This window comes from Homo sapiens, chromosome 21 (assembly GCF_000001405.40).
Source record: "Homo sapiens chromosome 21, GRCh38.p14 Primary Assembly".
NCBI lineage: Eukaryota > Metazoa > Chordata > Mammalia > Primates > Hominidae > Homo > Homo sapiens.
In genome coordinates, this window is record NC_000021.9 from 26,372,990 (window position 1) to 26,661,347 (window position 288,358).

Genomic DNA, 288,358 nt, shown 5'->3' on the forward strand with positions numbered 1-288,358 from the left:
TTTAAGAAATTGACTAGATTCAGTTGGCTTTTAACATAGAATGTTATTTGACTAACAGAATCAATTATTTTTCTTCCCAAAGTGACTTGGGATATTTGGGTATAATTTTTGTGACTGCCATAAAAGCTAGACTTGGAATTAGGGGACTCTATATTAAACTAGAAGAGAAAGTTTTGACCCCAAGAATAGTGATAATATTTGAATCATGCATGCTTCTTTTTAATTTTTAATTATTTATGCATTAATTGAGTATGCAATTCACCGCATATGCCAGTATTTTTTTTTAATTATACTTTAAGTTCTGGGGTACATGTGCAGAACGTGCAGTTTTGTTACATAGGTATACACGTGCCATGGTGGTTTGCTGCACCCATCAACCCGTTATCTACGTTAGGTATTTCTCCTAATGCTATCCCTCCCCTAGCTCCCCAGCCCCCACAGGCCCTGGTGTGTGATGTTCCCCTTCCTGTGTCCATGTGTTCTCATTGTTCAACTCCCACTTATAAGTGAGAACATGTGGGGTTTGGTTTTCTGATCTTGTGACAGTTTGCTGAGAATGATGGTTTCCAGCTTCATCCATGTCTCTGCAAAGGATGTGAACTCATCCTTTTTCATGGCTGCATAGTATTCCATGGTGTATATGTGCCACATTTTCTTAATCCAGACTATCATTGATGAACATTCGGGTTGGTTCCAAGTCTTTGCTATTGTGAATAGTGCTGCAATAAACATATGTGTGCATGTGTCTTTATTGTAGAATAATATATAATCCTTTGGGTATATACCCAGTAATGGAATTGCTGGGGCAAATGGTATTTCTAGTTCTAGATCCTTGAAGAATTGCCACACTGTCTTCCACAATGGTTGAACTAATTTATATTCCCACCAACAGTGTAAAAGTGTTCCCATTTTTCCACAGCCTCTCCAGCATCTGTTGTTTCCTGACTTTTTAATGATCACCAATCTAACTGGCGTGAGATGGTATCTCATTATGGTTTTGATTTGCATTTCTCTAACGACCAGTGGTGATGAGCATTTTTTCATGTGTCTGTTGGCTGCATAAATGTCTTCTTTTGAGAAGCGTCTGTTCGTATCCTTTGCCCATTTTTTGATGGGGTTTTTGCTTTTTTCTTGTAAATTTGTTTAAGTTCTTTGTAGATTCTGGATATATTAGCCCTTTGTCAGATGGATAGATTGCAAAAATTTTCTCCCATTCTGTAGGTTTTCTCTTCACTCTGATGATAGTTTCTTTTGCTGTGCGGAAGCTCTTTGGTTTAATTAGATCCCATTTGTCAATTTTGGCTTTTGTTGCCATTGCTTTTGGGGTTTTAGTCATGAAGTCTTTGCCCATGCCTGTGTCCTGAATGATATTGCCCAGGTTTTCTTCTAGGATTTTTATGGTCCTAGGTCTTAGGTTTAAGTCTTTGATCCATCTTGAGTTGATTTTTGTATAAGGTGTAAGGAAGGGGTCCAGTTTCAGTTTTCTGCCTATGGCTAGCCAGTTTTCCCAACACCATTTATTAAATAGGGAATCTTTTCCCCATTGCCTGTGTGTGTCAGGCTTGTCAAAGATCAGATGGTGGTAGATCACACATGCTTCTTTTGTCAACTTCAGATCTCTTGTTATATTCTTGGTGATGATGATGTCAGTTTTACTAATTACGTCAAATCTGAGGTTCCAAAGCAGCTTTAAGAGAGACTGATATCTATGTGTGACTGCTTCTCTACTTCTGCAATGGAACATTTCAAGTTGTTGTTTTAAGAAATTCCTAAAATAGAATTTTACCCTACTGATTTATTTACCTCATTGAAGGTAGAACTCAATGGCTAGTTTTTTTTTCCCGGCATAAACATGCACACACAGTTAGATAACTTTATGACACTTTTTTTTTCACTCAACAAAAAGTTACTGAACTTATGCTAGGCCCTTGGCCCTTGGCAAGATTCTGGGAATATAAATACAAATAAGACCTGGTGCTTGCCCTTAAAGAACTCATTGTTTAGCAGAGGAAACAGACACTTAAATGGTTGACCATAATATGCAATAATAAGTGTTGTAAAGTATGAACAAAGTGCTAGTCATTAAGAGTAACAGCCGTAAAGCCATATGTAGTTTTAGCTATATATAGATATAGCTCTGAGACATGAATACACATTAAATTCTTTCAAAAAAAAATCCCAGGAGGCTGAACAATGTTATACAATGATGCTTAACATTTTTTTTGGAACACATGCCCTCCACAAGGCACATATTAATTGTCTACACTCAACAGAATTCAAAATAAAATAGTTATAAAAATAGAACAATGAGAAAAAGAACAGAGAAGTCTCTGTAATTTTGCAATAGGTGGAGGTAAGATGAGGGTAACTAAAGAGACAGTGTTTTAGGTAGCCATATGGGTAGAAACCTAGACAAAGGCAAGTGAAAGATAGAGACTATTGATCTTGGCAGGGAAGGTACAGTCATCGTGATGTCTGATGGTCTTGCCAAAAGCTACAATTTCATGGCTCAGTAGGATTAGTTGGGCAGGAGAGTTTGAAGATACATATATAAAGCTTTAGAAGAGAGGGAGTTATATATTTTTGAAGATAGTAGATAAGTAACATTAGGACATCTGAGCAGATTGTAACATTTTCTGTGGACTATTGAATTTTTCACTGTCTACATTTAGTGGATTTTTAGAGGACGGGGCAAAATATGTTATCACGTCTAATCCATAAATAAGATATGGACAATCCTTTGCAGAATATCAACCGTTGCTTCACATTGTCGTTGAAGACAACTGCATGAATACTAGTCTTTGTTGCTAGCTGTGATGAATAATAGCTAAGAAAAATACAGAACCCCCAAAACACAGTCTCTGTGTTTCTTGACATCCATGATGAGCAGCATGAGAAAAGGTGGCATGAATGGCTGCTATAAGGGCTTCCTAGTTCTCATGCTATGTCCCACAAACTATGATTTTAAATTAAAGATTAATTTCTTTGGTTTTTGCATACCAGGAAAGTCACATTTTCCTCAGTATACAAATAGCCCTGTCCTAATCCTGTAAGTTTGGGAAAGAAAAGTTAAAGGGGGAGGTGGGAATGTGATAAGACAATTCATCCATTCATTCATTTATTCAACAAACATTCATTTTGGAAGGTTCAATGGCATGTAGGTCTCAATGGAGTCAAACATTTCTGGATGTAAATAACTAGAGAAGGGGGTTGGTAATGATGGGAGATGGTGATTGGAAGAAAAGTGATTGTTGAAGTGAGATTGTGAGTGGAGTGTTGTTATTGGCAATCACAAGACCTAGGGCAGTGCCTTCTAGTATTTTTTTTTCTATTGTGGTGCATATAGAAAGTGAAAATATTTATATAGCATATCTGGCTGGGGGCTTTAGGTGCTCCCATCCTGCTCAGCATCTGTGAGGGGCCAAAGAGCTCAACACCTCATGGACATGAGTTGGAGAGTTTGCTTGGTGCTATGACCATGGGAGTGGATGGCTGGGCCAGAATGATGAACCAGGAACTGAGAGGCCAAGGTGTTGGAAAGCTTACACACATAGAAATCAATCACCAAGGATTAATGACAGAGGTCATGTAGGAGACAGCAACAGGACTCAATCAAAAAATAAGATCTTCAAAGAGGGCTGCAGACAACAGCAACAAGGAAGGATTGCTGTCTGATTGTATTAGTCTGCTGGGGCTGCCTTAACAAATACCACAGGCTAGGTGGCTTAAACAACAGACATTTATTTTCTCACAGTTCTGGAGTCTAGAAGTCCAAGATCTAGGTGTTGGCAGGGTTGGTTCCTTCTGGGACCTTTCTCCTTGACTTGTAGATGGCTGTCTTCTCCCCTTTTCTTCCCAGGATCTTTCCTCTGTGTATGTTTGTGTCCTAATCTCCTCTTCTTATAAGGACATGAGTAATATTGGAGTAAGGCCCACTCTAATCATCTCATTTAACCTTAACCACCTCTTTAAATATCCCATATCCAAATCACATTCTATGGTACTGGGAGTTAGGACTTCAGCATATGAATTTGAGGGTGGGGGACATGATTCAGTTTATAACAGCAATGATATGAGCCTTAAGGTTGGGGAGGGTATAGGGAAGAGGGAGGGAGAATTCTCTGAAAGGGGCAATAAAGAGCAACAAGGCCACCTACTCCACCTCCAGACCTAGGAGGGAAAATAGCCATCGCTAAAGAGGGAAGCAAAGAAAACCATATCCTCGGGGGAACAAAAAGGTGAAGGGAAGATTAGGAGAAGAGGGTGACATTCTAGGGGATTTTATGCCTGGGAATATGGTGACACATCTCACACTTTTCTGACTCATCCATGTTGCATGTAGACACAAAATACACCTAGGAAATGGAATGTCTTATATGTGCTTGTGAAAAGTCTTCTTCTGCTCCTCCACCCAGGCTCATTCAGGGAGTCTCTTCCTTCCCAGGGCCCCTGAGAGTTACACTTTGCACCATCTCAATGGTGCAGTTCTCTATAAATATGCTGATATCTGCACTTTCTGAAGCTTTCAAGGTGTAAAAATAGTGTTGTTTCCTCCTTTTGTGCACAATGAGCCTGAATCACACTGGGCTTCTTAAAGAAATGGGGGTAGACCCCTCCTCTGCTTGGAAATGTGCTTTGTCCCCTGGACCTTAGTCTCAGGGGCCCCTTGTGAAAACAGTGCCTTCCTCCATCTTTGGCCTGTTGCAGCTCCATTCATTTCTTGCAGGAGTGGTCTCTGCACCCAGGCTGGATAACAGACACGGTATAGTCCTCCTCAGTGGTTCTCTTTTTCTCCAGGTCATTATCTCTGTCTCTTAGGTGAACATGAAGCCTTTAGGGCAAATTAAATCATAAAGACTGAGATATCTTGGGCCTACAACCAGTTCATCAAGCATATATAGTGCTTGATCCCTAACAGCAGATCCAGCTTGCTCCTCTGCTTGGTCTCTGTTCCCCTGCTACCCTCTTTCCACCACTCAGGTCTCAGTCAAACACTACCCCTTCTCCAAAAGACCTTTCCTGACCACTTTGCTGAAAGAAGTACCCCACTTCCCCTCCACAGTCATTCTCTATCACAGGAACCCACTTTATTATCTCCCTGTGACAGTCGTTCTCTGGAATTATTTTGCATTTTTCTTGCTCACGTTCCATGACCCTCGCCCCATTAGGATAGCTCTTGTGTCTGGTTCATCAGTGCCTAGAACAGTGCTTATCACATGTTATTTGTTCAACAAATATTTATCAGATGAATAAATTGATGGTTCATTCATCGGAAAGCAGTGAGCAGCACTGGCATGGCCTTTGGTTTTATCATCCAATTTTTTAGTGAAAAAATGGTTTTTAATCTGATCTATTTTGAGCCCATTTTAGTTTCATTGAAAGCCAATTTGCATTTGAACACTTGATCTTGCTAGAGTGAAGCATACTCTAAGATTGACCTGATTTACTCATAATACACAAAAATCAGTAAGTCCTGAGACTTTGTATTATTTCTGTTTCATCCGTGGCATTCATTCTGCTTTCTAACTAACTTATCATAAGTATCTTTTGGTTGTCTGCCAGTCAGTAGGCCAGGGGATCTGGAAATATTCTTCGGGTTGCCATTCTTGATGTTCCAGCACCCAGAGGCAAATGGACACTGATGTGCTTGACAAGAGCCTCCTTTTGTAACCCTATCAGTAATTGCCCTTCCTATGTGACCCAACGGGGGTTTAGGTAGGATGTGGGCTGCAGCGCTAACTCTGATATCTCCTTGGTGGGTTGGGGAGCCTACCATTGCCACTTCATTCTAATTCATGCCCCTGGTTTTTCCATACAAGCCTAACTCAGAGATACTGCAAATTCATTTCCAGCCCACCACAATAAAGCGGGTGTTGCAATGAAGCAAGTCGTGGAAATTTTTTGGTCTCCCAATGCAAATAAAAGTTGTGTTTACACTATGCTATTGTCTATTAAGTGTGCAATAGCATTATGTCTAAAAAATATGCATACTCAGCTGGGCATGGTGGCTCATGCCTGTAATCCCAGCACTTTGGGAGGCCAAGGTGGGTGGATCACCTAAGGTCAGGAGTTTGAGACTAGCCTCGCCAACATGGCGAAACCCCATCTCTACTAAAAATGCAAAAAAAAATTAGCTGAGCATGGTGGTGTGCACCTGTAATTTACCCCAGGTACTTGGAAGGCTGAAGCAGGAGAATCACTTGAACCTGGGAGTAAAGGTTGCAGTAAGCCAAGATTGTACTACTGCACTCCAGCCTGGGTGACAGAGTGAGACTCTGTCTCAAAAAAAAAAAAAAAAAAAAAGCATACCTCAATTAAAAAATACTTTATTGGTAAACAGTGCTAACAATTATCTGGGCCTTCAGTGAGTTGGAATTTTTTTTTGCTCAAAGAGGGTCGAATCTTGCTGCTGAGAGCTTTCAACTGGATTAGGCTTTGATTTATGGGACTGTTGTGGTGGTTTGAGCTTCTATCCATACCACTCAGACTTTCTACATATCAATAATATGCTACTTCACTTTTTTTTAATCATTCATGTGTTCACCAGAGTAGCACTTTTAATTTCCTTCAAGAGCTTTTCCTTTGCATTCACAACTTGGCTGTTTGATGCAAGAGGCCAAGCTTTTAGCCTATCTCTGTTTTCCACATGACTTTCTCACTAAGCTTAATCATGTCTAACTTTTGATTTTAAGTGAGAGACATGTGACTCTTTCTTTCACTTGAACATATAGAGGCCATTGTAGGGTTATTAACTGGCCTAATTTCAGTATTGCTATGTGTCAGAGAAGAGGGAGGCCTGAGGAGAGGATGAGAGATTGAGGAATGACTGGTTGGTGAAGGAGTCAGAACACACACAACATTTACCAGTTAAGTTCACTGTTTTACTGGGTGTCATTTGTGGTGCCCCCCAAACAATTACAATAATAACTCAAAGATCACTGAGCATAGATCACCATAAAGGAGAGAATAATAATGAAAGAGTTTGAAATATTGTGAGAATTCCAAAATGTGACACAGAGACACACAGTGAGAAAAATGGTGCTGATAGACTTGCTCAATGCAGGGTTGCCACAAACCTTCAATTTGTAAAAAATGCAGAGGCTATGACATGCAATAAAGCAAAATGCAACAAAACAAGGTATACCTGTATTTGCTTTTGGCCTTCTTTGCCTTGCCTCCAATTGAAAATTTGGATAATGACCTTGTCTTTCATGACTAGTTGACAGCAGGTATTGTGGACAACTCCCAGTGACTCAGTCCATCCTGATTAATTTAGACTTTGTTAACAATGGAACTGTGTAGGACTGGACTTGAGTTTATTCTCCATACTTTGGATTTGATGTTTTTTTTCATCCTCAGGGAGCCAGTTATCCTTCTGTGAGTATCTCTCAACTTCACTTACTTTGGTGCGATCTAGGCCCTTCATCCAGGCTTCATCTCTTCAAAAGAGTTCCCAGCATGTTTTCCTGCTTATGAGTTATTCCAGTCACAAATTCATCCAGCCGTCTCCTATAGAAACAGGTGTTCATAAAAATCAAATGCAGAGAGATGTCAAAGATAGAATACATTAAAAGAATATAAACTTACAGCTTATTTTCAGAAGATTTACCTTAATGGGATGTTAAGCTTTGTTTAGGTATTTAAATAACTGGAGTAAAATTCAATGTTATGCAGACATTTATCATAAGAATATCAATAATCAAATTAAGTCCCTGAATAATAAGAGCTACATGCTCTTATTAAGTTAAATTATGGTCACTCATTCAATCTGTTTCCCCTCACCAACATGAAAATGGGCTTTTCCTGTTTCATAGAAAACTGAACAATTTATTTCAGTCATTGATGGAGTAGGTCAGTGTTTATCTTCATGAGTTGATATTAAATATTCTCTAACTATAAAAATTATTAGTGCTACTGTAGCAAAGAAGCATTCCAAGATAAAGAGAGGGAAAATCCCATAGCCAAATTGGAGTTAAAGTAGTAGGATACAGATAGTATCATGTGCCCAAAGTCAAGATATTCATTCATTCTGTGGATGCATCATATGAAAAAAGTCCAGGAAGGTAGTCCTGAAAGTTAGGGTCTTAGCCAAGGGGCAACCATGTTTCTTTTGTTTCTGACATTATATACATATAAGAGCACCTTTGGGTGAATATTTCACTATAATAAGTGTAATAATTATTAATTCTCAAGACTGATTACAATGCAAGTATCATATTGAATCATTGTATGAATATAAAATATTTAAACCAAATAAAATATATTAGTCATACATTTAAAAATGTTAATCAAATGTATTTGCCTAGATTCTTTCAAATTGGAAAATTTTTATAATTAATAAACCACTTTAAGAATTGTAAAATACTGAAGCAGATGCTCATCACTCACTGTGGGTCCTGTCTGTGGAATGAAATGCAGTTCTTTCTGCTTTATTCCTGTTGGTGGTTTGTTTAGCTTTCTTCAAGAGGGAGACATAAAAAATAAGTGAACCACTGACATATTGGAGTTACGACAGTTGCCTGTTTTGACCTTGACTTCCACTATAATATTAGGTAATTAGACTAAGAGGAGTCTTTTAAAATAACATACATCAAGCAACATGTGACTTGATATTGACAGGAAATGTTATCTCTTGTACCTATGAATAGGAAGTTATTTATAAGGAATAGGGTAAAAGGAGTCTTCATGTCCCCAAACATCCTTCTGCAGTAGCCAACCATGGGATCTGAGATGCCGCTGTTGTAGATGCTTTCCCTGGGTGCTGATTTCACAGGTCTTGGTAACACCATGAAATGAAATAGCACCAAGGTTTAACTTGGAGGCACAGGTATTTCCAAATACCGGGAACTCAGAAATCTCATCTTATACTTTCTGTTATTCCTTATAACACCTAACAACATGGTAGACTTGCAGTATATGCAATATTGAAAAAAATGTAACAATGAAACTCTTTACAGTCTTTGCAATTATCAAGACACTAAGAAGTTGACTATGTTATAAAAGAGAAAACCTTTTGACAAATTGTAAGAAAAAATAAAAGGGGTGTCTGCATTAGGTAAAATTCATTCACTTATCCATTTATCAGGCATTCGTTGAGCACATAACCGGTCCTCAAATAGCAAATATACAGTTGCACTACAAGGAGGATAGGTACTACCTTAGCAGTAGGCTTGTGCAAGGCTGACATTCAGGTGGTACTCACAGGAAAGCCTGTACTAAATGTTAAAATTAAAGTACCTCTTTACTGGTTGATAGTCACTGTTCCACATCCTCTAAATGACTCTTTGTTGCCCTGGCTTCTCTGAACCCTTCCTGATATGGTTTGACTGTGTCCCCACCCAATCTCATCTTGAATTGTAGTTCCCATAATCCCCACGTGTCATGGGAGGGACCAGGCGGAGATAATTAAATCATAGGGGCAGTTTTCCCCGTCTTATTCTTGTGATAGTAAGTGAGTTCTCACAAAATCTGACGGGTTTATAAGTGACTTTTCTTCCTTTTGCTTGGCACTTCTCCTTGCTGCTGTCATGTGAAGAAGAATGTGTTTGCTTCCCCTTCTGCCAGATTGTAAGTATCCTGAGGTCTCCCCAGTCCTGTGAAACTGTGAGTCAATTAAACCTCTTTCCTTTATAAATTACCCAGTCTCCAGTATGTATTTATTAGCATGAGAATGGACTAATACAGTAGATTGGTACTGCAGAGAGTGGAGTGCTGCTGTAAAGATACCCAAAAATGTGGAAGTGAGTTTGAAACTGGGTATCAAGCAGGGGTTGGAACCATTTGGAGGGCTTGGAAGAAGACAGGAAAATGTGGGAAAGTTTGGAACTTTCTAGAGATTTAGAGGGCTCAGAAGACAGGAAGATTTGGGAAAGTTTAGAACTTCCTAGAGACTTGTTGAATAGCTTCGACCAAAATGCTGATAGTGATATGAACAATAAAGTCCAGGCTGAAGTTGTCTCAGATGGAGATGAGGAAATAGTTTGAAACTAGAGCAAAGGCGACTCTTATTATGCTTTAGCAAAGGGACTGGTGGCATTTTGCCCCTGACCTAGAGATCTGTGGAACTTTGAACTTGAGAGAGATAATTTAAGGTATCTGGTGGAAGATATTTATAAGCAGTAAAGCATTCAAGAGGTGATAGAACATAAAAGTTTGGAAAATTTGCAGCCTAATGATGCAGTAGAAAAGAAAAACCCATTTTCTGGGGATAAATTCAAGCTGACTGCAGAAATTTGCATAAGTTACAAGAAGCCAAATGCTAACCACCAAGGCAATAAGGAAAATGTCTCCAGGGCATGTCAGAGACCTTTGGGGAAGCCCCTGCATCACAGGCTGGAGGCCTAGGAGGGAAAAATGGTTTCCTGGGCTGGGCCCATGACCCCCAAGTTCTGTGCAGCCTTGGGACATGGTGCCTGGCATCACAGCTGCTTCAGTTCCAGCCCTGGCTAAAAGGTGCCAATGTACAGCTCAGGCCATGGTTTCAGAGGATGCAAGCCCCAAGGCTTGATGACTTACATGTGGTATTGAGCCTGTGGGTGCACAGAAGTCAAGAACTGAGGTTTGGGAACCTCTGCCTAGATTTCAGAGGATGTACAGAAATGCCCAGATGTCCAGGCAGAAGTCTGCTACAGGGGCAAATCCCTCATGGAGAATCTGCCAGGGCACTGCAGAAGGGAAATGTGGGGTAGGAACCTCCACACAGAGTCCCCACTGGGCCACTTCCTAGTGGAGATATGAGAAGACGTCATTGTCCTCCAGACCTCAGAATGGCAGATCCACAGACCGCTTGCACCATGCATGTGGAAAAGCTGCAGACACTCAAAGCCAGCCCATGAAAGCAGCCAGGATGGGGGTTGTACCTTGCAAAGCCACAGGAGTGGCACTGCCCAAGGCCATGGGAGCCCACCTCTTGCATCTGCATGACTTGGATGTGAGACATGGATTCAAACAAGATCATTTTGAAACTTTAAGATTTATTGACTGCCCTATTGGATTTTGGACTTGCAAGGGGCCTGTAGCCCCTTTGTTTTGGCCATTTTCTCCATTTTGAACAGGTATATTTACCCAATGCCTGTACCTAGGAAGTAATTAACTTGTTTTTGATTTTACAGGCTCTTAGGAGGAAGGGACTTGCCTTGTCTCAGATGAGACTTTTGACTTGGACTTTTGGGTTAATGCTTCAATGAGTTAAGACTTTAGGGGACTGTTGAGAAGGCATGGTTGTGTTTTGAAATGTGAGGACATGAGATTTATGAGGGGCCAGGGGTGGAATGATATGATTTGGGTATGTCCCCACACAAATCTCATTTTGAATTGTAGTTTCCATAATCCCCACATGTTGTAGGAGGGACCAGGTAGAAATAATTAAATTATGGGGGTGGCTTCCTTCATCCTGTTCTCATGACAGTGAGTTCTCACGAGATCTGATGGTGTTATAAGGAGCTTTACCTCCTTTCCTTGGCACTTCTCCTTGCTGTCACCATGTGAAGAAGGATGTGTTTGCTTCCCCTTCTGCCATGATTGTAAGTTTTCTGAGGCCTCCCCAGCTCTCTGGAACTGTGAGTCAAGTAAACCTCTTTCCTTTGTAAATTACGTAGTCTCAGGTATGTCTTTATTAGCAGCATGAGAATGGACTAATACACTTCCTTAGGATTCCCTGTGCTTCATTTTGGTCCAGTAATTAAGATTTGACATCTAGTACACTACTCCAACCCCAGCACAATTCTGATTGGTTGGTACCAACCTGTTCTTAATTATTTTAAATATTATTACCCCTTTGTACCTGCTGGAAGAGCAGTGGTTCTCAAGCTTCTGTTACTCTTTAGGATCAAAACAGCTGACTGAGTTCACCCAAGAACTCTCAAATTATAACCCTCCAGGTGGGGTCTGCAGGCTGGTTAAGAATAGTTGTGTTAGAGGAACATAGCTGAAGGGTATGGCCTGTTACTTGGAAAGGGACTCACCAGTTACATAATGAGACCTTTGTCTGGGGAAGGAGCAACTCTAAGCCAGTGGGTCTCAATCTTGGCTGCCCATTGGAATGAATAATAAGGAAAAAAACCCCAATACCAGGATGTTATTCCAGAGATTCCAGTTTAATTGGACTGGAGTGTGGCCTGGGCACTGAGTTGTTCTTTTTTTTTTTTTTTTTTTTTTAAACACTTCCCATCCATTTTTATGTGCAGCCAAAGTCGAGACCCACTGCTTTAAGCAGAGAATAAAGCAAGTTAGAACATCTAGCCTTGAAAGTATGTATAAATGGACACAGGAAGGGGAACATCACACTCTGGGGACTGTTGTGGGGTTGGGGGAGGGATAGCATTGGGAGATATACCTAATGCTAGATGACGAGTTAGTGGGTGCAGCGCACCAGCATGGCACATGTATACATATGTAATTAACCTGCACATTGTGCACATGTACCCTAAAACTTAAAGTATAATAATAAAAAATAAAATAAAATAAAATATAAACTTTAAAAAAAAAGAAAGTATGTATAAGTGGCTTGGAAATAGAAGAAAAAGGATATATTGATAACATGTGTGTGTGTGAGACAGAGAGCAAGAGACAGGGAAAGAGCATGTAAATTAAATTAACTAAATAAAGGGATATAGTATAAAAGGACTCAAAGACAGATTTTCTTAAGGTTTTCCTAGATCCTAGTAATTGCATTATTATCATTTGGTTTTCTTTAGTGTGTCTCCCAGTGATTGACAGATTGGGCAATTCTGATCATAAGGATTCTGGTCTCTAAGTGTCCAGAATGTATAGAGCATTATAAAAACAGCTTAGCTTACTAATTGCAGCTTCCTTCCCTCTTTGCAGCTTCTTTTCCTAACTCTGCACTGCAGGCCCAGTATATTTTGTAACCCCCCCAAATCTCATTTGCGGCCAGAATTGTGACATCAACTCTTTTTTTTCTGGTGTGGTTTGGAATTAAATCATGGTGAGAACTAATTTCAGAACCCTCGGGCGAGTCATGGCTGTTTGAGCAACTCTTAACTTTGCAGCTTTCATAAGTGCTCATTGTCTAAATGTATGCCCATTTCTTGGAACTGAGCTTCTATTTTGAATCTAACTTTGTATTGTCAATACCCTCTAGGCAAATACCACCAGGAACACACCTATAATCAAACAAATTGAGTTTATGATTTGTTGCAGAAGGAGAACATATACTGTAGGAAACTATGGGGTGTCTAAGAGAGCGGGTGTTAGAAAGACCTTCTTACAGGATTTGGGCTTTGGTTGAGTGATGTCAGAGAGGGTCCACAAAGCAGGTGTTCACTCTCGATTGAACGCTGTCAGAAAGTGGGGGCAATTCTATAATTGGGTATCTTAATATATCTTATTTATAGAGATGGTAGATTAATTATAAAGTAGCAGTCACACATTTTGGCTAAGAGACAAAATATCTGGCATTTTGTGGGTAGCATAGTGACCTTGGTTTTATCTTTCCTTGGATAAAATTATGAAGTGGACTTGTTTTACCTCACTTTATCATGGTCTCAGAGTAAACTCGTTTGACGTTGGCATTCTGTGAGATTGTTTAACAGGAGAATAACTTGACATAACTGTGTGTGCTACACCAGCTTCTGGGGGCCAGGGCTGCCTTTCCCCTACTACTTCTCAGTAGTGTGCATGTTTTTGTTTTTTTTGACAAGGTTTCACTGTCATCCAGGCTGGAGTGCAGTGGTGCGATCACAGTTCACTGCAGCCTTGACTTCTTGGGTTCAGGTGATTCTGCCACCTCAGCTTCCTGAGTAGCTGGGATTACAGGCATGCACCACCATACCCAGCTAATTTTTTTGTAGTTTTCGTAGAGATGGGGTTTTGCCATGTTGCCCAGGGCTAGTTTCAAACCCCTGGGCTCAAGTGATCTGCCCACTTTGGCTTCCCAAAATGTTGGGATTACATGCCTGAACCACTGTCCCCAGCCCTGCATGGTTATACTGCCCAAAATCCCAGTTTCTTTCTAAAACTAGTGTTACAGCTCTTTTACTCCCATGGTTAGACAAGTTCTGAGTTCTTGTCCCACAACTGAGAAGAATGAGGTACACAGACATCAGAAAGTGAGTAAGGCAGAATAGAATTTATTGAGCAACAGAAACACTCTTGACAGTGAGAGGGGACCCAAAGGTGTGTTGCTAGCCATGAGGCTAAGTCTAGGGATTTTTATGGGCTTGAAATGGGGAAGTGCATGCTGGTTGGTCTATGAGTATGTTTGAAAAAGCACCATTCAGAAATAGGCACAATAGTGTAGATGACCTTTTGGGGAAGGGTATGTCTACATAAAATAGGTGAAGGAAAAGGACCAATTTGGAGAGAGCATGCCAAATGGAAATGGGAGCTCTCGATCTGGTTCGTGGATTTACACTTTGGTTTTCAGGCTTTAGATTGTCCTTGGCTTGAAGGTTGAGTTTCACTGGGGACCCATCCCTTTTTGCCTAGGAATTTACCTGCCATGGTGATGGTGGTTCTGTAGCCACTGCAGAGGATGGGATAAAGTTCTGAAGGCCTAAAAGCTGACCTCACACTGCAGCCTGCCACTTTGGTTCTATCTTGTCAAGCTTCCTTCCCAATAACTGAATGGGTCCCACTGTTACCAACTCTTGCTTCCGTTGAACTTGTTCTGACAACCTTACTGAACAAGCCAATGATTCTGCTGGCCCAGCTTGTTCAACTCTGGTAGTTGCATGAAGCTAGTTATGGTGACCAGAATTTCTCTTCTTTTCAGCACATCACCACCTTCTGCTAGCTATGCAATGCTCTCCATCCTACAGGACTCACATCCAGGTGAGTTTGTGTGAGAAGAAACACTTATTTTATTTTATTTTTTGGGACAGAGTTTCACTCTTGTCACCCAGGCTATAGTGCAATGGTGCAATTTCAGCTCACTGCAACCTCTGCCTCCCAGGTTCAAGTGATTCTCCTGCCTCAGCCTCCTGAGTAGCTGGGATTACAGGTGTGCACCACCATACCTGGCTAGTTTTTGTATTTTAGTAGAGACGAGGTTTGACCATGTTGGCCAGGTTGGTCTCGAACTCCTGACTTCAGATGATGTGCCCAACTTGGCCTCCCGAAGTGCTGGGATTACAGGCATGAGCCACTGTGCCTGGCCTGAAACACTTACACTGAGTCAAATTTGTCTCTTTAAACCTCTCTTCTAACTTTGTTCTGTTTCTGCATGACAGCCCTTTAGAATTTTTATTGATTACATGTTTGCTGAATGAATACATCGTCTCCAAAATACCAGCATTTAGTAATATGTAGCCTTTTCTTTTGTTTAGGAAGCTTGGAATATTAAAAACAAATGTGAAATATATGAAAAAGGAATAAGGAGGAGGCATGGAGTAGATGTGAAAGAAAGAAGGCAATTTTAGAAAATGGAGTTCATGGTAGACAAACTTTCTTTCTTTTTTTTTTATTTGAGACGGAGTCTCGCTCTGTCACTCAGACTGGAGTGCAGTGGCACCATCTCGGCTCACTGCAACCTCCGCCTCCCAGGTTCATGCCATTTTCCTGCCTCAGCCTCCCAAGTAGCTGGGACTACAGGCACCCGCCACCATGCCTGGCTAATTTTTTATATTTTCAGTAGAGACAGGGTTTCACTGTGTTAGCCAGGATGGTCTCCATCTCCTGACCTCGTGATCCACCTGCCTTGGCCTCCCAAAGTGCTGGGATTAAAGGTGTGAGCCACTGTGCCCGGCCCATGGTAGACACACTTTCAATGAAAAATGAGAAACAAAGGGAGTCATAGGCATTTACAGTTGCCTAATCTTTCTAACTCAACTTCCTGCTTGAAAAAAAATTTCCTGTGACTCTCTGACATAATTACACAGTCACCCAGGAATGCTGGATGGTCACATCATAGGGAATATTAAACAGAAAAACAATAATAAAAAGAATGTGTATAACAGGAAGAAAGAAGGCAATATTAGAAGCATCCCTGCAAAGAACAGATGCAAAGATTTTTCCATTGTTGTGGAAAGGAACTTGAAATGCAAAGACAAGGCCAAATGACTCGCTCAAGGTCACCTGGGACCTCAGGGCAGAATGAAAGAGTAGATTATTGTCATGCTGTATCCACCAGACCATGATGTCTCAGTAGCAATGTACCTGCAGGCTAAAGTCACATGTCACATAGTTAGCACACTGCTCCCTGCCAGACTTGAAGATAGCAGAATCACTGTTTTAGGAGAAAGATTTAAAGCTGTCATTAATGAATCCAAGTAGCTGTTTTTGTAAGTACATAAATATCTCTAGTATGGAGAGGCAGAATTAAGTCTTGATAGCCACCTCACAAATGTTGACTATAAATGTTTGGTTAGTGACAAGTCTAGCTAAAAAGGAAATAGAATATTTATGAACTGTCATGAAAAGGAATCTCTGCAAGGCTCACATTTAGACAACAGTGCAATGAAGGCAATCTTATGAGTTATTCAAGAGAATCGTCTTGGGAACTGGCTCTATGGTAATTCTGAGAATTACCTATATAAATAAAGTCAAATTGGGAAGGTGGGCCGTTCTGTTTTTACATAGAAAAAATCATTTGAGTTTCTAGGACACTGTCTAAGATGTACTAAAATGGAGATTATCACTTGCTTATTTTCTTGAAAAACCATTAACATAGTACAATACAACAGAAGAGTAGTGGCCAATAGATTCCAAACCAGAAGGAATGTTTATGGAAGCACACACACACACAAAAAGACTCCACAACTTACTTACATTACTTTTATAATATTCCTAATTATTATAGTGGTTTGAAAGAGGTCAAATGTTACATCTAAATATAAAAGATTAGACTTATAAATGACAAGATTGTACTGACCCCAATATTCTATAGGGTTGAAAACAAAATACAATTGACCTTCATGATACACCTGATATAATGCAGGTCTTTGTTGTACATCAGATTACATTCTGCCTGTCTTGAAATAATAATGGCATTCTTTATGAAGCCATTTGATTAACTAGAATCATGAGCTTTGCAGGAGGAAATGAATAGTGGCAAGAATGACTTGCTTTCTGAGTAAACATAGCCTAGGGAAATGTTTTCCTGGGAGAGCACTCTCCATTCTCCACCTCCCCTGGTGTGTCCTCTGACTAAGTAGTTCTTCCCGTACTGCATCGCTGCCCAGAATATTCTGAAGACAGCCTCCCACCCCACCCCACCTCATCATGCTCTTCCAGGACAGCTACAGGAAGAAAAGGAGATAACAGAATCTAATGATGTCCCATAAGATCTCCAGTCAAGGTGTGAACATGAAGCTCCAGTGAGTAATGTGGTGTCTCACATCTATAAATGCCTTATGTGTGACTGATGCATTCTTGAGACATGTCCAGGACAAGTAGAATTAAGTCTTGATGGCTGCCTCTGATGATCACACCCTCATCAGCAGTCTGATCTATGCTTTGTTTGCAAACCCGGACCTTGTTGTGGCCTGCAACTCCCCACAGGCTCTCTCCCCAGCTGTCAAGCCTCTTCTAAAACACACTTCCCCTTTAGAGAGGGCCGTCTTCACTCATGTTAGAACCTGACACTCCGAGAGACTTTCCTCTCACCAGCTGGTTTTGACTGTGGCAGAAATGTTGTTGACATAGCAGATGGTCTTGATATTTCTGAAAACCGGCAACATCTTTGCCATGGCCACCCCCACACTCTTGGCTACTGTTTCTCCTTCAAGTAGTTTGGGTCATTTTTAGCAAACCTGTATGTTCCAATATTTTTTCTTAAATATCAGAACAGGGAACAGTGTAAGACAAAAGTCTCCTAAAATATAGACCAAGGCAGAATATGAGGGCTGTTTTGCAGAAAACCCAAAAGCTGAAATAAATTCTATTTTTAATCAGATTCTTTGATGAATTAGAATGAGCAAAAAGTGAGCAGATTTTAAATATTTGTGGTCTGAAATATCAGGCAGTAAGGTATGGCTAATGGATTGTGCTATAAGAAGTAGAGTCTGATATTCATGATGTTTGAAAGCCTCTTAAAACAATATACCAGTGAGTAATGTTTATCCTTATTGAACACAAGGTGACTTGAGAGAAGGGTAAGTGCAACTGGATTAGAGATTATTACTTAGTAGTAACTCTAGAGCCAAAGCAAATCTAAGACACCGTAACAATGTGATGACCTGGGACCCAATCCAGTCATCCTGAAAAATTAAAAGCAGACTGATTTATTATTTCCTTGCTTGCTCCTTGCAGGCAGGCACTCTGAACACTCTCTTAAACTCACTAGATAATGGTATAAACAGCTCTGCTTCATTTCGGAGATATCTGTACAATTTTAGAAAATGCTTATTCTCCTGGAAAGGACTTTCACACAGATGGGAAGTAGGCATGAGCACTGCAGGCCCTGCCAGGTTCAGTCAGCTTCTTGAGTCAACATCACTATCCAGGCCTGTAGCACTCATGATTGAGAGTGTCATTTGGATTGGCTAACAAAGGACAGTTGAGAACTCTGCCTCCAAAATGTCACAGTTAAAACACAGCTTACTAGATACAAATCCTGCCTTCTCATGGTAATATCAATGATCCGTACAGCAGTGAAATGTGGAGCTAATTGATTCCTTTGAATGCCAAAAGCAGGGTCCTAAGGATAAGAACGCAGTGGAGTCATATGGATGGATGGGGTATATAAAAAGGATGGGAGGAATTTGTGGAAGTGTAAACGTGGCATGTCCCATGTAAGGCAAGCTGAATGAGGAAAACCAATTTGGGTGTCAGGTGTATGGTGGGGTGGGATGGCAAGAAGACTCACGCATGGCACAAGACAGCAGAGAGGGTAATGGGTAATGCAGGGATTGTCATGAGAAGCTAGGGGTGGAGAAGCACTGGGTATATGATGTGTTATAATTTCTAGTTCCTTCCTGTTTTGTTGATTACATTAGTAGTGTCTCCAAAGGAACACAATGCTTGAAATAAAAGATTCTTTTCATAATGGAAAATGACTTACTTATAAAAAATATTCTGTAAACCCTACCATCAATCTGGCTTATCTCCAAGCACAGAAAAGCAAGATAATTAAGAGAACTGAGACAATGTGAAAAACAGTTAACGACTAGATGAAACGGACACCAAACCAATCAGAAGAGACGTAGAGCTAGATTCTTTGCTAGATCATTGGGAGGTCAGGAGGACCCAGCAGTGGTATGGGAGGGGATTTGGGATAATTCTAAGGGTACCAAAGCATTTCAGTATTTTAATACACAGTCACACCAGCTAAATACAAGCCCTGAAGGTAACCAACATTTCTTATAAGTCATGTCTTATAATAGAAATATTTAATAAAGTTTTTAGAGCCAAGGAAAGAGCCATATCTGAGACCCTTCTCACTTGTTAAAGGCTCCTTACTCATTATCAACCTACATCTGTCAACCAAATGAAACAAAGTATAAAATAAGAATCCTCCTACATCTTTTCTCGTTAATGGAAGACAGTAGCTTCAAGGAAAAAGTAAAGATTCAGCAAAGGGTTTAAATACAGGCCACATTTAACATAGGTCCAGTTGATTTGATCCTTTCAGATCAGCCTCTGAATTCTTGTTGTTCACCAGTAAATACATATTTTGTGTTAGTCCATTTTCATACTACTATAAAGAAATACCTGAGACTGGGTAATTTATAAAGGAAAGAGGTTTGATTGACTCACAGTTCCACATGGCTGGGGAGGTCTCAGGAAACTTACAATCATGGCAGAAGGAAAACGAGAAACAGACATCTTCTGCACAGGGCAGCAAAGTGGAGGTAGTACAAGCAAGGGAAATACCAGACACTTATAAAACCATCAGATCTCGTGAAACTCACTCATTATCTCAAGAACAGCATGGGGGAAACTGCCCTCATGATCCAATTACCTCCACCTGGTCCCGCCCTTGGCACATGGGGATTATGGGATTTACAATTCAAGGTGAGATTTAGGTGGGGACACAGAGCCAAACCATATTATATTCAGAACAGATGTTGAGCCCAGCTGTGGGAGCAGTAATGGCCTGTGAGCCAGATTGTTACTTGGAACTTTAGGACCCTTGACGGGTTTGAGAATAGTGCCAATTCTTCTAGGATGTGTTTGGGTTTCAAAGCATTTTGAAAATATTTGGTAGACATGTGCAAACATACCAAATGTGTAATTGTCCCTGAAAGCAGGCATCTAATTGACTATTTAGTGACAACATAACATGGGCCTCATTTCTTAAGAAACAGTAGGTGGTCAAAATTTTAGGAGAATATACTCCACAGAAACTCATGTAGCGTAGCTCAGTGATATGCCTATGAATCTTGAATATTAATTTTTCTTTCCTCATGAAAAATGCATCTATCCATATACGTATAAATATTTTTTCTTTTTTAAGCAAAATACTTAGTCAACTTGTAAAAGAATAAAGAATTCTATATAAAAGTTTTAAAAATTGCTTTAGAACAACGTCAGTTGGAAAAAAATTCATAATTTTTCATAAATACATTTTCTTTGTATTTAAAGCAAAATATTTAACAAAGTATGCCACATATGAAAAATGTGTATGAAGAGGTCGGGTTAGTCTCAAAGTAATCTGATGGTAAATCATGCCTATCAGAGGTAGATTCCAATATCAGAAAAAACTGTTTTCTAGGCTTTTTATGCTTCTATTTCACAGACATCCCACCTGAGTTCTAAATTTATTTCTCAAAGAAGCCAAGCTCCTGAGAGAGAAATGATACTGTAAGGTAAGAGTTCAGAAGGAAACACACACAGATACACCCTGACAAATCACACTGGCTGTCATCCCACCACCATGTAGTCTACTAGGATTTCAGGTGGGATGAGTAAAAATGTAGAATTAAAGTGATTCTTTCAAGATCATAATAATTAATAATTCCTAAAATAGAATTTTAAAATTCATCTTTTATGGGCCTGTATTTTTGCCTACTGTGGTATTACAGATATCCGCTTATACCCCTCTTGCATTTCACCAAAAACACTTTGGTTTTGTACTGTGGCAGACAATCTAAGGAAATACATTTTATCTCTTCTACCTGTTTTTTCCTTGCTCTATTTCAAGGCAGAATTCACGATTTGAAATTCCTTGCCACATGGATGTTAGTCTGGCAGAAAACATAAGCAATCTTAAATCCAAAGCTTTTTTTGGCTTTATATAAAAATCTCAGCCCTTTAGAAGAAATGGAGTTCCAAAGTTGGTGAGAAGGGGAGTGGTTCTGAATGCAGGGAAAGAGTTGAGTCAGAATGGGAAAGGGAGGAAGGACCTCAAGCCCCGCAGTCTGGCAGTTCCAGGGAGAGTGATCAGGCCTTAGAAAGGAATAGTTCGTGGTTCCCAGCCTTACCCAAATCCCCAACCCTAAGTGAGACACAGAGGCTGTGTCGCTAGACATAAAGAGACCATAATAGATGTATTCAGTAGTAGAGCAAAAAATTCAAGGATCTTAGATGGATCCTTCTGCTGTTTTATTGTTTTCTTTGCCTTCTCAGTGCCTGATCTGAGAGCGCGTGTCTATATGTGTGGGTGTATGCACCTTATGTGTGTGCGTGCATGGTGGTGGGATTTAGAGGATGGGGCCAAGCATGAGTAGGAATTCCAACGGAGTGAGTCACAAAGTTGAACTAAGTTGATTTAAAGAAATAAAGACATAATAGTCTTTCCATATCAAAGTATATGGACTAAATTGATCTCGGCCATAGTTGACCATTAACGATTATACATAAAGAACCAAATTTCCTGGTTTGAATATAAGTGGAAGCCATTGATTTTTCTAGGAAGTTGAATACATTATGCTTATCATGTATACCTTCCAAAAAGTTACCTCATGTCAAATTGTGCACAAATTAGATCTGTTTCCTAACTTGCCGAATGAAGTTGTTTATGGTTTTGAAACCTTTCCCCTTGGAAAGGTGCAGTGGACGTTACTCTGCCAAATCTCAAAATGCACTGATTCACTCCACAGATGTTTACAGCCAGTGTTTACATGTGTTTACCAGTGTTTACGTGTCTTCCATCAACCAAGCACTGACCTTGGCTTTGGAATATGATGCTAAATGGCATACAGTCCAGCTCCCAAGGTACTCAGAAGCCTGGGACAGGGAATCTACTTCACCCTCAAATTTCTTACCCTATGGAGGAATCCTTGTATTTAACAGAGACCAGCCAACAAACAGTGCCCCATACTGGAATGTCAGAATGGGAAGGAGAGAGAAGATCACAAGCGTCTTGTGTTGTGAACCTCAAACCCTGAAATCTGGCAGCACCAGGGAAGAGTCCTCAGAAAGAATGGCTCTGTGGTTCCCAAACTCTCCCAAATCCCTATTCCCTAAGTGTAACCAAGTGAGCCAAGCAAATGGTCATCCCTCTCACTTCACCTGGAGGTAAATTTGTGCCTGAGGCCGATTACCGCTTCCTGTTCCCCATCATGATGTCAAAATGCAAATGGCAGGTATGATGAAGATGAGCATATGATAGAAATAAGACTGTATTTCACAAAAATATAATCAAATCTTTATATTTCAAAATAAGCTTACAGATCTCCACCTAATATGACTTCAAGTAAATTTACATTATGTGGACCTACCATTTCCTAAGTATTTGCTATACTGCTCCATGGCTCTGTCAAATGTCTCTTCAGACTCTTAGATGGGATTATTGCCATCTACAAATAACTTCTGCTTTTTTAAAAAAGTCATTCAACAAACTTTATGAAACCACCAGGAACTGGATCAGGTGGTGGGGATTAAGGATGAAGGCCACGCTCTCTGCTTATCTTAAACTCAATAGCTTTCCTTGATTATATCAACATTTTTTCAACTCCTTTCATTTAAAGAATACATTTTTTTTGAAAAAGCATTTAGTTATGATTCAGAAATATAGCAATATAGTGAGATAAAGCTTATATATGTGTATATATATGTGTATATATATGTATATATATATACATATGTGTATATATATATATACGTGTGTGTGTGTATATATATATATATATATATATATATATATATTTTTTTTTTTTTTTTTTTTTTTTTTTTTTTTTTGAGACAGAGTCTCACTCTGTCTCCCGGGCTGGACTGCAACGGCACGATCTGGGCTCACTGCAAACTCCACCTCCTGGGTTCAAGCGATTCCCCTGCCTCAGCCTCCTGAATAGTTGGGATTAGAAGTGCGTGCCATCACAGCCAGCTAATTTTTGTATTTTTCCTGGAGATGGGGTTTCACCATATTGGCCAGGATGGTCTCAGTCTCTTGACCTCGTGATCCACCTGCCTTGGTCTCCCAAACTGCTGGGATTACAGGCGTGAGCCACTGCACCTGGCCACTTATAGATATTTTTTAGGAGGTACCCTAAGCCAGACTTTTGCCCTGAAGACTTTTCTACTCTGCAGTGTTTATTTTTCTGTTTCAAGATGTCTGCAGCAGAAAGAATAATGCAAAATTTCAACATCAGTGTTATTCTAAAAACAATCATATGAAAAATTCAGGTTCCTTCAATAACGACTACCTTGAAAAATAAAAAATTCAGTCACGCAGTTGGTTTTTTTAGTCTTGAGAATATCAAACTGTGTGTGACTGACTTTCACTAAATTGACTAGTCACTGTTGAATGACATGCCCCTTAGCTAGGACAGCCTGGAAAATTGTTTTCAAAGCTTTTGGGACTCTTTCACTCCAATTTTTAGCACAGATTCAAGAATATCTACTTAGCTACCAGGCATCTTCTAGGGTATAGACATTTCTGTACAAAGGACTGATCACCCTCTTCACTGAGCCCTCTCCAGAGTGGGACTTCAGTTGCTTAGTGTAAGAAAACTAGTCTTTTAAGTCACTTTTCATTTCCTTATAATTCATGGGTTTTCTCACTTCAGTCCCTGTCAGAGGTCAGAATGTTTTCCCTCCATTCTTCAGCATCTTCATTTGCCTACAATTATTGTTCAAAGGTAAGTTGGAAGCTGTCCATAGGAAGAAATGTATGATGTAGTACATGACACAATAGTCATGTACCTTATGTGGTTACTGTAGCTTGCAGAGCATCAGTCTTAGTAGGTGATCAGTAACTGGTTGTGGAATAAATAAAGCAATGATTGAATGACAATATAACTGAAGAATCAATGGGCAATGCATATAGGAGTTACTAAGTGTATTCGTCCATTCTCACATTGCTATACAGATACTACCTGACACTGGGTAATTTTTAAACAAAAGAAGTTTAATTGACTCCCAGTTCCACATGGCTGAGGAGGCTTCAGGAAACTTGCAATTACGGAGGAAGGTGAAGGGAAGCAAGGCACATCTTCACAAGGTGGCAGGAGAGAGAAAGAAGGGAAAGTGCCACACTTTAAAACCATCAGATCTCCTGCGAACTCCTTCACTATTATGAGAACAGCATGGAGAAACTGTCCCCATGATCCAATCACCTCCCACTAAGTCCTTCCCACAATACGTGGGGATTACAGTTCGAGATGAGATTTGGGTGGGGATACAGAGCCAAACCATATCACTAAGTAATCCGATACCATAAGAATTACTTAAATATTTTTTACCACATTACGTTTTTTTCAAGTAAGAAATGTTTTCAATTCTGATGTTAGCCAACTTAGGGTGTCTTATTGTTTTCCCCAGTGACCAAGCAGAAAACAAAATGCTCAAAAAGGATCAGAGAAGAGAGTTCAACAAAGGGATTGTTTACAATCATGTGGGTGGGGTTAAGTGCAGTATTACATCAAAGAATAGTGCAGTACTTTGGAGTCAGCAAAAGCTGGAGTGCTGAGGGGCAGGGGGAGGAAGCAGTTAGTGACTGGAACATAGAGTGGCTGCATTAAGAGGGCCATCCAATAAGAAGAGTGTCCTTGGGTGGAAGGCCAGAGCCAGCTTGTGATGACTTGCCAGGAAGGTTGCTGTTGGAATAAAAGTGCTTACATCATTCTGCACTAAACTTTCAATTTCCTGGCAAGTATCTTCCATTGGCCAAACTGAAAGCTGGAGGGCAAGGAAGCTTGTTGGTGCAGTCCCTAGAAGTTGAAGTCTTGGATTTCAAAGGAGGATAGCGAAGGTTGGAAAGCGAATCTGGCGTGGGGGGTGGGGCAAACCCCAAATATCCAGGTGCCTTCTCTATTTATTAGCTGAGGTGGTTAATTGGTGGTCTTCCAAGTATTGACAGTTTCCTTCCAATCTTTATTTGTGCAGGATAATATCTCTTTCAGAGGTAGGGAAAACATGATGGAAAGCATAAATTTCAACCATGAAATTCCATGCCCCCTCCCTCACAGAAGGTATTGTGACAGAAAAGAAATGTAGAACTTCAATTCACTTTATAAGTACCGCGTGCTAACCAATTGTGCCACTGGAGCCACAGCACTCAATTTATTTTAGATTCCTAGTTAGCATAATTTGTAGAAAATCAAAGCTAGACAGTAGTGATGTCTCTCAAATTTGTTTGACAAGAGGTCTAAAAATTGTCCATATGTGTATTAGGCTGCTCTTGCATTGCTAGAACAGCACGTATGAATATCCCACACATGGATATCCCAAGTTTTAACTTCAGAGGCTGAATATGTCTGATCGCATTGCAGAACACAATAAATCATCTTGTCTCAGAGAAAATCCTATAATTAGGTAATTGGCATTGATACGGTTGACCTAAAAGGGAATTGTGGAGTAGAGGTTTGCTTGCAATTTCTTTAAAATACCTGAGTCTGGGTAATTTATAAAGAAAGGAGATTTAATTGTCGTAGTGTTCTGCAGGTTGTACAGGAGGCATGATGCCGGCATCTGCTTGGCTTCTGGGGAGGCCTCAGGGAGCTTTTAGTCATGGTGGAAGGCAAAATGGGAGCTTGCACAGCACATAGCAAAAGCAGGAGCAAGAAAGAGTGTGGTGGAGGGAGGTGCCACAGACTTTTAAATGACCAGATCTCATGAGAACTTATTCACTATGGCAAGGACAGCAACAAGGGGATGGTACTAAGCCATTCATGAGAAATCTGCCTCCATGATCCCATCACCTCCCACTAGGCCCCACCTCCAACAATGGGGATTACAAATCGGCATGAGATTTAGAGGGGACATATATCCAAACTATATTAATACAATCTTTTGCCATGTATATTTAGAAAGAAAAATGTCTTCAATTTCTGTTTTGAAAAAATGCATTAGTTTCCCTAAAAGTGCAGCCTGATACATAGATTTTTAAGTACATCTCTAAGGACATGAGGCAAGCAGGATGACACAGGGGAAGAAACTAAGGAAAGGTGTGGTTACAGCTGACCTGTGGCCTCAGCCTGATGCCATAGGGAACTCTGGAGTGTGAGCGGTGCAAAAAATTATCCTGCAAGGAGGCTGGCCACATAATCAGTCCTTAGCTGCAGCTATTCCAATGATGGTGGAAGCTTGGGCCTCAGCTATGTCCAGGAAAAGGGGCTTTCCTTGGCCAAGGCCAATTATGCAGAAGACAGTGTATCCATGAGCCACTGAAAACCCACACTTACGACAGCTTGGAGATGGGTGCACAGATGCACTAAAGGAGATCTGGGCAGGGCACAACATCTACTAGATATATATAAGTTTGTAGGCAGAATCCTCCTCACCCATGAATATCACCAGGTTTTAACTTCAGAGGCTGAATATGTCTGATCATATTGCAGAACACAGTAAATCACCTTGTCTCAGAGAAAATCCTATACAGCAATTAGGTAATTGGCATTGATAAGGTTGACCTGAAAGGAAATTGTGAAGTAGAAGTCTTGTAATACGACAGTCTTTTGAAGCCTCCCATTAAAAGCCCCCTACCACCTATCATATTTTTCCCCCTCCTCATGGCTTACTCTACCTCCTTTTTATGCCTTTCCACTCATCCAGAGGTTGTTTTGAGACCCAGTCCTACCTGGCTTTACTATCACAAGAGTACTGATTGATATGGTTTGGATTTGTGTCCCTGCCCAAATCTCATGCTGAATTGTAATCCCCAGTGTTGGAGGAGGGGCCTGGTGAGAGGTGATTGGATCATGGGGGTGGGCTTCTCCCTTGCTGCTCTCATGATAGTGAGTGAGTTATCATGAGATCTGGTTGTTTAAAAGTGTGTAGCACCTCCCCCCGCCCCTGCTTCCTCCTGCTCCAGCCGTGTAAGATGTGACTCCTTCCTCTTCACCTTCCACCATGATTGAAAGTTTCTTAAGGACTTCCCAGCTATATTTTCTATATAACCTGCAGAACTGTGAGCCAGTTAAACCTCTTTTGTTCATAAATTACCCGGTCTGGGGTAGTTCTTTACAGCAATGCAAGAAGGAACCAATACACTGATACTAAGATGTTAGCTGAGATGGTAACTGATAAGATTTAATCAGGAGGATGTTAAAATGTTTACGACATATATACTAACCAATCAGTAGTAGCCAATCAGACCATTCTATGGTTAGAGCTTCCTTACTGAGCCACGTATTAACCATTCGTTCATTGCCAAGTCATTAAGAGATAGAGTCACTGGAGGAGGTACTGAGACAGCCCAGGTAGAGTGGAAGGGCACTGGGTTTGGGGAGGCTCAGGGCATAAGCTGATTAACCTGCTGGAAAGTATTTCATTATGGCTATACCAGTACCTACTGACTAAATATCAGCCCAGAAGAGTTGCTTCCGATATAATACGTTTTTATTGTTATTGTTGTTGTTGCTTTAAGTAAATCCTAAATAACTGTGACTTTGAATCTTGGCAGTTCCTGGAATCACAGAAGTCAGAAACTCATAAGACCGGTCCCAGATACAATTATAATCATAGCTGTAACTTAACACTAAATCAAGATTATCACGAAGCTTTTGCATCTAGTTTAAAACAGTAAGTTAAATAGGAACATAGAAACATACTTATTGTTGGAGGTCATTATTTTTTAAAATTGTGTTTTTTCTTCAACCTTTAAGTTCCAGGGTACATGTGCAGGATGTGCAGGTTTGTTACATAGACGAATGTGTGCCATGGTGATTTGCTGTACAGATCAACCCATCACCTAGGTATTAAGCCCAGCATCAATTAGCTATTCTTGCTGATGCTCTCCCTTCCCCTGTTCCCCCTCACAGGTTGCAGTGTGTTTTGTTTCCCTCTATGTGTTCATGTGTTCTCATTGTTCAGCTCTCACTTATAAGTGAGAATATGCAGTGTTTGGTTTTCTTTTCCTGTGTTAGTTAGCTGAGGGTAATGGCTTCCAACTCCATCCATGTCTCTGCAAAGGACATGATCTCATTCTTTTTTATGGCTGCATAGTATTCCATGGTGTATGGGTACCATATTTTCTTTATCCAGTCTATTATTGAAGGGCATTTGGGTTGATTCCATGTCTTTGCTATTGTGAATAGTGCTGCAGTGAACATATGAGTGCATGTATCTTTATAATAGAATGACTTATATTCCTTTGGGTATATACCTGGGAAAGGGATTGCTGGGTCAAATGGTATTTTTGCCTCTAGGCCTTTGAGGAATTGCTATACTGTCTTCCACAATGGTTGAACTCATTTATATTGCCATCAACAATGTAAAGGCATTTCTTTTTCTCCACAACAACAGCAGCATCAGTTGTTTTTTTTGACATTTTAATAATTGCCATTCTGACTGGCATGAGATGGTATCTCATTGTGGTTTTGATTTACACTTCTCTAATGATCAGTAATGTTGAGCTTTTTAAAATATGTTTGTTGGCTGTATGAATGTCTTCTTTTGAGAAGTGTTGTGTTCATGTCCTTTGCCCACTTTTTAATGCGGTTGTTTTTTTTTTTTTTTGTAAATTTGTTTAAGTTCCTTGTAGACTCTGGATATTAGGCCTTTGTCAGATGGATAGATTGCAAAAGTTTTCTCCCATTCTGTAGGTTGTCTGTTGACTCTGATGATAGTTCCATTGGCTGTGCAGAAGCTCTTTAGTTTATATACTTGCATTTTGATAGAAAGGTAGATATAAGCTTTCTAACAAGCTGTAACCTTGAAGAAAATGGACAGTAGGCAATCTTAGCTGGTATGTAAGTAATCAATGCTTTTTCTGATCATAACTTTAATGCACAGTAATTTAATGGACAGTACTGCTAATTTATTTTTTTCCAGCATCATTTGTACAAAGTCTCCTAAAATCCATCACAGTTGAGAACAGTCTAGACAGTTATTATGACACAATCAAAAGGAAAGCTGGCAAATAAAAAAAGAAAAGTGAATAGAAGAGCTGATTAAAATAACAGTATAGTTTATAGGAGGCTTCTCTTAAATTTGTGTTTTGCAAATTTCAATTTTTGGAAGGCTCAAATCACATTAAAATATTTTACTACTACAAGTCAGCTTTCTTTTATAGGTCTAAAGAGGAAAGAGGGAGGGGTTGCATTTACTTCTCCATAGAAAGATTTCAGCAATCTAATTAAATAAATATTATAGCAGTGCATTTGAATAGTTTTCCCATCAGTGAGGAAAGAAAATGCTCTATTTCCCTGAAGTCAGACATTTATGTCACAGTTGAAGAAGGGCAAGTCAACCATCACAGAATGAATAGTTTTGTCAAGTCGATATCTGATTTGATGGAGTCGAGTTTTCTTAATGGGAACTAAAACTGTGAAATGCACATTAATCCACTCTCTGCACACCATCTTTCCCTTTAAGGTTCCAGAAGAATTCCTATTTCCGTTTTAAAGCCATCTGCTATTGCTTTTTGCCAGTGAGTATGTGGATAGATAATTTCTCAGGGTGCAATTAGAGGAACGTGAAGAAACTACTTCATGCCATAAAGGGAGCTGAAAAAGCTAAAGCATAAATGGCAACATCTGCATGAGGTATGGAGCCAGGGAGGAGACAGAAGCATGCAAATCAGTCGCGCACTCTCAACAGAATTCCAAGGTCCAAAAAACAATCTGGGAAGATGTTTACAGAACACAAACTCATCCACATCAAAGGAGTAGAAAAGATGAATAATTGGTCAGGTGCATTCCTGTGGCAAGGAAAGGCAAAAGCAACTCAATCAATTCTGAAAAACAAAACAAAACCAACCCAGGATAAATGAAAAGACTAGTTGAAACGTTCTCATCTTGGATTTGAAATGACTCAATTGGTTAACATGTAATTTCATTAAGTCCCAAATCAAGGAGATTGTCTTTTCGTCACTAGGATCATGGTTTTGTTCCTTTTAGTCTCCATGTCACGTACCCCTCTTGTAAGACCTTGGCAAGTGAGTGTTGCAGCAATTTTTTTCCGGAAGGTGGGCTCCACTCCTTCATATGGGAAAGTCACAAGTTTGGCTAGCGGTGATGAGATTTAATTTCACTAAAAGCTTATAGCTGAGGTTGTGTTCTCATATTCAATACAAAGGCTGTCTTCTAGACAATTAATGTAACTCTTACATCCTCTTTAATTTGGCTCTAAAATATCTCTTTCAATTACTATAATTCTCTGATAACTTCTAACTTCCGGATGGACTGCTTGAAGCATTTTTCCCTACTTCAGAATAATGTTGGGAAAGTTCCTCATTAAGTCTTCGTTTTAGTTGAAAATCCAGAATAATGCACCCTTGGTCTTATCTCACATATTTTTGTCATTCTGACCTCAGTGCACTGCAATCTTTGGACTTCAAGTCCCAAGCTAAGAATTAAGCCAGAGGCAGGAGCATCTGCTCATGTTATTTTTGAATCAATGGCAGCCTCTCCTCCTCCTCCTCCTCACACCTACCTACTTTTCCACCTCTTGAAAGGCCCAATTCAACACCCATTTCCCCCTTAAAGCCTTTCCTAATCACACTAGTATTTATTAGCTGCACTGAGCTGCTCACAGCTGCACTTGTGAGCCTTCTCACCTACTTCATGGCTGGAGTTCTCACTCTAGCCTGATCAGCAACACTGGGAAGGCTTGTAAACCACAGATGGCTGGGCATCATCCCCAGGGTTTCTGACTTAGTAGGTGAGGGACGAAGACCAAGAATCTGCATTTCTAAGAAGTCCACAGGTGATGCAGATGATGCTTGTCTGGGGCCATACTTTGACGATCTCTGCTGTAGTGAATGCTTGCTACATTCTTACTCGTCCATTAAGACTCCCCTCTGTATCATCTTTCCCTGTCAGAATTAGGCCTCTCTCAACCTATACCTCTTAACTCACAAATTATCCTACCTCGATGAAGGCAGGCTAGCAAGCTCAGACAGCTAATGCAGCCAGGAAGTTTGCAGATGTATGCATCTGGTGAGACATCAGACATCGAAAATGATCCATGATCTTCCCAATGGATCATAAACATGCTCACAGAGTAGACACCCTGTTGAGACAGGGCTACATGGTGACCAGGCTTGGGACAAGACAGAGATAAGGCCACACTGCTAACAGAAAAAAGGCTAAAGATCCCTCCTTCCGTTTGCTCCTTTGCCCGCGACAACTCAAACCTCAATTTCACCTTCCTGCCTCCCTCCTAGATAAAAATTAGTAAGCTAATCAGTCACAAAAAGAAACCCCACCTTTTGACGGCCTCCAATCCAGGCCTGTTTCCAGCTTTCTTAAACCCTCCTACACAGATGCATATCCTTGTAGGAAGCGCCTCCCGACTTCCTTGAGAGGACCTGTATTTCCTCTGCTGTGTGTTTCTCCTGGGCTGCAGCAGGTTCAAGAACATAAACTCTTTCGCCCCAAGCTCTGTTCCTGCTGCTCTCTGCTCACTGGGCTGTGCAGACAGACAGTAGGGATGATGTGCCCCTCCTGAAGGAATTCAAAGTAAACACAAATTTAACATTGTGCAGGACAGGCCACAGGGACTATGAGCATGTTGGGTAGGCAGAACATTACCAGCTTGCAGGCCTTGCTGAAAGGCTCAAGACCTCAAGGCCTTGCCGAAAGAACCCTATTCTAAAATCTCTGACTTCTCCAACTCTCATCAGTTTTTCTCTCTCTTCTCCGACACCCTGAGAGTTGGGTATGAAGAAAGCAGCAAACATGTGCATTGTTCCTTAAGATGTACAATGCATGTTTACAACCCTTGCCTCGTTTAATTTTCATATCTGTAAGCTAGGTATAGTAGATCCAGTTTAAAGATGAGGAAACTGATCCTCAGAGACATAGGTGTTAGAACAACCTCACATCAATAAAGTGACCAACTTCATACAGTAATTAAGTAAAGAAATCAGGGTCTGAACTGAGTTTCCTGTGCTCTTTTTGCTAGACCACGATACCTAAACCTCCTGGGAGCAGGCAACTGAGCAAAAAGATGCTCTCCTATGCTCTCGGGTGTTTTATTTTCCTTCCCATCTAGACAATACCATCCTCAGTTAGAGACCACGTTATGTATTTCTCTGGCATCCTGCCTAGCTGGATCTAGTGGAATGCTGAGCACATAGCAGGCCCTCAGCAAGGAGTCACTGACTGATTGAAACTCATAAACCTTTCTCACAAGGAGACAGAGGGGAGAGGCTGTTTTAAAACAGAGGAACTTTTCTATCTTTGTTCCAGCATTGCAATACTAGAGGCTGTTGTTACTTTAATTCTTCAGGGTGCTCGGTATTAAAGCATTTTTCACACTTAGAAATGTTTATTTTCCTGTTATGGTTTCTGCATTGAAAAAGGTTGGGAAGTTCAAACTTCAGTTCCACGTACGTTTTTCTGAAGTTTCATGAATATTTAGAAAATGCATGTAGAACATGTGGCAGACACTGTGCTGTGTGGTCCATATCCCCCCTTTAAGGAAAGACTTGTTGTCCCAGCTGTTGTGAGTGTTGTTGGCACCAGCCTTCAGCCATCAGCTTCTCAGGCACTGCCTGAGCTACAGTGAGCTGCCTTGCCCAAGGGTGCACCCATTTCTGGAGTGGTCCAGATCCAGGGACTGCTCAGTGAAGATATAAAATCCTGGCCATCCTGGCCCAACTCAGGACAACACTGAAGGGGCAGGACTTCAGAGCTAGTCCTGGAGTTGGTTGAAGCTGTCGTTGAGTCAGCATCATGACTCAGCATTTTTCTGCTACATCCTGCTCCCTTTTTCTCCCTCCCTTAGGTGTCGAACCCAAGGGCTCTTCTCAGCAGAGTGTCTGCATGCCACACTCTGCTTTAGAGTCTGTTCCCTGGGGAACACAACCAGAGACTGAAATAATTGGTGGGCAGTGGGGAGCACAAAGGGCTGTTTTTGTTTCATGTGAAGACGATGAGCATGCTATGAACCCCGAAGAGCTGTTGTATAAGCAAGTAGAATGTGTTTGGCTGTGGTGTGGTAAAGCTGACTGTGTTACACAGAGAGTGGGTGGGTGTGTCTGTGGCTTTGCTCGGCGTTATTCATGCCTCTGCGCCCTTAGGGTGATAAATGGGTGGCTGCACAGGCTGGAGAAGGGCTCCTGAAGGACCCTCAGACATTCTCAGCATTTGCCCAGCGGCTGAATGTCTTTCCACGCCTTCTCCCCTTACAACTAAGTAGACAGCTTCCTTGCTTTTGTAATATTTGTGTAATCTTGATCATTTGCAATACGACGAATAGGGCAGATGTGCAACCTTACAGCTCTCATATTTTCTCCTAACATTGCTGGAAATTTCTGAACTTCTGATTGTGTTCATGACAAGACATTTTTCTTTCATTTTCACCTAAGTTCAAGCCTGGTTTATAAGGATTTTAGGTGGTCATTGGTTAACCCTGGGGATCCTTTATTCTTCCCTGGAACTAAGGTAGAGACCTTCCTCTAATGAGCATAGTTTTGGCTGTGATGTCCACAGGGGCAAGCAAGCACTCCATTTGCTGCTTTGAGTGTCCTGTCACTTAGATAAATTTCAGGGCAATCCTTGGCCCCAGGCCTTCCCCTGGAGTTTTCTTAGCAAGACTAATTTGATATATTACCTCCACAAATCCTATCAGCCCTACCCGGTTTAGGGCTGAGGGTGAAGATAGTTTATAGGGGCAATAACAACAGAAATGTCCTCTCTGAGACAGGCAAATAATTTCCTCTCTGCTCCAGTCCAGTACTATTTCCCTTAATCTTTTTAATGCCTGGGAAGCTCTTGCTTCCTTCCTCTGTCCTCAGAGCCAGTTTTCTCTCCTCAAGGTTAATACCCTGAAAAGCGAGCAAGCCTATTGTTTCTGCTTCTCTGGGCAGGCAGCACATTTTCTATAGTTTCATCTGTCTCTATATTAAAATGGCTTAGGGTTGAAACAAATGACTCATATTCACTGGTGGTCCAGGTTAAGTGAAGGCCCTAGGTTATCTCATCAAAGGGTTCTTTTTTTTTAAATTTTATTATTATTATACTTTAAGTTTTAGGGTACATGTGCACAATGTGCAGGTTTGTTACATACGTATACATGCACACGTATGTTTATTGCGGCACTATTCACAATAGCAAAGACTTGGAACCAACCCAAATGTCCAACAATGATAGACTGGATTAAGAAAATGTGGCACATATACACCATGAAATACTATGCAGCCATAAAAAAGGATGAGTTCATGTCCTTTGTAGGGACATGGATGAAGCTGGAAATCATCATTCTCAGCAAACTATCCCAAGGACGAAATACCAAACAAATTGTTCTTTAAGACAGAATCAAGCTGCTTATCCAAGCCTTACTGGCTTCTCTTCTCCCTGGGCAGGGATGCTAATTACCACCAGCCTACTTATCTGATTTGTGTCCTGGAATGGCCCAGTCCTCAGTATTTGTTGGCACCTGACTCAGCTGGGTTTCTGCTGGATTCTCCCTTCTCCCACAGGCCTGCAGGCTTCATATCTTACCCTTCTTCCTACACTGAGTAGCTTGTCTTTCCACCTTCCCTTCCCTGCCATGAAAGAGACTTCACCTGAATTTCTGGACCTCACAGCAATCAGTAGATGTCTTCTCTCCCCTAGTACTGCATCATTTACAGGAAGGAGGTGCTAGATCTGGATAAGGCAAGCCCCTTCTTGAAACTTGGGAGACTTAAATGAAACCTATTTTGGCCAGGCATGGTTGCTCATGCTGGTAACCCCAGCACTTTGGGAGGCCGAGGCAGGCAGATCACTTGAGGTCAGGAGTTTGAGACCAGCCTGGCCAACAGGGCAAAAATCCGTCTCTACTAAAAGTACAAAAATTAGCCAGGCATGGTGGTGGAGACCTGTAATCCTAGCTACTCAGGAGGCTGAGGCAGGAGAATCACTCGAACACGGGAGGCAGGGGTTGCTGTGAGCTGAGATCGCGCCACTGCATTCCAGCCTGGGGGACAAGAACAAGACTCCTTCTCAAAAACAAAAACAAAAATTAGCTGGGTGTGGTTGTGGGTGCCTGTAGTCCCAGCTATTCAGGAGGCTGAGGCAGGAGAATCACTGGAACGCAGGAGGCGGAAGTTGCAGTGAGCCAAGATGGTGCCACTGCACTCTAGCCTAGGTGACAGAGTGAGATCTTGTTTCAGAAAAAAAGAAAAAAAAATTCTATTTCATTTCACTATGTAATCAGTGCTTCCATTCTCATACTGTAAGAAACCTCCTTTTCGGCTTAGAACAGTTTTTGAATTTAATATAGAACATTCACCATTCTGCCCTACCTGTCCAACCAACCTTATGGGTTTTTTGTTTGTTTTTGGATGAAGACATGTTTGTGTTCTGCTGCCAGTACTTACACTGAAAAAGGACCAGGACACCCTCAATTGCTTACCCTCTGCCTGTAACCAATCCCTCCAGGATTCTACTATTTTTTTTTTCCAGAGTTATTTTTGGTGAATGTATAATGAATGGAATGTTTTGATAACTTTATGGTAATCATCCATGTGGTACATAGATAACTAGAACATAAAACTTTAATTATAGAGTATTCTTTTACTATTTACAATTTTCCCTCCCCTTCCAACATTCATTGAATTGCTAATAGTTTCTGTGAGAAAAAATGGTATGTGTGGTTGAGATTCTTGACTTAATTCACTGCCTTTTTAGTAGTCCCCTTTATTTTAGCTATTCATGTCTAGATTCAAATGCTGTCAGGAATTTATGTAAGTTTTTAAAAAGTCCAAGAAGGTATATTTTAAAAGGAAGTTGGGGCTGGGAGTGGAACACCTTTGATCTCTTTCTAGCTGTGTGATCTGTTCAGTGTGGCCTTGGTCCAGTCTCTAGTCTATCTGGGTGTTAGTTTATTTGTGAACAAAATGAACATTTTGTACCAGATGATGCCCAGATTCCTTCCAGGTTTAGTATTCTTTTTGTATCTGTGATAAGGGTCAACATTTTAAAGTGTTCAAGTCACATTTGAACCTGCCATTTTTAAAAGCATTGCAATCTCTTTCATTCAGAAATAGTCTTTCCATACACACACGCTGATTAGAGAACTGCTTGAGGGACAACTCTCAAATGAGACTCAGATGGGAAAGTACAAATGGGAGGGGAGATTTGAGTTTCAAAAAATTGAATGAACATTTCATAGGTTGTTAGCAGATATCACAGATAGTAAGCAGATAGAACTCTGAATGCTGGGAAAGGAAAAATGACTAAAACAAAGCATTGGGTAGATTTCCTGTTTCTAAAAGTGGTATGATTGTAAAGGTTGTACATTGATTCTTCCCACTGCAATGAACTCTGCTAAGAATTTCTTTGCACCAAATGGCAGCCTTGTCACCTTGACCTTAAATCCTTCCCATAATCCTTTCTTAATAATATGCTTGGTAGAACATATTATATATGTAATGTATGTACTTTAGTTACCAAATCAGATATATATACATACACACACACACACACACACACACACACACATATTATATGCATTAGATACCTCTGTGTTTTGGTAGCTAAATTACAAGTATAACATCCTGTTATTTATACCGGCTAGAAACAGAAAGCTTTCCGTGGAATAGAGAATTGGCTTTCACAGACATTTATTTTTCATGTCACATTCTTCTTCTACTCTTGCTTCTAATCTGAATCCAGGCAGATCCTCTTTTTTGAACTTGTGATAACTAAGGACATTTGTTCCTTTCTGTGTAATCGCTTCAAACCTTATAATCCAGTTGAGAATGCCTGTCTGACATATTGAGCAATAATTAATTCCCTTAATAGCCATTTCCATGAGCAAGGCTTTCTCTTTTCCAGACGGTTTCTATTAGTCTGGTCATGTTTTTTTCAACAGCTGCCTACAGCTTTCATGCCTTTTCTTTTCATACCTGATTTACTTCTGCCTGCTATTGTCTTCTTTGCGGCTTTCACTTTACTCCTAGCCCTCTGTCCTCTGTCCCTAATCTTATTTCCAATGTCTTAGTCTCCAGTTCGATAATTCACATTTCCTTGTCTCACTGATTTCTTCTCATTCAATTATAATTTTGACATTTCTAAATATTGTATTTGTATTTTTTTTTGGTAGAGATGTGGTCTTGCTACACTGCCCACGCTCATCTTGAACTCCTGGTCCCAAGTGATCCTCCTGCTTTGGCCCTCCCAAAGCACTGGGATTACAGGCATAAACCACCATGCCCAGCCTATTTATAATTAATATTGCTCCAGTATAACAGTGGAGCAAAGACATATACAATAATATTTTGAACCTACTTGTATAGAAGAGACATTGCTTCCATGGACTCTAGAAGAACAAGCTTTTTCTCTAGTCCAAAGGGTTGATTATCTAAACTAGATAATATTTTGAAGGTACCTAGCTTAGGGTTAGACATCTGGAGAGTACTCTGTAAATGGTGATTCCATTTCATCCTCATTGTGGAATTTCATAAACTACAGCTGGCAGACCAGGGAAGATATGTGCTCAAGAAAGTGCTCTTCCCTGAATCCCTCACGTCATATTGTTAGTGCCTCTTCTGCTTATTCACAAGACCAGTCATCATAGAGGTTGGATTTGAATCTTGTATCTGTATATAATAGAAGCCACATTCAAACTATGTGAAGCAAATGTGGACATGGGAAGATATTAAGGAGTCTCTTGCAATCCAAGGTCTAGGATTCAGGGATGCCTGCAATTAGGGCTAGCGACACCCTGAAGACTTTCTCACTCTGTTATTTCTGCACATCTATTTTATTCCTCTTTCCCTAAAGTCTTGCTTCTCATTCTCCCACAGCTTGAAACAAAGACTGACATTTCTACAAACCAGGCCTTCCAAGAGAGATTGGCTTTCATTTCCAGGTTCAACATCGCCCTGGAAGAAATTGGTTCTTATTCATCTTGTGTGAAGTTCTCACCCTTAGACTTATCTGGAAGGTTGAGGTTTTGGGGGAGATAATTACACACATGAACTCTGAGACACCACATTCTCTTGGTTCTCTTTGTGTCCTCCCCCCACCACCATCCTTCTTAGCTCCTTTGCTGAATCTTCCCCATGTTACTGTCTCTAAACACTGGGAACTTAACACATGAATCTCTCCTCCGCCTATATTCACTCTCTACACCATTTTATCTAGTCGTATGGCTTTAAATATCATTTAAATGCCGATGTTCCCCGTGGTGATATCTTTGGCTTTTTCTGCATACTTGAAGTCTGTACTCACTCATCTGCATACTTACGTATAGAACAGGGGGGTAGGAAAGAGCACAGACCCTGCAATCATGATGCCTGGGTTCAAGTCCTGTCTTCATCAGCCAACTTATGTGACCACTACAGATTACTTGCCTTCGATGTGCTTCGTATTTCTCATCTGTAAAATGGAGTTAACAGGGCCAGGCGCGGTGGCTCACGCCTATAATCCTAGCACTTTAGGAGGCCGAGGCAGGCAGATCATGAGGTCAGGAGATTGAGACCATCGCGGCTAACACGGTGAAACCCTGTCTCCACTAAAAATACAAAAAATTAGCCGGGCGTGGTGGCGAGCACCTATAGTCCCAGCTACTCAGGAGGCTGAGGCAGGAGAATGGCATGAACCTGGGAGGTGGAGCTTGCAGTGAGCCGAGATCGTGCCACTGCACTGCAGCCTGGGCGACAGAGTGAGACTCCATCTCAAACAAACAAACAACAACAAAAAAAATGGAGTTAACAATAGACCCTACCTCAAAACATTTTTGTGTGGATTAAATAAAATAATGTATACGAGTCACTTAGAATGGGTCCTGGCACATGGGAATTACTATATAAATGTTTGCTGTCATTATTTCCAGGAATCTTGAACATATAAAATCTAAAATCAAACAATTATCTCTCATCTTTCTCTCACCTTCAGACCACAAAGAAAATAACTAATGAAATGCTCTTCCAGACATTTAATTTTCTTCCCTCAACCTCTAGCGTTTCCTCTCCATTCTTTACTCTCAGATTTTGATCTTGCTTCTTATTTCACTGAAAAAAAAGCCCACTTTTCCTACTGACTTTCTCAACTCAAACAAAAACAATGAACTCTCTTTCTCTAGGTATACACAGCAAAATCACTGGTGTCAGAATTGGCCCATTTTTGTGGGGCATGGCGGCTAGTTGCCTGTAATTCCAGCTACTCAGGAAGCTGAGGTGGGAGGATAACCGGAGGCCAGGAGTTCCAGACACCTGTGTAACAAAGTGATACTTCATCCCTTAAACAAATATAGAAAAAGTAAAAAAAAAGTCAGCATTGTTCTTTTTAATATCTCATGTCTAATCTGTTAGCAGATCCGGTTCTCTACAGAACTCAATAATTTTCACCACCATTACTGCCCCACTCCAAGAAATGTCCAGTCTCCTCTTGATTGAACAGTTTCAAGCAGATAATTAATCTCCCAGTGGCCATACTTGCTCCTTTCCATTCTTTTATACTTAGAGCAACCCAGCTTTCTTTACTAAAGTCTCACCTCCTCGAGAGCAGGAACTTTTTCTCTTTTGGCTCCTGTTATCTTCCCAGCACCTAGAAAAGTGCCTGGCATGCAGTAGGTACACACACACACACACACACACACACACACACACACACACAAAAGTTCAATGAAAGAACCCACTAATCTGTAAGTTTATTGCCAACCCAGCTTCTTGGTTTATCAATTATTGTATTTCTTGACCATAATGCTCTGTCAAGCAAGGAGCAGGTGCTCAAAATGTATTTGTTCAATCAATCCCTGAGTTACTACGGAGGAATAATACAAGCACAAATTCCTCCTTCTACTTCCTTTCACATGTTGTCTTTTTGTTCTCCTCATTGTAAGGGCAACATAAAAACTCAAAGGAATAAATCTTTCTCGAACTAATAAAGGCTTATTTGTAAGGGTGACGAGCTGCAGATCAAGGTGGATTAAACAGAGCTGGAGGCAGGGGTTCCATTGAATAGAAACACAGAAGCAGAGCTGCCTGGGAGACTGCATGCAGGGAAATGATGGCAGGAGCTCTCTCCATGGGAGGTTATAGCAGCTCTTGATGGAGGAAAATGGGAATCTGTGAGTTCTTAGAAGCTGAAGAAAAAAGATCCTGGAACTTTACCATAGTAAGTAATAGCTTTGTTTTTTCTTCTTTCATTTATTCTTACCTTCCCACTTACTTCATTCCTTCTTTTTTTCCTTTCCTTTGTCATACTTGTACTGAAATTAAGAATTTCAGGGTTTTGAACTAGAGGTCTATGAATTCTGACCACATACTGGCCATTTTTTTTTATGGGAAAGTTCTTTAAAGTTCAGTTTCCTTAACTCTAGAATGAACCTAAAAATACCTTTCTCAGAGCTTTATTCGAACAAGAAAATGAGATGATATATAAACAACTCTTAAAACATTGCCTGTTTTAAAATAAGTTTAAATATTTATTTAAAAAGTAAATCCTCAGTCAATAAAGGAAATTTGCCTCTATTAATGTTCCTTTACTACAACACATATCTGATTAGTTATTGATATGGGTTGGCTGTGTTCCCACCCAAATCTCATCTTGAACTGTAGTTCCCATAATCCCCACATGTGGTGGGAGGGACCCGGTGGGAGGTAATTAACTCATGGGGGTGATTACTTCCATGCTGTTCTCGTGATAGTGAGTTCTCATGAGATCTGATGGTTGTATAATGAACTTTTCCCCTTTTGCTTGGCACTTCTCCTTGCTGCTGCCATGTGACGAAAAGGTATTTGCTTCCCCTTCCACCATGATTGTAAGTTTCCTGAGGCCTCCTCAGCCCTGTGGAACTGTGAGTTAATTAAAACTCTTTTCTTTATAAATTATCCAGTCTCAGGCAGTTCTTTATAGCAGCGTGAGAATGGACTAGTACAGTTATTTTACTTTGTTGATTATAATCCTAAAATAACTTTTCAGAGCACCCAAAATAAGTTTAGACTCCTCACTGCAGCTTCCATGAACTTCATAATCTGGCTACCTCTGGTTTCATCTACTTAACCACCCTCATGTGCCATCTCTTCACCAGACACGTGGGAAAACTGTGGTTTCCTAAATGCCCTGTTGTATCCTCAGAGTACCCGCATTGTTGTCACCTCTATCTAGAATGTCTTTCTCCTTTTTAGAAGATTCCTATTCATTCTTTAAAACTCAGCTCAAACCTCAAAAGCTCCTAGATAATGATCACTTTCGCCGCAGTCTCATTCAGAGGCTCTTCCACGTGAATGGGAATAATACCTTTGGTGTACCCCCATCCACATAGTGCTACATTGAAGCTTTCTCGGATTGTTCTATTAGTGTTTTTTGGCTTCACTGTATCCCCTTGCCCTACAATCTAGTGCCATAAACTCCATAGGTACAAGAACTTCATCTGTGTCTTCACCTCTTCAGATGCCTGACATGCATGCAATGTGGATAAGCTGAGGATACAACAGGTTGTTCAGCAAACCACAATTGTCTCATGTGTCTGGTGAAGAGAAGGCATGTGAGGGTGGTTAAGTAGATGAAACCAAAGGTAGGCAGAAGCCAGTTTATGAAGTTCATGGAAGCTACAATGAGGAATCTGAACATATTTTGGGTGCTCTAAAAAGTAATTTTAGGATTATAATCAACAAAGTAAAATAATTAATAGAAGGGTTTCTTTATTTATTGAAGATTTATTTATTTTAAAAACAAATGGCAATGTTTTAGGAGTTACTTATATAGCATCTCATTTAATTCTTCTAACAAACCTTTAAGAAAAATATTATTAGGTTCATTCTAGAGTTAAGGAAATTGAAGTTTAGAGAACTTTCCCATAAAAACTATGGCCAGCGTGTGCTCATAATTCACAGACCCCTAGTTTAAAATCTCAAAATTCTTAATCACTATTCTACTTGTGGCTAGAATAGAGACTGAAATGGGAGAGCAGCACAGTAGATGCGGAGAAATGAATTAGTATGCTATTTCACTAAACTTGGAGGAAAATGATGAGTACAAATAATGGCAGTGAAGAATTAAGGAAAAAATGACTTTGATACAAATAAAGGAGATAGAATTTATAGAATGGTGACTACTGGATGAGGAAGGGCAAGTGAGAGGAGAGTGTTTAGAGTGGCTGTGAGGTGTATGGCCATGGCCACTGAGTGGCAAGCAGGGCCATTCACAGAGATATAGGCGGATCAGGCTTGGGAGGGGCTCAGATGCATTGAGTGTGAGGGTCCTGTAGGACATCAGCAGTTGTATATACCGGGTTGAAGCCCAGTAAGGGATCATGAGTTATAGGACAACCATCTGCACATACACAGATAAGCTGGCTTAGGGATGGTTAGTGGACTGAGTAGAGCCAAGGGCTTAAGATGGAGCCTTGGAAACCTAAACATTGACAGGAAGAAAACCTATAAAAGGAGTCTGAAAGGGAACAGAAGGAGAAGTGGGAATAAAGGTAGAAGAGACTGATATCCTAGAAGCTAAGGAGGAAGGATTCTGAATCAAGGACATGTCCAACAATGGTAAATACCACGATGAGGGCAAACAAGATAAAAACAGAAATATGTTTTCTTTATTTCATGATATCAGGGTCATTGTTCAACTTATCAAAAGAAATGTACTCAGGGTTAAGGAAGCTGGATCTATCTGGCAGATGAAGGAGTAGATAGAAAGTAAGGGATTGGCACAGCCAAGGTGTATGAAGGTATGGCAAGGTCACCGGAGCAGGACAGGGGTCAGGGGACGATTATTGGGAGGGGACTGTGGAGGTGATGTGAGAGAGGATGGACTCTAAGGAAATAATGGAAAGATTATTCTTGGATAACAATTATGTTGAGAGACCTCAGAGATAGATTACTGACTTGTTTCAAATTGGTGTGTGAGGTGAGGGAGAAGAGATGCTATCTATATCTTTTTCAGCTTATTTAGGCTTGCAACCTGGACAAATACTGCTACATCTTTACATGTAAAATAGGTTTTCTTTCCTTTTCATTTATTCCCTGTTTATATCCCTTTCTTTCTACCTACTAAAGCACAGGAGCTTGGAGAATAGAAGCTCTGATCTTAACTCCCCACCAACAAATTTGTTTTTCTTCACTGAAGTCGATTTCTTCTTTCAGCACATTAGTATTAACAGTCCCCATGACAATGCTACCAGGAGAAGATTTTGAGCAGGGTTAGGATGCTCATTTGATACTGCACTGTATCCAGAGTTATCAACATGTCAAGTTGACTTTCTGTTTCTGTAGCCTTGATCCTTCCTTTAGAAACAGGATAGATCCTTTATACTGACTTTAGTTACACTTGATTGAAAGACTAAGCAATATAATATTTTGAGTATTTCAGTATAGGAATCACAAAACAGAGTCTCCCTTTCTTAACTAGAACAGGGACACAGGTATTTATAATCACATAGAGGGACCATGGTGAATATTCCCTTTGTGTTCAAAAGTGAGGCTTTAAATAAGTGGCAGCTTATTCATTTCAGATGCATTTTATTGCAGTGGAGGAAGGAGGAGAAGCAAGTGAAGACAATGAAGGTAAGATGGTTAGGAAGCTTCAGATAGCGTTGTTTCTTTATACTTCAGGGGCAGAGGATGATGGAAGACGTAGGATCTGACGTTGGTTCTGCCCTTTGGAATTTGTACGTAGGCTTTAGCTTTTCCCAACAATAAGCACGGCAATCTGCAATTTCTTCACATCTGAGTGGCAGTGACTTCACTCATAGGTAGTATCAAATGGCCTGCAACCAGTGGCATTTGCTTATTCTGCCAAGGTATTATGCCAACACTGCCTGGAATCTATGCTCATTATGGTAAGCATAACTTAGACCAGTTGGTCACCAGTGAATGTGTAAGAACTCTAGAATCTCTGACACTGTCTGCTGTGAATACTCAATGATAGTTAAAAAGTTGCTACTGACAGGGTGGAAGCCTGCAGCCAGTCAATCAATGAGTAGTATTTTGGAGCCTTACTTAGCTAAACTTAACAAATATGTGAATAGCTGTGGTGAGTTTTTTGTTACACGTTAGGATTGAGGTTTGACTGCTCTCCTGTTTTCCCCAGAAGCCCAGGACAATGAAGTCACTGGTTATTTGCACATTTGCACCATTTCACTACTTATTAAAAGTAACAACTGAAATTTGTATTATTCCTTCTGTTCATAAGTTATTTTCCCATGTTATCTTATTTGAAACTCAAAACAATGTTAAGGAGAATAGAATTATTCTTGCAAATTTAGAGATGAGAGAAAACAAGCCTCAGGATGCTCCAGTGCTGTAACTAAAATCACAGAACCAGTAAGAGGCCAAGGGGAAACTTGGTGCCTGTCTTGTTGTTCTTAACCTGGAGTCAGGAATCTTTCAGAGTTTTGTGAGCCAGTGAAATCAGTAGGTTTCTGGGGTTAGGAGTTCCAGAACAAAGAGATCTTGGAGCTTGATGGAGAATGGGCTTCTTAGTATTGGTCATTGTTGAGATCAAATGCAGTAACAGTAGCAACAAATAGCTTTGCCATTCTGGGGAATCTTGTGCCTCAAGGAATTGCAAAACCCTTCAGCCCTAACCAGGCTTGGATAAAGTGTGTTCTTAGGTCTCATCTAGCAAATTCTATTTTATGCGGGGCACGGAAGCTTAAAATATTTATTTTTGCATATTTTACATAAGCAGGTAAAAGAAGATGAAAACAAGCACAATTGAAAGAATAATCAGTTTGTTACAAATTTTTTCCTATAATTCAAGCATAGAATTTCTTTTGTAAGTCAATCTTCTAAAAGAAATAGAAGTTTTAAAATAAAATAATATTTTAATATATGACAATTTAGGAGGAGGCAGAGCAAGATAGCCAGATAGAACCCTCCAGCGATCATCCCCCTGGAGGACATCAAATTGAACTATTCACCTAAGAAAGCACCTTCATAAGAATCTACATCATGGCCATTAAAAAAGCATTGGTTAAATAAATATCGATACTTCCACATTATGAATCAATACAGAGGTTTTTTGTCTGTTTGTTTTGTTTTATTTTGGCCTGCCTCTGCTGCTTAGGCTGGAGTGCAGTGGCACGATCTCGGATCACTGCAACCTCCACCTCCTAGGCTCAAGCCATCAAGTAGCTTAGACCACAGGCATGCACCACCGTGCCTGGCTGGGATCACAGGCATGTACCACCACACCTGGCTAATTTCTGAATTTTTTTTTTCTAGAGGCAGGATTTTGCCACATTGCCAAGGCTGGTCTTGAAATCTGCTCAGCTAAACCTCCTAAACTGCTGGGGCTACAGGTGTGAGGCACCATGCCTGGCCTCACTGCAGAGTTTTAAAACTTGATAGTGTTGAAAATATCTAATGAAACAGAAACACATATACAATTAATTTTTATGTTAAAAAGCAGCATATACAGCACTGTGTGTGTGTGTGTGTGTGAATGACACAGATAAATACAAAATCTTAGTAGTAGCTACCTCTGGTTCAGAGATATGCTGGTTGGATTTTCTGAGAGGTAGACAGTGTGATAAATTGAAGAGTGCGATAGGATTATTGGGGACTCAACAAATGGTGTTGGGCAAACTGAGTATCCACATGTAAAATAATGAAGTTAAATGTTTATCTTACATTATATACAAAAATTAACTCAAAATGGATCAAAGACCTAAATGAAAGACCTAAAACTATAAAACTCTTATAAGAAGAAACATAAGGGAAAAACTTGATGACACTGGTTTTGACGCCAATTTCTTGGTTAGAAAGCACAGGCAACAAAATAAATATAAATAAATTGGACTACATCAAAATTAAAAACTTTTGTGCATGAAAGTGTATAATCCACAGAGTAAAAAGGCAGCATATGGAATGGGAAAAATATTTGCAAATCATATGTATTAGTCTGTTCTCACACTGCTAATAAAGACATACCCAAGATTGGGTAATTTATAAAGGAAAGAGGTTTAATTGACTCACAGTTCTTCAGGGCTGGGGAGGCCACAGAAAACCTTACAATCATGGTGGAAGGAGAAGTAAACATGTTCTTCGAATGGCGGCAGCAAGGAGAAGTGCCAAGCAAAAGGAGAAAACCCCTTATAAAACCATCAGATCTTGTGAGAACTTACTCACTATCATGAGAACAGCATGGAGGTAACCACCCCCATGATTCAATTACCTCCCACTGGGTCCCTCCCACAACATATGGGGATTATGAGAACTACAATTCAAGATGATATTTGAGTGGGGACATAGCCAAATCATATCATTCCACCCTGGCCTCTCCCAAATCTCGTATCTTCACATTTCAAAACACAATCATGCTTTTTCAACAGTCCCCCAAAGTCTTAGCTCATTCCAGCATTAACTCAGAAGTCCAAGTCCAAAGTTTCATCTGAGACAAGGCAAGTCCCTTCTGCCTGTGGGCCTGTAAAATTAAAAGCAAGTTAGTTACTTCCTAGATACAATGAGGGTACATGCTTATGTTCCAAATGGGAGGAAGTGGCCAAAACGAAGGAGCTACAGGCCTCGTGCAAGTCCAAAATCCAATGGGTAGTCATTAAACCTTAAAGTTGAAAAATGATCTCCTTTGACTCCATGTCTCACATCCAGGGCATCCTGATACAAGAGGTGGGTTTCCAGGGCCTTGAGCTCCATTCCTGTGGCTTTGCAGGGTACAGCCCCCTCCCAGCTGCTTTCATGGGCTAGCTTTGAGTGTCTGTGGCTTTTCCAGGTGCACAGTGCAAGCTGTTGTTGGATCTACCATTCTGGGGTCCAGAGAATGATGGCCCTTTTCTCACAGCTCCACTAGGGAGTGCCCCAGTGGGGACTCTGTGTGAGGGCTCCAACCCCACATTTACCTTCCACATTGCCCTAGCTGAGGGTCTCCATAAGGGCTCTGCCTCTGCAGCAAACTTCTGCATGGACATCTGGGCCTTTTCATACATCCTCTGAAATCTAGGTATGGGTCCAAAACCTCAATTCTTGACTTCTGTGCACCTACAGGCTCAACACCACAAAGCTGCCAAGTCTTGAGGCTTGCACCCTTTGAAGCTATAGCCTGAGCTGTACCTTGGCCCCTTTTAGCCACAGCTGGAGCAGCTGGGATGCAGGGCACCAAGTCTGGAGGGTGCACACAGCAGGGGGGCCCTGGACCTGGCCCAGGAGACCATTTTTCCCTCCTAGACCTCTGGTCTGTGATAAGAGGGGCTGCTGCAAAGCTCTCTGACATGCCCTGTAGACATTTTCCCTGTTGTCTTGGTGGTTAGCATTTGGCTCCTCATTACTTATGCAAATTTCTGCAGCCAGTTTGAATTTTTCCTTAGAAAATGGGTTTTTCTTTTCTACTGCATCATCAGCCTGCAAAATTTTCAAACTTTTATGCTGTGCTTTCTCTTGAATACTGTGACACTTAGAAGCTTCCTCTTCCAGATATACTAAATCATCTCTCTCAAGTTCAAAGTTCCACAGATCTCTAGGGCAGGGGGAAAAATGCCTCCAGTCTCTTTGCATAGCAAGAGTGACCTTTACTGCAGTTCCCAACAAATTTCTCATCTTGATCTGAGACTACCTCAGCCTGGACATTGTTGTCCATATTACTATCAGCATTTTGGTCAAAGTCATTCAGCAAGCCTCTCAGAAGTTCCAAACTTTCCCACATTTTCCTATCCTCTCCTGAGCCCTCCAAACTGTTTTAGCCTCTGCCTGTTACCCAGTTCCCAAGTCACTTCCACATTTTCGGGTATCTTTACAGCAGCAGCCAATTCTACCAGTACCAGTCTACTGTATTAGTCTCTTCTCACACTGCTAATAAAGACATAATCGAGACTGGGTAATTTATAAAGGAAAGAGGTTCAACTGACTCACAGTTCCACAGGGCTGAGGAGGCCTCAGAAAACTTACAATCACGGTGGAAGGGGAAGCAAAAACATCCTTCTTCACAAGCAGCAGCAAGTAGTAGTGCCAAGAAAAAGGGAAAAAGCCCCTTATAAAACCATCAGATCACATGAGAACTCACTCACAATCATGAGAACAGCATGGAGGTAACCACCTCCATGATTCAGTGACTTCCTACTAGGTCCCTCCCATGACACGGGGGGATTATGGGAACCAAAACTCAAGATGAGATTTGAGTGGGAACACAGCCAAACCATATCATCATATATCTGGTAAGAGATAATATTGAGAATATTAAAATATTCTGAACTCCTACAAATTAACAACAACAACAATAAAACCCTTGAATAATAAATAGGCAAATAAATGGAATAGACATTTTTCCAAAGATGTTATACAAATGGCCAAAAAGCATATGAAAAGATACTCTACATCACTAATCATTAGAGAAATAAAAATCAAAACTATAAAGAAATACCACCTTACCCCCCACTAAGATGATTACTATGAAACAAAAAGAAAATAACAAGTGTTGACAAGGATGTAGAGAAATCAAAACCCTCATGCACTGTCGGTGGGAATGTAAAATGGTGCAGCTACTAGCTACTATCATAAACAGTATGGCAATTTCTCAAACAATCAAAAATTACTATATGATCCAACAATTCAATTTCTGAGTATGTTCAAAACAATTAAAATCAGGGTCTTGAAGAGATTTGCACACCCATTTTTACAGCAGCATTCTTTATAATAACCAAAAGGGGAAAGCAACAAAAGTGCCCATGGACAGATGAATAGATTTAAAAAATATGGTGTAGACACACGGTGGAACATTATTCAGCCTTAAAAAGAAAGGAAATTCTAACACATGCTACAACATGAATGGACCTTGAGGAGGTTATGCTAAGTGAAACAAGTTAGTCACAAAAAGACAAATGCTGTTTGATTCCACTTACATGATGTACATAGAGTAGTCAAATTCATAGAGACAGAAAGTAGAATAGTGGTTAACAGAGGCTGGCAGGATGGGAAATGGAGACTTGTTTAATGAATATAGAGTTTCAGTTTTGTGAAATGAAAAAGTTCTGGAGATTTGTGGCACAACAGTGAATAGACTTAACACTACCAAACTGTACACTTAAAAATGATTAAGATGGTAAGTTTTATATTAGGTGTATTTTTACCTCAATTTAAAAAAGAAAGATTATTGGGGAGTTATATCCATGAAAGGAAAGGGGAAGAAAGAGGAATTATCAGACTGTGATGCAGGCTTGACAGTCTCTACTAGGCCAGTGGGAACTCAGGAGCAAAGGTTATCTGCCAGAGGGGGCCGCAGCGGACGGACATGGCTAGGCCTTTGCATCACTTCCTTGACTTTGGCCTTGCATGCTTATTGGCTGGGGCTGTTCTGAAATGAGCAGGACCTCAGCTTGAACACTGAGGCAGTTGCTGAAGGAGAGAACAGGTGGAGGCCATCTGACAGTGACATTCCTCAAAGCTGGGCAGCACATTCTTCCTTGAAGGGGTCTGTCTGACACACCTCCGTATCTGCCACATGGGAATAGGGTGAGTTTTATTTTCCTTTAGTTTGTATTTCTGTGTATTCCACATTTCCAATAATGAATGAGTGGCTTTTTAACCACAAATGAAATAAAAGTTATTATTATAATATATAGCAACCAACAATCTTAACTATTGAACAGTTGGTTAGTTACTTATTAACTGTCTGTTTCAGAAAGTTATGTGCAGACCCCTTCCAAGTAAACACATTCCATCCCAATAAATCAAGGCGTTATTAATCCTCCCGTGCAATTGAAAGAAAATGATTCTTCTGCAGCATCAGTTGATATTTGTCATTTTGAAATATACATAGGCAGTGGACATCAATTTCAGCTATTGCCAATGTTAATTTTATCCTGTATCTCTACCAGAGTGTAAAAGACTGGATCCTTCCAACAATATTAGTCACAGTGTATAAACCTTGGAAAGCATTATTTTATCATCTTTTGGAAGAATGGAGTTCTCACAGCAGGCTTAAAGCAGTAGAGACTTCCAAAGGGGGTCATGGTGGAAAAAAGGAAGAGAGTCGACTATCATCCTCCAATAATGCCGGTAAAAAAACTTGTCAGATCCTCACACGAAAGGGACCTTCTAAGAACAAGATGCAAGTAGAATCATCAGAGTGACGGCTTTTCAAACTTTAAATTATTTATGGGTTATGTACTCGGATCCTGGGCAGGCTGGTGTCAAGAGAGCTTCATCCAGAAAAGAATAAAAATTTCCTGATTTTACTGATGGAAAGATGAACTGAGGGAGCAAGAAAATTATACAGAGAATTTTACAGACCCAAAGGCTGAGAGAAATGTAGGGCTGCTGGGTTTCCTACATCAATCTGGAATAACTGCACTGAGATGTTGGGAATTCATCCATGCAAAATTACTTGAGTAGAAAAATTATTTTCTACTACAAACCCACAAAATAGAGGATCAATAAACTGCCAGGAGATAGAAAACACTGAGTAATCACGTGTATCAAACTGAAGAGCTGTTGCTGCTGTATACTTCGGAGACTCTGCTGTATGTCTAATTAAGCAACTGAAATGATTTTTGGACTATAACATGTACTTTAAAAGTGGAATTTGAAGGGCAACTCTGTCTTTTCTAGGTTTAACCTGTGCAAGTATGAATCTTGAGTCACCAGTGGTGAGACTCAGCAAAATCTCTAGGTAATGATTCAACTGGGTTAGGACAAGGCTGAACCGATCACGGATTCGTTTAGCAAAACATGCAGAATCGTCAAGCTCTCTTAACCTTGTTGGGGATTTAGGAGGTATTTTTGTTTTTGTTTGTTTGTTCTCATCTTGTTTTTGTTTTGCATGCTACCACCTGCAGCTGTTAGAGCAGTGAATAGAACCAAAATTGGGGAGTTTAGCTTCTAGCGCAGGGTGTGCTGGTGGTAGATAAGCAATAAATAAAATGAATAAGTAAATTTGAATCAGTTGATATTTAGAGTGCAATTAGGTACCATGGATAAAAATCATGCTATGAAAGATGTATAGGGAAAAGGGAGGGAGGAGAAGGGAAATTTGAAGTCAGTAGAAGAGGGAAGGCCTTGATGTGAAGGGGACATTTGAACAAAGACTTGAAAAAGGCAGGAGCATGCGGTGTGAGTATCTTGGAAATGATTGCTGCAGGCAGAGGAAACAGCAAATGCAAAGGCCCTGCATCACTCAGAGCAGGAGATCGATGACACAATCAAATTGGATATTGTGAAGAGAGTTTTTAAAAGTGTTAATTATAAACCTGTGAGCAGGTTATAGGGAAATGACAAGGGGCAGTATAGTATTTAGGAGACGAAGACAGTGGGGTGCTATCATCATCACTAAGCCTGCCTGAGTGGCAGGAAAGTAGCTATTAGAATTTAGAGTAAGAGACAGCTGTGTTGAGAGTCTGCCCACCAGGAGCTGTGACCCTTAGGCCGAGGATGTGGCATCTGCATAAACACTGCAGGAAAGAAGCACTGGAGTAAAGACCCACTGACCCCACTCTTGTCCCTTCCTTACATCTTCATCTGAGCTCCCCATTGGACGAAACCGACCTGGAAGCAGAGGTCCGGGGAGAGAATTGAGATGGGTCATAGAGTTTATCCTTCCAGGGCATAAAACAGGCTTGAGAAGGGTGGAGAGTGTCTGTGCCTGGAAGGGCAAACAAAAGGCATCTGGCACAGCTCTAAGCTGAGATCATGGCTGATGTGAAGAGGAGTAGCAAGGCTGTCACTGTGATTATAGAGGAAGGATTGAGGAGGGGAATATCAGGAGATGAGTTCAGACAAATTGCAGAGTAGAGTTTCATGGGCATTGTCAGGCATTGAGAAGTCCTTAGCTATCACTGTGAGTCAAATAGAGAGCTGTGGAAGAGTTCTGTGTGAGGCGATGATGTGAGCAGACATCACTTAAAAGTATCTCCCTGGCTGCTGAGTTAAGAACAGACTGACGTGGGGCAAGGGTGGAATCATGAGACCAAGGAGGATGCTTTTGCCTAATTTGGGCGAGAGAGAGTGGTTTGAACAGATGGATGCAGTGGAGGTTGTAAGAATGGAGAGGTTTCTGAATACATTTTAAAAGTAGAGCCAATCAGATTTGCTGATAGATTGAATTGGAGGGAGGTGTGTGAGGGAAAGAGAGGAGTCAAGGAATCGAGGATGACTCTGAATTGGAAGCATGGAGTTGCCATGGATTGATTTGAGAACACTGCGGAAGGAGTGCAGTTATTGAGGAAAACTCAAACATTGGTTTTGGATATGTTGAGCTTGAGATGTCTCTTGGGATGTGAGGAATAGGCAGTTGGCTTTATGAGTCTTGACTTTAAAAGAGAGATTATAGTGAATTCTTATAATTTTATGATGCCTCGGCATCAATTTTGAGTGTAAGTTGGACCTTCATATGCCAACAACAGGGCTTTGTCACCTGTGACACAGTTTACAGTTCTCTGCCTTCTCCTAGTCTCTCACTGTCATCAATACAGCCACCTCCTGGTAACCACCTCCCTATGGGAGAGCTAGATACAACCTCCTTGACTCACCACACTATTTTCCTATTTATGAAACAGGGTGGATCTCTTTTTCCTCTGTCTTCTCAAACATACACTCTTTCAAAACCCTCTGTGGCCTAACCTTTCTCTGGCGATACAAGTCATGCTTGGTTTAACCCCCAAGCCCAGCATAGACAGTGTGGCTATGCCACAGTGATCACCTCTCAGTCACAGTGTACCTCCATGGAACTCATGCCTGCTTGCTCAAACCTATCAATTAGAAATCCCCTTGGTAAACCTGCTTGGGGAATGCCCTGGACTTCGGTAAAGGCATTGGCTCACAGGTCCTTTTCTCTCTCTCTCTTGCCGCCCACTCACTGGTTGAGTGTGTATGTCCTGGATGACTACCCCCTTCCCATTGGCCCTGAGAGGCATGCTGCCCTCTTCATTCTGGGATCTGTAATTAATAAACTGTTTCTGCATTTCATGAGTTTTGTTGTGTTGCATCCTCTGTGTCTCACCTAACTAACACACTTGAATCTAACTTCTTTCCTAGTCAGGGGTCTCTTAGAGAGCAGTGATCTTAGTAGGAATAAACTGATATAGGTCAGACAAAAGCCACAAGGGCATCTTGCAGTATAAACAGGTTTCCTGTGAAAGAGACACCTGGTAGCAAGTCAGACACTCAGGCATTAGGTCATCCACTGGGATAAAGAAGTATCACGGGTGTGGTGGCTCATGCCTGCAATCCCAGCACTTTTGGAGGCCAAAACGAGTGGATCACCTGATGTCAGGAGTTCGACACCAGCCTGGCCAACATGGCAAAGCCCCATCTCTACCAAAAATACAAAAATTAGCTGGGTGTGGTGGCGGGTGCCTGTAGTCCCAGCTACTCAGGAGGCTGAGGCAGGAGAATGGCTTGAACTTGGGAGGTTGAGGTTGCAGTGAGCTGACATCACAGCACTGCACTGCAGCCCAGGCAACTAAGACCCCGTCCCAAAAAACAAAACAAAACAAATGAAACAACAACAACAACAACAACAACAAAGGAAGTATCAAGTGAAAGGCACATTGTAAACATCCACGACCCCCTTCCCTGGAGCCCTGTGAGGGCAGGGCTAGAATTTATAGACACACTCCAGAGAGAGAGAGAGAGAGAGAGAGAGAGAGAGAGAGAGAGAGAGACCTCAAGAGCAAATCAGAGGAAATCACAACAACGTCTTCCTGGGAGATACAAATTTTGTACATGTCAGTGTATAGATGATATTTATCATTTATAATCTTTGGATGAGATGAGACCCCTGAGCGAAACAACGTCTTCCTGGGAGATACAAATTTTGTACATGTCAGTGTATAGATGATATTTATCATTTATAATCTTTGGATGAGATGAGACCCCTGAGCGAAAGAGTTTGGAAAGGAAATAGAAGAGGATCAAGGACTAAAGCCTGGAGACTCCAACTCTAAGGAGGAATCAAGAAAGAACCACTAAGAAGGAGCTGCCCGTATAGGAGGGAGGAAACATTAAAGAGAAGAGAAGGTGGCTTCCTGGAAACGACATGGCAAAAGTATTTCTAGGAGAAGAGAGTGATCAACAGTGACAACTGCTGCTGATCGGCCAAGTACAATAAGGACTGAGGCTTATCCATTGGATTTGGCAGCATGAGGTCATCAGTGTCCTTGACACATCCAAACTTCATAGATTAATGGGGGCAAACCTGATTAAAGCAGGTTTAATGAGAATGGTAATGGAAAGATATGCATTGGAAATAATTAGTGTAGATTTCTTTTAAGAGCATTTTGCTAGAAAAGTGAGCAGAGAAATAGGGCAGTAACTGGAGAGAGAAGTGGAGTCAAGGGATTTTCTATTTTCTTTTTTAACAGGAGCTAGAACATGTTTTAGGAAACTGGAAATGATCTAGTAGAGAAAAAAGACTGAGAATTCAAGAGAGAGAAAAAAGAATTGCTGCAGTAATGTCTTTGAGGAGGCCAAAGGGAGATGGATCCTAGTGTTCAAATCAAGGGGCTGGCCTTAGATAGAAGTAGGTCCATTCATTCATAGCAGTGGACTTTAAACTTTCACATTGAAATCATCTAGAGAGGTTTAAAATTTCTTTAGCATGCATCAGACTCACTCAGAGGACTTATTAAAATGCAAAGTGGGTGTGGTGTCTCACACCTGTAATCCTATCACTTTGGGAGGCCAAGGCTGGTGGATCACTTCAGCTCAGGAGTTCTAGACCAGCCTGGGCAACATGGTGGAATCTTGTCTCTACAAAAAGTGCAAAAATTAGCCAGGTGTGGTGGTGCATGCCTGTAGTCACAGCTACTCGAGATGTCAAGGTAGGAGAATCACTTGAACTCAGGAGGCGGAGGTTGCAGTGAGCTGAGATCACACCACCACACTCCAACCTAGATGGCAGAGTGAGACCCTGTCTCAAAAACTAATAAAACACAAAGTGCTGGGACTCACCTCCAGAGTTTTTGATTCAATAGGTCTGGGTGGATCTGAGAATTTGCATTTCCAACATCCCAAGTGATGCTGTTGCTGATGGCCTGGAGACCACACTTTATGGATCATGGAAATACGGTAATAGAAGGAAAATAATAGTGTATGGGGCCATGCTGGCAAGTGAGACAATGTAGTGGTGGTGGGAACTTGAGAAAGTTTCCTTCTGATTGTTTAAATATTCTCAGTAAAGTTTTTTTTTTTTTTTAAAGGTAGTTAATGGGGAGAGAGAGAGGGTGGGAGGGTTGAAGATTTGAGAAGAGAAGAGAGGTATCTTATAATCATGTAGTAAATGAGAATGTGAGTGGACTAGGAAAATGTAACATAATTTTTGGGCCCATTGGAAGTTGGAAGTCATGAATTGACGGTAAGAGCAACCAGCACTTTTGTGCATTTTCCTCTAGCAGTATTTAGTTGCAGAGATGGAAGTGTAGTGACGGTGGAGAGATGAATTTGACCAGGGTTCAAATGCTATGAAGTGAGACAAGCAAGGGATTGAGAGTGTTTACCAGGGAGGATTTATAATGACTGAAATGGAATTTAGGTTTTGATGAAGACCAAAAGGAAGAGTTTAGAACAGTGAGGGACAGTAAATGGGGTTAAGTTAATAGAATGAAGTTTTTTTAGAGCCAAAAGATTGCTGTATGTTAGATAATTGAATCCTTGAAACTGAAATTTAGGAGAAGTTGCTTTTATTTATCATGTCAAGGTCCAGTTTGTGACCGTGGGAGTTTGTGGTTGAGGAAGGGTTGAGATCAAGATTATGGACAAGAGGAGTTTAATGAGCCGAGAGTCCAGGGACTTTGAAAAAATCATTTATATGGGTATTGACGTTACTAAGATTCAAGATTAGAAGCAGTTTGTGGAGAGTGGCAGTAAGCTGGATGCTAAGGTTTTTGAGAAACAAAGGCTTCAAAGCTGGAGCTTTCAGGAAATATGGAAGAAGAATGGTCTGGAAGTGGCAATGAGAAGCACGGAGGGAACTTCCGAATCTCCCATCCAGGGTCTGGGGATTGTGGGAGAAAACAACCACTGCTTGAGAGGGTTTCAGGGGCATCACACCCCTAGGGAGACCCAGGTTTCACTTAGAGGAAGAAGGCCAATAAAGCCCCTAAGGACACGTTTAGGTGGTTGGGTGTGCTAGAGATGTCTGACCTGAATTCCAGAGGGCACAATATAAATTTCGGGAGTGGAGGATGACCCAGGGACTGGGGCAGACACAGGGATACAGAGTTGTGGGGACTAGAGTAGATAACTGGTCACCTGGGAGTTGGAATTTCTTAGAACAACTGATTTAAGTAGTGGGAAGAACCATAATTTGATGAATCCTGGTGGCCTCACAAAAGAGTGATGTTGAGTCTGAATGTTGAGAGGTAATGAGAAGGGGGGCTTGGGACACCCCCTCAGTACGTCTGAGTGAGATGTAGAGGCTAGGAAAGGGTGATCTTACGCTGAAGATATGAGATTCTCTCAAGTCTCCTGAAGATAGAATCTTGGATATATGGAGAAGGGATGTTTAATCTGGGGTGCATAGCATAAATTATTTTAATTAGAGGAAATAATCTTGTAAGTGTTGCCAGTATCAGAGAAGAGAAACTCAATTACATGGAGAATGGATACGGTATCTTGGAGAAGGCTTGCTCTTTATTCTGGTATATAAAACATAAAGAAGATGAAATACAAATGTAGAGGAATTATCATTGTCTACCTATCTCTTAATTAGTTAATTCAGTTTCATTCTTCTGGCTTTTACAGAATGTCTTTTAAAGGTGTTTCTTGTCCAAATTGCACTACACTTTGTGAACATGACCATTGAGATTTCTTGGCAGAACCTTGATCTGTAGATAACCTCAGATATTTTATTTAAATGTTATTTTATTTATTTCTATAAGCCTTAATTTCTCTGGATTTGGTAGCATAAAATTGAATCCAACTAATATTTATTGTTTCTGGTGTGGGCAGTAATTAGTTATGTCCTCTGGGAGAGGAAGAAGAACTCTAAGATGCTTAGTAGCTTAACTGAAACTAAATTTTGCTTTGCATTTCTTAATATTTTTTCTTGATGAACATTTCCAGGGAGTATCAAAAGTACATCCTGAGGTCAAATTTTTTATGGCCATTATTAAAATTAAAATTTATAATTTAAGAAAAAGCCTGTACATTTGGAAAGCCCCACCTATGCACATTACATTGGTTATAGGGCAGAACTAATTTTGTAGCTGTAACTAGAAAATATAGAATATATAAACATCTTTATTTTCCATCTACCGCCACATAACTCTCCTGGAAAAATGGTTTTATACTTACTACCTACATTACCATGATCTGCTACTTTCTGTTGCACCTACTCTATGTGGGTACTGTCCCAAGCTATACTCTACATGGAGATCACTAGTGCCCTAGGTTGTCCATTTTTAGTTTCTATCTCAATCTCCACATGAACACTGTTTAGTCCTCATCTTGTCCTGTCACTATGTTTGAGTCTGTTGATAACTTTTACCATGTTGAAATATTTTCTCCTGTTGCATTCTTGCACCCCACATTCCCCAGGTTTTCCTGCTTCTCCACTGCCATTTGTTATTGGACCATTTTGCTGCTACTTCTCCTCTTTCAGATCCATAAAAATGTTGTTAAAGACCCAGGCCTCAGTCTTTGGTCCTCCTGTCTTCTAATCCACACTCATAGTTTGAGTGCTCTCATCCAGTCCTGTGGCTCTACAAATTATTACGGTGGTGTTTCCCAAATTTTTATTTCTAGTCTCAAGCTCTCCCTGAACTCTAGACTCACATATTTAACTATTTGACATCTCCATTGAGATGCCTAGTGGGCATCTCAAACTTACTATGTTTCTAAACTAAATGCTGGTTTCTTCTTCTCTTCAATTTTCCATATTTTAATAAATGAAACCACCACTTATCAGAGTGCTCAGGCTCAACCTTGATGGTATTTTTCTTTTATACCCAAGACACATTCATAAATCCTTTGGCTCTGCTTCTGAAATACACCCAAACTCCAACCACTTTCAAGCAGTGCCTCAACATTATCACCCTTGCCAAAACCATCGCCTTGACTGCCACCAAAAGCCTTATGATTTATCTTCTACTCTTGTTCCCCTAGATCTAATTTACATACAGAAAACAAAGTGACCTTTTAGATATGTCAATCAGATTATGTCTCTTTTTATCTTAGAACACTACAGAAGACTTTCCATCCCATTAACTATAAAATACAAAGACAAGAACTTACATTTCCATCTTGTTTTCTATAATGTTACCACTTTTCCATGCACCCCAGACACACTGGTCTCCTCTCTGTTCCTTGAACATACTGAGTATGTTTTTACCTGGGTCTTTGCCCTTGCTATGCCCTTTGGCTGTAATGCTTTCTCCCAACATATACACAGGCTTCCTTCATAATTCCATTCAGGTGTCTGTGCACATGTCGTCTACTTAGGACTTCCTGGACCATCTTATTTAGATAGCAAATCCCCATCCTTCATTACTTGCTACCTTTCTACCGTGCTTTCTCATTCTTCTTCCCTGGCTTGCATTATACTTTCTATTTATCTGTTTTTTTTTGTTTCTCCCAATGGAATGTAAGCTTCCTGGTATCAGGGTCTTTATTTTATTTCTCTGCTGTGTCTGGGACACCTAGACCACCTAGAACCCACGACAAATTAAGTTATTGTCAGTGAGGTGAGTCAAAGTTGCATCTACTTCCAGAAAGAGTTTTGATAGTGGTAGTGGTAAGTATTTGGCAGTTGGCCTGAAGTTGTTATTTTGTTCTAAGAATTGTTGCAGACTAAATGAATATTTCTGATAAGGAAATGGAAAGGAAAATTTGAATACTCTTATATTTTCATGTTTTCAATCTTATGGTGGTGAGTCAGGCTTGTAACAAATGCTCAACACATTTTATTTAATAAATGAATTAAAAGAATGAATACAAGTATGCATATATATATATGATATACGCTGAGATCACATCACAAATTATTATATCTCCAGACAATTTCTTTTTTTGCAGGGACTATGCCATAGTGTCAGAAGTCCTGTTTTATGAGGCAAATAAAATACATTTCACTTTGCATTATTTGACTGTTACAGAGACATAACATTCTATCTCTATGGCTTCACTCTGTTTAAAAGCAAGAAACTTTTTATAACTGAAAGAAAAAAAACAAGTGCACTTTAATTAACCAAAGACATAACCTCTTACAAATATACTAAAATGTAATTTGAGAACCATTTAAGTCAAAAATCATCTGCATTTTTCAAACTTTCACACACCACCACATGACAGGAATTTTTTGAAAAACTACTTATCCATAATAAAGATTGCTCCAAATATAAGCAATACAATTTATTCAATTTTACAGTATTGCATTTTTTCATTCTCATATTTTCATCCTACTAAGAAATTAGGGTTTGACATTTTTGGACGTGAAACTCTATCCTCCTTTTCTGTGGTGATTATGTTAAGTTCTTCTCCCTCTCTGCATTTCACAGAGCATACAGGAGTGTGGTCAGAGAAGGGGCTTGGAAAGAGCATATGTCAAGTTGTCAGAAAATGTGGTTTTCAGTTTCCATTTTGGCATCTTAGCCATGTGACCTCGAGACAGGCACCTAACCTCTGTATGTCTCTAACAAGAGGGTATCAACAGTTGGTCTTTGAGATGCCTTTTGCCGTGCAAGTCCCTGGATTTATGGAGGTCTCCTCCGTTCATTCGAGGGTGGGAGTTCCTCTTCAACATTGCACTGATCAAATCAAAGTAAAGTGATTTAAAATCATGTAGAATCCTAGACTTGACTTCTCTTTTCATTACCTCATTATATTACTTAACTGTATTCCTATCCTTGCATTAAAAAAATTAGTTCTTATCAGGAAATCACTCAATTTATGTAAGATATAAGTAGCATTCAACAAGAGTTGGTTAATTTAATAAATGAAGATGAATGGAAGAAATGATGTCGTTTGTCTGAATTTAATATGCTGGACTTAATATAGTTAAGAAGAGTGTAGGACAAAACAGGTTTTATTCTTATAGCATGCTATTGTAGAGAGAGAGCATTTTAAGCTCTATTTGATAATAATATGCATTTACATGATAAAATTTTTATTCAAAATCAATTTTATTGAAGTATAATTTATGTAAAATATAATGCACACATTTGAAGTGTACAGTTCTATGAGTTGTGACAAATGCGTAACCATATGTTATGCGTTGAATTGTGTCCCCTCCAAAAAAATGATGTATTGAATTCCTAACCCCCAGTACCTCAGAATGTAACCTTACTTGAAGATAAGTTCTTTACCGAGATAATCAAGTTAAAATGAGGCCATTAGGGTGGGCCCTGATCCCATATGACTGATGTCTTTCTGAAAAGGGGAAATTTGGAGATGGAAACTTGCACTCAGGGATAACACCATGTAAAGACTGGACTTATGCTTCCATAAGCCAAGCAACTACTGGAAGCTAGGAGAAAGGCCTGGATTGGATTCTTTTTTAGCACCGTCAGAGGGAGCATGGCTCTGCCAACACCTCAGTCTCAGGCTTTTGGCCTCTAGAACTATGACACAATACATTCCTACTGTTTAAGCCACTTGGTTTGTGGTACTTTGCTATGGCAGCACTAGGAAATGGACATACCATGTAACTACCACTCTCTAAATAAGATATAAAATATTTCCATCACCCAGAAAGCCCATCTCCACCCCCTACTCCAGGCAATTACTGATCTGATTTCTATCACTATAGATTAGTTCTGACTGTCGTAAAATTTTATATGGATAGGATCTTGCAGTGTGTTCTCTTTTGTGCCTGGTTTCCTTCATTCAGCATACTAGGTTTTGAAATTTATCCATGTTGTTGAGTGTGTCGATAGTTCATTCATTTTTATTGTCAAAATAGTATTCTCTACTTTCCCCAAGTTGTTGCAGCTCAATTGATTCTAAGTGGGTGGGTCTATTTCTGGATTGTCTATGCTGTTCCCCAACTATTTTGAAACACTATTTTATTCTGTTATTCTAAAAATAACATGAGAATAAATAAATAGTATGCTATCCAAATAAATTATAACTGAAACTGAACTCCAATCCTAAAAGAGATGGTTTGACCCAGCAAGTCAGTAAATCACAACAAATTAATGTCAGCACATCAAGGAGGCCATTTGAAGGTATCGTTTTGCCTATTTAATGAGATCTAAATATTTGAAAATGTTGACATATGCTCCAGTTCTGTGAAGCTCCTTCGTTTTGTTTTATCTTCTCTCATTCCTGTGCTTTACCAAAATCCCTCATGCCCAGGTGCTGAAAGTGACACATTAGGTATTTATTATACAATGTGGAGCTTATCCTTAGCTTTCCTCCCACTTCCATGCAGATAATGACTCTTTTTTTTTTTTGAGACGGAGTCTTGCACTGTTGCCCAGGCTGGAGTGCAGGGGCGCGATCTTGGCTCATTGCAAGCTCCGCCTCCCGGGTTCACGCCATTCTCCTGCCTCAGCCTCCCCAGTAGCTGGGACTACAGGCGCCCGCCATCATGGCCGGCTAATTTTTTGTACTTTTTTAGTAGAGACGGGGTTTCACTGTGTTAGCCAGGATGGTCTCGATCTCCTGACCTCGTGATCCACCCACCTCAGCCTCCCAAAGTGCTGGGATTACAGGCGTGAGCCACCGCGCCCGGCCAATAATGACTCTTATACCCAAAAGTTGCTGTAAAAATTTTTTTAACAGGTGGCACAAGACCTTGGCATTACTTAAATCATTAATTTTATGTTCTCTAACATACTGTGCTCATTATAATCATGTAATTCTAAAACTTATTCCCTGTATATATGTACACGTGTGACTTTTTCTGTGCTCTTTCAAATCATTTGGGATGTTTTTGCCCTGTTGTCTAGAGGGCCTTACATGGATTTACATTTCTTCTATAAAGAATTCATAACAGTCCCAGTTGACAGTGACTATTCACTTGGTCTACTGCACCAAGCACTGTAAAGAACACATAATGGGCCCACTCTGAATGTTTGTTGAAAGAGTAAAAGAAATCAGCAACCACAGCAGTGTGCTATAATTTAGATTTGGTAATGTTTTTCTTCCTAACTCTAAGTTCTGCAAGAACAATGGTTTTATTATCTACAGCAGAAAGACCTTTTACATGAAAAGCTAATCTTTAGGATGCAAAAGATAGGATCATTCTAATTTTTTTTTTTTTTTTTGAGATGGAGTCTTGCTCTGTCACCCAGGCTGGAGTGCAGTGGCGTAATCTTGGCTCACCTCTGCCTCCCAGGTTCAAGTAATTCTACTGCCTCAGCCTCCCGAGTAGCTGGGATTACAGCCATGCGCCATCACTCCCAGCTAATTTTTGTATTTTTAGTAGAGACAGAGTTCCACCAAGTCAGCCAGGCTGGTCTCGAACTCCTGACCTCAAGTGATCCGCCTGCCTCAGTCTCCTGAAGTGTTGGGATTACAGGCATGAGCCACGGCGCCCGGCCAATGTTTTTTTAATGGGCTTCCATTTAAGAAAATCTCACCTGGCGAAAGTTACAAATAGTCCACTCTGATTCAAGAGGAGGATGCATGGTGAAAAGTGTTAAGATGTTGTCTCCTGTCTCCTGGAGGTGTGATCTAGGGTCAGTGTCTGTAGATGTGGTGTTAGTCTGTAAACAACAGAGGACAGTTAGAGGGCTTTAAACAGAGACAGCTGATTGGAGTTGGAAGCTGGACTGGATGAATGCAGGACTGAAAGAAGGAACCAGTTAAAAGAATATTGTAAGAGTTTTGCGTATTTTTATCTAGAAGAGGGAATTGAGAATAAAAGAGAGAGAGGCCAGAATGAAAATATATCTAAAGATAAGTTTAGTGAGCAGTTGGTTGTAGGGGATGGGGGAGAGAGGATTCCAAGACAATTTAGAATTTCAAATCATATTCTTGCTAGTATTCCCAGTTCTTCTCCATCTCACTTTCCTCTGTCCCCTTTCCTTTTCGTAAGTGTAAAGAAAGCCATAAGGCCAGAACAGTGACTTCAGGATTTGTCTCCATTAGAAGGAGACTTCGACAAATAATAGACACTGTAACTGTATTATGCAGACATTTAAAATAAGGTATATTTATAATGTTTCAGTGTAGAATCAAGTGAGTTTAAATTCTATACACAAGGTCAAGTAGACTTACTGGTGGAAAATCAGGTAAATATCACAATTTTGGAGGAAGGATAAAGTAAAATGTACAGTGTGAGAGGGATATGAAGAGGAACAAAGGGAAAAGGCTGTTGTAATGTCTTAGTGGATTGAGCCAGTTATGCTAATCTTCTGCTGATGATTAGTATGCAGACAATATTTAACAATTGCTCTTAATAAGCAGCATTTCTTTCTTTTTAAATTTTTATTATTTATTTATTTATTTTTTGTGAGATGGAGTCTCGCTCTGCTGCCCAGGCTGGAGTGCTACGGAGTGATCTCAGCTCACTGCAACCTCTGCCTTCCGGGTTCAAGCAATTCTCCTGCCTCAGCCTCCTGAGTAGCTGGGATTACAGGCATGCTCAACCACGTCCGGCTAATTTTTGTATTTTTAGTAGAGATGGGGTTTCACCATGTTGGCCAGGTTTGTCTCGATCTCCTGACCTAGTTAGTGGTCCACTCACCTTGGCCTCCCAAATGCTGGGATTACAGGCGTGAGCCACCACACCCAGCCAATAAGCAGCATTTCTGATGAGCTTGATGGTCCAAATATTTTTTGGCTTCTCTGTACTTTGTCATATTTTACTAGGATTGAAAAAGATGTTCAATCTGGAAGTAGCATATTTCTGTAGGTTTAGGTAGAGAAATAAGGAAAAAATGAAATTAAATAAAAAAGCTTTCTCCTATTATCCTTATGTAGTCATAATGGTAGTGTACATTTCTAGCACTTTATACTCCTCACATTTTACTTTTTTATTTTATATTTGTGATAAGACTGAAAGGCAACATTATTACCCTCATTTGCAGATAAAAAAATTAAGCCTGAACATTTACATAATGTCTAAGATTTTATAATTTATGAGTGGCTTATCTGTATCTTGACTTTTGGTTTTTTAACTCTTTGTTCAATCTTATTCCAGTGTGTGTGTGTGTGTGTGTATGTGTTTGTGTTTCGGGGAGGGCGAGGTGGTGGGGATCATTGGAGGATTTATAGAAATAGCATCCTTTGCTAAGCCAGTTGCCTCTCCTGTACTCCATCTTACACATCTGGAATTTAATGGCAGCAGTGAGCATTATTATTGAAAGTGAGTTTAGCCAAATTTGATAACCCTCAGACCCTGCAGAAATTTTTAGTAGGTTCCTCCATTGTTCCTTATTGGACAAGTCTTGGATGTGTATGAGTTTACTACTTAAATGTCTGGTTGGTCTCTGGGGTAATTTCACATACCTCATTCTTCTGGCACTTGGCAGTGAAATGCTGGAACAAGAACTTAGCAATGTGTGCCTTTTGTCAGAATTTTTAAGAATGAGGTCATAATGGAAAAGCAAACCCACTAGTTCCCCTTTCCATGGTTTCCTGCCTCAGCACTGGTGCATCAACTTCATGACACCTGTTTAGGTCCCAGTGTGACTGTGTCTTGTCCAGACAGAGCTCAGCTTTTGCCCTCACTCAGCAGACTGCCACCCTGACATGGATGGTTCCCTTTGTCTCTCCCTTCTGCTCTGCTGTCCTGTTCCACAGGAGGTGCCAATCCTGTCTCTTCAGCAGTTTCTAGCTCCAGCAGCTCTTAGCTGTTTGCCCCATGACTGCTCTCCTCTTTGTTGCTGCTACTTAATTTGCCTCTCTTCCTGTCCTCTGTTCTACTCCAAACTTCCCAATCTGCATGACATTCGCTATCCAGCATGTGGTGAGCATGGGTCTTTATGCTCTTTTTAATTTAAGAATTGCCCAATTTTGGAAACACTTGAATCCTATCCTCTGATACTGCCCTTGGGGAAACAGCCACTGGACAATACTTGCTATCAGACTTTTCCTCTCCTCCCCACATTTGACTATCCCTTTTGTGAGGTCCATGTCCATGTCTTGGCTTAGAATGAGGATCTTACTTTCCTAAAGGCTGCAGCATGGCTACTTTTAACCTTCTGCCAGGAAAGGAGGATCTTAGCTCCTCATAGAGCTTGTGTTTATTATTCCCGGTGCTTGGCACTAAGGATTGCAGAGCTCCAATAGAAAGTGTGAATTCAATTCAAACAATATTCTTGGTTTATCTATTGACTGACAGCTGTCAGGAGATCCAATCCTTACCCCATAGCCTCTGAAGACATCATGTGAGGCTGAAGATCCTGGTTTATTCTGTGAGTGCTTTTTTCGTGTTAAAATTATATAGTCCATGTATGTTAAAAAAGATTGCGTGAAATTCTACTTTGGTCATTAAGTATTTGAAGATAGTCAGAAGTGTTAGCAATCTCATTCTCTTTCTGACTTAATCCTTTCTCTAGCCACACTGTGGCACAGCTGATACCAATGTGAGGAGAGAAACCGAGCTACTGCATTAGCACCACTTGTTCCACAACAGGTTTCAATAATAAATCAAAGCTAAGGGAATCGAAGATGAGAAATGCCATGTTTAGGATGATAGGGTCATATCCCAATGTTAGTGAGCATGGCCATAGTTTGGGCTGGAACTTCATACCTCGTGCTGGAACCTCCAATAACAAGCTAGTGGGAGAATTGGGAAGCCAAGATTGAGAGGAACCAGGGATGGTGGCGAGGGTGGCTGTTAGCACAAATTATGGTGCTCAGAGGTATTTGGCCATCTCAGCATGATCTAGGCTGGCCTAGATTCCCCGTCAGGAGTGGGTGGAGGGTTTGCAACAGGGAGAGAGAGCCCAGCCTGAGGGATGTTTCATAGAAGTTGAGAGAGTAGTAGAACTCACTATCAGGTGGGAAGCTCAACTGGTTCAAAGGGAATTTTGACCCTCATCAAGGAATACAAACATAGGTTACAACCCCCATCTGAGAATAGGGGAAATGTTTGTCAAGTTGTCAAGGCCATTGTTAAGAGGTCAGAGGGTTATAGCAGGATTTCAGGCCCAGTATAGGAATAAATTCTCAGTGAGGAAGCAGCTGGCCAAGGCTCTCCAGGCCCATTAGAAGGCAGCTGTTACAGTTCCTTATAGAAAGTCTATCTTGGTTGAAATTGAATCAGTAACTGGGTGGAACTGAATTTTTTCATTGAAGGAACTAATAACTGCAGGAGAAGGAGATATGAAAGGAGTGACTGGTATAATATTGTGGTGGGAAGGGTGATCAGCTCCCTTGGTTTGAGTGGACTGAGGGGGTTCCTGGGACAAAGGACTTAGAATTTTAAAACTGGGACAGTCCTGGGCAAACCACAATATGATGGTCAGCCTGTGAGGAAAGGTATTTGATAGTCTTGGTCAAATGGCTGGGCAAGTGTTGCTTAAGGTTAAAGAAGAAAAACAAACAAAAACTGTTCATGTTGGTAAAAATGTGAAATGTAGAGTTGGTAGTAATCTGAGTGGGAAATGAATATTCACTTCCTACTGTACAGATACATATTCAATTATAGAATCTTAAAATTTCTGAATTGAGAAGAAAGTTGGATATTATTTAATCTCTCATTGTGTGAATGATAAGGTTGAGAGTCAGGGAGATTCAATAAATACTGAAGTTGGATTAGCTAATTACAGGCATACATTTTCTGACTCCAAATTCTTTGCTTGCCCTCATGGATTTTTTTGTGTAACACCTGAAGATTCTTCCTCATTCCTCTTACCACGCATAGGCTAGTTTTTTTTTTTTTTTTTTTTTTTTTTTTTATACTTTAAGTTCTAAGGTACATGTGCACAACGTGCAGGTTTGTTACATATGTATACATGTGCCATGTTGGTATGCTGCACCCATTAACTGGTCATTTACATTAGGTATTTCTCTTAATGCTATCCCTCCCCCCACCTCATGACAGGCCCTGGTGTGTGATATTCCCTGCCCTGTGTCCAAGTGTTCTCATTGTTCAATTCCCACCTATGAGTGGGAATATCTGGTGTTTGGTTTTCTGACCTTGCGATAGTTTGCTCAGAATGATGGTTTCCAGCTTCATCCATGTCCTACAAAGGATATTAACTCATCCTTTTTTATGGCTGCATAGTATACATGGTGTATATGTGCCACATTTTCTTAATCCGATCTATCATTGATGGACATTTGGGTTGGTTCCAAGTCTTTGCTATTGTGAATAGTGCCTCAATAAACATACAAGTGGATGTGTCTTTATAGTAGCATAATTTATAATCTTTGGATATATACCCAGTAATGGGATCGCTGGGTCAAATGGTATTTCTAGTTCTAGATCCTTGAGGAATCACCACAGTGTCTTCCACAATGGTTGAACTAGTTTACACTCACACCAACAGTGTAAAAGTGTTCCTATTTATATATTATTAGTTCTTTTCTCAGAGTCAGTAAGCCTTCTTCAAAGATTATAGTAAAATCTACAATAGAACTATAAGGATAGCAAATGGTAATGCTTCTACAACTATTACTGTTACTATTACCAGTAATAACATTGTCAAAATCTTGCCAATGTACCATAATGTAGCAGTCTCTCGTTGTGAGGTATCACTTGGAGTTCTTTGTCTCAAAACCAAGAGAATTAAGGAGCGTGGACACAAAGGGTGAGGCTGAGGTGAATGTTTTTTATTTTTATTTTTTGAGACAGAGTCGCACTCTGTCACCCGGGCTGGAGTGCAGTGGTGTGATCTCAGCTCACTGCAACCTCTGCCTTCCGGGTTCAAGTGATTCTCCTGCCTCAGCCTCCCAAGTAGCTGGGACTATGGGACTAAAGGCATGTGTCACCATGCCGGGCTAATTTTTTTTTTTTTTTTGTATTTTTAGTAGAGACTGGTTTTCACCATGTTAGCCAGGATGGTCTTGATCTCCTGACCTTGTGATCTGCCTGCCTCGGCCTCCAAAAGTGCTGGGATTCCAGGCATGAGCACTGTGCCCAGCCAAAAGTTTAATAATTGTAAAAAGAAAGCTCTCTGCTATGGAGAGGGGAGCTGGAAGACGGTTGCCATTTTTACAGTTGAATACAAAGGCTTTTATAAGAAACCGATGAGGGCTGAGCAACTTATTTGCATAAGGCACAAATTTCTGGTAGCTCCACCCCATCCTCCTAGTGCATGTGTGTGTCCTTAGCTTGGGTTACTCCATATTGCTTTGTATCCCTCACAGCACATGTGTTAAGAGACAGAATTTTCCATTGCAGGCATGTCTGGGCAAGCCACCTGGGTAGCTTTTCTTATCTGTGCAGCTGTGGGCATGTCTTAGGCAAGGCCCCCTGTGCAAATTCCCTTATCTGTGCCAGAAGTCTGTTATTTTGTTTTAAAGAGTTCAACCGAGGACCCACCCTAACTGCCTGCCTGATCATTTTTCTCCTTTCTCCTCTCTCAGCATCACTGCCATTACCACCATTACTGTAGTATGAGGGGAATATCAGAAAATGTTTGTTTCATCCCCATTTCTGAGGCGGGTTGAAATAAAGAACACCATGAATTCAAGGAGTCTAGCAGTACTTCTTGGCTATTGGATCTCTCTTCATCATTTCTACTGTAAATCTTTGAGATGGATACTTAGCTCTGGAGTCAGTGAATTTACTCTTTCCTACATGTTGTCATTTTGATTACTGGCTGGGCTATAAATCATACTCAGACCATGCATCCCTGAAGTAGGAAAAGAAGTAAAATACTGCATAGTGACCAAACTTCAACCCCAAAAACTGTTACAAGAGAATTCCATATCTACAGAGTGAGTAAAAATGACAAATAAGTAAGTCTTTAAGCTTCAAAGTTTAAAGGAACAGATCAATTTCAAGTGGAGGGCTAGCTTGTCATTTCTCATTCTGTGTATTGTCAGGTCCATGATGTCTAGCATACCCAGAGTAGCTCCTTGGGGATTGTCTGCTGCTGAGAGTCACAAATAGAAGAAGGATGTTTCGAACAAGTCCATGAATAAGATGTATTCATGCTTTGAAGGTGCTTCTGGAGAGTACTAGAAAAAAAAAACCAATCCAGATTCTTCACTCTTTCAAATTAATGCTAGAAGACCATCCCTGAAATAGCTCCTTGGTATGTCATCTGGCCCCTTCAAGATTGGTTTGAGAATAATCTTGATCCGGACTACAAATTGAAAATATAAATTCATATTTTGGCTCTTGAACTTATACAATTACCAAGTGGCAGCTTACATAATTAAATGTTATCAGCAATGATTTTGGGAACGGGCTGATTTTTTTGCCCAACACAAGGCCTTGACTATTTTGGAATTGAATAAATATAATTTTTTGGAAAAAACTCCTATTGTTCCCAGGAGAGCAATGGATTTTTGGAATGGTGAAGAAGGGTGAGAGTTGTTACCAGGGGCCAGAAACTACATATCTGAGACTAAAAGTATATTCTCACCTGCTAGAATCAGGTCATAGGAAGGTAAATTAACATTTCAAAATTCAATGGTTTATTTCTAGGATTCCAGGGAATATTTTTGTCAACCACCCCTGAAGCTTACTTTAGTATGGCAGATCTTCAGGTAGTGCTAAAATGTCCCTCTACGAGCAGTAGATAATCCCTATGAGGAATTTTCTCTTTTTTAATTTGGATAATGTCACCTGGATCATGCTCTTATATAAGCACCAAATCAATGTTATATAAGTGGTAACAACCAAGAGTTTCAAGCTTCAATAAATATAAGGTTTATTAAATGCAAACTAAGTGAAGTTCATTGCTTTTGCTACTTAATAATTGCTTAGCCTAAAATAGTCACCATTTTTTTTTTCTGGTATAAAAGACCTTTCACATACTTGCTGAACACAATTAAAAATTAGCTTCATGAAAAACTCAAATTGAGATGGTTAATAAATCCATTATTGGGTACTGGGAGATTGCTTTTTCAGATGGAGTTAAGAGTTTTTCTCTATGATATATTGTTTTCAATAAAGAATCAGCTCCTACACTAACTATTCCAATATCCATTATGAATGAAAACATAATAAAACATATCTTGTCAGATTAAGAAGCTCCTGAATCAACCTTCGGAAGACAAAGTAGGGCTTCTGCATAAACTGGTTATATTACATAGGGTAATGCCAGCAGGCAATCTTAATTATGCTTTCTTCTAGCACGTGATGATATATCCTGCAAAATATTGTGGGCAAACACTTGTGAGAGGAACCAACAGTGCAATTTTTAGGGTAGGTGCATTGCATAGTGGTTCTTTGCTTTTCTGTTAGGCTTAAAAACACCTAGTTTTGTCATTTTCTTCAATTTAATCCAACTCATATTAGATTTTGTAATTTTATCAAGACTAAATTCCTATCTAATCAGTAAAACATAGAAAGTAAAAAAAAAAAAAAAACGTATCCTGTAGTTTGGTCTTGTGCAAATAAACCACCTTCTTTTTGTGGGCACAATGGAAGTTGAAAATCTTTATGTATTTTCTTGTACTGTCACACCATGTGAGTCAGGCAGATCAAATCCACCTTCTAGTCTCAGTTTTCCCATGTGTAAAATGGAAAAAATGCAGTTAATACTACTTTTAGAAGGATGCTGCAAAAAAAAGCAATAAAATTCTGTAATGTAATATAAAATATTACAGCCATGTTTTAAGTACAAAAAGATTCTTGAAAGTTTTCATTGTAAGTCTAGATTATGTGAGTAGAAAATTAAATTCACTAAGTGAACTGGTTATTTGAAATTTCATTGATTAGTCTTCCTATAAAAAAGACTTTCATATCTCATGCTTGCTTAAAACATAGCAGAGACCATCAGAAAATGAAGCCATTGTATTTAGAATAGAATTAATGTGAGGATACAGTTTCCACATTTTTCCCTTCAAGTTGTTCTGCATCTTGAATGAACACAGTTCTCCAATTAAACATGAGGCTGGAGATTGAGAAGAGACTTTCCCCTTAAGTTAGTAAGTTTCCAGTTCTTAGTCAAGTCCAAGCTCTGCACTTGGAGTTAATCATTTTGATTGGTGACCTAGTCTTGGCAGAGGTGTGTTTTGTCTTTTACCACAGATAGCTCAACTATCCTGACTCACAGAGAGCTTACTAGAATACATCATGTTATACCCTGTAGAATTCTAGAATACTGTAGTATTCATAATCCTGGTGCGCTTTTATCACCATGTTTTCAGGAAAAATTTTAGACTGTGATTAAATGAACATGCTAACCCAAAACAAAAGCAAAACAAAACCCCCACTGTGGCATATACATGTGAGTGAGGGGAATGGGAATCGACCCTTGTTTATTATTGACTGTTGTACCTAAAACTATACGCTAATTCCTATGAGTGAACAGAATATGGCATTGGTATCTCATGTAGTTACAAAGAGTTGATTTGATTCAAACTTGTTGATAGGCAGAATTATTGTTGTGGATTTGGTAATTAGACATAAATGGGAAGTCCTAAAGACCATGTTTACTTAAATCACAATGTGTATGCTCACTCTATGGTGAATGCAGAAGAGGACATTAGCAGGTGTGGGGGGCCGAATTTAAAATGGTCCTGATGACCTTTGCTGCTGGCCTCACTCCCATGATTGTGGTACTTTGTGTGGAAAAATGGAGATTATCAGGGTTGGCCTAATCTAATCATGGGTCATTGAAAACCAGAGATTTCTCTGGCCAGTTGCAAAAGGAAATATAAGAGGGATGTGAAGTGTAAGAAGGATTCAATATACTGTCTTTGAAGATGGAGGGGGCCAGGTGCAGAGACCAGAGAGCAACCTCTAAGAGCTGAGAGTGATCTCTGACAGCCAGCAAGGAAATGAGACCTCCACCCTGTGGCTGCCATAGAACTGGATTCCTTCAACCACCGGAACAGGTGGATACTCCTTCAGAGCCTCCAAATAAGAGTCAAGCATGGTCAACATCTTGATTTCAGCCTTGTGATATCTGAAGCAGAGAACCTAACTGAGCCCACCTGGACTTCTGATCTATTGTTCTGTGAGCTAATAAGTGGATTATAGTGGTAAGCTGTTAAATTTGTGATAATTTGTTACACAACATAAAAACTAATACAATGGGAGTAGATCCAATTCTTTAAATGGGCAATACTGTGTTGAACAAACGACTTGACAGAAAACTAGGACTTTAAGAAAATTTTAGAAAGTCATCATATTTCAGCTTTATGTCTCCTAGAAAAAAAATCAATTATTGGAATTTCCAGTCTGGACTGAATAGAGGCTTCTGAAAGTTTTGTGTCATTGCTTCAATAACAGCTCAGCAGGACTGACTTTGATTCCTGTTCATGGAATATACACGTGGAAGAATGAAAAATCTAGCAAGTTTTGGTGGCCCAGTTCTTCAAATTTTCCTATTCAGTCATCTTTAGAGACTGACATATGCTCTTCAGCTACCTCTTTGCTTGTAGGGGATTGTAACAACTGCTCTTATAAATTTCCTGTCTGTAAGTTGCTGAAATTCCACAAAAGGGAAAAAGAGATAAGCTCAAAATAAAAAATAATTCCAGGCAATACAAATCTTGCCAATAGCTGACTAATTGTGAGTTTTGTAGCCAAAATTCAGTATGGCACTAGAAGCAGATGGGGCTATTTTAAAAAGAGGCCTACCAAAATCAAGGAATTCTTCCTCTGAAGTGACCACAGAAATCTTCCTGGAATGTTCTTCTAGACCAAGCCTTCTGTGTAACATTTCACAGAAGAGCAAAATGCCTTTGTCTGTTAGTTTCGTAGTCTGATGTATGGCACACACTTTTCCACCACTTTTGAGCTATAATCAGTTTGAGGGCACCAGAAATAGCTTCTAACCAACAGTCTTATATTCCAACATTTTTGTCATATACTGTCTAAAATGTAACCAGATAACATGATGATTGCTTTCTGAAATACTAATACTATTTCCTATATAAAAGGCATCTTTTATGGGCAGATAATCTATGACAAGCTTACATTTTTTAGGTAATTTCTCAAAATGACAACCCTGCTATATCTGTTTTCTAAAAATCAAATTGTATGACTGGAATCAGCTTCAATATTTAGTTCTTATCATTAAGATGTTATAACATCAATGAAAGATAATTGCATTTCTTTTTAATTTTTACTTTAATTTTCAAATAGGCAATATATTCACATGGTTTAAAATTTAAAAGTCATAAAAGAGTATTCATGGAAAATTCTCTCTTCAACCTTATCTTCCAGCCACCGAGGCTCATTTTCTGGAAAGCACAGTGCCACTTATTCCTTAGGTGTCCTTCCAGCCTTAGTCTATGCTACTTATACAGAAATCTACATGTCCATATAGATAGATGTACTCTGGCTGATGGCAGAAGGAAATGTAAGAGGGATGTGAAGTGTAAGAAAGATTCAATGTGCTGTCTTTGAAGACGGAGGGGGCCACATGCAGGGACCAGAGAGCAACTCCTAATTGCTGAGAGTGATCACTGGCTGACAGCCAGCAAGGAAATGAGACTTCCACATTGTGGCCGCCATAGAACTGGATTCCTTCAACCACTGGAGCAAACAGATTCTCCTTCAAAGCCTCCAAATAAGAGTCAAGCACGGTCAGCATCTTGATTTCAACCTTGTGTGATCTGAAGGGGCCCCACTGATAAGCTTTGTGGAATGTGTCTTAGAGTTGCCTGTTTTGCCATGTGGTGTTAACTCCCTCATGCCTCCAGTGCTGCACACGTATCAGAATGGCTGGGCAGTTTCCACAGGTCTACCAGGCAGTAGCAGCGGGGAAGCCCTAGAGCAGGATTGATAGCTGAGTGGTGCATCTGAGGAAAGGTGCTGTGAGGCTACACCTGTGATAATAAGGTAGTTGTTGAGTGACAGTTGCATTAAAAGACTTTTAGCCAAAAGAACACGAGAAAAGGCACAAGAGACATTCAACACATGGACCATTTTGGTATGAGTATGCATAGCACCATGAGCGTTAAAGAGGGGGTAGGAAACTGTTACTGATGCTGAAATTCTAGCACAGATTCAAATTTTCATACATTTCTGATTCTAGAAAGCGACTCATTTTGAAAATATTTACTCCATGGACTGACATTTCTTAGTAGTTGCTAGTAGGATTTTTTTTTATTGTCGTAAAATATGCATAACAAAAAATGTACCATTTTAATCGTTTTTAAGTATGTGAATTCAGTAGTATTAAGTCTATTCACATTGTTGTGCAAATTAACGGGCTTTGGTTGGAGAAAATTGTGGTAGAAATTTTCAAATTTTGGTCATGTTGAAAGTTGCTGGTTTATACTTTTTTTTTTACTTATGTCCTGATATATCAAAAAATGTATGACTGATTTCTTTTTGTAAACTTGCCTTCTGCTGATGCCTTGTCATGAAAACTAGTGATGATTATTACATCTGGAATTCTACACCTGTGGAAATGGCTAAAAAATTCTAGGAGCAAACATAATTTAAAATGGCCATTTTTTTAACTCATTATTTTGAGACGTGCCAATTTGTGAAGTATCTGGACATGCATTGTTGGTATTGTGAATAACTTGGACAAAACCAAATTGTGCAAAAGTCTTTCTCCTAAGCACGAAGAATGTTGGGTTGATCCACAACGGAGTTAGCCTTGGATAAGCTCGTCACAAAGTACTGTCCAACTTCAGATTGTACCACTGACAAATTGATGACAATTAATAAGAATAGGATGGGTCTTTTGACATAATCCTTAGAAAAAAATATATCTTTGGACCTTTTACTCAGGTGTCTGCTCATGCAGACACCGTTTTTCTTTTTAAAATTCACTATTCCTTAAAATACACCCTGAAAAAATACCTAGTTTCCAATAGCTATTTCTAATGAATACTAAATACTAGAATACTGAATTCTAGGACATTAAAACATTTCCTCTCAAGAAGCATTTGAGCCTTCCTCTTTTTAGTATAGATGGAAGCTTCTCTCTAATGGTGCCACATTGCACATTTGCAAACCTATGTTTCAGCAATGTCACATCTGTGATTGTTGGTACACACACCACACACACACACACATTCAAATCGCTGAAGTGGATTCAAAGAACCAATGGCCTTTAGGTCAAGGTTTCTAAAGCATCTTGTCCCAGGAATTTTAAGCATCTTGTCTCAGGAATTTTACATGTGAAAAAATTTACTCATCTCACACGTTCATGTTAGCAGTCTAATCTTCTAAGACCTCTGCAGGAAATAACTTACTACTATGTTTTGTGAACGTGAAGACTTTCTGAAAGAATCCATGCATGGCATTTTTGACTTTGCAAATAGAACATAATTCTTCAATGGCATGTCTGAACTAATCTGAGGATGTTAGCCTGAGGTTTCCTGTGTTTTATCAAGAGCAAAAAGAATATAGTTCACATTATGACAAGCATAGATATTAGCAGTGTCCAAGTTATTTTTGTGTTGTGTCCTCTTGGATTAGAATATTTATTCTGGTCATTGAAATATCAATAAATTCAGTCAAGAAAAATAATTAGAAGAATTTATTGTAACTGTATATATAATGCTTAAGGCAGTGTTTGTCAGCTTGACCCTATTGACATTTTGGGCCAGATTATTTTTTATTGTGGGAGCTGTCGGATCTTTAGCAGGATTCTCATGTCTACCGGCTAGACGCTGATATTTTCTCCCCAAGTTGAGACAACCAGAAATGCCCCCTGGACATCGCCAAACATCCTTTGGAAAGCAAAACACACACATTTTAGAATCACTAGCTTAAAGGAATATACACTGAGAAACATTGACTTAAGGCATGCTTTCTAGTCTCAGTATCAGCTGCAAAAATCGATGACGTACCCTGGGAATGAGGGGCTGTACCCCTGTTGAAATATGAGAATAATTTCTTACCATTTACCAGTTAGGTGCTATACTCAGTCCTCCAGATTCTTCTCCTACTCTACCCTGGCTCCTCCCCAGGGACCATTTTCCACCTCCCAACTATGCAGAAACTCCAGGACTAAGTCTGACGTGGCAAGGGGCCTCCAGAGTCTGTTAAACTTTCTATTACATTTTATCGTCTTACTCTGTATTAATTTTATTATTTATATTAACTCATTTTACTATCACCTTTTCAGACAAGCTAGAAGAACCTGTATTTATTGTGCCTCTCTATTCACAGTGGAGTCCTTGAGCAGAAAGTCAGATTACTCCCTTTTAGTTTGTTGTCTTTAATAGACAAATGAGAGTTGTTTCCCTGTTCCACACATCATCCCTCTTCTAAAATGACTGAGCATTCCTTACCACTGAACACATGTTGAAACATATCTGGCTTGCGTTTCCTTTTTAGAAGGGCTTGTTGTGAGAATCAATGGAAAAGTACCCAGAGAGAAATTGCTACACAAACTTACAATGTAAAAATAGCTCCAGCGGAGAGGATAACAAAAGCTTTGTCAAATTGCACATAATAGAGTCAATGATAGGCAGACGGTGCTTGGAACTGGTCCTCCTGATACTTCAGTCGTTCATTGGCAGGCTGCTCATGCTCCTTCACAGATTTAGAGATACTGAGGAATTTACTGCACAGTACCGTAGATCACAGCCTAAATCCTTATTTGTGGGGTTATGAGCATTTAAATATTTTCTTGTGGGTTCCGTGGATTTCACAGAATTCTGTTTTGTTTCAATCTGAAAAAAATCCTCCTCTGCTTATGCCTGTCATTAAGAATTACCAATTTTCTGAAACTCCCCCAATCAAGATTTCCCCTTAAAATACGTGAAAATAAATATTTTATATTAATTTACCTAGAGTAAATTAATGTCTTTTAAATAACTATTGATTTCTGATTATAAAATTTAATGGACTGTTTATTCAGAAAGCAATAAAAATTTCAAAACACACATAATAGTACCCTTTCATCCAACAACCCAGAGATAAAAGTATTCTGGATTTTATATATAGATGGAATTGCTGTTAAACGCAAAATGGGAGCACGCTATAAATCCTCTTTTTTTCTACTTAATATAAGTGGACATAAAGTAGTTTTGCGTGATTCACTTGTGGCAGCCGTATCGTATTTCACTGAATGCATGATCATTATGAGTTGATCCTTATGGATGCATGATTATGTTGATTTTGTCTTATGTCATATTTGACATAGCCGTTATGATTCTCATGCACACATCTTTGCATATTTGTACCATTATTTCTTGTAGACAATTTTCTCAAAGTGGGAGCATGGAATTAAAAGATTATGCACATCTTGCAATTTGGTGTATGTTACCAAGCTGCTCTCCAGGAAGAGCCGCCCAATTTACATTCTACTATGGCCTGAGTGCACCTGATCCTCATGTCTTCACTAGACACCTATATTTTAAAATAGATTTTCAATATATTAAGAAGGCTGTCAAAAGTTTTGAGGTCTTGAATTGATTTAGTTTGATTGTAGAAATTTGTGATTGTGTTTTCTGAAGCAATGATCATAAAATTAAATGTTTTTCCAGTAGAAATTGGTTTAACCCATTATAGAAAGTTGTCAGAGAGTCTGGATAAAGATGAGAGAGTGAATTATTTGTCTAGTTATTGACAAATAAGACGGTATCAATATGTCTTATGAGAATAGCATCAGCACTTTAACTGAACTGACTTTGGTATAAGTTTCTCCCATAGAAATTTGAATAAAGAGTGGGGATGGCGTTTAATGTATTGCATTATTTTTTATCACATTCAGCAACAAAGAAGAACCTTAGCCTGGCTTTGCCATGTTTCTTCTGATGGAGTTATTTTTGAATCCTTTTTCTCCATGTACTTTTTAGATGCCAGAGCCCAAGTGAAGCACAGTTTGGTCCTGAGTTTGATGTGAGATGGCATCCAAAAACTAGGCTGATAGCTTTCATTTAAGATATAGTGACTCCAGCCGGCATCTGGCCTTCTCCTCTGGTGGAGTGAGATCCAGCCTAGGCTAAATGACACACTAGACTTTTAACGTTTTTCTGTCCAAGGAAGCTTTTTCTGAGTAAATTGTAGCAAAAGACATATCAACACCTATAACTATTTCCTTTGGAAGCATCTACCCCTTGTGATTCTCTCTCCTTCTACTCCCTTCCATGACTCTCCTGAGTTCAAAGAATAAGGCCAATTTGCTTTTAGAGCTAGCCTTATGAGTGAACTGCCTGTAACATTTTGGGAGGAGGTGGTAAAGGAGTAAGAAACCAACATGTCCTGCATACTTACTATCTAGCACTACACAGAACTTTTCCTTTCATCATCATAACAAGAGTATGAGTGTATTAGTCAGAGTTCTTCAGAAAATATATCCAATAGGGTATATATGTGTGTGTGTGTGTGTGTGTGTGTGTGTGTGTATGTGTGTGTTTGTGTGTATAGAGAGAGAGACTCATTTTTAAAGAATTAGCTTATGTGAACTTGTGGGTTGGCAAGTCCCTATTCTGTAAGGCAGGCCAGTAGTCTGAAAACTCAGGCAGAGTTTCTATGTTGGAGTCTTGAAGCAGAATTGCTTCTTCCTCAGGAATCCTCATTCTTTCTTCTTTAGACCTTCAACTGATTGGATGAGGCCCACCAACACTATGGAACATAATCTTTATTTAAAGTCAACTGATTGTAAATGTTAATCACATCCACAAGTACCTTCACAGCAACATCAAGGCTAGTGTTTGACCAAACAGCTGGGCACCATAGTCTTGCCGAGTTGACACGTGGAGTCAGCCATCACAGATAGCTCTTGAAAGCACAATCAAAGCACCAGATCATACTAAGTGGCTTACAATTTGCAAGTGAGGAAATTGGGCTCAAAGAAATTATGTAACTTCAACAAGGTCTTGTAAGTGGTTGAGCTGAGATTCAAATCCAATTCTGACTAACTTCAAAGTCCACATGTGGCCACTGCACGCACACACACACACACACACACACACACACACACTAACATCTCATATCCTTTCTAGACAAATCCCTGGAAAAATTTATGTCGTAGAAGAGGAAAACTAACCAAGACCATCTTTCATTATCATTGGTATTGAAAGCGGTTATGCACCACAGGGTTGGGGGAAATTAAGTCAGAAAAAAGGCAGCTGTCACAGATAAACCAAAACCTCAAAATTTTGTTTGAGCTATATCTTTTAAAAAAAATTCCACTGTTTTTAGACAAATAAAAATTGTTTAGGGATCGGTAGTTGAGACTGAATCACATGGAGAGAGCTTAAGAGAAAAATTATTAACCATATCAGTTTGTTTAGCTACTCCAAATGTATACTTGGAAGCAGTAGTCCACATCCTTCTCAAGCATGTTAGAGCTTTATAAGCTCCATTTTCCTTCCCTTCTCCTTTTTTAGGGAAATTAGAATGTTTTGTTTTTCATTGGCTGTATCTTAGGAAATAGGATGGTTTAGTAATTTCAATATTGGGTTCAATTAATTTTCATTCTGTATGTATTGAAGATCTTGTGTATTTTTTTATGTCACTCCGCAATATAAAATGGGAAATTTTAGGCAGGATCAAAATAGCATTACTTCCTTAGAATATAATCCTTGAACCCCTAACTCATTCTATTTTGGCTCAGAGTTAGAAAGCAACATTGTTATTTCAGAAAAAGAAGCTTGATTATAAAGATAGCAGTTTTCTGAAAAATGTCCATGTTTATCTTGTTTTACTTTGACTCGTCTTACAGGAGTAGCTTTTAGAGAAAGCTAAAAAATGTCATGAACTATTGACTCAAGGAAAACACTAATCTTATAATGAAAGTATTGCTATTTTTAGATTTGAGGCTCTCATTGATTGTTATATGAGGGTAAGAGATTAAAATCTAGTAACTGACATGGACATTTGATTGATTTGTAAGTTTAATTTTGTAATTGACTAATTTGGGAATGAGCAATGATTTTACATTCTTAAATATAAAATGGATTCTCTATATTTTGATACCATATCCACATCCATCTCCTATTATGAATGCTTAAATAAGTATCAGACACAGAGCTAATTACTGGTCATGGGAAATGTAGAGATAATTGAATATTCATGGTGATAGACTAAACATTTCTAACTTTAGACGCATACAGACTCCTTAAATTCATTTCAAAGGGGAAGAACCACATGCAGGACAGTTGTCCAGGTGGCCTTGGACTGACCCAGTTCTCCCCACCTTCTCACTGGTAGTTCCTTTTTTTCTATTAAAATTTTTTTTTGACACTCAAACAGACTTGCATTAAAGTTGTTCTTAATAATAACTGTAAAATGTGCTGGGACTGTAAAATCCTGAGATAGGGAGGGACTGGCTGAAATGGCCTTGGTTCTATTCCAGTCCTCCACTAGAAGCAGCATGTCTTCCAAAGCTTAAGCCCAGTAATTCACCTGACCCTCGGGTATAAACTCAGGGCAGCCTGCTGTTCAGGGTCCCTCAGCTGCCGTGCAAGTGGAGAGTCACACGACACGGTCAAGACTCAATTTGTCCCAAGCAGCTTTCCTGAGACTCGGGGAACTGGCTTATAATGAATCCTAGGCTTTTGCTCTCCTTTGCTGCCTGTCTGTAAGTAATAAATCTGCTTCATGTGACTTGTTCTGTATGAGTGTGTTCCATCTCACTGGACTCAGAGAAAATGGTAAGCTGTGTACAGTGAGCCTGCTTCACAAAGAAAAATAATATTTACCATTTTTCCTTTAGCTTTGCTCAAAGTTACTTTCAAAAGATATTAAATATCCCAGAAATTGCAATAGCGTTAGGAGGTGGAAGGCCTCATGTGCTATGGGACAGTTCTGGAAGAAAACTAACAAAATATTCCATAAGAACAGTCGTAAAAACCACGGCCTTCTCAGCCCTCACTTTTATGTTATCTGACGCAACCCTTCTTGTCCCTATCCACTCTCTATAAAATGAATGAAATCAGCAGTGAATCTTTGTGTAGTATCATATGGGAGCATCCAGAAGCGTAGACAGTACCATACAAATAACCCAATTCTCCAGTCCAGGAAATGGCAAACAGGCTAGTAGAAAATTCCAAAGGGAAGACCCAAGGACTTTTTAAAATGAAAATAAATTTTTGAGACTTAATCTTGTGCTGGGAAGTTTTATTTCTGGGTGTAATTTTGGTGAATAGGCTAAGAAGGGCTGGTTAGAGTTTTGCCAGCATTCTCCAAGCACAAGGAGACATTTTGAGGTAAAAAAATATCTCCAGGGAACCATAATACCCTATTTTGAATTACTCCCAATTTTATTCCAGTACCACCTCTCTGGCAGCCATCCTCAGCTGCTACTCAACAACCCAGCTACACCTCTAACTCCTTCAAGATCCATGGCAGTGACCCGATTTCCAAGATTTTCTTTTGTGTTTATCATCTACACATATCTATTAGAGATGTGCTAGAGGAAGCACTCTGCTGGGATGTTAATGTATATTGTGATGGGACGGATAACCATGACCTAATGTGAAATGGTATCAGGCTGTGTATTTGCAAATTTGCCTTAATCCTATATCTTTGTTTCACACCTCTCTCTCTCATGTGCCACCATCAAGCATCCGTAACAGGAGCATAAAAATGCAGTTATAGAAATCAGAGCATTTTGGAATCTTAAGAGCAATATATTAATACAAGTATTATATATTGCAGCAAAGGAATTTATCTTACACAATTTTGTCATTTGAAACAAACACACATTATAGTAACTCTCTGCATATATATATGTACACACACATATATAATATAATATATATATAATATGTTTAAGGTTGGCTAGGCTAAGCTATGAGATTTGGTAGGTTAGGTGTATTAAATGCATTTTCTTGTTTTTAACTTTTATTTTACTTTAAGTTCTGGGATGCACATGCAGGTTTGTTACACAGGTATACGTGTGCCATGGTGGTCTGCTGCACCCATCAACCTGTCATCTAGGTTTTAAGCTCTGCATTTCAACTTAACAATATTTTCAACTTACAGTGGGTTTATCTGGATGTAGATAGTATCATAAGTTGATGAGCATCTATAAGTATGTACTATATATGTATACGTATATATCACTCTTTGCCTCAGTATCTTCCACTGACTTCCCAATTCATTCAGAATAAAATCCAAAATCCTTACCGTGGCTTACACGGCTTTACATGACCTGTGTTCTGATACTTACGTGACCTTATCTTCATCTTCTCTCCCTTTCACTCATGATGCTTCAGCCACATTGGCCTCCTTGCTCTTCCTCAAATAGGCTGAGTATTCCCCTACCTCAGAGGATTAGCTTTTGCTGTTTCCTCTTCCTGGTATACCTTTGCCCTAGATACTGGCAAGTCTCATTCCCTTACTTCTTTCAGTTCTCTGCTTAAATAGTACTATATCAAGAGTTCCTTGATCATCTTACCAAAAACCCAGCCTTTTTGTTTCCCAATCCTGTTACTCTCTTTCCTTTGAGCTTGCTTTTTTCTCCCAGAGCTTTTTCACAATTGATGCACTATTTATTTGTTTATGTTTTCTTCTTCTCCATTAGAACGAAACTCCAGGGAGTTTTCTTGTTCCCTGAAGAATCTCCAGCTTCTAGGACCACGGCTGACACATAGTAACGTGCTCAGTCAGTATTTGTTGAATGAATGAAGGAATATTAACAAAGTTAGGCCTAGATAGCACAACTCATCTCCTTGTTTACTGAATTGATGATCTATGTCTTTATAAAGGGCTTTTATGACTGTGAAATAGTTGAGCCTTGCTACATCCAACCAACTAACCAATAGACAAGTGAGTAAAGGATAGATGTATAACTAATAGTTTTAATAAACAAAACGAAATGAAAACAATCATTATTGGTCACATTAAAACAGGAAATGAAAGCCTCTCAGATTCTCAGACTTTGAAGATACATGTTCTTAAGGAAAAATCTTTAGATGACATTATCTATGAGCCTGACTTTAGCCAAAGCAAATGTGCAAATGAATTTTGCCTTTTAATGGTTTCGTCAGCTTGATGTCTATGGCAGATCCTATCTACTTCATCTATGTTGACTAGTGTGACCCATGGGCCTGCTGTATTCTCTGTGTACATTCAGCTAAGACTTTTCACTTCCCACAGTTTCAGTATTCTCACCTTTGAGATCACAGGGTCTTGCTTAATGGCCTCTAAGGTTGCATCTTGTACTAATGTGTCTTCACAGCACTTCCTACAGTTGAATTTGATGAATTAATTTTGTAGTGACTTTTTCATGTACAGTACATAGAGATTACTGCATTCTCTATGAGTTAAAGGATCAGGCCAATTTTCTTCATTGCTATACCCCCAGCATTTAGTGTCTGACACAATAAGTTCCCAATAAAAATGTGTTGATTTGAATAAATGCTGCATGAATGAAATAAATGAATGAAAGTGATTCTAAAAAGGGTGTTCACAAATATACCAAGCTTACTTTTTGATAACTTGCTGGAAGAAGTTATCATCTTCTTCCTATGAAATCTACTACCAATCTTATTTTATTTTTAAACTTGGGCTTTGAGATGTCATGATATCAATTGACTCATTTTAGTAATTTTCTGTTTCATTCTTCTTAAGTAGAAATCTTGCCTTTAATATTTTAATGTTAATGCTATCTTACAGGTACAGGGGTCTAACTCACTTAAATCCATGCTCAGCGCACGTAAAAAGCCAATGTCTTAATTTCCAAAGACATATTTCAAACGCAGTGACATGAACACAGGGCTGCCTGATTGGATTTTCCCCCTAATGAATGGAGACCATAAAAAGGACTTATGTCTAGTATCAATTATTCATACTCCAACAACTTGTGCATCCACAAGTTATAGCTCAACCTCTTTACCAACAATAAAATGCATCTTTTCTCTGAACAGAATGCAGGTTGCTGTCAGGTAAAAATATATCGTGACTTGAACAATGGATATTTGCATCCATCCCTGGGAGGCACGGACACAAGGCCATTACTTGGGTGAAACAGAACTGTCAAAACAGAACTGCGGCAAAAGAGGCCAAAGTATGACTTGAGATATTCTTGCTATTGAAACACCAGTCTCTAAAGTTTGGAGAAGAGAATGGAAGTAGAACATTTCTTAAACCCAACTGCTCTTCAGATCAGCACAGTCAACTAAGCGATTCATTGCTAATGGCATGTTAGCGTCATTAAATATTCAAAATATTTTAGAAGTAATGATACTTCTGTACTTATAGGTTATTTTTTCTTTGGGGTTGAGAGTGAGGTAACTGAGGAAGTGAAATCTTGAGAAAAATTTAGGGCAGGACAATTCTTTTTTAATGCAATTGTCTATTGTGGTGCACTAAATACCAGTAGCATCTCCCTTGACATTGCATCACCTGGGGTCCTACTACACTGTTTCAAAAACCCCTTGGCCTGGGGTGACAGCGATGGTACCATTAGTCATTGTGAATCGTACCCATTTAAAAAGCCAGCACAGAAAAGGGATAGAAGGGGAGGAGGAGAGCTGCTTCTTATAATCGCTTTGAATTTAAGAACTTTGGACTATATCCAACTTTGCCCTTATTAGAGTATTTGTGCAACTACATTCTACACTGTAGATTATAGCTCTATAAAACACATTTGATAATCGATTCAACATATACTTCTTATTCAGTGCCTACTCTGGGTGCCAGTATAGAGTCATGCATTGAGCAGACTTACCCCTGTTCTCAGGGAGTTTACAGTCTAGTAGAGGAAGGGCACAGAGCAGAAAGAAGTAAACACACATTTATTTAACTATATCTTGGGGTAAGTGCTATGAAGGCAGCGTATAGGGAGTGTTGATGCAGAAAAATGAATAAGGTGTTGTTAGAGACCTGCTCAGATCAGGTTGTCAGAGAAAGCTAATTTTATGGTTTGGTATTTAACATGTGACCTGGCCTACATAGTGGCTCTTGTCTGTAATCCTAGCACTATGGAAGGCCTGGGCAGGAGTATCGCTTGGGGCCTGGAGTTGGAGACCAGCCTGGGAACCACTGTGAGCTCCCATCTCTACAAAAAATAAATAAAAAATTAGCCAGCCATGGTGGTGAGCACATATTGTCCTAGCTACTCCAGAGGCTGAGGCAAAAGGATTGCTTGAGCCGAAGAGTTGGAAGCTGCAGTAAGTCATTATTGCATCACTGCACTCCAGCTTAGGCAACAGAGTGAGACTATGTCTCTAAAAAGAAAAATAAAAAAAAAGTAAGACCGGAGGAATGAAAAAGAGTCAGCTATGTTCCAGACAGGAATCAGAATGTGCAAAGGCCCTGAGTTTGGAAAGAGCATGTCAACAATAACCCGAACCAACAATTGTGTAGAGAACTGGCACAGCACAGTGGATAACAGCAAGGATGCTGTGGTCTCCCTGCTCAACTTCACGTGCCATGGTTAGATGTGTGACCTTGCAGAAGGTACTTAACCTCTCTAAAAATCAGTTTTTTCATCTGTTAAATGCAGATAACATTATAATTGTATGAGGTAACATTTGTGAAGAGCTTAAAATAGTGCTTGATACACATTAAGTGCTATGTGTTTGTTAAATTAAAAAATAATAAGTAGGAGAGTGGAAAGAAGTGTCAAGCAACTGGAGTCTGTATCCAAGGATTGCTACCAAAAAGCTGTCCCATCAGCAGTAACTTTGAACAAATCTCTCATCTCTTCTGTGTCTGTTTTCTTACTTGTAAGTGTTACACAAAAATATTCCTATGCTGTCTCTAAGAGTCTATGTGATTCTTTTTTTATTGGTTTGTTCATTCTTGACTGCTGCCATGTGCATTTTATTCTTTTTTTAATTGTAATTTTTTATTATACTTTAAGTTCTGGGATACATGTGCAGAACATGCAGGTTTATTACATAGGTATATATGTGCCATGGTGGTTTGCTGCACCCATCAACCCATCATCTACATTAGGTGTTTCTCCTAATGCTATCCCTTCCCTAACCCCCCACCCCCCGACAGGCCCCAGTATGTGATGTTCCCATCCCTGTGTCCATGTGTTCTCATTGTGCAACTCCCACTTATGAGTGAGAACATGCAGTGTTTGGTTTTCTGTTCCTGTGTTAGTTTGCTGAGAATGACGGTTTCCAGCTTCATCTATGTCCCTGCAAAGGACATGAACTCATCCTTTTTTATGGCTGCATAGTATTCCATGGTGTGCCACATTTTCTCTATCCAGTCTATCATTGATGGGCACTTGGGTTGGTTCCAAGTCTTTGCTATTGTGAATAGTGCTGCAATAAACATATGCGTGCATGTGTCTTTATAGTAGAATGATTTATAATCCTTTGGGCTTATACCCAGTAATGGGCTTGCTGGGTCAAATGGTATTTCTGGTTGTACATCCTTGAGGAATCGCCACACTGTCTTCCACAATAGTTGAACTAATTTATACTCCCACCAGTAGGAGCATCTGTTGTTTCCTGACTTTTTAATGATCGCCATTCTAACTGGCGTGAGATGGTATCTCATTGTGGTTTTTATTTGCATTTCTTCAATGACCAGTGATGATGAGCTTTTTTTCGTATGTTTGTTGGCCACATAAATGTCGCTTTTTTTATTTTTTTAAAAAAGACAGAGTCTTTCTCTGTCACTCAGGCTGGGTGCAATCATAACTCACTACAGCCTCCAACTCCTGAGCTTAAATAATCCTCCTGCCTCAGTCTCCAGAGTAGCTAGGGCTACAGGTTCACACCACCATGCCTGACTAATTAAAAACTTCTTGTGTGTGTGGAGATGGGATCCCACTGTGTTGCCCAGACTAGTCTTGAACTCATGGCCTCAAGCAACCCTCTTGCCTCAGCTTCCCAAAGTGTTGGGATTACAGGTGTGAGCTACTGCACCTAGCCATTTTGTTCTTAAGAAGACAGTGGCCTTGCAGAAGTCTTCATCATCTGAAAGCTGGTTAGTGGTAGAGTTGAGACTAGAACCCAGGTCTCCTGCTTGTTTTCTCAAATAAATACATAATGCAAACACAGAACAGTTGAGAAGAGATGCTGGTCTATTTTAATATATTAGTTGACTCGGATATTTTTAAAAGAATGAAAGTGTCTCAGTCAGGGCCTTGGTAAGAAGTCGATGGCTACCCATATGGAGTAATTTGAAGAGAGTTCATGAAATGCGTGGATAGAGTGAAGGGAAACTACAGGCGGTAGTGCAGTACTCCATGACTAGCAGCAATAGGGAAGCTTTGGCAGTCCTAGGTCTAAAAGGGGAAGGAGAGAAGCTAGAAATATAGCTGTTTGGAGAAGGCATCCCATGGGAATTGGACTTTTGTTTGAGAGGCACCATCCAGATAAATACTTCAAGTAAGTATTCCATCTTCACTCTCCTTTTTCTTTCTGCTTTCCTGAATGGCCTCTCCATTGGCCAAATTCAACCAGAAGCACAACTGTCAAGGGAAGTCCTTGGTGCAGTCCAAGCAGTGTAGACTCCTGGGCAGAAATAGAGGGGAGGGTGTGGAGAGTGGATTTGTAAAGGGAAGGGGAATGTGTACACAGTACAAAAAAGGTTTAATGTCAATGGTCATCTTACCTTTTATTTCTATTAGACATTTTGTTCATCCAACACTTTTAGATATCTTATGTCATGCCAGATATTTGCTCAAAAAATCATTATATAATGAAGTGACGTGTGGTCCTCATTTTTAATTCTGCTGACATTGTAAAGAACTTGTGCCAATATCATGGTCAATTCACATAAAAATTAAATAATGAATTTATCTAAATTGTTCAATATAATTATTGTATTAATTCATTTCAATTTGGCAAAACAATAGTTTCAGGTAAGTACTATTTTAAGGCTACTTATGCTGTACTAGGAGAAAAGGATTAGTCATTGAAATCATTGTATTCTGCATGTAATACAGAAGGCAGGAGCCCAGGTTGAGCTTAACTGCTCACTCTCAGCATTTAAAGGACTGAGCTCGGGGAGCGGCTCTACCAAGATTTTCTTTGCATGAGAGACTAAGAAGTCTCCTAGGCAAGGTTCATCCTAGGGGAAGAAAGAGTTAGAATTATGTTCCCATAAAAATGTCCCGGGTTTCTGAGGAGAATATAATTGTTTTAATATAATAAAAGCACAATACCTATCACTAGAATTTGCCTAAAGATTATGAATTGAAACATTTACAGTATCCAAAACTGTAAAATGGGGATAATAATAATACCTATGCCATGGGTTTGAGAGGATTAAATGTAAGTTAAATGTAAATTGCTTAGAACAGTGCTTGGTGCACACATACACACACACACTTACTGTTATTATTAATTAAGGTAACACATTTCTAGGGATGATTCCATTGAGAATCAATGTTTTTACAGTGGTATTACTGCTTCTCAGAACGTGGATAAATGCATTATTTCTCTCCATACGTATTAAATAATAATAGCACAAAAGCTGGTTGCAATTTTATAACCCATTTTCAGCCAATTTTAGTGTTTTTGTTTCTTTTCAGAATATTCAGTAGTTTTTCAACATACCCTGGAGAAATGGTAACGTGAAAACTATGGCATCTTATTTTAGTAAAATACCTTAGTGTATCCTTTGGACATTGCTTCTGAAGTCTAAATTACATTAGAATCTATTCTATGGATATACAATTCATGAAGCAATTATTTTCTGATATTCAGTTGGTATTCTTTTTATGTAAGAAACGAGAAGCTTAATTTTAAGAATTATAAAAGTGCCTCTCCCAAACTGACATGTTATCCTGTTCCCACTAAGTGAGTCATTCAAGATGAGCACATTCCTCTTATGAAGGGGCACGTGTTAATACTGCACTTAAAGGCACGATTTAACTCTATCTGGATTGACATGTACATCAATTAAAAACTATGAAGCTACAGCCTTTGTTCAGTTGTCTGACTCATACTTTAGATTATGGACTACACTTAGAATATGCTACTCACTACAAACTCACTTCCTCTAATTCTTAAAGTTCTTTTAATATTCCTTCATGTCAAATATTAGTTGCTTACTTAATATATTCAATCATTTTTACCATGTCCCAAATATCATGTAGGTACTCCCTGAGGACTACAAATATCCAAGGGACAGTCTTGGCTCTCAAAGAGCTTAGAATCTAATGGAGGAGACAGACATTTACACAAATCTATTACAAGGCTACAAGAGGGGTATTGGATTAGGTACCAAAATGGCTGGAGGTGGGAAATGATTAATTCTGATTGGAAAATTTGCCAGGGTCCTCTTCTCCGGGTATCAGCTCTTTACCTAGATCTGGAAAGATGAGGAGGGTTTCTGCAGCTTAAGTGAGGGTTTATCTATCCTCAGGCAAGGAGGTAAGGGAATTAGCACCGTGTGTTCAGGTGGTGGCAAGGGATGAGGAGGGTGGTCTCCAAATGCATTTTCACAGGTAAAGCAGGAGTTGAACTCTGAATGCTTTATCCCTTTGGATGGCTTTCAAGTTCCTTTCTAGTCAATAGGGAAGATGATATGCAAAATGTGTGATAATCAAGACATTAACTGATAAGGTACAAAAATGGGGAATCTGATCGCTTGGATCTCTTCGGATTTTAGTCAGAGAAAATTATTCATCTTGCAGACCATGGAAACAATGCAAGATATCTTATTCATTTATTAGCCATGACGAAACGAGATTCAGAAAATGATTCTCTTGCTTCTTCCTCACATTTAGAAATGGCAGGTATGGTTCAGGCATGGTGGCTTACACCTGTAATTTCAGCACTTTGGGAGGCCAAGGCAAGAGGATTGCTTGAGGCCAGGAGTTCGAGATCAGCCTGAGCAACATAGCAAGACCCCATCTTTACAAAAAAATAAACAAATTAGCCAGGTTTCATGGCACGCACCTGTATTCCCAGCTACTGGGGAGACTGAGGTGGGAGGATCATTTGAGCCCAGGAGTTGAGGCTGCAGTGAGTCATGATCATTTCCCTGCACTCTAGCCTAGGTGGCAGAATGAAACCCTGTCTCTGAAGAAAGAACAAACAACAATTAAAAAAGAAATGACAGGTGATACACACTCAAAAGCTATTCATGACTGGGTTAGAAAAAGGAGAACAGAGACTGGGCACGGTGACTCACGTCTGTAATCCCAGCCTCTGGGAGGCCGAAGCAGTTACATCACCTGAGGGTCAGGAGTTTGAGACCAGTCTGGCCAAGATGGTGAAACCCCATCTCTACTAAAAATACAAAAATTAGCCGGGTGTGGTGGCTCGCGCCTGTAATCTCAGCTACTCGGGAGCCTGGGGCAGGAGAATTGCTTGAACCCCAGAGGTGGAGGTTGCAGTGAGCTGAGATTGTGGCATTGCACTCCAGCCTGGCCAACAAGAGCAAAACTCCATAAAAAAAAAAAAAAAAAGTGAGAGCAGAGCAGAAATAGAAATCAAAGTCTAAATTTTTTTAAAAAACAATTTCTCCTTCATGCTTCCAGAGAAGGCAAATATTCCTAACACATGTTCCCCCAGTTCCAACCATTTCCTTGGATTGGATGTTTATTTTTAGGGAAGGCATTCAGGATTAGCTTAGGTAGCAACTTGATCCACTGAACACTCATCTGGGAACTTGTCTTGGAATTATTTTCTTGATGAAGATTAAATATCTAGGAACAGAGTTGAAACAAAGGTTAGAACTGGGACTATTTTAAGACTCGTCCATAAAGGTATGTGGTGTATGTGCTGTACTTCATTCCCTGCCTAATACGATGGGCTTTAGTGCAGCTCATAAATGAAGTTCATGAGAAACACAAGCCTTGTGTGTATCTTTTCAGTATTTCTTAGGAATGTAGCACTTATCTAGTTAATGTGGTCCTTGAATGTTGCCAGCTCCATTCTGCTCCTGTTGGTTCAATAAAAGCAATTTGATCACAGCCAAGCATGGCTTGGGATTCTTTCAGCTGTTGAGTTGGTACATTCTTATTAGAGGGAAGGTATTATCTTCTACATTGCCTAAACTCTAAATAATCAACTTAAGGAGAGTAAGATAAAATATCTTTGCTATGGTACACCAACTACTAAGATGGCCCCCAAAGCTCTCTGCCTCTTGGTTTCTGTGTCCTTGTGTAATTCCCTCCTCTTTTATGTGAGATGAACTTAGTGTCCTGATTCTAAAGAACAGGTTATGGCAAATGTGATGGGATATCACTTCCAATATTGGATTTCGTAAGTCTGTGACTTCTGTCTTCCTAGCACTCTCTTCCACTCCATGGCTCTTCTTGCTTGCTCTGGGGGAGCAAGCTGACACATTTAAAGTTGTCCTACAGAGAGGCCCATATGCCAAGGAATTGAGGGTGGTTTCTGGCCAATAGCTAGTGAGAAAATGAAGCTGGCACAAAAGCCTCGGAGGGACTGAATCTCGTCAATGACCATGCATGGGAGTGAGCTTGGAATCAGATACTTTCTCAGTTGTACATTGAGATGACAGCAGCCTGTGACAGTCCCTGAGCCAGAAGACCCAGCTAAGCCACCCTCAGATTCCTGATCCATAGAAACTGAGATAATACATGTTTCAAGCCACTAAGTTTTGAGTTAAATTTGTTACACAGCAATGGATAACAAATGCACCTGTTTATAGAAGTGGTGAGGCTTCGGAGTGGGGCATAAAGGAAAGAGAATATGTATATTCAGTTGCAACTATCAGAGTCACCAACCCAGGTAGGATCTTTGTAACAGATGTTCTACATATATTGTTTATAATCATTGCAACCACGTGGCAAGGATGGTGTTATTCATATATTTTGAATGAAACTGAGGTTATGGAAATGTTGTTATTTGGCTCCGTACATGTAGTTAGAAGATGACAGAGATGAGAGGGGAAACAAAGTCTCCCTTACTCTGAAGCCTTGGTTCTGTCCCCTGCATTAGAGGGATGTTAGAGGCCTGAGTGGGGTTAAGTAGGCTGGAAATCAGAATCACCTGTGGGTTGCTTTATAGTTAATCATGTCACTTTCCTTTTCTGGAGGTCCTGACAATGTTTATACTGAACCACACTACACAGTACAGTTGCACCAAAGAGTTTTGCTCTTGCACAAGTTCAGCCATATCCCATGCAGCTTGGCCCCAAATCAGAGAATAAAAACTATGCATTTCAGATAGGTTTTGATTGAGAATATGGTAGTTCTTGGATGCCTCTGTGGTGATTAACAAGGTGACCATGTGACTTTGGCATTCTGGTGTTAGGTTGTTTTAATTAAGTGAAAAATTAAAACAATAGTACCCAGAGCTCCACTATTTGATGAGCTTAATATACAATCTTATGTGTCCCAGTCCCTACTTTACCTACAACCAAAAGTTGGCAAAATGAGTTTGGTTAAACAAGGACAAGTTGGAAGTAGAGTGGATGTATGATGAGTGCTGCCGTCATTTGGTGGTGGGAACAAGATTATGAAAAAACAGAAGGGTAGCCTACAGCCCTGCACCTTAGGAAGATTAGGTAGCCCCACATGCTCCTGTAGTGGCTTCTGAAGCTGGGTAGGCAGCTGCAGAATTGATTAGACTCTGAGAACAGGCTGTGGCTCTGTTTCACCAGCTCTAACATCAGGTCTAAGGTCTCTCTCCTATCATCAGCCCTTCAGCTCTTGCAACAGCTTTCCTGCCCATGGCTCTGGAGAGGGCCAGATTAGCCTCTCGCTGCTCATGGTTCTCATGCAAGTTATTGTCTTGCTTCCATGGGAATGGACTCTCCACACAAATAAGTGAAAGACATCACAATTAGCTGACAAAGTCCATAGTTTCTCCTGGAGGAGATTGGAGTGGTCTCTTTTTCAATGACTTCCTGCTATCTCACTGCGTTTTTGCATAGATTTCTCTAGAGTGGCACTACCCAATAACGTAGGTAGCCCCTAGCCACATGAGGCTATGCAGCATTTGCAATGGGGTTAATGAGACAGATGAAGTAAATTTTTCATCTAATTTCATTTCAATTAATTTAAACTTAAATGACCATATGTAGCTGATGATTGCTGTGTTGGATAATATAGTTCTAGAGGTTGTTCTCATTATATTGTTGTTTTGTTAATTTATTTTGGGCTAATATTTATTGGACGTTTTCTATGTGCCAGGCACTATACTTAGAGTTTTGTATATATTCATCCAGTTTTTGCAGAATGCGATGAGACTGATAATATTATTTACATTTTCCAGAGCAGAAAGTTGAATCTCAGAGATGAAGTAGCCTGCTTCAAATCACACAGGCAGGAGACAGGATTCAAAATAAAGTCTGTCTGGCTCCAGCCCTGTGTTTCCTGTACAGAAGAATGAGGCAAAGTCAGCAGAAATAGAGGGTGAAAAAAATGGACACAAGACAATGAAAATATAATCTGTGTTATAATAGGTTCTTTCACTTTATTGCTTATTGTAAACACTTTGGCCATAGCAAATGTTAGTTTTTAAATAACCGTAATTCAAAACTTTCACATCCTATACTATTTTTCCCCAAGAAGCATCATCTATGAAAACAATCAGTGAACTCCAACAGTCTATACTGGTAATGTGCACATTGATGCTATTATGACACTTAATACAAATAGTAAAAATACTCATCTATTGTAGGCTTATGGGTTTGTAAAATGCCTTAAGGGAGGCCATAAACAACTCAAAGAAGAGATGGTGTGGACTGAACTGGCTTCTATTTGGGGAAAATTTGCAGAATATAGGAGGTACGCAATAAATGTTTATTGATGGTGAAGATGAGAAAACCCTATTTCTGCTGATCTTTCCTTTCCGTTTTCCTTAAAGAATATAAGGTATATTTGTATTCAGCATTCTCAGAATCATCACAGAAACCCTGGCACTTTGAGAGTCTTAGCCACAGTGTAATTGGGTCTGACCACACGCAGAAGAAAAATAAATTAAAGCATATGTACTATTAAAATTGCACTGAAAACTTTATGTAAGTCAGGGAGCCCCTCACCAGAACAGGCTGAAACTCTTGAATGCTTTGCATCCTCATATATAAGAAAATCATCAGTGCTTAAAGATCAAGGAACTCATTCAAAACAAATTCAGCCTTTGGACCTTACTGGCAGGTAGGTTATATTTCAGTCAGATCAATATCTTTCTAATATAGGTATTTGAAAGTAATATATGCTACTTATAATAATGATATAGTAAGCTTCTTATCTGCAAGTACAGGTACTATAACTTACACCTTAAAATGCTTTGTTTGATTGTTTCATTCAGCAAAATTCTTGGCACTGTTTTGGGATTTCACTGAATTTTGATGATGATATTGGATTAAGCATTTTAGATTTAATTGTAAAATGACACAAAAATCTAATCATCTATTTCCAATGTTCAATATACAATTTTTATAAATACATGAAACAATTCATATAAAAATATAAATGTTAAGGTCACTCACAGCAAAATATGGCACATTAGAATTATTTATTAAATGCTTTATACATATAAAGGTAGGCACTTCATAAAATTTGCATTTTGGTAAAAGGCAACAATTTGATGTCAGTATCTTAATTGTGTCATTAACTTTTTTAAGAGAACAGATTATCAAAATTTTACGAAGAAGAAAAAAATAATAGTTTTAAGGAAATCTACAGAAGGGAATCTGAACTTCATTTCCCACTTTATTTTTGCGAGTCTGTTGTGTATCTTCATGGTCAAGTTCTGAGATTTTTGCTCCCTGACCTAAAATCCTGTGGGAATAATTGATTTCTCATCTTTTACTTGGAAGTGAAGTGTCTGCTACCTGTGGAACTTGATACAATTTTTTTTTTCTCCCCACAGTTAGAATAACCTTTATTCTGATCCACTATAAAGCCAGATGATTTTTAGGTGGCAGTAGCTGGCATTGAAGAGTTCTTGGCTTCAAGCGGCTGTTGAGTCTTTTTGGTCTTGTTTTAACTCCCTAATTAAATAAATAAGATCCAACTCTTTCTGTTGTATTCACTCCTGGACATATAGAAATTCACTTCACACCCACCTAAAATACGAGCAGAACTTCTGAGGCCCAATGAACCCATCTACTATTTGATTTTGTTATCCCTTCTGGAGCGTGTCTCTACCAAGAGCTTCACAAAGCAATCTAGTCATTGCTCTTTCTTGTACTAAAACCAGAGTACCCGTCCTGTAACTTCCATCAGGACCTCAAACAGTGCTAGGCACATAGTAAACTCTTAGGCACTCAAAATACATTTATTGATGAATGAAAGAATGAACAATTCTAGTTCTGACTTTTAAAGCTATATAGAATAAAGTTGCTTCCTTGTGTGGGCCAAATCATTCTCCCATCCTACTTAGATCTTCTTTTTTTCCAGGATCAATACTGAAACTTTCTTCACCTAGCCCTTAAACAACATGATTATCAGATATTTTGTCAATTACATTACTCTTCCCTGAATGTGCTTAGGTGGATCAGCAGATCTCTTAAAATGTGGTTCCATAGAACCAAACATTAATACTCCAGATGGGGTCAGCTTTGAGCAGAGTAGAAATCCTATATCTCCTAGCAGGGATATTCCACCTGACACATTATCTGACCCCAAAAAGTATTCCTTGGAGCAATTCTTTCCTGCCTGTTTCTGAGTAGAGGCATTTTATTCCAGGCAAGATCGCCCATTGGCACATGTTCTGTTCTGGGAGATAGATTATTTCCTTGCGTTTCCAGGATAAGGAGGGGGTGGAGAACGCTGTGCTGGACCCTGTGGGGTGGGGGAGTATGGAGGAGGCAAGTCTGCACAGTATTCCATCTCGTGGTCGTGACCGTAGGGTGGTGGTCCTGCTGAAAAAGAAGGGGAAGAGAACATCAAGGAGTTAGCAAATATTTGCATTTCTACTGTGTTGAAGCCACTGGGCTAGATACTTTGGGAGGGGACATAAATTGTGGCTGCAAAAATCTTAGTTTTATTAGGTCAGGACCACATATGTATGAAAGGGTAAGTGCTCTAAAATGTGGTATCATGGGTCAAAGTGTTAAGAACTGGTTGTTTAGAGAAAGTTTCTTGAAAATATGATGCTGAAGTGGCAGAAAGAGAAGGTGAGGGACAATTCAGGTTGATCAAAAGCACTGAAGCGGGAGAGCCCTTCATCTCAAGCAAAAGTACATGAAAGGGAGAATGGGAAAAGACAATGAGGAGTGCGGTTATATCACCATGGTGGGCTCTGAATGCAATGTAGAATGTATAACATGTAGCTATCAGAGATTCTTTGAACATGGTAGTGAATATGCTTTGAGAAAACCACTCTCAGCAGTCAACAGAGGCAGAGGTAGATAAAAGAAAAGCTGCAACAATGTAATGGCATATGTGAGGGATGATAAGGGACTCATGACAGTGAGGGAAAAACATTCTAACAGTCCTTGAGCAACCAAGTCTTTAGGTGATGACTGGGTGTGTGGAGAAAGAGAGGAGAAAGTGAAAGAAGGGGTTGAGGTATTAGGTACCAAGTACAGGACTCCTATAATTGGAGGGGGGTGGAACCATTACAGAAATATGAAGAAGACAAAAAAGGAGGACAAGTAGGTTAGGAAATGAAGATGAAACATTTAATTTTCTGAATCTTATATGAAAAATTTTCTTTATTTTGTTACTGTACCATATGTCAGTGTTTTAAGAAAGTTTTTAAATTTTAAATAATTTTATTTTTTTGAATTGACAAATAATAATTGTACATATTCATGGGGTACAGAGTGATGTTTTGATATGCATAATGTATAATAATCAAATCAGGGCAACTGGCATACCCATCATCTCAAACATTTGTCATTTCTTTATGCTGGGAACATTTAGTATCCTCCTTCTACCCATTTGAAACTATATATTATTGTTGACTATAGTCATCCAGTGGTATAGAACACTGGAACTTATTCCTCCTATCTAGCTGTAATTTTATATCCTTTAATAAATTTCTCCCTATCCATCCTTTTTCCTACCCTTCTCAGCCTCTAGTATCCTCTGTTCTACCTTTTAATATACTTTATGATGACTATACATAAAAGTCTATTTTGTAGTGGTTTCAGTTCCTTTCTCTAGTGTTGAAAAAGAAGTACTCCTTGAGCTGAAATTTATCCACGTTTCCAAGAACTGAATCATTTTGCAACATCTGAGCAACTCCCTCAGCAACCAGTCTGATGAACTGCCAGTAGCTGAATCATCATCAGGATCCTGATGCTGCTTGGAAACTGACATGCCTTAATTGCCTACTGTGAATGTAACCCAAATCACAAGACCAGTGTCATAATAATGCAAATAAGTGGGCATGCTCTTAATACTAGAATGGCAGAAAGGAACACACAACATTTCAACAAACTTTTCTAAATGTCTTCTATTAGGTTGATGCAAAAGTAATTGCAGTTTTTGCCATTAAAGTAATTGCAAAAACTGCAATTGCTTTTGCAAACGAACCTTAATTTGTACTCTTTCTAATAAGAATTTGACAGTGTTCTGATAAACAGACATAGACATACATAGGGCTTCCACTGATATGCAGAAAAAAACTATGTTTTTGATATGGTTTGGCTCTGTGTCCCCACCCAAATGTCATGCCATTTTGTAATTCCCAATGTTGGGGGAGGGACTTGGTGGGAGGTGATTGGATCATGGGGGTGGATTTCCCCCTTGCTGTTCTCATGAAGTTTTTACAAGATCTGGTTGTTTCAAAGTGTGTAGCACTTCCCTCTTCTTTCTGTCTTGTGCTGGCCACGTGAAGATGTGCTTGCTTCCCCTTCCCCTTCCGCCATGATTGTAAATTTCCTGAGGACTCGCCAGCCATGCTTCCTGTACATCCAGTGGTACTGTGAGTCAGTTAAACCTCTTTTCTCCATAAATTACCCAGACTCGGGTATGTCTTTATAGCAGTGTGAGAATGGACTAATACAATTTTCTTCTGGATCTTTTTAGTTTGCCTATCTTTACCAAGAGCTTGATGATTTGAACCACTGACTGATTGCCCTGTACTTGGAGGATGTGAGGAAGCAGAATTGAGCCAATAAAGAGAAGAGGAAGAAGGAGCCACAGAACTGAGTGGGATGTCCCCTGAGCACTCCTTGGTGGAGCAAAAGTCTTGCAAGTCTCTAGTGCGCTGGGCAGGCTGAGGGCGTTCAGCCGAGAACACAGCTCTGTAAATACATCAGCGAGGATGCATATATACAGTTTCCCCAGTGCTCCCTCAGACCCTTGGAGGCTGGGCTACTCCAAGCTCTGTTTCCTGCAAAAAAATGGAGTAAGTCCTGTGGAGTCTAAATACACATTCCCTCTGCATTATACCCACGCCTCGACTTCATTATATCTAGGAGCACTGAGACAAAGAGATTTATAACAAACTTCATCCAAGCCAAGAATGAAACACGGCAGCCTCCATGCAGCAGGAAACCCATTGATCTGTTTCTTATAAGCATGTGGTTCTATGCTGTTTTTCTGCCAAAGCTTTTCCCTGCCTCCCACTTGAGGAGCATACACCAGCTGATTCTGCAGATTGACTCTACATCATTCTCTGTCATGAAGCCATGGCATGTGTTTATGCGTCTGTAACAAAGCGTTTATATTCTGCCATCTGCATAAAAACTGCTGAAGGACATTTCAGCAAGAATCCCTATGGTTTATGCAGCTGCATGTTGAACATGAAAATCTAAGATATGACAGTGGTCTTTCATTCATACAACCTTTGAATTTTGGTAAAGTTCTGATGTAATGTTAAAGAGTGGTATTTTGAGGACTACGCATCAAGATATAAACATGGCACATCTTTTATAATATCAGCCACTGGAAGACATTTGAAATAATATTTGTATAATTGTGGGCTGTATTATCTTTCTTTCTTGCACATAATAAAGTTTCACTGGAAGTAAACTTTTCAAGTATCAATTTTAGAATTCCTGATTCATCCTAAGCGGTTTTGTTCTTTTTTTACAGGTGAAATCATACTTAAAAGTTGTATGTATGCAGCTGGAGATACGTGCCTTTGAAATCCTTTCATAACCAATATTCTAATCTCCTATTTAAGTAGGGTAAATAGGCCATTTATCCTCAACATCTGATACAGCTGTCTACAATATTAAAACATTTAGCAATACCATGAAATTCGGAGAAGAAATGTAATGTTTTCTACCCACTCAGGCCAATATTTCTAAAGCTAATGTGGTGGGAAGATGCGTGGTGTTACCCAAACTATTCACAATTATTTCAGAAAATTTGGAAACAGAAGAAAATCATCCATAATTTTGTCACCCCAATTTAACAAATCATATCTTTAAATACTGTCTCTTAGTCATTTGTGCGTAGTTGCATCCTTGCAGTCACAGAGTATGGCCTATACTTTTTCACTTTGTATTACAATGCAAGTCTTTTCATTCTGCTGCATATTCTTCATAAGCTTTATTAATGGCTGCCTTAGCAGTTATTCCATCCACTATTCACTATTTTGAGGTTAATTTTTTATTATAATTAATGTAATGATGAATATCTTCTTACACATAGACTTTTTAATTATTTTTTTTTTAGAATAAAATTCCAGGAATTAATTAGCTGGCTTAAGTAACACATACATTTTATTGCTTAGAATACATTATAAAACTACTTTCAAAAATAATTATTTCATCTTGTAAGGGTATACAAGTACATTATCATTTAATATTTTAGTAAATTAAGTAAAAATTTAGGTCTTTGTTTTACTTGATCATTTCTTTTGATAACAGCTAGGTTTGACACTGTTTTACATCTTGTCCACTGTTTGTTATTCATATTGAGTGAATTTTTTGTTGTTGCTCTGGACTGGTGATAGTTTCTAAATGAGGATCTTAATTTCAATGAAGATATAAGTAAGATATAAAAAAGTGCACAAAATTATATATCTTTTAATAAAAACTCTTTGTCAAAATGGTTTATTATATAATTTTTACCTTACTGACATTCTGAAGTTTAAAACCATAACAAAATATATAGTTATTCATTTAAAAAATCCCTTCTGTGTTATTTCCAAGTTTAAAAATTAGTCTTCTTTTTCAGATAGTTGATACATAACTATCCTGTTTCTGAGTTTACCCATTTAAATTTATGTATTTAATGCTTCGCTACATGTGTTATTTTATTTGGTATATTTTTGCATCAAAGTTTATTTTTTCTAAGTTTTAAATATTGGTTAGGCCGAATTATCTAAATGTGGCTTATTAAATAATCCTCAATTTTTATATTCTTTTGCTATGTCTCCTTTACAGTATATAAAATTCTAATATACCTGTTCTATTCCAATGACCAAGGTGTATCTTTTTGTACCAGACATACCTCAATTTAATTATTACTGATTTTAAATAGTTTTGATACCTGGTAGAACTGATGAATCTCATGCCTTATATTTAAAGACAATTGCTCATTGCAAACCTTCTCATCTACTCTCCCCCAAACCCCACTACTCACAATTTTCCTTAACCCCACCCAGAACAGAGAGTTTAAATAAAGGCCCACACAGCTCCTGGCAAGACCTCCATTACCCGCATCCCCAGCCACATAAACTCAATACTGCCCATTTATCCTCTACAATGGCCTAACATGCAAAGATATAGTATAACCTATTGTTCCCCTTCCACTCAGATAGCATCAAGACAAATTCCATCAAGCCTCACATCCCTCTGTCACCATGAGAAAGACAGGTTTCCTTATTGTAGACCTTTAATTCTGGAAGGCTTTGCACATCGATTTGTTAATTTTCCAAAAGTTCCCCACCCCCTTCACTGTGCTCAGTGGAACACAGTCTGTCACCGCACCCTCTTTCCCTGCCTCCACCATGCAACTCCTGCTTTCAGAATGAAAGTTCTCCTCTGACCCTGTCTGTTTTCTCAAGAAATGAGATCTGTTGAGAAATCACCTGCTGAGAGTGAGAAGGCTGAGGGGATTTTTGAGTTTTGAGATGAAAGAATAATGCATGAGATGGTTAACTCAGGAAGTGGAAAGGGACATTCACATCACCTTTTTACTCTAATTAAAATCTGATTTTCCAGGAGAGCATGGCTTCCTCAGCAGCACTACCAAAGCACAGCTATTCTTTTTCTTCCACATCCTACCACCTATAGGGCCAGGAGGTGCTCAGGCTGTTCATAATCTTCATAGCCACTTTTCAAGCTATTATCTATTCTTACTCTTTAAAACCTTTTGTAGCATATATGCCATGTTGGTTTTTTTTGTTGTTGTGTGTTTTTTGTTTTCGTTTTTTTTTTTTTTTTGAGATGGAGTCTTGCTCTGTTGCCCAGGCTGGAGTGCAATGGCGCGATCTTGCCTCACTGTAAACTCCACCTCCCAGGTGCAAGTGATTCTCCTGCCTCAGCATCCTGAGTAGCTGGGACTACAGGCCCACAGGCGCCTGCCACCATACCTGGCTAATTTTTGTATTTTTAGTAGAGACGGGGTTTCACCATGTTGGTCAGGCTGGTCTCGAACTTCTGACCTCATGATCCTCCCACCTCGGCCTCCCAAAGTGCTGGGATTACAGGTGTGAGCCACCATGCCCAGCCTACCATGTGTTCTTTTCTAGCACATATGCCATGAAAAAAGAAGAATACACCGTGCCTTTTTTTTTTTTTTTTTTTTAACAGAGTAGGTGCCTTGCTATTTTGCCCAAGCCAGGATCAAACTTGAGATCTTCCTGCCTTAGCCTCAGTAGTAGCTGGGGTGATCTTATACTACTTTCTACTCCTTCTTGTTATCAATATCTGTGGTGTGTCCTACCCCAAACTTTCCTTCACTGAAGACTTAACATCTGGCCCATGGTCTCTCTTTCCTCCACAACTTCTCTTATCGTTCTTGTGATTTCAACATCCACCTAACCCTGCCTCTCAAGTCCCTTGACTATTTTTCCTTCAAAAGTCTCTTCACCCTTGTTGTTGGCAATAATAGTGCTATTTTGTAAATCTTAATTATAAATCTGACCACCACCCTTTAGTATCTTTCTAGAATACTCATTCCACTGCATCTTGGACCTCACCTGGATTTCCAATTTACTAATGGCCATTTTAAAGGAATTCAAACTGATGTCACCTCTTTCCTGTCATGGTGTCCTTTGTTATTCAGCACTGATTTATGGGCCATCACTAAAATTACTCTTTTGCACCTATTGTCAATATTCTTATCTCCTTCTCCATTGCCTGGCAGAACCCCAACCCTTATTAAACCCAACACTTTGGTTATCCTGGATCAATATCTAGGAGCTTAATGTGACTAAAGAAAAATGCACAATGATGCTGAATGATTTCACTTTGAGTAAATGACCATTTTCATAAGTGTTGTGGTCTTTGGCCTTGCTCAGAAGCCATACATTTCTTTAGACATTTCACACTCTTCATTTTCTGAGATTCCTGTTTCATGCTTTTTTTTCTTCTTAACCTCAAATACCTCCTCAGTTTTTTTCACTCTCAGCAGAAGACTTGCTTCTTATTTCACTGAGAAAATTGGCACGAGCAAAAAAGAACATCCTTTGACCACCAAGTCTACAACTCATTGAAACTGTGTTTATGTACTTATTGCCTTACATATGCTGTACATAAATAAATTGTCTCTGATCGTGCTGTACATAATGAATTGTCTCTGATCCCATCAAAGGCTAGCCCCTATACTTGTGTACCAAATTCCTTTCTTCCTCAGACTTAAGGACACTGATTTCCAACAATCCCTTCTATCTTCTGTATTCATCAGTTTCCCCCTTTATGTTTACCATCAGTGTACTAGCAAAATACAAGGCACTACTATCTGGATTTCTCAATAAGAAAAACAACAACAACAACAAAACCTCTTGACTTCATGTCCACCTCAGTTTTCTCTACCCATTTTATAGCAAAATTTTGTACTTGCTAGCTCTACTTCATCATACCCATAAATTTTGTCTGTAGCATTAATTCTGCAACCACAGTTAATATGACATCAAAGAAGGTTTTCTCAGTTCATGTTTGAATTCTCTGATTTGTACTAAAAACGTCTGCCTGGGCGAAGACTTGACTACATTAATGTATCCATTTTGTTTCCTTCCAGTGTCTTCAAGGTGAAGGCATCTTCATAGTCACAATATTATTATAGAGAATCTTTCCAGTATGAATTTTTGATGTGTAAAGAAGTTACACATCTGATGAAGATTGTTTTTAATATTCAGTACAAACACAGAAGTTTTCTTTAGTATGAACATGAGCTTGTGATCTCTAAAAAGGTTTGATGAGTACTCAGAAGTCTTCTCATGTCAGTGCACATACTAATAAGGTTTCTGTCATGTGTGAATTCAGTGATGCAAATGGGGTATTTATTTCTTAATGAAGTATTTCCAAGAGACTTGAAAGACTACAGGCCAGTTGTTTTATTGAATGTTCCCCAACTTGGGTTTGTCAGATATTTTCTCATGCTAAGATTTAGGCTGTGATCTTCCAGGTGGGACCTACATACATGAAACTGTGTTGTCCTCAGAGTAACACACTCAAAGGTCCATGATCTTTATCTGTCCTTTAGTAACCGTAAAGTTACTATTTTTCACCTGATAACTGACAAGAAATCTGGTGGACACTTTTAAGACCTGCGAATATCCTTCTCAGCACATTCTCCTCTAGATTTAGCATCGGTTGATGATTTTTGGCTAACTCTTTCTGTATGATGGTCTTAAAACAATTCTTTTCAATTCTATAACTCCCTTCTACATTTATTCTTTGACATTCTTCTGTTAGGAAGAGCCCCATTCCCCTCTCCAATTGTTTGTCTACCCTATCTATCATCTATCTATCTATCTATCTATCTATCTATCTATCTATCTATCTAATCTTCTATTATCTATCTATCTATCTAAAAATCATTTCACAGGACTCAATAATATACGTCAAATCTCATTTTTCTTGATGGCACTGAAATCTCTTGCTTTCCTTTTGTTAGTATTTGACTTTTATATCTTTGGCAAGCCTTTTGTTACAGTTTTACTATATTATTTTCTTTCAGATGTGTATATCCCAAACCTGCTTTTAAAAAAAAGGGTTAATATGATCACTTTCCTTTGTTAGCACTGAAGTTCTGAAAAGTAGTGGAAATGTAAAACTTGAAAATTCTTGCCTTCATGTGGACAATTTAAAAAATAATTGCAATTAAAGAGGACGTCTGTTCATTCTACCCAATATGGCAAGAATGAAAGACTTTTGGAAGGTCACTGTCCAACATAGGGTCAGGTATGACAGCTGAATGACACTGTTTTCACCTCGTGTAGAGTAATAATGTTCACTCTAGGGCTCCCCACTGTACACTTTCACCTTTGCTAAATTATGCTCTCTGCATTTATCTGATCTGTGGGCTGTAGGACTATACAATAAGTTGGGTTGTTATCTCAATTATCATAGGGTTAATTAATTAGTGAGGGTAAAAGCATTTTGTGTTTCCATAGATGAAAGATTTTGAAAAGTATTCAATAGTATTATGTGTTGCTTCCTAAACCTTCAAGTAAAATCTTAATTAGCGCCTTTGAGAAGGAAATGAGAAGTAATCATGCACATTATGTTTTCGAAGACCTAGTCTTTTTTGCAGTAAAAATGTTTTCAGCATGAGGTTCATTATGTTTCTTCCATTATTCAGTTCTGAGAACAATGCATTTAATAAAAATGCAATACATTCCTGTGACCTGAAAGTATAAATGATGCTAATATAAAGTTTTAAAAACATATTTCCGTCGGCTAATTGAAATTTCAAACCCAAGAAAACATGTGACCTTACATTACTATCGTGACATTTAGTATTTTCTAACTTTATTCAAAGTTTGAACTTACAGAAGGATAAAATAAAATATTGAACATTTTATAAAAATATTTAAACATTATTTTCAATTAAACTTTTTTGATCAAGCTAATGAGTATCTAGAACGTTATCTGCAAAGCAATTCTTCATACCTTCTCTACAATTAATGTCTTTGCTTGACTTTCTTCTGTTTTTCTCTTGGGTTATGGTTTGACCAAGGGAAAAAATTCAGAGGTATAAATAATAATAAAAATAATTCCATCTATTTTTTTCCTTATATTCCAACATCTTTACAGTAACCCTACCAATATTCTTGCAAGTTGGGAATATTTGAAATTGCATGTTACTTTTGTAGTGAGTACATTCCAGGGTGAAACTTAAAGTCAATTCCCTAGGGTATTGATATATGATTAATTCAGGTCTTTTCATGAGTTGTGTTCATCATTCATTCAGCTGAGTGCCCATTATGTACCAGGCCTGGTCTTACATGCTTGGAATAGAGTGTTGAACAAAATAGACCAAGATCTCTGCCTCATGGAGTTCATATTCTAGGAAGAGGAAATGAACAATAAACAATCAACATAATGATTAGCTAAACTATACGATATCTTGGAAGATTAAAAGCACTCTGGATAAAAAGCAGAGCAGCACAAAGAGAATTGGGATGCTGTCAGAAGGGACACATTACAATCTTAAATAGGGTGTATTAAATCAGGGCAGACTCCATTCAGGAGGTGACCTTTGATTAAAGACTTAAATGAAGTGAGGGAGTCAGTATTCTAGGCAAAGCCCTATGGTGGAAGTGTGGCCTTGTGAGTTCATGGAACAGCAAGGGAAAAAAATGTGACTGGAGACAGAGTGGCCAGGGAGAGAGTAGAAAAAAAGGAGGCCTGGGAAATAAAAAGAACAGCCAACTCATGCAGTACCTTGAAGGCCTCAGTAAAGAATCTGCCTTTTACTTTGGATAAAATGAAGAACCACACGCTTTAATGCCTCCTCTGCGGGAAATGGGGAACCGCTGGAAGATTCTGAGCACAGGAGTAATACGATCTGACATCTACTTTGAAAGGTTCACTCTGGCTACTGGGTTGAGAATAGACCCCAGGGGGCAAAGGGTGGATGCTGGGAGACCAGCCAGGATGTTATTAGAGTAAAGGAAGTGAGAGCTGATGAAGTTCTCCTACTAGGGGAGTAACAATATCTACTTCTCACTGTGAGAAGTAGTCAAAATACTGTATATATTTTGAAGGTAGAGCCAAGAAGTTTTCCTGGTAGAGTGCATGGTTTCTGGCCTGAGCAACTAGGATAGAGATGCCATCAAGAGAAATGGTAAAGGCTGTGAGTGGACAGGGGTTTTGGGGGAAATCCAACACTTGGATCAGAAATCCAAGTTTAGACATGTCAAATTTGGGATATTTATGAGACACTCAAGTGGAGATGTTCAATAGGCACTGGGATAAAATGAATTGGTTTGGACTGGAGATACATGGGAGGCATTAGCATATAAATGGCACTTACCACCCTGAGGTTGTAATACTCTTAATACAGGCAAAGAAGTAAGTGTAGATACAATATGGAAGAAAAGACAAGACTGAGCCTTCAGGTACTCCAGTATGAAAATATTATAGAAGAAGAACTGGCCAAAGAGGAACAAGAGGAATTATCATACCCTTATTGATCTGAAATTTGCTCCCTCAAGTTGAAGATGATAGAGGAAAAAAAAAAAAAAGATTGACAGAGGAAGGACAGAACAGGGAATTAATACAAATACAAAGCACAGTTGCATGTAGAAGGTACCCTGTTCTTTTCCTGTAGAGACAGAGAAAGAAAAGACATGAGTATGGATGGGAAATTAACTTCCTAAGAGTGTGTTAAATTTAGAACTTGCCTGCTTTTTATATGTCAAATTGTACATGCACAGATTGACTTAGAAAGCATTATTGAAATCCTCTAATGCAAAATGCAGTATTTTGTTTATGAAGTCACATGTACTCAATATATTTTAATACATGGAACTTCTAGCATATTCTCAATAAATATTTGTCAAATTATTAATATATTGCCCTTGCTCTTTGTTGAAATTTTTTTTTTCTTTTGTATTTTTAGTAGAGACTGAGTTTCTCCAAGTTGGCCAGGCTAGTCATGAACCCTTGCCCTCAAGTGATCCACCCACCTCGGCCTACCAAAATGTTGGGATTACAGGCGTGAGCCACTGTGCCTGGCCTGTTGAGAATTTTAATATTGTGTTTAAAGCTGTTCTCTCGACCTAATGAAGATATATGAAAATTTTCTTGAATGCTTTTTCTCAAGACATATATATCTATTGGATCAGATGCCAGTTTATTGAGACATACATTATACTTTATAAATTACTTGTCAGTACTCACTAGCAGGTAGACACAGTGGGTGTGAATTGCTTATTTGTCTTAATTCTGGCTGACTGGCAATTGTAGTCAATGAAACAGACATTAAAAATATGAATACCTTCAAAAAAAAAGAATTGGGTTGTATTACTTGGATCTAAGCAATCTTGATTCAGCTAGAACTTCAATCTACATGTACCTAGAAATACTCTATGAAATTGAAGGTGGTTTCATTGACCATCTAGAATGTTTCCTTCTCTCTGTGAGGAGCAGAGGATAACTAGCAAATCTGAGCCTTCGAGAGTCAACAGTTTTGCTCACCAGGATAGGAGGAGACGGTGTTGATGTGAGTCGTCCTGAGGATGCCCACGCGGGTCGCCCTGTGGTTCTTCATGCACATGCAGATGCATATGGCAATCCCAGCAATGACCCCCATGATAAATACTATTCCAAAAACAATGCCCGCAATTGCAGTGCCCCTAAAAGGAAAAACAAGTAAGTTTACTCAAAAGACTTGTAAGCATTCTTTAGACTTTCTAGTAGAGCTCCATGATTATAGGACAAGTGTTTTCTTACAAATGTTCTTAAGGATAATGTGTGTGTGTTTTTCTTTTCTTTTTTTTTTTAAAACCCATAAGTTCCCTGAATTGATAAAGCAAATAGTCTGTATTTCAATAGATATGAAAAAGTTATAAAAATCCTCTTCTAGCACCGTTGACCAATTCATCATTCAGATTCCAGTTCTTAAAATTCATGTTTTGATACAAAGCACAATTCTCTAGATATGCTCTCCAAAGTAATAATTTTAAAAACCATTCTGCTGTGTATCTAAACAGCAAAGAATTTATCTGTTGGGCATAGCATGTATGTGTTTAATGAAAACAACTTGGTAGATGTCAGAATATTAAGTGAAATTTAACACTCATTCCTGATTAACACTCTTCATAGAACAAGAATATTTGTTTCTTAATAAAAGAAAACCAAACCAAACTTCATATTTTTAAGCTACCCAGAGAACAGTTATGACAAATAAGTATCCCATTAATTCAGGAAGAACATAAATAAAACTTCGATTTCTACTAATGTTAATGGTTTCTTTCCCGCAGAAAGTTTTAGCTCATGCAACAAAACCATAAATAGAAAAAAAAGCCGAATAGCAGAAAAGAGTCAACATTATGATTGTTTGTGTGGAATATAATTTGTAGGTAACTACATTTTTCTGTTATTTTGAAAAGCAATGGGGAAATCTTTATCAAAATATAAATTTTGACCAAGAAGCATCATTTTTAGCAATGCTCCCTAAGGAAATGTAGCACATAAGCATAAATACTATAACAAGGATGTTCATCACAGTGTTGTGGCTAATAGCAAAATAGGAGAAACATCCTAATGTCCATAAAAAGAGGACTGACAGAAAAAAATTCGTCAGAAAAGGAATCTTACATATTGATTAAAAAGGGTCAAGAGATCCACATGGATTGAAGTGAAATGTTTATGATACATGGTTAACTTAATAGTAATACTATTACTATTGATAGTAATTTGTATTCATTCAATTAATTAGTGTTAGCTTCCAGCACCATCCATGTGCCTGCAAAAGACATGATCTTGTTCTTTTTTATGGCTGCATAATATTCCACGGTGTGTATGTACTACATTTTCTTTATCCAGTCTGTCACTGATGGGCATTTAGGTTGATTCCATGTCTTTTCTATTGTGAACAGTGCTGCAATGAACATTTGCATGCATGTGTCTTTATGGTAGAATGCTTCATTTTCCTCTGGGAATGAATTAGTATTAATTGAATACTAATTCAATTAATTAGTATTTTCAATACTTACTAGTATTGAATACTAGTAATTAGTATTGATAGTAATTAGTATTGAATGGAAAAGCAAGTATTAACAGGATACTACCAGTAATAACAGAATAATTGCCATGAGGTAAAACTGCATTTCTATGTATCAAGTTTTTTATTATCTACAGTGATGATCTTGTAAATGTGAAAAATAAAAATATTCACTTTCTCATTTGCATATTCCACAAAAGCAACCACTTCAACCCTTTCAGTTATTTTTTCTAATACCCTCTCTCCTATTTCTCAATATTATTATTACATTATTTTATATTTTTTGTTTTTACACATTATTTATTGCCTCCTCTTATACTATTTGGGAATGCAGATCTCTCAGACAAGATTTATCCTTGGTTAAATCAGTCTTCAGTATTTACATTGCCATAACTTTGCTATCTGCTGAGCCAAGCAATGTACCATAGTTAACTTTTACAAATTATTATCGCATTTATTTTACAACTTACTATTTTTAAACAATTTCCATGAATTTTTATTTTTCCATATACATATTGATATCTGCTCCTTGCAAAAATTCCTAGAAATCTTTCCCACATTATCAGTAGCTTTTTCATACTCAAACATAGTAAAATAGCTTATCAGTTCTGTTCTGCTCCCCTGATGATTTCCTTCTTACAGCAACTAAGACTACTGGTTGTTCCGAACCTGGAACTGTTCCCCTTGAGCCCTGTTTGCTGGTCCTCACATTTAGTTTCTGGACCCAATTCTTGCTAATTCTTGGTGAACTGCATTGTTTGTTGAAGCACGTTCCTGAATGGCTTCTTAAAAATCGACTCAAAGGAAAGTAGATTTTTCAAGTCTTTGAATGCCTGAAAATGACTTAATGCTTCACTCTTACGTGATTGATAATTCATCTATGCATGAAATTCTAAACTGCAAGACATTATTTCTTAGAAATATGAGGGCATTGCTTATTGTCTTCTAGAATTTGGAGCTGCTGTAAAGAATTCCCATGGCATTATAATTACTTTCCTTTGTGTGATACCGTTTTTTCTTTTCTTTCTTTCTGGAAGTTCTTAGCATTTTCTTTTTACTCTTGGTATTCTAAAATTTCATAATGTGCCTGGGTTTAAAATATATATATTTTCCAGGTCCTTTTGATTCTTTATGTTCGGAGACTCACGTCCTTCAGTTGTTGAAACTTCTCCATACAATGTTAATTTTTTCTTCACTATTTTCTGTATTCTTCCTTCTGGAAACTCATTCTGAAATAAGCTTTTGAACTTTCTGGATCGATTCTCTAACTCTTTTTTAAAATCCTTTTTAAAAAACTACTGTCTGGAGAATTTCATTGACTTTATCTTCCAAAGTTGTACTAAACTTTAAATTACAGTTATCTTATTTTTAATTTTCTGGTGCTTTATCTCATCCTCTATTGCACTCCCCTCCCTGTTTCCAGTGTCTGTGTTTCTTCCATTGATGCAGTCTCTTAATCTTTGAAAGCACCAATGATATATTCTTTGATACTTTCTCTACTGTTTGTATTTCCTCGTCCTGTCTGGGTTCTTTTTTATTGATTGTTCATTTTGATCTCATTCATATTTGATGTTTTCTTCAAATGTCTGGTGATCCTTGAATTCTCTCCTATCAAAAAAAAAAAAAAAAGCTTGAAGTAGCTACTTGGAAGTTTAGTTTGCAAGCCAGAATTTGACAGGTGAACTCCAAAGAACAGGACAAACTGAGATCAGACCATAGATCTTTTCCTTGGGGCTATTCATTTTTCTCCATGAAAGCATTCTCCAATTTCATACTTGGGGAGCATCAGCCTCACTGCCAATATCCCGGAGCTTGGAATTGTACTCATAAGGATATGAACTTTCATGAAATCCTTACGCTTTCATCTCAGACACCCAGTCTCTGGCTTCGCTTTGTCGGCTGTCTTTTGGGTTTCACTCTGGAGGCTTACGGGTTTAAGTCTTCACAAACCATTCTTTGTTGTGTAAAAGCATGATCTCTGAAGGCAGATCACCTGGGTACCAACTATAGCTGTGGAACCTTGGGCATGTTGCTCAATCTCTCTGTGCCTCAGTTTCCTCATTTATAAAGGGAAGGTCAGTTTGGTGCTCATTTGACTCTCCTCCCAAATTTCTTGTCATGAGTCTTGTGCTCCTGGACTTATCTGTTGGGTAAATAGGTCCTTATTCTCAGTGGTACCTGAACACCTATCCTATACTTTTCTGAGACTGGCCATAATTTCTTACCCCAAACCACTGGGGCCAGATCTGTCTCATAGTCAGAAATTTTCAGATTTTGTAAAGAAAATACATACACTACGCATTGTGAAATATTCCCAGGGGCAGCTAGGGCAGCATGTTGAGAACATTTATATTCCTACAGCGAAGGTGGGAATATTAACGCTGTTAGATTATATGGGGACTACACAAAAGCCCAAGGTTGGTTCAGGTCAAGTCTGGCCACCAACTGACCTTTATCTGCAATTCTGAAATCCACAGAAAACTCTGAAAACTGAAAGTGCACATAAGGGATTGTGAAGCTGTATTTATACTTTCCAGAGGATATTTTCTCTCTAACACTTTTCCCCACCTACATACAAAAATAGAATGCCATTAAGAATATCAATAATCTCCTTTAAAATACTTCTATAGGCATTTTTACTTAGTTATTAAGAAGGCAGAATGTGAGACATATTTGGATGTGTTGCTATTAGTAATTAAATAATAGCAGAGTCCAGTAGTTTAATAAATAAATCTTTTCAAGAAAAAAAGATCTATGAAAGGAGATAATTCGAAGTGAGAAAATTAAAAGTAATCTGGAAACTTCCTTTATTGTAAGTTTCAGGTCCAAATAAGATTAAACTGGAGGACTTAATTTATGTTCCAGAAATAATCAATGGCCCAGTTATTCAGGCATAGAGTTTCCAAACTATGTGTTATGGAAGCTGTTAAGATATCGAATTGGGACATATTTATATTCATTAATTCTTTTCTTAAATAGAGGAAAGTAGAAAATTAGTCACATTTTGTTTCCTTGTTGGCAGCTCCAGCAAAAGTGCCTGCTCTTGAGGTCAATAATGAGGTTGCAACTAATGTATTAAATTAGTTTTTTTGATTAAATCATGAAGTTGGTGCCCTTGATCCTTTGATACCCATTAGCAATCGTAAATTAGTTATTTAAGACATGGCAAGTATAAAATTTACAGCATTATTTACTTTGTAATTAATAAAAAGAAACAATAAACAAATAGTAACTTTCCTGCATATAAATAATTGGCTCAGTCAACTGTTGGAAAGTGAGAAGCTATTAATTTGAAAAATCTGGCATCATTAAAACCTTGAAAAAATTTCAGGGAATGTATTTTTTTTAAAACAACGCCTTGCAAGGTTTGCACATTTTCCTCTCTCCTTTTAAACTTTTATTTTAAAATAATTATAAATTCACGGGAAGTGTAAAAAGAGTACAGAGAGAGCTCACGTACCCTTCACCCAGTTTCCCCAGATGGTTACATCTTAAGTAACAATGGCACAACATGAAAAGCAGGAAATTGACATTACTATAAGGTGTATTTATAGTTCCATGTCATCTGAACACATGCACAGAGTCATATAACCACTACAGCAAGCAAGATACAAAACTATTCCATCATCACAAAATATTTCCCTTTCGCTATTACTTTGCTTTATGGTCATATCCAACATGCCTTCTCTCTGCCATCAATAACCCCGGGTATCAGCAATCTGTTCTCCGTTTCTGTAATTTAGTCATTTCAAGAAGATTATACAAATGGAATCATACAGCATGTGAGTTTTGGAGATAGTCTTTTTTCCCTCAGCGTAATGCCTTTGGAATCCATTCCAGTTTCTGCATGTATCAGTAGTTCATTCCTAGATGAGCAAGCAGTCCATGATATGGCTATAACACACTTTGTTTAACCATTATTTATTGTAGGGCATTTTGGTTTGACAAATAAAGTTGCTATAAACAATCATGTACAGATTTTTGTGTGGACATAAGTATTCATTTCTCTGCAATAAATGCCCAGAAGTGCAATTACTGGGATGTACGATAAATGTATGTTTGAGTTTTAAAGAAACTTCCAAGTTATTTACATTCCTACCAGCAAGGTATGAGAGATCCTCTCTGCGTCCTTGCCAGTATCTAGTTTTATAATCTGTTTTTTAGCTGTTTTAACGGATAAAGCATTAAGTGTAGTGGTATTTCATCATGGCCTTAATTTGCATTCCCGTAATGGCTAGCAAGGTTGAACATGTTTTCGAAAGCTTATTTGCCATTCATCTTCTTCAGTGAAATGTCCACCTGAGTCTTTTGCCCATATTCTAATTGGATTGCTTGGTTATTTTACTGTTGAGTTTTTGAGAATTATTTGAGTCCTTTACAAAATATGTAGTTTGCGAATATTTTTACTGGTCTGTAGCACATCTTTTCATTCTCCCAACAGGGTCGTTCACAGAACAAAAGTTTTTAAATAAAGTCCAATCTATCATTTTTTTTCTTTTATGGATTGTGCTTTGGGGTCATACGTGGGAACTTTTCATGAAGCCCTAGGTCCTGAAGACTTTCTCCTATGCTTCTTTCTAAAAGACTGATTATTTTACATTTGATATTTAAACCTATGATCTATTTTTGTTTAATTTCTGTACGAGGTATTAGATTTAGGTTGAGGTTCATTATTACCAGATTATTTTGCCTGTGGATAGCCAGCTACTTCAGTACCATTTATTAAAAGCATTCCTCATCCCCCCATCGCATTGCTTTTGCACCTTTGTCAAAAATCAGTTGGCCTGTGCAGGACTGTTTCTAGGTTCTAATTTAGCTAATTTTTTTTTCTTTTTTTGCAAAATGAGATTTTATAATCAAGATATTAAATGTATCTATGGTGGCTGAAATAATATGAAACTGTCTTTTATAACAAAGCTCAGAGATAATATATTTTATTCCATAAATCGCTTTTCATGAGTAAAAAAAGATTCTGATAATGTTGCCATGTTGCAGTAACACTTTTAGGCTTAGCACTGCTATACAGCAGCTTACTAGTTATCTTGATGTGGTTTTACTATTAATATTAAATAATATTTAAGGAAAATAGCAGATATGAAAAGTACGCCAGAGTAATATTTATCTTCTTCTCGGATACGACCCAATTTACAAATGCATTTTATAAAACTATAAATCAAAGGGCTTATGAATATTCTATGTAATAATTTAGTAACAGCAGTCCCAATAAAGTAGAAAAATTAAAAAGGCCATGCGGATATTTGATATCTATATTTGATACCACACGGATATTTTACACCTATACAAAAAGTGGGGAAAATTCTAGAATATTTTTGTTAGGATAAACTTCCATATGGAAATAAGAGTTTGAAATAAAATACCTTTACCTTTGAAATAAGTCAAAGGTAAAAGTATCAGAAGAGAGAGTTCTCTGGAAAAAGTAACCATAGCTTCAAAAGAATAAACTTAAAGTAGGTTTATTTCTTATTAAAATAAAAAAATTATAAGTGAAGCTAAAGCATTTTTATCTTTTGTTAAAGAAGGTAATATTTAGTCGACTTATTTATTTGTGATGATACACATGAGATGAATTAAGCAATGATAAAAATCCTATTCCTACTACAGCGCTGAAAGTCGACTACATACATGAGAATAAATCTTGGCAAAATTCTATATCAGATCATCCTACTTCCTCAATAATTCATTCTTTTGGCCAATTCATTAAAATACTGTAATACCCTTGAATACAATGTTTTATTATAAATCATTGGCAATTTTAGTAACACTTTGACTTGCTTAACTTAAAAATAATGCATTTTCTTCTCTGTTGCTTAAATAAATACAGAAAATAATAGAAAAACAAACTCAATGGAGTATCATTTTCAATATTAACAGTATTTACTTATATTAATCGTAGGATCTCAGAACTATCTCTATTTCTATTTTTATCTCTATGAGTCTGGTTACATGTACATCTATGTATACGTGTATCAGATAAGAAAACCATAATATCGAATAGTTAAATTGTTATTAAATATTGTTACTACTCCAAGTGTAAAATGCTTAGGAGGGTAGGAAGACCAATCCATGTAATTTTTCCAGTAAGTCTACATTACTTGCAAAAAAAAAAAAAAATCTGTAAAATCCAAATATGCTAATAATGTTTTTTTATTTTGCTTTTTTTTTTTCTTTCATTCTGGTGACTCCCCTTAATAACTTCACTCAATATATCCTCTTTCTTGGGGCTTTATAGATAACTTCTTTCTGTTAGCCTCATGATAATAAAACTGGAAACTAATATCTCTTTGAATGAATAAATTTACGTGATTTATTGACTCAAGCCCCATGACAGAGACAATTGTGTAACCCAATATTCATTTTCTACATTTTCCTTGATAAAAGAAGTCTGAGGGTTGACTAAAATAAAGACTACATCTTCCCCTACTTCCTTCCTTCCTTCCTTCCTTCCTTCCTTCCTTCCTTCCTTCCAGACAAGGTCTAACTGCGTCACCCAGGCTGGAGTGCAGTGGCTCACTGAAGTCTCAACCTCTGGGCTCAAGTGATTCTCCCACCTCAGCCTCCCTAGTAGCTGGCACTATGGGCACACGTCACCATTACCAGCTAATTTTGTAATTTTTGTAGAGACAGGATTTCGCTATGTTGCCAGGCTGGTCTCCAACTCCTGAGGTAAAGCAATCTGCCTGCCTCAGCCTCCCAAAGTGCTGGGATTACAGGCATGAGCCACCATGCCTGGCGAGTACTACATCTTCCAGGTAGCCTTAAAGCTAGTGTTTTGTTTTGTTTTGTTTTTTACATGTTGAGTTTTGGAAAATAAGTTGTAATAAAATATTTTGTGTCAATTCTCAGGAAACCTCCTTAAAAGATGGCTGGAATGGGATTTTTCTCCCATTTTCTGTCTTACCTTCCTTTCAGCTTTCTGAAATAGGAGTGTAATGGCTGAGCTCTAGTCTCCAAGGTGGACCATGAAGACAAGAGCCATATCCTAGGGATGGAAGAGGTATGAGTTTGATGGAGTTTGTATCCTTAATAACAACATGGAGATGCTGTATCAACTCCCATTTCCTTTGCACGAGAAACAAACTAGTTTAAAAAAAATTATTAAAGTCTCTGTTATTCTAGTTTGAGTGTGAATGTATGTGTGTGTGATATGCTACCCAACCTAATCTTACCTAATACAATTCCTTTGCCAAAATTGCTATACAGTTTAAACAAAAGCAAATATTTAATGTGGAAATGGCAGTTTTAAGGAACATACAGGTACTCTGGGATCCTGTAGAAAAGTTCTAAAAAAGCATATCAGAACCAGGAAAGCAAGAGACTGCATTCAATTTCATTAATTGGGATTGTTCCTCATATCTTACGTAGAATTAAACTTTATGGCTCAGTGAGAGATCTTTAAGAAATCTATACATTACTTCGATGTCAAAGTAGTATACAAAATGAGAATAAAAAGTGCTCTTGAATATGTTGTAGATTGTAGGGTGATCTACAGAATAACACTTTATCACTAGAGTTCAATGGTAAATGCTTTGATTGATGAACAAAAAGTACCCTTTAAGAACTGCCTGGTTAGCATTTATTTGCACTGACTGAATTATCTGAACAAGTGCCAAATTCTTACATGATTTTGTGCCAATATAGATTTAATGAGAGTCGAATACATATGATTCAAAAATGGTCATATTAAAAAAATCAAACACGATTTTTCAGTTTTCTGTAAGGTTTTATATACATGCACATACATATTGTTTTATGTATGTATAATATATATAATATAAGATATATATTTAACTGTGTGGATACCAAATGTCATCATTTGGTTAGTTGTCAGTACAGCTTTGAGACTGCACAACACAACATACTATATGTCAAAATCTAAATGCAGTAAATCATAGTTACAGAAGTTTCTAGAACATTTTAATGCTATGTACATGAAAGTGATTCATTTAACTGTTTAACACCAATATTTGGAAAAGCAGTATTGACTCAGTAGTACTGAAACAGGTATAATTGTATCCCCAGTAACAACATGGAGATGCTATATCAACTCCTGTTCCCTTTACATGAGGGAGAAACAAACTCGTTTTTGAAAAACAAAACACCTTAGATGTTTGATTTATCCCTCAGTCATTTTGCCTACAATTCTAACTGACTACCACTAGATAGCGACATTCACGACTTCACTCATTAAGTATATATTGAGCGGCTGGGGGCAGTGGCTCACACCTGTAATCCCAGCACTTTAGGAGGCTGAGGAGTGCTGATCCCTTGAGCCAGGAGTTCAACACAAGCCTGGCCACATGGTGAAACCCTGCCTGTACGAAAAATACAAAAATTAGCCGGTGTGTGACACACACCTGTAGTCTCATCTACTTGGTAGGATGAGGCATGAGAATCGCTTAAACCTGGGAGGCAGAGGTTGCAGTGAGCCAAGATAGCCTCACTGCACTCCAACCTGGGTGACAGAGTGAGACCCTGTCTCAAAAAATTTAAAAAAAATATATATATATTGAGCATCACTACGTGCTAGCACTATTCTGGGTACTACGATACAAAGTTGGATGATACATAATACTTGACTTTAAAGATTTTAGAGCCATGTACTAGATAGCAAACAAAGAGATTTTGAAGGTCAACTATCTCCAGGCATAGAAGACTATGACAAGACAACAATGAAATAATTTGGTCATACTCAGCAAAAGAGAATTGTTTTTCTTTTTAAAGTATAAATATAATACACTAGAGAGAATAGTAGTAATTTCTTAATGCTATTTCTTGGTTACATGTAACAGATTTTTGAATCAGAGAGTACTTTTGGGACATTGACCACAACTCACGTGTTTTGAAGGTAAGAAAACCAAATATGTGAGGACCTAAAATAAAATAGTTGCCAAAGTTCTTCCAGCTAGTTTTGTGGTAGAGTTCAAACTGGAGCTTGGCAGTCCTAATTTCCACCACGGAGCTGAGTAGATTGCAATGGCCTGCCTTGCTCTCATTTTCTCATCCACTCAACAAATGCTATGGTGTATCTTCTTTGTGCCAGACACTCTACTAAGCACTAGGCATGTAAAGATGAAAAAATTCTACTTGGGAAGTAGAGAAAGAGAGGAGAAAAGAATTCCTGGAATGTCTGTGAAATTTAAGCTCTAAGACCTGATGACTGATCCAACGGGGGAGTGAGTGAAAGGCAAGAGTGTAGAATGCTTTCCCTATGGGTGATTGCATTCTGCCACACAATACAGTCTATCAAAATGTGTTGAAAAGAAAAATATGAAACATGGAATTATAAACTAGAGCCAAATAGATACAGCTACTGCACACAGGCTTTCCTGCTTTTCTCATTCCAAGCCTAAAAAATCTTCAATTACTTCCAGATACAATACTCTCATTTATAATGCATTGGCATGGTTCACCCTTTTGAAGTAACCTTTGCTGAAACTTCCCACTGAGCTAATTATCTTAACTTGCTTATGGTGATTACTTTAGACAGGACTTTCTTCTTTTTCTTTCTGTACCTTTTTGTCATGCTTTGAGTGGAAATAAAAACTCACAAACTGGTTTTTTAATAGTGACTACAAGGATTTCTATTGAAAGTCCATTTGTTGAGATTTAAGTCCTGAGAGCATATAAGACTTAAAAGATTGAATGCGATATGAAAATTCAGAGCTAATACTCTTTCCTTTCCATTGACTCGAAGATGGAGAGTTTCAAATAAATATGGAGGCTCACACAGTCAATGACCTGGCAGAACAGCATCTGCTTTTTGGGGGCAGCTGGATATTTAAAGATTTAATAAGGATTAAATATTTAAAGATTCTAATAAAACTCATGTTGATATTGGAGATTGTAAACCTTTCCAAAGTAACTGCTGAAGGAGGTAATAAACTCTGATGGCAAGTAGACTCCAGACAATGAGTCCACGTGCCTAACCCAGTGTCTTCTCCTGTGGCTCTACTGATTGCTTTTGTCTACACATTACAAGCTGGCCTGCCCACCCAGGCCACTGTGATCCTTTGCCTGGGCCCTCGCAAGTTCCCATTCTCTGTTGAGACAAGCCTGTGACTGATCGCTGTCTGCTGGGGAGATCTCCTGTTCTAGGGCTGTCAGTGATTTGCCTGGTTCTGACATTTATTATCTGCACACAACTCTCACAAGCCTGAGGCTGCCCAGACTCAACAGCTCCTGCCCAGTCACACCTCCTCAAATGTCTTGCTCACAACCTTACCTGTGTCAGCCTGATGTGATTGATTGGAGCTGTCATACTTTGGCTTCCTCTTAGGGTCTAGCTTCGTGCGCATTAAAATTCACAAGCAACCTATTTTCATCATAGCATCAATATCATTGTCTTTCACTATAGATGCTGCTAATACACAGCTCCAAAGAGTTTCTGAGTTTTATGTCTATCCATTAGATCTCAATCTCATCTTATTCCAGTATATACAATCCCAGAGAAGGAACGTGATTGGCGTTGGGAACCTACCTTTGTATCAATTCACATGGCCAAGGCCAGAGATACTGTAATTGGCCTAGCTTTAATTAGATACCTGTCCTTAGACCTGCCATTTGTAACCACTGAGAAAGACATGAGGGAAATAGAGGTGCTCAGTTTAGTAGCAGAGGCAGGGGAATTGGCAAACAATGACACAGACATTCACACACACTGCAACTTTGTATGGTTGGCATTATTTGAATTCTAGGTTCAAGTTTGCACCTACAGATGTGAGCTAGAATTATAAAGAATGAATGACAGAGACAGATGCCCCCAAATCTCAGTTCCATTTATCTTTCATCTAAACATATAAGTGGTACCACAAAGTCAGAAACGTACCTTTGGGCACGTTTGCAGGAGTGAGGCTACGAAGAGTTCTAGTGGCCATCTGTTCTGGCAGATCATATTTCAAAAAAAAAAATCTCAAGGTCGAAGAGAATAATAAATTATGCAGCATGAAACAATTTTAAATATCTCTAGCCTACCTATGATGTTGGAAATTTAAGGGAGACTAAGACTGGGAAAGACACACGCATATGCATAGGATTAAACGCAAATGGGGAAGTGCAAACTAGGTTCTATGAGATCAGAGAGGACGGCATCTATCATATATGTTAGCATGTGTGAGAGTGTGTGTGAGTAGAGATTGGTTGTGTGAGAGAGAGGTTGTGTGTATATGTGTGTGTGTGAAAGGGTAACTTAGGGAGTTAACCCTTTCTGAATCCTAAAGGGTTGACGGGATTAGAGCAGAAGCACATTTCAGATCAAAAGAACACAGAAATGCCATAGGAATGCAATATATCATGATGTGCTTCAGGGACCATGAAAAGTTGACAGTTGCTGGAATAAAAAACAGAGAGGTAAGGCTGGAGAATAAGCAGAGGTTTGGGTGGGGTCTTCTGGATAAGGAACGTCTTTAATAATACTGTAAAGAACTTGAACTTTTTATTGGAGTTCATGGGAAACAAATGAAATGGTCTAAACATGGATACGTTTAAGGGTAACATGGAGAGTGGATTTGATGGGTACCAGACTGCATCCAGGCATTCTAATTAAAAGACTGTTGTAAATATCTGGACAAAAGATGGTAAAAGACTTAACTTGGCAATGGCAGTGGGACAGGAAAGAAGGTGGGGAGAAAAGAATTCAGGAAAAACATTGAAGGTAAAGTTAGTTGTGTCTTAAAGTTACCAAGTTCAAACTCCTAAAGGACTATTACAACTCTATCCTATTCCAAGTCACCCAAAGCTACTGGACACTCCTAATATTTAAAAGTAACTAAGTCTGGAGGAAGTTTATTCCACTGTGGAATAGCACCCTGAATGTGTGTGAAATTTTAAGGTAAATTTGGTCTACTAGATCTCTTACTGTTCCCAGAGGAGTGACCTCTAGAAAGGGAAGTTTCTGACACCTTGTAGGAAAGAAGGGATGGATCAGGCCCAGAAAGGTATCACAAAGAGTGCAGGAGATAAACTTTGCTTACTGTTGTTGCTTACTGGTCTGACTTTAACCACCTTTGTTTTCCAAAGATGAACATGTTTATAAAATGCATATCTACTCTTTAATACTGCATTACATAAACTTTCAGCATAATGAGCATGCATAGATAGGAAGTTTGCTTTACTTGTATTATCAATGGACTCTTAACTGTCCTTCTCTGAAACTAATGTTCTTAAACTTCTGTTAAACATAAATTAAAAATAATAATCTTTTAGTTATTCTTAGATTGCTTCCTGCAGTCTGATCTTTCCATCCAGGTCTTTGTGCAGTTGGAATCTAATTGGATCAGACAATGCCCGAGGTTCCCTCCAGCTCCCTAGTACCACAACTAATTAGCAGAAATTCTACTTTAATAATACAGTTGCTGCAGGTCAAGAAAGAAAAGCAAAGCAGAAATGGAAATCTCAGCTTAATGAACATTGAAAAAAGATTAGAAGTGAGTTAAATTTCGGTGTGATAATTAATTACAGTCCAACAAGAACAAAATTCTATGAATATTGACTAGCTGTAATTAACCTATATTTATTCACACAATTATCTCCCCCAACATCACCTCCATTTCTGAGGGGGGAGAAAGAGAATATCTTCTTTCAAGAATTCTTATGTATTGTCAAGATAAGCAACAATCTCAAGTCTGTGGAGATGTAATAATTATCAAGGTAATATTAAATATATAAGTAATTATAACTGCATGTACTCATTCATATTATCTAGCTAAATTTTAATTACTTGTTTCTAATTTGGAAAGATATACTTTTGTCTCAAAGACCTTGGCAAAAGATGGCTACACCAAGACGCAGTAGTTGGTGTGGAAGATATCTTCTGTGATTTTTTTTTTCCCCTTAAAAGAGTAACAGTTTCAGAATATTCTATGCTTGTATACACAAACTGGGACATCACATTGTGCCCCATAAATATATGTAATTACTATTTGTCAATTTTAAAAGGAGAAGAAAAGATTTAAAAATCAGATGTATTTTTAGAAGCAGTTACTATAATGTGTTTGAATGTTTAAACTGTATTCTTTGAAATTCCCATAGACCAGGGTGCTACTTACTCTTGTAAGAGTAACGTGTTACAGGGAACTTACCAGAGAGAAGATTTATGCCAGGGTTGAGCCATCGGAGTGATGGTTCTTACACCACAACTTTGTTTCTTTTCTATGTCCCAGAAGTCAGAGAAACTGAATTCTGTTTCATGTACCAGGACAGGCAAAAGGAAAGAGGAACAACCTGAGAAATGACTGTTTTTCTACCAGAGGAGCAGAAAGTTAGTCAGTATAAGCTGTGTAGACTGGGAGAATTAGGCAACCTGCAGTTATTCACATAACTTATGTTGCCTATGTGGACAGGCGGAATAAGGAGAATTACAGTCTGGGTTATCACTTCAGATAGAGATTCTTCTGATCACGTTAATGCAGATTGGGCAGAGAGCGGTAGATCTAACAGCAACAGGAATTAAAGGGGTAGTAATCTTTGGGTCCACAGATCCATCTAAATCAAGTGAGTGCTAGCAGCAAGCTTGCAACAGTTAGGGCTTGCCAAATATCTGCGCTAGGCTCTACATTTCCCAGCTTCCCACGCGTCTCAGAAGGGCCATGTGACTAACTTTTCCCAACAGACTTAAAGAAAGTGATGTTTACTTCCTGTCACTTCAGTAAAGTCACGTTTACTTCCTGTCACCTCCAACTGCATTGGAGGGTTGTCTAATTGGGCATTATGTGATCCAATTAGACTCCAACTGCACAAAGACCTGTTTCCACTTCACCCCTTGTGCTCCTGGAGCAGATCTGCGTGACTGGGAGCAAAGGATCCTGGGAGGGCCAGCCCACAATATGGAAGGAGGCGGAGTCACACAGCCGTGACTTGAGAGAGAGCCACACGGGTGAACTGTTGACGTGATCAAGAAATGAAAGTGTATTTGGCTAAGCCACAGAGATTTCAGGGTTTATTTGTTTCAGCAGCATAATCAACTTCACGATTAAAAGAAGAGGATATGGATTCCAGAATCTTATTAAAATGGGATATCAAAGGGGTTTAAACTCAGGAAACAAAATGGAAGCACTACTGTGGTGAATCCCTGGAAATACCACGTTAGTAGGCAGATGAAACTTCCAAGGACTTGGGCGTGGCTGTTAGGCTTCCCCAGTTATTTAGCTGAATGTGCAGAGCAGGGCACCGGATTTGGTAAAGAATTTGAGGGCCAAACCCATTTTGTCTTGGAGTGAAGGCTGTGGTCCTCAACTCTGGCTTCAAGTTAGGTTTCAATTAAATCACAAAAATGCTGATGTTTGGGCCTTAAGTCAAATCGGTTAAATCAGAATCTCTGGAGATGAGATCAAGATATTGTTATATTTTTAAAGTTACCCTAGTAGTGCTAATACGTAGCTAGATTGGGAATCCCTGAGTTGATGTAACTAGAGGCAAATATTTTCACAAAGGGGTCTGAAGCTGCTTAAGAGCTTTGTCTCAATAGAAATTGGGTTAGGAAGCCTAGGACAGAGTCCAAAGGAAAGAAATATCAGCTAGATTCAGATATGTGGAACTGGAAAAGAAGAATATTTTAGCATCAATCTCTCAAGAAAAAAAGAGGTAATGACTTAAAGTACTTCCATCAACAGAGATTATATGAAAGAAATGCTGTTAATGAATATTGCTATTATTTTTTTCTCAGTCTACAAAATGCATTTAAAATATAGGAAGAAATCATGGATGTACAAAATGAATATTTAACATAGAATCATTTTTTTCTGGTAAATATACAAAACTAGTAAACCTTAACAAGATGTTACAGAAATAGAGACACTGAACAATTGCTGGCAATCTTTTTTGTTTATATATAGCCATTGAAGGATATGTTTGATTATATGAAAATAGACAGGTCAGTGCATCCCAAATGGGGAGAATACTCTAGCAAGCTAGAAATTTCCAAATTTGTGTAGACCCGGATAAATAGAATATTTATTGATATTTATCCAATACTTATAGAATATTTATGCAATACCCTATTGCTGATCTAACCCACGTTCAGCAAGGAAGATCAGTTTCCCACCAGATGTGAGTGAATCTTAATGGAAAGGTATACATTAATTTCATTTAGTCATTTATAACTTTTATTCAAAAATTTTCTTTGTTTTTGGACCATTAACATCTAGTAGGATGACCAACTTGAAAATATCTTCTGGTAATGAAAGATATTTATTGAACAGTAACTTATTATTTAGTTTTAACAATTTAAAAAGGTTACCAAACAACACACAACTTTGCTATACCAAGTTGCACTTGTGCCAAAGTTTTAAAATTTTCTTTACTTGGAATCAGAGTCAACTTTCTTAGTAACTTTGGTCCTTAAAACATCCTCATATTTGGTCAGATTTAATTCGATAAGGGGCCCTTTCCTACTAATGTACGCTCAGCAGGAAATCCAGATCCTAAAAATTCCAGGGAACAACATCAATAACTTATTTTATAGAAATAGTTTTGGATTATGCCAATCAATTCACCAGTCCATGATTTCAAAGATCGTTTCATCAATCTTGTATCATTCATGTAATAGAACATAAAATAAGCCCTTTAACAAGAATTTGGATTTCATTCTATAAGAAAGACAAGGTCATTTTTAAAAAGCAAATCAGCTAGCAAGAGTGCTATGAGAAGAATGCCTACAAAGAAAAATGGTTATACAGCCTTCAGCCCTATTCCATAAATCTTGACTTATATTTTTCCCTTCTGCTTCTAGGAGATAGTTTGCTTCTTATATGATTCCCTAAGGGAAGTTCCAGTAGCACATGGGGCTAAGAAATATAATTTGCTCTTTTACTATTTGAAATTCAAGTTATTAAACTACCATGGACTAGTGAAGTATGACCCATATCCATATGACCCACCTTAGAAGGAGTCATACACACTGCCTCGTACAATGATATCCTAATAATGTAAAACTAATAATTAATTTTTGGGGGACCAATCAATTTAGAATCAAAGCCCCTCTGTTATGTTGCAAAATACCTACAGAATGCACATTCTTTTCTACATTGAAAGACAGGTGACCACTTCCCTTCAGCAGACTCTTATTGTAAGATCAATATGTGTAAATATTGATCTTATGCCCTCTATTGAATTAAAGTTTGAACTGTATGTCTTATTCAGGTGACATATGTCATTTGTATCATATGTTTTTATTTGGTTTGAAATTTCAAGAAGCTAAATTTGATGTCAGCTTTCCAAGATTTCTACCTTTTACATTTGCTAAGTTCTTGAAAAAGAGTGAGGAACACATCTCTTCATATATTCACTTACTACAGATGAAGTACCTAGTCAGTATTTTTCTAGGAGCTGTGGATACAACAATGATCTAGAAGGTGTCATATTTGGCCTCTCTCAGGGAGAAAGACAGACAACAAAAATAACATCTTATTTGAAGGCCCTATAGCCATTTTTCTTTGTTGGCATTCTTCTCATAGCATTCTTGCTAGCTGATTTGCTTTTTAAAAATGACCTTGTCTTTCTTATAGGATCACGTCCAAATTGTAAAGATGTTAAGGAAGAAGTAATTAAAATGAGATTTGAAAGATCAGTTAGTCAAGGAAGAAGAGAAAAGAGTATTCAAGGAGAGGAAACAACCAGTAGGAAGGCAAAAGAGCACAGGCCTGTTTTAAGAGAGAAAAGTTCAATACAGCAAGTCTGTATTCAGTTTTGATGGTAGGAGGGTGTTTGACTAATGGTTGTGAATGTGCTTGGAGAATTAAGTCTAGCTTGTGAAGGGCCTTATGAGCCATGCTAACATGAAAACTGGAACATAACAATAACAGTGGCAAGAGTAGAGCTGTTGTATTAGTCTATTCTCATGTTACTATATGGACATATCCAAGACTGGGTAATTTATAAAGCAAAGGGGTTTAATTGACTCACACTTCCGCATGACTGGGGAGGCCTCAGGAAACTTACAATCATGGGGAAGGGGAAGCAAACACGTTCTTCTTCACATGGCGGCAGGAGACAGAAGTGCTGAGCAAAGGGGGAAAAGCCCCTTATAGAACCCTCAGATCTCATGAGAATTCACTCATTACCACGAGAACGGCATGCGAGTAACTGCCCCCAAAATTTAATTACCTCCCACTGGGTCCCTCCCACAACACATGGGGATTATGGGAACTACAATTCAAGATGAGATTTGGTTGAGGACACAGCCAAACCATATCAGCTGTGTTTCAAAATGATATTCGTAGAATGAAAAATAGATAATAAAAGTCGAGAATGGAAACAGGGACACTAATTGGGAGGCTGCTATGGTAACTGATGTGAGGAAAGGAATGGTCTCCAAAAAGATATGTCCATGTTCTAATTCCCTGAACCATATTTGGAAAGGGTCTTTGCAGGTGTAATTACATTGAGGGTCTTGAGGTGTAGGGTTCATACTGGATTACCTGGGTCAGCCCTAAATACAACGATGAGTATTTTTATAAGGGACACACAGGGGCGATGTGACAGACAGAAAAAGAGAAGGCCATGTGACTGTAGAGGCAGAGATTTCAGCATGAGCTGAGGAATGTTGACAGCACCAGAAACTGGGAGAGGTAAGGAAGGTTTTTCCTCTAGGGATTCCAGAGGGAGTATGGCTCTGCTGACACACTGTTTTCAGACTTCTGGTCCCCAGAACGTCAAGAGAATAAATTTCTGTTGTTTTTAGTTAAAATTTTTTGGTAATTTGTTATGGCAGCCACAGGTAACTAACATAGCAAGGCAAAAGCAAAACACAGGCAGATGAAAAGGAGAAAACCTGGTGCATTTGGGTCACTGTACAAGTCCAGTAGTGCAGGACCTAACAATATCTGTGAGTGAGAAGCTGGAAATGAGGTTGGACAGATAAGCAGGAGGTTATGTTTGTGAAAGGCTGCTGGGTCTGATTGCACATGAAATGCCAGAAGATCAGTGAGTGGATCAGACTGGCTGGAAGAGGATTACATTTTTGAGCAGTGGAAAGGAAAACTGGAAAGGGAAAGGGAGGAGCAATGAACAGAACACATTTTTGTTTTTTTTTTTTTTTTCAGAGAAGGGGTCTATGGTAGTGCAGGGAGAGAACTGGAAAGGGCTTGATTGGGGAAATTTATACCCTACCCAAAATAGGGCAATGTCTTAGTTGCCTTGGGCTGCTATGACAAATACCACAGGCTAGGTGATTCAAACAATAGAAATTTATTTCTCATAGTTCTGGAGGCTGGGAAGTCCAAGATCAAGGTGCTGGCAAATTTGGTTCTTGGTGAGGACCTACTTTCTGGCCACCATCTTGCTGTGTCTTCACATTGCAGAGAGAAGAACCTTTGGTGGTTCTTCCTCTTTTTATAAGGATCCTAATCCCATCATGGTGGGGGATCCACCCTCCTAACCTCATCTAAACCTAATTCTCTGTTAAAGGCCCCACCATCCTAATGCCATCATGTTGGGGATATGGGCTGCAATATATAAATTTTATGGTGGCACAAACATTCAGTCCATAACAGGCAAGAAATTAAACTATCCATGCATCAGATGTGGGCCACATAGGAAAGAGGGTCAGCCTGGAGCTCTTCTAGGTCCTGAGAGTACCACCTGGAAGGGCAATGGGCCACAATAGGAGAGTCTGAGTCTTTGTGGAGCGGATGATGGAAGGCCAGGAAGTGGTGCAAGGAGGAAGGGAAAGCAGACACTTGTAGCAGATGCCAGCAAGGCTTCCAGGCCAGCAGGGGAGAGGCTGTGTCTAAGTACTGGAGGCTGCTATTAGAGAGGCCCAGTGGCTTAGGACAGTACTTATCAGGAGCTGAACAAGAACTTTCCTCTTTTTCTCTCTCCCCAACAACAGCTCTCACACTGGTGGGCCTGCACTGGGGGTGGGGAGGACTTCTGGGTGGGAAATGAGTGGGAAGACAGAGCAATTGGCCACACCCCTCTCCCCAAGGGCAGGTGACCCACTGACTGCTGGCCTCAGCTGGAAGATGGGGATAAGCCTTGCATGAAGTCTAAGATGTTTACTGACATCTTAGATTAGACATTTAAAATTTCTGAATTAGAGTGTTTTGAGACATAGAAGACTTGAGGACTCAGCCATCAGAGTAGAAAGTTTCCTATAAAACAGTAGTGGGACAGAGTTGTGTTTTGCTTATCTATTAAGCATCATACTTGTACCATGTACCATTTAGATTTTCAAAGAAAAGGATGGACATTTCATCCAGGAAATCCTAGTGAGTGACTTATTTCCTTAGAATAAAATCAGTAAGGCCGGGCGCAGTGACTTACGCCTGTAATCCCAGCACTTTGGGAGGCCAAGGCAGGCAGATCATGAAGTCAGGAGATCGAGACCATCCTGGCCAACATGGTGAAACCCCATCTCTACTAAAAATACAAAAATTAGCTGGGCGTGGTGGCACATGCCTGCAATCCTAGCTACTCGGGAGGCTGAAGCAGGAGAATCGCTTGAACCGGGAGTTGGAGGTTGCAGTGAGCCGAGATTGCACCACTGCACTCCAGCCTGGTGACAGAGTGAGACTTCGTCTAAATAAATAAACAAATAAAATCAGCAAGATGGAAAAGGCCTGTTCTGAATAGATGCTTCCCTATTTCTCTAGTGCTAAATTTAAGATAGACAAATCATGTTGTGCAATGTATTTGGTTAATGTTATCACTTCTAATTCTTACAGGTTTTATACAGAAATTTCTAAAGCATCACATTCACATTCCATTTGTTTTCCCTAGCCAAGAGAGGTCTGTAACATGGTAAACACAAAAGACTCAGAACTGAAAACTGGAATTGAAAAGACTTTTCTATTCTGTTCACAAGGACCTTCTTTTCCCCCTTGGTTCACCACTTAATCTTTTGGTCTCTTTTTCTTCATCTGTACAGTGGAGATAATGGGTCCCAATTTCATTTTATGTTATCTCGATGGAAGGATTCCCACAGTTAGACTGAATGAAAACCTGACAAGTAATACCCACTTATCTACCTCTCTGAAGTGCTGTAAGAATTAATGACAGCCTGCAAAGTGCACTGACGATGAAGAACACGCCATGAGAGAAAGAGAGGTGATGAGTATTATTAAAAGTGTCAAAGGATAAGTATATCTTAATGAATGTGGATAAACACATACACCAAAGGATCTTGGCTTGCTTGCCCTAGTGCCTCAATGCCTTAGGGTAAAAAGAAATATGAATAATATCTGAGTAGAAAAATAAAAGCAGTAAAAAAAATCTCTCCATCCAGGACATTAGTAGTGAAATCATTTTTACATCCTAAAATATTTCATTCTAAATTTTAAAAATAAAGCACTGATTTATGCACCCCAAATCTAATGAAATCAAGCAGTATGTCTTGGAAATTTAGAACAGTCTATGTAGGAAGGCAAAGTACTAAAGACAAAGATGTTCAGAAATTGAGTCAAGCCAAACAGATCAAAGATACTCTGCTCCCCAATGCAAAAGGCATCACGGGCAGAATTTATTTGCTATGTATAGAATTGAGAACTGCTTTTTTTTTTTTTTTTTGATCTTGCAAAGGAGATGAAATGGATATGTGAATGTTGCTTGATTAGGAGGACACTCTGGGAGCGGGCAAAAATGCACAGCAAATTTGACAGGAAGAGTAACTAATAATTACTTTGGTTAGTTACATTTACAAAACAATAAGAGAAGAATAAGTCACTTATGAAGTTAAATAAATTTAAAGAAAATTAGGGTAGTTGTTTCCTTCCTGTACACAAATTATTTCAGGCTATGAACTCTCCAGCAAGTAAATAAAAAATTATTTTGGCTTTTACAATTTATCTTGGTCTTGATGCACACAAGGGCAAGATATGACAGTGTCTATTTCTTCTAGAGGACTCCGATTTGTTGTATATATAAGCAGGTGTCCTCATAAGTCTCATTATATACTATGTTTACCTCCACATATATTTTCTGTTTCCTATTGTTTGTTTCTATGTTGTAATATGCCAGTGAGCTATAGGTAATGTTGGAGAAGAGATTTTTTAAAAAATCTCTTATCTTTCATACCATATGTGAAACAGGTGGTAGTCTGCTCTCATAGATGAATATTTCTGTGATGAATTTTTTCTTTTTATTTCTTATTTACATAAGCTAATTTATTTTTGCCAAAGTGTTTACATTCTGCCCTATAGATGTGGTCTGAGTGTATTTGCTGTAGTCAAAAGTCTCTGTTTTATACTTGATTTTGGAGTTAGGTGGGACAAGGAAAATGCAAGTAGATGGAACTCATGGTGGCCTTAATGTTATCATTTCTTTTTTAAACAGGGCTCAATTTTAGAGCTGTGCTGTAGTCCACAAAACAATCAGTCTCTATGACAATAATTCTAATTTTGGTAGAATAATTTTAACACCACTAAAAGCACTTGGAGAGACTTCATTTATGTAGGACATTAGTGAGATAATTTGGAACCTGTTCCTGAGTGCGGGACATACTTGCAAATATTTAAATGCTGACTTCTTTAGTCACTTGTTTCACTTTTTAAAAAAAGAAAATAGTAATTTGAGGTATATGATCAAAATTAAATAAAAACTCTACTTAAACAGTATATTACTGAGTATTATATTTTCTTGGTAAAAAATTAAAGTATTGTGAAACAAATATTGAATAAATAACTAAAAATCCCATATTTAATAAATTAATTATAGAGCGAAAATTTTCCTTTGAAATCCTCTCTTCAACACACTATAATATTCGTATGTGTGTGAAATTCTTCCCTATTCCAAATTTACCATCTCATTTCTGTTCACTTTTGTGTCCACAGAGTATCTGCCTGGAAACCCTGTTGCCTGGAGACCACTCTTGAAGAACATCCACTGCTGTGGCCTCTTAAAGATTTAAGACATCTAATGAACAGCTGACAGAAATCATCAATTTGCTCCTCAGTAAGTAATATTTTTAAGTCACAATAAAACACTTATCTGGATATTATTTATTCAGATAATCATAACAGCTCAAGTATAGGATGCAAAGGGGAAAAATACCTTTGAAAAATTTGAATTGTACAAATCCATACAAAAGAGAGATGGGACAAAAAATAAAATCTGCATTTTCTTCATGGAAGACGCTGTCGAGTCCTCCTATTAATTATTTATTCAGATTTTAAAAACTATTCAAAAAGGCTTTACGTATATTTTGAACTCTATTATGTATTATCGTTCTCTGTGGCCCAAAGGAATTTTGAAGCAGAAATTCAATAAATGGCATAAGGATACTGGAATAGTGGATGAGAGGAGACATGATGCAGCCAAAAGAATTCCATCTCAACTTGAGGCATTCTGGAGAGGGTTCAAGAATCCAGCATATCTTAACAGTGTCCAAGTATCTCACGATATGATGGCAGAATTTGTCACCAGTAACAGACACCAAGTACAAATTATTATTATTTTATTTTACTCTTTGTGATGTATTTATTTATTTATTTATTTATTTTTGAATCAGAGTCTTGCCTTGTCACATTTATTTATTTTTGAGACAGAGTCTTGCCCTGTCACCCAGGCTGGAGCGCAGTGGTGCCATCTTGGCTCACTGCAACCTCTGCCTCCCGGGTTCAAGCGATTCTCCTGCCTCAGCCTCCTGAGTAGCTGGGATTACAGGCGCGTACCACCACGCCTGGCTAATTTTTTGTATCTTTAGTAGAGATGGGGTTTAACCATATTGGCTAGGCTGTAATTTTTATTATTTTAAAAAATTATTTAAAAATTTTTTGTGAGTACATAGTAGGTGTATATATTTATGGAGTACATGAGGTGTTTTGATACACGCATGCAATGTGAAATAAGTACATCATGAAGAATGAAGTATCCATCCCCTCAAGCATTTATCCTTTCAGTTACAAATAATCCAATTACATTCTTTAAGTTATTTTAAAATGTACAATTAAGTTATTATTGACTATAGTCACCGTATTGTGCTATCAAATAGTAGGTCTTATTCATTCTTTCTATTGTTTTGTACCCTTTAACCATCCTCACCTCCATCCGATTCCCTGACTACCCTTCCCAGCCTCTGGTAACCACCCTTCTACTCCCTATGTCCGTGAGTTGAATTGATTTGATTTTTAGATCCCACAAAAAGTGAGAACATGCAATGTTTGTCTTTCTGTGCCTGGCTTATTTCACTGAACATAATGATCTCCAGTTCCATCCATGTCCCCGAATACAAATTAATACATGGTAGAATCTGTGCTCTGTTTAAGAAGTTAGGAACATATTCAGGCTATATTTTGCATTTTTGAAAGATGGTTAAAATATTTTAAAAATGTTTATGCTGAAAGGAAAAAGTTCTGTGAACTAGAAAATTTACATGAATTAAAACATAGCTCAGAGATGAAATCTGAAAGAAAACATGGCCCCTCTTTGCTAAACTTCATAGTTTTGATGCTGTTAATTACACTTTGTTTTCCATATGATGCCTCATGGTGACCAAAGTAAGGTAAATTATTTTGAATTAATATTCCCTCCAAAAATTGTTATCCCCAAGCATGTAAAAAGTAAAAAGCAATAAAAGCCCAAGTTGCAAAGAAAGATGTGCTTCTATAAGAGCATTTGGAGGCTGCCGGAAGATGGTGCATTCCAGAGAGCTTAAGACTGAGCTTTGATAACAGACAGACCCAAATTTCTGCCACATTTCACAGTGTGACTGTGCATTGGCTGCTCAACCTTGCTAAGCTTTAATATTTTTGTGTAAGAAAAATATATGTATTTATTGTACCTAAAGGTTGTTAAGAGAATTAAATGAGTGTGTGTACATAACCAGAGTGCCTGGAACATTAAATGCTTAATGCACATTAGCTATTACCCTTATCATTATTATCAAGTTAAATTAAGCCAATATAATCATAAAGTTGGAAGCTGAGTTTATGAGGGCAGTGGCAAAGCCACCTAGCTAATCATGAGCTGCTGTTTAACAAAATGAAAGGAAGTTATTGTTTACATAACACCATACAAAGAGGACATTTTGGAGAAACTAGGTTAATACATATTTTAAAAAAAAAGGTTTTTAATGCTTTTCGTAAGCGCGAGAGAAGAAATTGAGATAACGTTGCATTAAGGAACTATTTAGTCTTGGGAGATACATAAAATCAAAGTACTGCCCCACTTTGACCCTTTCTCTGCTTTGTTAATCCTTTATTGAGATATAATTCACAGCAGTACAATATATACATATTAAATATGCTGCATGATGAATTTTATGCTTTTATGTATATGCCCATGGAACCATGACCACACCAACATATAGCATGCATCCGTCATCTCAATAGGCCCATTGTGCCCATTACAGTCAATCGACCACCCATTTCCCAAAGGTTCAGATGATAGGAAGGTTCAGATTTCCCTCTCCATCTAGAAAAGGGGCCCTTGGGAAATTTGAAGTCCTCTTTCTTTTCCCTAGCTAGACTTTAATTCTCACCCATTAATTTTACTTTAATTCTAGGTCACCACGCCTCTAGCCTACAGTCATGCTCCCATCGAAATGCCCCTGCTTAATTTATCTGCATTGTGACGTTCTTCTGACATTGAGGGGGCTTTCTCTTAGCTATAATGTCAATGAGGTTTCACTGCACTTTTGGATTCACGAATCCCATAAATACTGTTATTTTTGACTGTCATTGTATTGTGTTTTACAAGGCATCCTGGGCCAAGGCTGAGTAAGGAGACAGAGGAGCTTTAAGGAGACATGGAGGTGAACTCTAGGGGCAGCTACACTCTCAAACTCAACTTTCCTGAAGAAGGTTTTCTGGTTCTAGTTTCAGTGTCAAATCATGATGCAACAGCAGAGTGAACTCAGTGTTTTTGGTATGAAGATCTCCATGTGTTTCCATCATCAGCATCTCCTGTGCTCTTAATCTTACCCTGGACACCTGACCCAGGTGCCCATTCTGTGAATTCTTTCATTGTAGGAAAGAGAAACAGGTACAAAAGATGCATGGTCCTCCCATGGCTAAGGTTCCTAGCCAATCTAGGTGGGTGCCCACTTGCTAAAATGACCCTGACCCCTCATTTGGTCACTTGACCACTGGTAACTCTACAAGCAAAGAAGCCCTTAGTGACCAGAAACACAGGATCCTGGGTTTAAAAAGCTGATCACAGAGAAAGTAGAAAAATCCATAATATCATCCTTTTCACAGCAGTACTTATAAGCTTTGAGTTTGTATTTTTCCACTCACTGCATGAAAATACCAATAGTGTAATAATGCAACTTCAAAAAAATCAAAGAGTAGCTGTGAAAGCCCTCAGCCCACAGGTTGCTGTGATTTGCACTTGAGTATGCTCAAGGGTTCATTTTATTTTCGACTTTAAAATTCACACTCAATTTTGACACATGAGACATATGTCTCAGCTCCTTACAGTACCAATCCTGTAAAAACAGATGACTCAGCCACCAGTTACAACAGCATATTATTGCAGTATTCAACAAAACATGCCTTATGCTGACTAGAGAGAGGTTTCAAGTTGATGAGGCAAAAACAGCAATGTCCCATCTCAGAACATATGCTATACTATAGTAAGGAAAAAAGAGCCAAATATAAACACTAAACAATGTTGCATTGCTGAAATGTAATCCCTTTAAAACATTAGATGTCTTTACATTTCTCATTATTCTATTATTAATTTTAGAATATGTTCTCTTTAATGCAATCTATCTTTACACAAATTTAAAAATTCAGATTTCTAGAAGAACCAACAAACCAGGGGCTGATTTTTCTCAATGGATTTCTCCTTTATACTCATAGCATCTGATGAGGTCAGCATTAAGAAGCAAGGCAATTATTTAATAGCAATGGCTGTGAGCCAAAGAAGAATTACAAAGATAAATCAATCTGGGGTGATAAAATGCCAAAAAACAGGCAGCCACCTCAAGTAAGAACAAGTTCGATATTAAAATACTGTTTTATTTTCAAGTTACCCAACAAACTGCTGAAAGAAATTACATTTTCCCTCATGAAGGAAATGACAATAAATGCCATTTTCTACCCATTGGGCATCACAGGATGGGTGTTGAGATACAGATATGACATCCTCCCAATTATGGTAATACTGGGCATTGGAGCCAGAATGGTATTTAGAGGTATTAATTCATTCAACACATATGAACACCTATTATGTATGTGCCTTTGTTTTGGGGATGTGACATACAGAGAGTTTTCTTGTGGAGATGACAGATGTAAGCTCATAGTCACCTTTGAAATAAAGTTACCTATGAGGGATCCTGAAGGTGAGATCAAGGAAGACTATAAATGAGACAATGTATAAACAGAGGCTGAAAGCAAGAGAAAGTTGCCAGTTAGAGAAGGCAAGAAAATATCCCATGAGAGGGCATGGCATTTGCAGTCACAGATGTGTGAAATAGCTTAGGATGCTTGGAAAACAACAAGCGGCTTTGTGTGGCTGCAGCAAATGTTGCAATCCATAAGCAGCAAGAGTTGCTCCTAAAAATGCAGGCAGGAACTGGATCATGAGGGGTCTTTAGGCCCAAAGAGTTTAGCACATTCTTGCAGAAAGGAGAGTGACACAACCAGAAGGCCAGAGAGACCCGTGGGGTTTGTTCTAGCAATTCACATGAAAGGGAATAAGGACTAGATTTGAGGTTGGGTTGGATTGTGGGAAAGCTGAATTTGAGGGGGTAGGTAAAAGAAAAAACTTTTAGAAATGGTTACCAATCTTTGCGGTTTCTGACTTAAGCTATTGTGGTAATGGGGGCTTTCTGAATGGAGTAAAGGAATACAGTGGGCACAAATTCTGGAATAGGTAGTTAGGAATGAAGAATGATTTTACTTTTTGGAGATGCTGTCGTTTGGGTACTGAGGTGGAAATGACAAAGTAAATAGTTTGTAAGATCAATGCATTCATTCTATCATCACTTAGGACACTCCAAGTGATGGTTTCATATGCTATGGAATTATATCCAACTATTTTTGATGATTTACTATGGAGATTCTGGAGAATAAAGATCCTTGCAAGGATCTATTTGATAACTTTATGGCAAGTGTTTCAAATCAGAGGATTGCAGCTTAAGGTATTAGGAAACTTAGATAGAAGCTTGATTATCATCAGTATAATGTGCATTGTGAACTAAGACCACGAGCATTGGTTTAGTGAGGATTAGCCCATGCCTCAAAATAACACATGATCGAATACACATTATATTGCAACACTCTCCATTGTAAATAACTGTTCAATGCCATAAATCTGCTTTTAGAAAACAGTCCTCTAAAAATAGAAATCAAACCATATTGCTACACTGCATCACACTCAAAGGCTTCTCATTTCACTCAGAGTAAAAGGCAAAGTCCTTACAATAGCCTACAAACCCCTCCATGATATGCCTTGTTCTCCTTGTCTCTCTAACCTCATTGCTCTTTACACTCCTCCCTCTCAGTCACTGTATTCAGCTATACTGACCTCTTTGCTGCTCCTAAAACATCAAATGCTCGACAATTCCCTTTTTCCTAGAATGTATTTCTTGCAGATATCTGTATGCTGTTAAGTCATTGGTCAAATGTTACATTTTACGTGAGTTCTTTCTTGACCACTGAGTTAAAATTGTGGCACCTAAGCCTTAATAACTTCCTATCCCTTTTTACTATTTTATTTTCTCCATAGAACCAAAGACCAGTTTTTGTACTTCCTTTAACATCTTAACTGGAGATGATATATTAGGAGATAATAATGGTATAATGCTGATAGCAGCTGTAGAAAGGATGTGGATTAGTTTTGTTAGAATAAGCTGAGCTTATGCTGCAGTGACAACTGGCCCTCAGATCTCAGTGGCTTTACTGAAAAAGTTTATTTCTTCCTCAGTCAAAGCCTGCTTAAGTCAGATGACTCTCCAGGGTAGCTCTCCTCTATGCAGTGACTCAGTGATCCAGGATTTTTCATCCTATAGCTCCACCATCTCAATCTATGGCTTCCATGTTTGCTACCGAGGATCTCACGAAGGCTTTTATCCAACTCGTTCCAGAAGTGACACACCTCATTCCTGCTCATAGCCTATTGGTCAGAGCTAGTACCATGATCTCACCCAACTGGGGGTTAAGGCTGACTGGGAAGTATGATGTTCTAAGTGCTCTGGAAGGAGAGGAGACTTGGCTATTGGTGAGCACTCCTCAGGTTTACACAGCAACCAACTCTGGAATGATCTTCTTAAGATGCAGTGTGATGCAATGTAGGGAGCACAGAACAGGATTCAGCAGGGCTGGATGTAAGATCTCATTGAACTAATCACTATTCACATGGCTTCAATTTAGGTATCCGCTCTGGAACTCTATTTTCAAACTCATGAGATCGGGGAAAATACTTATCCTGCTTATATCAGAAAGGTTTGTAAGTCCCAAATATAAAAGTTTGTAAACAGAATTTCCAAATGTAGGCAACCGTTCAAATGCCAGTACATGAATAATGCAGTATGGAGCATAGGAAACCTGCCCAGATAAGATAAAATGAATTACATTCCTATTTTACATCAATATTTATAAAGTTATCTCATTGTTAGAGCCATAGAGAATGCTATCATTTCCAGACCTGCTGGCTTAACAGCTGTGATACCTAGCCAGTGAGGTAGGGAGCTGTTTATGTATCAGCACTGGTTTATTTTGTATGTATGGAGCATGAAGAAAATGCCAAGGAAATTCAGATGTATAACAAACACTTAAGATTACCGAAAGCAAAATTCATTCAACAGTGAATGAATCCAATACTGGCAGCTTGTGTGGTATCTTCTGTTCTGTTGCTGGAGGACATTGGCTATTGTGCAATGTAGTCTATTGTTGCAAGGATTCATGTGTATTTAGCACAAGGTATGATACTGACAAAATATCAGCTATTTGAAAAGTCTCATTAGAATGTATTTAAGGATATATTAAAATCTTTTGATAATATTAGATTTTATAGATTTGAGTACTAAGTACATTTGTTGTCAGACTTCAAAAAGATATTGAATTTATATATAATAATTTTGTTAGTCACTTCAAGTTTGTTGAGGATGGTAAAATATTAGCATTAATAATGATATCCTATTTGTCAGTGTTATCTATTCAAAGAAGTATTATAAATAACAAATCTAAACTTTTAAATACATTTAATACAAAATAGTCAAATATGTGGATTTCTCTATTATTTTACTAGTGATTTGGGTCTTCTGGAATTCCTCAGCAGACTTTTACAACATTAGGGTAGAAGGAATCCAAATTATCTGTTTCAATTCCTTGCCAAATGAACACATTATCCCTATGGGGAACTTCTTGCTAACTGACGTTATTGTAGCATGCCATTTATTATCTGTGAGAAAGTTTACCCTTTGTGTGTATCCATATGTGATAGAGAAGTATTTCACATAGTAAACAGATATTTGCCTCAGTAGACACTTCACCCATTATTTTAGATTGGAGATGTTTCTTGCCACTGGTATCTGTGTTATACACACATACTAAATATTAGTAACATCTTTACAGTTCATTTAAAAATAGTAGATTCAGAGACTAAACTATTAAAGATGATAAACCAGTTAGTACTTGGGTAACCAACACATAAAAACCTAGATGATAATTTTCTAATCGAATCTTGTCATGGAATTTTCCTGCCTAGTCATTGGCTCACATAGTTCTACTGTGATGAACAAAAGAAGATGGATCCAATAAGATCAGACACAAATAGATGCCCATAGTCATATGCTGGAATGCAGACAGCATATCAACAATGAGATAAAGCTTTGTACAACAGAAGTTCACTGAATCGATATTCTGAAACATTCCCAAGTGCTGGCTTTTAAAATGGAGGGTAACAGAAAGCACAATGAATTTTATAAGATGTTTTATATGATGTTGTGATAAAAGAGGAGCAAGTGATTGCAAAGTGAAGGCTTCTTTGTTTTATTTCTTGAAAATTTATACTACTGCCTCCACTCAAGGGTTTGAGTTTCTTCCCCTTTAACCCCAAAGATTATAACCTTGAGAATGATTGCTTTCCTCCTTTTATTCTTTTAAGACACTTCTGCCATTCACTTTTATAAAAGACATCCAGAGAGCTGGTCATGGTGCCAAGTTGATGATACATTGTGTAGACAATTTAGAGGAAAAAGTATAGAAAAATAGGTGTATTCAAATAGAAGGCCTAGTTCAAATGTCACTTTCTACATGGCAGTTCAGAAATATGTCAACAATATCACACATACACACACACACACACACACACACACTCTGCTTGAAGTACGGCAGTACCATCAGAATGGGATTCCCTTTTCACATCTCTTTTTCCTCTCGTCTATTTCTTATACAGACAAAACTGCATCATGCTGGTCTTTAATAAACAGCATCAATGGATTTCCACCATGGTCCATGTGTCTTACAACTTAGGAGTATCGTTCACATTCAGTCCCTCTTTTTTTATTTATTTTTTTTTGAGACAGAGTCTCACTCTGTCACTCAGGCTGGAGTGCAATGGTGCGATCTTGGCTCACTGCAACCTCCGTCTCCAGGGTCCAAGCGATTCTCCTGCCTCGGCCTCCCAAGTAGCTGGGATTACAGGCGCATGCCACCATGCCTGGCTAATTTTTTTTTGTATTTTTAGTAGAAACGGGGTTCCACTATGTTGGCCTGGCTGATCTTGAACCCCTCATCTCAAGTGATCCACCTGCCTTGGCCCCCAAAGTGCTGGGATCACAGCGTGAGCCACCGCGCCCGGCCCACAGAGTCTTTATCAGGTGTCAGCACGCTACATCCTAGGGGCCAGATCTGGTCTGCTGCCTGTTTCTGTATGACCTGTTAGCTAAGAACATTCTGTTTTTACATTCTTAAGTGGCTTAAAAAGTGAGAAGAGTAACATTTTGTGAAATTCAAATTTCAGTGTCTATAAATAAAATTTTATTGGGACACATCCAAATTCATGTGTTTACGCATTGTCTATAACTTTTTCTGAGCTCCAAAGGCAGAGTTGAGTAGTTACAACATAGACCACGTGGCCTGCAAAGCCTAAAATATTTACTATCAGGCTAGATAAAACAGAAAAGGTTGACCAACCCCTAATGCATATGAATGGGACCCCTGGAGTTGGCTGTGCATAACCTGTGTGGCTGTATACTATAGCCCTGGTCTCAAATAGTCATCAAAGTAAGTGCTTTTCTCCTAGCCAAGCGTTTAACATTTTTCACAATCTGGATGCAGACCAGATTCTCTCCAGCTCGCCCACCTACTACATATTCTTCCCTTGTTATCATTTACCTACCTCTGTGTCTTTGTTCACGTTGCTTCCCTGTCCTAGCCATGTCTTTTCATTTATCTGTCTGTTGATATCTATCACTGAAAGCCTAGCTCAAATGTTGCTTTCACCATGGCAGTTCAACAATGTGATTGAAATCTTGCTTCTGTGAATTCACAGGGTGCTTTGTACTTCCCTAACACACTTACCATATTCTGCCTTGTACGATCCTTAGTCTTGCACTCATTTCATATTGCCTACTATCTTATATGATCTTTAAGTCTAAGAACTGGGCTTGCTCATCTTTGTACCTCTAAGAATGCTGCAGACATGGGCAGGCCTGGCACAGATCCCTGGAGGCTGAGACTAGGACTAGGAGCCATGCCAACCCTCAATACACACACAGTCACTTCCTTAGTTGCAGGGTCCAGGGGAAATTCCAGTGGTGTGGCAAAAGATCCAAGTTAGTGCTCCCATAAAGCTGCTGTGGGGAGAGGTGGCTTAGTTCCATAAAAAGCAAGGTTTTTGAAAGACACAAACCCAGGACCCAATCCAGAAGTAGGCAATACTGTGGAGACTAGTCAAACCCTATCAGTGAAGTTCATTAGTAGCAAAAACCTATTGACCAGACCAAGTTCCAGGGCAGCACAGCCAGTAAGAAAAGGGGATAAAGTGGGAGTTGTGGAGTTTAGCAAGGAGAGGACAGAGGCTTGGTCTTAGAAAGATCAGGGCTCTAAAAGGGCGACTGGGGCAAAAGTCCAAAGAGGAAAAAACCATGCATGCTCAGCAAACTATTGCAAGGACAAAAAACCAAACACCGCATGTTCTCACTCATAGGTGGGAATTGAACAATGAGAACACATGGACACAGGAAGGGGACTATCACACACCGGGGACTGTTGTGGGGTGGGGGGAGGGGGGAGGGATACCATTAGGAGATATACCTAATGTAAATGACGAGTTAATGGGTGCAGCACACCAACATGGCACATGTATACATATGTAACAAACCTGCACGTTGTGCACATGTACCCTAAAACTTGAAGTATAATAATAAAAAAAAAAACCATGCCCAAGGTAAGAAAGAAACTACTATAGAGAGGATGACCTGAGCTGAGTCCCAGACGTTGGGTGGGGGCTCCAGAAATTACTCTTGCTTATGTTTAGATGTAATCCTAGGGTCTTCAGAATAGAGAAAGTTATTGCTCTAATTTGGTTTGACCCCCCTCCAAATCTCATGTTGAAATTTGATCCCCAGTGTTGGAAGTGGAGCCTAATGGGAGGTGTTTTGGTTGTGGGGGAAGATGGTTCATGAATGCCTTGGTACTCGTGGTAATGAGTTTTTACTCTGTTAGTTCTCCCAAGACCTGGTTGTCAAAAAGAGCCTCACACCTCCCCTGCTCTTGCTTCCTCTATCACCATGTGATCTCTGTAGATACCAGCTCCCTTCTGCCTTCCACTGTAAATGGAGGCAGTCAGAGGCCCTCATCAGAAGCAGATGCTGCTGTCATGCTTCTTTTATTGCCTGCAGAACCATGAGCCAAATAAACCTATTTTCTTTATAAATTACTCGGCCTCAGCTATTCCTTTAGAGCAACACAAAAGTGGCCCTAGTTTCCTAGTGCAGGGAGACAGTAGACTACAGGAAGAGAAAGAGTGTATAAAAAGGGCCAGAGTCAGAGGGAACTAACTTATTTTGAGCACTAACCATATGTCAGGCCATGTAATAAGGCTTTTATTCACAGTATCTCACTTAATGTGCACAGTAACTCTGCAAGGAAGCAGCATTATGCCCATTTAACAGATGAGAAAATTGAGGCTTAGACTAAGCAATTGACGGACATGAGATCTGAAGGCAGGCCTAAGTGAACCCAAACCAATTCCTTCACATGTTTCCCACCGCTATATCATACTTCTTCAATAAATATTTATTAAGTGAATAATGAAGATAGAAAAATTATAACTGGACATGCTTTTCACGATTCAATGTGGTATGCATGATAGTACTATCTTTTCTCCCCATGTTTTCTCTTGTAAGTTAAAGAGCTTTTGTCTCTTTTATCACTGGTTCAGTGAATTAATAACTCATGCATACTCTGTGTCCTATGTGCCAACAGGCACGTTAAGTAATCTAAGAACATACTAGTTGCCCTAGGGAATTGCTTTGGATCTCTGGCCTTCAATGCCTTCCACAAACTAGTCCAAACTTCCTTTCCAGGCTTATTTTATTTTGTTCAGCCCTCTTAGGCCACTTACTGTTTTCCAGTCAACTCCTGTACACCTTGTCTCCTCCATATTACATGTTACTCTTTCAGTAAAATCCACCCTGATCTCTTTTTCTTTTTCTTTTCTTTTCTTTTTTTTTGGGAGAGAGTCTCACTTTGTCGCCCAAGGCTGGAGTGCAGTTGCACAATCTTGGCTCACTGCAGCCTCAACCACTGGCGTTCAAGTGATCCTCCTGCCTCAGCTCCCCAGGTAGCTGGAAACTATAGTCACATACCATCATGCCCGGCTAATTTTTTGTACTTTTTGTAGAGATGGGGTTTTGTCATGTTGCCCAGGCTGGTCCTGAACTCCTGAGTTCAAGTGATCCACCCATGTCAGCCTCCCTGATGTCTTTATTCAGAACTGCTCTCTTTCTCCCCAACTCATGGAGCATTGATATGGTTCTATGCTTGATCTGAAATAATACTAAAAACTCCAATAACTATACTATAAATCTCCAAAAGAGTTTGCACTTATCCTTTTTCTCCCACAATGCTTATACTGTCATTCACACAAAAGACATGCTTAAAATATGTTTTAAGTACTAAAAAAAGGCATAAGTGAAATTTCACTTTCTTAGGCTCTTTCATATGGGCAATTTTTCCCTCAGAAGTTTGTTTCCACACTAGCCCTCCCCACCTTTTTTGACTTGATTCTTTCCAGTCAATGCAATTCTTTCTGGTCCCTGAAATTCTATAGAATGAAGCAGTTGTATGAAATGTAAGAAGTTGGCGTATTTAAGGTAGACTATGGCTCTTTGCTTTATACCACTTGCAAAGCCAATGTTGAGTACCTGAGTCTAAAAATACTTTTCACTGCCAATCACATGTACAGACTAGGTTATTTGGTGTATAATCTGATTACCAGTATTTAATGAAAAATACTGATTGCATCCTAGGATCACACATCCTTCCAAGAAGTTCTATTTAAATCACTCTGTAATTTCTCTTACTATGTAATTTGCATTGTGACAGTTTGATAGTTTATAAGGGCCCTTTGAAAGCCAACTTGAACTGTAGGGCAAAATGTATTTAGCACATTTTTAAAGCACATTAAAAAAGACTTGTCATTTGATAAATATTAATGCATTTATTAATAGATGACCAATGGCTGCTAAATGATGACAAAAGTTTGAGATTTCAGTGACTACAAGCAAATCCATTGCTATTGAAGTTAAAAATCTGAAATGCATTCTTCTGAAAGTTGCACTCTAAAAATATTGATTGCAGAATATCAAGCTGAACGATTCTGTTACATGACAAGTTCTCTAGTTTTGATGAGTTTATAGAGATCTCCCAAAATATAATCAATTTTTAATTGTCTGTTTAAATAGGCAATAGTATCTGTACATATTATGTATGATAATGGTCAAACTCAGATTCACTTGTATTGGCCTCTGGAATGTTTGATATATTTTAAGGAATGTGTGATAATTGATTTGCTTCAAAATCCTTTGCTTAACTGAATATTAACATTCAGCTATAAGCTAGCAAGTAATGAAAGGATTCTAGGGAATAATAAAAGCAATGTTTAGCCAGGATTTAAGAATTCACTGGGGGCCGGGCGCGGTGGCTCACGCCTGTAATCCCAGCACTTTGGGAGGCCGAGGCGGGCGGATCACGAGGTCAGGAGATCGAGACCATCCTGGCTAACACGGTGAAACCCCGTCTCTACTAAAAATACAAAAAATTAGCCGGGCGTGGTAGCGGGCGCCTGTAGTCCCAGCTACTCGGGAGGCTGAGGCAGGAGAATGGCGTGAACCCGGGAGGCGGAGCTTGCAGTGAGCCGAGATCGCGCCACTGCACTCCAGCCTGGGCGACAGAGCGAGACTCCGTCTCAAAAAAAAAAAAAAAAAAAAAAAAAAAAAAGAATTCACTGGGATAATCTATCAAATTATAATTTTGACTATAATCAAGGTTAAAAATAAGGTACCTATCAATAAAATGAGTTATTGTGAAAGAAATAGGGCAGCTCTATAGTAGGATTAGTCAAGCCTGTCCTTCTGCAATCCATTGTTTACTTCATATTATTAGACAGTTTTAATATGGTATTACTTCTAATCTTTCAAGTATCTTGTCAGATAAATCTAATTATTTCTGAGAAGTGGCTTGCAACTGAAAGAAAAATGTAGCAGAAAAACTTATTTGTCTATCTAGCTATATTTAGTTTGAAAAAAATAATTCCTCCTTTTTCTTCTATCTAAAAGAAGACTCAGATGGGGAATGGGGTATATTAAAACTTCCTGGAATGGGGAGGAGAATTCCAAAATTCAAGAGAGCCCAGACAGTTCTTTTTTGGAGACAGAGTCTTGCTTTGTTGTCCAGGCTGGAGTGCAGTGGCATGGTCTTGGCTCACTGCAACCTCCATCTCCCGGATTCAAGTGATTTTCCTGCCTCAGCCTCCCGAGTAGCTGGGATTACAGGCACACACCACTATGCCTGGCTAATTTTTGTATTTTTAGTAGAGACAGGGTTTCACCATGCTGCCCAGCCTGGTCTCGAACTCATGAGTTCAGGCTATCCTCCCACCTCGGCTTCCCAAAGTGCTAGGATTACAGACGTGAGTCACCGTGCCCAGCCCCAGACAATTCTTTATTAAACCTGTAAGAGATGCCAGAAGATTTCCACACAAGAACATACAGGTATTTCTTGGGGGACCTCAGCACTTGTCTGTGACTTGAAGGCTTATCAGTATTCCTCTCACCTGACCCTGAGGTCTTGGCCCACAATAACAACGAACCTTTGTTTCTCAGCACTCACACTGATTGACTGAACACAGCCATGTTGAACAGGTTGGATTGTTAAGAAAGGAGTGATTTCAAACTTGGGTGTGATCACTCCCTGAGGATTTGGGAAGGCAATGCAGAGACAGTGTCTTGGTTATGAAAGTAGAAATCAGCCGCTATGTGAATGTGACCACCAGAAATTCCAAACTTAGACCACTGACATTGGTTGTCTGAGACACTAACATCTTTTTTGCCCTGTGTTCTGGTTTGAACGTCTGTTCCACAACTCATGTTGAAATTTAATTGGCAATGTAATGGTATTGGGAGGTTGGGGCTTTAAGAGATGAGGAGGTCATGAATGTCCTGCCCTGATAAATGAATTAAAGTTATTATCCCAGGTGTGGATTAGTTATTGCAGTGGTGAGCTCTTGATAAAAGGATGAGTTTGACCCGATTTCTCTCTCTGTCTCCTGTGCTCACTTCTGCCTCCTGCCTTCTGCCTTGGGATGACCCTTGCCAGATGTTGACACCATGCTCTTGGACTTCCCAGCTTCCAGAATCATGAGCCAAATAAACCTCTTTTCTTTATAAATTACCCAGTCTGTTGTATTCTGTCATAGCTGCAGCAGACAGACTAAGACACTGCTGCTTTAATCTCCTCATTTGTGAAATGCAGAAATCATGCTACTTTTATTGATGGCAGCTCCATCATTTATGATGCTGCCTGACCAATATCATCCTAAAACTCAGCCTTCTGACACTTAACAAATGCTTCAATAAATTTTGATCCCAGTTCTTTAACAATTGACTACCTCAAGAAAAGGATGGGGCTCAGGATCAGGGTATCACAATGAGTTCTGAAATTAGGCAGTAATTTACATTTTTGGAGTATCACTGGAATCCGTACAACTTTTTTCCTGAAGTAGAATAGCTTTGGGTAAACCATCCTTGCTCCTTCACTCAGGCCTGTTTGTGATCCACTGCAAACAATTTAATATAGTTCCTAAGGTTAGAGGTGGTTTTTGGAAGATAGTTCCAAGTCTTATACATTTTTGTATCCCTAGAATGAATTAATAAGAAAATCTTAGGCTGTATAGCCAATCTATTCATTCATTTGATTCAACAAATATTTATTGAGAGCTTACTATGTGCCAAATACTATTTCAGATGTTTGGAATATATCATTAAGTAAGATAACTGTCCTACAAGAGATTACATCCTGGAGGGGCGGGGGAACAGGCAATGCACATAATAAATAAGTATAAATATTGTCAGAAGCTATAAAATTGTACAAAGTATAAAAGAATGAGTCAGCCAGGATCAGGGGAAGGGATGTAGAAGAACTGGGAAACAAAGACTTGAAAGTGGTGAAGGAGTTGGCCAAAGAGACATCTGGGTAACAGCATACCAGACAGATGGCACAGCTAGGAGAGGGACCTGAAGGGAATCTGACATACTCAAGCAGTGAAGTCAATGTGGCTGAAGGAAAGTGCATATGGGAAAAATGGCAGGACATGAGGTCAGAGGTTAAGGGGCCAGGTCGTGGAGTAACTTGTAGGCCATTTAAGACTTTGGCTCTTACTCTGTGTGAAAAAGGGAAAGTACTGAAGCGTTTTGAGCAGAGCAGTGGCATAATCCTATCTCAGGTTTTTGAAAGAAATAACCCTGGTTGCTGGGCTGAGAACAGACTATCTAAATTGAGAATAAAGTAGAGATATTAAAAAGAAACAACAGATGCTGGTGAGGCTGTAGAGAAATAAGAATGCTTTTACACTGTTGGTGGGGATGTAAATTAGTTCAACCATTGTGGAAGATAGCATGGTGATTCCTCAAGGATCTAGAACCAAGGATCATTTCACCCAGCAATCCCATTACTAGGTATATACCCAAAGTAATATAAATCATTCTGTTATAAAGATACATGCTCTTGTATGTTCATTGCAGCACTATTCACAATAGCAAAGACATGGAATCAACCCAAATGTCCATCAATGACGGATTGGAAAAAGAAAATGTGGTATATATACACCATGGAATACTATGAAGCCATAAAAAGGAATGAAATCATGCCTTCTTTTTCTTTATTTCTTCTTCTAAAAAAAAACCCAGGAGATATATATATATATATATATATATATATGCAGAAAGTGCAGGTTTATTACACAGGTATCCGTGTGCCATGGTGGTTTGCTGCACCTATTGACCCATCCTCTAAGTTCCCTCCCCTCAACCCCTACCCCCCAACAGGCCCTGGTATGTGTTGTTCCCCTCTCTGTGTCCATGAGTTTTCAATGTTCAACTCCTACTTATAAATGAGAACATGTGTTGTTTGGTTTTCTGTTCCTGTGTTAGTTTCCTGATGATGATGGCTTCCAGCTTCATCCATGTCCCTGCAAAGGACATGATCTCATTCCTTTTTATGGCTGCATAGTATTCCATGGTGTATATGTACCACATTTTCTTTATCCAGCCTATCGTTGATGGGCATTTGGGTTGGTTCCATGTCTTTGCTATTGTAAATAGTGCTTCAGTAAACATATGTGTGCATGTGTCTTTATAGTAGAATGATTTATGTTCCTTTGGGTATATACCCAGTAATGGGATTGCTGGGTGAAATGGTATTTCTGGTTCTAGATCCTTGAGGAATCACCATACTATCTTCCACAATGGTTGAACGAATTTACATTCCCACCAACAGTGTAAAAGCTTTCCTATTTCTCCACAGCCTTGCCAGCATCTATTGTTTCCTGATTTTTTAATAATCGCCATTCTGACTGGCATGAGATGGTATCTCCTTGTGGTTTTGATTTCTGTTTCTCTGATGATCAGTGATGTTGAGCTTTATGCAACCAACAAACATATGAGATCATGTCTTTTGCAGGGACATGGATCGACCTGGAAGCCATTATCCTCAGCAAACTGATGCAGGAACAGAAAACCAAACACTGCGCGTTCTCACTTGTAAGTGGGACCTGAACAATGAGAACACATGAACACAAGGAGGGGAACAACACATACTGGGTCCCGTCAGGGGGTGCGGAGGGAGGGAGAGCATCACGATAAATAGCTAATGCATGCGGGGCTTACTACCTAGGTGATGGGTTGATAGGTTCAGCAAACCACCATGGTACATGTTTACCTGTTTATCTATGTAACAAACCTGCACATCCTGCACATGTATCTTGGAACTTAAAATAAAATAAAATTAAAAACTTTTAAAAGAGAATAAAGTAGGGAGATGAATTAAGAGGCACTAATCCAGGTGAAACAGTTTTAAGAGATTAAATCAGCATCCTTGGTTTCCCCATCAAATAACCCATCATGCTAACCAGCCCAGACTGATATTGCTTTACATGTATACGAAAGACATCTGGTTAAATCAAATAGCACTGCCAATCAATTTTCACCTAGAGATATGCTCAGGTATTTTCTTAGTTCTTACATTTTGTAAATAGGTGGTATGCTGAATGGACATCAAATTCAATAACAAATTCCCATAAGAAACATCAGGACTAATTTATCCAAAAGGAACATTCAAATTAACATCAATCAGCAATAGCAAATAATGACCTACTTTATCTTGTACTGATCTTGACTAAGGAAAGAATTCATGATGCACTGCTACCTCTATTGAACTCTTGAGTATATCTCATTCCAAAGAGAATGGTGAGCAAAACATTGTTTCATTTGGGTCATGGATACATGCTGTATATTCCAGTCCACCCACCCATAGGTTACTCATGACAGGGCCTCTAGATAGAGGCAGGACAATTATATATCAAAGAAGAAAATATGAAAAGACAGATAAAATATTTGCTGATGTTTTATAAAGAAAATTCAGTGCACTTCTTTATCAGTCAAAGGTAGTATTTTCAATGTTTTTCTCTTTGTTTTGGAGCCGTACTGTCTCCTTTGTAGCTGTTCTGTCCTTCAAGAAAGGACCTGTGGTGGTATGGATTGAAAAGTTGACTCTGTCATCACCTTACAAATGAATTCTATCTGAAGTGAAAAGTCACCAACAGTTTTACATTGATGTTGTGTTGTTCCATGTGGTATTCTGTCAAAACTACGTGCCTTCTTGAACAAAGATTTCACCTTTATTTTTAAGCACATTTCAACCAACCACAGTATCAGACACTTCCACTAGGAGGTTAATGAAAATTGGCAATATGGACAATATTCCCACTGTAGAGAAGATTTACCATATATTTTTTAGAAGTTTACAGAAGGTACCTTGACCTAGTCTTGATCTACTCCATAAATGGGTTTAAGTGGACTTGAAAGTCCCTAAAATTATTCGCAAAGTTGTGAATCTGTTATATGATCCAGTAGCTTTTATCAGAACTTCAAAGGCATCTGTAATGGCACTTCCCCTCAAAAATTTTTTAAAAAAACTTTAAAACAACACTGACATAGAAATATGCAAAGATGGTATTTTTAAGGGTTATTTATATTTAGGGAGAATGCTCTCCCAAATTATAGACAGTTTGCTTGCAAAATTTAGTTCTGTTTTGATTAAAATGGACTTTTTGCTTTCACATCTTACATTTCCAGAGAAAATATTTTATTTTACCAATTATAATGTTCCATAGTAGGATAAACCTTAATTTATTTCAACCACATTTATGAGCACTCACTCTACACTGGAGGATATGATGATGCCACAAAGATAAAACACCACGTTCCTGCCCTTGAAAATCTACAGTCTATCAGGAGAGATGGAGACACAGCTGATGATCATATACAGTGAAAAAACCCAACGAAGGAAATGAATTCAAGGGCAGTTTTGTTCTCGGGATAATTGAATTCTGCCAGAAGTTATTAAGACTGGAAAGGTGAATACGTTTTTCCAGACACAGGAAGAAATCAAGAGTGTTCTGAGCACAACAAACAATAGGCATGAAAGCGTGAATGTTCAGCTTGGTGGGAGCCCAGGCTCTGAGGAAGGCTTGGCTGAAGGGAAGTCTGGACTTCGTCAGGAGGCAAAGGATCTTGTGCATGTTAGGTGATGAGGAAATATTGAAAATGGTAAGATAGAGGAAAGATATAATCTGAATTATTTTCGAAGTTTAACTGTGGTGAACGAGATGAGGACAGATTGAAAGTATAATAGGAAGCTGCCAAAAAAAGGCAATTTTTTGAATTAATAACATAATATAGTTCTGGCCTCTTTTCTAGAAGTTATCCTACTTTTCTTTGTCTAACTTTGTCCTTCTAATCTGTCAGCAATTACTATTGATGCTACCTCTAAAACATATTCTGAATCTACTCATTTGTCTTTATGCCTGTGCTGTTATCTGAGGAAATGCCCCCTTTCTCTCTCTCTTGCTCCCCTGAGATAATTCCAAAGTTGTGTCTCTGCTTCTTTTCTTACCCCTCACAATCTGTTCACCACATGGCAGCAAGTGGCCTTTTAAAATAAAATACCAATCAGATCATTCCATTCCCTTATTTAAAACTCCCATGGCTTTCTGCTATGCTTAGGAGTCACATCCAACCTCTGCATTGCGGTCTGCCGGACTCTGTGTCATCTGACCTATGTCAACTTCTTTCTGCCTACTATCTCATTTTCTACCACTCATTCACTCAGTTATGATGCTCCAGCCACTCCAGTGTTCTTCCTGTTATTGGACCACCTCAAATTCTTTCCTGTCCTAAATCTTTGGCTAGAAATACTCTTCTCCTTCATTTCTGGGACCTTTTCAGGCTCTAGATCAAATGTCACCTTCTCAGAGAAGCCTTTGTGACCACTCAACCTAATGTAGGCTGCCCAAACTCATCACACCATCTTGCCTTCAGTACATTTTCTGAGCCACAGACAATAGGCGTTACTCCCCTCTGGAGTAATGATCAAAAGTAGGGAAGATTAGAGTAGATGGGCATGTGGCCCAATTCCACCAACTGGAACTGGGACTATTTCCCCATAAGAACAAAGTAAAAATTCAGAGTTTTGATAAATTTGTGGCTCAATGAATGAGCTTTTGTGAGACAGTTAGCATCCTGGCCACCAGAGATTACATAATTTCCATCAGAAAAATATGTTCTAAGGTCCAGGTTTACCATTAAGACAAATATATTCATATGTGTATATATTTCATTTGTAGGTTAAGGGTGGCCTATACTTGCTACATTTAAACATTTCATATGCCGGGGGTTGTTTTGCATGTTGGTATTAGAGCTCGAACCATGTAGGTATATGTATTTAGATATTTGTACTTCTTATTCCTTAACTATTTTATTTCTCAAAATATATGTTTGCTCTGACATTAAATGCAATCCTATATCATTAAAAAGTGCTTACTCTCATCTTAAATCAACTAGGCTAACCAAATTTGCTACTCTTGAATTTAATCCAACAATTTCAAACATTGTTGGATTAAATTGCTTACATTGAATGTTTTGGCCGCTCCAATCAAAGTTGATGTTGTGGAAAGCAGGAAAATATATTTGGCCTGTATGTCTGAAATCCTAATTCTCTTTCCTCAGCAACAAACTGTACAAGACATTTAAAAACAAATTACCTTGTGGTAGAGAAATAAAGGCTTAGCCTTGCTTTAGGCAGTTTTGTTGGATTCAGATGGCTGGAAGCTGAACATGCTTGGTCATCAACCTGGAAGCCAACCACTTAGTAATGTCTTGCCCTTCTCTCTCTGTGTAATTGACTTTTTAAAAAATTTTGTTAATTTAACATTTTTGTGTACACATATAAAAGATCACTTAGCAAATAACCATGTACCCATTATCAAGAATAAACTGCCATGAGCATTTTGTCACTTTGCTCCACATATTTTGTTTTTTTAAGAAAATAAATGACTACAGGTAAAGACGATGTTTGTAATATTCCCCTCTACAGCCTTATTTCCAGTGCCCTTGACTGAGAAATGTCAATGTCATGCTCACTTTATAAGAGAAATGCTGAAAGGAATCCATCTGTTCTCACAGAGCATGTATTGAAGGGTGAATTTGGAGCTAAGAGGCAATAAATTGATTACTGGAATGGGAGTTGTAGAACATTCCCTCCGTCATCCCCTTTCTGATGCCCTACATGAAATCCTCAGTACCATCTTCCAATTCATTAAATCTCTCTACAGATCTAATTCTATGCAATTAAAAAGATTTCAGTGCCACATTATTTTTACTTTCAGTCTTTCTACTTCCTTTTCCTCCTCCTCTTTCTTCTCTTCCCTTTTATCCTACACTTTTTTTCATTTCTGCCTATTTTTCTTCATTGCTCTTTCAAATTTTTTTCAATGAGTTTCTACCTTTATGTCTTTAAGAATATTAAAAAATATTATTTTGAACTAATTTTCAATGGCTCCATTGTATTATTTTATTGCAGTCATTTCATCCTCTTGGATACATGGGTGAGCTGACCTCAGCCCCATAATAGCTCAAAGGTCCAAGCAGTGAGCGTGGTTCCAGCCCTCAACCATGAGGGCCTCCCGCCTTGAGCTGAGGACTTTGGAATTTAGTTCCTGCTGCCCCTGCCGCCTTCCTTCCCCAGAGGCTTCAGCACTATCACCTTTAGATTTCTATTCCTATTTTTGGCCCATGAAGATATTTATCTCATTTTTGATCCCTGTAACTTTATAACTAAAGGATGTTATTCTTAACGTGTGTTCAGGATATTTAATAAGTAAATTTATGGCACTATGTTAAATGGAAGTTTATCTGTTTTCTGAAAGGATCCACTTATTAAATAAAGGTGTGCTGGGCTATCTGACCCCCCAAATCCCTATAGTCATTGCCTACATGTGAATCATTTTACTGTGTTAACATTATGGATGGTTCCCATTGAATGAAGAATTATTGCTACTTATTATTTTTTAGCTTGCTGAAAGATAGTTACAGGCAGTTCCTAATTTACTGACATGGATGGAACCAGAAGCTATTATCCTTAGCAAAGTAGCAAGGAACAATAAACCAAATACCGCATGTTCTCAGTTATAAATGGAAGCTAAATGATGAGAACACATGGACACAGACAGGAACAATGGACACTGGGGGCCTTTTGGAGGGTGGAGGGTGTGGGAGAGATCAGGAAAAATAACTAATGGGTACTAGGCTCAATACATGGATGAGGAAATAATCTGTACAACAAACCCCCACGACACAAGTTTACTTATGTAACAAACCTAAACATGTACCCCTGAGCTTAAAAGTTAAGCTGGAGTGGTGTCTCATGCCTGTAATCCTAGCACTTTGGGAGGCAAAGGTGGGTGGACCACTTAAGGTCAGGAGTTCGAAACCAGCCTGGCCAACATGGTGAAATCCCGTCTCTACTAAAAATACAAAAAATAGCTGGGCGTGGTGATGGGAGCCTATAATCCCAGCTACTCGGGAGGCTGAGGCAGGAGATTCGCTTGAAACTGGGAGGTGGAGTTTGCAGTGAGCTGAGATTGTGCCACTGTACTCCAGCCTGGGCGACAGAGCAAAATTCTGGCCCCACCCCCCAACAACAACAACAAAAAAGTTAAAAAAAATTAACCATTTTACAAAAGTTCCATTTTAAACCTCTTACTTGTAAAATAGAAGCTATTCCATGTTAAGATTATGACAACCATTTGAATTATTTTATAAATATGATAATTTCAAAAGTATTTAAAATAATTAACGGTTTCAAAAGAAATAATGAATGAATTCTAATGCCGAATAAGGATTTCAGGAACACATCTTTCTTCCACCTTGGTATCCTGCTATAATATTCAGAAAATCCAAATTCCAATCTTAGGTCAACCAGGTATTAGCTAAGTGACTTTGTGAACACTGTGTAAGCCTCTTTACCTCTTTAACTTTTGGGTAAAAGCTTTTTTAAGTTGTATAATAATTTCTGCTGTTACTTCAGGGTTTTAGGTGTCAAAGGAAATAAGGAAGGTGCAAGCATTTAAACATTTGAGAACCCTACTTGGGAGCACATGATGTGTCCTCCAAACACTATGGTCTTGTTAATTGTCAACACCTGACTCAGAGCAGGCACAAGCTATGTTAAGCACTTATAATGAATTAGAAAATAAAGTTGACCCCAAAGGTGAAAAGGATCTGGGCCTTTTTTTCTTCCCAATATGCAAGTGTGTTCACAACATGAGTGATCAGAAGTCAGGGGATGCTGGGCTATCCCACGTAACTCTATTCTGCACGAGAAACACATATAAAGGCATTTGGACATTTGGAACAAATTAGAGCTACAGTAAAGGCCAGAAACACTGCCAGTTTCCCTCTTGCTTTCTCCCCAGGCCAACATATTACCAAAATAAGTAGTCTCATCAATAAACTAGGGTTTGGAATTTGGAATTAACCAGGCATAATTTCTCAAGTATTATGGCCTCTTTTTTAAAGGCATGAAGTTGGGTAAAATTGATACCTTTTAATTCTGTAAAATATAACCCAATTTACATAACCAAATAAAGTCAAATCACTTTTAATTTTACTTATTGAGTGCTGTACAAACCTCAAAGGTTAGAAAGCCAACAAAAAAAATGCAGAATAGGCAGCTTTTTATATTTTTCCTGAATTTAGAAATTTTTCATTATATGGACAATTATTATTGAAAATATGTGTTTTTATCATCCAGTAAAAATGGCTTATGTTGGCATGAATATACTCCATTTCATTGCTACTTTTGTACATTTCTTTTATTTTGCCTGAATATGGCCAGATGAATCATATATAAAGAAAGCTCAGCTCCTCCAGAACACTGCTATTGTATAAAGAGTACTGCTGCCAAATTCAAAGCTAAATTCAGGTTTGAGGTATCAGAATCTTTTATAGGTCCCGGGAGAATATTTTGTTCAAATAATAGTCCAGTGATTTGAGGGTGTGTGCACCTGTTGATTTTCTAGAAATATAATATTCTGCGAAGTCAGGGATAATGAAGGCTAAGCCATCATTACCTTTTTAAAAATGACAAAGGAATGAACTGTTTCATAAAAGTGTCATATAGAAATTTCAAAAATAAACTACAGAAATTCTATAAATAAAGAGTAAAGGAAAAAAATTCAGCAACACTTAAAACGAGTAAAAATCCAGAGACATCCTGGTAGAAATCTTAGTCCACAGTCAATCAAAAAGAAGCAAATATCACTACAGAAAAACAATTTTGACAGAATAGAAATAAAAATATTCATTGTATTCCAAAAAATAACATCATTTTTGTTAATAGCTAAATATCTTTTTTTAGTTCAAAAGGTTTACCTTTTAAAGCTTTGATTTCTTTTAGAAATTCCTATTAAATACTATTTTCCAGAAATTTGTTAATGCAACTGATATGATTTGGATATGTGTCCCCTCCAAATCTCGTGTTGAAATGTGATCCTTAGTGTTGGAGGTGGGCCTAGTGAGAGGTGTTTAGGTCATGGAGCAGGTCCCTCAGGAATGGCTTGGTGCCACTCTCATGGTAAGGAGGGAGTTCTTGCTCTGGTAGTTCAAGCAAGAGCTGGTTGTTTAAAGGAGACTGGCTCCTTCCTGCTCTCCCTCTTTTGCCCCTTCTCTCACCATATGATGTGCCTGCTCCTCAATTGCCTTTTGCCATGAGTGGAAGCTTCCTGAGGCCCTCGTCAGAACCGGGTGCCAGTGCTATGCTTCCTGTACAGCCTGTAGAACCATGAGCCAAAATAAATTTCTTTCCTTCATAAATTACCCTTCCTCAAGTCTTTACAGAAATGAAGGAATGAACTAACACAGCAACTTTGTAAAGCACTTAAAATGAGGGGAAAAGGGAAAGTCTAAGACTCAGTTCAATCTATTGGATGGTACAATTATTTATATATTTAAAGAGGAGCAACTTCTTGATCAGAAATCAATTTGACCTACAGTTACGGGAGCTTAAGTACTGATTATATGTGGCCATCAGAGAAGAAAACATGTAAGAGATGGAGGAACATTCAAAAAGATCTCTTATAAGCCTTTTCAACAGAGATTTCTCTGGAACAGGTGGGCTAACACTACAAAATTTTGTTGGTTTAGTATGTTTCATGCAAACACAGTCCATTATTAGAAGCAAACAAAGGGCCACAGGTGAGATTAAAATAATTACTCAGTTTTTCCTTGTGATGACTCTTACACTGATACTTTATATATAGTACTTATTAGTCACAACCATTCAGTAGATGTGTATTACCACTGTTTCCTAACATATAATGAAAGTGAGGGTCAGAGGAGGTTAGTAACTTGCCTAAGGTCACTCAGTAAGTGGCATTTAGAGGTGGCAATTTGAATAGAAGCATGTCTAGCTCAAAGTCCATTCTATGTTTATCACATTAGATAATCTTACATATGTTTCTTTTGCATCTTTTTTAGAATGATATACAGAGTTTTATGAAATAATTGCATTTCTGATAAACTGGCTATAAATTACCTTTTATAAACAGAGTCACATATTAATATACATTGGAAGCACTCACTCATTCAACAAATGCCATGCAATGCATTTATAAAGTAATTCATGAAGAAAACAGGTAACCACAATTTTATATAAATTTCAACTACAAATGATAACTCTTAGCTTTGCCTAAAATGGATTAAATCTGTACCAAGTGTGCTTTTGCTGGATCCAGCAGCACTCATTAGCATGGTTTGGGAATAGGTGCCCTCTTGCAGACTTGCAGGCTAGCTGAACCAGTAGCATAGTGCATATAAATGCAGATCCTGAAAACATAGGGGAGTGCGGTTTGCAACAGCCAAGAATGATATCATCAGTCTCTATTTCATTTAATTAAAAATTATCAGCTGTACATAGTGCTATTTTTGACACAGGTCACTGTGGTTCAATGCTATTGGATTTTATCTTATTAAGCACTTAGCTGTTTGCTGGAATGATGGAGGGGCAGAGCTGTGTATTCACAGAGGTTACAGAGTTAGCCCTTAGACCTTTGGTAACATTGAATAGTTTATCCTCAAAGGCTCCTTTCTTGAAAACTTTATGTTATGGCTACCCATCCCATCTTTTCTAGTGACAATGATGAAATGTGTTGAAACATTAATATATATCAACGGAAATACTGACATATGTTGACATACATAAGTGTTGGTAAACAACTCTACAACTATAGTAAATAAATAAACCATTCTTCTATCAGAGACTAGGGCAAACCTAAGCTGTATGACTTTGGATATTACTGTGAAGCTTAGTTTTGCCAGACAATTTTGCTTGTATTTGTATGTTCTGAAAGCCAACTGAGTTGAGAAACTACTTACAGAATTCAATCTGCTCCAGCAGCCTGAATGATTGTTTTGCCCATAATAAAATTATTTTTTATTCATAAATATATACTTTTTAATTTTGAAGTAATCCTAAACTTAAAGAGAAAGTTGTAAGTATAATATAAATAACTATAAAAATCATTTTTGTCTGCAGCATTTTCTGCAAATGTTGCCTCCAGTTATAGTTTTTCTTTTAATTGTTAGGATTTTGTTTTAAATTTAGCCTTAAAATGTGAGTTTATTGGGCATTTTATAATATTAATTTTATTTTTTTTAATTATACTTTAAGTTCTGGGATACATGTGCAGAACGTGCAGGTTTGTTACATATGTATACACGTGCCATGGTGGTTTGCTGCACCCATCAACCTGTCATCTAAATGAGGTATTTCTCTTAATGTTATCCCTCCCCTATCCCCCAACCCCTCGACAGGCCCCGGTGTGTGATGTTCCCCTCCCTGTGCCCATGTGTTCTCATTGTTCAACTCCCACTTATGAGTGAGAACAGGCAGTGTTTGGTTTTCTGTTCTTGTGTTATTTTGCTGAGAATGATGGTTTCCAGCTTCATCCATGTGCCTGCAAAGGACATGAACTCATCCTTTTTTGTGGCCACATAGTATTCCATGGTGTATATGTGCCACATTTTCTTTATCCAGTCTATCAGAGAAATTCATTGACAAGTTTGCCAAGGTCATCACTGATAAAAATGTGACACTAGGACAAGTCTATAATGATGATGCAATGTGACTGTTTTAGTGTTAGTGGCCCAGAAAGACACTGACTACAGCCAATCAGACAGCTCCTACAGGAATTAAGAATGCCAAAGAGAGAATAACTGTGCTGAGAGGTGCTAATGCAGCAGGCACGCATAAGTGTAAACTTGCTGTAATAGTCAAAAGCTTGCATCCTCCTTGTTTTCAAGGAGTAATTTTTTTAACCAGTCCATTATTACGCTAATAAAAAGACATGGATCACCAGGGACACCTCGTCGGATTGGTTTCACAAACATTTTGCATCAGTGGCTCATGCTCACCACAGGGAAGCTGGATTGGATGGATGACTATTGCAAGATTGTGTTATTCCTTGACAACCGTTCTTCTCATCCCGCGGCTGAAATTCCCATAAAAATAATGTCTATGTCATGTACTTTCCCCTAAATATGACTTATATGGTTTGGCTCTGTGTCCCCACCCAAATCTCATGTCAAACTATAATCCCCACGTGTTGAAGGAGAATCCTGGTGGGAGGGGATTGAATCCCTGGACTTCCTCCTTGCTGTTATCATGATAGAGTTTTCACGAGATCTGGTTGTTTAAAAGTGCAGCATTTTTCCCTTCATTTTCTCTCTCCTGCTCCAACATGGGGAGTCATGCTTGCTTCTCCTTCACTTTCCACTATGACTGGAAGTTTCCTGAGGCCTCCCCAGCTGTGGAACTAACTCTTCCTGTACAGCCTGTGGAACTCTTGAGTCAATGAAACCTCTTTTCTTCATAAATTACCCAGTCTCAGGTAGTTCTTTATAGCAGTGTGAGAACGGGCTATGACAATGACTTTATTAACTCAGTCATGTGGCCAGGGTATCCTTAGATCGATAAAGAGTAAATATAAAAACATTTTCTTGAACAGCGTGCTAGCCAGCAGTGAACAGAGGTGTGAATGTGGAAAGTTTTCAAACCTTTAAGGTTTGAAAAAAGTTCAGCATGAAGAATGCCATACATACTGTTGCCAATGCTTGAAACATAGTGATTAAAGTCACAGTTGTGCATGCCTGACACAACCTCTGGCCTGCAACTAAGTTCAGTGATGATGATGAACAAGGTGGTGACTTTGAAGGATTCTGTAATTTGAAGGATTATGTAAAGCGAGAAAAAAAGAATGTCTGATTTCCTTACATATGCAAAAAATATATCTTCAGAGTTCATTAGTAAGCTGGAAGAGGTGAATATCAAAGACATTTTTAATATCAATAATGAGGCTCTAGTTCATTCACTGATGATGAAATAGCTGAAATGGTTCTGAATCAAGGTGATCATGAAAACAGTAACAATGAAGATGATGTCAACACTGCAGAAAAGGTGCCTATAGACAACATGGTGAAAATGTGTGATGGGCTTATTGAAGGACTAAAGCAGCATGCATTTGTAACAGGACAGGAAATCATGTCAGTTTATAAAGTCAGTGAGAGGCTTCTAAGACAAAAGCTATTGTTAAGGAGGCAGATGACGCTGGAGGAAACATTTTAAAAAGCCATCCAGCAGAATGCTCTTATCCCTAGAGGACCCGTTTCCTGGTCCCTCCACTGCTTCTGACATTTCTTCTCACCTAAAAAAATAAAATACAGTGTATAGAAACCTTTTAATTAAAACACAGCATAGTAGGTGGAAATGGAAAGGCTGCCATTGTTTGTTCCTGCTGTTGTTTAGCAGCTGATACAGGTATTCTGTTACTGTGCTGCTTAGCTACTCTGAACATGTTAATTTTTCACTGTATTAATGGTTTTCCATATTTTCAACTAAGTACTTATGTACGAATAAGTGTAAGAAAATGCTTGTTTATTGGTGGCACATAAATTCAGAGTCAGAAATGATGGTGATGCCAAACAACCACAGATTTTCCATGTGGGTGGCTAAGATAGTGACACCTTTGCTTTCTGATGGTTCAATGTACACAAACTGTTTCATGCACAAAATTATTAAAAAATGTCGTATAAAATTATCTTTATGTTATGTTTATAAGGTATGTATAAAACATAAACAAATTTTGTGTTTAGACTTGGGTTCTATACCCAAGGTATCTTATTATGTATATGCAAATATTCCAAAATCCAAAAAATTCTTAAGTCTGAAATACTTCTGGTCCCATGCATTTTGGATAAGGGATACTCAACCCGGAATCTCATGAGCCAATTCCCATAATGGTAAATATATTTATTTATTATAAGAAATATGTATTGTAGTAAATATTATTTACTATTTACTATAGTAAATACATATTTTTACTGTTTACTAATTTATACATATATATTATATTCATAGTATATTTATAAATACTTATAAATATTTATATATATTTACTATTACAGGAATTGGCTTACGGAATTATGAGGACTGATAATTATGAGGGCTCACAATATGTCATTTGCAAGCTGCAGAACCAGGAAAGCTGGTGACTTAATACGGTCTAAGTCTGAAGGCCTGAGAACCAGGGGTCTGTGGTATAAGTTCTGGAGCTCAAAGATCTGAGAACAAAGAACACTGAAGTCCAAGGGCAGAAGAAGATGAATGTCCCAGCTCAGATAGGGCAAATTCACCCCTCCTCTGCCTTTTTGTTCTAGCTGTGCTGTCAGTTGATTGGAGGATGTCCACTCACATTGGTGAGGGTGATCTTCTTCCCCCAGTCCACGAATTCAAATGCTAATCTCTTCCAGAAACACCCTCACAGTCACACCCAGAAATAATGTTTACCAGCTATGTGAGTATCCCTTAGCCCAGTCAAGTTGACACATAAAATTCACCATCACAATTAGGTTGTTGCTATTGCTGTTGTTATTGCTGCTGTTGTTGGTGTGCGTGTGTATGTATTTTCTGTGCAATGCTTGCTGTTCGTCTGAGAGTGAAAAGATTATAAAAGTGAATGTTAGCAAACACAAATTTACATAAAAACCCACCAAAGTCACTTATTCTTTCATGGCAGAAGACCTACAAGCTTTTGTTAGGAATTGAGGACACAGGTGTACCTAAGATTAATTCAAATGACATAAAATTCAGGATTCCAGTGTAACTGCGCCACAGAAACAGAGCACCAAGCACACATAGCATGCCACTCACCATTATTTCTGGTACTATGTTAGCAGTTCATTCAAATCAGTTTCAGCCATTTGTCAACCAGAATCTCATAATGGCCTCGCAAAAATATTTGTCAATATTTCACTAATACTGCTATGATATATTTGCATTTGTTTGTTTACCTGTCCAGTTTCTCAATTACAACACTTTGAGGACAGAAATGATGTCTTATTTTGTTATATCTTCAGAAACTTGCATTTTATTTGCGTAATAAGGGCTTAACAAAGGATTACTGTTAAATGAGTAAGTTAATGAATGAATTACTGCTTTCTCAACTTCTCCAGACTCAGCTTCAGAGGCAGTGGCCTCTCTATTGCATCTCTATTATGTGTTAATGTGCTGAATCTTTTCTTGCCCCTCCTGATCTACTCTCTACCTTGCTCCATCTTGCTCAGTCATCAGGGAGGCTGATGCATGGTGACTATATCAAGAGACCAACTTCTCCTTTGTCTTCTGTTTGGATTTGCCCAATGAAAGCCTGGCACAGGAGACTGGAGATGGAGAGGAAAGGGAGAATAAAACCTTTGATCCTTTGGCTCGCTCTCAGTATCGTTGCCACTTAACCACCTTGCACTATAGACTGCCATGACTCTCATGGACATCCTCTTCCTATACCTACTGTCTCTGCATTTTCGTAACTGTTCCCTCCCTTTCAGGCTTAGAAATGGCAAGGGATCTCTGTTGTTAATAACCCAGAATATTGCACCATATTTTCTTGACTTCCTTAATCCTGCCTGCACTGTTATAAAAGATGCATTTGTTAAACTCTCTTCAATTTCCTGTCTGAGTATGCTATTTGTTTCCTGCTGGGATTGACAGATATAGACAGGTACTGTAATAGTTGTATGTACGATCTTATGTAATTAATTTTACTCCTTGAGTTTGCAAAGTAAATATAACTATTCCCATTTTACAGAATACCTATGATACAAATGTATTCTATCTGGAATTCTTATTTTATTATTTATTTATTTACTTAACTTATTCATTCATTTTTATTTCCCACAGTTCATTGGAAATTCATCTCTTGGCAAGAATATACACCGGGGACTACTGTGGGGGTGTTTGGGGGAAGGGAGCAAATGTTGAAAAACTAACTATTAGGTACTATGCTCACCACCCAGGTGGTAGGATCAATTGTATCCCAAACGTCAGCATCATACAATATACCCATGTAACAAACCTGCATATGTACCCCTGAATCTAAAATGAAAGTTAAAATTATTTTAAAAAATTAAATAAGAGGAACTTTATCTCTTGATACAACTGCTAGAGCAGGGTGGTACAGAGACAACCTGGCACAAAGGAAGTGTCTCCACTGGATAAACGAGTAGGCCGCTTTAAGAGGGCTCATTGTTGAATGTGGGCAAAAAGGGGGAGAGGGAAAGTTATAAAAGAAGGAATGAATGGAAGAGGCTCAGCTCAGAATAATTTTGCTATTATAAACAACAGTACTAATAAAGTTTTGCTCCTTCTATTCGTTTGAATAGAGCAAGGAAGGCTTGTGAAATTTTTATTAATACCTAGCCTAATAGCTATGGGGTTAAGTCAATGAATTCTAAACCAGATATTATTACAGCACCCTCTAAAAACTAGGGGCTCTCTCCAATTTTACTTGTTTCGTATGCAATCTCTGCATTCTGAGAGCTCTTTTCCATACCTGTGCTGCCACAGTGAGTCGGTGGCCACTCTCAGATCTCCATCCTCTAAGATCTACTCCAGTTTTTCTATCAGGCTCAAGAGTGGAGTGAATTCTGAGCCACCTCCATGGGAAGATGTTTGTAACTTACTTATGCAGTGAAACTCAGTGAGTTTGTATGTTCCCTTTGCCACTTATGCTCTAAGTTGCCAGAGAAGCATGAGAAAGAGGTGTATTAGTCTGTTTTCACGTTGATATACAGAACAACCTAAGACTGGGTAGTTTATAAAGAAAAGAAGTTTAATTGACTCACAGTTCGGCAGGCTGTACAAGAAGCATGGCTGGGAGGCTTCGAGACGCTTACAACCATGGTGAAAGGTGAAGGGGAAGCAAGCATGTCTTCACATGGCGGCAGGAGAGAGAGAGTGATGGGGGAGTTGCTACGCACTTGCAAACAACTGGATCTCATGAGAACTCTATCATGAGAAAAGCAAGGGCAAAGTCCACCCCCATGATTCAATTATCTCCCACCAGGCCCCTTCCCTGACACATGCGGATTACAATTTGACATGATATTTGGTGGAGACACAGAGCAAAATCATATCAAGAGAGTAGACATAACTTACTGTTGAAAGCTACACAGGCATTAAGCCCTGCTTTTCCACGAGATGCTTTATTATGCTTTTAATAAATGGGTATGTTTATAGTCTGTGTGATTTAAGAAATGGTATACCAAAGGGAGGTGATGTCAAATTATAACATTTCAAAATCAGGTAAGGCAGGAACTTCAGACTTTTTTTGGAAGGTCTAAGAAAGTTACCTGAGTACATTTTAAACACCATTGCCTCCATTCTTCAGAGGGTTTCGTTTCAGGAAAGCATAACAAGAGTCATTCTAATGTGATTATAAAGGACCCGAAGCTTTGCTTTTAAAATTCAATACTTAGGTAGAAAGAAAATGATAACTTTTTCCCTTTGATTTTTATTCACTATTTTTATAACACTAGCAGCCCTGAGACACCGGATTGGAAATATCTATGCCTCTTGATGTTACCTGGGCACCACTGCATCACAGTCCTTTAACCGGGTCTGTTTTCATCTGTTCCTTGATCTTCTGCATTCTCCCCCACCAAGCGACATCATTTCTATACTCTTTAGACTTATTCTCAGCTTTCTGGATGCTAAATTTGCCTGTTCACTGATTCAATAAACATTTACTGAGCACCTACTGTGTGCCAGGCCCAGATAGAGATCCTGCACTCATGGAAATTCCAGTCAAACAAAAGGGCCAAGAATGTGCAATTGTAAATACTGGTATGTTCTGTGATGGAAAAGCATTAAGTGCAGGGGCATAAGGTAAGGAATCTTATCTGGTGTGCGGGTTCAGAGTTTTCCTAGGTTATGATGTTGGAGGAGAGTTGTGATTGATGAGCCTACGTTAATTAACTGAGGAGCATAGGAGTAAATATAGGAAAGGGGTTAGATAGAAAGCATGGCATATGCAGGGACTCGGAGACTCTGTGGTGCTGAAATCAGGTATGGATTTGACTTAAACCACTGTACTCCAGTGAACTCATGCATAAGGTAAAAGCTCAGACCTTAAGGGATACAAGTCTGCTTTACCTATCCTGTTCTTTCGTGTAACAATCCTTTTTTTGCTTCACAACTCAGAACACATAAAGGGATGATGGAGGGAGGTAGATGGTGGAGAGTCTGGCTTTTATTGCAATACTAAAAAGCTCTCAGTGCTTGGGCCAATCAAGGTTTACCTGTTGCTCAAGTTTTATGTCCACCTTGGCTAGGCAGAAAGGGAGCTTTCATTCTTTATTGGTACTCAGTGATTCTGGCTGGCAGAGGCTTTACTGTTACAGAGAAGAGCACACGCCAAATAATTAACCAGCTCTGAGAACTTCTCTCTAGAAGTGTTGCACCTTTCACTGGGCAAAGCAAATCGAGGGCAATGCTTAACCTCCAACTGCAGCAGGGTGGAGCCAGCCTGATGTTTCAGGCTGGTAAGTAGAAAGCTAGAAATATTTGGTGAGTGCTATGGTCCGAATATTTGGGTCCCCTTAAAATTCATACGTTGACCCCTAATCACCCATTTGATGGTATCAGGAGGTGGGGTCTGTTGGGAGATGATTAGAATGGGATTAGCAACCTTATCAAAAAACTGCCTTATCCCTCTTCCACCATGCGAGGAGAAGACACCATCTATAAGAAAAAGGAATCTCCCCAGATAGCAGATATGCCCATGCCTTGATCTTGGACTTCTCAGCTTAGGGAACTGCAAGAAGAAAATTTCTATCATTCGTAAGCAATCAGTCTACGTTGTTTTATGATAGCAGCCTGAATGGACTAAGACAGTGAGCAAGAGTAGCGATCACCACGGAGATGAGCCTTCATCAGGTATTGCAGTCTATGGCAAGAGCACATTACTGGCGCTCTGACTGCAACTAACTGGTTTCTAACCTTCTCTTAATTCCAACAACTTGTCACTGCACAGGTAAATGTGTGTGGGTGATGACATTGCAGTGAAGTCATAGTGTGCAGAAGTGGAAGTTGGAAAGTATTTACTAAGAGGTGGTATAGTGGATAAAATTCCACTTCCAATCTTTGAGTTTTTCGTCTACTTTCTGGAAGAAGGAAAAGGGTAATGGGCCCTTAATAATATTTTCCAATTATCTGTTGATTTTTTAATTGGATCTTTCTTAATTTAATTTCCAAGAGCTCCTTATTCTTTGTTCTTCTGTATGTAGTGTACTGGTTTTGTTTTATGAATGCAATATAGTCTTTTATTTCTCTCAATATTTTAATTATGGTGTTTCTTTCATGTGCTTATTTTTCCACCACTTTGTTTTTGCCACTCTTTTTTCTTTATTTGATTCTATTTTGTTTTGCTCTCTATCTCTATCTTCCATAATAGAGGCTTTCATCAAATATCAGGTCTTTAGCTGTCATATATAAAAGTGAGACTCAGAAAAACCCCATTTGGGAGCAAGAGTGTGGCTTATTAATTTGTGAATCTCACTGTAGGTTTGCTACTGTGGTATCATATTTTTAATTGGGGAAATATCCAAATACCTGTGTCTAGTTCAGAAGTTCTTAAACTTTTTGGTGTCATGGCAGCCTGGTAAAGTCTAGGATCCTGTTTTAGACTTATGTCCTATGCATGAAACCAATTATATCACAATCTGGTTCTCAAACTATTAAACCATTAAATTTGTGATATAGTCATATGTGCTTTTAATTAATGCACCACCTAATAAACTTTAGAGTTGTATCTAATAACTACTATAATTTTGAAACAATGATGAGTGAAAATGCAATTTGGAGATACAGGCAAAGAATAATGTGATACGAAAACAACTGTGATTTTTATTGGTCACAAAGTCACAGGTACCAATTATACTACGACGGTTTGTTGCCTATACTCAAAGATGCCAGAAATGCTGACTTTCAGAAGTTAGTTTAAAATAAAAATGAATTATTGTTCTCATTCAAGTTCACAGACTCGCTGGTTAAAAATTCCTGCTGTAGGTCTTTACTTCTGGGTGAATGGATTTTTCTAGAAATCAGTTCACCCATCTCCAACCTTAAGTACGTAAGTGTGGCTGTGAGCCTTTCACGAGCCAAGCAGGGGACAAATCTCTCTTCAGTGGGGAGGCTTTTCCTATAATCCCTCTGATTTCAACACAGTAACTCACACTCCAACCAAAAATGTATTTATTTGCTGTCTTCCAAATTCAAATACTGTCTGATAAAACCAATCCAAAAATAGGCCCTAGGTTTTCTCTTGATGCATCAGGGTTGGAGAAAGAATATGAGAAGTCTAACTCCTATTTTAAAGATATTTAATCCATACTGTAGTTTTCATTCCCATTTTTGCACACCTGCCTTTAAAGCAGCAATTGTCTCCAATCCCTGAGGATTTCTGTAGCTTTGTGTTGAAAGGATTAGCTTTTTGATATTCTGCCTCAACATACTTAGATCTCTATGTTCTCTAGTCTAAAACAGTTCCCAGTGGTTAAACTATTTCCCAGATTTCAAAATGTTGCTTCTTTTGTCTGGTATCTTCTTTTTGAGGTTTCTTCCCCCGCCCCCTAAGTTCCTTTACTGTCATTGCTTTGTGAACACTCAGGAGGAAGTACAGATAGACATTTGCATTCAACCTATGTTATTTAACCAGAAGCTTTGATGCATTCATAAGTAGCATTTTAATATGTTTGGGTTCGCATCTTTTTCCCTCTCATAATAGCATATCTCCTTTTCTCTGATTTAATATAAAAGTAAGAGGAGAAACAAGGTTGACATGCAATGTCACTTTAAGGAAGGCCTCTTTTTTGTGTTTTAAGGAAACCATTTCTTAAAAGAACTTTTCTCAGACTCTCTCTAGATGCTTTCAGCATTTTCGTTTAAGACATTAGACTATGAGTTCTTCAAAAGGATGTATGTAGTTTCTTTTTTGGTAGAGTGGTAGAAGTGGAATAGCTCTTATTGGTATAACCCTACCACGGATCACAACTGCAAGCTCTTAAGAAAGTATAAAGACTCCCTGAAATCCCTGGAGAGAAACCCAAAGCCACCATAAATTGGAAGTGAATCAAAACTGGGAAGAAGGAAATGGAACTGAGTAGCGTTCCATTGATAAGGCTTTTTGGCTAACGGCATGCCCCAATCAGAATAAGCTAGTTAGCTAAATCCCGAACAGAAACCCTTGGGGTGTACTGCTTTTAAAAACCAGGGGACAGAGTTTAGAACTACGAAAACAGACGAAAAGTGAGAGGGGAAATCATGCAAAGGAGAAACTATACAGGGTAGAGCATCACATTTTGCACATAAACTCTGCGGAAAATCTTAGGATGACCTCTACACTATGCACGCATGGGGCATACTCCCAGCAGCCCATCTAAGGCTAAAAAGAACCGAACAAAGATTTTAGAAGTTACCCACTGCAGGAGTGACAAAAAATGGATTTGAGTTCTTCTAGATTAACTACAAATAAAAATCAACATTCAGAGAAATAGCAGAATCCAGTCTCTACAGTGTATTCTTTTAAAAAAAAATGTCCAGGGTATAATTCCAAATTATTCCATACATAGTCAAGAGGAAAGGCAATTAAATAAACTGATCCTGAAATGAACCAGATGTTAGAACAGGCTAGCAAGGATTTTAACATAGATACTATAACTATGCTCAAGGGTAGAAGGTAAAATATGTTTGTGATGAATGGATATACAGAAAATCTCAGCAGAGAGATTGCAACTTTAAAAAAGAACCAAATGGAAATTCTAGAAATGAGGAATAAAATATCTGAAACAAAAGGAAATTAATTGTATGGGCTTAACAAGATGTTAAGGATGAAAGAAGAGTCAGTGACGTGAAGGTATCTCAATCAAAACTATATAATCTAGAGAGCAGAGAGAAAAAATATTTAAAAAATTAGAATCTCAGTGATTGTGGGACTATATCAAAATCTAATACATGTGGAGTTTTACAAGGAGATAAGAGGCAGGAACAGGTAAAACCCAACATCTGAAGAAAGAATGTTTAAAAATTTCCCCCATTTTACAGACTCAAAAACCTCACGTATCCTATGTAGTATAAATAGAGAAAAGACACCTTGAAAATATCACAATTCGATAGATAAAAACAAAAGATAAAGAGAATCTTGAAAGCATCCATAGAAAAAAGACAAATTACATATATAAGAACAAAAATACAAATCACCACTGACATCTTAGCAGAAACAATGAGGCTGGAATATGGTGTAATGACATCTTTAAAAGTGCCAAATGAAAGCAACACACTGAAAACCTAAAATTCAATGTGAAGCAAAAATAGCTTTCAGAAATAAAGATGACATAAAGGCATTTCAGATGAACAGAAACAGTGGTAACTCTTCTCAAGTAGACTTGCCCTACAAGAAAAGCTAACAGAAGTTCTTCAAGCAAAAGTGAAATGAGATCAGATAAAAATTCAGATTTTAATTTCCCTAAAATACTAATGATTGTTTAAAATAAAAATAACAGTTTGCATAGCATCTTATGTAATAAACGTGAAAATACAGAATTAATTATAGGAGGTAAAAGACCTATAGGATTGCAAAGTTATTACATTTTATGAGAAGGGGTGCTTAACTTTCAATAGAAAAATTAAGGGTGCATATTGCAATCTTTAGAGCACCACTGAAATAATAAAATAAAGAGGTAAGCTAAAAAGCCAAGATAAATTAAAATGGAATTCTAAAAGCAATTTCAATTAACTCAAAAGTAGCAGGAGAGGAGCATGAAGGAAACACAAAGCAAGTGGGACAAACAGAAAAGATAACAGTAAACTGAAAGACTAAATCCCACCACATCAGTAGGAAATGAAGTATTTTAAAAGGCAGAGATTGTCAGAATTACTTAAAAAGCATGAACTATTTGTTGTCTACATGAAAGGTACTTTGAATACAAAAAAATCAAGTAGATGCCCTCTGAATACAGAAACTCCCTTAAGGGCTGGGAAGATATTCTATTATACCATGCAACATAAACAGCATAAGAAGGTGGGGGACGGGGGCGGGGCGGGAGAGAGAAAGAGAGAGAGAGAGAATATGTGTGTGTGTGCGTGTGTGTGTGTGTGTGTGTGTGTGTGTGTGTGTGTCAGAGATATATTTTCCCAGGAATGCAAACATCATTTAAATTTTGAAAATTTATCAATATATTTCACCTTACAAGAGACCTAAACATGCGATCATTTCAACAGATGCAAAAAGCGTTTGATGAAATTCAACCTCCATTCATTACAGAACTCTCAGCGAATTAGGAACAGAAAGAAATTTCCTCAATCCGATAAAAAGAATCAATGAAAAACATTACAATTAGCATCATGCTTAATTGTTTTTTTCCTATGTTCCAGAACAAGGCAAAGATACCTACTCCAACAACTTCTAGTCAATATTTCCAGAGACATAAAGTAAAAACCAAAAAGAATTAAAAGGCATACAGATCAGAAAGAAGTAAAACTCTATTTGCAGATAAGATTTTTTTTACATAGAAAATCCTAATCAATGTATAAAGTAATTACTAGATGTACAAAGTGAATTTAGCAATGTTGTTTTATATATGATCAATACACTAACACCAATTGTATTTTCATACTCTGCAGCAACAAACAACTAGAAAACAAAATTAATAACAATTCCATGTATTAGGGTGTTAAGAAGCAAATTACTATTTAGGAAATTTAACAAAGGCAAGGACTGACTCACATTTACCTTCATTTTCACAATGTTTAGCCCAATGCCTAAATGATATATTCAACACAATTTTTTGAAAAGCTAAAGAATGTTTGTCTGCTATAAAAAGATTCAAGTTAAAGTCTTTAAAAATTCCTTAGCAAACTAACACAGGAACAGAAAACCAAACACTGCATGTCTGCATGTTCTCACTTAGAAGTAGGAGCTGAACAAGGAGAACACAGGGACACAGGGAGGGGAACGGCACACACTGGAGTCTGTTGCGTGGTGGATGCGGGGAGGAAGAGCAGTAGGAAAAACAGCTAATGCACGCCGGGCTTAATACCTAAGTGGTGGGTTGACAGGTGCAGCAAACCACCATGGCACATGTTTACCTATGTAACAAACCTGCACATGTACCCCAGAACTTAAAATAAAAATAAAATTTTAAAAAGTTATGATATTCAATTCAATGTAGAAAGAGACAGTAAAATAATCTTTTTCAAAAAAAAAATTATAGGTTGTTTTTTCCTTCATCTCTCTGTCCAGGTTTAAGTGCAGCAGGGCTCAAAGAATGGCACCCACATGTCAGGGGCCTGTGCTCCTTTCCTTCCGCACTGGGACCTGTGCTACTTTGGCACCTCAGCAAAGCATGTACTGAAGTTGCACACAATCATCTCTGCTCATGCACCATTGGCTGAAGTTAGTTAAATGGTCACATATAGCTGGGCGTGGTGGCTCACGCCTGTAATCCCAGCACTTTGGGAGGCCGAGGCGGGTGGATCACCTGAGGTCCGGAGTTCGAGACCAGCCTGACCAACAAGGTAAAACCCCGTCTCTATTAAAAAATACAAAAATTAGGGGGTGTGGTTGTGGACGTCTGTAATCCCAGCTACTCAGGAGGCTGAGGCAGGAGAATTGCTTGAACCCGGGAGGCGGAGTTTGCAGTGAACCGAAATCACGGCACTGCACTCCAGCCTGGGCTACAGAGTGAGACTCCATCTCAAAAAATAATAATAATAATAAATAAATAAAATAAAATAAATGGTCACACATAGCTGCAAGGAGGGCTGGGATTGTAGTGCTTACCCTGGAAAGCTATTGTGCTCTATTAAATTTATATCAATATTAGATAAGGGAGATTGGACATTAGAAGACAACTTGTTGTCACTAACATACCATTTCTAACTGTCTGACAGATACAGTGAAGAAGAATTTTAATGGCGATATTTTACCGTTCTGAAGACTAAAACATTTTGAGATTATTAATGAATTTAAAGCTCACTTCTACTAATCCACCAACCAGAATACAGGAAAACTGTTCAGCTGCTGTTTTTATTTACTTGAATTCTGTACGAATAATCACTTTTAGTCGTCAAAATCCTAAAATATGAACTTAACAAGACTCACTGTTAAATGCAGAGCGCTTAGAAAACCAGACACAGAACCTGACCAGGATTTATGAATCATATGTTAAAACAGAAATCGTAAAATAAGATTTATGCCTGGTCAAATTATAGATTTTAGCATACTGACTCATAAATCAGTCACCTGAATCCCAAGGGCAATAAAAGGATTTATAAATCAAAACTGATTTAGGATTTATTAGCTAAATGTCTACCATAAGAATGCCGTGTTTATAAATCTCTTTTGACTTACAGAACTAAATTTCACAAACTCTACAGTCAGGGCCCATCTCTAATGATGCTTTTGAAGGGTATACATCCTGGTGACCCTGAAGAAACACGGATCGATGATAATGTCAGAGGAAAGAGAATTGTATTAAAATTATTAAACATTATTTAAATAAATTCTAAAGGATGATCTTGTAAGTAAAAACAACATCTATCTCTATATTTTTGAATTGTGAATATATGGGTTTAAATATTTAAATAATAAGAAAGGCCGAGAAAGGTGGCTCATGCCTGTAATCCCAGCACTTTGGGAGGTTGAGGTGGATCCTAGGAGTTCCAGACCAGCCTGGGCAAAGAAACTGTGATTACCCCACTGCCCTCCAGCCTGGGCAACAGAGTGAGACCCTATCTCAACAAAAACAAAAACAAAAAAGAAAAAGATAAATTATGATTTGAGTATAAAATGACATGTAAAGGATAATTTACCTCAACTCCCAAATCATTTCAGAGTAGATTAAATGTTTCAGAACACATTAAATGACAACATTTCTCTACTAGATATACCAGTCCCTTTTTAATTCCTAATTTGACAAACATATTACTTTTTTATTGAAATTATATAATATATTTTATTACAAATAAAAAGTATTTGTGTTAATTTGAACTATCTTATTTTTAAGGTTCAATTTTCTCATGTATCATGGCCTGTTTAGAGTCTCTGGGTTTGCCTCCCACTTGGTAGAATGGAATTGTTCTAAATATTCACGTGGCTGACTTAAGTCATTTTGTTCTGTTCTCTACTCAGATGTCACCTCCTCAGGGCCTCTTCTGTGTTCATCCCTGACCATCCAGTGGGAAGCAGCATCCACATCACCCTGTCCTTCAGGCTTCTTCGTCTTCTTTTCTCATAGAAAGATAATAATAAGCAACCTGAAAGTTTAATTCCAAGGTGGCAAGGTTAATGAGTGATAGTACAGGCTTACGGTTGGACTGTGTAATGGTTTCTACCTTCTGGTTAATAAGATGCTTATTCTTTTTTTTTTTTTTTTTTTTTTTTTTGAGACGGAGTCTCGCCCAGGCTGGAGTTCAGTGGTGCGATCTCGGCTCACTGCAAGCTCCGCCTCCCGGGTTCACGCCAGTCTCCTGTAAGAAAGCCCACCTCAGCCTCCCCAGTAGCTGGGACTACAGGCGCCTGCCACCACGCCCGGCTAATTTTTTTTGTATTTTTTTAGTAGAGATGGGGTTTCACCGTGTTAGCCAGGATGGTCTCGATCTCCTGACCTCGTGATCCGCCCGCCTCGGCCTCCCAAAGTGCTGAGATTACAGTTTATTCTTAATTAAATAAGATAGTTTACATTACCCACTTCTCAATAATTGAGAGATTAAACAGATAATTAAGCACGTAAATATGGTGTTTTCTTAGGTGAGACATGGACCTGGCTGTCCAGGTTGAATATCAGAGATTTCTGAAGCAAAATAAATGAAGAATAAAATAACTTTATTTTTTGAGCTCCTTTTCCTGTGACTACAACTTTGTGGTATCTTTTTCCAAACAGAGAAGAGAAAGATAACATAGTATGTCCTCTAACATGATGGATTGTAATTGGCTTTTGGCTATTCTTGGTTTAAAAAACTATTTTAGTCTCACAGCATGTTAGTGGTAATGTGTAAATATTTAGAATTGTTAGCAAATTTGAGAAAACTTCTGTTAGATTTCTTTCAAATACAAGTAGTAATATTGTATTTGGAAGAACTGTGCCACAGATTCTCTTCTGACTCCTATTTTGAAACTTTGTTTCTTCATCACCACCCAATCACTTCCATTTTGCTTAGTTGTAGGAGTCACTTTGATCACACATTCATGTTGGCATCTGATCTTGCTTTGCCCCTAGGCATCAGAATACTGAATGAGTTGGTGTGGTGGGCTGTTGATCATGCTTGGGAGCTATTCCTATATTGGAATGGCTAGCAATAATTTAACTATACATGGAAGTGATTATGACCTATGTACTAAATGCAGACTAAATTTACTCACAATTCCACTTCCCCCAACTGGAACCCCCAAATGGTGAAGTCATTTTAAAGCCTCTAGGGAGAGGAAATTGAAGTAGAAAGAGGTCATAGTCTTGAAAGAGATCATTTAAATATCTTACTTTTGCAACTGCTGCAAAATGCATGACCATGGGAATGCACCGTCTTAGGTGTAAGGAAGAAGCCCATGCAGTACACCAACCCGAGAGAGAAAGCTTTATTAACGTCGGGATAGATTCTACTCTGCTTACAGCCCTACAGCAACAATAGTGGATACGTCAGGAAATAACTTGCCCAGCTCAGGGAGGAAGTTCATTGTGGCTCGACGCTGCTTCAGAGGACATTTAAAAGGCACAAAAACAACCCAGTGGAAATGCCAGCTTCCCAGCATCTAGACAATGAAGGCGGAAGTGGCCCCTGAGCACAGGAGGAAGTGCAACTTGCCAGGAGTCAAGAGCTGAGCAAGGTTGAAGGTGCATTTTTCTGGTTAGGGAGCCAGGGTGCAAGGACTCATTTTTATTTTTCTTAAAATCAAGCACAGAGGGGTCCAGGTTGTGCAATGTTCGGGCTCAGAAACTGATCGCCTGAAATACGGTGTTTTGACATACTCAACTGAAGGATCTTCAAAGTCCCTTTGACCTTCTCCCCACTCCTGTCTCTCAATTCCCTGTCTCTCTCCAAGCACAGAATGAAGTTGTTCCCAGAAGTTCCCTCATCTGGCTAAAGTCCAGACTCGCCAAAGAAAAAAACAATTACCTATGATCCCCTCCCTGATTTTTCACTAACTGAAGTCATATGGGAGGAACAAAGACTGAAGTCTGTCAACACACCTGGACAGACTTGTCACAAACCATGGTCTGTTTTGTGGGCCCAAGAGACTTTGTCCCAGGCCATTGTATGTTCTTCAAGCCCATTTAATTTGCCTAAAAACAATTTGCTATCCCCCTAAGATCATCCACACTTCCCCATCTCCCTTTACCCTGAAGATAAGGGTATATAACCATCTGTACCCCAATGTGTGGTGGGGCAACCACTCTATGATTCTCTCCCATGCGCATTAATAATTTTATATGCCATCTATTAATGTGACTTTTGTCAGATAATTTTCAACGAACCTTCAGAGGGCAAAGGAAAAGCTTTTCCTTGGCACCTAGAGCAGCATTCAGGTTACGGGTTTTGTTCCTTCCTGCTGAAAGTTGTAATTCTATTTCTACTTTTTTTTTTTTTTCTTTTTTTGGCTCCCATTGCCAAGGAAACCTCGATTTCAACCAATACAACTTTCCTGTTATACTAATACCATTCCCTGATTTACCCATCATGTATGAATAATGGAAGCATACATTAGAGAATAGAAAGTAGCTAAACGGAGTACCAGCTGATGTTCTAAGTGGTTCATAAGTATTAATTCATTTAAACCTTGTAGCAACCTATGGGGCTGATTCTACTGTTATCACTATTTTACATCTATTACACTATTTTATCACTTATTTTTGGCACAGGCAAAGCTTTGTAAATTTGTTTGGGGTCTTACTGAGAACCCATGGGTCTCTGTTAGCTATTCAATCACTTCGATCAAACACAAATGAATTTTATATAGCATTTTATTTTCAATACTTCTGAATATATTTACCATGGTAATTTAAAGTAACCCTTTATGTAAGTCTACATAAGTGTGAAGAAATTAGTTTATGAAATGATGGTTTGATTACATCCCTTAATTGATAATTACATAGGATAATAGGAGTGGACAATGAAATGTTTTTTGGTAAGGTTTATTTGTCTAATGATTATTATTTTTAAGAGACAGGGTTGTGCTCTGTGCCCAGGATGCAGTGCAGTGGCATGAGTATGGCTCATTACAGCCTCGAACTCCTGGGCTCAAGCAATTCTCCTGTCTCAGCCTCCTGAGTAGTTGAGATTACAGGCGTGTGTCATCACATCTGGCTAATTTTCTCATTTTTTATAGAGATGAAGTCTTGCTATGTTGTCCAGGTTGGTCTTAAAAACTTCTAGCATCAAACTATCCTCCCACCTCAGCATCCCAAAGTGCTGGGATCACAGGCATGAGCCACCAAGCCCGGCCAGTATGGGTTATTTAGAGCAGTGTGGTCTAAGGGCCATTGGTTAAAGAATCTCCTAGTGAGGGATAATTAATAATAATGTAGATTTTCTACCCTAATTTTCTACCCACTGGATCTGAATTTCTAGATTAGATTCTGGGAAAGTGTTATTTTTAGAAAGTACTCCTAGGTGATTTTAGTGCATAATAAAGTCTGAGAATCTCTAATTTAAACAAATTTAAATTCTGTGAAATCTCTACTTTTCACTGAATAGACATAATTAAGGTCTAGTGTTTACAACTGCAAGACATTTATAAGCTTGAATGTGATTTAAGACAGGAATACATGATAAATATGTTTTTGTTCCTTGTGTGCAAATACAGGCTTAAAAGTGTTGTTTGAAACAAATGATGCAGTAAAAGAAAAAAAAAAAGAAACTACAAGTTTTACAGACCTTTAAATCAGACCGTTGACTAATTGAAACACATAGGGGTTAGTCTTCCTAGAGGCATAATCTGAAAAATAGAGCAGGTTTTACTGGCTTAGGATACATCGTTCCAGGATAAGCTCTTTTCTCTCATGTGCTACTTTTTTCATGTACCCAGAAAACAATAAATTTTGGGGTTCTGCAGTTCTATGTGAGCACTCCCATCTCATAAATATTTAGACTAGAAGAAAAGAGCCAGGATCATTCTTTTAAAAAGTTTAATGAATTTTTAAAAATGTATGAACATGGTTGGGAAGCCTGCCAGTGATTAAAGAGTGTTCATTTTAATATTGTACTCTTTTCCCTTTCCAAATTCTTTCCCACACCTCATCGGACTGTACATTTCTCTTAATAAACCTAATTTAAAATGAATTATTTTAGTCATTTTCATCACAAAATTTAATGATCAACCTTCTTAATTTTCTATTTCTGTGTCTTTGTTTTCATGTCATGTCACCTACAGGGCACATTCTGTATGCTGTATGTTAAATTAATATTTCTACCATGGCTGCAATGGGTATTTGATGCACTACAGAAAAGTGTAGAGTGTGGGCCAGATCCTCAAAGATCTCAAATCCGAATTGAGGTGTTTATACATGTACGAAATGCCAGGGACTGTCAAGCTTTTGAATGATTTAGAATTACAGTAAAGTCAATCTAAGCTTCCACGGTATTATTTGTAATCCACTGACACGCCTCATAAACAAAAATTTAAAAAGAATAAGAAAAAATGCAAATAACTTCATTTTACCCTCCGTGTAAGTCAGTATAAACAGATTGTTCATTTTCCTTTGTCAGGTGAGTTTCAAGAAACTACAGGCATACCTCATTTTATTGTATTTTCTTTATTGAGTCTCACAGATATTATGTTATTTATAAATTGAAGATCTGTGGCAGCCCTTCATTGAGCAAGTCTATTGGCACAATTTTTCCAACAGCATATGCTCACTTTGTGTTTCTGTGTCACATTTTGGTAATTTTCACAATATGTCAAACTTTTTCATTATATCTGTTTTTCACTATATCTTTTTCATTACATCTGTTATGGTAATTGTGATCAGTGATCTTTGATGATGTTACTATTGTAATTACTTTCGGCCACCACAAACTGCACCTGTATAAGATGGTGAACTTAATTGATAAATGTTGTGTGTGTTCTCACTGCTCCATTGACCAGCTGTTCCCAATCTTTCTCTCTCCCCTCAGGCCTCCCTCCTCCCTGAAACACAAAAACATTGAAATTAGGCCAATTAATAACTCTACAATGGCCTCTAAGAGTTAAAATGAAAGGAAGTGTAAAATGGTTTCTCACTTGAAATCAAAAGCTAGAAATGATTAAGCTTCGTGAGGAAGGCAAGTTGAAAGCTGAGACAGCCAAAAGCTGACTCCCGCACCAGGGAGCCAAGTTGTGCAAGCAAAGGAAAAGTTCTTGAAGGAAATTAAAAGTGCTGCTCCAGTGAACACATGAATGATAAGAAAGCAAAAGTGATCTGGGTAGAAGATCAAACCAGCCACAACATGCCCTTAAGCCAAAGCCTAATCCAGAGCAAGGCTTTAACTCTCTTCAAGTTTGTGAAGACTGAGAGAGGTAAGGAAAGTGCAGAAGGAAAGTTAAATGCTAGAAGAGTCGGTTCAGGAGGTTTCAGGAAAAAGCCATCTCCACAAATAAACATACAACGCGAAGCAACAAATGCTGATGTAGAAGCTGTGGCAAGTTTTCCAGAAGAGCTAGCTCAGATCATTGATAAACGTGGCTACATTAAACAACATATTTTCAGTGTGGATGAAACAGAGTCCTATTGGAAGAAGACACCATCTAGGACTTTCATAGCTACAGGGAAAAGTCAATGACTGGCTTCAAAGCTTCAAAGAACAGGGTGACTCTCTTGTCAGACACTAATACAGCTGCTGACTTGAAGTTGAAGCCAGTGCTCACTGCACATTCTGAAAACTTAAGGATCCTTAAGAACTGTGCTAAATCTACTGTGCCTATGTGCAACAAAGCCCTTATGGCAGCATGTCTGTTTACAGTATCATTTACTGAATATTTGAAGCCTACTACTGAGAACTACTGCTCAGGAAAAAAGATACTTTTCAAAATAGTACTGCTCTTTGACAATGGACCTGGTCACCCAAGAGCTCTGATGGAGGTGTGCAAGGAGATGAACGCTGTGTTCATGCCTGCTAACACAACACCCGTTCTGTACTCCATGGATCACAGAGTAATTTTGACTTTCAAGTCTTATTATTTGAGAAATAAATTTTGTAAGGCTATAGCTGCCACACATAGTTATTCCTGTGATGGATCCGGGCAAAGTAAATTGAAAACCTAGAAAAGAGTCACCATTCTAGATGTCACTAAGAACATTTGTGATTCATGGGAGGAGGTTAAATTATCAACATTAATAGAAGTTTGAAAGAAATTTATTCCAGCCCTCATGGATGACTTTGATGGGTTCAAGACTTTGGTAGAGGAAGTAACTGCAGGTATAGTGATAATATCAAGGAAATTAGAACTAAAAGTGGAGCCTGAAGATGTGACTGAATTGCTTCAGTCTCACGATAAAACTTGAACATAACAGCAGTTAATTCTTACGGATTAGCAAAAAAGTGGTTTTGTGAGATGGAATCTATTCCTGGTGAAAATGCTGTGAACACTGTGGAAATGACAACAAAGGATTTAGAATATTACATAAACTTAGTTGATAAAGCAGCAGTAGGGTTTAGAAGGATTGACTCCAATTTTGAAAGAAGTTCTACGGTGGGTCAAACGCTACCGAAGAGCGTTGCACGCTATAGAGAAATCTTTCATGAAAGGAGGAGTCAACTGATGTAGCAGACTTCACTGTTGTCTTATTTTTAAAAATTTCCACAGCCACCCCAATTTTCAGCAACCACCACCTTGATCAGTCAGCAGCCATCAGCATCAAAGCAAGACCCTCTTCCAGCAAAAAAATTACAACAACTTGCTGAAGGCTCGGATGATTTTTAGCAACAAACTATTTTAAAATTAAGGTATGTACATTGTTTTTTGGGTGTAATGCTACTGCACCCTTAATAGACTACAGTATAAACAACTTTATATGTACCAAGAAACCAAAAAATTCATGTGACTCACTTTGTTGCCATATGTGCCTTATTTTGGTAGTCCAGAATGGAACCTACAATGTCTGCAAGGTATAATTGTACTTTGTCAGCCACTCCAGCTTTCTTTTGGTTAATATTTGCATGGTATATCTTTTTCCATCCTTTTACTTAAGTTAGCTATTTCAGTAGAGTTGAAATGAATAACATATATTTGAGTAGGTTCAGAACAAAATCCATTTGCTGTTTTTACTGGTATGTTTAGATCATTAATGTAATTATTGATATGTTTGAATTTAGGTATATCATTTTGTGATTTGCTTTCTGTTTGTTCCCTCTGTTTTTCATTCCTTTGACTCCCCTTTTCTGCCTTCTTTTCAGTTATAAGAATATTTATTAGTATCCATTTTAATTGATCTACTATGATTTTGACTATATTACTCTGTAGTTCTTTATTGTTCTTTTTAGTGGGTGCTCTAGGGATTACAGGATATATACTTAACTCTTCATCATCACCTAGAATCAATTTTGTATCATTTTAGTTGGAATATAGAAACCTTATCATCTTATTGATCCATTAACCTTTCCCCTCCTGTGCTAGTCATGTTAAATATTACATCTAAACCATTGAATGTGCTATCATACATATCATATGTTTTCACATTAAATAGTCGATTGCATTTTAACAAACTCAAGAGGAGAAAAACAGCCTACCATATTTACTAACTAGTACTGCTAGTGGGGCAGGACTTTGATTTTTTACTCTTCTTTTTCCTTTATGATATTCCATGTTTTCTCTGGTATCATTTGCTTTCTTCCTGAAGAACTTTTACATCAGGTCTGCTGGATTAATATTTTCTTAATTTTTCTTAATTTAAGAATGTCTTTATTTTCTCTCTATTCTTGGAGAATATTTTTTACTTGATATAGAGGTTGATAATTCTATTCTTTTGGCACTTAAAAAATATGCCACTTTCCTGGCCTCTAAGGTTTCTGATGAGAAAATGAAGTCATTCAAATCACAGCTCCCCTATAGGTAATGTTTTGTTTTTCTCTGGCTGCTTCCAAATTTTTTTTCTTTAGCTTTTAACCAATTTGATTATGATGTATCTGGGTGTGAATTTCATTGGGTTTATCCAGTTTGGAATTTCCTCAGCTTCTTAGATCTGTAATTTATTTCTTTCACCAAACTTGGGATTTTTTTAGCTCCATACTCTTTCTCCTTTCTTCTGGGATTCTGATGGCACAGATGCTAAACCCTGTCCACATTATGCTTGCTTACTTAGACAGAACTAGAGGGCTTCTCCTGCAGCTCTCTGTTCATGTCCTGAAGCCTATTTCTATGTTTTGGGCTGCGTTTAGTCCAAAGTCGAGTAACAGAGGGAAACAACTGGTAAATTTATGGCTAGTTGGGCAGTATTTCAAATTTTGTCTGGTTCCCCAATCCACCTGCTAGTATTTACTTTCCACAGTCCTGAAGTAGCTGCTTCGTGCATTCTGTCCACGCTCTCCATAGTTATGCTCAGTAGGAGGCAGAGCGTGGAGCTTGTTTTCTTCATCTTACTCAGAACTGGAACCAACCCTCCCAACTAAATATAATGAGACAAAAGCTATTTTACCACAAACACTAAACAAAATATATAACATGTATATTATGCTGGTGGTGTAAAGCCAACAGGCTGAATAAAAAGAAACTCATTTTAGAATTGATAGACCTCAGCTGATCCTCACTATGATCAATGACTTTTTATTTGGCATGCCATCTGGCATTTATTTGCTTCCACTGAAAATACATTCTGTCTGGAGATTGTTCCAAATGTAGGTTATGCACAATATCATCGGAGGCAAGTTGTTGTGCTTTTTGTTCTTTTAAGTCTTACAAGTCTTGACTTAAATGGAGAAAACTGCTGATTAACACAATTTTTTAAAGAGCTTAATCAGGGAAATTCTCAACTGTTACATACAAAGGAACACTCAATCTATACAGCACTAGGATCACTCTGCCAAAAGAGCCGGCAGTTAGAACACCACTGTGTGCATTATTTATTGACATATTGTCAATGGAGATGAGCCATTGGAATTCTTTAATGAATCATTTTTAAAGCAAATCATTACCCACTGATTTTTGATATTATATATGTAATTTTTTTCTATAAATCAGGTTTATATATTTTTATTTAGATTTGATTTCCTAGTTTCTGAGTGGGTTTCTCCCTCTAATTCACAAGCCAGCCTAGGGTAACATGGCAGACTTGTGTATCTAATGTACATGACTTTTCAGGCAGTATTATGCCTTCAGCAACCACTGGGCAGCAGGACACCGTACTTAATTAGCTGCTTTTGCAGTTATCAGACTGCAATCACATTTGATTAAGGGCACCATTTATTTCACTCAAGGCCGAGAGTGCTCTCCTGGGGAGAGGCAGGTGGTACTCTCCTGTTGATGAAGTCCAGAGAGCCAGAGAGACAGCCTGTGACCAGAAGTGACACTCTGCAGCTCAGTCACAGACTTTCCAAATGACCTTGCAGAAGTCATTTTTCTCCCCATCATGTTTTATTTATTTTATTTTTTAAATTATTATTATGATTCTTTTTGATCACTCTGTTGCTCAGGCTGGACTCAAACTCCTGGACTCAAGCAACCTTCCCACCTCAACCTTCCAAGTAGCTGGGATGACAGGCATGTATTTCCATGCCCAGCTTAAAACCCAGATGTTTTCAAAGCCCAATGTTTTCATCAATGACAGGAAAAATTTGTAAAGCCCTTCTAAGTGCTTCTTTGTATAAATATATATGTCAGGGGGGCAAGTTACTATTCCCTGTCTACACATGAACAAACTGAGGCTCGGTGATATTAGGAGATCTAAGTTCACACAGCATCAGGAACCCAAGCCCGATTTTTCTGTGGTATTTCTCTTACAACTTCCTATCACAAAACTACTGTTAATCAAGAATAGAATCACAAAGCATTGTTTCCTGTTTAATTCTACTTGGCAAAAGCCAAGAGGGTCTATTTACTTAATATAAGAATGAATATTACTTGAGACTGCAACCTCAAAGTAGAGTTTTCAGCATTTATTTGATAAACTTAAATTCTAATATATTTCTATGTGTAATACTTCAGAGGCTGATCCTACATTATACCTGATGTTTGTTTAAAAAAAATGTTGTATCCACACAGTAGAGTTGGCTATTTGCAACCACAGGTAGCTCTTATTTTTTGCAAAATGCAGCATAGAGAGATATAGTTTTGCTTATGTTTTTGACAGTGTGAGTTGATACAGAAATATGTTTAAAGTAATTTGTCATGTTTTTCTCTATTTTTGCCAGATTTGTGCAAAGGCATAAATTGTTTTTTATTACTGTAGGGTCTTTTTCTTCCTCTCCTTTCTGTAACCATGAATATTGAAATTAAAAATTCTCTTTGTTTCTGAGTCACAGAGTTACCATCGGCTAAATAGCTGAGGCTTTCACCCATAGCACTTTCAGATGGAATCCTATTATACCTTATGAGGTTATCATCACCCTCTGAAATTTTCATTAGTTATGGGTGTGTACATCCTAACATTTTGCAGTTGGGAGACAGCTGGGAGACACTGTGTTCTGGGTTGCAGCTGCCCATCAGAATTCTTCCAACATAATGGAATAAAAATCACTGGGTGTGTGTAATTCTTCCCTCCTCAATTTTATCAACAAAACATTTTATCTCCAAAAATCATGAAGGTGAGTTGCACAGGAGCCTGTTGTCTTAACAGTCATAGGCTGGCAGATCATATTGCCTCATTGATGGAGCACATTCAACCCAGAAACATGACAGGAGGTTAAATTATTATAATCAAATTGGCTTTTCAATTCTAGTCTCTATCATCTGATTATAATTTATCATAAACAGTGTGATTAGAAAGTGACAATTGATTCTATCATTCCTTTTACTCTGTAATGACACCTAATCTGTATTCCATGAGAAGATACTATTTGAAACCAATAACACATTCAAATGATGGTTTGATTTTGCTAAGCAAATATTTTTCCAGATGATGAACACTAGTTTAGAACCCACAAAATGTCAGATTTTTCATGTTTAAATGAAGAATTGATCTGTGTTTAAATAATCTATTCTGGATCCTTCAATCTATTAGGCCCTGTGGCTTTGATAGTGAGTTGGCAGACTAGCTTCTCGTCCTCTTAGGTCTGGAATGTGGAAGGGCAGACAGATATTAAGGAACATAAATAAACTGATAAATAGTAACAGGATAGTGTATTAGTCTGTCTTCACACTGCTAGGAAGAAATACCTGAGACTGGGTAATTTATAAAGAAAAGAGGCTTAATTGACTCATGGTTCCATAGGCTGTACAGATAGCATGACTGGGGAGACGTCAGAAAACTTTCAATCATGGCAGACGGTGAAGGGGAATCAGGCACGTCCTCACATGGCCAGAGCAGGAAAGACAGTGAAAGGGGAAGGGCTACACACTTTTAAACAACCAGATCTCATGAGGACTCACTCACTATCACAAGAACAGCAAGGGAGAAATCCACGCCCATGATCCATTCACCTTCCACCAGGCCCCTCCTACAACACTGAGGATTGCAATTCGACATGAAATTTGGGTAGAGACACAAATCCAAACCTATCAAATAGAGAAGGGATAATGCTACGGCAGCAAACAGCAGGGAATCAAATCCAGATATAGTGGGTAAGAAAAGGTTCTCTCCAAAATATAGCGTTTAGGTCTTCAAAAGGATAGCAATGAATCATTTTCACTCATGGCATCTTGAAACCTTCTTCAGATCTTCAAGAGCCAGTGAGGAGTAGCAGAAACAGGCCAAGTATGTCTCATTTTAAATGCCAGCCCTTTACATAGCAGCTATACGAAATGACTTATTCTGAGCCTCATCCTCCTCATCTGAACAGACAGGAATAATACATAGGTCACAAGGACTATTCTGAAGGTTAATTAACTTATATGTTTTACACATCGGTGACAGAGAACGCATTAAATAAATGGTAGTTCTCTTTCTTCCAACAATTCCTGCTGCCACCAAAAACACTTTCTTTTATAATATCCAACTGTGATGTCTATCTAATTAAGGCAGCTCCTAAACCTAGATTATATGAACAGATATGAGGTAATCTGATTTGGAAACAATCCAAGTCAATAAAAATGGGCGCTCACATAGACTGCTTTGTTATGGTAACATATTCAATTCAGAATGAACTGAAATATCACAAATCCTACATTTTATGTAACATAAAACGCAACAAGCAAATAGAAGAAAATAAAGGCATTGATTGTCCCCACCACCACAAGGAGTGTATTCAGGTTGATTAGTGAAGGACAGATCAGTTTTGATAGAGGTAAAGAGGGCTAAAATAGCATCCGAATGTAAAGAGGGGAGAAATCTCAGTGTATTCCTGAATTTCCCTAAGGCTCCGTTGTTGGCTTGCTGTTCTATTTCTTATACCTCTCTTCAGAAAATCTCATTCATTCCCACACACCTTTCAACCCCAGCATCTCCAGGCTTTTTACTCCCAGACCTATATGTGATGTTTCATGCTCTCCACTGGGCTTCAGAATGGAACATTCCACCATCTGAAGCTCACTGAGTTTGGTTCATACCCTACAGGCTTTTCCTTGTTTAATGTACTAAAAGTAGAATTCATTCCCGTTTCTGAACCTTCCTGAATATTCCCCATTAGTTCTCAGCACACCATCCAGCCTCTTATCCAAAGCAGAAACCTCAGAATTAATTCAGACATGTTCCTCTCATTTAGCCCCAATCCTTAGGTCCACATCCCATCAGTCCTCAAGTACTAATCTCTTCTGTCCTTTCATCCTGTAGCACAAGACACTGTCAAATAGCACCAACCTTTGCTTTCCAGGTGTACTGGGCAGATAGGTAGTGGCAGTAATGCCTGGGAGTTGGTTACAAGCGCAGAATTTCAGGCCCCATCCAGACCTACCAAGTCTGAATCGGCATGTTAAAAAGGTGTCTGGGCGACTCCATTACAACCATGATCAAACTTTTCCATTGCCTTTTTTTAATTACAAGAATTTTCAAACATATAAGAATCATAGATAATATAAAACACCCATATGCCACTACCTGGATTTATTACATGTTAATAATTATACTTTCTTGAGATATTTAATTTAAAACAATTTTTTGAGACAGGGTCTTGCTATGTTGTCCAGGCTGGTCTCAAATTCCTTGGCTCAGGCAATCCTCCCACCTCAGCCTCCCGTGTAGCTGTGAATGCAGATGCAATCCACCATGATTAAGCAATGAAATGTCAGAGTTGAAGGCCACTTCCCAACACTCCTCCCTAGGGTGACCAATGTGTCTCAGTTTGCCCGGGACCATCCAGGTTGCTGCACTCAAAGTATTGAATCCCTGGAAACTTCTCAGTCCTGGGCAATCCTGAAATTCATTGGTACTCTTCTCTCCCTCAGATATTTACACATTCATGACATGTGTTTGTTTTCATAAATAATACACAGAATTATTTTATGTGTTTATGCAAATGGCATCATGTAGTACACATTGCTCTTCAGTTAGCTCTTCACACAGCATTATTCGTTTTGAGATTTACTCTAATGTTATGTTAACATGAACTGAGTTATTTTAATTGCTGTATCCTTTGCACGAATATACTCTATCCACTTGGTCTTCTGATGGAGGTGTGGGTTGCTTCCAATGTTTTGCTATTTTTTAAATAATACGTCAATCAACAGTATAAATGTCTCCTTGGGCATATTTGGAAATTTCCTAGGGAATATATCTTGAAGAGGTGTTACTGCTAAATCCTAAAGTATGTCTATCTTCAGCTTTACTATATGGGGTCTGATTGCTCTCTATGTGGAACAGTTCTTGTTCTCCCATCAACAATGTGAGAGCCCTTTTATCTTTGCCCACATTGCTTGGCACTATCAGACTTACGGAGTATTTGAGCCCAATGGGTATGAGACGGTATTTCAATGTTTTAAGTTGGTTTGTCCTGCTTTAGTTAGCCAGGTGGATCATCTTTCACTTGTTTATGGACCATCCAGTTTTCTGCTCTATGCCTTTTTTTGTGCACACACATTGCCCATTATCCTATTCAGGCATTGCGGATACTAATCTCCTGTGAATCATATGAATTGCAAATATCTTCTCCAAGTGAGGGTTTGCCTTACATTTTTATCTAGGAATTCTGTTGCTCTCTATATTAAAAATTTTAAAAATCAAGATATAATTCACGTCCCACAAAACTCACCATTTTAAAGTGTACAGTTCGGTGTTTTTTAGTAATCTTTTCTTTTGTGTTTTTTAATCTTTTATTTTAGACATTTTTTCTATCCTGATACCATAAATGCTATTCTCCTCCCATTAAAAAAATGTAATTGTTTGCTTTTTGTTTTTACATATTTAGTCTGATAAGAGTGGATTTTTTATTGTGGAGTGATGAATTGATCTCATTTAATGTTTATGCATATGGATAGCTAGTTATTTTAGCAACATCTGTTACATAATCTATCCACCTCCACTAGTCTGTAATGCCATTTCTGTTATCCATCAAGTTTCCATATATACGTCAGTCAGTTTCTAAGCTCCAAATTCTTTTGGTTTATCCATTAACCAATATCACACAATTTCTTTTTTATAACTTTATAATAAATCTTGATGTCTGTAAGGCATATCTTCTGACCTTATTCTTTTTCATAACTCTCTTCTCTTCCCACGATCTTTACTGTCCCACATAAATTTTAGGCCCATTCTTTCAAATTCAACATAAAATGTTCTTGTGGATTTTGATTGGAATTGCACTGAATGTACAGATAGTTCAGGAAGAACTGCCATGTTTAAATATTGACATCTTTACAATACCTGCATCCACAATTTGATATGTCTCTTAATTTCATTAGGTCTCTCTTTATCCCTTGTAATTTTTACATGGTTATAATACTCACTAAATGCATATATTATTACTGGATTCCTTACTGGATATATTATAGTTTTAAATATTGTATTTTAGATTTATTTATGCACATATCTATTACATTTTCTTATTGATTGTTGATGGTATGTAGGAATATACCACTTTGGACACTGATCTTATATCCTGCAATTTTGGTGAATTCCGTTATTTTTCATAGTCTGAGAAATACTGACAATCATCTCATTTGTAAATGAGAGCAATTTACTTTCTTCCTTTCCAGTCTTTATTACCTTTTTAAAAATGTGTCTTGCTGATTGCACTGGCCAGGACTTCCAGTACAATGCTGACTAGAAGTGGTAGAAGGCACTAGTTTGTCATATTTTTGCCTTTAAAGGCAAGGGTTATAACAACATACCATTGATTATGCTGCCTGAGATAGGGTGGTGGTTTTTAAAATATATATTTATTAGGTTAAACATTTTTTCTTCTATATCCCTAGTTTGCTAAGCATTTTAACTCTGAGTGATGACTTTAATTGCTTTTCCTTTTAAAACTGATCTTAGAATTACCCTGCTTTAAGAGGCCTTTCCAGCAATCTAAAGTTGGAATAAAAGCTCCTCGTCTCTGATCCCACTGCATTTTGTGCTTCCAGTGGCAAGTTCATCTGCTGATGTGTCTATGCTCCTCAGTAGCTTCTAAGCAACTCAAGGGCAGGAACGTGATGTTTGATTCATGGCTATATCCTCCGGCACCTGATGTAGATCACTAAAAACTGTACATAGCTGTAAGATAAATTGTGGAAAACATGTTCTAGAAACCTTATTTTTCCTTCCTCAAAACCAATTCTGTTTCTGACAATTAGGCTTAATTTACAAAGACAATTATAACAGCATAGAAATTGGACTGAGAAAAGTTTTAGTTATCTACACATTTATATTTTCTTTTAATACAATAACTCATAGAATGCAAATATACATTTGAAAATCACTGACTTCCTTCTTATAGCAAACATAAGTTGTTGCTACATTCTAAATCAAGTTCATATTTATTTTAACATCATATTAGTTACTTATCTGTGTCATTATTAAAACAAAAATAAGACTCCCACAAGCTTTGATTTCTTCAGTATGTACCTCCTAGAGGTCTTTTCATATCTAATTACTAAGATTATTTTAACTTAATTAATTTAAATGGTTTTTTTTTTTTTTACTAATGCCAAAGGCCTTTTTAAATGCGTTACGTTTGTCAGTGTTTGAATAGCCTTACCTGATTAATCCAGAACACTAAGATACTTAATGATCATAGGACCTCAAATGCCACTCGAAAATATGAAACCTTTATCTTTTAACTCAGTTTTGCTTTCATGCATAGCATGGCTCTCAAATCACGGTTGTGATATTTATTAGCTGTCTTTGCCAAACTGCGGGTAATACATCTTTCACATTTCATTGAGAAGAAAAGAAATTTAATCTCACCAGGATCTCCATTATTAGTTCTCCCTCTTGGTTTTTTTTCCTGTGGGGATTTTATGTTGGCCAGATGGGGCTCTGAAGAATCCACAGACCGATGAGTGCTTTACAATGGCAAAGTGGAAAAGCAAAATCTATTTTTGAGTTAGGAAATTAAATGCGATATATTGTCATCTAGCTCACTATGTCCAAACTAGTCAATATTTTGTTCATATTCAGTATTGTACAATTATTCTCTTACAAAAGAGAATACCTTCATTTTCCTCAACTTTACTTCAGTTCCATGTTTAGCTTGTTCTACTGGATAACAGTAATTAACCACTCAATTGCACCCTCTATTCCCTTAAATTCTACCAACTCCGAAGAGGACTCTATAAACCACATTTTTACACTGGATCTACTTTCTGGGGAATGCCAATTAAATCTCATTAGCAGCAAAAAGTTAAACATCCCTTTCCATATTCATCACAGATCTATCTTCCATGAAGCAGAGTTGCTGAATCAAATGTTTGAGAATCAATCTGGTGGGAAATTGTTTATTTCTTGAATTGGCCCAATTCTCATTTTTAAATATTCTGAGGCTTCTATCTTCGGGTAGTTGCCCTCATGTTCAAAAATCTCTTAAATGGAGAAATAATTATAAGGTCACATAGTTTGTCATAAATGGTTTCAAATAGTGTAACATCTCAAAGTTTGCATTCCAAATATTTCATTTATGGAATAAATAAAAAGCAACTTCATTTGGAGCCTTCTTATCTTTGTCTATTGTCTTAATGATGCCTAAGAATGTGTCGGTTCTATATAAAATCGGATATCTGATTTCCAGAAAAGTACTGAATTATTTTGTTTCAGTTTTGCTAGGCATGACCAACAAAAGCACATCATTAAAGGATCTATCTTTTGTCTGACCTACATATTCCTACATATATTCAAAGGTTACTCGTTCCCCACTAGCCACACTGAACAGTAGGGACTTTCTCAACTGGATCATTTCCTTTCTTGTATCTTTGACTTTGTATGCTAGAGTCTGTCTTAAAACCATGTCCCTTTCTTCACTATTTATGTAAATATCTACTTTTCCTTCAAAACTCTGATCAGATTCCATGTTGATGATCTGTTCCCTAAACATCTCCTCCTAAACACACACACACACACACACACACACACACACAGAGACATACACAAACACACACACACAGAGACATACACAAACACACACACACACACACACACACACACACGGACAGACTTAGCTTTCCAGTCCTCCAATAATACTTCATAGATTAGCTCTTTGAATTAGAATTATTTGTCTATGCTCTCTTTTCTTATCAGATTTTGAGGTCTTGGAAGTCAGAGTCCATCATTTTTTCATCTTTGGATCCCAGGACCTAGGCCACCACTGCCATGGTAGCAGGCACTCAATGTGCATTTATAAATAATAGATTGAATTAAACTTGCTGAATACTGTAAAAATTATTATTAAATTCTGGATAATACTGATTCTCCTATACTAAAGCCAGTATCTGTGACTATAATGACCAGAAGTAGACAGGCCATCTTTTAAGTTCAATTTTAAAGTTTTTCATAAGACAGAAGTAAATCTTAAAATTCCTAGCAGAAGCAAGAAAGAAAAAGGGCACCTGAATTTATTTGCCAAAATTCACTCATATTTAGAATAGAAAGAATCTAAAAAAAAAAAATGAGAGGGCAGGGCACAGTGGCTCTTGCCTGTCAGCACTTTGGGAAGCCGAGGTGGGCAGATCACTTGAGGCCAGGAGTCCAACACCAGCCTGGACAACATGGTGAAAACCACTCTCTACTAAAAATACAAAAATTAGCCAAGCATGGTGGTGCCTGCCTGTAATCCCAGCTACTTGGGAGGTTGAGGCATGAGAATTGCTTGAACTCAGGAGGCGGAGGCTGCAGTGAGCTGAGATTGTGCCACAGCACTCCAGCCTGGGTGACAGAATGAGACTCTGTCTCAAAAATAAATAAATAAATACAATAAATAAAAAAGGAGAGCAAACTGAAAAAAATAAGACTTTTCAACTAAATTAGCTCCTGTGACTGCTTTATAAACAAATCTTAATGGTTAGTTTGCAAAACAGCAAAGGCAATTGAAGTTAGCAGAATTAAGGGCTAAACAGCAACTCTGATGATTTCAGCTGGTGACTAGGGGAAGACCTCAGCAAGGACAGTCAAGTGGCCCTAAACCAACCAATTTGCAAACACTCTAAAATGCCCAAATTATATTTTGCTCTCTTTTTAGCTCATTTTAAACTGAGCAAACATTTTTATTTTAAAAACAAACAAAAACATAAACCAAATTATAAAAATATTCATTTAAGTTACCTAATATTTCATTGTGTTACTGCTTTGTTCCTTATTACTTTTCTAATAACCACAAGGGTTTACCTTTCTGTTACAACAGTTAAAATGATTTCACTAAGAATGTGCCCGGATGCTTGAAAAAGAGGAAACATCATTTATGAATTTCAAAACAGAAATATGTGACAACCTGTGTATGAAGGAACCCTTGTAAGCATTCTGGAATTAATTTTTTTCCTACCTCCTGCATCGCCGACCACCCATTAAAAAAAAAAAACACTTTGGGTGGAGTTAAGAATTCTTTTCAAATGTTAAACAATAACTGGAAATCCTGAAAATGTATTCTCTTTTATCAAGTGGGAAAACGCTTTAAAGTATCCCCCCACCACTGCCACCTTTCTTTTTGCTAAGAATTGTTTAGCATGATATTTACTCAGAGGTTTCTATTTTGAACAGAAAGTTCAGTTATAACTGCCTGAAATATGATGCCATCTGTGTTTATTTTCCCTTCTGAAACACGATTTTTTCCCCCAAACATAGCAAGTACCTGGTCCTAATAACCTAGATACATGTATCAGCTCAACCAATTCTTCACTTAACCAGCGGTGAGATTAAAGATATAGAACATGTACCATAAAAATGTGAACTTCACTGCAAATGTAAATCATATCAAGTACATCTATAAATTCAAATATATAAAAATATTCTGATTAATAAGTAGTTATGAGTTATATGTATTTACCAGGGTGGAGGTAGCTATGGAGTGAGAAAGAGGGCACACAGCACACTCCATGATATAGTTAGTGAATCAAGAGCTAAGCTAGGAGCCAGATGACCAAAGAATCACAGAATCAGTTTGACTTCACATTCTCCAAGTTATACTCGCACCTCTACCTGGGACAGCAGCATCTGGTATGTGGAGACAGTTTGAGAAAAAAAAAATTTAAATTTATTAATAATATATTTTGTTACTTTAAATACTGCGAAGTAATATGCCACTGTAAACATCATTATATATTTAAATTTGAGCTGATAAGTTACTGTAAAAAATCATCCTGACAGTTTTCTAATGTAAAAAGTGGGCTTAATTTCTTTTCTACCAAACCATCCATGAAGAAAAATTCAAACATTTTATTGGAGCTTATTTGCATTTCAAGGAAGGCTTAAATTCTATACATGGTTTTTAATTATAGCTTGACATTTCTTTCACATCTATTATAGTGTTCAAGAGTATCCCAAAGTATGATTTTTTATTTTGTATTCTCAGAGTCATGATCTCTAATAGGAGCCTCAACACTGATTCCAGAAAGTTTATGTGGTGCCAGGTTTTCTATTCTCGGGAAATGGAGGATGTGTAACAAGCCGTCTCAACGGACACTTCCCTAAAACAGCCAGGCACATATGACTTAGCGCCTAATGTTTCCCGTTTCCACTTGAGCCTTTGTAGGGCATGAATTAAACAGAACATTTCCCAAATCATCATGATACTGACTTGAAAAACAAGAACAGAAGACAGAGGCACAACCGTTGCTGCTCTCTGAAAGCCATGGGGATTTTGACTCAAGAAATTCTTATGTTCCCAATTCTCAACCCTCGTTTCTCAGTTGTGGGTTCCTCTCTTGAGGAATTGACAAGTGCACACTTTTCCAGCCGTACAGCCCTGGAGGCAGGTCCAGCTTCCATATTTCCCTTTGTCCAGAATCGGCTCTAAAATAAATTTCTAATTTGTTACAAGGAAATGCTTCACAGAGTCTACATGTACATATTTCATTTGTGTTTTTGTGCCTTGTTGTTTATCACTTTGCATTACTCATACCTAGCTTGTCTTAGGCTCTAAACTTGTTTCCTGAAGTTGCTGTATGTGTATCATGTGAGAACTGACATTTCATGTCTCAACTGTTTTTTATTCATAACCTCTCTTTTTCCTGACATCTACTGGATGTATTAAATTAATACATGATGACAAAATAAACTGGCTATAATTAAATAACAAATCTTAACTTGCACAAAACAGACAAAACCATATCACTGATGATGTTATAAAATTATCAATAAAATGATGTCTACTTAAAACATTATTATAGTACACAAAGTAAAACAATAAAAGAATAACTCTTTTTAGTTCCTTTATAATGAAGGCAATTTATTTTGTATATTATTTTGCATATTTTGTCAAACAATATAGTCCATTAGATAGCGATGTGTTAATATCTCCAGTAAAGATTTCATGTCAATAACCAATCTTGAAATCTCTTGCCCACAACTATCACTTAGTACTTTTAAAAGACATAACTGGACAACTGGACAAGAGGAAGAGCATCAGTATTGCCAAATCTGACGAATACTCACGAGAGGATATTCCCAATATAAGCGTAGTAGGAGCAACAGTAGGGCGTGGTTCCATCACAGCAGTAAGATTTGCAATCTTTGCCACACTGAGCAAGGCAATCATCTACAAAACAAAAACCACTTGTGAGCAGTTATAGTTGTAAAATCACAGTTTCAAGAAAAATTATTCTATTTCACAACTTAATCAGCCAATGACCACCCTTTAGTGGTTTTAAATCTTCATTTTCGTCCTCAGAATTCAAAAACATTTGTAAGGATCTAAATTAGCCTCTCTTCCCCATTAGACTCTAAGCTGTAAAGACAAAGACAACTCTTGAATCTTCTACACCAAGCACCATAATTACCAGTCAGGGTTAGTGGAATGAGATAATGAAGGAAGGAATGAAAGAACAATTAAACTACTCAGTCGCTGGATTTGTCCATAGAGTTTTTATAATAATTTTTAAATGATAAAGCCTTCTTGGCCAGGCAAAATGGCTCACGCATGTAATCCCAGCACTTTGGGAGGCTGAGGCGGGTGATCACTTGAGGTCAGGAGTCTGAGACCAGCCTGGCCAACATGATAAAATCCCGTGTCTACTAAAAATACAAAAAGTAGCTGGGTGTCGTGGTGCACACCTGTAATCTCAGCTACTCAGGAGGCTGAGGCAGGAGAATTACTTGAACCCAGGAGATGGAGGTTGCAATGAGCCGAGATCATGCCACTGCACTCCAGCCTGGGCGACACAGTGAGGCTCTGTCTCAAAAAAAAAAAAAAAAAAAAGAGTCTTCTTACTTTAGGGTCTTGTATTCCCAACTGAGCTCAATCAATAGAAGGTTTAGTGGCATATATAATACCAAAAAGGAATAATTTCAAAATGATGTATATTTTTCCATGATAGTGCATTGTATGCTTTTCATTTGGTGACTTTTTTTTACCTGTATAATTACAGTTTGCATATGTGTGGTAACACAATGAGTCTGCATCCTGTAAATTCATCTGGATGAAAAGATGATTGGTTATAGGAAGAAATCCCCAGAGACAATTATTTTGTAAATAATGAAGAGTTTACTTAATGTCAGATTGAGGAATCAGTAAGATATAAAACAGTACTATGTGAAGGGGGAAGAGTTATTTTCTGAATAAAGGATCAGAAATTACTATTTTTTCCATATATTTTGCTGCAAGAAAAATTATACTAAAAATGTTGGATAAAAATTACTCTAGCTTTTAAGTATTCTTTATTCCACCTAAATGATTTATGTTTAACAAGCAAAGGTTGTCACTGACTTAGTCGTATAAGTTATGATGGATATATAAGTTTCAGATACATGATTAGGAAAACATTAAGTACAGTCTGATAATTTATGTTGTACATTTAAGAGTCACAAAATAATCCATTTCCAGCTCAATTCCTGAAGGTAATATTAATTATTATATAAATTATATAAAACTTTTGTTTCCCTATCAAAGCTATAACATTAAAAATACAAAATATTATATTTATGTCTGCACGTCCATGTAACTGATTTATCCAGAAAGGAAATTTTACATTGCTTTTAAATCACTTCCCTGCTAAGATGATACTTTACAAAGAGATGTGATTAAAAGGCAGCAAAGTTCAGTCACCATTAACAATTATGCGTGGCTTTTGTGGAACAAATGGAAAAGTTCGTATTTTCTTCTCCTCAATTTTATTTTTACATTACAGATTGTCAAACATGACCCTTGAGGCTTACCTCTGGATTGTGGTATGAAGGAATGAAAGCGAAAAATAATTACCTTTGTGAGATTCAGTAAGTACTTAAGTCCACTTTTAAAATTTGAAAACAGAAACAAAATCTAACGATTTAGACACAAGGGAGAAGCCAATATATTGACAATAGATGCTTTTTGCAGAGTACAACAGACTTTTAAAGGCTATTTATTTTACAGTTTTCTTGGTGAATTTCCATAGCTCTCATTTTTAGTGCTGTTTAATTTATTCAAATATTTAGACTGGTCAGTTATCCCAAGGGCTTAGTGGGGATGTTTTGCTTCATGTTCTTAAAAGCCATTCAATGTACGCCTACAGCCATCTGATCTTTGACAAAGTCAGCAAAAATAAGCAATGGGGAAAGGACTCCCTACTCAATAAATGGTGTTGGATAACCAGTTGGCCATACACAGAAGAATGAAACTGGACTCCTATCTTTTACCACATACAAAAATTAACTGAAAATGGATTAAAGATTTAAATGAAAGACCTCAAACTATAAGACTCCTAGAAGAAAAGCTAGGAAGCACCGTTCCTGACATCAGCCTTGGGAAGGAATTTATAACTAAGTCCTCAATAGCAATTGCAACAAAAGCAATTGACAAGCGGGATTTAATTAAACTAAAGAGCTTCTGCACAGCAAAATAAACTATCAACAGAGTAAACAATCTACAGAATGGGAGAAAATATGTGTAAGCTATGCATCTGACAAAAGCCTAATATCCAGAATCTATAAGGAGGTTAAATAATTGAACAAACAAAAACCAAATAATCTCATTAAAAAATGGGCAAAGGACATCAACCAGACACTTCTCAAAAGAAGACATACAAGCAGCCAACAAACACAACAAAAAAATGTTCAACAAGTCACCAATCATCAGAGAAATGCAAATCAAAACAGAGGGCTATTATTGAAAAGTCAAAAAAGCAACAGATGCTGGTGAGCCTGTGGAGAAAAGGGAATACTTATACACTGCTATTGGAAATGTAAATTAGTTCAACCACTGTGGAAAGCAGTTGGGAGATTTCTCAAAGAACTTAAATCAAAACTACCATTTGCCTCAGTGATCCCATTGCTGGGGTATCTATCTAAAGGGAAATAAATCATTCTATCAAAAAGACAAATGCAGTTGTACATTCGTCACAGCACTATTCAAAATAGTAAAGAGACTGATTCATCCCAAGTGTTCATTAATAGTGGACTCAGTAAAGAAAATGTGGTACATACACACCGTGGAATACTATGCAGCCAGAAAAAAAAAAGAATAAAATCATGTCCTTTGCAGCAACATGGATGAAACTGGAGGCCATCATCCTATGCAAATTAATTCAGGAACAGAAAACCAAATACCGCATGTTCTCACTTACAAGTGGGAGCTAAACACTGGGTACTCACGGACATAAAGATGGCAACAACAGATGCTGGGGACTTCTAGAGCAGGGAGGAAAGGGAGTGGGGAGGGTTGAAAAACTAACTATTGGGTACTGTATTCAATACCTGGGTGACGGGATCCATTGTACCTCAAACCTCAGCATCACAAAATATACCCAGGTAACAAATCTGCACATGTACTCCCTGAGTCTAAAATTAAAGAAGTTGAAATTATCAAAAAATAAATAAATAAAAGCCATTCTGATTGTGAGAGAGCTAATGTCCCCACTATTCCGTCAGAGTAGGACAACCAATGTGTAAGTAACGTCATGGGTGCCTTTTGAACCATGTCCAGGACAGTGACATCTTATTAAACTCGCCATCAATATCGAAGATTCAATTGCTACCGTTGCATTCCGGTGACTACTTTTATAAAGACATGGTGTTATCAAAATATTTTGAGCCAACGTTACAGGAAACCAAGCCCAAAATGTTGTAGCCAAGAAGCTGGATTATACCTGCAGCAAACATCTGGATCATGTTACACACTGGTCATTGTTTTTATGGCATTTTCCAGTGCTCTTGTCTACTTCCCAGAATTAAACTACCCAAAAGGGGAGATTTAACAGAATGGCAAATACATTTACAATCACAACCTCTCCAAAATGAAATTTCAACCACACTTCAAAGCCTTTTTTATGTTGGTTGCTTTCTCTGGGATATTTGAGAATAATTTGACAAAGATCAGTGTTTGCGCCATACAGGAGCTTTTTCTCACTGGAGAAAGAACAGATCATTCCAATTTGTCTTCAGAAGATAAATAATATTACTTCTAATGTCCAAGTTAGTATCCCTGAAAATCAGCCAACTTAAACTTTCTTCAATGACTTTTTGCTGAAAGGTGTGGTCTGGAAGAAGGTTCCCCAACTCACCCCTGACTCCCAACTCACCCTGCCTCCCACCTTAAGGAATGCGCAGAACAGGAAAAGCAGTATCTGGCTTGAAGCACTTGCTTAGAAATGGCCCTTGCAAGCTATAGCTAAGATAAGAGAGGAAGGAAAGGGAGGAGACAGAAGTTACTGGCTGAGGCCCGGAAGGTAAAACCTTGACCGAATCCTGTCTTTGTAGCCTGCAGTGGGAGTCAGACAATAATATCAACACTTCACTGGGTCTCCTTCCAAAAGTAACTCTATAGTACAACATGATGCTTCAGGTATAGAAACCTTGCTCTTATTTGTTTAGCCAAATGAAATGTGAATCTAATGCATTTGCTTTGGGGAAAATAATTTAGATTATGAGCAGTGCATCTACTTAGATTTTTGTCCCACAAAGCTGGCAATTCATTTAATAGTATGAACTATTTTGACTTCTGTGGTGTTCCAGCATCTAACCTCAACCCTTACTTCTAGCCATACCTCTTAGTTCCAACCAAACTGAAATATCCTTTGTTGCATGTACAGATCTTGATTTTTGACTTTGATCACACGATATCCTACTATATCCCACTCCGTCTCGTTGGGTTCAGGGCGTCTATATTTTTCAAAGGTCTAGTTCCTTCAAGTCTTCTTCAATTCAGTTTTCCTGAGCAAATACTGATTGATCTTTTTGCTGAACAAAATAGACATTGTCCTCATGAAGCTTACTCTTTTAAGCCAGCAGTAAGACTTTCTTCTTTGAACATCTATAGCACGTGATTTTACCTCTCCTATGACACAACCTTTTATACCTTAAAGTAACTTATGATCATACCGTAGTTCCCAGAGAAGACTGATAAGAACATGACCTCTTACGGCTCAACATACCTCACTCAGTAAGTAATAGTTGAATGAATATGAAAAGCATAAAAAGGCCTCTGAATAACAAGTCCAGGAATTGACACCAAAGAGCTTATTAGCTAAACACTTCTTAGCAAAGATAGTAAGTCAACTTAGCACTGGCTTACAACTACTTTGTAGCTTATGATAGAGGGATTCCAAAGAAGAGAAATGAATGGACTGAAAACTTTCTAAACTAACCACCCTTGTTGCTGGCCAGCTTCGCTGATTTCCTGAGCCCTGAGGAGCTGGGCACCTAGCACTGGGGAAACAGGAGGAGGGGGCAGATGTGTAAAGCAGAAGCTTTCAGTTTACCACAGGGAATATAATAAACAAACAAACAAACAAACAAAATTGTGGTTCAATGGAGTGGTTGAATAAGTGTGAGTGAAAGTATTAAATATTGTCGAGCAGAGGAAGTGAAAAGCATAATTACTTCGAAAGAACTAATAAAGAGATTTTTTCAATAGAAAATGAATATTAATGCAGTTGACTCTGTTAATCCCTCAAATTCTGAAAACCTTATACAAATTTAATAAAAGAAATAAATGTTGTAAACAGATTAAATGTAATTCTCTTCATTAAATACGAAGAACTTATCCTACTTTTATGAATTTTCATATTAGAAGGTCAGCATTTTTCCTGCCATAAAACATCTTTAAAATGGTAACTCCTAGACAGCCACTAATTTGCATTTCAATAAACAGGCTAAAAATGTCTACAGAAGTTATGGTGACTCTTTTCTAGCAAGGTTGAATGAGAAATTCAATTCTTTTAATACTCAGGTGCAACACTGAAGAACATCATTTCAGTTGCAATATCTTTTTGAGTATCAAAGGTAAATTTCAGTGCTATATATACATTTCGTATTGGAGGCTCAGGGGTGAGCCTGCGATTTTTGTCATAGGACGTTAGAGACACAAAAACATTTTACAAAGAACTTTGCTTTTAGCTTGCATTGTTTTGTGAATATGAACTGATGCAAAGACCACGTGTGTAAGACACTTTATACCTGAATAACCAATGAAAGGCCATTTGGGGCTCCATATTAATCACAAACAAGAAAACCCACTTTGCTTCGTTAATTATTAGCAGTTCTTACTACGAATAATTAGAAGGGAAACCAGATGCCCTTCTCTTATAAACAAGTGTCTATCTAAATCAACGAACCTGTACAGATTAGACCCTGGGTGAATTCATGCTTCTCAAAAACCTTGTGTTTGACTTCAGTCCAATAGCTCAGTCTACCACACTTGTGAATCTCCCAAAGAACGAAAACAAAGCTCTAAGTTTTTTTTATTCACAAGAGGGAAAACCAGGACTATTTAGAAAGCAGAAGATGGAGAGGCCACTGCCTAGCCTATCCAGATAAGTTTATTTGGATATAGTTTACTCTATCCAGAGAGTCAAATCCCCTAAACACGAGACTGCTATTTCCAAGGTGGAAAGGGAAAGAAAAGAAATGCAAAAGGTAAAAGTTAAAGGAAAAGGAACAAAACAAAACCGCGTGCGGCTGGAAGTGCGCGGGTTTCTGCCGTCGCCTCGCGGAAAAGGCAGAAGCGTCTGCAAAGGTCCTTCTGCAAAGGTCCCGGTCCGTCCAGCTCAACCCACGTTAGCCCGGACCGTGACCCAAGGGCAGCCCCGAGCCTCTGACCCTCTCCGCCGCCCTCCGTCACTGACCTGCGTAGACAAAGAGCAGGACCAACTTCGGAAGCAAGACCCCTGGACGCACGGGTAGCCTCGGAGCGTCCATCCAAGCCGGTGGCCTGAGGCTTGGAGCGAAGGGAGAGCCCGGAACCGGAGGGAATGGGGAGGATGGAGGGCGATCAGATGGAGAGAGCAGCGCTCCTGAGAGCCGGGTGGAGCAGAGACCCGGCCATTGCCTAGGGAGCCTTCCAAGGGAGCCCGGGCCGGGCGCGTCCCGGGCCAGCGACTGCGGGACTCCGCGGAGCTGGGGCGCCCGTGGCCCGAGACGGGCTGCGCTGGGGGCCCAGGTCTCTTTGTCTCGCCCCACTGCGCTCAGGCGCGGGGAAGGCGGCCACTCCGGCGTCCTTGGCCACCCAGGCTCACATTTCATCTCCGCGGGTGGCAACGACTGCGGGCAGGGGGCGGGGGTGGCCCCGACTCCTCCCCAAGCCCGGGTTCTTCCTTCTAAAGAGTGACTAGGGGACCAAGAAACTTTTCCTAACCCCTTGCTTTGGCGATTGCTATGGAGTTCAGCCTGCTCCTTTTTAACCTTGCCTCCACTACAATTTTTCCTTTCTAAGCAATGGATGAACAACTTTGCTTTTTATCTTTAAACAAAGGGAAGGAATTTTCAGGGTTGAAGGTATTCGACAAAGAGTGACAGTGAAGAAAACTCAGGATTGGGAAGTACAGAAAGTGTATGGCATCTCTGCTGAAAGCTGATAAAATGTTTATTATTTTTTCCTGTAAATTCAGAAAAAAAAAACACAACAGTGCACACTGTCGTTATGATTTTGACGTTTTGGAGTTACTGGCCTATGCAATTAAACAAGAGAAAGAAAAAGATTTATGAAAAATGAAAGCTAAATTGTCATTAGCAAATGAAATACGTGTATACATGGAAAATCAAAGTTAATCAACTATAAAGCTCTTGTTTAGCAAACCAATAGTTTTCTTTCCTGCAAACAAAAATCAGAAAGTTCTCAATGTTATGCATGAAGGAAAAAAAATGATACGAATAAGTAAAGAGATACTTTTTTCACTAAGAAAATTTAGTAGGATAAAGACAACAAGATTCCCCAAATTATTATATACATTTGGAAATAAAATTGATCCCAATTTTTAAAATAACATGATTTTTTTCAAACCAATCTGATTCTAAAGTTTATATGGAAAATAAATATGTAAGAATATCTATTTAAAACAAGAGTAATGAATGGGAATAATGAATGGGATATTACATATAATATCACAATAATTAAAACAGTTTAGATTAACATTGGAATAGATAGGCTTAGTGAAAGAGAAAAGGTAACCCAAAAGTAGACATGAGTATGTACAGCAATTTAATTTATGGTTTAAAGAAATATCAATGTAAAGTAGTAGGGGAAATGATGAGTTACTCAGTGAAAAGTGTTGAGGCCGTAAATAGCCATCTGTGGAGCCTTATCTTTTTACATCAAAATCAGTTCTATATGAATTACATATTTAAGATACAACTATGAAAATATTAGATTAAAAAATAAGAGGATAACATTCAAATAATTGTGGAATAGGGAAGCCTTTTCTAAGCATTATAAAAAACTCAGAAACCATAAAACAAAATATTGACCAACTTGACTAAATAAGAATTAATACTTCCAGTTGGCAGACATTTAACTGGCAAAAATATTTGCAATGCAAAGTCCTAATCTCATTATTATACTGAGCTTAAAAAAATCAATAGGAAAAACAACCAAGAGATAACTGAGGAAGGATATTAATAGACACTTCATACAAAACAAATAAATATAAATATAGAAATAAAATTGACAGTGAGACATCACTTTTCATGTATCAAACCAACCAAATACAAAACCAAATGAACTCTTAAGGGAAACGGTGTGGTTATATGTACGAAAATTCAAATACACATGTACTTAATTTAGTCAGTTCTCTTCCAGGAATTTTTTCCTGTAAATGCAGTGCTGCAAGGGAATACGAGAGTGGGAGGAAACATCACCCCCAAAATAAACATAAGCTAAGCTCTTTACTGTGTTTTACACGTTGGTGAAGGCCCAACCATCCACCATGTTCTAAAGAAGGCTGATCAGTTCCACCTTTTTTCTCATCCTCGCTGGCCAATCTATCACCAAGTTCACCTAATCTGTCCACCTGAACACCACCCAAACGCATTTTAAATTATCATCTATTTCTGTCCTAATCTAGACTTTTATAGTCTTGATTATATTCAGCCTCCCTGCCTTCAGAGATGTTTGCCAGACTGAAGCTGGAATATTTCTTCTTAAACTACAGATTTCATCATGTTCACTCACTCAGTAGCATCCTGTTGCCCTTAGGTTAAAATTCAAACATTTAATCCAGGGTGTTCAAGAACTTGTTCACTAGGTCCTGTCATTCTTGTAGCCTGATCAAAACATTCCACTGGGAAGCACAATTTCTAAATAACTGGGACAATGGTTGGAACCTAGAGAAAATCCCAGGCATACAAGCCCTTTGAGTCTTGAAGGAAGAAGATACAGATGGAAGTCAGTGTTTGCAGAGCTGAAGAATGGTATCCAGCCTGCTTGGAATAGAAAAATGATTGTCTTTGCAGATGAGACTGAATACAGATCCTTGATGGGCTGGTAGCTGTGATAGAAGAAGGGGCTTCTCCCGCCCACTTTTTGACACAGATCAGGAAGAGGCTGGCTGTTGCCACTGAGGCCCATAGGAAGTTGCAGTGTTGGTCAGGATAGTCTCTTTCAGCTTACTTTTGAGAACAGAAAGACTTCTCATACAGTTCAACAGATTGGTCGAGCAAGCTTGCCTGCAAGTGTACCTTCCAGAGCTGCTACCTTGAAGTATGCTGATGCTCAGGAAACCAAACTCAATTGACATGGAAAGGCAAAGAAAGATGGCAAGCCATTTAAGAAATTGTGGTAGTTAAAAGAAAGGATTTGAAGGAAAAAAAGATGTATATACAAATATGTATGGAATGAGAAACCTTAAGAATACAACATCAGAGGAACTAAAAGAGTTCCTGGAAATTAAAATAAATGTGGTTTGAGGTTTTAAAATTTACAGAAAAAAATTATAAAATAGTCACATTAAAAAAAAAAAACTTAGATTGTTAGATCAGGCCAGGCGCGGTGGATCACGCCTGTAATCCCAGCACTTTGGGAGGCCGAGGTGGGTATCACTTGAGGCTAAGAGTTCAAGAGCAGCCTAGCCAACATGGTGAAACTTCATCTGTACTAAAAATACAAAAAATTAACTGGGCGTGGTGGTGTGCACCAGTAGTCTCAGCTCTCAGCTATTCGGGTAGCTGAGGCAGGAGAATCAGGAGGTAGAGGTTACAGTGAGGTAAGATCATGCCACTGCACTCCAGAGTGAGACTCTGTCTCAAAAAAAGAAAAAAAAAATTGTTAGATCAAATAAGGAGTATTTTTCATATAACAGAGGAAAAAAAACACAAAGAAATAGAAACCACGAATAAAAATATAAAAACCCAAAGAATGGGAATAATGTGCAGGCTAATAGTTTCCAGAGAAACACAAAGTGAAAAAGCAAACGTCAAAGAAATAATGTTTTAAAATTCTGAGCTGTAATAAAATTTGAATTTTCATATTTAAAATGGTGAGTTAGTTCCGAGAAATTTTTTTTGAAAAGAAGCACAAATATGTACATATCTTAGAGACCAGTTTCAACAAGTATAAATTTAAAATCATATACATTTTCATATATAATTTTTATGTTTCCTTGAAAAAGAGAATCTGACAGGCATCAGATTTCTCATTTGCAACCCTGGAATTGAAGAGGGTGAAACTATTTTTAACCCACTGAAAGATAAAGAATGCAATCCAAGAATCCTCTTCTAAATCAGATTTTATTAATATTTCTGATCCACTATGACATCTAGAACAATGTTTATTACAATTTTAAAAAATAGTTTACATGTACAACAGAGGTAAAACAGTTAAGTAAATTAGGGTATATCCACATTATGAACTCATATCTAATGTTTAAAATTGTTGAAAAGATCTTTAAGATATATAGTTAAATAAGAAATGGAATACAAAATGATCTCAACAGTGGAAAAATGCAGCTAATGTTTTCATCTTTTATTGAACTTTCTTTTTCCCCACTTTCTTCCTGGGTATCTCTTTTTTTTTAAAAAAAAAAGTACCTCTGAATGAGGTATATGCTGAAATTTTAAATGCTTGAAGATGATTAAAAAGCTATAGGTGAAATATGACAAGTAAGTAGTTTTAACTTATAGTTTTATTTAGGACCAAAAAGTTAGAATAGGACAGGACTCCACAGATTGTCTAGGTCAGTTTCCCAGTTTCTTACGTAAGAAGACTAAGGCCAAATTACCAAGTCAGTTAGAGGCAGGCTAGATCCCATGGCAAGAGGCCACATAGCAGATTTTGCCATGATGTGATAGAGTGTGTTCAAGTTTGATGATAATCCCCTTTTGAGTTCCCTGACCCACATTTCTCTCTTCCAATAATTTATTTCACCATAGAATCAAACGGATTAGTATAATGTCTTACAATTAATTACCTTTTAATAAATACAACAAAAACATTTTATGTACACGCAAGGGCTCTACTTGTATCTGTTCTTCATCTTCATTTGACGACGTGTGAATGCCAAGGAAAAAAAAGTACTTATACAGAAACATGCAAAAACCCCAGAAGAAAACAAGAAGAAAAACCATGAAGAAAAGGGGAGATGATTTAAGTGTCGCATTTAAGGTGTGGAAGGAATATCAAATGTTTATTATGTACCAAGTCCATTTCTAAGTTCTTTAAGTTTATTCATGAATACTCTCAAAATCTCAGTGAGGTAGATACTATTATTATCACCTCTATTTGGATGAATACAGGTATTGAGACTGAGAGTGGTTAAGTAACTCTGCCCAAGGTCACACGTCTAACTGCCATGAGAGTGTGTCTCCAGAGCAGAGCTTCTGCCTGCACCCATCAAATGTAAACTGTTTTTCAAAATAGCTTTGCTTGGTTTTGACTATGTAAAAAACAGAAGATAATACGTTCCTATGACCTTTCTCAACAGCAATGTTTTTATTAGCATCAAAAATGCTTTACTGAGGCACCTCCTCTGTGCAAGACCTAGCATCAAGTGTGGGATGGTTTGAGGAAATAACTTTCTTTTTAAAAAATGATTTCAACTTTTATTTTAGATTCAGTGGGTACATCTGCAGGTTTGTTAAATGGGTATATTGTATGGTGCTGAGGTTTGGGATATGGGAGATCCCATCGCCCAGATTGTAGTGAACATAGCACCCATATTCTTCATCCCTTCCTTCCGCCTTCTATAAGTCCCCAGAGTCCATTGTTGCCGGCTTTATGTTCATGAGCACCCAATATTTAGCTCCCACTTATAAGTGAGACTATGTGCTGTTTGGTTTTCTATTCCTGCATTAATTCACCTTAAGTTATGGCCTCCAGAGACATCCATGTTGCTGCAAAGGACATGATTTTGTTGTTTTTTTAATTTTTTATGGCTGTGTAGTATTCCGTGGTGTATAAGTTCCACATTTTCTTTTTCCAATCCTCCACTGAAGGGCACCTACGTTTATTTCATGTCTTTGCTATGGTGAATAATGCTGCAATGAACATATGGATGCATGTGTCTTTTGGTAAAATGGTTTATTTTCTTCTGGCTTGGATATATTCCCAGCAATGGGATTGCTGGGTTAATGGTAGTTATGTTTTAAGTCCTTTTTTTTTTTTCTTTTGAGATGGAGTCTTGCTCTTGTTGCCCAGGCTGGAGTGCAGTGGCACAATCTCGGCTCACTGCAACCTCTGCCTCCCAGGTTCATGCGATTCTCCTGCCTCAGCCTCCAGAGTAGCTGGGACTACAGATGCCCATCACCACACCCGGCTAATTTTTGTATTTTTAGTAGAGATGAGGTTTCACCATGTTGGCCAGGCTGACCTCAGGTGATCTGCCCACCTCGGCCTCCCAAAGTGCTGGGATTACAGGCGTGAGCCACCGTGCCTGGCTTATTTTTTAATTCCTTTGAGAAATCTCCAAATTGCTTTCCACAGGGACTGAACTAATTTCATTACCATCGACAGTGTATAAGTGTTCCTTTTTCTCTGCAGTCTCATCAGCATCTGTTGTTTTTTGATTTTTCAGTAATAGCCCTTCTGACTGGTGTAAGATGATATCTCATTATGGTGTTGACTTGCGTTCCTGTGATGGTTAGTGACGTTGAGCATTTTTTATATGCTTGTTTGCTGCTTGTATGTCATCTTTTGAGAAGTGTCTGTTCATGTCTTCTGCATATGGCTAGCCAGTTATCCCAGCCCCATATATTGAATAGGGAGTCATTTCCCCATTGCCTATTTGTGTTGACTTTGTCAACGATCAGATGGCTGTAGCTATGCAGCTTTATTTCTGGGTTCTCTATTCTGTTTCATTAGTCTATCTGTCTGTCTTTGTACCAGTACCATGCTGTTTTGGCTACTGGTAGCCTTATAGTATAGTTTGAAGTTCGGTAATGTGAGGCCTCTGGCTTTGTTCTTTTTGCTTAGAATTATTTTGGTTGTTTGGGTTCTTTTTTGGTTCCAAATGAATTTGACAATAGTTTCTTTCTAATTCTGCAAAAAATGACATTGGTAGTTTGATAGAAATAGGATTGAATCTGCAGATTGTTTTCAGCAGAATGGTCATTTTAACGGTATTGAGTCTTCCAATCCATGAACATAGAATGTGTTCCCATTTGCTTGTGTCATCTATGATTTCTTTCAGCAATGTTTTGTAGTTCTCCTTGTAGAGATTCTTCACCTCCTTGGTTAGATGTATTCCTAGGTATTTTATTCCTTTTGTCACTATGGTAATTTGGATTATGTTCTTGATTTGGCTCTCAGCTTGAACTTAATTGGTGTACAGAAATGCTACTGATTTTCATACCTTGATTTTGTATCCTGAAACTTTACTGAAGTCATTTGTCAGTTAGTTCTAGGAACCTTTTGATGGAGTCTTTAGGCTTTTTAAAGTATAGAATCATATCATCAGTGAAAAGAGATAATTTGACTTCTTCTTCTTCTCTTTGGATGCCTTTTATTTCTTTCTCTTGCTTGATTGCTCTGGCAAGGACTTCCAGTACTATGTTAGATAAGATTGGTGAGAATGGGCATCCTTGCCTTGTTCCAGTTCTCAAGGGGTATGCTTCCAACTTTTGCCAATTCAGTGATATTGGCCATGGATTTGTTATAGATGGCTCTTACTTTGAGATATATTCCCTTGATCCCTAGTTTGTTGAGGGTTTTTATCACAAAGGGATGTTGGATTTCATTGAAGGTTTTTTTCACCCCTGTTGAGCTGATCATATGGTTTTTGTTTTTAATTCTGTTTATGCAGTGAATCATATTTATTGATTTGCATACATAGACCCATCCTTGCTTCCCAGGAATGAAGCCTACTTGATTGTGGTGAATTAACTTTTTGATATGCTGCTCCATGTGGTTTGCTAGTATTTTGTTGTGGATTCTTGTGTCTATGTTCATCAGATATAGTGTGATCTATAGTTTTCTTTTTTCATTGTGTCTTTGCCTGGTTTTAGTATCAGGGTGATGTTGGCTTCATAGAATGAGTTAGGGAGGAGTCTCTCCTCCTGGATTTTTTTGAATTGTTTCAGTACAATTGGTACCAGCTCTTCTTTGCACATCTGGTAGAATTTGGCTGTGAATTCATCTGGTCCAGGTGATATGGTTTGGCTGTTTCCCCACTCAAATCTCACTTTGAATTGTAATAATCCCGATGTGTCAAGGGCGGGTGGGGCCTAATGGAGATAATTGAATCACGGGGGCAGTTTTCCTTATACCATTCTCGTGGTAGTGAATAAGTCTCATGAGATCTGATGATTTTAGAAATGGGAGTTCCCATGCACAAGCTCTCTTGCCAGCTACCACATAAGACATGCTTTTGCTTCTCCTTTGCCTTCCACCGTGATTGTGAGACCCCACCCCCCAGCCATGTGGAACTGTGAGTCCATTAAACCTCTTTCTTTTATAAGTTACCCAGTCTTGGGTATGTCTTTATTAGCAGCGTGAGAATAGACTAATGCACCAGGGGTTTTTTGTTTGTTTGGCAAATTTTTTATTACTGATTCAATTTCAGAACTTGATATAGGTGTGCTCAGGGTTTTGATTTCTTCCTAATTCAATCTTGGATGGTTGTGTGTTTCCAGAAGTTTATCCATTTTTGTTCATAATAGTCTCCGAGAATCTTTTGTATTTCTGTGAGATCAGTTGTAGTGTTACCTTTGTCATTTCTGATTGTGCTTATTTGGATCTTCTCTTTTTCTTTAACTTAGCTAGTGGTCTATTGATCTTATTTATCCTTTCAAAAAACCAACTTTTGGTTTCATTGATTCTTTGTATGGATTTTTTGGTCTCAATTTCACTTAGTCCTGATCTAATTTTGGTTATTTCTTTTTCTTCTGCTAGCTTTGGGTTGGTTTGTTCTTGTTTTTCTAGTTCCTCTAGGTGTGATGTTAGATCGTTAATTCGAGATCGCTCTAACTTTTTGAGGTAGGTATTTGGTGCTATAAATGTTCCTCTTAGTGCTGCTTTTGCTGCATCCAGGAGATTTTGGTATGTAGTGTCTCTTTTTTCATTTGAAATAACCTTCTTTAAAGTTTCTTTGAAGATGGTTTTGATGAAATCACAAAGTAACTATTGATTTAGCATTTTTTCTCCCACAACTCTATGTCACACAACAATAATCAACCATTAACAATGATTTTTTTAAATACAGTTTAGAAAAATCATCTTCACATGTGTAATATACTTAATCATTCTAACAATCCTAAAATGTGCTGTATTACCATCGTTGTTACACTATGGTTGGAAGTATCAGTCTGAAAGTTTAGTGTGCATCAGAATCACCTGCAGGGTGTGTTAAAATAGAGATCACCAGACCCTGTCCCTGATTCAGTTGGCACCAAATAATTTGCATTTCTAATAAGTTATCAGTTGATGCAGATGCTGCTGGCCAAGTACCGTAATGAGAACCACTGATTTAGAAAATTCTGACTTTAGGAATATTATCCCTTGTCTCTAGCTACTGCTAAGAGGAAAAAGCAACTTTTAAATCCAGGTTTTACTTATTTATTTATTTATTTATTTATTTATTTATTTATTTAGATCTCATGTCCACTTTAGCATACCACTGTTTCTCACCTTTGCCTTTTCACCAAGGTTTTGTTCTTAAGGCCTCAAAATTGTTCTTAAAATTATCCTTTCAATGTCCTCAGCCTAACAAGGATTTATAATGATGATCTTAAAATCAAAAGTTGGCTTTGAGTTTGTGGCTACTTTTTCTTTTAAATATGGCCATATTAGCTTTTCAAAGGAAATTTGGGAGACAGTTCATATTCAAACCATGTGCTTTGATATATTAATTTTGTTGAAAAAGTCTATTATAGGGAAATAATTTTGTTTTCATTATCAATCTTGGTGGCATAAATGCTCTTAAAGATTTTAGCTTAAGAACTTCATATTTTTTCAGGAAATATACTACAATTACTACTAAGTACGTGATGTGTCCTATTTTATTTAATTATTTTAATCAGCTGCTTCATCATTTTTTGTTTGTTTGTTTGCTTCTGGAAAAACACTCCAAAATCGGTCCCTAATTCAAAGAAAAAGGACAAGATGGAAGCTTCACTGTTAGAATATTTTTCTATGTATCCTATTAATTGTGACATTTGCATTCACTCCGAGGACAATGAAACAATGGCATTTGTATAAGCCTGTTTTTAAATTTTGTTTATTACTTTTTATTTGGAAATCTCAAATACAAAATTTGAAAGAGTGGTATAAAGCACTCACATATTTTTTACTCCGTTTCACCTATTAGCGTTCTATCTCTTTTGCCATTTGTTCTTTTTCTCTATCTGTGCACATATTACTGTTTTTCTGAATCATTCAAGAGTAAGTTGCACACATTGTAGCTCTTTCCCCCTAAATATTTCAGTATGTGTGTTAATCTGTTGGAAACTTCCAACCTATATTTGCTAATTTTTCCTTTCCTACCAATATGCAATCTACAGGGAGACATTAAGCCGTGCAAATATCCTGCTCTTCAGCAAATTTTCCTCCTTTAGGTTTAACACACATTAGTAATTTTTGCTTGAAGCAATCTTTACTGTTATGGATGCAAATTATCATGTTTTGAACTCCAGCTTTCCCTCTGTCTATTCACCAGTTGTTGCTCGTCATTCAAAATAAGAATGCCTCTCCCTCATTGATTGATTGATTGTGAGTATGGACTTAAGAATTCCTACTTTTTCAAGAGTTTATAATTCATTAATCTTAAAATGTCCCATTTTGGGCCAGTGGAGCATCTTCAAGCTAGCTATTGTGTCCTTGTGACACAACCCCACAAGTGTTTTGGGAATTTCTTAACTTTTTGACATAAAAGATATCCCAGGTTCATTTTGAATCTTCTCTGCTCCAGCCCTGAAATCAGTCATTTCTCTGAGGAGTTCTGGGTCCTTTTAGTGGATAATGGTCTTAGAGATCAAAGTACCCTAGAACTTAAAGTATAATAATAATAAAAAAAAAGAATGGGGAAAAGAAAGAAATCAAAGTGCATGTTACTGCTGGAGTGCCTTTGTATCTTGTCTCTTTCAGTATAAGAGCTAGGAAATATATGCATGTTTTACACACACACACACACACACGGGCACTCAGATATATATATGTATATATGTAGCTGTGTATATATATATATAATGTGTATATATATATATCATCACCATAGGGCTGTTCCTTGACTTCTCTCACTCCATATTTGTAACTCTTTTTACACTTGCTATTTCTTCACTCACTCCTGTAATACATCTAAAACAGTTTCAGAATTGAATTGCTCTGTCCATACCACAACATAAAATAACAATACAAAAAAAAAACACTAAAAAGAATTTAGATTGTGCTTTCAATTAATTCTCCCCCCAACTCCACCCAAGACTGAGGGCGTATAGTCAGTTACTGTGTTCATCACTTACTTGAGTTAGTGCTCCCCTACCCCTGCCAACTTTAATTCACTTGAAATGCATTTGGGTTCATTTATTTCCATTTGCTTTCGGTTTTACTTAGGTTGCTGCTATTGGTGCTGCTATTGTTTGCTTTGTTTTCTCTCCCATCATTGTTGACTTGTTTTTTGAATATGTAGAACATTAGAGAGCTTCTAAAAGTAAAAAAAAAAAATAAATACCAAAGGCTATATTCAGGGAAGTGTTAATCCTTCCCGTATGCCTCCATTCCAGTCTCCCTGTTCCTCTAACATAACCGGTGGTCATGATTTTCTAGTTTCTCTCTAATGTGTTTCTTTTTTAATAAAGATAAGCAGATTTTTTAGTAGCTTGTTGTGGTGATATATGCAAAGCAATTCTGAAATTATTTTAGATGTATTATAGGATTGTGGAATGGGTAACAGCAAGGAAGAACCTCGTGGTGATGGATTGAAATTAGAGTTATTGGTACAGATTTCATTATTTCCCTTTCCTTCTTACACGGAAGATAGCATACTGTATATGTTCTTTTGCACTATTTTTGTTTTTTGTTTGTACTGAATGATATATCCAGGAGATCATTCCATATCAGTTCCTAGAGATTGTCCTCATTCATCTATTGTTGCTCCATAGTTTACACGAAATGTGTACCATTGTTTTCTCATATGTTTGAATATTTACTTATCGGTATTTGCAATAGCAAATAATGCTGCAATGAATAACCTTAATAACCTTGAAAATATGTATTTTCTTGTTGTTGGAGCTATATCTCAGGGTAAATTTGCAGAAGTGGTAACGCATTTTGCTAAATATTGCCAAATCCTGCTCTAGAGGGACTGTGACATTTTGCATTCCCAGCAGTAATGTATTCCTTACAACTTTGCCTACATAATATATTGCTGAGCTTTTGGATTTTTTCTTTATTGCCAATTTGATGGAAGAGTTGATTTTTCTTGCATTTCTCTTATGAGTGAAATTGAACATCACAGGACTGTTAGTTATAATCTTTTTGTGAGTTACTTATTCAAATCTTTGCCCATTTTTCTTTAGGATTTTGGTGTTTTTCCCTCAATTTTAAAAATTTCTTTGTATATTAGGGATGTTAGATTTTTTAAAGTGGTATATGTTGCAATTTCTTTCACTTATGGTGTTCATGCCATACAAAGGATTTAATTTTAAAGAGGTCAAATGTAATAATTTTCTTTTTGTGGTGCCTGGGTTGTGAAGTTTTGGGCAGAAAGTCTTTTTCTACTCTCAGATTGTAGAGGAACTTACCCTCAATAATAATACTTTTGCAGTTTCATATTATACATTTCGATTTCTGTGTTGTTAGATACATAACTCCGTAGGGTAGCAGGATATACATTAGCATGTAACAACAAATACCGTTTAAATAGATGAATTATAACTAGGTAAATGTATGTTTCTTTTGTTGGTGAGAGGTTCTATGTGGAGATTTGAAATCTGATGACTATCATTGTTTTCCAATTGAAGGTCTGATGCATTGATTTTAATACAACTGGAAATTCTTCTAGTGGATGATATCTTATTTCTGCTTGCAGTACAGAGAATGATATGGAAAAACTAATGGAATGCCTGTTTGCTTAAAACATGGAAATTTATTCTGTAGTAATAAACAAATATAAATGTCATTCATATTATGACAATTTTGTCTTTTTGGAACATACAAATATTTCACCATACAAAGAGAAAAAAATGGGAAACATTCTTTGTTTAATTAAAGCAAGTCTCCCACTCTATATGTTTGTAAAATAACACTATGTTAATTTGAATTTTGCAAAAGGAAAAGTATCATCCATCTTACCACTATTTTTCTTTTCTTTTTTGACGGAGGTGGGTTACTTTCTTATTTAGACTTTATAGGCATACATAACTTCACGTAATTGAAGCTTACATAATGTTTGTATAATTTTATCTTCTTTTTAAAGTTAATATTGTATCCTAAGCATTTCCCATATCTGTGAAGCCTCCATAGTTGCTATTTTCCATAGCTGCTTAGTATTCCACCAGGTTGTTTTAGCTATTTTACTCAGCTCTCCCTTCACTGTTGGAATAGCCTTCTTACTTATCTCTCAATTTCCATTCTTGCTCATATCCAAATAGTTTTCCAGACATTACTTGTGTAATCTCTTAAAAGTGAAAATGTATTCCAATCCTCCACTGACAGAAACTTTTTCAGACATTCTCATTAGACTTTGAATAAAATTCAAACTTTTTACCAAAGCCTAAAGAGTCACACATGATTTGGTTCCCTTCTGCCTTTCTGAGTTCTTTTCCCCCTAAATCTGACCACGAGAGCCTTTCAGAAGTACTGATCGTTTCCTTGCCACATGCTGTTTTATTTCTCTGTAGCAATCCTCCCCACAAATCTTCACCTTTAGATTTCACCTTAATTATCACTTTTTGTCAGAGATCACTTCCTGGCTCACACTCTCTCATTCTCAATCAAAACATTATATTGGTTTAACGTGCCTTCTAGGTAATTCTGATGAGAATTTGAGAACCACTAGTCTAGAAAATTGCTGTCTAACAAAAATATGTGAGCCACATAGGTAATTTAAAATTTTTCATAGCCACGTTAAAAGGGTAAAATAAAAGAAGTGAAGTTAATTTAACAATGTCTTGTATTTACCTTGATTAATCTGAAATATTTCAACATGTAATTAATTTTTTTCTTTCTTTTTTTACTGATCCAAAGAGGAACAAGTTTCAACATGTAATTAATATAAATAATTATTGATGAAATATATTACATGGTTTTTAACACAAGGTCGTCAAAATCCTGTGGGGTTGTTTGTTGTTTGGTTTTTTTTTTTTTTTTTTTTGAGACGGAGTCTCGCTCTGCCACCCAGGCTGGAGTGCAGTGGTGCAATCTTGGCTCACTGCAAGCTCCGCCTCTCAGGTTCACACCATTCTCCTGCCTCAGCCTCCCTAGTAGCTGGGACTACAGGTGCCCACCCCCATGCCCGGCTAATGTTTTGTATTTTTAGTATAGATGGAATTTCACCATGTTAGCCAGGATGGCCTCAATCTCCTGACCTCATGATCTGCCCACCTCGGCCTCCCAAAGTGCTGGGATTACAGGCATGAGCCACCACTCCCGGCCCTCCTGTGTGCTTTTTACGCTTACAACCCATCTCAACTTGGGCACTAAATGTTTATCAAAGATACCAGACCTATATTTACATTTCAAAAAATGTACATTTGAAAAAGTAGATTCACATATCAGAATTGCTTCAATTCTACTTCAGTTTTCCAGTAACTGAAGTATTTTTAAATTAAAATTTAAATTAATTAAAATGAAATAAAATGAAAAATTTAGTTTATCAGTTGCACTATTCATATTTTAAGTAGCCATGATTTAAGCCATATTTTAAGATGCATGTGGCTAGTAGTGACCATATTGGACGGTACCAATCTAGGTAATACTAAGATTATGCCATGAGGCTGCTCAAGTGAGGACTCCACATCTTAGGTACCAAAGATCATTATGTGAATGGCTATTGCTGCTCCCTCTTGGGCCTGGATGACTTTGCCATGCCAGTCCACACTTACAAAAAGTAGACTCTTTATGCTTTCATCTCCATGCCCTTTCATTTGCACTTAATATTGTAACAATGCATTGGATAGGAAGAGCCAAAATCATGCCTGGGCTCTAGTTGGAACTCTGAGATGTGGAGCTTCTGGAATCTTCACGGGGGTGGCAGTCCTCCTTACCTGGAAAATTTGCAAGACACGGGAAAAAAAAACTCAAAAAGTGCTGGGTACTCAAAGACATATTTCCTATATCCACTGTATGTGCCTATTATTTTGTAAGCCTTCAAAGGCAGGGACCGGATCCATTCTGTTCATGGCTGTTTTATCGAGAGCTTTCAACATGGTTTGGCTTCTATGAGTGTGCAATGATTTTTGCTTTAATAAATGAATGTATGATTTACACCAGGGAAAGCGAACTAATATAAAACATATGTTCGTTTCGGTGTCTGGGGAAACTTAGTTTCAATCTTACACTGTTGTGGAGAAGACATATACTTATCTATTTGCTTTTAACCTCTGCTACTGCCAAGACTGTTTTTCTGATATCTTCCAGGGATTTCTCTGGACGATAAATTAAAAATGAAACATGAATCACAGCGGAGCTGAAAGGCAGGATGACCTTGAGTACATAGCAAAGGATGATTCAGCTGGTGATTTCACAAGATATGTCAATCAGGAAGCTTGCTTACCCTCGCTCTTTAAAGGAAAATTGACTTGACTTCAGTCATACCGAAGGGAAACTTCAGGCAGATGTTTTGGTACCAAATGACCTTTTTCTGTTGTAGCCTTGTTGATTAGATTAGGAAAGGGCATCTGATCCCAGAGTAGTCAATCCTTAGACTAGCAAGCAGTTTACAGCATTACTTGGAATAAAACGATAAGCTTGGCCCATCAGATTAGAATAGTTGAGAATTAAAATTAGGAAACAACAAAATAATGAGGGAGGTGACAGTGGGAGCTGAAAATGCAGCGTGTGAGAGAGGGGAGGGCGTGCAGCTGTACCGAGCCATTTTTGGCCTAAATTAATGAGGGAGGAGCGGCGATGGGCAAACAGAAACAAGGAAGTAGAGAAAAATGTCAATTTAAATGTATATATGTATCCATACACATGCGCACACATATGTGTATACACACACATAGCACTGAATGTTCCCTTTTCCTGGAGTTGTATTTCTAAATTTTCATATGGGAAACTTTTAATTACGTCCTCTACTTGTGTTTTTGGCTTTGAGTCAGATGTCTCCTTTTTAGTGAGTCTTCTCTAACTTCCTAGTCTAATCTTGCCTTCTCTGCCTCTTCCCCTCCAACCTTTATTTCTTTGGCTGGAGTGCAGTGGTGTGATCTCAGCTCACTGCAACCCCCGCCTCCCAGGTTCAAGCAATTCTCCTGCCTTAGCCTCCCCGAGTAGCTGGGACTACAGACGCCTGCAACCATGCGGAGCTAATTTTTGTACTTTTAGTAGAGGCGGGGTTTCACCATGTTGACCAGGCTGGTCTCGAACTCCCACACACCTTGGCCTCCCAAAGTGCTGGGATTATAGGCATCAGTCACTGCACCTGGCCCCATCCTTCATTTCTAACACAATATATTCTTATTGTCCATATAACACTTATCACTATCTGAGTTAACTTTTGTATTGATTGGTTTACGATTTACTGTCAATTGCTCCCACATGAATATAAACAGCATGAAATTAGGAGAGTATATCTCACATACAGTACTCTATGTGCAGTGTCTCCAGTGGTACCTGATGTTCTTTCAGTGGGAAATATCTGTTAAAAGAATATGTAATAAATATAAATTTGCAGATGACATAGGAAACAAAATTGGTAGACTGAAAAAAAAAATACCAAGAGCTGCAAAGCCGGTGAGCCTGTAAACAGTTATGGAAATGGAAATGAAGATTGTGTGAGGATCACAGAATTCTACTACTGAGTTCCTTAGCACTACCTTGGCTCACTTCATTTTCCCCTTGTCCTGGGAGTATGATATCTTTTTCCTGGGATTATGTAGTAATTCAGGGTCAAAAGTATTAGGCTATGTCTTGCCGCAAGGTTTTGCAAGTTATATTTTTGTTGATCAGATAAAATAGAGACGTTTCTTGCGTTTGCCACCGGCCCCCCTCCTCACTCTGGTAACGATACTCTCAAGTTCTAAATCATTGGTTCTCAACCAGGGGCACTTTCTCCCCAGGACACGTTTGACTATGTCTGGGGATGTTTTGGTTATTACAACTTGGGCAGGGAAGAGGAGATAGGGACCAAGGATGCTGCTGAGTATTCTACAATGCACAGCAAAGCTCCCCACAATAAAGAGTTTTGCAGTCCCAAACATCAATAGCGCTGAGGTTGAGAAACCCTGTTTTAAAGTGTCATGCTGTCTAAACTGACTAAACTATCATTGCTCTTAAGCAGATGATATAGTATCAGATATAGGATTTCATATAGGATTTGCCCTCAAGTCCCAGGGTTTTCTGTAACTTATAATAGAAGAGTTGGGAGAAATCAAGTTAATCCTAGGGATGTGCTATGGGTTGAATGTTTGGGTCCCTTCTAAAATTCATGTTAAAACTGCATCCCAAGGGCAACAGTATTAAGAGGTAGGGTCTTCAGAAGTTGATTAGGACATGAGGGCTCTGCTCTCAGGGTTGGGATTAGTGCCTTTTAAAAGAGCTGGGGCAGGCCAAGCATGGTGGTTTACACCTGTAATCCCAGCACTTTGGGAGGCTAAGGCAGGATGATTGCTTGAGGCCAGGAATTCGAGGTCAACATGGGCAACATAGTGAGACCTTGTCTCTGCAAAAAATAAAAAATTTTAAAAATAGCTGAGCTAAAAAATTAGTGATGGCACGCAGCTATAATCCTAACTACTTGAGAGGCTGAGAGGTGAGGATCACTTGAGACCAGGAGTTTGAGATTGCAGTGAGCCATGATCCTGCCACTGTACTCTAGTCTGGGTGACACAGTGAGACCCTGTCGAAAAAAAAAAAAAAAGAGAGGGAGCTAGCTAGGCTTATTTCCTCTTTCATTCCTTCCACCATGTGAAGACACAATGTTTGTCTTATCCAGGGGATGCAGCAATAAAATGCCATCTTAGAAGAAGGGACAGAGTGCCCTGGCCAGACAATAGAACCTCCTGGCAAATTGATGTCAGATTTCTCAGCCTTGAGAACTGCGAAAAATAAATGTCTTCTCTTTATAAATTACATAGTCTTAGGTATTTTGTTATCACAGCATGAATGATCTAAGACAGGATACTTCCTATTAAGTGGGCTGATTGACCATATACATATATCTACTCTCCCGAACTTCACTGAAGAAGAATGAAGAATTAAAAATGTATCAGTTCATAAGGTCAAAGAAATAGGAGAGAAAAAGAAAACTATTGACAAGAGATTGCTGTGAATTTTGGAAGCTAGAAAGTCGGTCAAGGTATAGTACCTGACCTAGAGAAAAAAATGGACAATTTAACCTGAGTACTTGTGAAAGGTATTCCAATTGCAATGCTCAGAGCTTGAAGGTACCAGGTAAAATGGAAGGCAGCAATAAGAATTGGGGCTGAGAAGAGAAGGACTGATTTAAAATGGGTATATAAAAGTGGGTAGATTCCAGATCTCCTCTGCCATGAAATGCCACTTGCATCGCTTCCCTTTTCAGCTCCCTCCCTCTCCACTCCTAATTCTCCCTGACCACCACAAGTACCTCATGTTCAGACTCTGGATAATTTGAACAAGAGACTTTCTGGAATCAGTGACTGGAAGCATGACTGCACTAATGTAAGCAGGGGGTGTTGTGGTATGAGATGGTGGTATCGCACTAAAGCCTTGTTAGTCCTGGTAGACCATGATGAGAAGCTCAAAATTCATTCCAAATATGGCAGGAAGATACTGAGAGTTTCAAGAAGAATTTCATGATCGTAAATAATGAATGGTGTAGCATTATTGCATTGGTGCCGTCGTTGCCACAGTCAGTGAATTCTCGTAAGATCTGGTTGCTTAAAAGTGTGTGGCACCTCCCCGCAACCTCCACTCTCTCTATTGCTCCCATCCTCACCAGGACCCTGGATTCCCCTTTACCTTCGGCCATAAGTAAAAGCTCCCTGAGGCCACCCCAGAAGCTGAGCAGATGTTGGTGCCATGTTTGTACAGCCTGCAAAACCGTGAGTCAACTAAACCTATTTTCTTTATAACTTACCCAGTCTCAGGTATTCCTTTCTAGCAATGCACAAATGGTCTAACACACCTGGTATTGTCCTTGTGCTTATGTCTTTTACAATGACTCATACCATTGCTGCCTTACTAAGAGAAGAGATAGAAAGGACAGCAGACTTGTGAGGCGCTGCTTGTATTACTATCTTACTAAATGGGATTATAGACTTGTCTACTCATAGCTAACAAACAGTAGAGCCAGAATGTTAAGCAAGATCGGAGGACTTCAAAACTTACTCTCTTTCCACTGCAACCCATCGTGCCAATTCTGAGATATGGCAGCCTTTACAAATGAACGTTCCAGATGTGCGATATTCTGCTTTAGTGGATGAATAGCCTCTCATTCATAACATTTGATACAATCGATGTTTCGTATCATAGGACTAATGATCAACCTACCTTCAATACAAGATGTTCAAGCTGATAAGGAAGAACTCACCTCTTATCTACTGATATTAATGCCTCTGCTCCATAGTTGTCAAGTAAACATATAAATCTTCTCTTATATATTTCATCTTGATTATGAACAAGATATTATGTAACTTAATGTGTATTTGCCATTTTCTATTTATCTGTGATCACACATTTTATATTTCTGTATCCTAAAGTGAGAAGTAAGCAGGGATGCAATACTTCTCTCTTATAAAGTAAATTCAAACCTACAGATGTAAGGTGGCTTGTTTACTAACCACTTAGAAGTTAACTGTGAAACTGAAATAAATTTAATATATTAGGCCTGGTGAGGTGGCTCACACCTATAATCCCAGCACTTTGGGAGGCCGGGGAGGGTGGATCACGGGGGTTCAGGAGTTCGAGGCCAGCCTGGCCAATGTGGTGAAACCCCATCTCTACTAAAAATAAAAAAAAATTATCTGAGCATAGTGGCATGTGCCTGTAATCCCAGCTACACGGGAAGCTGAGGCAGGAGAACAGCTTGAAGCCAGGAGGCAGAGGTTGCAGTGAGCCGAGATCATGCCATTGCACTCCAGCCTGGGCAACAAGAGCAAAACTCTGTCTTAAAAAAAATTAATGTATTATCCTGCCTATTTCCCACATCTTACTAGAGATTTCAATTTTAGTGTAGAATCTTCTCCCAGGTTTCTACTCCCAAGCCAAGATCAGCTTTTCTTCTGATCCAAGGTTGGTCCATACACTTGTGTTTTGACTTCTACCTCCTTCTATCTCTTAATTATTATCCCCTTAAGATATTTTTCCCTATAGGTATCTCTTATTCCATATTTTAGACTTTTTTTTCTTCTTTGGCTCTTTTCTTCAGTATGTAAACATGATTGCAGATGTTATAAACTGAGAAGCTATGTAGCATCTTTGGTAATTTTAACTGTTGTGCGTAAGTTTTTGGCAAAGCTATATCTCCACAGATTTTGTTGCTTCTTTGAGAGATATGTTTCTGTTTTATGGATATACTTTTAATGTAGTCTGCTTGTATACTGTAATTTATTCTTTGAGATTGCATGTATTCTTGCTTGAGCAGCTGTTTTCTGGAATGAGGATCTCAAATGAAGAGGGCTTTAATAAAGAGATATAGGCACAGTTTTAAATTGATACTGAAAAGAACTCATAAAAGGAAGGACATTTTTATGTGTGTATGAACATTTTAGGGAATTCTTGATTTCTTACCAGTGGCATTGTCTAAGACGAAATGACCTAGATGCTGGGAAATGACTTTGTTGAGAACTGTTGTGTTCAGATACGTTTGTCCTGGTGGGGCCAGAGGAAGAGCCACATCTCTGTGAAGGTGAGGTCTGTCCTTAAGGGAGAAGATATTTCTTCAGCTAATCAACTAGGAAAAATGAACATCCTGTAACAAGAAGTCAAATCTTATGGTATAGTGAAAGGAAGACATTTTTCCCCATTTAAGGTCTTGGGGCAGTGAAGATTAAACTCAAGGGTATGATATAGTCAGGGCACTCTGTAGAGGTATGAGCTGGCACTCTGTAGAGGTATGACCTGGTAGTGTCATGTTTCTTACTGAAGATAGGCTAGTCTTTACATATATGATATGAGACATGGATTTTATGATCAAGAGGCTATAAGTCCGTGTATCCCATATGGCTAGAAAGATTGTATGACCCTGAGAATGGGCCTGAACCTGGGGACTGTGAGATCATCTATATACAGCAGAAGTTGATAGTTAATCTCTGTGTTGTAATTTCATTGAATCTCCAGTAAGGCCTAAAATATTCAGTCTTTTCTTGGCTCTATGACTGAAAATATAGGCAGATGTGCCTAGGATGATGATAGCAGTGATGGGCACCAGTCCAGGTAGGCTGGGCCTGGCAGAGTGTAAATCTTATGCCAGAGCATCAGTGACCAACTCCATGAGCAGGCCAGCACATGTGAAAAAGGCTCCTGGGAAACTTAGAGATATAATTGGAAGATTATTAAATGGACTCAGAGTCATGGCATTCACAGGCACGTTACCTTTTAGATTAGAGAACACAACAGTATCTTCAATAGTCCTTCATTTCCCCTCCTGCCTCACAATAAAAAATACCTCTTGCCTCTAACCCTGAAAATATGCAGTGAAAAAATAATTATTGTACTCTTTGTAACCTCTGAGGGATAATGAAATTGCCAGAGGAATGGCAGGGAAAGAGTGATCAATTAAAAAATAAACCCAGGAATTATAAGTGGTAAGTTGGATGTTGATTTTTGACCACATTTGAGAAAGCAATTTTTACGTAAGTTTTGGTTAGAATGAAAGTGGAAAAATTAGTGAGTCAGGTTACAATAATGGGAAACAGTAGAGTAGACATCAGAAAGTTAGGATTATAGTCCTGATTAATGCTTACTAGCAGTGGATTCTTATATTATTTTACCATTCTGAGTTTTTATTTCTTTGATAGTGCAAGGAGAACACTTCTATCTTCTCTGCTGGTATCATAGTAAGAATAACTAAATGATATATGCAAAAGATATACACACCTATGTTATTATTTCTACCAGTCAATGGCCTCTTACATCCCTTTAAATCATGATTCCCTGACTCTGTGAAAGCTAGACATATATAGAAATATTTAAAACTATTAATAGTAATATTTGTGCCATTTTCCATATTATATTGAGACACTAGAATACAAATATTTTCAATTGTACATTTGGTTTTTATAATCCAGAGTTAAAACTTTATGCAATCAATATTATTATCCTGGGGAATTTAGACAAAATAATAATAAGCATTGTCATCTATAGAAAGAAGCATTTTCAGTTCATCAATTGCTGCAGATCCATATTCCTTTATTGGATTTTCTTAGCCACACTATAATAAAGTGTATATGGAATCATCTGTCTGCCAAAAGGTAAAATTTCAGAGCAAAGAATTTTTGTTTGGAAGGTAGTAGCAAGTATATGAAAATAGCCATCTGTATTAGCCTGCTAGGGCTGCTGTAACAAATGCCATAGACTGGGTAGCTTAAATAACACAAATGTGTTTACTTTCACAGTTCTGGATGCTGGAAGTCCACGATTTAGATGTTGGCAGGGTTGGGCTCTCCTGAGGCCTCTCTCCTTGGCTTTCAGATGACTGCCCTCTCACTGTGTCCTCTCGTGGCCTTTCCACCGTGTGCACATCTCCAGCATCTTTTTCTCTTCTTAGAAGGACACAAGTCATATTGATTTAAGATCCCATGCTATGACCTGATTTAATTTTAACTGCTCTTTAAAGGCCCTATCTCCAAATACAATCACATTGAGGGTTTAGGCCTTCAACACATAAATTTTGGAGGGGACACCATTTGGTCCACAACGACATCATAAGACAATTTTCTAAGGCTGAACAAATTAGCAAAACCTAAAGTACATTAATAATGTATAGTGACAAATCTAAAACCTAATGCCAGCTAATGGCAACTAAAAGAATAATTAGCCCATTTGTTCATTTTCTTTCTGGGTGTGGTATAATTAAAGAAAATTATTGATTCATAAAAAATACTTAGCTTCAATCCAGGTGTGAACATGTTGGCTGTGATTGAGTCTCTCTTATAAAGGCGTAATTCATGACATTAAAATATGAAATATTAAAAACATTGATTCATTTATTATAATCAAAGTCCAAGATTTTATTTGAACCCACATAAAGAGAGGACAATTTAGGAATATTTAGGTTGTGATATAAAGTACCATAGAAATGACTACCTGTGTGTTAATATGAGATTATACTGGTAGAAAAGAGCCGTACCTTTGGGGATGTTGCTTAGTCTCTTTGACAGTCAGTATCCTCAATGGCAAAAGGAAGAAGTTTTTTAGTGAAGACCAAATTTCTGATCATCTCAAAAGCATAAACGGTTCTCTGCTGGGTGTCAGCCCTGAGTGAGGTTAAGAGGTTTTTTTTGAGTTTAGAGTGGTGGGGATGGAGAGGAAGCTTCTTCCTCACTCAAGGAAGATGGACTATTAATATGAGACCTTACTTGGGGGCACTTCTGCAAGTGGGCAGGTGACCTTGTGCACAGATGGGTGCACAGATGGTCATGGCTCTGTCTTCTGTCACTTATCCGCAGTGGCGAAAAGAGATGCACTACGATCGATTCATGCCTACAGGAGGAGCTCCTTCACCCAGCTCGACTGATTTTCTTTTCTCCTTGAGATCTTTTGGTAAAATTAGTCGTGTTTGTTCTCCACTGAGACTGGACTGGCCATCCCTCTGGAACCCTGGCACTGTTGTCTTTTGGGTCTCTTTTTCTTCTATGTGGTCAGTGGTAAGATTCAAGTTTGAGATTTATGAAATGACCTGGCCTAGTTTATCAGTAATCCCTTCATTAGAGTTTCTGACATAAATACAGTCATGAAATAAGTAAATAGCGACCCTAACTGAAAGTCATAGCACCTATGAGTATAACAAGAAAGATGATCTCTAAATCATTGATAGGTTGATCATCAAAATGTCAAGAAAAACATATTTACTTTATTTGAATAAACTTTATAACATTTTTCTCTATAAACACTCTATTCCTCCATTAATTTACATTAAACATAAAGAATTAGGTTTGAAAGGAAGATATTCGACAGAAGTCAAATATCACTGCAACCCTGTGTGATGGGGAACTCAATCTATTTCCACGGTAGTTTTAATTATTTTCATGGTAGTTGACATCTCACCAACGGAAGTAACCCACCACTCCCTCAAATTAAAAAAAATAAAAATAAATAAATAATAAAGTGAGGCAGGGAGAAAGAGAGAGGTGTTTTCTTCTCTGGGCATAAGCTGGTTTGGGATAAAGCATTTTGTGAAAGGGTACATTTTATAAATCAGCAAAGAGAATATGAGAATAGCTCATGGAAAATTCAGACTACCAATCACTCTGGCGATTCACAAAAACGTGCTGAAGATCCACCTGGGGCACGTGATTGTTACTGCAAATTCAGTAAAAGTCTGTGACCTGCATTTGTTTTTTTTTTTAATAAGAAATATTCACATCAAACCAATGGTGCAAAATTAATGTGTAGGGATATGCATATTTTAATCTGTTAAATAATAGGACGGAGGATGACACATTTTGCATACATTGCTGACTACATTCGTGCTTTCTGCCACCATTCTAGGAAACAAAGCTGGCTTAGATGAGTCATTCCTTGCATTTATGTTTTTCTGTGACTATTTTGCTCTGGATTCAAGTTATGTGTCTTTTGTTCAGTAAATGCACTTAGAATAAACATTACCCTTAATGATCATCTTGATTCCAAGAATCATAACTGACTGTTATTGGTTCTTAAGATGGCTGAGATTTTATTAGCTCATTTTAGTGGCCCTGTATAAATTTAAGTTAATTGACATTGTAGGCAAGTATGTGTTTGCCAACGTCCATCCTTGCAGATACGTTTTTAAGCACCCATTCCACTTTCAGACTGCATCTCCTCATTCTCTCCATCAGAAAGTGAACAGGAAATTAAAACTAATTTTAATATTATGCAAGGCAAAACATAATTAAGAAAATGTGTAAAAAATTAAAAAGCTGAAATCCTCATAATACAGTTCAAAGCTAAATAGAAAATGATTTTTTAATTATATGCTCATTTGAGTTATGTGCCACAGCCTCCCAAGAGAGATGCCTGTTTAAATCCAAGTACTGACCTCAGTGCTTCATTATTACACCATGGGGTGGTATAAAAGGAAGTAAAATTTTTCTCCCTCTGCCCCCTCCCTCCTTCTTGTCTGGGTTTGGGAGAGAGTATGGTAAGAATATGGTTCTCACTATTCCCAATCCAACATCCACTCATCTTCTCAAGGATGTGCTCAATACTGGGGCATTGGGTTGGGGAGAGATTGATTATTAAATTGCTTCTTATACGGAATCTCAAGCATCCTTCACGTTTGGAGCTCAATCTGCCCATCACGTTCAATTCCTTAACTTTTTTAGCAGTTCAGCAGGGCCAGCAGGTTTGCTTTCTGGGCAGTCAGGTAGCTTTCATCTTTCTTTGGCCAGCTAAATCCATTATTACTCACCTGTCTGTTCTCCAGCTTCTAAAATTGTGTTGACCTGTCTGCACTTGTCTCTTTACTGCTCTCTTTATCTGTGTGAGATTCTGACTTTTACTTTTTTAAAAATCTCTTTGATGTCATTGTGGTTAGATTTCTGAAGGCAGCATGGGAAAATATATCTGTGCAATCTGCCATTCTTAAACAGATGTCCCTAAGACAGTATTTTGAATTAGAGTTTAGATTTTTGAAACAATACATTTTAAAAGGCATTTTAGTTGAGGGCATAAAAATGAGAAAAAATACTAAAGCAGCTCTCTTTTGCATTACTATTTGCATTAAACATGCCTTATAGCCTTGATAGCTGGGGAGATCCTAGAACCAACATAAGAAATAAATTCTTGAATGTGTTTATAAATCCTTGAAAAAATAATTCACAAGTATATTATTTCTTCATAAAGTAGGCAGAAAATGAAACAAACCCCAAAATCCCAAGGAAAAAAGTAAGCGGTAATTAAAAATCTATTATTAAACAGTGAGAACAGCAAAATTTATTTTTATGGCACTGTGGCAATAATAGAAGTTTTTCAAAAAGCCATATATGTAACAATATTTACCATTAGCCAGCTACAGAACACTCCCAGTTAAAATTCTAGAAACTTATCTGATATTAATTCTTTAACAAAGAAGCTGACATAGTAATGTTCTTGGTAAGAATATGGTCCCTGAAGTTCTCAATCCAACATTCGCTCCTCTTCCCAAGGATGTCCTCAGTGCTGGGGCATTGGGTTGGAAAAGGATCTTGTAAAACCACATGGTACAGGCTTTCATCCTGTTTTACTTTAAAAAAAAAAGAAAGTTGGGATCCTCTTTCTAGGTCTCAGCTGAGGTTAAAGAAAAAGTTTGCGTATTAAACACCATCATTTAATGACTATAGGTTGCTGGTGTGCTGAGCTAAAGGTAATGAGACACAAGACAAAAACTCTGGTTTAATCACAGTATTTTCCATGTTATTTAAAATTTTAATCTTACCACAAAGTGTGAATCTGTCTTCAGGAGTAAAACTCAAGCAGGCCTTAAACTTGGATGGGTCTAGGAAAGAGCCCAGAATATTGACCCCTGCCTGTCAGGAAACATTAGAAACATTATGTGGTTGCTTTACACTTGATTTATGCACTAGTTGGGCTTGTAGACTCTTTCCAAAAGTCTGAATTTTTCCAAAAATTCAGTGATGGGAAGAAGGGGTGGTGTGTGTGAGTGTGTGTGTGTGTGTGTGTGTGTGTGACCTAAAACCTCTAAATAAATGCATGGGAAACTTCTCGCATCTGGTTGTATTCTCTCTCTTCACAGATGGAAGCATGAACAGCTGTGTTTCCCTAGCTCTTTCCATGATATTTCTGGGAACTGAAAAACTGTACCTCTGTGTAATCTTCTCCTTATGTGACTAAATCCATACATTCCTATATTTTTTGCTGTCAGCTGAGCTATTTTAACTGTGTTTGTTGACCTCTTTCCATCAAGAACATTACCATTTTATTGTGCTAACAATATACCACCACCACCACCACCACCACCACCACCAATTTAGAGTTTTCACGGCATTGGGAACATCTCACTGGGAATAGATCTGCTTTCCAAAAACGTAAAGGCTTAGCCTACAAAATCCGAGAAAAGTTACAAACCTGTACTGTTAGGTTAACATGGGAAGTAGTAAACTTCTCTATTAAGATTCTGCCCTTTTATACTTTCTTCATTGTATTTTTTTGACTCATTTTGCATTCGTTTGAGCATTGGGAATATCCCAGTATCATCTTGGGCAGTGGGTGACTTCCATAGTGCCAGACAGCTCTACTGTCTTGGGGAGGTCTTCCGTGACACCTCAGCTCGCTGCAGTGAAGTGCTGGCTCATGCCAGCTGACTGTGTTTATCTCCTCCCAACTTTGCATTTGTCAAAGAGAAGTTGCTAACATAGATCAAGCATGGTGGGAGTAATTACACCATTGGAATTTTCCATCGCTACCAATCAGGGCTTTTATCGTCCTCCTCTCCCCCAAGCAGGTTGTTAAACATTTACCAGCATACCACTGTTCCCAATTATCTACACATTAATATACATTCTGATATATTTAAATGTGTTATGTTATAGCATAAATGATAATAAAAAATCAAAACGTCTTTTCAAAGCAACTGCTCCAGTCTTAAAAAAATACCGCATGCTCTTAGTATATACCCAGTACATAAAAATAGTTACCCAATATAAATAGTAAATAGTTATCCAGTCCCTTACACATTGTATTTAGCTGTTGGTAATGCTGATTCACATAATGAAGGGCCTGGAAGTTCAGCTATGATATGGTTAGGCTTTATGTCCCCACCCAGATCTCATCTTGAATTGTAACCCCCATAATCTCCATAATCCCCACCTGTCAAGGGAGAGACCAGGTGGAGGTAATTGAATCACGAGAGCGGTTCCCCCATGCTGTTCTCTTGATAGTGAGGGTGTTCTCACAAGATTTGATGGTTTTATAAAGGCCTTTCCCCCCTTCACTCAGCACTTCTCCTTCCTCCTACCTTGTGAGGAAGATGCCTTGCTTCCCCTTCGCCTTCCACCACGATTGTGAGTTTCCTGAGGCTTCCCCAGCCATGCTGAACTGTGAGTCAGTTAAACCTCTTTCTTTTATAAATTACCCAGTCTCGGAGAGTTCTTTATAGCAGAATGAGAATTGATTAATACAAGCTATTTCTGTGTCTCCCAAGCATTCTAGCTTAAACTCTTCTTACTTACTATACTTTCTAAAGGGTCCTCTTAGGAATTTGTTGAATCATGTGTTCACTTCTGAGTGGGTTAGTACTATAAAAGAAAATTTGTTATTATTGTAAAATATTTCAGTCATAATACAAGACACAAAGGCTGTTACAATAACCTCTCATGTACTCACAGCCCAATTTAAAGAAAATTAATGGAAAATTCCCATCTCTTAGCCCACTTCCATTTGTGCAGAGGTAACTATTATCCTCTATTTGATATTTTCATTCTTATATCGTTCTTGATACGTTTTCTACACCTGTGCTGTTATTTTTATTACTTTAAGTGTTTGAATAAATAGTATAACATTCTTTTAAATTTGCTTTTTTCCTTTGCTCAATATTTGTGAGAATTATCCAGGTAGATACAAGAAGCCCATGTTTAGCGATTCCAGTGCCATATCGTGTTCATTTTAAGGTTATATCACAATGTATTAATTGTTCTGTTTATAAGACATTTATGCTATTTTGACTATTTCATAAACATGCTGCTTAAGAACATTTTTGTATATGTGTTGTTATGCATGTATCTGAGAGTTTCTTAAAACATATAATTAGGGGTAGAATTACTAGAGAGTGAAGAGTGCCTCTCTAGCTTTCTTAGATATTGCCACATGTTGTCTAAAGTGATAATAATTTACCTTACATCTAGTAGAATATAAGAGTTATAGTTGCTTTATAATCTTCCTAAAATGTAGTACTGTTAGACTTAAATTTGAGCTGGTATGATGGATGTGAAATTAACAAAGTGGTTTTAAGTAAAAACACTTAATATATTATTAAACACAAAGTAGCAGGAGAATAAAAAATGGAAAAACTCAAATGTACTTCAACAATAGAATGTATAAACAGGCAATAATGTATGCATACAATAGAATATCACTCGGCAATAAAATGAATGAAATACTGATACATGAGAAATATGGACAAATCATAAAATGGTGATAGAAATCATTGTACTGATCAGCTCTGTTATTGTGGGGAACTGCCTGACAAGGGTGCAAATGAACTTTCTGGGTTAATGTAAATGTTCTGTGTAGCTTGAAAGTTGGGAATTGTTAACAGGTGTATGTGTTTGTCAAAATTCATTAAACAGTACATTTGAAGGTATGTACATTTTACAGAATGTAAATTACACATCAATTTTTTAACAAAAGAGTACAGGAGGAAAGTGAAATTGTGAGATCAAAGAAAAAGCATTGAATATGAACATCCACAATTTTTCTTCCCACTCCCACATTAAAAGAAAAACTCCGTTACTGTTTAATAGCTTTCAGGACTTTTTTTCTATTTGTTATTTTTTTTTCTTTTTTTCTTTTTCTTTTTTTTTTTTTTTTTTTTGAGATGGAGTCTTGCTCTGTCACTCAGGCTGGAGTGCAGTGGCGCAATCTTGGCTCACTGCAACCTCCGCCTCCCAGGTTCAAGTGATTCTATGCCTCAGCCTCCTGAGTAGCTGGGATTACAGGTGCCCGCCACCACACTTGGCTAATTTTTTTGTGTTTTTATTAAAGATGGGGTTTCACCATCTTGGCCAGGCTGGTCTTGAACTCCTGACTTTCTGATCCACCCGCCTCGGCCTTCCAAAGTGCTAGGATTACAGGTGTGAGCCACCACGCCCGGCTTATTTGTTAATTTTTAATAAACACATTTTTAATTTGTAATTTTTGTAGGTATGTAGTAGGTGTATATATTTATGGGGTACATGAGATATTTTGATACAGGCATGCAATGCATAATAATCACATCAGGGTAAGTGGAATATCCATCAGCTCAAGCATTTATTCTTTATTTGTTATACAAACAATTCAATTACAGTATTTTTTGCTATTTTAAGAATTACAATAAATTATTGTTAACTGTAGTCATCCTGTTGTGCTATCAAATACTAGATTTTGTTCATTCTATCTATGTTTTTGTACGCATTAACGATCCTCACTTCCACCATCCCTTCCCTCTCTGACTACCCTTCCCAGCCTATGGTAACCATCATTCTACTCTCTATCTCCATGAATTCAGTTGTTTTACTTTTTAGCTCCCACAAATAAGTGAGAATATGTGAAGTTTCTCTTTCTGTGCCTGGCTTATTTCACTTAACATAATGACTTCCAATTCCATCTATATCGTTGCAAATGATTGGATCTCATTTTTTATATGGCTGAATAGTACTCCATTGCATATATGTACCACATTTTCTTGATCCATTTATCTGTTGAGGGACACTTGCTCCCAAACCTTGGCTATTGTAAATAATGCTGCAATAAACATGGAATGCAGATATCTCTTCAATATACTCATTTATTTTGGGTATATACCAGCAGTGTGATTGCTGGATCTTATAGTAGCTCTATTTTTAGTCTTCTGAGGAACCTCCAAATTGTCCTCCATAGTGATTGTACTAATTTACTTTCCCATCAACAGTGTATGAGTGTTCCTTTTTCCCCACATCTTTGCCAGCATTTGTTATTGCCTGTCTTTTGGATAAAAACCGTTTTAACTGGGGTGAGATGATATCTTATAGTAGTTTTGATTTACATTTCTCTGATGATCAATGATGTTGAAAACTTTTTTCATATTATTTGTTTGCCAGTTCTATGTCTTCTTTTGAGAAATGTCTATTCAGATCCTTTGCCAATTTTTAAATTGGTTTATTAGATTTTTAACTTCATATATATTCTGGTTATTAATCCCTTGTCAGATGGACAGTGTGCAAGTATTTTCTCCCATTCTGTGGGTTGTCTCTTCATTTTGTTGATTGTTTTCTTTGCTGTACAGGAGCTTTTTAACTTGATATGATCCCATTTGTCAATTTTTGCTTTGGTTGTCTGTGCTTCTGGGGTGTCGTTCAAGAAACCTTTGCCCAGACCAATGTCCTGTTGTGTCTCCAATGTTTTATTTTAGTAGTTTCATAGTTTAAGGTCTTAAATTTAAGTCTTTAATCCATTCTGATTTGATTTTTGTATATGGTGAGAGATAGAGATCTATTTTCTTTCATCTGTATATAGGTATTCAGTTTCCCCAGCCCCATTTATTGAAGAGACTGTCCCTTGCTCAATGTATGTTCCTGGCAACTTTGTTGAAAATGAGTTCACTTTAGATGTATGGATTTGTCTCTGGGTTCTCTATTCTGTTTCATTGGTCTATGTGTCTGCTTTTATGCCAGTACCATGCTGTTTTGGTTACTATAGCTCTGTAGTATAATGTGAGGTCAGGCAATGTGGTTTCTCCAGTTTTGGTCTTTTTGCTTAGGATAGCTTTGGATATTCTGAGTATTTTGTGGTCTCATATAAATTTTAGAATTTTTTTTCTATTTCTGTGAAGAATGCCATTGGTATTTTGATAGGAATTGCATTGAATCCATTGAATGTTTTGGGTAGTGTGAACATTTTAACAATATTGATTCTTCCAGTCCATGAATATCAATTTTTTTCATATTTTGTTGTCTTTTTTATTTCTTTGATCAATATTTTAAAGTTTTCATTGCAGATATCTTTTACTTCTTTGGTTAGGTTAATTCTTAGGTATTTAATTTTATGTGTAGCTATTATAAGTAAGATTACTTTCTTGATTATTTTTCAAATTGTTTATTGTTGGCATATAGAAATGCTATTGATTTTAAAAAGTACTTTTTATTTCAACACTTTTAAGGTACAAGTACTTTTTGGTTACATGAATAAATTGTGTTGTGGTGAAGTCTGAGATTTTAGTGAAGCCATTACCTGAGCTACTGATTTTTGTATGTTGATTTTCTATTCCTCGTTTTTACTGAATTTATTTATCAATTCTATTTGTTTTTTGGTGGAGTCCTACAGACAATAATTTGACCTCTTCCTTTCCAATTTGGAAGCCCTTTATTTCTTTCATTTGTCTGATTGCTCTTGCTAGAACTATGTTGAATCATAGTGGTGAAAGTAGGCATCTTAGTCTTTTTCTAGATCTTAGAGGAAAGGCTTTGAATTTTTCCCCATTCAGTATGATACTAGCAACAGGTCTGTCATTTATGGCTTTTAATGTGTTGGGGTATGTTTCTTCTATACCCAGTTTTTTGAGGGTATTTTTTGTCATGAAGTGGTGTTGAATTTTATCCAATGCTTTTTCAGCATCAATTGAAATGATCATATGGTTTTTATCTTTCATTCTATTGATATGATCTATCATATTAATTGATTTACAGATGTTGAATTATCCTTGGGTCCCTGGGATAAATACCACTTGGCCATGATGAATGATCTTTTAAAAGTGTTGTTGAATTTGATTTGCTAGTATTTTGTTGACGATTTTGCATCAATATTTATTAGGGATATTGACCTGTAGTTTTCTCTTTTTGATATGTCACTGTCTAGTTTTGGTATCAGGATAACACTGGACTCATAGAATATGTTTGGAAGTATTCCTGCCTCCTTTACTTTTTGGAATAGTATAAGTAGGAGTGGTATTAGTTCTTCTTTAAATTGGTAAAATTCAGCATTGAAGTCATTAAGTCCTGGGCTTTTCTTTGCTCAGAAAATTTTTATTACGTCTTCAATCTAGTCACTTGTTATTGGTCTGTTCAGGTTTGGGATTTAATGGTTCAATCTTGCCCTTATGGATTTTCCAATTTATTGGAATATAGTTGCTCATAGTAGCCTCTAATGATCCTTTGAATGTCTGTGACATTGGCTGTAATGTCTCCTTTTTCATATTTGATTTTATTTATTTGAGTCTTCTCTTTTTCTTAGTCTGACTAAAGGTTTGTCAATTTTCTCTATCTTTTCAAAGAACTAACTTTTCATTTGATTAATCTTTTGTATTGCTTTCTTTATTTCAATTTCATTAATTTCTGCTCTGATCTTTATTATTTCTTTTCTCCTAATTTTGGGTTTGATTTTGCTCTTGCTTTTCTAGTTCTTTAAGATGCATTGTTAAGTTGTTTGAGGTTTTTCTACTTTTTTGATGTAGGTGTTTATTGCTATAAACCCTCTTAGTACTGCTTTCACTGTATCCCATAGGTTTTGGTATGCTGTATTCCCAACATCATTTGTTTAAGAAATTTTTAAAATTACTCCTTAATTTCTTCATTGACCCACTGGTCGTTCAGGAGCATATTATTTAAATTTCCATGTGTTTGTATAGTTTCCAAAAATCCTCTTGTTTTTGACTTCTAGTTTTATTCCGTTGTGGTCAAAGAGGATATTTGATATGATTTCAACTTTTTTGAATTTTTTTAACATTTATTTTGTGGCCTAACATATGGTTTATTCTTGAGAATGATCCATGTGCTGAGAAGAATGCATATTCTGTGGCTATTACATAAAATGTTCAGTAAATAACTATGAGGTCTATTTGGTCTATAGCGTAGATTAAGTCCAATGTTCCTTTATTTATTTTCTGTTTGGAAGGTCTGTCCAATGCTGAAAGTGAGGTGCTGAAGTCTCCAGTTATTATTGTATTGAGGTCTATCTCTCTCTTAACTCTAATAATATTTGCTTTATATATCTGGGTGCTCCAGTGTTGGGTGCATATATATTTCAAATTGTTATAGCCTCTTGCTGAATTAACCCCTTAACATTATATAATGACTTTCTTTGTCTTCTATTATTATTTTTAAATTATGTGTTTCCCACCACAATGGAAGCAACTGCAACAATATAGAGAGAAAGAAGTTGAGGGAGCTGGACAGAGAGAGAAGGAACATTGATAGCCACTATCTTGCTACACTGTGTAAGATTAAAAGAGAGTCTCGGATAAAGAGATTTTAACACATTTTGCTCATTGTTAAAAATACAGTTCCTCTTTAATGCTTTCCAAAAGCAGCAGTAAAGATTTAAATTGCCTCCCAATCTCTCTTGGACATTGCACCAGTGTTTCACTTAAATGTATTCTCTTTGCTGAGGTAGACCAGGAAACAGTGTTTCCTGAGGCACACTAGCATCATATGTTCAATCCTAATATATTTTTATTATCATTCTTAAGACACATCAGACAAATTTTAGCATTTTGTCTAATGTGTGACATCCTTTGGTTAATTTATTTTAATAAGTGACAGTCTGGTGAATTTATTTTAAATGAATTATACAAGAAAAGTGATTTAAAAATAAATAAATCAGTAACAATGAAATATTTTATTTTTGAATATTAAGTAATGTGTTGTAGTAAAACATGCAAAAGTAACTTTCATTATCTGGTATGGAAAATGTTGCAATTTGTATTTTTTCATGATTTCATGTTTTGTTTCTAGATTAGACAAATAGGCATATAAAGTTATTATTTCAATTATGCTTTGTAAATTAGCTTCAGGAGTTTAGGCAATCATTTTCAAAGAGGCAAATGTTAAATTAGAGGCATTCCATTGCTGTATTTTGTCTTTTTCACATTGATCTTCAAAGTTGAAGTATCATTTAAATGCTAGTTACGAGTTTTGATCAGCTGGATATAATAACAATTACTCTGAAATGAAATTTCAGGTTTTTGTGTGCTTCTCATTACCTGCAGTCCGAAATCATTGTTCCTTATGCTACCTGCTTTTAATGAAGGGTCCAGTATGGGTATACAGGTTGAACATCCCTAATGTGAAAATCCAAAATTCAAAATTCAAAATGCTTCAAATTCTGAAACATTTTGAGTACTGAAAAGATGACGCAAGTGGAAAATTCCACACCTGCCCTCCTGTGATGGCTCACAGTGAAAATGTGGTCAAAGCTTTGGAGCCGGGCTCTATTGTGGCCACAACCAGCCTCTAGCAATCTGTAGTTGGAGCTGGATGGATCTTCGGAGGTGTGCCAAATACAGCGAAGGTGTCCACGCCCTCATGGCCTTACATCCACCTTTCTCTGGATGCCAGCAGGCCCTGGGAAGGGAGATGACTTCCATCAAGGATCAAGATGGCTCTCCTCAGTGGAGGGTTATCACAGGGAGGGAGGTGTGAATGGGAAAACTGGGAGTAAGAGGGAGCATTCAGCATTGAGGAAGAAGCTCCTCAGTCTAGAAGGAGAATCCCTGGGCTAAACCAGAGCATCTACTATAGAGGGGGAGGCACACTATTTAGAGGTTGAAGAAAGATGCAAAGTGTGATAAGAACGAAGGAGATGAATGAATTGGAGGTAGGTAATAATGTTACCTTTAGGAAGAAGGAAAAGTGTGGGTTAGAACCTAGGACTATTATTTATGAGACTGAAAAGAAGTTTGCTCAAATGAGATTTTATACTCAAGTCCTTATTTAATGTTGTGATGTTAATCTAAAATATGATTGTCTATGAACCTTGAATATGATCCAATATTGAACCTGAATATGGTCCAATATATGTCAGCAATATAATTTATTATTATTTTTGAAACAAATGCCATTTTACATAAAATCTATTACTTCAGTGCAACTTTCTGCCTTTAAACCTGTTAAAAATTTCCTATTGTTGTTATCATTATCTATCTTCCTTATGTATGTTTTACTTGTGTATTGCAGGTTCTTAATGAAAAATTTTCTTTCCCCTCTGCTCTCCTCTTGGAGGTCATAATGACAATTACATATCCTTCGTGCTCATACATAATACATGAATACTACAGAAGTAGGTTATTGAAGTATTTCACTTATCTCCTGTATCACCTTTTCATCTGATGTGTACTGAGGAGAAATTTAATATACAGATGTTCTCTTCCACTTTTAAGCACTAATTGTAAATTTAGGTTGCATATACATGAAAGAGAGTTTAAAGAAGTTTGTTAATTTGGGGAATAAATAGTGTACTAGACCTATATTCCAGTTCTGGCTAGATCTGTATTCCACTCCGTGCTCTGCTGTGAACTTTGTGTAGAACCTTGACCAAGCAGTTTTATATCTCTAGTCTCAGTTATTATTTGTAAAGTTCAGTTTTGCATTGTGTGATTTGTAATGATATTTTTCTGTGAAATTGAAGCTGGGCTAAGACTCTGTAGGATCCCGCATTCTTTGACTGTTGACTACATCTTACATTTTCTAATTGTTCACAATAGTTTTTTTCCAGAGACATTTTTCTTTCTTTATGAACTGTCGCTCAACATAGGTAATTTAGTATGCAACTAAATTTCACATTAAATATTACACTTTCGCTTGGTTTCATAAATTTAAATCTAGTTCAAAACTGTAGTAGGATCACTTACATATACCTCTAAACTCACATGCTATAAAATCTAATAGTTTAATTATTTTTCATAATTGTTCAAAAACTCCTAGGAAACTTCCATTGCCACTGAAAGAAAGGAAAATTCAAATTCCCTTTCAGGCCTGTTTCTTTGTTTCCCATCCTAAGTCCCAAATGGAAGGACAGCTCACAAGGCGAGGGATCCAGACCTATGTGTGAACTGTGTGTCATCAGGACTCCTACCATCTCTCTTCTCGCTGGCTACGGGCACCAGTGCCTACTGTGGTACAACTGGCTCCTCTGGATATGTTGTGGTTTATGTTTCCTCCCCTGCTGAAGTCTGGGGCTGGTGAATATTTTCTGTGGGTTCTACTTTATAGGTACAGACTCTGTTCTTGTCCATGGAGCGATAACTTCTGGCTGCTGTTTCCTTGTGAGGCATAATTGATGGTCTTCAGGCACTAGCTAGGCATCTCTTCCACAGCTTCTTGGCGTTTGGGATCCAGTGGAATCTTGATGGCTACTTCTACCTGGGATCTTCTGGGGACAAAATCCCATTGCTTTGGAGTTCCAACTTATCTTTCTGTTTTTTTTTTAAATACCCATTGCATAAACCTGAACACAAACATATGAACATCTCCTGTATAGTCTCCTCCCAGCCCCCTCGCCACTCGGAGAAGTGAGTGAGGTCTCTCTCACTCCTCTTTCCATCTGAGGGACTTCTCCTGTGTCAACTCCATCCTCCAGCTTTCCAAAGTGGGATGCAACTTTCATCTTTCCTGGAGGCATGTTGATTCTCAAAATTAAGGTGCCTTGAGTTATTGAAATCACAACCTTCCCACTCCTAAAGCATGTAATCTCAAAAGTGAAATCTGCCTGGCTGCGTCTTGTGTGATGGAGAAGGAAATGTGCCTGGCGGGCCCCTTTAAATCTGATGGGAATGGGGAGGACATTAGGGGTTACTGCTCAGACCCACATGCCAGGTGACTCTGTGGGCTGCTAGGCCTAAGTGTGACCTACAGAAACTTCCTCAGCAGGTCCTGCAGGGCAAGCATTTGGACCTTTTGAAGCAACAGAATCAATTTTGCTTGAACTTTCTGTAGCTGACTGCATTGCTCTGTGTTTCCTCTAGCAAATCTCAGTATGAGAATTACTGTGAGCCCTCTAGGGCAGCATGTTTCAAACTGTGTGTTGTGACCCATTACTGATTATGAAATCCATTTAACAGGTCTGGAGCAACGTTTTAAAAAAAATGTGAAAGAGGATAGAATAGGAAGGAAAATATCAGCTTCCATAGCCTGTAGTGAGGGCAACATTTATTGAAACTTGTTTATTTTGTTCAAGATCTTCTAAGTGTCTTGTACTGGCTTAGAAATTAAAATACATTTCTTACAGAGTCCTCAGGCCATAAATTTCAAACACTACTTCTCTAAGATATATGAGCAAAGTCATGCCTGCCTGATCAAATAACTTGTTTCCTTTGAAGGAACAGCTCTTTCCCTAGTACTTGGATCTGGAAGATGGAGACTGGGTCTGACACTAGAAGACCATATTGCTCTTCATGATCTGGGTGTTATCTGACCTCCTAATCAATAAAGTAGGGCCTGACCAGCATCACTTAATCATCACACGAAAATGGCATATATGGTATTAGACAATAACCAGCCCAGAACACACAAATAATAGAAATAAGTTGTTCTCACTGCCAGTATACATCCTGATGCATAAAGTGTCACCTGCCCCATGACCCACAACTAGAGTCACATGTGGAGTTCCATTTGATGTGTTGACTGAGGGGAAAAATAAATGGATTCCAGGAACAAATCATTCCTTTCAGAGTTCTAAAATCAGCTGTGAGTAGGTGTGCAGTGTTACATCTCCATCAGGGTACTTCTGAAGGACAGTGGACAGAGTTTGCCACTGGGTTGCCCACTTTCCTGGAGGAAGAGATAATCTAAATAAATGTTAACATGATTTCCTTGGTTGGTTCGTTGGTCTGGGATTTGAGGAGTAGTGACAATGTTTGGGGAAGAGGTATGTGGGTGAGGCTAGAGTATGGGGTTATTTGTGAAACTTACTTCTGAAGAGACAGCTTTTAATTAATCATCAGGTGGACAAGATGACCATCTCTGTGACTATCAGTCAGCCGCATCTTCCAAAATCCAGCACTTGTGCAGTGGTTAAAGTGGCAAAGGCAGTAAAAACACATGAGTTTAACACTTCTTTTTACCAAGGCTTATCTGAACATTGGAGGCCCTATATGCCATCAGCAGAAACAAAACCTGAGACTCTGTAGGAGATTGTGTTGATTGTCCCACTCAATAGGTGTACCCTAAGAGAAGAGAGATATACATGGAAATAAAGACCTGCCCTTTCTTGCTGCCTTTGGATGTTGTTACACCACAGCATGAAGCTCGGGGCTGGGCAGTCATTTTGCCACCTAGAGAGAAGATCCAAGAGATTCTTAAAAAAATTGGCTTAGAGTCCCAGACTTCTCAGAGATCCTGAACTTACCAATCCAAAATTACTGTGATGTGAGAAGATAAACCTTCATTGTTTAAACCACATCTTATTTGGTGTATTAGCTTTATGTGGCTGCTATAACAAATTACTGCAAACTTGGCAGCTTAAAATAGCACACATTTATTCTCTTACTATTCTGGAGATCAGAATTCCAAAATCAGTTTCACTGGGCTGAAATCAAGGTGTCAGCAACGCTGTGCTTCCTCCAGATACTCTAGGGAAAAATCTGTTTCCTTGTCTTTTCCAGCTTCTAGAGCTGCATTTCTTGCATTCCTTGGCTTGTGGCCCTTTCCCCCATCTTCAAAGCCAGATGTGTGGCACTTTCAATATTTTCTCTCCTTCATCACATTGCCTTCTGTGTCTGTAACTTTATCCCCTTTGAAAATTATAGTATGGGATAACCCGAATAATTCAAATAATGCCCCATGTTAAAATCCTAAACTTAATCACATCTGTAAAATCATATAAATTAGCACTCATAGCTTCTACAGATTAGAACCTGGATATCTTTGGGGGCCATTAGGAAGCCAACCGTATTGGATATTCTATCATCACTTGGAGGTAAAAGCTTTCTTACTAATAGTCCCTCCAATACGGAAGTATGCCTGGGGTGTGGGGGACTACCAGCAATTTTCCAAGGCTCTAGGTTGATTCCTCTGGACTCCTTCCATCACAAAAGGAAATAATTGATCTTCCCTAACTTATCTCATCCCGGATTTGTATTTTCTTTTGCTTCCTACCATGCCATATGTACCTTCATCCTTGAATTTATTGCATGTCTAAAAGCTTTCAGCATGTGCAACATTGTGGGAGCTGACACTCACGGGATTCATTAGTATTATCACGTCCCCTGCAAGTTAGAAGCTTCTGGTCTTCCAGAATAAAGAATAACCTTATTGTCACCTAGTTATAACTCATCTAGGAGACTATTTTTGCAGGATATAGTATGAACCAGAAGTCAATATGTGCTGTTGATTCTCCCATTGCGAGAATATATTGATTCTCAAAATAGGGAGTAGAGGTGAGGGTGTCAATTCTCATATTACGTGAAATGTGAGTTCAATCTCCCAACTCTGGGATGTTTGGGCTTAGAAATTTTAGGGACCAAGGAATAAGTAGACAAAATTTATACTGGCCATCACAGGCTTTTCAGCTGCTGGATAAAAATTCACCAAAGGAGAAAAAAGAAGAGAGAGCGAGAAGAATATTCCTATTAAAGAGAAATGAGAAATAAGATTGCAATATTCATCAATATTGCTTTACTTATGGTATAATGTATATTTCTATATATTTTATGCACAACTCCCCCATCCTTGTGGTTAAAATGCAAGTTAAACTATACATTGAGGAATGCCAAAATCGAACAGCGACAGAACTAGAGAAAGACTGCAGCACCCCAGCGATTCTGCAGATGGTTCGGTTTGGTGAAAAACAATCACTCTGACACATTTTATTGAAGTTACATTTTGGTTGATAAGTTCAAAGGACAAATTTGCAGCAAAGCCTAAGATATTAAGCTGGGGGATGTTCAGTGATCGTGGCCCCTTTAATCTGTTTAGGTCTTCATTGGAGAAGATCCTGTCATAGAGTTCTGTCTGACCATAGGAAGGTTCTACCAAGTTGCAAGAAGCCCTGGTTGGGGCTTACCTAGTGGTTCATCCCTCTGCCAAGTCACATTTAAATAATTACTTCATGTGGAAGCAAACTTGCATTTACTATATCACTTCATGTGGCTCTAGCATCCAGGTTCCAGGTACAATTTCTAAGTATGCCTCTCAACATCACCCACTCCATTGTCACAAGTTGTATTATAATGACCAGGCACCTCACATGTGTCCTTTTACTTACAACTACATAACTACTGATGTCTCCTGGACAATGAGATCAGCGAGGGATACACTTCTACTTGAAAATATTTCACATGAACTAGATTGAGTGGACTTCTGAAAGAATATGTGAAAGCGAATTCTCCTGAGCATATGCTACTGTGAGAACTATTTCATGCTAATGTCATTGAATATAATATTTCTGCATGTTAGCTTTAGTTCAGGAGTTCCCATCCTTTACTAAACCATGAACAGCTTTGGTTGTCGGCTGAAGCCTGTGGAGTCCTGCTCAGTATATTATTCCTAAATGTACAAAATAAAAATACATAGAATCACAAAGAACATCGATAATATTGAAATACAATTATCAAAATAATCATGTTTTTAAAAACAGTAATATACGTGCTTTTTAAGGAATATACAAAATAATAAGCTCTAGCAGTGGGCTGAAATCTGCTTTAATTTCAAGCTAGTTTTGAACATTAATGATAGTCTGTAACAACTGTAATGTGATATGAAATTGGCAGTAATTTCTTGAAAGCACAGATATTGCTAACACTTCTCTGGCTTGTTACCTATATTTTTAACTGGAAAAAATGCTAATCTATAGAGTTAGTGGTTAATGAAAAAACAATTATATTTTTTCCATTCAAGTTCAAATATCTCTGAATTTTATAAACAAATCCCTTGTTTAAGGGACGCTACATAAATTCTGAAGACTTTGACAGATATCTATAGGCAGTTCTTCATAAGAAGGGTACCACTATAACAAATATTACATTTTTAAGTTGTGGGGTGGGGGGAGGGGGAGGGATAGCATTAGAAGATATACCTAATGTAAATGACAAGTTAATGGGTGCAGCACACCAACATGGCACATGCATACATATATAACAAACGTGCACTTTGTGCACATGTTCCCTAGAACTTAAAGTATAATAAAAGATACATTTTTACATTTATTTTATGGGTATGTTTCTTACCCACTTCTATACACTGTTTCATCAAAATTCTTACTTTTTTGGATTCTCCTAAGATTTTTCTCTTCCTGAAGTTCCTTTCTCAGTTACATATGTCATCAGCAGGGTTCTCAAGTTCCCTCTTCTTTCCTCCTCATTTCATCATCTCTAGTCTATCTAAGGAAGAGTATTTTTTTCTTTTTCTTCTAACAGTGAAAGAGAAAGTTGATCTACAGATTGTATATTCAACTAAAGATTTTGGTCCATAATTCATGTGGCAGTCAAACAGAACCTGGTAAGATGTGAACTTTTACCAGTGATCATTTCTGTGTAATCGCATTGTTCATTGGCCGTAACTTCATTTGTAAATCCATTTATTAAATTACATAGTATATTCATTTCAGTCTTCAGCCATTTTTTGGAAAATCTGAAAATACTTTATAAATCTAAGGTTTCACAGTGACTCACAGACATTACATTTGTCAGAAATCATATCATATATAAGATATATTTATTATCCCAGTCCTCTACAATTAATGATATGAAGGAAAAGTAAATGCTTGCATGAAGTCTAAAGAAACGTAGAAGTTCAATCATTATAGAAATCCGTAGAGAGCTAATATGCTGGTAGGTTAAAGAAAGAGTGAGGTCATATGCAAAAAGTTTATTGGCAGATTTAAGATTTGTACTGTGGTGAAAGAAGAGAGAGCTGAAGCCTGGGAACAGGATGAAGAAAGCTGTTTCCTGTGATACAGGGTTCAGAGGCACACTAACATGGTAGGTGGAAGAGTGAGAAAGGAGTGCAGGAGATTCATAAGGAGTTAAGCTGGTACTTGTGATTTGTGCATTAGAAAAATGTTAGATATTGAAAAAAATGAGTAAAATGGAAAATATCAGTATAGAGAATAAATGCAATAATCTAGTTTCTGTGTGATACAATTAAAGTTTCTACCTTTTCAATGATATAAAAGTTAAGAAAGTGCTTAGAGGCCAGTTGCAGTGGTTCATGCCTGTAATCTCAACAATTTGGGAGGTTGAGGCGGGCAGATTGCTTGAGCCCAGGAGTTCAAGACCACCTAGGTAACATGGTGACACACCCCCTCTACAAAAGATACAAAAATTAGTGGTGGTGTGTGCCTGTAGTCTCAGCTACTTGGGAGGCTGAGGTGGGAGGATCACCTGAGCCCGGAAGGTCGAGGTTGCACTGAGCCAAAATTGCAGCACTGCACTCCAGCCTGGGCAATAGAGTGAGACCCTGTCTCAAAAAGAAAGAAAGGAAGGGAGGAAGGAGGAAGAAGGAAGGAAGGAAGGAAAGAAGGAAGGAAGGAAGGAATGAAGGAAAGAAGGAAGGAATGAAGGAAAGAAGGAAGGAAATGCTTAAAGGGTTTTAAATAGCAAACATAAAGTAAAAGAAAAATAAGAATTATTAAGAGTATTCTTGAACCATATATGGTAACCATAAAATTATATTACAATGATATGTGCAATAGACAGACTATATTCGTTTAATGTATATATTAAGATAAATAATATTTGATTACTTTTGATCCTTTAATATAATAGAAAAATAATTTATATTCAAATGAGGATAATATCAAAATTAGATATTGATATGTTTGTTTAACATATTTCATAATCTTTAAGACTGGTTTATCTTTAGGGACTCAATTTACACAAATGCCTTTGGATCCATTTAGAATTTTTAGTCATTTGCCAATTTTCCTGTATTTCATTCAAGTTGGCTATTCCTCCATCCCAAATTCCTCCCCAGCAACCAAAGTTCTTTGTGGACAAGTACATTCAACTCTTCTTAGAAAGCGTAAACCTTAACCTACAAAGCTGTATTTTATGTTCAGAAGCTATACAGTTGATATTATACATCTTAAAATGTATAAAAGTTCATTTCTGTAGCTATTGCATAGTTTCCTTTTAACTGCTTTAGTTCCATTATTATCAAGCAAATAACAGAAGGAAAAACATGTTGTATTGGAGGGTCTATTAAGATCTATGGTATGTATATACCTGAATTTCATAGCTTCTTCTGCATTTCTGTAATTGTAATTGATACAAATTAATTTTAGAAATCTTTTTATATAGAATGGACATATTACAAAAGAATTATTTGTTTAGCTGGTACCATAAAATTTTTTCATTAGCTTCACTCTGGTTTGCCTGATGCATGATGTGATTGGTTTAAAAACAACTTCAGAAAATGTCTCACCTAATTATGCATTTAGTCAATGGACCATGAAAGCTTTAAAGAGACTCATTCTAGTTTATTGAGTAGTTATTTATTCATAATAGAGTTTTATCAGTCTCTTGAGTAAAAAGTTTAGAATTTCCTCCCACCAAAATGCACTTACATAATTACAATAAAACTATAATCTTGAAAATGCAGTTTAACGTGAAAACCACATAGATATTAGATAGTCAATATCTGAATACTGAGAAGAGACAATGTAAAAATAATGGAAAATTTTACTTGTTCTAGGAATAATCCTTTAAATAATCTTGTAAGTAAAAAATTATTTCCAATCATCTTATCCATTTCTTCTTCCACCATTCTCTTTCATGAAGAAAAAAAGTGTTTTCGAAGCAACAGTATCTGGAGGGATAATATAAATACATTAAAAAATTATTAAAACTATAACCACTCTCTTTCTAAACTTCATCCTTAAAGCAAGTGGGAAAGAAGAAAGAGGCCAAATGTTTCCCTAAGCTGTTTAATCATACAAACTGGATTTTAGTTGACTCTTAAAGGAGTGCCTTTGTTGGATTTACACAGTCATGTTTAAATAGCTAGCTTCCAAGTTCTCAGAGTGAGGGTCAAGTAATATGTTTTTAATTTCAGGAGCAGTTTCTCTCGGATTTATCCCAAATCCTCTAATGTTGTATATTTCTTTAAGAAACTCAGTTAAGAGTATTATTCCACTTAAATATTGAGCCATCTTTTATGTCCATAAAGCTCCTTTCGAATGCAATCAGACCTGTGTGAGGACAGAGGATAAATGGTACATGGAGAAAAAGTGATAATCTGACCCTCAGCTTTTCCATTAAAAAACATAAAATGCAGCATTTCTGTGCCTTGTGAAAATGATGTTGCTATGGAGACTGCCTTTATGAATCCCAATGAAATTGATATTAGCAACATTCTTCTGATTTTGACTGCCTATGAGTTAAGACTTCTTCTTGTTCTCCAAACCTTTTTATTCTTTGTTGAATATGCATTTCTAGGGCAGCAGAGCAAGACATGAAAATCTGTAGGACAGTCATCTTTTTTCATAACAAAGTAGAAAATATGGAGATAAGATACTGACATTTCACGAAAAAGAAGCATTTACTCACAGTATGGAGAATATTCATAAAAATAGCTTTTTGTACTTGCTCTGTACATGGAGCAAAGGAGAAAATGCATAAGAAGTTTGAAAGTAATTTTTCTGTGTGTTTTTACAACTTTTCATGTAGGAATACTCCATATTTTTTAAATGTGTTAATTTCATCTCCATTGATTTATAAGAGATAAAGCATACACTGAATTACATTTTCTTAGCAACATTTTTCCTTTTCAATTTTACAACAATTACTGATGTTCTGTTATTTCCTTTCATAAACAAACACGAACTTCTCTTTCTAAATGTTACTACAATCCTGGTTGCACTATTTAGGAAGATGAGAGCCAAGCTCAAACCTACTCAAACCAAACCAAAATGAAAACCTGTTTATTAAATGGAAAGACACTAATGACCAAGCTGAGAATGAGTAAAATATATTTTATTGATTAGGAATTTTTGTATGGTGTGTTACTTTAATTTATGAAGCATAAATTGCTGATACATTGTCCTGTTTAAAGCTGGTAATTGGATTAATATCAAAATATGACTTCGGCATTTTTTCCCCTGAGCACCCATAGCACTTTGTACATGCTTCTGTGAGTGGTAATAATTTGCTTCCTTCTCTATGGCCTCCCCAGTCTGTGAGACATTGGAATGCTGAACCTGTGTTGTCCCCATCCTCTGTTCCCAGCAGACATCAGCATAGTCCCTGGCAAAAGGAAGGCACTCAGTCTCTATTCAGCAGACATCATGACCTGCTAAAGATTTGGTAAATTCTTCCCATTCCTTTTATAAAGAGTCCTTTAAAAATGTTCATTTCTGGTCTTCAGTTGAATGTATACTTTAAACTCTAAGATTCTTTCCTTATGCACAGAATGAATTTACATTCCATGTGAGACTACATATATAATTTTCTACAAGATTTCAGAGATTGGATAGGTATTAGGAGAGCATTTCACTGAAGTTTTACTTCTATAAGAAAGTTAAAAGTAGTATAGCCAGGCTCGGTGGCTCATGCCTGTAATCCCAGCACTTTGGGAGGCCGAGGCGGGAGGATCACCTGAGCTCAGGAGATCGAGGCCATCTTGGCTAATACGGTGAAACCCCGTCTCTACTAAAAATACAAAAAATTAGCCGGGCGTGGTGGTGGGCACCTGTAGTCCCAGCTACTCAGGAGGCTGAGGCAGGAGAATCGCTTGAACCCAGGAGGCAGAGGTTGCAGTGAGCTGAGATCGTTCCACTGCACTCCAGCCTGGGCAACAGAGTGAGACTAGTCTCAAAAAAAAAAAAAGTTTAAAAAATATTTTGGGGGTAAAGAAAGTGCCCTTTATATTCTCAGTATGGTGCTATTCATGCTCTTGGAGATAGGCATGAAAAGATAGATAAATACTGTTCATCTTCAGATAAATTAAAATGACATTAGAAAATCTATGAAAAAGTGGAGAGACTGTATATTGTTTTAGAGTGAAGCGTCATTAAACATGACTGTTGATTGCTTAAAATTTCTCTTTTCTAGGATTTATAAGAGGACTCTGCTTCTCTTCTCTGTTTTTTCTTGACCCACTTTTATGTGCTATTTTTTTCACAGCGCATACTTTCTCCAGAGTTCTGCTCAAACCATTTTCCCTTTGAACTCCTTCTTACTCTGAATTCTCTAAGTACAACATCCATTTTTCTTTGTTTTTTTTAAAGCTGAGCACGAGCTGATGACCTCAAAATCTGCCATCCTGATTTTCCCAGCGCTCCTAAAATTAACTCACCATCTTCTTTGCCCAAATCTTTCTCTATCTCTGCCTCCCTCTTTCATCTGCAATCCAGGTCTGTGCTTAGGTGATCTTCATCTGCCCAGCCACCCGACATGAAACCTCAGTCGCCTTAGCCTTCTCCCTTAACCTACACATCCTAGTCCTTACAATTTAACTTACTAAATATTCCTGATATCTCACTGTTACTCACCATCCCTCCTCCTTGACACTCTCATTGTTTTTCACTGGAAGTTGTATAATATAATAGCTCCCTAATTGGTATCTCATTTTCCAGGCTTGATCTTTTTGAAATCCATTCACCAACCAGAAAAAACTTTCCAAAATAAATCTGACCTAGAAAAATCCATCTAACAGTGCTCGTTTTCTGGCCATATCATATGACGTCCCTATGTCCTGGCCCTTGCCCATCTCAAGAGTTTCATCGCCACAATCTGTGCCTGACATTTTACACCTTGCACTTGTTACTCAATTAAAGAATTTATGTTTCTCAAACATAAGTGTAAGCTTGTTCTCTCTGCCTGGTAGGTCCTTCTCAGTTTAAAAAAAATATTGACTCATTCTTATTCATCCTTTGATACTCAACTTGTTGAGTGTTAATCTTCTTTTTAAAATTTTCCATCTATCATTTTGTTGGATTAAGTTTCTCTGCGCTTGGAAATTCCTATATCTTATCATTAATCATATTATATTACAATTATGTCTATTTGTTTCCTGCCTATTAGACATTGTATTTCTTGATGGCTCAAACTATTTTCCTCCTTCCTTCCTTCCTTCCTTCCTTCATTCCTTCCTTCCTTCCTCCCTCCCTCCCTCCCTCCCTCCCTCCCTCCCTCTCTCCCTCCCTTCCTCCCTTCCTTCCTTCCTTCCTTTCATAGGCTTTCACTCTGTTTCCCAGGCTGGAGTGTAGTGGCTCGATCTCAGCTCACTGCAGCCTTGACCTCCCGGACTACAGGCATGCACCAACAAACGTGGCTAATTTTTGCATAATTTTGTAGAGATGGGGTTTTGCCATGTTGCCCAGGCTGGTCTTGAACTCCTGGGACTACAGGCATGCACCAACAAACCTGGCTAATTTTTGCCACAAACTATTTCTTATTCACTTATCATAATGCCTAATATATAGTCAGAGTTAAGTAATGTTATTAAACTAAACTGGGATTAAGAGACAGAAGAAATGTTTGGTTAATATTTATTGTTGTAAGTTAGTGTTTTGTGCAAGCCCTATCAAAAAATGCTCTCATCTTTTCAAGCATGTAATACTGCTCGCCTCTGTGCTAGATGAAATACATAGAATGTTAAATTTTTATCCTCACCAGAAACCTAGAAGAGGTAGTGACTTTTGCTCTCATTTCTGAATTAAGAGAAAAAAATTGTCTAATATCACACACCTAATAAAGTAAAGCTTTGAACCACATACAGAGATAATTTTTCCAATACTGCCTTAAATAGGATCAGAGGATCTTGTGTTCAAGCTTTAAACTAAGCTGAGCATCTTCCAGGAGGTGTGTGTGCATGCGTGTGTGTGTGTGTGTGCACGCGTGTGTGTGTGTGCACATGCATGTACACATATGCTTGTGGTGATAATAGTGCTTCTTTCTTTGTTTACCTAACAGAGTTTGAAAATAAAAATATATCACCTTTTCTCCAAAGGTCAGCTTTCTGAAGTATTGCTATAATATGTAGGAAAGTGGTCAATTGGGATCATGCAAAACACCAAGCTAAATTGGCATGTGCTTCTGTGGTCATTTAAATAATTTCTACATGACTGCTTATCCTCCCGTGGAAGTTGGCTATAATGACCTTGGATAAATGACCTTTTATGCTTGTTAAAGCCCCAAGCTAAAGATGTGTCTGGCAGTTTTGGAGCTTAAAAACCTCAGGAAAGAAGAAACTGTGCAAATTATCCTGCTCTTTCCATCTTAAATAAACATTTTAATTTTTTATTATATATGTAGGAAAATGTATACTGAAAAAGAATATCATTAGTTTATATGCTATGCTTTTAAAAAGCATTTTGAAAAGTAATCATAGTCTTATCTATTGAAGATAATAGACTTTTTCTGTAGTGCATTTTTTTAATCAATTTTGTGTTTATAATCTATGCAATTGTGCTTCTGAATATAAAATCACACAGAGATCATTATGGAAGCAAACAGAATGCTAATGACATGGAAGTAATTCAGGTCATCTCTTGTTAAAATGTGAGTGGTAGACACTCAACTGAATACCAAATTTTGGTCATGCTCTTAGGTTTGGGAACTTTGATTTTTAAGACTTCAAAATAAAGTGGAAAAGTAAAACGTATGCATGTACAAATTTTCTCTCTTCCTCAGTCTTAGAGGTAAGTTGCCACCCAATAAATTTGGTTAGTGGCTGCCCATTTGGTCATGCTGTTCTGAAGCAGTAAAATAGAATCAAGACACTTTATCTTACAAAATACTAACATTGCAATGATCATTGTTAATTTTAGGAAAGTGTGGTTACATTTTGACAATTATCCATGATATGTGTACATCTAGTTAGTACACAACTAGTACATGTGTTTTTAACAGATGTTTTACATTATTTTATTGTGTAAGCACAACACAATTTATTTACTCACTTGCCAGTGAAATATTTTGGGCTTTCTTTTTTTGCCTGCTAAAAACAATAATGCAATAAACAATCTTGTAATATGGTATGTGTGTTTCCTTATGCATAGGTGTCACAGTCCCTCAGGTAATATTGAAGTGGAATTGCTGGATAATAGGGCAGCCTATTTGCACATTCAATATTACAAGATATTGCCAAGTTATATTCCAAGTTGGTCGAGGCTATTTGCACTATCATCAACAGTGTACACGCATTCTAGTTTCTCTACAGTCTTGCCAACAACTCTGATGGTCAGATTATTTGTCTTTTAAATTTTGCTTATCTGAACAGGTTAAATATTATCTTCTTGTTCAAATATGAATTTCTCAAGTTTGTGAGACTGAGTATATTTTTATATGCACGTTTTGTGATTACACAGTTTGAAATTGCTTTTTCACACGGGTCTATTTTTCTATTGGGTTGTTTGTACATTTCTTATCTACCTAATTTTTTGACATATTCTATATTCAAATGCCTTTATAAGTTATATGCCCTGCAAATATCATCTTCAGCCACTGGCTTGCAATTTGACTTTTTAAATGACATCTTTTCATATATCAAAGTTTTTAGCTTTGATGTAGTCTAATTCTCCCTGTCATGGTTCATAACTTATCATCTTTCATAACAAAAATGCATCCAGACCTTGATTTCAAATATACATTTTTATATTTTCTTTTAACATTTTTTATGGCCTGCTTTTCCAATTTACATCTTAACCCATCTGGAGGGGTGTGTTTGTATGTGTGTGTGTGTGTGCATGTGTACATGTTTGCATGCACACATGTGTGAACACTCTCATTTCTGTAAAGTATTACGGAAATTTATACCATTTGAATAATTTTTCCTGTACCATAGTCGAATGGTCCCATCATTTCTTTCTCATTTGTAATCTTGACACTGCCTCTGGTTTATATGAAGTTACAGTATTTATGTGATACTTTTTTTTTCCTGGAATCTCCGTTTTGTGCAGTTGATTTCTGTTTATTCCTGTGTCAACACTATGCTGCCTTTTTTTGCCATAGTTTCATCATGACCCTTGGTAGGCAGTAGGAAAACACCTCCTGCACCAATCAAAATTAGTATTTCTTCCAAATAGTCTTGGATATATTTGATCCTTTGCTCTTAAATATTTTTTAAAATCAGTTTGTTACCCTCATCTGAAATACTATTAGAAATTTTATTTTAATTCTATTCAATAAATTAACATTTTTATGATTTTCTAGTTTATCCAGGACTGCATTTTTACATTTAATTTATAATGTTTCAAAAATATTTCTAATAAAGTTTTACAGCATTTTCCATGCAGTTCTACTAGCTATTTGGGAATACTTATTCCTAGAAACCTTATACTATTTGCTGCAATTATTTAAAATTATCTTTTTAAAACAAAGTTTTCTATTGATTATTAGTTGAGAAATAAGTAATTTTGTTAGAATTGTATTTTTAGCAAACTAACTGATTCTTATTACTTCTAATACTATTCTATTTTTCTTCAATTTTCAATGTACCTAATCATGTCATTTGTGCAATTGATTTCTTCATGTCTAATATTTATTTCACCTTGTTTTAGTGCAGAAGCTGACAACGGTAAAATTATTATTTGTAAACAGTAAAATATTCTGTATTCAGTCAGATTTAGCAGGTTTTTTTTTAAGAAATATTGCAATTCATTTAAGTTTTCAAATGTATGGAATAGAGGATGTCAGCAGGATGGTGGGTTTTTCTAGACCAATTCCCTTTGAGAGAACTGGTTGACAAACTCATACACACCATGCAACTCAGAAAATATCCACACTGAAATGGGTAGGAAAGCTGAGATACACCTATACTACAAACCTCACTCCAGGCACAGAACCTTACAATTGAAAGGAAACCCTCAATTCCACACTTCTCTCTGAGGAGTGAAGAGTTGAACCACCCACATAGCACCTCAACTTTTAAATCCCAACCAAAAGTCTGGCTACTAAATCCCCTACCCCTGTGAGCTGGCAGGGCATGGCATTTGTGAGTTCCCCAGGACCACAAGAACAAATAAGTGGTTTTATTAGCAGGCTAAAACATTCAGCTTCCAGTTTCTCAATGGAAGGGGTTTGACTGATATGTAATATCTCAACTTTCCCAGTTACCACCCATGGGTCAGGCTTTTAACTAGCTTGCATCTAAGAGCTGACCAAGAAGGTAATCCCACTACCAGGGGATTTTCAGCAGAAACCTGTGATGTCAGAAGGGAAAGAGATGATATATTCAAGGTGCTGAAAGAGAAATGCTTGCCAACAAGAGTAGTATACCCAGCAAACCCGTCCTGCAAAAATGAAAGGGAGATAAAGACATTCTCAGACAAACAAAAGCTGAAGAAATTTATCACCACTAGACCTGCTTTACCCCTTGGTGACCTCAAAGAAAATACCTATGGAAGTTACACAAAAGAAAAACAGAAATAAAAAAAAACTATTGACACAAAAAAGAAATGCAAAAGAAGACAGCAAAGGGAAAAATGAAGGACAAAAGGACTAGAAGATAAACAAAGACAATAGTTAATCCTTCCTTACTGATAACTACTTAAAATTGAAATAAACTAAACTCCTTAATAAAAAAATACTTAATATATCTGTATCTAACACTAGGGCACCCAAGTATATAAAATGAACCTGAAAGAAGAAATTTATAATAATACAATAATAGCAGGAGACTTCAATATCCCACTTTCAATAATAGACAGAACTTCCAGACAAAGTTAATAAGAAAACAGTGGGCTTGAATAACACTACAGACCAAATGAACCAAACAGACATATATAAAACATTCTATCCAACAGCAGCAAAATACATTTTGTTTTTTTTGACCACATACAGAACACTCTCCACTATAGATCACATGTTAGGTCACAAAACAAATCTTAACCAACTTAAGAAGATCAAACTCATACCAAGTATCTTTTCCAGTGGTCACAGGATGTTTGGGGTGTTGCTTTTCTAGCTGGAAGCCTCTGTGGCCAGCGGAGCATTTGCTTGAGTTTTGCTCAGGCCCACTGGGCTCATTCCCACTTGGCCTGGCAGGCTGTGCTAGGTTCATGTTACCAGCTCAGACCCCATGCCTGCCAAGGGTTAGCCAGGCGCAGAGTGGCGAGGGGTGCATGAGCAAGTGAGCACCAGGTCCAGCCACTGAGCACAGCCAGGCATGTCAGCTGCTGAGGGGTGGGCAGCTCCAGGTGCCGTCACAGACACTGGTTCCCTGTGAGGCTGTGGCTAGACCAGGCATACCACAAGCAGCTTCTACTGAAGACAACAGGAACATGGTAGCAGCTGGAAGCTTGCAGATACCAAGAACTGCAGAGCTCCAAAGAGGATGTCACCGCCCTTGCTCCAGGAGCTCCTAGGTCTGGGCTCCCCGAAGGGCTGCAGCTCTTCTCTCCTCTCTCTTCTTTTCTTCTCATCACCTGCAATGTGGTGAGTAGGAGGCACATTTCAGCCCTGGTTGTGTTATAGCTCTTTTACTCCCACCACTTGGTGGGTCTCAGTTCTTCTCCCATGTCCAGGAAGAATGAGGTATACGGACAACTGGAGGGTGAGCAAGGTGAAGAGTGCTTTATTGAGTGACAGTACAGCTCTAAGGAGACCTAGAGTGGGTAGCTCCTGTCCACAGGCAGGTAGTTCCAATGAGTGGGCAGCTCTTAGCAGAGAGTGGACCCAGAGTGGGTAGCTTCTATCCACAGGCAGGCTGTCCCAACGTCTGTGCAGCCCTCAGTGGAGAGAAGACCTGGAATGGGCAGCTCCTATCCACAGGCAAGTTGTCCTGTCATTTGCTCGAGTCTGGCTGAGTGTGGGGTTTTAATGGTCCTCAGAGGGGATTAAGTGCATGCTGATTGGTCCATGGGCAGCCATGGGCGGGCAGAAAAAGCACCATAAATTCTCATTCCAGTCTGCAGAACTGACAGTCCGGCCCCCAGGATTCAGACCATCCCTGGCTTGAAGGTGGTGCTTCACTGGGGACCTGTCCCTTTCCACCCAGGAGCCTGTCTGCCTCCTGCCACCATCTATATGTCATTCATGGCACTTAGGCTATTTGTACCGAGGGGCACCTACCTGCAGGCCCATGCCAAGCTGCTCTTAGCTCCCCCTTGGCCTCCCTCCCATGCTCTTTGGCACCCAAAGTCTAGAGGGGGCTGAGGTGGCAGGGGGCTGGCGTGTCAGCATCACCCCAAGCGTGTGCACACCCAGCCAGGTCATGACAGCGCCTGCGCTCTGCCACAACTTTGCTCCAAAATCGGAGTGGCTGCCAGGGGCAGGGAGACGCCAGGCAGCAGGAGTAGGTGCTTCCAAGACTGTGGGTGGAGGGGGCTTCCTGGGCCCGGAGAGCACAGGGACGCCCGGGTCCGCAGCCATGGCTGGGCAATTGCAGCTGCACCCGGGAGTGTGGGCCTCCCACCCCAGCAACTCAGAAGGGGACAAGACTCCTGCCTGTTCCTGTCTCCCACAATCTCCGAGGAGTGTGAAGCCCCAATCGCACCTCCCCTGCTGCGGCCAGCATCTTTGCAGTAGCCACTCCAGATGGGCCCCTGATGCCATCACAACCAATATGGAATAAAACTTAATAAATAACAATACGAAAATAAAAAAATTAGAAATATGTGGAAACTAACACACTCTTGAACAATCACTGAGTCAAAGAAAAAATCAAAAGGGAATTTAAAGAATATCTCAACAAACAAATATAAAAACACAACTTACCGAAACTTACAGGGTGCGTAAAGTTATAATAGTAGTAAGTGAGAAGTTTCTAGCAATAGGGAGATAGAAATTCTAGCAGAGTATAAACAAGCAGTCCAAGAGATTTATTGTGATCCATTCACATTAGCAAAACCATTCCAACTCATGATTTTAAAAATGGAAATGTAAAACTGGCATGCCATTCCTTTTTTTTTTTTTTTTTTTTTTTTTTTTTTTTTTGAGACGGAGTCTCGCTGTGTCACCCAGGCTGGAGTGCAGTGGCATAATCTCGTCTCACTGCAAGCTCCGCCTCCCAGGTTCACGCCATCCTCCTGCCTCAGCCTCCTGAGTAGCTGGGACTACAGGCGCCCACCACCATGTCCGGCTAATTTTTGTATTCTTAGTAGAAACAGGGTTTCACCATGTTAGACAGGATGGTCTCCATCTCCTGACCTCGTGATCCGCCCGCCACAGCCTCCCAAAGTGCTGGGATTACAGGCTAGAGCCAACGTGCCCGGCCACGATTCTTTACCTATTAGAGTGGAGAGATTAAAGTAATTTATATTACCTAGTGTTGTCACATGAGAGAGCAGGGAATAGACATAAATAGGGTCAGGCTTCTTGTAACACAATTTGGCAATATTTTTCAAAATAAATATGACTATGATATTCGATTAAATTATTTCATGTTTATAAAATTACCCTATAGATTCTTTTGCAAATGTGCATCTAAGATATGGATACAAAGATAAGCATTATATAAAAGTGTAAAAAAAAAAGGAAACCAACTGTCCCTTAATAGGGACCAATTAAATACATTATGGCATAGCATATTAATAGAATAAAGGCAATGATAATACAGAATGAGATAAATTACAAGTGACTTGGAAAAATAGTTCTGTCAAAAAATTAAACAGGAAAAAGTCAAGTCTCAAATTGTAAATCTACTTTTATCTCTCTTTACATATACAATATGCAAGTGTCTTTTCTTTGTGGTAGGAAGAATACACATTGGCATATGAACAGTAGTTATTAGTTAAAAACGGGATGAGGGACTTGGGAAAACAGTAACTTTATCACACTTTTTAATGCAACTCTACAGTTTGATTTTCTATGGCTAGAGCAAATGCCTTCTAATGACAATTTTCAAAGTATAGACGTGTGGAGGATTTGGGGGAGACAAAGGAGATTGGGTAAGTCTGGGCTAGTCATGCATTAGTTTTAGAAGGCTAGGCTAGTTTGTTGAACACTAGGGGAGTGTCTAAAGGTTTTTGAGCAAGAAAAGAGTGTGCTCAGTTTTGTGGTGGTATTGTTTAGCAAGATTAATGCTGCAGTCCTGGGAGCATTAGATATAGGAGGTCTTTAGTATCATCCAGAGGAAATGAAAAGTGTACCTGAACTAGGTGAAAACGCTGGAAATAGACAGAAAATGTATATTGGAAGGTGTTTGAAAGAATGATTACAAGAAATAACCATGGATTGAATGAAACTTATGCCATACACAGTCTCTCAAAGGAGGACTTCCCAGAGCTGAACGAAGGAAGGATAACTTTCATGGAATTTATTTTGCTGTCTACTTCTATTTTAAGAAGTTTTCATTTGCATATTTTTCCTTAAACATAATAACTCAGTAAGGATGACGTATATTTCTTCTTTTCATGAACCTTTTTTTTTTTTTGACAACTACTTTCAGGAGATGTATATTCTACAGGGCTTGTTACCAGAGCAATATCGGGATAAGTACATTTAATATCATAAAATGTGAACAGGGGATAAGATTTTTTTCCATTTATCTTGAAGTTGAGAGGGTTGAAATGATTACTTTTCTTTGGTACAAAAAGCCGCCATATAAATGGGTTTCTTAGAACAAGTATAAGATAATAACAAGATAAAATGGTTCTTTTTCCATTTAAGTTTATTAAGCATTCAGTTCATAGAAAGTTACTGGACCAGTTAAATTAACAATTCTTATCTTGTGATTTTAGTCTAGCCCAAAGGAAGCAGCTTTATTTTGCATGGGTGCAGTCAACAGAAAAGCTAGACTTTTGTGTTTGGTAATTTCCCTGCAGTGTGTTTTATCTGAGATTGAGGGATAAAAAGAGTTGCCTTTTGGAAAAACAAAGGGAAAAAAAAGTCTCCCATTATACAATAGATACTGAATCATCCCTTTCATTCTACACACACACACACACACACACACACACACACACACACACACACACACACATACAGCCCCCTCAGAATAAAATTAATAACGGAAGTAATCAATAAAATCATAAATATGGAAATTGAGTCATGTTTAACATAAGAACATAAGAAAATGCTTGCTACACATACTTATTTTACATATTAGAGGGATGCCATAGATTTGTAAAGCAAAGGGGGACATACAACTGAGAGCGTGCAGAATTTTTTTTTGCCATTTTTTTTTTTGCCAGCTTTATTAAGGTATATTCACAAACATCATAATATATATATTTATGGTGTATACCATAATGTTGTAATACTTGTATACATTAAAAATTGATTAAGCTAGCTAACATAGGCATCAACTCTCATAGTTATTATTATTGGTGCTGAGAACATTTAAGATCCACTCTTTTAGCAATATTCAAATATATATTATCAACTATAGTCACCATGCTAATAGATCTCCAGAAATTACTCTTCCTATATACTTGAATTTTTGTACCCTTTAGTCAACATGTCCCCATCTCCTGCCCCTCCCCATAACCATCATTCTACTCTCTGCTTGCATGAGTTCCACTTTATTTTTAGATTACACATATAAGTGAGATCATGAGTTATTTGTTTTTCTGTACTTGGCTTATTTCATTTGCATAATGGTTTCCAGTGTCATCAATGTTGTCACAAATGACAGTGTTACCTCTTTTTCTTAAGGTTAAATAGTATTGCATTATATATAGATATTGTATATAAAAATAATTTATTATAATATATATGTATATATGCCATATTTTCTTTGTCCATTCATCCACGGATAAATGGATCATCATTACGTTCATTCTATATCTTGGCTATTGTCAATAACGCTACAATGAACATGGGAGTTCAGCTGTATTTTTGTTATACGGTACTGATTTCCGTTCTTTTGGGTATATACATAAGAGGGATTGTTGGGTCACATGGCAGTTCTATTTTTAATTTTTTGAGGAATGCCTAAATTGTTTTCCACCAAACATAATACTTTCCCTGAAAAAGGAATATTGGAGTCCACTATTATTAGTGTATTTCTATTTTTCTCTTCAGTTCTGTTAATATTTATATATTTAGGAGTTCCAATTTGAGTGCATATATATTTATAATTGTCATATTTTCTAGATGAATTGACCCCTTTATCATAATTCAATGATTGTTTTTATCTTTCTTTACAGTTTTTGACTTAAAATCATTTTTTTCTGATATAAGTATAGCCACTCCAGCTCTCTTTTGGTTACTATTTTCATGGCATACCTTTTTTCATCTGTCTGTTTCTGCTGCTGTAGCAAAAATACCACAGAGTCGGTAATTTATAAATAATATAAATTTATTTCTAACAGTTGTAGAAACTAGAAGTCTAAAGATCAAAGCCTTAGTAGATTTGGCTTCTGATGAAGGCTTTCCCTCTTCTTCCATGATGGCATCTTGTGGCTGTGTTCTCACATGGTGAAACGTGGAAGGGAAAAAGGGATGGAAGGGGCAATCTCACTCCCTCAAGCCCTTTCATAAGGCACTAGTCCCTTCTAGGAGAGCTTTGCCCTCATAGTCAAATCACTCCTAAAGCCTCACCTCTTCATACTGTTGCACTGGGGATCAAGTTTCAAAATGAATTTTGAAGAACACACAAACACTTAAACCATAGCATCAACTAAAATCAGTTTCTTGTAGGCAGTATTTAGTTGAATTTCTGTTTTTAAAAAATCAACTCAGCCAATGTGTGTGTATGTGTGTGTGTGTGTGTATATATATATATTTTTTTATTTTAAATATATACATATTTTTTTATTTTAAAACTTTTTTTGTCTTATTGTTTGTAACATTATTTTCTTTTTTTCCCTGCTTTTCCTGAGCTGTATTTTTTTATTGGAGAATTTAATCCACTTACATTTAAGGTAATTGTTGATAGGTAAGGATTTACCACTGCCGTTTTAAAAACGTTTTGTAACTCTTTTGTAGTTCCTCTATTCCATTCTCCCTCTTGCTGTCTTTCTTCATGATTTGATAATTTTTGTAGTGGCATGATTTCATTTTTTTTTTTCTTATATTTTGTGTATCATTTACAGGTTTTTTTCCTTGTGGTTGCCATGGGGCTTACATAAACATCTAATTGTTATAGCAGTCTATTTTAAGCTGATAACTTCTATTGAATACAAAAACTCCGTTTTTTAACTTTTCACTTCCTTACATTTTATGTTACTGATGTAACAATTTATATTTTTTAATATATTTTGTATCAAATTAACAAATTTTTATAGCTATAGTTACTTTTATACTTTGTATTTTAACTTATATGAGTTAAAAGTGATTTATAAACCATGATGACAGTATTCTGGTTGTATTACAGTTTAGTAGAGTATCTAAACTTGACAGTAGAGTATCAAAACTTTACAGTGAGTTTTACATTTTTGTATGTCCTCATGTTGTTAGCATATGTTTGTTTCAACCTGAAAAACTTTAGTTTACATTTCTTGTAAGGTAAATCTAGTGTGATGAACTCCCTCAGCTTTTGTTTGTTTGAAAAAATTTATCTTATTTTAACAATTATTTTTGAAGGACAGCCTTGTTGGGTATAACATTTTTGATTAGAAGTTGTTTTCTTTTACTATTTTGAATACATTATCCAATTTTCTCCTGGCCTACAAAATTTCTGCTGAGAAATACACTAACAGTCTTATGGGGGTTCTTTGAATGTGAAGAACTGATTTTTTCTTGTTGCTTACAAAATTCTGTTTGTCACTGACTTTTGAGAATTTGGTAATAATGGATCTTGGTGAAGATCTGGTATTTAATATATTTGAGTATCTTTGGGCTTCATGGATCTAGGGGTTCATTTCCCATTCTAGATTTGAGAAGTCTTCTGTCATTTTTTTACTTAAAGTAAGCAATCTGTCCCTTTCTCTTTTTCTCCTCCTTCTGGTACCCTGAAATGTGTATATTGGTTTACTTTATGATGTCCCATAAATCCTATAATCTTCCTTAACTTGTTAAAATTCTTTTTCCTTTTGTTCCTCTGACTGAATAATTAAAGTGATCTGGCTTCAAGCTCACAGATTCTTTCTTATGCTTGATTGGGTCTGCTGTTGAACAGCTCTCTATGAAATTTTTCAGTAGACTCATTGTGTTCTTTAGCTCCAGAATTTCTGTTTGGTTCTTTTTTTATGGTTTCTATCTCTTCTTTGAACTTCTCACTTTGTTCATTTATTGTTTTTCTAATAAATTTAGTTGTCTTAATATCTAATATAATTTAGTTATTTCTTATAGCTCAATGAGCTCCTTTTTTTTTTTTTTTTTTTTTTTTTTTTTTTTTTTGAGACAGAGTCTCACTCTATTGTCCAGGATGAAGTGCAATGGCATGATCTCGGCTCACTGCAACCTCTGCCTCCTGGGTTCAAGTGATTCTGCTGCCTCAGCCTGCCAATTAGCTGGGATTACAGGTGCCCATTACCATGCCTGGCTGATTTTTCTATTTTTAGTAGGGATGAGGTTTCTCTATTCGGCCAGGCTGGTCTCAAACTCCTGACCTCAAGTGATCAATCTGCCTTGGCCTCCTAAAGTGCTGGGATAACAGGTGTGAGCCACTGTGCCCAGCCTCAATGAGCTTAAGATGGTTATTTTGAATTCTTTGTCAAGTGGTTCATAGATCTTCATTTCTTTAGGGTTGGTTACTGGTGTCTTATTTTGCTCCTTTGGTGGTGTCATGTTTCTCTAATTATTCATGATTTTTGTGGCCTTGTACTGATATCTATACATTTTAGGAAGTAAGCATCTTTCCGGTCTTTACAGAATGGCTTTGGCAGGAAGAGCTCTTCGTAAATTAGCCTGTCTAGAAATTCTAGGCAGCCTGACTTAGATTCCATGTGCAGGCTTGCTGCTGGAGTCCTTGGGCAGAGTAACCTGATACCTAGGTCAACAAGTGAGTAGGCCTGGAATTGGCTCCACATGGGATGGTCTGGACTTTGGGTTTGCTGGGGGCAGGCCTGCAGCCTGAGTTCACATGGGCCATCTGGGTGTCAGGGCCCACTAAGGTAGGCTTGTCAACTGGCTATTCAGGGATATGCCTTGAGTCTGCCCATAGAGGCCAGCCTAGGACTGGAGTTTACCCAGGTGAGCTGGATCCCTAGATTTTCTGGGGCAGCCTGGACCCTGGGTCCAGTGAAACCTGGGACTGCAGGCACCAGTCTGGTGCTGAGGCAGTCCTGGAGCCTGCATCCACCAGAGTGGTCCTAGAGCCTTGGTCCATGGGTTCCAGCCTGGCACTGGGGCCTGCTAAGGCAGGCCTGGACTCTTGGTCTGCTGGAGCACTGAGTCATGGGCGCTAACCTAATGCCAAGGCCTGGTGGTGGGATAGGCCTGTAGCCGGTGGTGATGGGAATCATCCTGGCACCGGGATGGGCCTGATGACTTGGGTCATAGAAGCTAGCCTGAAGCCTGAGCCATGAGGAATAGCCTGATACTGGATTTTACTGGGGCAGGCCTGGTGCTAAGGTCTATAGCAAAGTCAAGTACTTATTCTTTTTCTCAGGCAGAAGGTGTCTCTCTCTTTGCTGTGCTATGCAGGCTTGGGGGAGGGATGATGCCAGTAATATAAGACTGTCTTTCTTGCTCTCTTCAATGTGTCTTTCCTTATTTCTATGCTACGCTGAGATATTATAATCTCTTACCTGGACTCCTTAGCTCTTGTATATTTTTGTGCTTGGATAGTTCCAATTAAGTTTCCTGAGAGAAGACAAGTGCAGAAAAGTTCTATTCCACCATCTTCCAGATGTCACGCTGTTTTTGTAAAATTGAAATAAAAATTACATATTGTGAAATGCGTAGATATTAGGGATTAAATTCAATGGATTTTGATAAATGGATATAAACATTATGACATAAAACATTATTATTACCCTAGAAATTATCTTAGGCCTCCATTTAGATAATTCCCCATAGATAGCCATTGTTCTGATTTCCATAACCATAGGTTGGTTTTGCCTCTTTTAAATTGTATAAAGATGGGCATTCTCACAAAAATGTATTCTTTGATTGTATATGTTTTTGAAAGTAAATTTTTTGACACTCATTTACATTGTTGCAGGTATCATCATTCATGTTTTTAAATCAGTGGGTATAATTTTATTGGATAACTATTACACCATTTATTTATCCATTCTGTTTTGATGGACATTTTAGGTTATTCCCTGCTTGGGACTGGCATAAGCTTTTTTATGGACATATATTAATATAAGTTTATATGACCAGTCCTATGCATCTATAACCTGAGGAAAGTGGAGAGGAACTGGAAATGTGAGCAGTTTGAGCATCTAGCACTACATCAGGGAACATTATTATCTTCCATTCAAGCTACCCTGGAGGATCTGTCTTCTCCCTTCTTGGCGCAAAGCTGACAGAAAACAGAAGAATGCATGAAAATATTGGGAGGTGTTGGATATGTTAATTACCTTGATTATGTTGATACTATCATGGGTATTTGCATGTGTACAAACTCATCAAATGGTATACATTATACCTCAATAAAGCTGTTAAATAAATAGAAATGAATAACTAGATACATGTATAAAAATGGTGACACTTGCTTTCTCAGCTGAGGTCTTGCTACATCAGGGAAGAGCCCTGCTGCCACTGACTCTCATTGCCATGGCAACACATGCCCTCTCAGGGCTTCTCTTTCCTACTGCTTTGATTCCCAGTGGGAAGGAGACCCCACAGGCATTCTCTTACACTAAACTGTCAGCTACCCTAATCGCCAGCCTTTTCTCCTCAATGTTTTAGGAAGTTGCTGTAGTTCTGCCATAATTTCCTGTAGGTATTTTCTTACTACCTTGTTATCTTGGGAAAGAGGGTTATGAGTTGGCTCTTGGGCAAATTATTTATTCTAGCTTCAACTGGATTATTTTTGCTAGAAATTCCACTAATTTCATAGCATATCATTGGTACACTTCTGCCATCTCTGATGCTGATGTAGTTTTTTCTCTTTGTTTTAAGCCTTATAATTCAGGTTCTAGAAGGAAGCAGTTGAATGTCAGTATTCTAGTCATGGTTATACTCAGATGTGTTCTTTACTCAGAGTTTTTATCTTTAATATTTCTTTGGAAGTTTAGAATTTAGGCATCAATATTTTCAAGTTAACAAAGAATGAAGGCAAAAGAGACTAGATAGATTTTGTGTGATTTCAAATTCTGGGTAGCAGTCTTGTTCTGAAATGTTGCTCTGTTATGGATTTCTGACTGTAGTTGAATCTGAGCAATACATTTTAGAAGGGATTACATACAGTCCCTTCTTTTCGAATGACATACTTTGCATGCGACATTTGATGTTGTATTATGCTGTTAGGCTTTAGAAAGTTCACAAGAATTTTGTCAAGGAAAGATTTTAAAAAGCTTCAGCTTAAGAATTCTACTTTGCTAGAAGTAATGTATCAGAAAATGAAGAATCACAACTTACAGTTAGATAATTAGAAAATAGGCAAGATTTAGATAAGAGAAAACATCTATACAATCAAGTTGCTCATTCTCATTAGTAATGTAATCTGTGTTTTCTAATAATCTTGCGGTTCAAAAGGTAAATTAACATTAATAATTTTTACCTGCTTTGAAATTTCCACAAATAAAAAAACACCAAAATCCTCTCTGTCTCTCCTATATCCTCCACCTACTTATGAGAAACTCAAGTCCTCACAGCCTTTACAAAAACTGTGTCTCTTATGGTCTGTCAAAATGCATCAAGGACTTTACCTATGGCCCAAGGGTCCATTATTGAGTCACTTCCAGTGGCTGAAATTTCCTATGGCAGCTGAAGCTGTGGTCACCCTCCAAGGTCAAGAGATGTCAAACTGCAGCAATGTCTAGCGTTGGCTGGTGTTCTGGGGAGTGCTAATAATAGGCCACCAGCTATGCTTATGATGATGCTCTTTCCTTCTTTCCTTATTTCACATGTTTACAGCATGCCACTGCCTCTGTTTTAAAGCAGGAGACATTTCTCCCCACTGACATCATGGAGTCATGTTGCTCCGGAAACAGGGCAACTTTGTACCTTCATTACATTGTGTGTTTGTGTTTGAGCGTTTATTCAGTTTTTGCTTTTGTCCCATTTTTCTTGGGGCTTGTCCAGTCATCTTAGGAGTGGGGTACACAGAGCCAGAAGAAAATGTAATTGTGTGAGACATTTGCGTTAATGGTCTCTTTAGTTAGATTGTGATTCTTAGGAAGATCCTCTGGCTCTGTAATGGCCTCACTCAACCATTATTCCAGGAAGACCAACATATATTTAAATTCAGGTAGTAGCCACAATTTAGAGTCAAGATGTTAATAACCCCATCCCACTCCAAGCATATTGCTTTTAAAATTAAAATTCTGTTTCTTTTTCCAGAGTTGCTGACTTCAAATCTTGTTTTCAAGCCATTGAAATTTAAATAGTTTTGTTTCTTGGGCCTGAACTTCAGCTCTTATTCTCGCTGCCAGGGATTGGTAGATAAGATCACATCTGCAATATTATTTGCATAAAGGCACATATATTTTATGATATAGAACCTTACTCTGTCCTACACACATTTAGAGCTAGCCTAGAATAAACAGTTTTTAATATGGTTTATATAGTTGACAGGTTTTTGCCTATCAGTTCAAAAAACTGAACTAAGATGATATTTTTAAAATACTTTAAAAAAGTGAAATATAACACACCCACACACACTACAATTCAAAAAATTAATATGTATTCAAAAATTCATATATGTTGAAACAATTATTAATAAATATGTATATTGAAATATATGTAAAAAAATCTCACAAATCATAGTGAAAGAACTAATGCAAACATGATTCAGGCCCTGTAACAACATTACCAGCATCATTAATGCCCCCTTCAGACTTGCTCCCCAGCACTGCCCAGGACACTCTTCAAAGGTAACTGCTATTCTAATTTATAACACCATAATGAATTTTGCACGTTTAAAAATGTTTTAAATAAACATTTATTGACTTAAGATACACGTCCAGAAGGGGCACAAACTGTGAACTTTCACAAAGTGACCAAATCTATGGAAATGGCATCCCAGAGGTATTCTTATGCCTCATTCCAGCAACTTTTCCCCCAACCAGAGGAAAACTGCTATATTTACTTCTTACACCATAATTCAATGTTGACTTTTTTGAATAGCACAAAAGTGGAATCACACTCTATGTTATCTTTTGTGTTTGGCTTTTTTCCTCAATATTGTTTGTGAGATTGATTCTTGGCAAATGTGCGGATATTCATTTGTTTTTCATTGCTTAATGGTACTTCATTCTGTGAATATTCCAAAATCCATAGCTATTTGCATTGATGAATATTTGCACTATTTTCAGTTTGGATTCTTGCAAATAGGACTGCAATGAATATTTAAGGATGAGAATAGACACTTCAGCGGTGTTGTGGTAAACATTCCTTTACAGGTCTTTAGGTGTGCATAAGTACAGAATTCTGTTGGTTATATAATGAGTTGCTTAATTGCTGGGTCACGAAGCCTGCATTTGTTGAGCTTTAGTAGCTACTGCCAGTTTTCCAAAGTGGTTATATCAAGTTACATCTCCATCAACAGGATATGATGATTTCTGTTGCTCCACATCCTATCCTAGCCAACACTTGGTATTGCTAGTTTGTTTACTTTTGGTGAGCATAATGTGTACTTCATGTGCATTTCCTTGGTATTTTGAGGCCAAGAACCTCTTTGTATGTTTATTGGTCATTTCGGAAGTCTCTGTTCAAGTCTTTTGCTCATTTATTTTTTATTTTATTCTCAACTTTCATCTCATTTTTATTTTTTTTTTTATTTCAATAAGTCTTTGGGGAACAGATGGTGTTGGTTACATAAATAAGTTCTTTAGCGGTGATTTCTGAGATTTTGGTGCACCCACCACCCGAGCAGTGGACACTGTACCTGATGTGTAGTCTTTTATTCCAAGCCACCCCACACCCTTTCCCCTGAGGCTCCAAAGTCCAATACATCATTCTTATGCCTTTGAGTCCTCTTAGCTTAGCTTCCACAAATGAGTGAGAACATACGATGTTTGGTTTTTCCATTCCTGAGTTACTTCACTTAGAATAATAGTCTCCAATTCCATCCAGGTTGCTGTGAGTGCCATTATTTTGTTCCTTTTTACGGCTGAGTAGTATTCCATGGTATATATATATATATATATACACATATATATATATATATGTATATATATCACATTTTCTTTATCCACTCATTGATTGATGGGCATTTAGCCTGGTTCCATATTTTTGCATTTGCAAATTGTACTGCTATAAACATGCATCTACAATTTGCATATATATATGTGTGTGTGTATATATATGTGTGTATATATGTGTGTGTGTGTGTGTGTGTGTGTGTGTGTGTGTATATATATATATATATACCTGCAAGTATCTTTTTTGTATAATGACTTCTTTTCCTCTGAGTAGATACCTAGTAGTGGGATTGTTGGATCAAATGGTAGATCTACTTTTAGTTATTTAAGGAGTCTCCACACTTTTTCATAATGGTTATACTAGTTTACTTTCCTATCAACAGTGTAAAAATGTTCCCTTTTCACCACATCTATGCCAACATCTATTATTTTTTGATTTTTTGATTATGGCCATGCTTGCAGGAGTGAGGTGGTATTGCATTGTGCTTTTGATTTGCATTTCCCTGATAATTAGTAATGTTGAGCATTTTTCCATATGTTTGTTGGCCAAATGTATATCTTCTTTTGAGAATTGTCTATTCATATCCTTAGCTCACTTTTTGATGGGATTATTTGTTTTTTTCTTGCTGATTTGTTTGAGTTCTTCATAGATTCTGGATATTAGTCTTTTGTCAGATGGACAGATTGTGAAGATTTTCTCCCACTCTGTGGATTGTCTATTAACTCTACTGATTATTTCTTCTGCAGTGCAGAAGCTTTTTAGCTTATTTAGTTCCCATCTATTTAATCTTTGTTTTTGTTGCATTTGCTTTTGGGTTCTTGGTCATGAAGTCTTGGCCTAAGCCAATGTCTAGAAGGGTTTTTTCAATGTTATCTTCTAGAATCTTTATGGTTTCAGGTCTTAGATTTAAGTCTTTGATCCATTTTGAGTTGATTTTCATATAAGGTGAGAGATGAGGATCCAGTTTTATTCTTCTACATGTGGCTTGCCAATTATCCCAGCACCATTTGTTGAATAGGGTGTCTTTTCCCCACTTTATGTTTTCGTTTGCTTTGTTGAAGATCAGTTGGCTGTAAGTATTTGGCTTTATTTCTGGGTTCTTTATTCTGTTCCATTGGTCTATGTGTCTATTTTTATTTTTAAAGTTGAAAAATATTCCAGATATAAGCCCTGGTTATATCTGTGGTTGTAGATATTAGAAATGTCTTTTTGCCATTTGGTGATTTGTATTTTCACTCTATTAATGCTGTCTTTTGGGTAACATGCATTTCTCATTTAATTGTACTCCATTTTTATTAAACTTTAATGGTTCATGCTACCTTGGGAAGAAATCTCTGTCATCCCAAAGGCCAAAAAGAATTTTAATCAGAAACTTTGTTGTTTTCTCTTTTATACTTAGATTTACCATCTACCTGGTATTGATATTTTTGTATGCAGTGTGGTAAAGGGCAGGGATTATTTCTTTCTGTGTAGATATTCAATTGCTCCAACACAATTTGTTGAAAAGACGGTATTTTTCCCCATGCTCTTTAATGTTGTTTTTCTCATATTCCAGTGTGTGGGTGTCTATGTGTGTGTGTGTGTGTGTGTGTGTATATATATATTATTATATTATATATATATTATATATTATTATATTATATATATTATATATATATTATTATATTTTATATATATATATATTATATATATATATTTAGTCCTTCAATTCCATGAACAGAGTATGTCCCTCTGTTTGTTTAGGTAACTTTTAATTTTGTCAGTAATGTTTCATAGTTTTGTTTGTTTGTTTGTTTTTTACAGAGTTCTTACACACTTTAAAAATATTTATTTCTAGCATTTTGTGGTTTGGATGCTATCCTTAATAGTATATTTTGACTTTTTTAACTTGTTTGTTGCACTTATACAAAAATGTAAATATTTTTTCTATATTGACCTTGTAGACAGTGTTCTTATAAATCCCTTTATTATAATAACTCAAATAGTTTATCTGTAGATTATATTGAATTTTCTACATATGCAATATTTACAGTGCCAGTAAAAGTCCCTTGCTTTCATTTTTGGCAATTTTTTTTGTTTGGCTATACGATTTTGGTTTGAAATCATTTTGTGCAATTTGAAGATGTCATTCCTTTTTTTCTAGTTTCCATTGTTAATTTTGAGAAGTCATCTGTCATTCTTCTTTGCTCTTTTGATATCAAGATGCCTAGTTTTTTCTCTGGCTGCTTTTAAAATTAATTACTTTCATTTTCTGCACTATTATGATAAGGTACCTAGGTTTCATTTTGTTTAGATGTATTTGAGGTTCCTAAAACTTGTTGAATCTGTGACTTGATGTATTTTGTGAGTTTTGAAATGTTCTTGGCCATTATCTCTTCTTCTTATTATTATCTCCTTTCCTTTTTACTAAGACTCTAATCTTCACATACAGTTGACTTTTTCTTTGTGTTTCATAAATAATTTATGTTCTTTGTGTGTGTGTTTTCCATTCCTTTTCTCTTTGTGCTTCAGTACAGATATTAAATTTTTCAATTGAATTCTTAATTTTAGTCACTTTATTTTTCATTTCTATGATTTCCTTTTTTTATTAGTTTACAGTTTTCTGAAATTCTACATTGTGTCTTTTAATTTAGTAATAATTTTGTTGGATATAGAATTTTGGTTTTATATGAAATTATTTTAAATAATATATGAGAATACTTATTTAAAAATCCATACCTGGTAACTGCAACATCAGAATCTCTTATAATTCTAATTCTATTTTTTCCTGGTTCTTTGAAATATTTTACAGGCCTAGTTGTTTTAGATTGATGACAAATTTTGTGCATAAAAAAGTCAACATAATTTGAGTTTCTGAATTTTTATTTCCCTCTCTAGAGGATTTAAATTTGCTACTGCCAGGCTGTTGAGCTATTGGTTGATTACTGTAATCTACTTAATCTAATTAGAGATTGAGCAAGTTGGAATCTGTAACCTGAAGGCCTTCAAGTGGTGGTCGATTTCTGGCATATACTTACTCCCAGGCTGTATGTAGCCTTTTGGTATTCAAACTAAAAGCTTTGGGTATTTACTTGGGTCTCTTTTCCTTAACAAGTCTAGGATTCTAACTTTAGCACCCCTCATTCCTGTGATGCTGCAATACTCCCTGCTCACCTGCTTATTCCCTCAACTGCTATTTTCAAAAAGGTAAATGCTTGTGGAGCAAAGGAGCACTAAATATCAGGCTCACTCCTCTGCACATTCTCCCAGCTCCACAAGTCTTTGGTGGTTTGGTTGCTCTCTAATGTCTTCAAGTATATATTTCTATCTAAATCATCTTCAGTTTTTCTCATTTTTCTTAGTGGAAATATTGACCTGAAACAAGCAAGTCTACTGTTGCTTGAAGAAAACATGAAATTTTTATTCTGTTGTTACATTCAAGATCCTTGCTAGCACCTAGACGCTTTTTAAAAATTAAACATAAATAGTATTGAATTGGCAAAAATGAGTAGCAATATGCTATGTCTCAGGTGAAAAACACATGCAAGGCAGCAAATAACATTCCACAAATATTAACAATTAAGTCTCCTTCATATATACTATGCACAATGCGGTATGATGAGAAAGCAGATGAGATCAGACTAATACGGAAGAGGCTACAACACATTGTTTTGTAAGTAATATTATGAAGACTATGGTACTACAAATATTATTAATGGTAATGTCAGGTTGATAATTTTCTAACTTTGTGTGTATATGTGCAGAAAACTGTGCTATGGAGATTATCCAGATGTAGTTCTGTGCACTTAAAAGAAAATTGCAAATAATAAAAGGAAACAATAAAATCATAACATTTTCCCTAATGAAGCAGGTGTCTAAGGTCAACATGCATTCTGTTCATTGACTTGAACTTCTACATCTATAGAACATCATAAAAATTGAGGCTACATATCAGTAATATTTACATTATATTTCATATGGGAAAATACACAATCACTTTTAAAAGTTATCAAACAAAAATTAAGTTGAAAAAAGGGTTAACCAGTTTCCAACTTCCGTATATAGCTAGCCAGTTATCCCAACATCATTTATTAAATAGGGAGTCCTTTTCCCATTGATTGTTTTTGTCAATTTTGTTGAAGATCAGATGATTGTAGGTGTATAGCATTATTTCTGAATTCTCTATTCTGTTCTGTTGGTCTATGTGTCTGTCTGTTTTTGTATCAGTATCATACTATTTTGGTTACTGTATTCCTGTGATACAGTTTGAAGGTGGGTAATGTGATGCCTCCAGCTTTGTTCCTTTTGCTTAGGATTCAATTGGCTATTCAGGCTCCCTTTGGGTTTCATATGAATTCTAAAATACTTTTTTTCTAGCTCTGTGAATAAAGTCATTGGTAGTCTGATAGAGCAAATTCCTGAATCTGTAAATTGCTTTGGGCAGTATAGTCAGTTTAATGACATTGAGTCTTTCTATTCATGAGCATGGAGTGTTTTTCCATTTGTTTGTGTCATTTTTTGAGCCATGTTTTGTAGTTCTCCATGTAGACATCTTTCACCTCCTTGATTAGCTGTATTCCTATTTGTGTGTGTGTGTGTGTGTGTGTATGTGTGTGTGTGTGGCAGTTGTGAATGGGACTGCATTTCTGAATTGGCTCTCAGCTTGGATATTTGTGTATAGGAATGCTAGTGATTTTTGCACATTAATTTTGTATCCTGAGACTTCGCAGAAGTTGTTATCAGCTGAATGATTTGGGCTGGGACTGTGGGGTTTTCTAAACAGAATCATGTTGTCTGCAAACAGGGAAAGTTTGACTTACTCTCTTCCTATTTAAGTGCTCTTAATTTCTTTCTCTTGCCTGATTGCCCTAGCCAGAACTTCTAACACTATGTTGAATAGGAGTGGTGAGAGAAGGCATCCTTGTCTTGTGCCAGTTTTCAAGGGTAGTGCTTCCAGCTTTTGCCTATTTAGTATGATGTTGGTTGTGGATTTGTCACAGATGGCACTTATTATTTTGAAGTATGTTCCTTCAATACCTTCAATGTCATTAATGAGTGTTTTTAACATAAAGGGATGTTGTGTTTTATCAAAGGCCTTTTCTGCATCTATTGAGATAATCGTGTTTTTTGTGTTTAGCTCTGTTTATGTGATGAATCACATTTATTGATTTGCATATGTGGAATCAACCTTGCATCCCAGGGTTAAAGGCTACTTGATCATGGTGGATGAGGTTCTTGATGTGTTGTGGGATTCAGTTTGCTAGTATTTTGTTGAGGATTTTTGTATCTGTGTTCATCAAGGATATTGGTCCACTGGCCATTTCTTAAGTGACTTCTTTGCTGCACCTTCTCTTCTTTTAGATCCATAGTAAATAGAAAACCTACAGAATGGGAGAAAGGACTTGCAAACTATGCATCTGATGAGGGTCTAATATCCAGCATCTGTAAGGAACTTAAACAAATTTGCAATGAACAAACAAACAACCTCATTAAACATTAGGCAAAGAACATGAACAGTCATGTTTAAAAAGAAGACCTACATGCAGCCTACAGGCATATGGAAAGAAGATCAATATCACTGATCATTAGAGAAATGCAAATCAAAACCACAATGAGATATCATCTTACACCAGTCAGAATGGTTATTATTAAAAAGTCAAAACTAACAGATGCTGGAGAGGTTGTGGAGAAAAGGGAATGCTTATACACTGTTCTTGGGAATGTATATTAGTTCAATAATCATGGAAAGCAGTGTGGAAAGTCCTCAAAAAGCTAAAAACAGAACTACTATTCAGTAATGGGATTACTGGGTATATACCCAAAGAAATATAAATCATTCTATTATAAAGACACATGTACATGTATATTCATTGCAGTACTATTCACAATAGCAAAGACATGGAATCAGCCTCAATGCCCATCAATGGTCGACTGAATAAAGAAAATGTGGTACATATACACCAAGGAATACTATGCAGCCATAAAAATTACAAGATCATGTCCTTTGCAGGAAACACGAATGGAGCTGGAGGCTATTATCCTTAGAAAACTAACGCAGGAACAGAAAATCAGATACCAGATGTTCTCACTTATAAGTGGGAGCTAAATGATGAGAACACATGGATAAATAGAGGGGAACAACAGACCCTAGGGCCTACCTGATGGTGCAGGGCAGAAGGAGAGAGGGGATCAGAAAAAATAATTATTGGATACTAAGCTTAGTACTTAGGTGATTAAATAATCTGCACAGCAAACCCCTGTGACACAAGCTTACTTATATAAAAAACCTGTACATGTACCCCCGAATGTAAAATAAAAAAAAAGTGATATTCCAATCATTTGGATAATTTAGTTATCTAAAATAATGCACTTCCCTGGATAACTGGATAGATGGGATTTTATTGATGCGTTCGATATTTTGTCATTTGATGAAGAGCATTTGTGTTGAGGTTTTATGAAGCATCTGAAAAAATACATATTACCTTATTTTACTGCAAATAGTAATTGCCAACAGTCAAGATATGTACTACCACCAAATTCCGTGTTATTTGTGATCAAAAGATATACACAGATACTTGAAAACTGATTTCTACGTTGCATATGGGAAAAATACCTCATTTTTCTCAGCTGTCCATTATTTTTGAGATATTATGTGCAGTGATAGTAAGAACAAGCAGATTTGGAACACATCAGCAATAATTTTTTCAATCAGAGTCCTGCCAAAATGAAAGAATTTGACAGTATCCGGCACCCTGTACTCATGCTTGGCTTCTGTAGAAACTGTGGCTTGCAAAAGGGCAGCTGGGTACTGTGTTTTGGTACCTCATTCTTTAAACGTATAATGGGAATCTGGTTGGTTCAGGAAAACCCTTGCCTACTTATTATTACTCTGTTTTTAGAGTTGTTGCTGCCATTGATTAGATGACATTTAAGCCCACTGCACTCTCATACCAGATTCTTGTACAGGTAAATTCTAATGCTTGATGGAGTAACAGAGTACTGCTGTGGAGAAAATGCAGTAACTGGTCAGTTACTCTTTAATTCCAGAACCTCCAGCAGTTGTAAGGAGGACTGGATAAATTGCATTTGGTGGGTTACTTGACAGCCGATTTGCACATAGGATGCCATGGGCTATGGTAAAATAATGTGTTCTACTTGTGGCAAGTGTGCTTAGAATAAAAACACACTAATGCTGTATTCTCAGTAAGGCAGAGTAGGAAATAAGACAGAAGGTAAATGGAATAACTCTCTTAGCCTTTTTCATTTTTTGAGATGGAATCTAGCTTTGTCACTCAGGCTGGAATGGAGTGGTATGATCTCAACTCACTGCAACCTCCTCCTCCCAGGTTCAAGTGATTCTCCTGCCTCAGCCTCCCAAGTAGCTGGGATTACCAGCACTGGCCACCATGCCCAGCTGAATTTTGTATTGTTAGTAGAGACAGGGTTTCACCATGTTGGTCAGCCTGGTCTCCAACTCCTGACCTCAAGTGATCCACCTGCCTTGACCTCCAAAATTGCTGGGATTACAGGCATAAGCCACCATACCTGGCCTCTTGGCCTTTTAACATACATTCAGTAACGCATGTAAAGAATTGCTTCATGTAGAGGAAGCTTCCTTTTAAGAGGATTTTGGAGGTATTTATAAGACAATATGGGGATGCTATATTTGTGTCTAACTACAACAAAATGTATTACAAGGTTTATTTTTCCCTTATTATATAAGAAAAACATATTTAAGAAAGATATAAAAACAAAAAAGAAAATAAAAATAGCTTACCATTCCAGAAATAATTTAACATAATTTTTCCACATTATTATATATGTAATTTTTATATACATTTTTGTATATAGATTATTTTAAAATAAGAATATACTGTATTGGACTCTGGTTTTTTTTGGTTGTTGTTCATTTAACAATGTATGGCGAATATTTTCCCATGTTAATAAAAGTATCCTATACTAGTCATTTGAATGTTTGCTGAGAATTAATTAATTTTACTGATGTATCCTAATTATATAATTATTCCCTTGGTGTATTAGTCTGTTCTCATGCTGCTAATAAAGACATACACGAGGCTGGGTAATTTATAAAGGAAAGAGGTTTGATGGAATTACCGCTTCACATGGCTGGGGAGGCCTTAAAATCATGGCGGAAGACAAACGAAGAACAGAGGGTCCTCTTATATGTCAGCAAGCTGAAAGAGCTTGTGCAAGGGAAGTCCCATTCATAAAGCCATCAGATCTCATGAGACTTATTCACTATCACGAGAACAGCATTGGAAAGGCCCGCCCCTATGATTTAATTACCTCCCACCAGGCCCCTCCCACAACACGTGGGAATTGTGGGAGCTGCAATTCAAAATTAGATTTGGGTGGGGCCATATCACTTGGTGATAGACATTGAAGTCTTTTCCTTCCTTCCTTCCCTCCCTCTCCCTCCCTCCCTCCCTCCCTCCCTCCCTCCCTCCCTCCTTCCTTCCTTCCTTCCTTCCTTCCTTCCTTCCTTCCTTCTTCCTTTCCCTCTTTCTCTCTTTCATTCTTTCTTTTCTTGCTTCTTTTTGGTATAAGCCATGTTAACATAAAAATCTTAATAGCTACATATGTAACCATACATAACTGTCTCCTTATGTTAAATAGCTAGAAATGTAAGTGGTGAATCAAAGGGTATGTGCCATGGTACAGAGATCAGCTGAATTCAATAAAGTACCAGCAGAAAGCATCTTTATTCTTTTAAATTTTTGTTTTGAACTATAGTTCTTTTGTTCCTACAGCAAAAAAAAAAAAAAATTCAGGCAGGTTTCATAGTTTTCCATGACACTCCTAAATAATAAATGGATAATTTATTTAGTATTTTATGAATTGTCCAAAATCTGGAAGAATTTCATGGTCTAACATGGTTTGGTAGGTGCTCCTTTTGGAAATAATTACTATTCCTGATAAAATTCTCCAGCAATTTTCTGATAGACATTAATGAACTGAAAAACCTAAACTTTTAAAATCCTAACAGTGTTCAATCTTAGGAAAAATCTAATGCCATTTAACAAACCTCATGAAGAGTCTGTAATTTTTAACCAGCTATTGCATTATAGTTTATCCAATCTAACAATTATTTTACAGCCATTTCCCTCCATGAAATGTGTCTTCCAGAGGAATTGTTTGAATTGTCATGTTCATAAGCTCCTTCCTTTGTGACAAATTTTAAGAAACACTTCGATGTGTTGATAATCAATGTGTCTGTGAAGTTGCTTTACCAGACATTAGAAAGTTCTATCTACAAGACTAAGTGGGGTTTATTCCAGGTAGATAAGTGTAGTTAAATAAACAATTAACATTATTCACTACATTATCAAATAAAAAATAATGGTCATAAAATCATGTTGATTGATACAAAAAAGAATTTCACAAATTTGTGTTAATTTATGATTAAAACAAACAAAAAGTTTTTTGCAAATTAGAAACAGCAAGTTCCTTACTCTGACAAAAAAATATCAGTAAATAACCTACAGGAAAAATCATACACTATAGTGAAATATTAAAACTATCCACCCAACATTAAGAACAAGATGATTTTGTCCAGCTGTTTAATACAATATTTTAATTCAGTACCTAACCAATAAACTAAGATAAGAAAAAAGTCTAACGAGAGTTAAAAGAGAAATAAAGGTGTCACTATTTGTAGAACAAGATGATCAAGTATGTAGAAATTCCAAAATAATCCACACATGTAAATTAATAGTGAATTGCACAATATCACTATATAAAGGTCATAAACAAAACGTATAATGCACAACGAATTTTTAAAAGTTGCGAAAATATCATTTATAATATAAAAAAATCAGATACCTGGGAATAAATCTAAATAATAATGTACAAAATCTCTTTATCAAAATTAAAGAGCTATATAAATGAAAAGATATTTCATGAGGTTTTGGAAGCCTTATTATTGTAAAGATTTTATTTATTGTCACACTAATTTTTTTTATTGAGATGGAGTTTAGCTCTGTTGCACAGACTGAAGTACGGTGGCGCGATCTCAGCTCACTGCGACCTTGCCTCCTGGATTCAAGTGATTCTCCTGCCTCAGGCTCCAGAGTAGCTGCCACTACAGGCACCTGCCACCACACCCAGCTAATTTTTGTATTTTTAGTAGAGATGGGGTTTCACCATATTGGCCAGGCTGGTCTCAAACTCCTGACCTCAAGTGATCCACCTGCCTCAGCCTCCCAAAGTGCTGGGATTACAGGTGTGAGCCACTGTGTCCGACGTTTCACACTAATCCGAGATCCAATGAGATTGCAATAAAAATACCGTTAGGATTTAGGCATTTATTTATTTCAAAAGTCACCAAGCTGAATTTAAAGTCCATTAGGAAAGGCAAAGGTCCAAGGATAGGCAAGACAATCTTGAAAAGAAAAAAATCTGAAAGACATTTACTCTCTTCACAGATTATTATAGAGCTAGAGTAATCAAGACAGTGTGATATTGGTACAAAAATAAACAAATAGATTAATGAAATAGAATATAGTGTACCAAAATAAACCAGCATATATATTGCCACATTATTTGTAATAGGAAACATAGCAATTCAATAATAGAAAAAGGGTGTTGTTAATAAATAGTCCTAGGCCATTTGGATATTCACATGGAAAAAAATTATCTTGATCCCTAACTCCTCACACACCCCCCCACACACACAGTTTCCATTTCATTTGCAATCTAATTGTTAAAAGTAAAATAATAAAGATATTAGAGGAAAATGTGATTATCGTCATGATTTTGATGTAAATAAGACAAAAAGCACTAACCACAAAAGAAACTGTTTTTCAAAATACATATCAAGTCTTCTGTTATAATTACGGTAGAATAACTAAAGAGGTTTCCTCCAGTTAGAATACTGGACAAAGTCACAATGGTTTTCAGATTTTAGAATGCAGATCACATAGAACTTTGATTCACGAAACAAGAGAAACAAAAGAGGAGAGGTGAAAGAATACCTTGGCTATCTGTAGGAAAACGCCTTTCTGGACTATGGCAGGGAATGGAATCACAAGGAGAACATGGTTGTCCTCCTGACTTGAGGAGACTGACTCTCGTTTTGGAAAAATGAGGCAGCTACAGTATTCAAGGAAGAGTACTGGGGAGGAGAGAATTGCAGAGAAAGAGCTCTAGAAACCCACATAGGGGGCTGGGCGTGGTGGCTCACGCCTGTAATCCCAGCACTTTGGGAGGCTGAGGCGGGTGGATCACCTGAGGTCAGGAGTTCAAGACCAGCCTGGCCAACATGTTGAAACTCCATCTCTACTAAAAATACAAGAATTAGCTAGGCCTGGTGGCGGGCTCCTGTAATCCCAGCTACTCAGTAGGCTGAGGCAGGAGAATTGCTTGAACCCGGGTGGCAGAGGTTGCAGTGAGCCAAGATTGTGCCACTGCACTCCAGCCTGGGCAACAGAGTGAGATTCTGTCTTAAAACAAACAAACAAACAAAAAAACAAACCCACATAGGGATAACTTCGATTCTGTTGCTGAATATCACGCTACATGTGTGTAAGGTAAAATGTCATGAGGTTGGGAAAAGAGCATCCAGGTAGATATATTCTGACCAGGTCCCAGACCTCACAAAGGGCTACAGGGCATTTTATGTTTCAGAAAGAGGAAGTGTCCTCATCGAACACCTGGGGCATCCAGTGAGGACAACGGAGAGGCTGTCCTTCAGTAAGGTGGCTAAAAACCGAAGGCGACTCCAGACTCACGCTAAGAAAGCTTTAAAGCAAGCTATGAAAACTTTAAGCTGCTCTGCAATTAACTTAAATGCATGACAGAACAAAGTGTAACTCTCTCAAAAGGAAGACTACAAAACCAGGCACTCAATAACACAAATTCACCATGTCCAGAATTACTGAACATGCAAAATATACAATGAAGAAAAATGTAACTCATTAACAGGAGAAAAATTAGGCAATGGAAAAAGACATGCTTCTCCTGACAGGGTCAATACAAGCAAAAAATAAACGAAAAAGAAAAGGAAAAAGACACATACATGACAAAAATAATGAAATTAGCAGACGAGGACCTTACAAGAGCTTATATAAACATGCTCAATATGTGCCAGTATTAAGGGAAAATGAACATAATGAAAATGGGAATAAAAGATAAAGAAGAAAGAACAACTCATTGGATGAGCTTAAAAACAGAATAGACATTGAAGAAGTTTATCAATTAACTTGAAAGTATAGTAATTGAAACTATAGAAACGTAGGCCCAAAAAGAAAAGAGAAAGGCTAAAATGAAAATTAAATCAAGAGCCTCATGACTTATATCACAATATCATATGTCATATATAAAACCCTGTACCAATTTACTAACGAATAATACTATCCTGGTTTAATTTGCATTTCTTTGACTACTTGATTTACCATTTCTTTCACATGGCTTTTGTTAATATTTTTTCTTAGTAAATTTCCAGGAGAAAAACAGTCGTTTATGTTATCACAGGCAAACTGGGATCACGTTGATTAAATCAGAATCTTTTATGATAAACAGCCATTTCAGCAATCAGAATATAGGCCATCGGTTAGATGAAAGTAGGAATGGACCCACAGTTTTTTTTCTTACCTATTAGAATAACTTTAATTCTAACTTGAATCCTTGATGAGAAGGTGAGTGTGCCGTTACAGGTTTTCATTTTAGTCTTTAAAAAGACAATCATGATCAAAGAGCTACCACAAAATGAAAAATAACAATGAGAAAGTTTGCTTGATATGCTTTTGCTTTAGGGGCCCCACGTTAGTGTGATTCCACTCTTTGTTAAGTACACAGTGTTTCACAAAACACAATTAAGTTCCTAAGGAGATATCTCTGTTGAATGTAATGGCAAGTAGAATCTCAAGAAGGCTTGGTTACAAGATCCTAAACCTTAATTCGTATACATGATGGGTCTGTCAATAAGTAGGAAACCATTCAAACACAGCATTTAAAAGTTGCACCTTCAGAGTGTGATATTCCCCTTCCTGTGTCCATGTGATCTCATTGTTCAATTCCCACCTATGAGTGAGAATATGCGGCGTTTGGTTTTTTGTTCTTGCGATAGTTTACTGAGAATGATGATTTCCAATTTCATCCATGTCCCTACAAAGGACATGAACCCATCATTTTTTATGGCTGCATAGTATTCCATGGTGTATATGTGCCACATTTTCTTAATCCAGTCTATCATTGTTGGACATTTGGGTTGGTCCCAAGTCTTTGCTATTGTGAATAATGCCGCAATAAACATGTGTGCATGTGTCTTTATAGCAGCATGATTTATAGTCATTTGGGTATATACCCAGTAATGGGATGGCTGGGTCAAATGGTATTTCTAGTTCTAGATCCTTGAGGAATTGCCACACTGTCTTCCACAATGGTTGAACTAGTTTACAGTCCCACCAACAGTGTAAAAGTGTTCCTATTTCTCCACATCCTCTCCAGCACCTGTTGTTTCCTGACTTTTTAATGATCGCCATTCTAACTGGTGTGAGATGGTATCTCATAGTGGTTTTGATTTGCAGTTCTCTGAGGGGTGGGGGGAGGGGGGAGGGATAGCATTGGGAGATATACCTAATGCTAGATGACGAGTTAGTGGGTGCAGCGTACCAGCATGGCACATGTATACATATGTAACTAACCTGCACAATGTGCACATGTACCCTAAAACTTGAAGTATAATAAAAAAAAAAAGTTGCACCTTCTGTACACAATGTTACAAGCTGTTATGCGTTGAATCATGTTCCTCCTTCACTCTGAAATTCATATGTTGGAGTTCTAACCTCTAGGACCTCAGAATGTAACCTTATTTGGAAATAGGTTCATTGCAGATGTAGTTAGTTAAGATAAAGTCATACTGGAGTAGGGTGGGCCCCTAATCCAAGATGACTGTTGCCTTTACAAAAAGGAGAAATTTGGACAAAGACATACACACAGGAAGAATGCCATGGGAAGATGAAGGCAGAGATGGAGATGATACAGCTACAAACCAAGGAATGTCAGGTTGCCTGCAAACCACCAGAAGCTAAGGCAGAGGCAAGGAACAGATTTCCCCTCACAGTCCTCAGAAGAACCAACCTGGCTGACCCTTCATCTTGGACTTCTGACCTCCAGAGCTGTTAGGCCATAAATTTCCGTTGTTTAAGCCTCCAAGTTTGTGGTATAGAATATGTTTGATATGACAGTTTAATATGGCAGCCTCAGGAAATTAATATATATGCAAAAAACCCCAAACAAAATCTCCCAAACAAAAAAACAAAACTGTCATTTGAAAAAGTGATCAGAAACAAATAAATTCATTAGCAGAGCATGCTAGGATTAGGTAAAGCACGAGTAGAACAAATAAGTATGTTAAGAGAGATAGTGACTAAAAAAAGGCTACAGTGGATGAAAAACTTTTTAAGAAATCCTTATTTTTAAAAACTAGGTGTTAAGGTTGCATGATAAAAGCAGTTTAAATTACCTTTGCTTGGCATGGTTTTTTGAATAAAGAGAGCTGTTAAAATATGGCATTGAGATATAAAGGGCATCACTTGAGCAAAAATGTGAAGCACAGAAATATAGTTTATTATTAATTGGGTTTTACTATTAGTATCTTGCATTTTTCTGGCTCAAAGACAGCAAGATACTACATTTCAAAAGGTTTAAACTTAGCTCAAAATAGCTTTAAATTGTAGCAAGAGGAGCTGTGTAATTCAAATTTTCTCTTTGTACTTGTCTCATCTTTAAGACTAATGGAATTGATTGGTGAATTATTATTAAAACATCCTTCAAGTTTGAGGCATTTCCCAGCGAGTTATTCAGAATGCTGATTGTTTTCCTTTTACCAGCTTTCATTTGTACTTTATGGGTCAGTGACTAAAATGTAGGATGCTCTCTAAGTCAGAGTGACTTCAATATAAAAGATGTTAGGGAAGCAAAATTGCATGCCAAGCAAATCTTTATCTTAATTAGCTGCTAGAACATGAAGAGTTTGCTTCTGTGCCTAAAACATATTACAGCTGCCTACTTATGTGAAGCCTTTATTGCACCACCCAACACAGATTTTTTTCCCCATAATCACTGAGATTTGAAATTTTAAAGGAGAAAAATAAATTCTTTTCTTGGATGCAGTATATTCTGCCGAAGAGTGAAGAAGCACGAACATTTCCAGTAGAACAAGATTTTCCTGCTTTTAAAAATACTACATTAAAGCTGAAAATTTAGGCCAAAATTTTCAAGTGGTAATAGTTACAGGCAATTCATCTTTCTGGTCAGAAAAGGGTGTTACTGCAGCTATTTCTGCCTGAAACTGGGTGGCACTACTACTTTTTTTTTTTTTTTTTTAACTGAGCAGACATTTTCCTTACACTAAAATTGAGAAAAAGAGAAATTTCTAAATTTCCATTGAACAGTTCCTTGCACATCATTTTAACTCTGTGAGACAGTGTCACATCGAAACGACACACTACATCACGAAGCTTTTCTAAATGACGGAGGTGGCTTGCAGCTGCTGACCTCACTTCTCTTGGACTTGGCAGCAATCCACACTGCCTTGATCATGGCAGTGAAAATAAGATAGTATTCAGTATTATTTGTCCAAATCTGGCGTATCATTGCTTGTGGATACATGAATGATCTTGGGACTTGAAAACATTGCTGATGGAAACTCAAACAAGATAAAGGGCTAATGACATTGATAGGAAACATAAGAAGAAAGTTATTCCATGACTTCATAAGAGTTGTCAGAATTTATTATGCATGTAACTACAGGGGAAGTGCAAAGAGAAGTTGTTTCAGAAATTGATGTAAGGGTAGGACAATACATTGTGCAAGTTGACTCTCAATGAGACTATTTGTAGCATCCCACTTTTGGAATGCCATATTCTAGAGCTCAAATTGGACTGAAAGATCTGTCCTGGTGTGCCTGCCCTGTTGTTTCACATGGTTACGATTTTCAGGTGTAGTGATTGTGTGGATTATTTTCTATTTAATCCTTCTAGACCCACTTTTTACCCATTCCCATCCTGCTTTATGTCCCAGCATGCTGCTACATCATGGATTTCTTATCCTCTGGATTCTGGAGCAGAAGATGGAAGAGTGAGATTAAGATTGACAGTTGACCCTTGAACAACACAGATTTGAAGGGTGCAGGTCTCTGTCCACTTATATGTGGATATTTTTCTTTTTGTATATATTTTTTATTATACTTTAAGTTCTAGGGTACACGTGCACAACGTGCAGTTTTGTTACATATGTATACATGTGCCATGTTGGTTTGCTGCACCCATTAACTCGTCATTTATATTAGGTATATCTCCTAATGCTATCCCTCCCCCCTCCCCCCACCCCACAACAGGCCCTGGTGTGTGATGTTCCCTTTCCTGTGTCCAAGTGTTCTCATTGTTCAATTCTCACCTATGAGTGAGAACGTGCAGTGTTTGGTTTTTTGTCCTTGTGATAGTTTGCTGAGAATGATGGTTTCCAACTTCATCCATATCCCTACAAAGGACATGAACTCATTTTTTATGGCTGCATAGTATTCCATGGTGTATATGTGCCACATTTTCTTAATCCAGTCTATCATTGTTGGACATTGGGTTGGATCCAAGTCTTTGCTATTGTGAATAGTGCCACAGTAAACATACGTGTGCGTGTGTCTTTATAGCAGCATGATTTATAATCCTTTGGGTACATACCCAGTAATGGGATTGCTGGGTCAAATGGTATTTCTAGTTCTAGATCCCTGAGGAATCGACACACTGTCTTCCACATTGATTGAACTAGTTTACAGTCCCACCAAGAGTGTAAAAGTGTTCCTATTTCTCTACATCCTCTCCAGCACCTGTTGTTTCCTGACATTTTAATGATCGCCACTCTAACTGGTGTGAGATGGTATCTCATTGTGGTTTTGATTTGCATTTCTCTGATGGCCAGTGATGATGAGCATTTTTTCATGTGTCTGTTGGCTGCATAAATGTCTTCTTTTGAGAAGTGTCTCTTTCAAACAAATTTACAAGAAAAAAACAAACAACCCCATCAACAGGTGGGTGAAGGATATGAACAGACACTTCTCAAAAGAAGACATATGTGGATAGTTTTCAATAAATACATTGGAAATTTTTTGGAGATTTATGACAATTTGAAAAAACAGATGAACTGCATGGCCTGCAAATATGGAAAAAAATAAGATAATTTTGTCATAGCTACATAAAATGACATAAAATATTTTAGAAATTAGTCTGTTTTATTATTTGCTACAATAAAATATACACAAATCTATTATAAAAAGTTGAAATTTATTAAAACATATGTGCACAAACACAGACCATACATGATGCCATTTGCAATGGAAAGAAATATAAACAATTCTAAAAATGCAGTATTAAAACTGCATAACGTTAACTGTAGTACATACTGTACTATTGTAATAATTTTGTAGCCACCTCCTGTTGTTATTGCGGTGAGCTCATGTGTTGAAAGTAATTGCTTAAAATGCCATGTGACGCTAATCATCTCTGCGTGAGCAGTTCATCTCTCCAGTAAATTGTGTATCACAGTAAAAAGTGACTTGCAATTCTCACGTATTTTTCATCATGAATAACACCATGGGATCTATATGAAGTGCCACGAGTGATGCCAAAAGTGCTCTCAAGAAGCAGACAAAAGTCATGACATTACAAGAAAAAGTTGAATTTCTTGATAGGTACCACAGATTGAGGTCTGCATCTGTGGTAGCCACCATTTCAAGATAAATCAGTTCAATGTAAGGACCATTGTAAAAAGAAAAAGAAAAAGAAATTTGTGAAGCTGTTGCTGCAGCTATGCTAGCAGCAAGAAAACCTTACATTTCTGGGGAAATACCTTTTTATCTCGTATTGAGAATGCAGCTTTCACATGGGAGCAGGATTGCTATAAGAAAGGCGTATCTATAGATCCTAACATGATTCAAGAAAAAGCAAAAAATATTATATGACATCTTAAAGCAAATGGAAGGTGGAGAGTCTAAAGCTTAAGAATTTAATGCCAGCAAAAGATGGCTTGATAATCTCAGAAAGAGGCTTGGGTTTTCAAATTTCCAGAAAACAGGAAAAGTATCTTTTGCTGACCAAGAGGCAGCAAACAAGTTCCTAGATGACATTAAGAAAATCATTGAAGAGAAAGGCTATTTTCCTGAACAGATTTCTATTGCAGATGAAAGTGCCCTATTCCAAAAATAAAATGACACAAAAGACATTTATTAGTAAGGAAGAGAAGTGAGCACCAGGTTTTAAGGTAGGAAGTGATGGGCTAACTCTACTGTTTTGCACAAATACAGTCAGTTTTATACTGAGGGCCCCTCTTTCTATAAAGCTTCTAACCCCTGAGGCTTAAAGAGAAAAGATAAACAGCAGATGTCAGTTCTTTTGGTTGTACAACAAGAAGGTTTGGACAACAAGAACACTTTTTTCTGGATTTGTCCCATTGTTGCTTTGTCCCTGAAGTCAGGAACTACCTTTGCCAGTAAGAGACTGCCTTTTAAAGTTCTTTTGATATGGGACAATGCCCTGGACAATGGCCCAAACCCAGTGAGTTCAATGCTGAAGGCTTTGAAGCAGTCTGCTTGCCCCCAAACACAACATTCCAACTCAGCTTCTATATCAGGGGGTCATAAGAACCTGTGAAGGCTCATCACACATGGTACTGTATGGAAATGATCATCAATACTATCAAAGAGAACTCTGATAGAACATCATGGAAGTCTGGAGGAACCACACCATTGAAGATTTCATTGTTGTTATAGAAAAAGCTGTGAAAGCCATGAAGCTTAAAACAATACATTCCTTCTGAAGAAAACTGTGTCCAGATGTTGTATGTGAATTCACAGGAGCCAATCAAAGAAATTATGACAGATATTGTAGATATGGCAAATAAGGTGAGAGTGAAAGGTTTTCAGATATAGATATTGAAGATATTCAAGAGCTAATAGACATCACACCAGAGGAATTAACAGAAGATGATTTGATGGAGATAAGTGTTTCCAAATCAGTGCCAGATGATGAGGAAGAAGACATAGAAGATGCAATGCCAGAAAACAAATTGACATTAGAAAAGATGGCAATTGGATTCTGATTATTTAAGACTACTTCTGACGTCTTCAATAGCATGAACCCTTCTATGATACAGGCATTGGAGCTAAAGCAAATGATAGAAGGATTGGAACTGTATAGAATCATTTTTAAAGAAATGAAAACTCAAAACGTCAGAGAGAAATCACAACATACTTCCGTAAAGTCACACCGACTGTGCCTGCCTCTCCTGCCTTCCCTTCTACCTCCTCCACCTCTGCTACTCTTGAGACAGCAAGATCAACCCCTTCTCTTCTTTCTCCTCAGCCTCCTCAATGTGAAGACTATGAAGATGAAGACCTTTATGATGATCACTGCCACTTAATAACTGGGAAATGTTATGATTTTCTTAATAACATTTTCTTTTCTCTAGCTTGCTTTATTGTAAGAATGCAGTATATAATACACACAACATACAAAATATGTGTTATGGACTGTTTATGCTATTGGTGTGGCTTCTGATCAACAGTAGCCTGTGAGTAGTTACATTTTTGGGGAGTCAAAAGTTATAACTGGATTTTTGACTACACAGAGGGTCAGGCTTCCAACTTTTGTGTTGTTCAAGGGTCAAGTGTACATATTGCTCAGGCTCCCTCCCTGAGTGTTGGCTGCCTTCCTCTACATGAGGCCAGTTTCTCTCCAAAAGCTCTCTTCAGACAGATACCTTTTTCAAGTTCCAGTCACTGGCTTCCTACTTTTCCTTACCTGGCTTACGGGTAACAACTCACTGCGGTTGCTAGTCCCAGTTTCAACAACAAACTTGTTAGTTTACCTAAACCCTGTCTACACCTTTGTAAGTTACCCTTTTATTACACTTTCTTCAAATTACTCAGTTTGTGCATGTCATCTTTTCCTGCCAGGACCCTGGCTGATATACAAACTAAACCTATGTTTTGGATATGTGTCTATAAAGCACATACTTACAAGTAGTTGTGTATTGTATTAGTATAAATACAAGGATTCCATGATTTTTAAATATGTGGAAATGTGACTGTTTGATGTGGAGATACTTCATGGATCTTTGAACACTTGATTATTGCAGAAAGGAGCTGAGCTGATATTGTTCACATTTTCCCTAATTAGCAGAGATATATCTCAAAAAGATTGGGATGATAGGCTTACTTTGTGGTTCCATTTCTGCAACTGCTTCCTGGAGTTATGCAATCATAGTAGAGTAAGTGTTTAAAAAGATGATTTACCATATAAATATGTAACAATTTTACAAGTTTTAAAGATGGAAGATGAGAAGGGTGCATATGTGTGTGTGTGTGTGTGTGTGTGTGTGTGTAGGCATGACAGACAAGGTTATAGTTTAAAAGCCAGTTATTGGTATGAAAACATAAACAATTATAGTAATATGCAGATACATGCTTTGCTTGTGTTTGACATCTTGACCAAAATATTTTTCAGTTCCTGATGCTATGAGAACAGATTAGATCATCTGAGCACAAAGTGAAAAGGTGTAAGGCTTACTTCTCCCTAACTCATTAGCAAACATGGTAACTTGTTAGACAAAAAGAAAAAATACAAAATTCACAAAACACATTAAAAAGAATGTTTTTGAGAAAGCAAAGTACTACCAAGAGCATTATCAAGATGTCAGTAAGTGGAAAAATATGATGCTCAAAAGAAAAATTGTAAGTTCTATACTACTCTAAGTAAGGCAACAGGTAAAACTTTTTTTTAAAGAAGGGGTGATTCCATAACTGGTTAAGCAGTAGTACTACATGATACATGGAACAATAAGGGCAATTTGATAGGTGGAAAAAGGCTAATTCTGATCTCTCAAGAAAGAAAGGACTATAGTTATTGATGATTTTCTGAAGAATGGTGGAAAATGGGCTAAACATTCTTAATAGATGACCCATATTCTCACTGTAAGTATCTGATATGTCACAAGAAACTTTCGAGATCTAACAAACTCATGACAATCTCCACGTCTACTGATTGATGTGGAAGCAAGTACTATGATGAGAATAATGTGAAATATTAAGGAAACTGAAATCTTGTGCAAACAACTGAAGACTTGGGCCACAAGGAATTGAAAGGAGTTAGCCAGCTTGCTTTAGGCAGACAGCAAGGGAAGGGTCCCTGGAGAACCTCTGACCCGCCCCACAAATGCTTACACCAGATGTTTTATGCAGATAAGGAAACTTGCACAGAGGGCTTGCCTAAACATGCCCACAGCTGACTAAGGGCTCACATGTGCACTAGGGGAATGGGGTGGAGCCACAAGAAATTCACACCTTATACAAATAGGGAATCCAGCCCCATTAGCATATATATTCATGCTGCTGATAAAGACATACCCAAGACTGGGAAGCAAAATAGGTTTAATGGACTCACAGTTCCACATGGCTGGGGAGGCCTCACAATCATGGCAGAAGGTGAGAAAGACACTTTTTACATGGCAGCAGCAAGAGAGAATGACAGTGAAGTGAAAATGGAAAGTCCTTATAAAACCATCAGATCTTGTGAGACTTATTCACTACCACGAGAACAGTAAGGAGGGAACAGCCCCATGATTCAATTATCTCCCACTGGATTCTTCTCATAACGTGTGGGAATTATGGGAGCTACAATTCAAGATGAGATTTGGAACGTGGAGCCAAACCATATCAAGAGGCTTTGTATTCAACTGGGAGGGGGCAACCGACGACCTGCTTTCAGAACCCCTCTCTTTGCTGATAACTTTCCTTTTGCTTAATAAATTATACTCCACTCACTCTTCAACTGTCTGCATGCCTAAATCTTCCTGGTCATGAGACAAGAACTTGGACCTAGCTGAGCTAAGGAGTAAAAAATTCTGCATTAGAATCTTTAAACTTTATTTGATCTCTCATGGAAAAAAAGAAATTCTATCAGGTTTACATAAGGAATGTAATTTGATTTTGTGGTCTATGATTGATGATTCTAACCTGAGTGTCTTTTGCATGGGGTGGCCCCTCTCATGGATTCTGGGAAGAATGTTTTTCATAGGAAATGTACTTCCCTGATCAAAAGAACTTTTGAAATAAAATATGACAGAAAATAAACGTCATTAAAAAATAAACAAAAATACACCCAAACATGAACATAGAGCCTTTTAAAAGCAACAGCTAAGACATAAAAAACAACTGTATGATTTGGCTATGGTGTTGTATGCTTGTCATCCCAGATACTCAGGAAGCTGAGGTCGTGTTACTGAAACATAAGTGATTTGGTCTAGGTCCTGCTGTTTAGTGCACAGAAAGCCAATCACTGAGACAATGAGTATTGCCAGGGAAGAAAGCTTTATTTGGAGGCTATGGCTGAAGAACTGGGAAATCAGCCTCAAATCCATCTCTTTGATCCACAAATATTAGGGAGTTATGCAGCAGGGAAGAAATGTAACTACATGCACGTAAATATGAAGTAGGGGTAAGAAAGAAGAGTTGGTCAACAGGAAGCAGGTGGTCAGTAAGGCAGTCATGATGGGTGAGGGGTCTGGTGTCTTATTGTTCAGATTCGGTTATTTGGTAAATTTCAGTTCTTTGATACTATCAGGGAACTTGAGGCTTAACGGTTGATTTCCTGAGATAAGAACTCAGATAAGACAAATGTAACTTTCTCAAGTTTCAAGATTGGGAGAGTCAATTTCTATGTTTATTCAAAAGAAACCGTAAACATCAGTTCTATGAGACAACTGAGCCAGTTTCAGTACCCCCCAACCCTTTCTAATAAATCAATATTTATCAATTCCTCAATCATTGTGAATCTGGTTGTCTGTCTTTCTGGTTGCTGCATGCTGAGGGATGGTGTTGTGGGCAGCTCCATACCATGGGTGACCATGTGGCCACCCAGGAATAAAAGGTTAACCTAATTTTATTTTTTTTTCTTGAAACACAATCATTTTCTCTCCAGTTCCCCACTTTGATCGAAGACAAATCACAGCAGGACCAATCTACCTGCAGAATAAGCTTCAGTCCCACGATACTTGGCCTGATTCCTCACACAAACTGCAGCAAGAATCATTGTCCATATCGGCTCTCCTAAATTGGCTTTGTTGGAACCTCTAACAAAACTATTTCAGTCAAAGCTCTGGGAAAATAAGGAGTTTATCCAACTGTGCTCTGTTATAAAAGAAAACAGATTCTTATTGAATT

At 37.9% G+C, this 288,358-nt stretch overlaps 1 protein-coding gene and 3 long non-coding RNA genes across 14 annotated transcripts, besides 2 other annotated features; 2 read left to right on the plus strand and 2 right to left on the minus strand.

The window, feature by feature from the left end:
* Positions 16,548–17,747: an enhancer, noted in NCBI's record as "MED14-independent group 3 enhancer chr21:27761856-27763055 (GRCh37/hg19 assembly coordinates)". NCBI's record gives its function as "activates an origin of replication core promoter dependent on BRD2, BRD4, P300/CBP and CDK7 cofactors, and independent of MED14, by STARR-seq in HCT116 cells {active_cell/tissue: HCT116}" and the evidence as "EXISTENCE:reporter gene assay evidence [ECO:0000049][PMID:35650434]".
* Positions 20,646–196,263, plus strand: CYYR1-AS1 (CYYR1 antisense RNA 1). Of its 2 annotated transcripts, none has more exons than NR_135516.1 (4): positions 20,646–20,708; positions 130,593–130,713; positions 133,578–133,743; positions 145,533–145,604. It is a non-coding gene; the product is annotated as a CYYR1 antisense RNA 1 (long non-coding RNA). The 2 variants fall into 2 exon arrangements; NR_135515.1 differs by lacking the exons at positions 20,646–20,708; positions 133,578–133,743; positions 145,533–145,604 and adding exons at positions 32,954–33,139; positions 177,330–179,138; positions 194,968–196,263.
* On the minus strand, positions 59,017–64,490 carry LOC105372758 (uncharacterized). 3 transcript variants are annotated; one of them, XR_937627.3, is made up of 4 exons: positions 64,451–64,490; positions 63,687–63,848; positions 62,578–62,703; positions 59,017–59,093 (listed from the first exon to the last, which is right to left on the minus strand). It is a non-coding gene; the product is annotated as an uncharacterized LOC105372758 (long non-coding RNA). The 3 variants fall into 3 exon arrangements; XR_937624.3 differs by lacking the exon at positions 59,017–59,093 and adding an exon at positions 59,655–59,799; XR_937626.3 differs by lacking the exon at positions 59,017–59,093 and adding an exon at positions 61,266–61,351.
* Positions 67,901–69,100: an enhancer, noted in NCBI's record as "MED14-independent group 3 enhancer chr21:27813209-27814408 (GRCh37/hg19 assembly coordinates)". NCBI's record gives its function as "activates an origin of replication core promoter dependent on BRD2, BRD4, P300/CBP and CDK7 cofactors, and independent of MED14, by STARR-seq in HCT116 cells {active_cell/tissue: HCT116}" and the evidence as "EXISTENCE:reporter gene assay evidence [ECO:0000049][PMID:35650434]".
* LOC107985474 (uncharacterized) lies at positions 85,270–98,709 on the plus strand. Its single transcript, XR_001755129.2, has 2 exons — positions 85,270–85,343; positions 97,762–98,709. It is a non-coding gene; the product is annotated as an uncharacterized LOC107985474 (long non-coding RNA).
* Positions 93,227–200,297, minus strand: CYYR1 (cysteine and tyrosine rich 1). 8 transcript variants are annotated; one of them, NR_135472.2, is made up of 5 exons: positions 199,879–200,297; positions 193,277–193,379; positions 191,670–191,836; positions 107,283–107,440; positions 93,227–95,645 (listed from the first exon to the last, which is right to left on the minus strand). NR_135472.2 is itself a non-coding variant. In NM_052954.5 (4 exons), the coding sequence occupies exons 1-4, from the start codon at positions 199,949–199,951 to the stop codon at positions 95,512–95,514; spliced, it is 465 nt and encodes a 154-aa protein (NP_443186.3). In that variant the 5' UTR covers positions 199,952–200,297; the 3' UTR covers positions 93,227–95,511. The 8 variants fall into 8 exon arrangements, 4 of the variants coding, with proteins under 4 accessions (NP_443186.3, NP_001307697.2, XP_011527752.1 ...); XR_007067783.1 differs by lacking the exons at positions 93,227–95,645; positions 107,283–107,440 and adding exons at positions 185,236–187,912; positions 188,606–188,703; NM_052954.5 differs by lacking the exon at positions 191,670–191,836 and having other exon boundaries at positions 93,227–95,642.
* Positions 200,298–288,358: the final 88,061 nt, after the last annotated feature.

Excerpts from the sequence above, each read along its gene's own strand:
- CYYR1 (XM_011529450.3), bottom strand. The coding sequence starts at position 200,275 with ATGAAATGTGAGCCTGGGTGGCCAAGGACGCCGGAGTGGCCGCCTTCC. Across the intron at positions 193,380-199,878 it reads CCTGCTCTTTGTCTACGCAG|ATGATTGCCTTGCTCAGTGT; the intron begins GTCAGTGACGGA and ends TTTGTTTTGTAG. Across the intron at positions 105,147-107,282 it reads CACCGTCTCCTCCTATCCTG|AATATGAACTCCATGAGGCA; the intron begins GTGAGCAAAACT and ends TCCTCTTCCTAG.